General features: G+C 43.7%; 3 protein-coding genes across 5 annotated transcripts; 1 reads left to right on the forward strand and 2 right to left on the reverse strand.

The window, feature by feature from the left end:
* The first annotated feature begins 24,314 nt into the window (after positions 1-24,314).
* On the forward strand, positions 24,315-26,858 carry Dnase1 (deoxyribonuclease 1). Its single transcript, XM_075941793.1, has 8 exons — positions 24,315-24,461; positions 24,753-24,841; positions 24,996-25,079; positions 25,429-25,544; positions 25,858-25,970; positions 26,044-26,198; positions 26,387-26,483; positions 26,645-26,858. The coding sequence occupies exons 1-8, from the start codon at positions 24,315-24,317 to the stop codon at positions 26,690-26,692; spliced, it is 849 nt and encodes a 282-aa protein (XP_075797908.1). The 3' UTR covers positions 26,693-26,858.
* Positions 26,810-60,472, reverse strand: Trap1 (TNF receptor associated protein 1). Its single transcript, XM_075941792.1, has 18 exons — positions 60,335-60,472; positions 53,641-53,805; positions 52,983-53,065; positions 50,060-50,200; positions 46,376-46,447; positions 44,791-44,951; positions 40,992-41,101; positions 40,505-40,578; positions 39,667-39,822; positions 38,524-38,644; positions 37,814-37,883; positions 34,145-34,292; positions 31,201-31,386; positions 30,781-30,919; positions 28,607-28,692; positions 28,310-28,455; positions 27,184-27,256; positions 26,810-27,058 (listed from the first exon to the last, which is right to left on the reverse strand). Exons 1-18 carry the CDS (start codon positions 60,420-60,422, stop codon positions 26,957-26,959), a joined length of 2,121 nt encoding a protein of 706 aa, XP_075797907.1. The 5' UTR covers positions 60,423-60,472; the 3' UTR covers positions 26,810-26,956.
* Positions 60,473-63,206: 2,734 nt separating this feature from the next.
* Crebbp (CREB binding lysine acetyltransferase) lies at positions 63,207-202,234 on the reverse strand. 3 transcript variants are annotated; one of them, XM_075941801.1, is made up of 31 exons: positions 202,020-202,234; positions 170,119-170,828; positions 132,004-132,180; positions 117,216-117,456; positions 115,843-115,956; positions 109,813-110,055; positions 108,037-108,139; positions 107,289-107,435; positions 106,528-106,645; positions 105,725-105,896; positions 105,257-105,301; positions 103,367-103,491; positions 102,458-102,646; positions 100,721-101,134; positions 98,660-98,830; positions 97,351-97,540; positions 90,658-90,776; positions 89,777-90,016; positions 89,283-89,371; positions 83,563-83,643; positions 81,589-81,645; positions 79,346-79,423; positions 78,991-79,058; positions 76,073-76,223; positions 75,652-75,798; positions 75,143-75,256; positions 73,862-74,027; positions 73,426-73,593; positions 69,689-69,850; positions 69,117-69,398; positions 63,207-67,888 (listed from the first exon to the last, which is right to left on the reverse strand). In XM_075941801.1, exons 1-31 carry the CDS (start codon positions 202,102-202,104, stop codon positions 65,738-65,740), a joined length of 7,317 nt encoding a protein of 2,438 aa, XP_075797916.1. In that variant the 5' UTR covers positions 202,105-202,234; the 3' UTR covers positions 63,207-65,737. The 3 variants fall into 3 exon arrangements, with proteins under 3 accessions (XP_075797916.1, XP_075797915.1, XP_075797917.1); XM_075941800.1 differs by having other exon boundaries at positions 98,660-98,839; XM_075941802.1 differs by lacking the exon at positions 115,843-115,956 and having other exon boundaries at positions 98,660-98,839.
* Between the last annotated feature and the right edge of the window lie 79,203 nt (positions 202,235-281,437).

Consider the following 281,437-nt stretch of genomic DNA (forward strand, 5'->3'; position numbering starts at 1 on the left):
CATCCAATAAAGATAACGTTTCATTCTTAGACATAATTTTGATGGTGTGCTTATTACCTTCCTGGAAAGATATGTTATCCATTAATCTATCTTAACTTTTCAACAGATTCCAATTGTTAAATTTAATAGCACAAATTCTTTCAGATAATTCTATCAAATTGATGATATCCCTCTCCATAGTATTGATCTTCTCAACTAGCTCTCCATTATTAGTCTGTAAAGACTGTATCATTTCTAAAAGTGCCTCATCCTTGGCCCTGTTATCAAACCATTTTCTTACATTTAATATGAAAAACAAAACTAATCCCTAGAATCAAATAAAGGGATGTAGAAGGAAAATCACATAAGCCTTGCAGAATACCATGCACAGCATAAGCAGAATAATTATTGACCTCCCTGATAGTTATATTATTGGTAATTTTTGTAGTTTTTCAGATCTTATCTGTTGTAAGGCAATTACAGTAAAATTGGAGTAGTGTAATAATCATATTGGCCAGCAGGTGTCGTAGTTGTAGTCACGTGGCGGAGAGACACTAGGAGTGGCGAACAGCATGTATTGCTTACTTGGGTACTGAAAAATATGCTTTGTTTAACAAATTAAGAGCAGTTATTAAGGTGATCAAAGTGATTCCAAGAGTTGGTGACCAGGATAAAGAGTAAACCCAAAGCTTTCTGTCAGTGCGAGTCATGGACTGTGTGCTCCAGTGTGGGCCAAGCAGCAGCATATGGGTCACGAGCGGGGGAGCACCAAGCAGCAGTGTGCTGCATCTGAGTGCCAGCTGGAGCCATGGGCAGGAGAGTCAGTGCCCAATACACCACATGGCTGCCAAACCGATCCCAAAAAGGGTGGACTGGTCACCACATTTGGGCGCCAGATGATGACAGAAGTTACAAAATAATCTCACACTAGCTCAGTGTGAGATATTATTTTACATGTAATAAGGGTTATTTATTTAGGGGGAGACTCACAGATCACAGTCCCCTGCACAATTGGGGAACAGAAACTGAATCCTGCAGCGAGAAGTGAGAACATGAGCTCACTTTACCTTGGCAATTTTAGTATAAGAGACCACGTCCAAGTGACCTGGTATCTTAAAGGCCATTGGCTGAGGGAGCTTCCACAGCACTTTTATTATATGAGGGACAATCTAATTGGTTCTTTTGATAAACTGAAGTTTCTTGCTTTTGGAACATTTGTTGTTAATCTCTTCTAAAAATTATTACAATCTCTGCCAATGTTTACTTTCTGCCCATAATGAGGCAATTTCAGAATTAGTAAAATTTCCACAATTTCTCCTGGGTCTATTTCTGCTAATTGATAAAGTCAATTTTCCTTTAAGAATCCATTCAGAAACCTTTTCTACATAGGTCTTTCATTTTTTTACTGTTTGTGTGCTAAAAATATTTATTCTAAGACATAATCTTCTCTCTGCATAAAAAAATTACTGTGGGAGAAGCTGGGCCGTGGGGCCATACACCTTTAATCCCAACACTCAGGAGGCAGAGGCAGGAGGATCTCTGTGAGTTCGAGGCCAGCCTGGTCTACAAAGCAAGTTCCAGGACAGCCAGGACTGTTACACAGAGAAGCCCTGTCCCAAACAAACAGAAAGAATTCCTGTGGGAGAGAGTAGAAGGTAGAATGACTAACTTCCCGTCAAGCGTTGGATTCAAGCGATCCACATGTGCATCCTGTCATTTGTTTTCCACCAGAGTCAATTCTCTCTCCGTCTCAGATGATAATTATATTTTTGTACTAGTTTAAGTCCTTATCACCTTGTAAGGTTTAAAATAAATGACTTAGCTCTTGAGTAACTAATCTAAATTTGGGCTGTAGCCAGTTAATACCTCCCAGCAATTTTGAAAATCATTAAGTTTGTAATTGATCTCTCCTGATTTGTACTTTATGTGGTTGAAATTTCTGAAAACCTATCTTATATCCTAGGTAATGAATACAGTCTCCTCTTTGTATTTTTCAGGAGCAATTTGTAACTCCTAACAAGGCAAAATTGTCTTTAATTTATCAAACTTTTTCTAATGTGTCTGCTTCTGAATCAGCCAGTAAGAAATCGTCCCTGTAGTGGTAAATTATAGATTGAGGAAGCTGTTTAGGTGTTATTTATAACAGCTGTTGTACAAAATATTGATACAGGGTGGGGCTGTGCTGTGGGAGCACATTCCACTCCTTCAGCCAATAACCTTTAAGATACCAGCCCATGTGGGTGTGGTCTCTGATACTCTAAAAGTAGTTGTAAATGGTGTGCCCGCTCTCTCTTGCTTCTGGCTCCCGCTTCTGGCTGCTAGACTCTGTTCCTGTTCGTGCAGAGGACTGTTATCTAGGACAGTGATCTGTAAATTTCCCTTAAATAACCTTTTTATTATTCATAATTCTAAACTGGTGTGGGATTATTTTGTGACTTCCATCATCATCTGGCTTTCATCACCATTTGGTTTTAGAAACCCCGGCTCTGCTACACACCACCAGGCTTGGAATGCACCCTGCTCAGCCCACCTGGGCCACGGCCTGTACTCAGAGCCATCTTTTTATATAGAATTCTAGCACCAAATGTTGAGCACCAAAGACACTCCACTCGGAGTTTGTTTTCTTCTTGGCACCATTGGCCTTTGGACAAGAACTGCCCATACCTCAACCACTGACAAAGTACATGGTAGCTGGAAACTAAGCAGGACATAAGGAAAAAGACTGTCAAATCTTGTCAAGACAGGGTAAGACAGTTATAAAAAATTTCCTGCCTCTAAAAATGCTCTATCAGTTACGCTAGGGCCTTAACCAAAGTTGATTGCTTCAATGTTGCAAAATGAGACTTTGGGTGATTGCTCAGGTAGCTAATTGTCGCTGTCATATATTGCTTGCTTTGAAAACTGCTTGATTGCACTTCCTGCCTGCTCAAGTAATATTATCTCCCTTCTCTGGCCTTCAATGGGGTTGAAGATTAGATAGTTATAGTTATCACTTGCTTATGATCTAGCCAAGCCATTTCCTATACAAGACTTAGACTCCTTAGGATAGAATGTTTATTAAAACATTTAGCATACATTCCTTGTTTAATATTGTTTATACTGGTTGTAATTCTAATTATACTTGATATCTGTTCCCAGTGTATATAGTTTTGTATTGGGTTTGAAACTCTCTTATGTAAATAAAAGTGGAAGGTGCTGTGGGAGCACATTCTGCTCCTTCAGCCAATAGCCTTTAAGATACCAGCCCATGTGGGCATGGTCTCTGATACTCTAAAGGCAGGTGTAAAGTGTGTGCCCACTCTCTCTTGCTTCCTGCTCTTGCTTCCGGCTGCTAGACTCTGTTCCTGTGTGCCCAGAGGACTGTTATCTAGGACAGTGATCTGTGAGTCTCTCTTAAATAAATAACCCTTTTATTATTCATAATTCTAAACTGGTGTGAGATTATTTTGTAACTTCCATCATCAGGGCTGTGGGGTTCTTTTGTTTGTTTGTTTGGTTGGTTTTGTTTTTTGAGACAGGGTTTCTTTGTGTAGCTTTGGAATCTGTCCTGGAACTCACTCTGTAGACCAGGCTGGTCTCAAACTCATGGAGATCCACCTGCTTCTGCCTCTCAAGTATTGAGATTAAAGGCATATGACACCACCCCTAACTATGTTTTTTTTTTCGAGACAGGGTTTCTCTGTAGCTTTGGTGCCTGTCCTGGAACTAGCTCTTGTAGACCAGGCTGGCCTCGAACTCCCAGAGATCCGCCTGCCTCTGCCTCCTGAGTGCTGGGATTAAAGGTGTGCGCCACCACCGCCCGGCCCCTGACTATGTTTTTAAGATTTACTTATTATGTTTATAGTGTTCTGCCTGTATGTTTGCCTGCACACCAGAAGAAGGCATCAGATCTCACCACAGATCATTGTAAGCTAACATGTGGTTGCTTGGAATTGAACTCAGGACCTCTAAAAGATCAGCCAGTGCTCTTAACCTCTGAGCCATGTCTCCAGACTGAAGGAAGAATATTAATCTGTGTTTTTTATTGCTGCAACAAATCACATCCCTATATTCATGGCTATGTTAGCCACATAAGCCTTTAGTTTTCCTGTTTTTCTGGCCTTATTGTCAGGGTCCAGTCCTGACGTAAATTATTTTTCAAACCAGAGTAGAGGTATGAGAATAAAGACACAACTCACATGGCTTAATGGGGAGGGAGTTTTCAGGGATCCCTCATGAAATCCTGAATTCCCATCCTGAAATTCACCCATGTTTATTCTCCAAACAGCTTTTATACCAAAACGTAAACTGAGGGGGAAGCTCATTAGCATTCTGTTTCCTAGGTAGCAGGGAGAATGACTGTGGTCACGTCCACACCTTCCTATGCCCATTTTGTCACATCTTCCTATCTATGCCTGCTCTGTCTCATAGACTGAATTAACACCTCTGTCCCAGGCGACCTCCCAAATTACAAAGGAGATAGCGACATTAGCATATCCTGACCCTTTGTTTAGGATGGCGTCAGTTTGTCTCAGAAGGCTAGGTGACCACCTTTTGTGTGGCAGGTGCAAACTGTGCCCTGAAATTCTGCGCCATACAATGTAGAAATATGGGCCTGTATAATATGGTCCTATGCCCTATACACTCGACCCATCTAGTACTTTGTTTTACCTCAGATAGAGTTTGGCTTCAATCCCTAGAAGTTGAATATTTACCTCCTAAAGAGGCCGATTTTGATGCCAAGATTTTGGTGATATTGTTGTTACATCTGTACTTGTGTCTAATAATCCTTCAATTTCAATGCTATTTGTATTTTTCGTTTTTGTCTCTGACATTCATAGCGGTTTGCCAAAATAGTTGATTTTTGATCTCTTCTGAAAAATCTGCTTTATCTACTGAAGCTGTTCTGTCCTGATCACATCCAGAGCAGGGTGGTTTTAAACAACAGGCTTTAAGTCTTTTCATTGTTCTGTGGATGAGTTTCTCTGATGCTGGCAGGGAATGATTGAGCCACATTTGCTACTGGGGCCTGCAGGAAGCCCCCTAAGGTATTTCCCAATGGCAAACGGTTACCTTGCCTGTCCCTTGTTGAGCTGCATTCATTAGTCCAATGCCAGCCTTTGCCTCACCTTCTACATACTCCAAAAAGCCGGTGCACTCTGTTTAAATTATTTCTAAAAAAGAAAAAAAGAAGAAAAAAACATTGTTTCTAGAAACACCTTATCTACAATCCCATTTCAAATGACCTTTTCCCACAATTAAAACACCTGATATTTTGATTTTTCTTAAAATTTCTAGAAGTCACTTCTCCTATGAAAACAGCCTCATAAGCATGTGAGCAGTATTAGTCGTATTTCTGATCCATTCACCTATTGGTGTTGATCTTGTCTTCAAAGGCCTGATCACTCGTTTACATCCTAAATTAGTCTTTTCAAAGGCCAAAGATTCAAATAATATTTGTCTGATTTCTAGATCTGATACTATTTTATTTACAGCTGAAGTCAGTATTGCAAAAAACATCACTGAAAGCTTCTTTTGTGCCTTGTATAATTTTAGTAAATGACTCAAACTTCTTTCCTGAATCTTTAATCTTGTCCCAAGCATTTATAGATGTTAAATGACATAGGACCAAAATGTGGTTGTCAAATTCAAGCTGCCTGTGCAATATTGACCCTCACTTGGTGACTGAATGTTGGGAAATATCAGTACCTCTAACCCTAGTTCATTGTTTATGGCCTTCTCTCTCCACCATGTTCACCGTTGTAACTGAGGATCAGCTTCCAGTATTGCTGTGGCCAATCTTTCCAGTCTTGAGGAATAACTCTTTCTGAGTCACCCATGAATTTAACATCTGCTTCACATAGGGCATGGTATATGAAAGGGCTGCTTCCTTAAATCTCCTCAGATCTAAATATTTCTATAGGATCCCATTTAACTTACTCATAACCTTGGGGATGCTTATCATCTGCTGGTTATTCGTGTGCAGTGTCTGGATCAACTAAGGTTGGTTTCCTAACAACCTGGCCACCCCTTTTCAGTTTCACTATGTGGTAGCGCAGTAGGTTCTTGTCTAAATTCTTCTGTCTGTGTCTGAGTATTTTTCTTATTTTCATTAGTATGTCATTCTAAAGCTTGCATCCTATCAGTCAGCTTTTCATATTTGACACAATGATCAAACCACTTTTTGTATTTGGCATTAAAAAACCACTGTGGCTATGATGGTTAAAATATGAATTACTAGACTGATAGTACTTCTAAAAATCAGCATTGCCAATCTTTGCTCAGTCATTTATCCTTTTATTTATTGTAAGCCTATACAGGGTCCTAACTCTCTACACTGTTATTATTCACATCCTTAACATGGGAAAGATTTTTTAATATTATTTAACTCTCTCCCTCCTTAAGGACTTCCCAGGTGTCTCACCAAATCCACTGACTTCTCAGTTTGTCCACAGCAGTGGCTACATTGGTAGTGAGCTGGAGCCTCTCCCAAGATTTCCTAGCACAAGCCTGCTTGACCTTGCAGTGGCACAGACTGTTGGGACTTCTCCACCAGCATGGTCATGCACAAGTTGGAGCACCAACCCCCTTCAGTTGTTACTAGATTTTACCCCCTCAAGAGGCTGAATCATTTCTATTCTGTTGACAATGATTGATATGCTGTTTTACTCATATTTTGCTTTGACACAGAATGGATTGTGAAACCTTTCACTTTTTGACTATTTGAATAGTAAAAATTGGTCTTTCAGTTTGGTTTTACACTTCTTTCATTGAGAAAATGTCCCAAGGAAGGAGAAGATGAGCAAGGAAGTCAGGACCACGAGGGGTGTACCCACCCACTGAGACAAGGGGGCTGATCTATTGGGATCTCACCAAGGCCAGCTGGACTGTGACTGAAAAAGCATGGGATAAAACCGGACTCTCTGAACATGGCGAACAATGAGGGCTGATGAGAAGCCAAGGACATTGGCACGGGGTTTTGACCCTACTTCATGTTCTGGCTTTGTGGGAGCCTAGCCAGTTTGGTTGTTCACCTTACTAGACATGGACGGAGGGGGGGCGGACCTTGGACTTTCCACAGGGCAGGGAACCCTGACTGCTCTATGGACTGGAGAGGGAGGGGGAGAGGAGTTTGGGGGAGGGGGAGAAGGGTGGGAGGAGGGGGAGGGAAATGGGAGGCTGGGAGGAAGCGGATACTTTTTTTTCCTTTTCTCAATAAAAAGAAAAAAGAAAAAAAGAGTAAGAATCACAATATAAAAAATGTGTTAATGTTAGTACATCATTGTTATATTGTAAGGAAAGGAAGAATATGGCAATTTTATATATTTCTATTCAATTTTATGCACAACCTAATATGGTTCTAAGTTTAAAAATCTCAACAATAATAAAGTACTTTATATTTAAAAAAAAAAAGAAAATGTCCCATATATCTTGTAATGTCCTTCTATTACTGGTGATTTTCTTTGTTAATATAGTCTGCTTTACTTGTTTGCTGTTAATAGTGCTGCCTTAGACACACACACACACACACACACACCTTGAACTATACTGGTGATACTCTGGAGGACAGGGCTCTCTGAAGTCCTTCCCCTCTTTCCGGAATGGAAACTGCTAGTTGTGTTGGGTTTTGAGTTGGGGCACAGACTCCCCAGCAGTCGAGGGTCTCGCTGTTCTGTCTTTCTGGGGTAGAGGTTTCAGGGATTTTACTCCTTGGAGTCCATGTGGACACTGAGGTTCCACTACACTACTGCCATAGTCAGATTTGGTTTCATTACCAGGAAATGAGCTTGACAAAATAGTTGTTGCGGATGACGCCAGCTCCAGCATCGAGTGGCTGTTAGTTCTCTCATGACTGTGTCACTACCTTCTTGATGCCACTGTGGTTTGAATGAGCATAGACCTTAGAGATTCACAGGTCTTGCTGGACCTTGCTGGAGTAGGTGTGGTGTGGTGGGAAGAAGTGCGTCATTATGGGAAGGCTTTGAGTTTTCAAATGCTCAAGCCAGGCCCAGTGCCGCTCTCTCTTCTGTTGCCTGCTGATTCAGCTGGAGGATTCTTGACTTCTTCTCCAGCACCATGTCTGACTGCATGCTGCCATGCTTCCTGCCATGATGATAATGGACTAAACTTCTGAACCTGTAGGGCAGCCTTAATTTAATGTTTTCTTTATAGGGGTTACAGTGCTCATGGTGTCTCCTCACAGCAATAGAAACCCTAATAGGACAGTCATCGTATTTGGCAGCTTTCCCCAGGTGGCAGGTCAGATCTATGATGGAGTCATTACAGGTAGACTGGCTTTGCCAGTGTATGACCTCTCACCTCTGACGTTCCCTTAGCCTCCGCAGTGCTGCTAGGTACAGTGTAATGATATTTCCATTGTGTTTTAATAAATAAAGATTGCTTGAAGATCTGAGAGCAAAACAGCCCCACTGCTCAGCCTTATGGACCAGGTAATGGTAACACACACCTTTAATCACAGTAGCCACACTGGTTTGCCATAGAAACCGGATGGTGCATGCCTTTAATCCCAGCCCTAGAGAGAAATATAAAATGGGAGGAAACAGCTCTCACACACTGTCTCATTCTGAGATTCCTGGAGACAGGATCATCATTTCAGACTGAGGTAGAGGTAAGAGGCAGTGGCTGGCAGTTTTGCTTTTCTGACCTTCAGGTTGAACCCCATTTCTCTCTCTGGGTTTTTATTAATCGTGCATCACTACAGGGGTTGTGTTCTGGGTGCTCGGCCATCTACAGTCTAAGAATCTTCTAGAAGTAAAATCAGTATTTCTCTGTGACTGTATTATTTAACATAATGACCTCGAGATTCCTTCATGTGAGGGCCAACAAGATGGCTTGGTGGGCAAAAGTACCTGCTGCCAAGCCCATTGGCCTGAGTCTGAGCCATGGAACCCATGGTGGAAGGAGAAGCTGACTTCTGCATCTTATCCCCTGACCGCTGCATGCTTGCCAAGGCACACAAATGCCCACTCGCGCTCCACACACCCGCACACATAACATACATACGTGTGCGTCCAAATCATAGCCTGTATCAGAAGACCCTTTGGAAGTCTGAACTGAATTTCATGGTGTATCTATACAACATGTTCATATTTTGGTTATCCATATATCTATGGATTGACCTTGGGTTATGTAACATCTTAACTATCGTGAATAATGTTTTTCTGAACATGGGTATAGAAATACCTCTATGAGACCCAAAGGCAGAATTGCTGAATTATCATTCTGCTTTAAAACTCTCAGAAATCACCATGTTATTCCACATAAAGACCTTACCATTTATATTCCCACCAGCAATATACAAGCTTTGCTATTTTTCTTTTCTTTTGTTCCCTTCTCCCCCCTCCCTTCCTTCTTTACTTCCTTTCTTCCTTCCTTTCTTTAGTTTTAACAAAGTTTACATGGTATCAGTTTGAATTTTTATTTTAAAAATTGTATGTGAGGCCTGGGAAGATGGCTCAGAGGTTAGAAGCACTGGCTGCTCTTTCATAGGTCCTGAGTTCAATTCCCAGCAACCACTGGTGGCTCACAGCCATCTGTAATGAGTATGGCATAAAGTCATACATGCAGACAGAGCACTTTTATGCATAAATAAATCTTAAACATAAAGATCTGGAGGCGGTGACACTCACCTTCAATCCCAGCACTCAGGAGGCAGATGCACTCAGATCTCTGTGAGTTCAAGGCCAGCTTGGTCCACACCAGCCAGTGCTACACTTTCTTAGACACTGTCACAAAAAAAAAAACAAAAATAAATAAATAAACTTATTACTTTAGTTACTACTACTGCATACATGCTCATGGTTGTATTCATAAGCCAGTGTGGCGGTCAGAGGACAGCTTTAGGTTTTGTGTTCTTGTCTTCTACCCTCTCGCTTCTGGGCATCAAACTTTGGTCATCAGGTTTGGTACCAAGCAGGTCTTGTAGAATTCTGTGCTGTAGCCAGGCAGTGGTGGCGCACGCCTTTAATCCCAGCACTTAGGAGGCAGAGGCAGGTGGATCTCTGTGAGTTTGAGACCAGCCTGATCTACAAGAGCTAGTTCCAGGATAGGCTCCAAAACCACAGAGAAACCCTGTCTCAAAAAACAAAAAAAAAAAAAAAGAATTCTGTGCTGTATCCATGTGCTGGGCATTTCTCAATTGGGAACTTTAAAATGACTACCTCCATTTCATTGGTTACTGTGGCTCCATTTAAATGATTTGCTTCATTTTGATTTAATTTTGATCGGGCATATATATCTAGAAGTTATTCAATTTCTTTTAGATTTTCTAGTTCAGTGGCATATAGATGTCTAATTACCTCCTCCTTCTCAGCCCTGCTTTGAGCAGGCCACCAGATGCCTTCTTACCTTACTAACATGAGGCCCCTCCAGTCTTTAGATGTAGCAAGTGCTGTAAACTTTCCTCTTAGGACTGTGTTGTGGAATAACTTTCTGTACACTGTGAAGATTTGTCACTCGGGTTGGTTTAATAAAAAGCTGAATGGCCAGTAGCTAGGCAGGATTTTCAGGTCCACAGGATGCTGGGAAGAAGGGAGGAGTAGCCAGCAAGATGGAGCAGAACATAAAAAGTAAGCCAGCAAGATGGAGCATGGGCAGTACATAAAAAGTAAGGAGGCCACAAGATAAAAGTGTATTAATAAAAATGAGTTAAGTTGTAAGAGCTAGTTAGTAGGAAGCCTAAGCCTCCATGTGGTTTTTTGGGAGCTGACTGGTGGGACAGAAGGTTTGAGTAGAAGAGGTGATTTATTGCATACATAGCTTGTTCTGGTATGGGCAAGATGGGCCAGTCAGGGGTGGTGAGGGAAGATGCAGACCTGCAGAGACGAGAAGCTAGCTGTGTCCACATCCCTGCCTCCTGTGGTCCTTGCTCAGGCACACAGACTTACTTCTTGGTTTACTCCGCCTCCGCCTCATCTTGCTCCTGTGGTTTGGCCTGCACGCTTGGTTCTCAGTTTGGCCCTTGTGTAGAGGTTTCTAAGAATCAGCATAGAGCAGTTCTTAGAGGTTTGTCTGCTTGAGTTTTACTGAGCTCAGATCTGTGCGCTTGTAGTTTTTAACTTAATAAAGTTTTCAGCTGTTCCTTCAGATGCATTCAAACTCATTTGTCTGGGATTGTGTGATATTGAATGACTCTTTCTCTCTGGACGTATTTGAATAGTTTATGCTGCTGTGTCTTCAAACTGCTGGCCTCTTATTTTTCCATGTTTATCTGTTGTTAATCCCACCTGGAGTACCTTTTTAAAAATAAATCTTTATTTTTATCATATGAATGTGATATGTATGCCTTACGTATGTCTGTTCACATGTGTACCTGGTCACCATGGCAGTCTGAAGAGGTCAGACCCCGTGGACAGGAGTTATGGGCTGCTGTGAACCACTGTGTGAGTACCAGGAATCAAACCCAGGTCTTCTGTGAGAGCAGCCAGTGCTCTTGGCGACTGAGCGATCTCTCCGGCCCTCGTGCCTTATTTTTCCACTTCAGATATTAGTCTTCCTCTGAGGGAGTCAGGTTAGGCCTCTCACACTTTCCCACATTCTCCTACCTTCTTGAGTGTATGAAGCATAGTTATATTTGCTTCTAGGTTGTGTTTCCTCTGAAAATTTATGATAAATTAAATTCTTAGTTTGTCACCTGTCAGCTCTGAATGCTCCCTGCGTGGCTTGCTGGGGACATGAGCCTTTCTCTTGTGCTGATGCTGATCTTTAGCTGTGGAGCATGCTTGAGGAGAAAGGCTGTCTTTGGTTCTGTGTGCTCTGTTAATGCTGTTCTCTGATCTGGACTGGCATGTGAAGTCCAGAGGTTGCCAACCCAGCTGGCTGCTGGTAGCCCTGTGTTTTGGAAACCCTGGTCCTAGCGTGTAAGAACTAGCTGACAAAGACGGAAGAGGCGAATTCAGTACCGTACGATGTCTTATTTATTTATTTATTTGTTTTGAGACAGGGCCTAGATTTGGGGCTACGGCCAGCCCGATACTCACTAGGCAGCCTAGGATGGCCTCGGCTTGTGTCGTCCTCACCCTCACAGGTGCTGGGGTCATAGTTTAGTACCACTGGACCCAGCTTCCAAAAGCCAAAAAGCCACTCTGCTGGAGACTTTAGTAAGCAGAAGTGTGCCCTGGACAGTGGAAAGACAAGTGTCCCCGTATCCTAAGGCAGGAAGAGGAGCTTATATGCCAAGTTAGACAAAGGAGCTGCAGCCAACTGAAATACTCTTGGCTTTCTCAAAGACTCTTGACATATTCAAAGGTCAATTAAACAGTCTAGGGCCAGTTAGACGGTTCAGTGGGTAAAGACACTTGCTGTCAGTCTAGCGACCTGATTCAGTTCCTGGGATTCACATAATGAAGGGAGAGAACCAATTCCTGTGAACTGTACTCTGACACCCATACACACATTCTATACACAATAATAATCAATATTTTAGATTTCTAAGGGGGTTAGAGAAACAGCTCAGCAGGTAAGAGAGCTTACTGCTTCCAGAAGGTTTATGTGGTGCCCAGCCCAATGTCCGGTACTCACTGCCATACTTCCAGTTCAGGGGTCTGGTGCCTTCCTGTGGCCTCTGAAGGCACCTGCACACACTGGTGTGCATGTCCTCACGCAAACATGCGTGTGCACTGAATGAGTAAATCAAGGTTAAGAAAAAAGAAAAGAATCAGTTTGGATGTTGGTAAATGACTATCTTAACGGCTGTGTGCATCCTATATGGGGTAGGTTAAGGGGCAGAGTCATGGTAGGCATTAGGGGAGTAACACCCAAAATAGCTACAGTCATCTCACATTGGATTCCTGTAAGTAAACCCCACCCCACACCAGGGTGTCTTTGTCTTCCCACCACGTCTATTAACAGCCTTCTGGCTGATTTTGTCAGCATCTTTGTAGGGGTACTTGGCCACCAGCTATGGCCTATGGCTGTTGAGGATCTTCACCATCCCGTAGGGAGTGATACTGGGTCTGATTCCTTCCCTTGGCACCTGGCTCCATCCTGAGGTGTTCCACGGCATCTTCGTGTCTGTCGGGTGCATTTCCCGTTCATGTTTAATGGTCCTCCCTACGAAGCCTCTGGTGTTCGGTTCAGTGTATGGTCTCCTGTGTTTCCGAGAAGACCCCCACTAATGATCTGCTCTTTTTATTGGGTGTCAGAATTTTAAATTGTCGGTGATGAAGTGTGTTGTATTCCTTGAAACTGTGTTGGATTTTGGCTTGGCAGAGAGAACTCCTTGGACTTCAGTGGCTTGCTTCTAAGCTTAGGTCAAGCAGACCAGAGCTGCCTCGAATCCACAGCTAATTTACCGTATTCCTAGGTGATGCCCTCTGGGTAGTCTACCCAGTATCTGTGAGCTGGCAAGGTGGCTGTGGGTACCCAGTGTCCTTATTCTGCTTCGACTCTGGAGAGTGTTTATCTGTTGCTTTACAAAAACAAACCAACAAACCAACAAACCCTCCCTTTTTTGATGTTTTCTTTATTCCTGTGTGGTTTCACCAGTTAAATCCCAGCTGTGGCTGAGGGAGCCCTCTGCAGACCCTGACCCTGGAGCACTAACCTGTGCTCCAGCCTCCTCCCCAACCCATTACCCTGCTAAGTGAAGCCTGTCTTCTGAACTCAAGGGCCCCCTTTCCACACTAAGTCTGGAGCCTCCCTCCAGCTGGAGCTGCTGAAGTCTTAGGTCCACTTAGCTCATTTGCCTTCACAGAGCTTCCTGTCCTGGTCTGGTAGGAACTGCTGCACCATCTCCGCCTCTGTCCAGTTATCCAGGCTCTCAAATGCAGCTGGAACAAAGGAGCCGGTGTGTCAGGACTGTAATAAACATCAAAAAGCAGGTAGTGCCTAGCGGCTAAGATAACTGACCCACTAATACTCTATTTCGTCCTTCATAACCAGCCACCATGTAAATGAGAATATCAAGATGTCTGTAGAGTAGTGGTGGCCTCCCGGCCAGCCAGCTTCCCAGCTTGCTGCTGCTGGGCCATTGGTGAGGCGCCTCTGTAGATTCATGCCTCCTCCCAGGAGCCGAAGCAAGGAAAAAAGCTGTTCTTGAAGGCAGAGCTACTGCCTTGCCGCAGGAGCCCCACAGGCCTGACAAATCTACATGTCTGGTCAACTCTGGCTTTGGCCTGAGCAGAAGACAAAAAGCTGGACCTAGCCCAGCTCCCAGGTACCATTCCTGCCTAAGCTGGAGAAGGGCTGACGCTTGATGGGAAGCTGTGCTTCCACACAGGTCATGGAGAGAAGTCCAGAATGCCACCCTTGCAAGGTGAGCGGACATGGATGCATGGCGAGAATACGCTGCTCAGAGTAGTGTGACTCCATCTGGAGCTGACACGGGACAGCTGCCTTTCCCATTTTCCTCCAGGGGTGCCTTCCTGTTCCATAGCCAGGACTCCATGCTTTAGCTCCGTTTGACCTGTGGCTGGAGCATGGGGCTATGTCTGTGTCCCTAGGGCCACCTCGGTGATGGGAGGGAGTTGGGACCACTTCCTGTTTGCAAGCCTTGGGAGACGAATGTCCTGAAGGCTATCACTGTGGTCTTGTGAGAAGATGAATCTCCCATAAGCTCACCTGGAAAATATGTCTTGTGTGCATGTCCCCAAGCCAGAGATAAGATCAGTTAAGACATGGGGGTTGGAGAGATGGCTCAGAGGTTAAGAGCACTGACTGCTTTTTCAGAGGTCCTGAGTTCAATTCCCAGCAACTACATGTGGCTCACAACCATCTGTAATGAGATCTGGTGTCCTCTTCTGGTGTGTAGGCATACACACAGTCAGAATATTGTATACAAAATAAATAAATAGCCGGGCATGGTGGCACACGCCTTTAATCCCAGCACTCGGGAGGCAGAGGCAGGCGGATCTTTGTGAGTTTGAGGCCAGCATGGTCTACAAGAGATAGTTCCAGGACAGGCTCCAAAGCTACAGAGAAACCATGTCTTGAAAAAACCAAAAACACAAAACAAAACAAAACAAAAAAAAAACAACAAAAAAATTAATAAATAAATCTGAGGGGAGGCAGGTCATGGGCAAGGAATGTGGGAGAAGCACTCTGGAGACCTGGGGAGCCATGGTCTCTGAGACAGGATCGCCTGTGCAGGGGCTACCTTACCTCTCTGTTGTTGCAAAGAGCAGAGAGTGCCTGAGTGTGGTGGCATATGCTTTTAATCTCAACATTTGGAAGGCAGAGGCAGGTGGATCTTTGTGAGTTCAAAGCCAGCTCGGTCTACATAGCAAATTCCAGGCCATCGAGGGAAACATTGGGAAACCTTGTCTTAAAAAAAAAAAACAAAAAACAAAAACAACAACAACAACAAAAAAAAACAACTGAGAACTCAAGAACAATGGCAATGGGTTTCTGATCCTACTGCACGCACTGGCTTTGTGGGAGCCTAGGCAGTTTGGATGCTCAACTTGCTAGACCTGGATGGACGTGGGGGTTCCTTGGACTTCCCACAGGACAGGGAACCCTGATTGCTTTTCGGGCTGGGGGGGCTTAATTAGGGGAGGGGGAGGGAAATGGGAGGCGGTGGCAGGGAAGAGACAGAAATCTTTAATAAATAAATAAATTAAAAACAAACAAACAAACAGAACAAAAAACAAGAGCGGAGATCAGCAGAGCCAGGGATAGGGCCAGGGTGGGGAAGTCTGAGACCAACTGCCTCTCCCAGGAAGGAGTGAGCAGAGCTAGACAGAACGCAGCACGTGCTAGTCTGAGGGTCCGTGGCTAGAGCGTGGGTGGTGGTTATTAAAGGGGCACTGTCAGCACTGGCATTAGCCTCCGGGTTGCTGGCCAGTACAAGACTCACGTTTGGGTGCAGGAAGCCTCCCTCCCTACAGAAACGGGCATATGGCTCCTTGATGGGGCGTTGCCCTGCAGTCTGTTGTTTGCCCAGCAAGCACACCATGTCAGGTTCTCTGCTTTCTCAAAGTATCTTCATCTGAGCAGTGCCCCAAAGGCCTCCTTTACCTTCTCTCAGTTATAACAGCACTGCTAGTTCCGCAGTTACCCTGGGTCACTTGTCACCCAGCTGGACTGTGCATATGGAAGCCTAAGAACAGAAGACTGAGCCAGCATGCCTCAGGTCAGGTGCTTACGCTGTAGTCTGCGCTGGAGCGCTGTTGTCTCACGCGGAAGTGGGTTCTGGTGTTCTGTGGTGTTCCAGGTGTCCTAACCATGTCCTAGCTCTTACGAGTTTACATTACTCTCTGTCTTAGTCACTGTCCTATTGCTGTGAAGAGACACCAGGACCAAGACAATTAGTATAAAGAAAGCATTTCATTGGAGGCTTGCTTACAGTTTCAGAGGCTGAGTCCCTCACCATCACAGTGAAGAGCACCGTGGCACAGAGACAAGGTACTGAAGAAGTTGAGAGTTACATCCTGATCCACAGACTGGGAGAGTCTGGGCCTGGTACGGGCTTTGGAAACCTCAAAGCCCACCCCCAGTGACATACTTCCTCCAGCAAGGCCACACCTCCCAATCCTTCTAATCCTTTCACACAATCCCTACTCCCTGAGGACTAAGCATTCAAATCTATGAGTTTTGGGGGGGCCTTCCTTTTCAAACCACCGCACCCCTCTGAGGACCAGACTCATCAGTCACAAGTATGTATGTCAGATGCCATTATTTGGTGTAGGAGGTCCTTCTGTCTTTGTGTTGCTTTCATTGGTTAATAAAGAAACTGCTTTGGGCCCTTGATAGGGCAGAATTTAGGTGGGTGGGGAGAATTAAACAGAATGCTGGGAGGAAGAAGGCAGAGTCAGAGAGATGCCATGGATCCACTGGAGACAGATGCTTAGAATTTTACCTGGTAGGCCACTGCCACATGGTGATATACAGATTAATAGAAATGGGTTAAATCAAGATGTGAGAGTTAGCCAATAAGAAGTTAGAGCTAATGGGCCAAGCAGTGTTTTAATTAATACAGTTTCTGTGTGGTTATTTCAGGTGTAAGCTAGCCGGGCGGCCAGAACAAACAAGCAGACCCTCTCTCCTTTTACAATTAGCGGAGAGAGAATAGAAATGGGACCAGATAGGCGATGCACACCAGATGGTGTAAAGGTGACATTAGCAGCCAGACGCAGAGGTCAGAAAGGGCAGTAGTGGTGGCAGCAAGGACACAGCAGGGTCTGCCTGGGAGTGCCATTGGTCTCACATGCCTTACAGTTGAATTTGCTCACTGGTCCACGGGGCTCAGCATGACTGGCCAAGCGCGACTGTGTAGCAGCTGTGGGACTCAGCAAACCAGGTGCTGTTGTTCTGAGGAATTTTCCACTCTGGGTTAATGGCATCTTTCCAGTGGCAGTGTTGGTGAGCCCATACTGGGGAAGGCCAAGAGCAGCTTGCTAAACTGAGGACTACCTGGGGCCCGTTCTGGGGACAAAGCAATGTCATGGCAAAGACATGGCTGCTGACGTTGTCCCCAGGATGCTATGTCTATGGGACCAGCGCACACTGACCCCGAGGAGTACTCAGTGGCTGAGAGGAAGTGGCCCTGTGGCTATAGCAACTTACCAACCCCCTGGGAGCTTCTGGCCAGTGCCACTTCTGGCAAGTGCTATTTGGTGCCCCTATTGCTCTCTGCTGGGCTTTTCTGGAGGATCCCTAGACAAACATCTGGAAGGAACAGGGTGGGTGAGCCTGTTCCCAGCCATCCCGCAGCTTTGCCTGTATGATTGGCTGAAGGCGCTAGAGACTTCCACAGCCAGGAGAGACATGGTATCTGCCTCAGGAAGCTGGTGTTCCCAAGAAGCTGGCTGGAAACAGGAGCAAATACTGCTGAGCACCTTAAAACAAGAAGGTTACCTAGGCTATGAGAAAATGAGAGCAGGGCTGTTAGGGATGGGGCTACAGGGAGAGTAGCTTCTCCAGAAGAGGTCACATTTAACTCAAACCTGGAACAACGAGAAGGGGCCGCTAAGGCTGAATGGAAAGCTTTGAGCTTGAATCCCGCAGGTCATGGTCAGCACTGGATTTCACAGGAGGGACAATGAGAACCTGATGACAGATTTTGAGGAGGAGAATAACGTGACCAAGGATCTGGTTACAAATTTATGAGGTGTCCTGGGAGCCCGCAGATGTGTGGTGAGTCCAGATGAGTGGGGAGACCCTGAAGCCCTGGTAATAGGGTGTACTGACTTTACACTGAGGGGGGAGCAGAGAAGCTGGGCGCATCTGGAGAAGCTGACCCTGAAGCCCTGTAATAGGATGTACTGACTGCACACTGAGGGAGGAGCAGAGAAGCTGGGCGCATCTGGAGAAGCTGACCCTGAAGCCCTGTAATAGGATGTACTGACTGCACACTGAGGGAGGAGCAGGGAAGCTGGGCGCATCTGGAGAAGCTGACCCTGAAGCCCTGTAATAGGATGTACTGACTGCACACTGAGGGAGGAGCAGGGAAGCTGGGCGCATCTGGAGAAGCTGACCCTGAAGCCCTGTAATAGGATGTACTGACTGCACACTGAGGGAGGAGCAGGGAAGCTGGGCGCATCTGGAGAAGCTGACCCTGAAGCCCTGTAATAGGATGTACTGACTGCACACTGAGGGGGGAGCAGAGAAGCTGGGCGCATCTGGAGAAGCTGAGGGGACAGTGTTAGGGGCTGAAAACCTGGGTGGGTAGGGCCACCATGACTGAAGGCAACAGGACCACTTAGGGTCCATAATGGCTGGAAGGTTAGGGTGCCCATCAGAGTTTAGGGGTGGCATTCCCAGCCCAGTAAGGTCTGAGATGAGGTCCCTGCCTCAGGAAACCCCAAGAGTAGTTCCTGCGCAGGCAAAACCCCAACCTGACAGGAGCTAAGAAACTCCCTTCCTCATGGTCCACATGACTTCGCCGCTGGTGCCTGCCACCTCTCACCCTCCCACCATCTGCCCAGAGGCCACCTCTCATTGTGTGCCAGATACCTCTCCCTATCAAGGAGCACTCTGAGATGCAAACCTCAGGCTTAGACAATTTTGAGCTTTCATTTTCAAGTCTATTTTTGGATGCCACACTGTATCTGCTTGTATGACTCAATGTTTTTCCTTTTTATGGAAATAAAAACATTTATTTTGAATAAAATATGGGTGATCACATCCCAGGAACACAGATTTGGGTTCCTTGGGGGTTTTGTTTGTTCGTTTGACGTATAAAATTTAAAAATTAATCATGGAAAATGTCAATATATCCAGACCATAGAAATCAAGGACCTTCAGTATCTCTATCACCCAGGCTCGGGGCACACCCTGTCAACCTCACCCTGACACACTGCGGCTCACGGCTGTTGTGCAGCGCCAGTGCCATTAACCAAATCTGGAGCCCACATGCTTGCTTGTCCCTCACTAGCTCCCCATTCTTTGGAAAGTTATAACTTTGAATACAAGGGGAACTTAAATTTAGAACTACTTGATTACCTCTCCAGTATGTGTTGAGGGTACCTACAACCGTGAACATGCTGGCAAGAACTCTACCACTGGGCTAATTTTTGAGACAGGCTCTAAGTCACAGTCTCAGGCTGGCACGGACCTCACAGTGCAGCCCAAGCTGACCTGGAATCTGATACTCCTGTGTCAGCCTCCTGAGTTTCTGGACTGTATGTCTGTATCTGCAGGTCTGCCACATGTTTATAAGATCAACAGACCCCCTGCTTTACAGGCTCTGAATAAACAGCACCACTGCAGTTTCCAGCTTATTTCCAGTTTCTCTTCCCAGTGTTCTCGTTTCTCTTGGATGAAATTTATTGGCGATACTGTCCTTAGCGGGTGCTATTCCCAGTCTGGTTCAGCTGTGTGTGTTCATGGGGGTGCTAATGGCCACTCCACCCCATCTCCTCTCTTTGTTGTAGGCTGGCATTAGATACAGGCACAGGTGTGACCTACACGCATCCCAGGACAGCTATGGATGCAGCCCAACACATTTATAGACCTGCTGTACCAGTGACACAGGGTAGACCCTCCCGACAGAGGTCCCATCAGACTCAAGGTTGTCTGGACACAAACCCCTCCCGTACGCCACTCTGTTCCTTAATAAGGAAGCTGAGAATTGTGGCTGCCTTCTGTGATATCAGTGGCCCCTGGCTCTTGGCCCTTACTCGGGACTGTAGAACCCAGGTTCAAAGTCTTCTCCCTCCTTGCTCTTATCTGTGGGAGACTTTTTCCTGTAGTGATACTCAGTGGCCCCACTTAGGAGAATGGCAGGGCCAGCTGCTGAGTCTTGGATCTTGTCTTGGAGAAACATTTGTTCCCTAGCACTCTGCAGAGGTTGCTAATATCTTTCCCCCTTATAATGTGTGTGAGCACAACCTTTGAGAGTCAGTTCTTTCCTAAACCTTTCTGTGGGTTCCAAAGACAGCTCTGGTTGTCAGGTTGGTGTGGTCAGTCTCTCTGCCCACTGCTGATCTTATATCAATACAAACGCATGTATTTAAAAGCAAATAAAACACTTAATGTATGGCATTGGGTTCTTAGGCACAGTTTATGGAATAAGCTCTTGTAAATGATACAACTGAGAAATGAAGTATTAAGGAAGGTAGGCTGTATGACCCCTGCTCAGGCCAGACCCCGCTCACTACATCAGAGCTTCCTAGACTTCCTCTAGTGTAGACAACACTTAGTGAAGATTCAGTATTAATTCTTTAAGAGGCCCTTAAGTCAAAGGAAATCACTGTCAGATGTGTTTTTATTAGGCAGGCAAACCCAAACAGTACTTAGGACCTCACAATTTATAGTAAACATTTGGAAAAGTTAGCAAACATGAATTTTTTTTTTATTGATTTTTGTTGTTGTTGTCTTTTAAGACAGGGTTTCTTGTGTAGTCTTGGATGTCCTAGAACTCATTCTGTAGACCAGGCTGGCCTTGAACTCAGATATCCACCTGCCTCTGCCTCCTGAGTGCTGGCATTAAAGGTGTGTGCCACCACTACCCAGAGACAAACTCTATTTTTAACCATTATTCCTGGGATCTGTGAACTTGCCAGAGATAGTATCACCCTTGTCTTGGTCTGCGTCAGTTTTCACAGTAATGCTTTCTCAGTAGCTTCCGCAGCTGAGGCCTGCAGACAGACACAGACCACTAAGAAGGACTAAAAAGCAGCCATCGCGGGTCAGCCCTGCACTGAGCATGGTGCACAGCAATGTTGCTAACACCGCTTCCTTCACACGTCCGGCCTGCGAGCTCACTGCAGTTCCTCTGGGCTCCTCCAGTGAGGGCCTGCACACCAGCTGTGGCACAGAGCCCTACCTGGCCTGCCCCACTGGGGTTATTTGTTTCTGGTCACGGTGCTTAAGAGGATTTGTTCCATATCCTTTGACTTGGCTCCCACTCCAGTAAATCATTGTCATTCGCTGTTTCCCCGTTCAGTATCAGTGACAAGAGTAATTAGAAAAGAGAATATTGTAGATTAAGAGATGACCTTAAAGAAAGCTCACCTGATCTGAGAAAACAGCCAGCTTTCCTCATAGCTACTGGCTGTCAACAAGTACTTCCTTGTTGATAGGACTGAAAATTCCAGAAGCACCGAGCCGCTTCTGCCTGCCATGGTACATCTCCAAAGTGGGTTCTGGCATGTCTTCCTGCTGGTGTGGGCACAGCAGAGACAGATACAGGTGAGAGAGCACCACACACCCTGTTTATCTGGTGGACTTCCCTCCTTTTTGTCCTTCTAGTCCCAGGGACAAAGATATCCCACCTGGCCCACAGACCAGAAAACAACTATTATTGTATATGCTGGGTCTTGAGGCCACTTAAGACTCACTACACAGCTATGGCTGACACAGAAAACAGGAAAGGCAAGTGAGATTGTGCAGAGGCTTCTTTCCTTCTAAGAGGGGCAAATTCATTTGATTAGTGTTGTGCCCACTGACCCTCAAACCATAGAGCAGGCAGAGACGCCCTTATCCCAAGTGAATGGCCCTGACTCAAGCTCAGGTGGCCCCAAGCTGAGCTGCTTAGGGAGCCGTATTGTGGGGGCCATGACATTTAATTGGTGCCCAGGACCCAGCTGCTGCCTAAGGCCTATGCTAACTTTTTTGTTGGCTGGAAGGACGGTAGGGTACCCGGGAGCTCTCAGGAGCAGGGAGCGGGTGACAGGCTAGCCACTACCTTCAGCCACCTACCACCTGCTGAGAAACAGTGGGATGGGGCCCTATACTTAAAGCCACGTGTGCCAGATCTTACTGGTCCAGGCCACCTTTCTCTGCACATTGGCTGCCCCTAGGTGTGCACCCATTCCCGCCATTAGTCTCTCTGATGTGTGAACGAGGTAGAAACATGAGTTGTGTTGCCTTGCTGGGTGTGTGGGAACGGGGTGTTGGTCCACTTGAGTCCAGCTTCAGGTCAAGAAATGAAGCTTGGCCAGGCACACTTTTGAAGACGTGAGTGAGGCTGGATCATAGTTTGCTCCGCGGCACTTCATAACCAGCACATGCATGCCTGCAGCCTCAGTACAGAGCCCAGAAAGTGCAAGCTGGAGGCAGGAGGATCAGAAGATGAAGACCGTCCAGGACTACGAACACATCCTGAGGTATATGAGACCCCGTTTCAACAAAAGGATGGTGGTGGGGTTTCTGGCAGCGGAAGAGGCAGGTGGGTGACCCTACCTGTGAGACTGTCCACGTGAGACATGGAGATGTGCACCAGCGCCACGCCGGCTTCCTGGAGGTCTTTACTTTTGTACTCTTATTAATTCCTTCTAGTCCTGCACGCCAGGTGCCTGGCCAGCTGGCAGATCCGCTGTACGTTGCTGACCTTAGCCTTTCTGGCTCCTGCCTCCTAGGCTGCCCTGCTCTGGAATTCACCCAACCTCCTGTAGCTACCCACTCCTGTATCTTATTTCCACGTCTCCCTGAGTATGCAAGGTCTTCCTTCCTAAGGAGGGTTCTGTCCCTGTAACATGGCAGTGTTGTCCTTGGAGAGCCAACCCCTCCTGCACAGAGCTTCTGATGGAGGGGTAAATGATGGCACCCAGAAAAAGGTTCACATTCTAACACTTGGCAAAGTGTGTACCCACCCAGAAGCACAAGGATCCAAGTCAGATCCACAGCGTTCATGTAACATCAGTATGGCACGGATTTGCTGGCCAGCCGCTCTAGCCAACGTGGTGCTCTTTAGATTCAGTGAGACACCCTGTCTCATAAAATGGGATGGGGAGCAACAGAGGAGGATGTCCTCTATCAGCCTCTGGCCTCCGTATGTGCACATAGACTCACAGTTGGGGGGAGGGCAGAGATGTGATCAGGGTTGTGAGATGGGACAGTATCCTGACTTATCTGAAGGCTGGAGTGACAGCAACCTTCCCCTAGAGTGGGGCGCACATGACCACCAGGTGCTGGACTTCTGGCTAGTTTTCATGTATTGGGGTATTTTGTTCCAGAAGCCCCAGAATAGGAACACAAAGATGCAAGACCCAGCCCTGAGTTATGTTGTCTTGTGATGTAGGCACTTGGGGTTCCTCAGAGCTTGTTCCCCAAGGAAGAATTCCCACCCAGAGCCTGTAGCAGCTTACCAGCTTGGGAGGTAAGGGGTCATCCTAAGCCACAGAGCAGAGCAGCTGTCCTGTCCATGTACAACACATCTGGAAATTAGCCTCTGGCTATAAGGTGACTTTAAGGTGTCCCAGACACAAGTAGATAAGCCAGCATACTTACTGCCCATCCCTGGTGTGAAGACCGGATGGACAAAGGACACTATCAGACATTTTATAACCACGCACAAACATTATCAGACACTGTTTGTACAGCAGCAAGGAGGCTCTATGTCTGTTGAAGTTAGTGCGTGTTGTTGGCCTGCTCCGGGCCCCAGTGGGATGGCCACATAGGCAGCCCCATTGTTCTGTGCTCTTGGGTGAAGGGCACACATGTGCCCTGGGGAGGTCATAACTGCCTGAGCCTTTAAAACTGGCAGGGCAGGGCAGGGCAGGCTGGCATTGCCTGAGCAGCGACCTGGAGAGGTAGCCGCTCTGCAACTGCACGCTGCTTTTTTTTACTTTAAAAGTAAAAGGAGAAATTAGTATCAGAATATTCCAGGTTTTTGGCAGAATTTCTACAGGCATCTCTGTACTAGGCTTGGTCATCAGTGGAGCAAGCTCCCTCGTTCATCAGCCAGTCCTAGAGTGGACTCAGGGACTCACCCCAGCAGCAGAGCAGATCTGTTCTGGCTAGACCAGTCACTTCAGAGTGCACTGTACCCACCCGGGCCAGGCTTCCAGGTGAGTGAACGAGGAAGCCAGGGTCTCTCCTGTGGTACAGGGGTGGGGGTGGGGGCAGGGATGGGGGAGAGGACTGATGGCTCCCAGCTGGAGCCAGCACAGTGTTACAAAAGGGTGACAAGGTCACTGCTTCTTTGTCCTGACCACCTACAATCTCACAGGATGAGGTGCGCAGGGCTGATGGGGGTGTTGTTCACCCTGCTCAGCCTGTTGCAGCTGGCTGTGACTCTAAACATCGCAGCCTTCAACATCCGGTCTTTTGGAAACACTAAAATGTCCAATGCTACCATCTCTGGCTACATTGTGGAAGTAAGTTCAGGGTGGACCATGCCCAAGAGTAGACAGACCCCCAGGGGAGGTGGTAACATTGCTAAGGGCCACAGAAGCCAGTGAACCTCAGGCCTTACCAGTCCCCGGGTTGTCAGCCCAGATCACTGTCTGTGGCCGGCGGATATCTGACAAGAGTTCCAGGACAGGCTCCAAAGCCACAGAGAAACCCTGTCTCGAAAAACCAAAGAGTGTAAGCTACAGCCCTGGGCTGCTGGTGGCAGGACTGTCCACCTAGCCTGCCTTGCTAAGCTGTTGTGACCCTACCCCCAGATCGTGCGGCGCTATGACATCATCCTTATCCAAGAGGTCAGAGACACCCACCTGGTGGCTGTCGGGAAGCTTCTGGATGTGCTCAATCGGTGGGTGACAGTGCGGGGTCCTGGAGTGTGGATAGCACAACCACTTCTCGGGAAACAGCCTCACTCCCCTTGTGCTCCATGGATGGAACCTTGCTATAGGATTCCAGGAGGTTCCCTCTGTGGCCCCAAAGGACCTTTGGTTTCCTTTATCCAGGGACGTGCCTGACACCTATCGCTATGTGGTCAGTGAGCCGCTGGGCCGCAACAGCTACAAGGAACAGTACCTTTTCTTGTACAGGTAAAGACCTATGCTGTCAACTCCCAGGAATACAAGCATGAAATGTAGATAGGACCCCCAAATCTGTACTGCAGAGGCTGAGGGTGGTCTAGAAAGCCCAGGGCACCCCCTTTAACTTGGGGGGCCCTTACAGAGTAGGGTAGCAATGTATATTACAGGACAAGAGCACAGGACCACGGGATAAGGTTAAGGCCGGGTGGGCATCTACTCTGGCGCCTCTTATAGCTTGTAACAGGACAAGAAAGACTTGGGTTAGCCGTGTGTTATGGTGAGTTCCCAGGAAAGGTTTCTAGAAGGCTGCAGAGTGGCTCTCACCCCTGAACTCACCTCCTGTCTCGTCTTTCCTTAGGCCTGACCAGGTGTCTGTTGTAGACAGCTATTACTATGATGATGGCTGTGAGTCTTGTGGAACTGACACTTTCAGCCGAGAGCCAACCATTGTCAAGTTCCATTCCCCGTTCACCAGTGAGTGTTGCTGTGCTCCACTTTCAGCCCTGCCCAGGCCAAGGGAAGTCACAACTGGCAGCTCTCATCCAGACATCTAGAAGCCTATGGCAGGGCAGCCCCATTCCCCGCCACTCCCTCCCACCACTCACTCCCGTGGGAGTGCCCTCAGGTCCCAGTGCTCTTAATTTACATTTAACTACAAGGACATTGCCTACCCTCTGGAGGCTGTCACACAATCTATGCTGCTCCAGAGCTAAGCCAGGCCTTGCTGAGGGCCCCAGCTACAGTCCAGGCTGGTCTCTGGATCCATGTCTATCTACTGTCTCCTCAGCGGTCAGAGAGTTTGCGATTGTGCCCTTGCACGCAGCCCCAGCAGATGCTGTGACTGAAATTGATGCCCTCTATGATGTTTACCTGGATATCCAAAAAAAATGGGACCTAGAGGTGAGCCCATCCTAGGGACAGTGGTTCTACTGGCCCTGACTGTCCCTGGACTAACAGTCATGTTTCCTGGTAGGACGTCATGTTCATGGGCGATTTCAATGCTGGCTGCAGCTACGTAAGCTCCTCCCAATGGTCTTCCATCCGCCTTCGGACAAGCTCTCTCTTCCAGTGGCTGATCCCTGACAGTGCGGACACCACGGTCACAACCACAGAGTGTGCCTACGACAGGTAAGCAAGCAGCCAGCACGTGCTCGTCCAGACTCAGAATCAGTGAATCTGCCAGTTCCTGCCAGTGCAGGGCCTTCTCTTAATACTCCTGGGTGGACCAAGTTTGGACCCCAGGGCCAGGAAACCATTACCTAAGAGTCTATGTGGGACAAGAGGGTGAAGGAACCTTGTCCCCTGATGTCCTACAGGATCGTGGTTGCTGGATCTCAGCTCCAGAGCGCTGTTGTTCCCAACTCAGTTGCTCCCTTTGACTTCCAAGCAGCCTACAAACTTACCCAGAAGCTGGTATGTGTCCCTCCTTCATGTGGTTTGCGTTAGCCCGAGGCCAAACAAGAGCTGGCTTTGGTGATTCCCAACATTGCTACTGTTTCCCACACGAGATGTGGGCGGAGGGGGGTTAGGTCATGCTCTGGCCTCATGCCCTCCCTGCCTCCCCACCTCTGCAGGCTGAAGCCATCAGTGACCATTACCCGGTGGAGGTGACACTCAAGTAAACCTGATGCCATCAGGCAGTGCAGCAGGTGCTTCTGGTGGGGGAGACTGCGCCAGTCCAGCAGACATGAGCAGTACTCCAGCCCTCTCTGTCTTAGAGCAGACAGAAGCCTACCATGTGGACTGCTATACTGTTTAATTGAGGTAAATAAAGCTGAACTTGAGCAATTGGTGGTAGCATCCGTGTATCAAGTCCTCCCTCCCCAGGCAGCTCCATCTGTCACTGAGAAGGCCTGGGTTGCACACTAGACCCAGTCTCTGGGCTGTCAGTGTTTCTCCAGGGCCTTGACCAGAAGGTCGTTCAAGCGGCCTACCATGGGCCGGGGGTCATCGACGAGTCCTGCGGCTATCATGGCGTTCTCATAGATCTGAAATGTAGGGATGGGAGATAAAAATCAGGATGGGGGTTCAAGTCCAGTCTGACCTACATGTGACTTCTGGGAAGAGAGCAGCTTCCTACCCCAGGCAGACAAAGAGAAACGGTCCTCCTCACCTGATCCACCAGCAGCTGGGCCAGCTCCGGCTCACGCTCTCTCAGCTGACTGAGCTTCTTTATTAGTGTGTGCCTGCATCACAGAAACCAAGAGGGAAACCAGCTCAAACTGAACATCTCTAACCAGAGCTGCTGCCCTTATGTTATCATTATTAGAACACTAAAAACTACAATGTATCTGTCTAGCACAAAAAAAATACCAGGATTCTAGAAAACACCCAGATAACAATCACCATAAGAGTGTCAGTATCACCAGACAGAGGTGGTGCAGCCTTTAATCCCAACACTCGGGAGGCAGAGGCAGAGGCGATCAAGGCCAGTCTGGTTTACAGAGTGAGTTCCAGGACAGTTGGGGCTACACAGAGAAACTCTGTCTTCAAAAACAAAAAGAATCAAACAAACTCTCAATTAACCCAAAGTCTAAACTAGAGAGCTTTTTAGAAAGAGGTGATTCTGCAGAAACCCTAAAGCAGCTAAGATTTATAAATTACATTAAAACTAAGATCATACCACCATCAAAAGATATGTTAAGATAATAACTATTAGAAACTAAAGCCAAGCATAGTGGTGTACACCTATAACGCCAGCACTCGGGAGGCAGAAGGGCTCTGTGAATTAGAGGCCAGCCTAGTCTACATAGCAAGTTCCAGTCTGGCAAGGCTCCATGGTGAGACCATCTCAAACAAACTAACTATAAAGGAACACTGAAGAAGAGAAGCAGCAGGAGAGAAGTCTGGGAAGACAGGTTCTATGGCAGGCCAAAAATGTAAGGTGCTCACCCCATCACAGACTGGGAACTCTGGGGACTGCCTGGACCACTGAAGACTGCACAACCTAGAGAAGCATGTGCTCATAGCTACCCTGCTCCCAACAGCTCCAAACTAGAAGTCACACAAATCTGTCCACCTAGTGAATGTCCTCTGTCACACACACCAGGGCCCGCCCCATAAAGTTAAAAATGTCAACTTCCAAAAGTGGTTTTCAGGGTACAAAGATGGGGAAAGACCAGCAATGTTCTGTGTAAACTTCCAGTAAGACCTTTTAACTTCTGCTTAGCTCCAAGGGCTTCTCTCACAAGTACATCCATATCACACGATCTGTGGTGGGAGCTGGAGCCTGGGCATACCTGGGGTTGATCTCCAGAGTAGGCTGTAGCAGTTGAGCGCGTTCCTCCTGGGTCTTGGCCAGCTGTTGCATGCGCAGGAAGTGCCGAGCAGCCCCCATCTCCAGCACCGTCACCATGGCAGGGTGGGTGTCCAGGCGGAAAGTCACCTGCAAGCAAGGCTCAGGATGAGGAAGAACCCAATAGCGAAGGGCCTGGTGGAGTCTCCATCCTGGCTCAGTACCCTCCTGTGGACCCTCGCAGCTACAGCCGGGCTCTGAGGAAGACACTAAGTTCCACAGTACTGCAGGGAGGCTTTACCTTCACGGTGGTGACACGAGACCCCAGTGCGTTCCTCATCCAGGCCATCAGCTCCTCTGTTTCCTTCTCGGACAAGCGCTCAGCAGCTGCATGAGAGAAGAGAGTGAGCCTAGGGATGGCTGACCACGGTCTCGCTCTGTGGGCTCCACTCAGCACACTCCTGAGCCAAGTCTAGCCACACTGCCTTGCCAGGAACTAGGACAGAGGCTCTTGGAAAGGCCTTTCACCAACACAGAGAAACCTGGAAAACACTGGTGCGTCCCTGTCCTTTGCAAATTTTTCAGGGCTTTAAAAAGTCTGAGCCCAACCATGGTGACACACACCTGTAATCCAGTACTCAGAGCAGTGAGGGAGGAGGATCATGGCAAACCTGGGCTACAAAATGAACTCCCATCTTAAAAAAAGGGGGAGGAAGCTGGGTGGTGGTGGTGCATGCCTTTAATCCCAGCCTTAGTGATGTGAGCCCACAAGACCACACAGTAAAAGCTGATGGACCACTAGACAGACTTACGGGACTGTACACTCCATAGAAGGGAGCTAATTTGCAGGGCTTCAGGAATACTTGTCTCTTGGATTGCCACTGTCAATTCTGTAGAAATCTTGTGAAATCATGACGTTTCTCCCTTCCATAATATCCCAGCAGTGTAGAAATCATTCCTTAAACCTGACTTCTCCTGTACTGGCAACTGGATGACTTCCACCACGGGGTACAGGTGTGAAAGCATTCACTCAGCCAAACCCAAACCCTTTGTTCTAACAGTCAAATCTACATAAGCTAGTCCCCCACAATTATTATTATTATTTGTTTTTTCCCCCCCGATACAGGGTTACTCTGTGCAGTTTTGGAGCCTGTCCTGGAACTAGCTCTTGTAGACCAGGCTGGCCTAGAACTCACAGAGATCCGCCTTCCTCTGTCTCCTGAGTGCTGGGATTAAGGGCATGCGCCACCACTGCCTGGCCTCCACAATTATTCTTATTGACAAGAGAGGAGCCCCAAGTAGGAGGCACTGAACAGAGAGAGAGTATGTCTGCTCTCACTGATAAACAGCAGATTCAGGAAGGTGTAATCCACTGGTCTTTTGCTCTAACCTAACAAGCTATTAATATTCTGTATTTACCCTTCATTTCAACTAACATGATCATAGCCCAGGAAATTATCTGTTTATGCCTTTACCCCTAGAGATACAGGAAAAGGCCTTGAGTCACTAAAGCAGCCCCAGAGAAAGAAACTCCTCACCTGGGCGCTTGCAGGCACCCTGCTGGGACTGGACAACTCAGCTAGCAAGACTCTTAATGCAAATCAAGCACTTTTGCCTTCCTCCCAGGCCTGCTGGTTACTATGGTTACCGAGGCTGTGTTCTCAGAGGCAGGGAAGGAAGCAGAGGTGCTCAGAAAGTACAACAGCACTGATGTGTTTACTACGATTATTATTCACAAACTTCTAGATTAACTAGTTACACTTAAGAAATACAGTTAGTGCACAGAAACTTTTTAGAATTTTGTACTGATACTTAAATTAATCCCCCTGATAGATGCTGGGGAGCTTCACAGCCACGCCCTCTCTGAGACATAGGTGCCTCCTTTACTTATTTGGTGATTCTGTGAAGACGTGCTTGTTACCTGGAAGCCAGGTGGGATGGGTAGAGCAGTCACAGAACAGCAAGGGACAGGAAAGGGGAAGATGGAGAGTCTCGGAGAGGGCGCAGGAAGAATAAATGGGACATGATAAAAGATTGGTGTGAGCTAACTTATTTTATTTACCCTCAGATATCTTTAGCCAGTTTTTGCCTGCTATAGTGATCCTTCTGGATCCTAAGAGGTTTAGTGGGATTAACCCCAACATAAACCCCGATAACTTGGGAGGCAGAGGCAGGCGGATCTCTGTGAGTTCAAGGCCAGCCTGGTCTACAGAGCTAGTTCCAGGTCAGGCTCCAAAGCTATACAGAGAAATCCTGTCTCAGGAAAAAAACAAGGGGGTGGTGGGGGTGGTAGCAAAGCAATGCCTGGGCCCTGGATATTTCCCAAGCAGCCTCCTGCACAGGCTGGTGAGCCAGAGCGCGAGTGAAAGGGAAAGCTCTATGTTCACGGGCAGGTCAGGATGGCCCTGTGGGTAAGCGACAGTCTTCTGCCCAACATCCACATGGGACCATACCCCAGAGAGAGATGGAAGTCACCTGGAGATGTGTCCTCAAACTTCTCTTCCTTATAGTGGTCAACGACAATGTCTGTCTCCACAGAGATCAGTTTCTTCTTGTCAAACTCTCGCAGGTGCAGCAGAGTGAGTTCATCAAACTGCTCGTAGCAGAAGAGCACCTGTGGGCAGCCAAGCCTGTCAACCCACAGTACAGAGGGGACACCATGGACACGGGGCTTACCGGAAGCTTCTGAGAGAGGCTCTGGCTGTCTTAGTGACAGATACACACATTATTCATCTACCCAACAACAGCCACATCACAGATGGGCACTGCCTACAGGCCCTCAAACACATTCAGTCATTTTCTCCCACACAGAGTTGGGAGTTCAAGCCCTTTCCTCAGAGCTCAGACCCTCTAAGATACCAATGTTGGCCCAGCAAAGGGCCGGAGCCCACCCACCTCAGTGTGTTTCTGCTTCATGGCCTCATAGTACGGTGAATGCTCAGCCAGGTGCCGGTTAGGGGCACAGAGGTAATAGATGTTACGGGTGCCAGCCTGCATTCGGCTGGCATAGTCTGATAAACTGGTCAGCTGTCCAGCAGGCAGGGCTGAAGACTCGTACCGTAGCAGCTTCGCGATGTCCTCCTGCAAATATGTGGGTAAATCACTGCTTACCCCAGGGCCAAGATCTGAGCATCATCCCCAACTCTTGGTGAAGCCTGAAGACCCCAGACACAATGGTGAACTTGCGGTTTCAGACAGGCCCAGGAATCCCACTGTAGACATAGAGGACCTAGGTGGCTTAGGGCCTCCAGAAGAGCTGGGTGAACTGTTTCAGGGTTGCCAGCCCTATTCATGCAGACACTACTCTGGTGCCTAGTATCTTCTCTCCAGTGACAACTGGACACAGACAAAAATTCCACATTTCCCAGTCTCCTCAGACCCAGGAGTGTTCATGGTACTTGTTCTTGAGTATATAGCAGAGAGAAGGGCCTTTAGGGAACAGGACAACGATATGACCCATGCAGCCCATACGGGCGGTGCAGAAAGGAACAGCAGCAAGGCAGGTCCTGGAGCTACCAGCTTGGAAGCTATCTTATCTAAACCACTGTCACCTCTGACCATCCCAGCACAAAAACCTGGGGAAAGGATATGAAAAACAATTTGGGCAGATCCAAATGAATGTGCTATATGCTGTGCCTTGGACACAAAGGAGACCGAAGCAGACAGAGACAGGTTTTCAGATCTGCCAACGCAAGGTACATCTGGTTCTTACTGTACACAAATACACCTAGTGAAAATGTGTACTAAGCATCAGAAAAAGGCCTTGGCCCAACAAATGCTATTACATGCTGTTAGCTAAAGGTTCTCAGATCAGGAGCTGGAGAAGGCCAGTGGTTACAGGAGCTCGCTGTCTTCAGGAGGGCTGGAATTTAGACCCCAGCACTCACACAATTGGGTGTCTCACACACTTGTAACCCCAGCTCCAAGGTGGGGCTTTCTGGCTTCCAACCAAGCTGAGAAAATCTAAGTTCTGAGTTTAGGGTCATAGAAACATAGAAAGGCAGAGGGCCACCGACACTCTCTGGCCGTCATGGCTGTACTTGCACACACATGTGCACATACAGATGCATACACAAATGAATAAATCTTGAAAACTGAGATGGATGAGAGTGATGGATACACTGGATCATAGACCATAAGTGCTCCCAGGGGCTCATGAGCTGGGTGCCCTAAGCAGCAGTTCACTGTTGAGGCCGAGAGCTGACTGGATCACAAGGGCTCTGGCATGCTGATGAGTTCTAATAGGAAGTGAGGGGGAAGGACTTAGGACCGGGGTCTAGTTGGTAGAATCATTGGGGGGGGGGGGGTTCCTTTAAAGGTGCGTTTGTCCACAGCCCCTTCCTGTCACCACATGCTCCTAATGCCTCATCAAAGCTCCCAAATATCAAAGGTCACTCAGTGAAAATAAACCTTTCCTTCTTCAAGCTGATCGTCTCTTTGCCACAGCGACGGACAAGGAACAAATGGCGAAGGTGAGTGGACTAGTACTGCTCGAACGTGCTGACAGTCTAGGGGGGAGCTCAGAGAAAAGCCACATGCCACACCCAGGAGCTACATGCGGCCTTTAGGGCAGTGACACTGATGGATTCTACAGCATGCAAGTGATACTTCAATAAGAAATGTCCCAAGCCGTTTAGGAACAAATGGACCAAATTAGCTAAATTCCTGGCCCCGGTAGTGGTGGTGTGAAAGACTTTACCAAGAGGACCATAACTACTTGCTAGGTTTTTTGTCAACTTGACAGAAGTTATAGTCATTTGGAAAGGACTTCCAACTGAGAAAAAGCCTCCATAAGAGTGGCCTACAGCCACTAATGATTGATGTGAGAGGGCCCAGACCACTGTGGGGTGCCAACCCTGGGCAAGTGGTCCTGGCAGGTCAAGCCAGGTGTTGATGACACATGCCTTAAATCCAAGCACATGGGAAGCAGAGGCAGGTGGATCTCTGTGAGTTTGAGGTCAGTCTGATCTACAGAGTGAGTTCCAGGACAGCCAGGGCCACACAGAGAAACCCTGTCTTTAAAAAAAGAAAAAAAAAAAAGGAAAGGAAAGAAAAATGTAACTAAGGCAATAATTGTACCCCATTCTCACCCCTGATTTTCTGTAGTCTCATTAAACCCACAACACCCCTCTTCCTTCCAGCTGCTAGGGCCAGGGTGTCAAGAGACAAGAGGCTAGACTTTACAGCTAAGAGCATAATGCCTGTGGCACAAGGGTACTTACTGATCCTGACAGTCACCTTGATTGGACTGAGACACGCATAGGCAAAGTGCACCTCTGGGAGAGTCTGGGAGGGCACGTCCAACCTCTTAACCTAGCGCCAAAGGATTCCAGCAGCTCTGCACAGATCTCAGCTCTCCTTCCTTTAGTTTCCCTTTACTAACAAAAGCCCTAGGAAAATCAATAGCTAGGGCTGTTACACAGAGAAACCCTGTCTTGACCAACCAAAAACAAACAAACAAACAAAGCCCTCACTTGAAAACTTGAAGGAGCCACAATTAACTGAAGGGAATCACTTGTTCTGAGTGTGAATGGCACCATCCCACATATTGGGGGCCCAGGTAAAAATAAGAGGAAAAAAAAGAGATAGTCAGAAAACACAGGAATTCTCTGTCTGGACTCCAGCCACATCCTCCCCTCCACACCCAAGGGAAACAGAGAAATCTGCCCTTGAGTTGCCTTTATCAGGTATCCGGTCAGTCACTTGAGTTTGACTAAACAGTTAAGGACACAGGCTACGTCTATCAGGAGCCCCAGGAGCCCAATGTTTCGACTGCTGGCCCCTGGCAGCAGAGGGCAAGTGCCCACCTGCCTTGTCTGACAAGGACCAGAAGTCCTACCTTGACGTCTTGCTCTGCAGTAGTCACGATGCCCTCCCTCATGAACAAGCCGTAATCTTCAAAGAACTTGGCATATTTTTCAGAATCTTTTTTACTCTGGTCAAGGAAGAACTTGATCAATCTCTGCTGTAGAACATTCCGGAGTTTCCTACAGAACAGAAGTTACTGACTGTGAACAGGGTTTATTACTAGGGCCGTAGGGGCATGAGAAAGGCACAACCCACCAGAGCCCCAGGGAACAGGCACAGCAGCACACCTGGAGCCATGGAAACTACAGAACCTGCACTGTCCCCAAAGGAGAAGCTCATTGTGCCCTGCAGGAAGATGGCAGGACAAACTTCAAGAGGACAACCAGCAGTGGACATCTTGAGGCGTCTACCCTGGGCACCAGCAGATAAGAGGGTGACTTCCACTATAGAATGTCTATTTAACTATGAACAGACTCAGGGTTTGCTGAAGCCACCTATCTCTAACTATGCTAGAGGGAGGAAGAGATGTCTGAGTTAGAACAGAGCTGTGGTGGCGCACGCCTTTTATCCCAGCACTCAGGAGGCAGAGGCAGGAGGATCTGAGTGAGTTCAAAGCCAGCCTGGGCTATAAAATGAATCCCAGGACAGCCAGAACTGTAACACAGAGCTGTAACACCCTGTCTCAAAAAACCAAAACCAAAACCAATCCAACACCTCCATCCCCAAAATAAAAAAAACAAATCTAGGAAAAGGCCAACAGGGATAAGTTACGGCACAAATGCACAGCATGCATGCGTACAGAGGTTACACTTACACTGCAGAGGTCCTCATATTTAGGTAAGCACTGTCTGCATTACACACTGATAACCTGAAATGTACTGTAACTTGGCAAAGTTACAACATGATTCTCTAATGGACATTTTTACTGTATTATCACATAAAGGCCGAAAGCAGTTTTATTAATGGTGTCAGGGTCAAGTGCACAGGAGTGGGCTTTAGTAAAGGACGGTCACTGTCTTAGTTAGGTTCTCTGATGCTGTGATCAAAACAGAGCCATGACCTGCAGTGTCTGGTGTGCCTGGGCCAGCACAAAGGCAGTTCCAAACCAGAATAAGACAGGAATAGATCATTCCCTGACTAAAACGGGTAAATAGTCTATAGTCCAGACAAGTGGCAAATATTTTTAAATACTATTGAATACCATAGAAAGGGTTGCCTAGCATGTAGGAATTTTTCAGTTCAATCCTAACACCAATTTTAAAAGAACATAAGTAAGTGAAATATTGAAAATTTGCTGAAGATTACATCTACATTCTTCTAAATAGGAAAGTGCCCCAAGTTTGAGGAAGTAGCTCAGTGTAGAATCCTTGCCTGGCAATAACCAGTGCAGTAAAAACAAAACAAACCCTAAAACAATACTAATGTGTGCACAAACTCACGCTCACTACTTCACACGACACCCTCCGAGAGACAGCAGGGTCATCAAACGGAGAGAGGCCTGGAGGACATCCCTTTACCCAGTGTCCAACAGAACACCACTAATCAAGGGACAAGTCAAAAATCCTGCCCCATCCACAGGACCAGCCTCTTTCTTTCCTGGGAGTGTCACACATTTCCAAATGCAGGGCCACTCCACAGAATGCATGGCCTGATGCCATAAGATTCCCGGGAAAGCAGTGAACTGAGACTTTCCTCTGGGCTAGACATGACCCTTGCCGCCAGAAACAAAGCAGTGGTCTGCAGTCTCGGCAGTGTAGAAACAGAACCATACGACAAACAGCTCTCCCGGCGTGGTTACTGTCCTTTCCCAGGAGAGAGGGGCTCATAAAACTTTCTCAGGGCAGAAATCAACCCTCTCCTGAGATTTCAGTCATTCTGCTGCCCAGCCACACAGTCTTAGAGATGCTCAAGTGGACTTGGTACAGCTACCTGTGAGTCGCCTGCTTCTATGAGGTAGCCCCAATCTTCCCCATGAAGCAGAACCAACAGTCTTTAATTTCCGCTGCCAGTTCCCTCTCTGTTCTGTTTTTGGAGACACGCAACATCACAAAACCTACATGCTCACAACCTGAGGGGTGAAAACTGCAGCCCCGGTGGGGCTTGAGGAGAGACCATAGCAATGATAGACCAAAGCCAATTGCTGCTACTGAAGTTTTACTGGGTAGAAAGACGTCTCTTTAGGCTGGCGACACCCCGACCAACACCCAGGGGAAAATGGCATCAAGACGATGACTCCATCTCAGAGGGTCCAGAGCAGACATGTTTTTAGCCTACTTCCCGACTCGGGAAGATTCTGAGTCCTTTAACATTCTGGCTAAGGTGGCCACTTCTATACAGGGTGAGCTCAGTCCGACTACCCAGCAGGAAGGAGGCACTGGCTGCATACCACACCTAACACAGCTGCACAGCTGCTCCGTCGGACTGGGGACACTGACGCACAGCCACCCACCTCTCCACACAAGCAGCAGGTCTGACTTCCTAGTTTCAGAAGAGCTTCCCAGACCCAATTCAGCTCTGTGCTTGTTCTATGGTCACCCCTGCCTCATTCAACTCTGAGACACAGTGTCTAGAATCTCTCCAACTGTGGCCATACCTGGGTGGGTTTGGGGCAGGGGACAATAATGGGCCACAGCTGGGACCAGTAACTCTTTAAAAATAGCCCACAGCCCTCTTCATTAGTGGAGAGCAAGGCAGCAGTGCATTCCTCACTCCTTAGGAGCTCCTGAATATCAGGAGCTTGGGCCTACACCTGTACCACCAGCAATGGGAAAGCACCATCATGGGGCCCACAGCTGCCCTGCACAGTTGGCATGCATACTGCACTCTGGGGTTAGCAGCATCAAAGTGAGCAGAGAAAAGGATCAAATTCTTTCTTTATTTCATTGTACATTTCATATTTAATGGGAAAAGTCACTTGTGTTCCACCCTAAGAGCCTGGATAAATAATATATACGTACTATGCAGTTGTTGCAAGTGCTTTGCAAAACATTCCTTGGAGTGCCTGTAACCAAAGGGAACAAAGCTGAGACGCCGGTTAATACAGCCCAGCCTGGCCCTGGTAACCAAAGGGGACAAAGCTGAGATGCTGGTTAATACAGCCCAGCCTGGCCCTGGTAACCAAAGGGAACAAAGCTGAGACGCCGGTTAATACAGCCCAGCCTGGCCCTGGTAACCAAAGGGGACAAAGCTGAGATGCTGGTTAATACAGCCCAGCCTGGCCCTGGTAACCAAAGTGGACAAAGCTGAGATGCTGGTTAATACAGCCCAGCCTGGCCCTGGTAACCAAAGGGAACAAAGCTGAGACGCCGGTTAATACAGCCCAGCCTGGCCCTGGTAACCAAAGGGGACAAAGCTGAGACGCCGGTTAATACAGCCCAGCCTGGCCCTGGTAACCAAAGTGGACAAAGCTGAGATGCCAGTTAATAAAGCCCAGCCTGGCCCTGGCTTAGCTCCACTACTTCTAGGCTCAACCTCAGCAGTTACCCAGCCAATCCTAAATTCTTCCTGACCAGGATGATTTGTTCAACAGTAGACCTCAGAGGTCAGGACACTCAAGAAGGTCATGGGGGGAGCCTGCTCTCAGGCCTCTCTCTGCCCTCCTCCGCTCTTGGCTCCTGGAAGCTACACCCAGGGCAGAGGGCAGAACCAAGTAAAGGACAGTCCTCACGAGAATGCCATACCAGTTGCCGGCTAGGCTTACCGGATGAGCGCGCTCTCCTGCAGGAGCTCTCGGCTGAGGTTCAGGGGAATGTCCTCACTGTCCACCACACCTGAGGAGACAGGGAACATTAGAACCCCTGTACAAATGGGACCTCAACCATTACCTGAGGTCTCACATTCTGAACTGGCCTCCCCTTATGTGTGCCATGGGTGGTAAGAGGGGGAGGAACGGTAGGGGAGCATCGCTCCTCAGTCCTGCCCATGGGTGGTGGGCAGGACAAGTCCCAGGGTAAAACCGTCTCAGGGCAGGAATGGCCTGTGCTGGGGTGGTACCTTTGGGGCACACGGCAAACACATCTGGGCATTCAGTTTCAGAGTACTAACTAAGCTAGTGTGTAATCTCAGAACTTGGGAGACAGGCCTGGGCTACATATAAGACTGTCTCAAAAGACACAAAGTTTCTAACTGTATCACGGACAGGGTTGGCCTTTGTGCTGTAAATGTGAATGCTCAACTCTGTACTGTAGTATAATCTCAGGTCAAGCATAACTCAGGCATAAATCTGAAATTCAAAACAAATGTCTAAACATGAAAGAACTCTGCTGACTTGATCAGCCAGGACAACTCAGCTGTTCCCCAGAGGTGCCGAGAGACAGCAGATGCAGACGCAGCGAGAAGCATGAGGACAGAGGACCACGACTTAGGAACACTCGGTCACTGTCCACAGAGCTTGGGTGGCAGCAATAGTACCTCGAACAAAGCGCAGCCACTTGGGCAGGATATCTGTAGCCTTGGTCTGGATGAGGACCTTGCGGCTATAAAGTGCCACGCTGGAGCCCAGCTCCCTGCTCACGTCAAACATGGATGGTTTCTGGAAGAAAAGAAGGATATGACCAGGTGCTAACAGCAGAATCGTCAGGTAAAGGAAGGTAGGATCAAGGACAGCATGGCTGAGAGCCAAGCCCTCCCTGGGTCACACAGACGAGCCCCTCATGTGTCAGCTCTGCTAGAACCCGTGAGTGCTCTGGAGGGATGGGCACCAAGCAAGGACACCAAACAAGTCTTATATGTCCACAAACAGTCACATCTTACCAGGAGTCAGAACCAGCAAACCACAGTCTCCACGCCAAAGTCAGTATGAGTTTCCCCACCACCATGGCAAGATGGGGCCTGGCCATGGTTTTTACATTTTTGAAATGGTTGTGGGAAAACAGGACTATCTCCTGACACAAGAAGACATGCAGTGGGAATTTGAGCCTTAGAGTTCCCATGGCCTGCAGCCTCACTGGCCACCCTCCTAGAACTCCCCACTCTATCTCAGCACTGGCTGCAGCTGCAGTGCAGGCTGATCTAGGAAGCCCCAGTGAGCTAAGACTCAGCATTTCTGCTAATCCATGGATATCAACGGTCTTGCTTAAAAACCTCACTCAGTCCTGAGTTCAATTCCCAGCAACCATATGGTGGTTCACAACCACCTGTAATGAGGTCTGGTGCCCTCTTCTGGCCTGCAGGCATACACATAGACAGAATATTGTATACATAATAAATAAATAAATATAAACAAACAAACAAAAAAACACCTCACTCACAGTTAGGGAGGGCCCAGTCCTTTTACAGACAGCAAAATAAACAGAATGCTGCCAGGGTCCACTGAGGGAGGAAAGGGGAGTGGAACTCACCTAGGCTTCTGCACTGTGGACTTGGCAGAGCTGCCGTTGCAAAGCAGCGGGGTAGAGGGAAGTGGAGCAGCAATAGCCTGCAGAAGCCTCAACCCCTGCACCACAATGGCAAATACATGCAGTTCTATATATGCAGCGATTCTGAGGGAACCCCCTGGGTGTTTTGAGTTAGTTCTGGACCCAGGGCTATGCTGGGAACAGTCAAACATCTCACCGTCTCTGGCACATAGAAGATGCTGCTGATGTTGAGTGGTGCGTCTGTCTTATAGTGCAAAGTGAAACGGGGTTTGTCATAAGCCTGAGCAATGTAACGGTAGAATTCCTCATGCTGCAACTCACTGATGTCCTTTGGGTCCATCATCCAGATGGCCTGAAGATTGATATCAAAGGGGAGGTGTCATGTCCAAAACATGCTTCTCAATGATTGCAGGGGCCTGGGATGAGACCCATACACAGGCCACAGGAATCAGGAAACCCCCATGCTGGTGCAGGCTTAGGTGACATAAGGAATAAGATACAAGAGGCTCTGGAGCAAGGGTACCTCCCTGTGACAACAGGCTGGGAAGAACTAAGACAGCAGGGGACCAAACATGAGGATGTTCAGCAGAGACAATAGGTAAGTCAATACATGTGATCTATCTGAGATGGAACACTACTCAGTCACAAACTCCACTGATATACAATGCCCAAACTAAGCAAATCCAGATAGAAAAAGTTGATTGTGGCTGTAAGGTCTGGGGATGAGAACTGCTAGTGGGGACAGGCCTGCTTTCCAGGATGCTAGAAGCGTTCTAAAACCAGCTGTGAAGATGGAACTGGCTGTATAACACAACTGCCACTCAATAAACTGGAGGAGCACTTGGTGACATGTGACTTATACCTCAAGGAAAACTGTCTGTACCCCTAGCTCTCATCTCTCCTGTGAATCTAATATAATCAGGAACCCCCTGATTATATTATATAATATAATGTCCCTTATACTCATCTCCCTCAACATCCCTGAGGAGGGTTTCTGCAGCTGCCTGAGCCTCACAGGCAGCCCAGGGTCTCACCTGCAAGGTGTTAATCCGCCTTCCATTAAGGTACAAGGGGAAGCTGACAAAGTTACTGTACTTTGTCACCACATCTGCAGGAGAAAGACACACAGTGAGGACCAAAAGCCTCCAGGGAGGTCACATCCACCATGGGAACAGGAGGCCATCTGGTGGCAAAGGATCTGCTCAGCGTCCTCAAGAGCTCTTGGTGAGTCAAACAGTGGCTGGAAGTACTCATCTCTCCTCAGCTCTCAGAAGGCCTAGAAGGCTTTGCCCAGAAAGTGAGAGTCATAGATCTCAGGGCATGACAGACTTCCAACCCCAGCAGGAAATGACAGAGGGCTACATAGCCCTGCCATCAAGATTCCTGAAACAGGGCTGGTGAGAACTCTTTTTCCACAGATGTGGCAGCTGAGTAGGAAGCTGAGTCCTCTCCTGACCCATCCATGCTGTGCCCAGGCCCCTAACCCAGGCATGTCTGCCTTGCAGGCCTGGCTGTCCTTACCTTGCACCCGCGACTCGCTAGCAAAATCTTTGCAGTCCGACTTGAGGTGGATGATTATTTTGGTCCCAGGTCTGACTCCTGAAGCTTCGGCAATTTCAAACACGCCAGAACTAAAACACAGAGAAGAGCAAGATCAGCTCCACAGCCAGCTGCTGGTCACATCCTATGTGGCAGACCCAATCACTCCCTAATATTCAAAAGTGGAACACATACTAGATTGTGGAAGAAAAGCAAAGACCGCCCCATTCTGCCCTTGTTTTCCTTTAAACAGAATCTTGCTAAGTTGCCCAAGCTAGACTCAAACTCACAACCTTCCTGCCATGCTGGGATTACAGATCTGCACCATCCCATCTAGCTCTCTAGCTTCCGACTCTGGCAAAATCCCTATGTCAGTGAACAGACATTAGGGTCAAGGACAGCTGCGAACTGGTACAGGGTATGAGTACTGGGACTCCTCAGTCACGCGGCCATCCTTTATGACAACCTCCTTGGCACGGGACTGAAAAGTGGGCCTAGCTTAGCTCCACATCAGCACAGCACGCTGGGGAACGGGCTGACTCCATGTGACTTATGACTAGTAATGGCAAGAGGACCGCCAAGGTGAGCAGAAACAACTTCAGAAATGCAAGAGGAGGGAATATCCTCTACTCTGCCCCCGACCGCTCCCTGCCAACGCTGTGTAGTGCCCACTGTGAACCACTCTCAGGGAATTGCTGAAATAGACTAAAGAAGGGTGTATGCAGCCAGCTTCCTGACCGGGAGTGTGCAGATGCATTTAAAAATATCTAACTCAGGCAGCCTGTTTTAGAGACCCTACAGGGAGCTCCTACTCCACTTCTCACTAAAACCTTGCTAGTCTGCCCTTAAAAATACAAACAGGGCTTGAGAGATGGCTTGGAGGTTAAGAGCACTGGCTGCTCTTTCAGAGGCCATGAGTTATATTCCCAGTAACCACATGATGGCTCACAACCATCTGTAATGAGATCTGGTGCCATCTTCTGGTGTGCAGGCAGAACACCACACATAACAAATATTAAAAAAACCCAACCAAACAAATGTGCAAACAACAAAAACCTATGTGACCCAGGAAGAGAAATACAAAATGTCTTCTGCTTTCTCTCCTTTGTGTTAGCTTTGAATCTTCAGTGTGTGCTCACTGTAGAATACACACAGGTCAGGGAATTAGTAAGAGCCACAGGTGGGGTGGATTTCAAGAGGGGAGACAGAACAGTGCCATAAAGGGTTAAATGGGAAGAGGGATGGAAGGATATGGGAGAGGAGGGAATACAGAAAGGAATAACTAACGCTAGGACATTTCAAAAAAGTCCTATGGAAATCTACTACTACTCATGCTTCCTAAAATATATTTGCATTGTATACACATGCAAAAAGAATAAAAATGCATTTACCCTATATTGAGGCACCCATGCCCCTTAATTCACAGGATAACAAAATGCCCAGTACCAGGGACAGATCACCTCTTCTGGAGTTGTTAGCTAGTGAGGATCCACAGACTCCCTATCCCCAACATTACAGGTTACTGTCAATGCTCTTGGTTACCCTTCAACGTTTACATTAAGACCTTACTGCTGAAGACACCATACAATGAGTCATAGACCATGAAAAATAAAGCTGGTACTCAATTGGAGGCTTCATCCCTATTGGCTGGCTTTCACAGAGCTGGAAAGTGCTGTGCACACTACCAAGGAAAAAAGTTCACTCTTAATCAGCTGTGAACCCTGCAAGCTGCAACAATGATTACACTGGAAAGATATACCCACTAGCACAATAGTGCCATGAATGTCATGAGAGTAACCAACTACTGTCTGGTCAGACTTGAGGCCTGTTCCACAAGTGAAGCCCTTACCTGGCACAATGAGCAGGAAGAACCTGTGGCCAGGCAGGTCAGAGGCCCTAGGGGAGAAGCAGGTACTACTGCTCTGCTAAATGGACAGTGTTAAACTGACTTCTAATAACCTATAGCTTTACCCACAGATAGAGCTTCTGACAATCCTTACCACAAAACCTTTTGTTCATAATATGTGGTGGTTTCAATGAGACTGGCTCCCACAGGCTCATGTTTGAATACGTGGTCCCCAGTTGGTGGAACTGTTTGGAAAAGATTAGCAAGTGTGGCTTTGTTAGAGGGGTATCATTGGGGCAGGCTTGAAGGCTTCAAAAGACTTGCACCAACCCAGCATGCCCTTTCTGCCTCCTGTTTGTGGAGCATGATGTGAACTCAGCTATTCCTGCCACCACGCCTCTCCTCCACTATCATGGACTTTAACTCTCTCAAGCCATCAGCCCAAGTACAAGCTTTCTTTAATACACTGCCTTGGTTGTGGTGTTTGTCACAGCGATAGAACACAGGAAAGCCCTTCCTGCTGAGGCTCAGGGGTCACTGTGACGAGGGATGGAAAGACTGGAGAGCCAGTTACACATATGAATTCACAGTAGATGAGACAACATGCACAAGACTGACCAAAGCTCGAGCCAGACAAAATCCCAGCATGGGGCAGGGAGGTGGGCACTGGCTAAGGAGCTCTTTGTAACTGAGAGTTGCTCAAAAGGAAAAACCACTTCTAAGGTCATTTCGCAGGTAGACCACTATGAAGGCATCTAAGAATATATAGGAGCATCACAAGTTGAATTGGATGCATTTAAAAAAAAATGGGAACACAAAGTTGGATTGGGGGGGGGGACGACGACGGCGGGGTAGGTCTGGGAGGTGTGGGTGACTATGACCAAAACACATTGTAAGAAATTCTCAAAGACTCAGAAATCAAGATGGGAAAAATGGAAGCAAGCTTCAGTTTGGTTGAGGTTCCACTCTCTTCAAAAGTAGTCTGAATTTGTTTCAACTTATCACCTTGTCAGACATCACCCCAAAATGTATATGGAAGAAAACTATCTGAGAGCACACTGCCCTTGCCAGACAGAAGAGGGTGACAAAGTCAGTCCTGTCTTGGGAAAGGCCACGTACAGCTACTCCCCCCCCCTGCCCCCAACGAGCTGGGTAGGTGGACTGTGTCAAGATTAGAAAGCAGGGTGGGTGGTGGTGGCACACGCCTTTAATCCCAGCACTTGGGAGGCAGAGGCAGGTGAACCCCTGTGAGTTCAAGGCCAGCCTTGTTTTTATAAGAGCAAGTTCCAGGACAGCTACAGCTACACAGGAAAACCTGCCTCAAAAAACAAGGAAGGAAGGAAGAAGGGAGGGAGGGAGGGAGAGAGGGAGGGAGGGAGGGAGGGAGGGAGGGAGGGAGGGAGGGAGGGAGGGAGGGAAAAAGAAAGATTAGAAAGCATAAAGGTCAGTAGGAAAAGGGGCTCCCACAGCACCAAGGCCAAGGAAAGCTAGCTGCATAGCTGCAGGCAAGGGCACCAGAGGAAGGCCTGTTCCTTCAGCCTAACCCAAACAGGACAGAACCACTGAGCCAGGTAACCCATACCCAAGGCCACTCGGCTTCCCAAAGCAGAAAAGTCAGGCTTCATGGAAACAGCCCACAAACTGTACAATTGCATCTTAAGAACTTCTAACTCTTGCTGGATGCAGTGGTGCACATCTGTGATCCAACACTCAGGAGCTAAGGCAAGAGGACTGTGGTGGGTTCAAGGACAACCTTAGCTACAGAAGGCACTCCAGGATAACTTGTGCTAAATAAATACAAAGATCTTGTCTCAGCACCCGAGTCAGTTCTGCAAACACCCAGGGAATCTCTAGTTTGCATGCCAGATGACATTAGACTGAGTGCCATGAGGGAAAGGGACATTGCCTATGTGAGGTGGGCCCCTTCTTACTTACCCATCTGAAAGCCACTGGTAACCTGGGCTGTCTGGGGCCGCAGAGCGGGAATAGACCTCAACTTTGTCAGCCACCATGAAGGCTGAATAGAAACCCACTCCAAACTGGCCAATGATCTTGCTGCTGGTCTCTGCCTGGTTCTGTAGTGCTTCAAGAAAGGCCTGTGGTGGCAAAGACTGCTCAGAGAGGCTGATCCCGTCTGTGCTGTGCCCAGCACGGTCCTCTAGCATATGCCAAAAGTGTAGTTAGCAAGTACACTGATTCCTTTTCTACCTCCCTGCATTCTCATAAAAGACCAGGTCAACAAAAGCTGGAACAAGCTGCCCAAAGCCACCAGTCGGCCCAGAAGGGACAGTATTGAACCCTATTTACTGCTTGTTGCCAACAACTTCAGGTCATATCAGACGAGGAAAGAGGAAACTTGACCTTGTAGGTCAGCAGGTCGAGGAGCTGCTACAGCTGTCTTGTGTGTCATGTCTCCTGGGCTCTATACCTTGTGAGAAATAGTACAAACCTGGTTCCACTGTCCCTTAGTGCCCTGAGATATAGTTCCAGGACCAGGGTAGGGGACAAGATCCATGGATGCTAAGCATCTTCTCTACAGGGGTTTCTATATAACCTACACTCTCTGTCCCATACTGAAGACTATCACTGCTTACAGCACCCAGTATAAATAGCCAGAGTGTATTGTTTAAAGAATTAGTGTGTTCAGGACAGACACTACATTTTAAAAATACTTTCACTTTGGGGTCCCATAGACATAGAGGATGAACACACACTTCTGCGCTACACTCCAGGACTTGACTGGCTATTCTCACATTGTCATTGTCCACTGCTCTGGCCTAAGCTGGCTGCCTAGAACATCTGCAAAGATCTGTTCTCCGCATACACGCAACACGGCAGCTCCCAGCACATTTGGCTAATGCGATCAATGAGTTGACTCTACATCTCATTTTGTTTTAATTCATCCAAAACCAGCATGTGCAGCTCACGGCTTGTCTCTGAGACAGTGCAAACTACCTTATACAAAAACTCACAAGCACCTTCATGGGTAGAAGTCACAGCACAGAAAAGTATTAAAGCAGAAATTGTCGTGAGATTTAGTTTCTTATTAACGGTGCCATTTATGCAGCAGAGACATACAGAAAACCACGCAGGATGCAGAGGGCCATGCAGCCCTTTGGCCTCTGCTGAGCACCCCAGGACAGAGACATCTTGCCTTTCCAGCACAGCTTCCATCACACTGGGAATAAAATGTCCTTAGAACCACAGTATGTGCAGGCAGGGTGGCCCAAGGTCATTCTTAAAAGCAATGCTGCTTAGGAGAAATGGCTACCTCTGCTGACTGTCTGGGTCAGGCCTTGTAGCTCAGGGGGTGGCTGAGGGCTAACTCGAAGACAAGTCAGGAAATGGAACAGCTCCTCCTGGACTTGGACAGGCAGGCTTCAGAGTGTCCACTCAGTGTGCTGCAGCTCTGAGGAGTGTGACTTCAGCCTCCGCTCTACAAGACACCACTAACTCAACTTCTCTATGGTCCCACAGTGCCTGCCCTGGGTGGAGGGACAATGCTCTAGGCTATACCTACCTTTGACCCTGATCTGGCGATTGTGCCCAGGTTGGACACCAGCTCCTCCTGTGTCATCCCAATACCAGTGTCCTGAAGAGAGAGATACCGTTACACAGAGTCCCTGTGTAGCTAGGCCAAAGCACATGTACAGAACCAGGAATACTGATAGTCTCTGTGACACTGGCTAGGCAGGGCTGACGACGCATACTACAAGCTCATCACAAAGTCCAGTACTAGCTGGGTGTTGGTGGAGCATACCTTTAATCCAAGCATTTGGGAGGCAGAGGCAGGAGGATTTCTGTGAGTTTGAGACCAGTCTGGTCTACAGAGTCAGTGCCAAGATAGGATCTAATGCTACACAAAGAAACCCTGTCTCTAACAACAACAACAAAACAAAACAAAACCAAAGTCCAGTCCTGTCAGTTCAGAGTATCACAGGGTCAGAGGTCTTTGACAGGAAACACCCCAGGCCCAGGGTGCAGCAGTAGTTTAGTCATTTTTGGAGGGCCTGGGTTTCATCCTCAGTTCCACAAAATAGACAAAACCAATGCTGGGAAGAAGGAAGCAGGTCAGCAAGTCATGGAGGAACACCCTGGCCACACCCAGGCCAGGCACGAGTCCATCCTCCAGTGGCTCCTCTGACCCAGCTGATTACAGCTGTGGGGTCCTCTGGGGGCAGTTTAATCCTCTAAGTAGGAAGGAAATCCTGCAGCTCCTCGGCCCATGCATTCCTGGATAGCTGCAACTCTCACGTGGGCCACAGGTCTTTCTCTCCTGCAGCAGGCCTCGGCTAAACTCTGTTCCCCAAGGGATAATGTTAGTATGTGGGCATTTGGAGGTGAATAGGTCATACGAACTCTCTTACACACCAGATCAGTGCCCATAAAAACAATACTAATAAAAGTAAAAGGCCTGTGAGTCAGGTGTGATGATGAACTTGCAAGGATGAGGCAGAAGGATTGATGTGTGTCTGAGGCCAGCCTGGGCTACATGGTGAGCCCCAACCAGCTGGGGCTACAGAAGTTACAGAATGCTTGTCTGGCAAGCTCAAGGTCGGGTTCCATCTCTGGGACCACACAGACATAAACCAAGCTCGCACTCCAAAAAGAGGCCGGAGGGGCCTACTAGCAGTGTCTTGGGTTACTGCTGCTGTGATGAACACCATGACCAAAAGGAACTTGGAGAGAAACAGGTTTACTTCACTCCCAGTTCCATAGCACAGTTCATCATCAAAAGCCGTGAGGGCAGGACGTGATGCAGGGGCCATGGAGGAGCTGCTATTATGGCTGGCTCTGCCTCCTTTTTTTTTTTAAACAGACTCCAGGACAACCTGCCCGGAGTGGCCCTACCCAAAGTGGGCTGGGTCTTGCCCCTCGATTAAGAAAATGTCCCACTGCTGGATCTTATGGAGGTATTCTCTCAATTGAGGTTCCCCTCTTCCAGATGATTCTAGCCTGTGTCAAGTTGACATAAAGCTAGCTAGGACACAGAATGTGCTAGTGCTGGGGTCATGGGCTACGCAATGTCTAGACCATGATGGCGCTCTCTACTGTTCATAAATTATCAGAAGATTGCATTCTGAGCAGAGAGACTCAGGCCACTGCATCTGTGAAAGCCAAGGTCTTGGCCATCACAGGCTCTCTTCCTTCAAAGTCCCGCCACTCCCTGCTTGAGCTCCTCACTTTTCCACCACAAAACAATTTTGTTTTCCTCAAAACATCATCCTCACTGCTGCCCCCAACACGACTGAAGAGTTCTCTAGACACTGGTGCTTCCTCAACTGAGAAAAGCACAGCCAGCTGCAGAAACTGCTTCCCCTGGGATGTCTTTCCAGGGTAGTGTGAAGGGAGCCCCTGAGGGCACAGGCAATGAAGTCAACAAAGACAGGAGCAAGACAAGAACTTCGACATGGGACACAGGTGGCTGGATGGAAGAGAGGGGCTACAAACAGTGTAAATACGGTTCTCACACAAAATTCTCAAAAACCAAGTAAGTAAAAATTAACAAATAAGCCAACAAAACCACATTTGCCAATCAAGCTGTAACAAGAGGCCGTGCCAGCAATGTGCAGCACAATACTGCTGGATAGAGCCTCACTGCTCTCATTCTGCAAATTCATGCCTGTTGCATGGGCCAGAACCCAACAAAACAGGCAAAAAACAACAACAAAACAACAACAACAAGAAAAAAAACCTGCTAGCTAATTCTCTCCAACAAAGAGTCTAAGATATAATTTGAATCTTTTATTGTAGAACATAAAAAATAATAACTAAAGAATTATTTTAAAATAATTTATATATAACTATGCCAACAAAATTATATAAAACTTGATTTCTAGTTGGTCATTAAATACAATTTACATTGCAATATTTACCTTAGTATGCCAGGATTTTAAAAACTGCTTTTGTTTGGCTTTGCTTTATTCTGAGACAGGGTCTCACTATGTAGCCCAGGTTGGCCTTGGTTTGTGGCTCTCCCTAGTCTCCCCAGGGCTATATTATATATATACTATAATAGGGGTATGCAATCTCACCCAGACACACTGGAACTTTCGACAGATTCTTTAAAGAAAAATTTCATGTTAGGCTGATATAAAGGAGAAAATGTATCTAAGACTTCATGCTTTTCACTTGCTGTTGCTTTCTTCCCAGACTGACCCGCCACAGTCCAATGAAAATCTCAAGTCCTGGGGGCTGGAGAGATGGCTCAGTGGTTAAGAGCATTGCCTGCTCTTCCAAAGGTCATGAGTTCAATTCCCGGCAACCACATGGTGGCTCACAACCATCTGTAATGAGGTCTGCTGCCCTCTTCTGGTCTGCAGACATACACACAGACAAAATATTGTATACTGTATACATAATAAATAAATAAATATTAAAAAAGAAAAGAAAATCTCAAGTCCTATACAACATGACAAACCGACTCTGAAATTTATACAAATACACAAAACCTGGGATATCTTTAAAAAGAACTAGTTGGAAAAAATAGATTGCTTCATTTTGAGACTTGTTATAAAGTTGTCCTAGCAAAACCAGAGTGTTCTGGGATGCTGACAGGCCCGGAGTCTGTGAAGGCCACTGCGTTTCTGACCATGGTCCCAGGATAATGCAATGGGGTAGAATTCTTAAGACAGTGCAGAACTGATAACCATGGACACAGGGCAAACTTCAGTCCTCATCACATCATAATGTAAGTTCACTTGCAAGTATCACAGATGTTAATGGAAGAGCTAAGAAAAAAAAACTTCTCGTCTCCTCATCATCTGAATGCATGCTGGTGCACACGTGTGTGCGCGCACACACACGCATAAATAAAAATAAATATACCTTTAAAAAGAGAGAAAAAACGATAAAGTCAGACCTGAGGGTAGGCAGAAATGAATGACAGAGAACCAGGCTCCAGGTTAACTCCCAGCACCACAAACAGTGGAAATAAATCCTCCACCACTCGCACTCTTCAAAAGACCACTGAAGGAATAAAAAGGCAAACCACAGCCTTTTGGGTAACAGTAAATTTCCTTCTCTTCTGCCAGTGCCTCTAAGCTTCCTCCCAGGGGTGAGTGAGCGAGAGCAAGAGTCCTCAGAGCGGGAGAGTGCTCAGCACAGCACTTGAGTTCAGCTGATCTGGGATGTAGGCCTTCCTGAGTCTGGTCAGCCTTGTTGCTTCTTGAGGAGGAGCTAGGTGATGTCAAGACAGAAGTACCTGGATGGTGATGGTGCCCTTCTCGGCATCAGTCTGAAGGTGAATCTCCATTTCTGGTAACACCTGGCCTTCAGACACTAGTTTGTGCCGCAGTTTTTCCAAGGCATCGCTGGCATTGGAGATGAGCTCTCGTATAAACACCTAGGGAATGGAGCAAGAGGAGCAAGATGAGCGGCACTGCCTGAGATCTGCCTGGTGAGTTTGCAATTGCTGCAGTCGAGGCCCGCGCAGTACCCAGTCTCCCACTGTGGACGGTGTGTCCTCAGTCCATGCTCTGGGGCAAACCTTTCCTTTCAGGATGTTCAACGACGCCTGAAGCTACATGAGAACCCAGACTTTAAGAAGCTTGTGATGGGCCCTTTCTTAATTGACTTGCATGGGATAGGAAGCATTCTCCAAATATCTGTCTCTCTTACTCTATGAGGAAAGAGACACTGATAAGCCAGGCTCAGTGGCAGAGGCTTGTAGTCTCAGCTACTTGGGAAGCTGAGGTAGATAGAGGACTATGAATACAATAGATGAGCGCAAGGAAGCCTGGGTAATTTAGTGAGACACTGCACCCCTCCCCCAGTGGAGGGGAGGCTAGGAATACAGATAGAACACTAGCTTAACGCACACAACAGCCTGGCTTCAATCCCTGCCTCCGTGAAAACAAAAACTATTGCTTCACTTCATCTAGTGGGGATCAGATACTAGAGCCTCGACCTTCCATAGAAAAGGAGGTCAGAGGCCTTGATTACACACAGAGCTCAGGAGAGCAGATAGGAGACAAGGAGCTGGTTAAAGTGCGATCAACACGTGCGCCCCCTGAAGATCCTTCAGTTCTGTCCAATGGGTGCTCATCTACTTCAGAACCTTGGCTAACGTCAGTACCACTGAGCAAGCAACAGTGTCTCCTTTTCAGCTTTTCCTTCAATTCCTATGTCCCAGCCTCCCAGGGCTAGAATTACAGTGCACAACCACCCCTGAGGGTAGCATTTTTTTTGACCTTTCCAAGACAGAAGTGACCTTGTCACTCCTATATGGATTTTGGTTTTGAGACAAAATCTCTCTGCATAGCCCAGGCTGACTTCAAACTCACAATCCTTGTCTTACTTCCCCCCAGAACTAAGACATCAGGCATGATTCTTAGCACCCCAAAATAAATGTTAATTCCCTCAAAAAGAATCTTTAAAAAATTAAAGATTTTTAAAGGGATACATGTCTGTAATGCTAGTACTTAAGAGCTGGATGTGGATGACCTGCCATCTTCCAGGAATGTTTCTAAGTGACAAACACAAAGAGAAAGAGGAGAAGCACCAGATACATGTTCTCCACGGACTGTTCTTTTGGCCATACACATGCACGTCTACAAGAAGGGTGCCACTCTAAACATCAGGGGAACGAGCACTTTTCAGACAGGAATGTCGCATAAACACCTACTGCGGCAAAACCAGAGCCTACGGTGTCACCTAGCACGCTGCTAGCATTGTTGTAAACATGTTCAAGGCAAGCTTGCCAAGAGAATGACTGTGCATACCGAACATATTAAGCTCTCTGAGAGCTTACACAGCTTCCTGACAGGGGTAAAGGAAAATGGCCAGGAAAAAAAGGAAGCCAAAGAGAAAGGCACCTAGGCTGAATTGAACTGCTGGCCTACTGCACCCAGAGAAGTAAAGACTATCAGGAAGAGCCTGAGCTGCCAGGGCCTGTTGAGCTCCTACCTAACCTCTCTCGCCCCCTCTGTTGTTTAAAAGTCAGTGGCCCTGAGTATTTGAGGCCCTAATGGACATTCCTAGTCAGGCTTAAAGTACAAAAAAACCAAATGAAAGCCTTAGACTGTGTGTGTGTGTGTGTGTGTGTGTGTGTGTGTGTGGTTCCAGGCTGGGCAGTGGTGGCGCACACCTTTAATCCCAGCACTCAGGAGGCAGAGGTAGTTGGATCTCTGTGAGTCCGAGGCCAGTATGGTCTACATAGTGAATTCCAGGACAGCTAAGGCTACACTGAGAAACCCTGTCTCAAAAACCAACCAAACAGACAAAAATTCCAGGTCAGGCCAGCAAGATAGCTACATAGGTAAAGGCACTTTGTGCCAAGCCTGATGACCTGAGTGTGATCCCAGGACCCACACGACAGCTACTATCAAGCATGCACAAAACAAATAAATAAATGTAAGAAAAACATTAAGTGCAAGGTCACCCTCAGCTATATATGTGAGGCCCTGTCTTGGAAAAAAGAACTAAAGTTCTTTCTGCAGCAGCTCTCTGACCTGTGCCACACAGGTGTGGGCCATGTGTAGTGGAAGAGGACGGTCAAAGCAAAAACAGACCAAAGTGGGCGCCCAAGCCCAGTATCTGGGAGACTTAAAAATTATCAGCAAGCTTTAATTAACTCCCAAAGTTAATCTTGTCCGAAGAATCATGTGAATAAACTTCTAGGAAATAACACTGAAAGAACTCCTCTTCCTAGAGATCCAGAGTGGGCCTGTCACAGCTCACTCCTGGGTTTTCCGACAGCAAGTATGCGTAGTAATATTTCAATTGTATTTTAATAAGCAAAGCGTGCCTGAAGATCAGAGAGTAAAACAGCCACATTGGTCAGCCTTACAGACCGGACAGTGGTGACACACACCTTTAATCCCAGCAACCACACTAGCTGCCATAGAAACCAGATGGTAGTGGTCCACACCTTTAATCCCAGCACTAGAGAGGAATATAAGACAGGAGGAGGCAGCTCTCAGTCTCAGTCTCATTCTGAGATTCCTGGAGGCAGGATCGCCATTTTGGTCTGAGGTAGAGGTAAGAGCCAGTGGCTGGCTGTTTGTTTTTCTGGCCTTCAGGCTAAACTCCAGGTTCTGTCTCTGGGTTTTATCATTCGCGCTACAAGCCTAGGCTTTGGGTTTGACACAGCAGCAGCTCTAGCCTGGAGAGCGCACACATCTTACCTCTTTTTCCGAGTATAAGGAACGGGCCACAATGTCCAAAAGTTTCTTTGTTTCTGCCTGGAACTCATGTTTAGAGACAGAACCTGGTAATGAATCATAGATACAATCAATAAAATTGCATTTTCATTTTTGTGGAAGAACATGCTACTATGTAGCTTTTGAAAGGATGTTTAAGGTTCCAAGCAATGACTAAGAGAAGTGGACATGTAACACTCTCTCAGAATAAAGAACACGGAGCAACTCTGTGGCCACAGAGAGGGTCATGTGGGAACTAAGGAAGGGTCCAGTAAGAGGGGAGGCCGGTTCCCAGAGTGTGTGGTGGGGAATTTCAAGTTAGCCTCAACTACCAGGTTCTACAGTATATTCTCCAAAAGAATGTGCTCTAATAAATTATTCAAAAAGCAAAATTATAAGAAAGCCTCACTTGTCAACATAAACAGTTCTGTCTGTGTTTCCATCAAAAGCCAGAGGTGGAGCCCTCAAGCCTGAAAAGCGCCTTCCTGCCCTACATCAATGATTACTACCAGATGTGTCATTCAGTGCCCGTTGGCAGCTTCTCCGGGTGTCCACCAGAGGGGGCCAACCACATCAGGTGACAGTCAGGAGCTGCAGGAGTTGAGATGAACTGGTCCCAGAAGAGCCAAGTCTCTAGGCTTACCCTGCACAGCCTCGGTGCTGCTGATGATGGAGTGCAGGACCTCCTCCTTCTTGTCCTCGGCTGCATGTGTGCTGTATAACTGTCCTGCAGAGATCCTTGAAGTCAGGCTTTGTGCGGAGCCCGTAAACTGAACTGTGGTCCTCTGAAGGAGCAGAACTGGCTTTCCTGAAAAGACAGTTGTGAAAAATGGATGGGAATTTTATTGTAAGGTGGATGCCCCAGCTCACTCACACTGTGCCTGTAGTGGAGACCAAAGTCTAAGGCCTTACGAGAATGGAGGCACAGTTGTAACTACGGAGCAGGTAGTTACAGTGGCCTTCCCTCACATGCTGTCAAATGGAATTTACCAAAAGGTTGGTCTATGTTTAGCCAGGAAGGGACTCAGAATTGCTTTTGTAACTTCCTGGCAAGCCTGGTGGGTCCTGAAACCTCTAGCATAGAACTAGATGTTAGGTGTCTCCACTTGGTGGGATCAGCCTAAGCTTTCACAGCCACAAAAACCTAGCAGACGCTGTGCTTCAGCCAGAGGCATGGACCAGGTCTCTATCTCTCAGCAGCCAAGGGCCAAGTCAGTAGGCATCCACCAAGTACAGTAAGTCCTCAAGACAGTGTGGACTGAAAAGGACCTGAGACCCTCCTGCCAGCTACTGCTCACCCTTAATTCTAATACAAGTAAGAATAAAGAACATCCAGAAATGAATAGTTTTTAAAAACAAATATATCTGGGCCAGTGAGGTGGCTCAGCAGGTAAAGATGCCTGCAACCAAGGCTGGTGACCTGAATTCAATCCCTAGAGACTACATGATGGAAGGAGAGAACCAACTCCTGGAAGCTGTGCTCTGACCTCAACACATGTGCCACAGCACACAAATGCCCAAACATGCAAATCTAAATGTAACTATCTTTTTTTTTTACTGTTTTAAATAATGACTATGAGTGTCTGTGTGTGGGGTCTCTGAAACACCATAGTGGGCAGAGTAAAGATCCGTGAGGGGCAAGAAGGAAATCCGGTTCAACATAACTCAGTAGCCGGTGTTGGTTCAAACTTCTAGAGTCTGACCGTGGCAGTCTATTGCAGGCACAGTTAAATACAGTAGTTGGGGAGGGTCTCCTGCTGTAACAATTCCCTGTGCACAGCGAGGCATAATCACATCAAAACCCTTCTCAAGCACATGTCACTTTTCCCATGGAGATGTGTTCTCGAGACAGGCTGCATGGGTTACCTTAGGGCCCTGGGGAGGATCTGTTGTGGTCTGTCATACAGTACAGACAGTATAGTGGTCATTCGGGTATATTCACCACAACAGGTCCTGGTTGTGGCAGTATGGGGGACCACCCTTGCCATACAGATAACAGAAAGGTCACCTAAACTATCAGCCACCTCCGGTCCTGCTGGTGGGATCTTGGTATGACCTGGCTGTGCAGAGAGTGCAGACCACAGGGCTACTGACCTCAATCCCAGTCTTCTGTGTGGAAAAGCAGGCTATACATCTTTTCCTTTGAAAAGACAACCCTACATGTTTAACATTCTGAGTTTCCCTAGTGCTCCCAACATCTGTGTATGAGTTATGTACACATGAGTGTATGTTCCCAGAGGCCCTCTGGAGCTGCCACAGGTAGGTGTGCTCAGAAGTGAACTCAAGTCCTTTGCAAGAGCAGTAAACACCCTTAACTGCTTAACCACCTCTAAAGACACTTTTTTTTTGGTATCTTAGATCCATAGTAACGTAAACAAGCTACTAAGCCAATAGACACAGTGAAGCCCAGCAGCCAGGGAGCTCACACATCCCTGGAAGATGTGGCCAGTGAGGCTGTGCATGAGAACTTCACTCAGTGTGGTAGGTTCAATGAAATAATCCCATAGGCTCAAGAGACAGCGCTATGGGAGATGCAGCTTTGTTGGAGAAAGCCCACTGGGGGTGGGCTTTGAGGTCTTAGAAGCTCAAGCCAGGTCTAGTGTGTCTCATTTTCCCCCCATTGCCTGATGATTCAGATGTAGAACTCTGATCTAGCTCTCCAGCACCATGCCTGCCTAGGTGCCACCACGCTTCCCACCATGACGACAATGGACTAAACCTCTGAACTGTAAGCCAGCCCCAATTAAATGTTTTTCTTTATAAGAGTTGCTGTGGTCATGGTGTCTCTTCACAGTGAAGAGAAATCCTAACTAAGACACTCATGAAGAATGGGGTTTGCTGGATCCTTCCTTGAAGAACCTCTACAGAGATGTAGAACCTGTAAGAACCTCACTGCTATAGGCTACAAACAGGAAGACAACAGTATTGAAAAACATTGTCAAAGACATGGAAGGTACATCACCTGTCACTCAGGATACAGACCATGTAAGCACAAGGGATAAGGAAAGAAACAGTGCACCTCTCTCCAACAATGGTTAGAAGCCGCAGTCCCCTGTGAGTAGACTTGGTAAACGTGATATGAGTTTACAAGTAATTAGTTTTCCAGCATGATTTTAAAAATGGTTTTGAAGATGACCATAATGTGTAAAGCCCTCACCAGAAATGCCATTTTTACTGCAGGTCATAAAGCTAACCTCTACAAGGATTGCACACACACGTTCAGCTTGGTAAATCTATTCACCAGTCCAGTGCCAAGTCTGAAACTGTCCTGGGTACAGACTGACATCAAGCACACTAACACACTGTGAATGAGTCTGCGCTGGAGTGCAGACACCATACGACCATGAGATGGATCCCTTGTTTGTAGACCAGTGTGTGCGCCTGTGTGAGTGCATTCCCTAACCCTGTCTACTGGCTGATAGACAGATCCACCCTGGGAGCAACAATCGCTACTAGGCTAGGAGGGCCTTCTTAACTGTCTAGCAGTCACTCCTGAAAGCCCCTTTCTTAGGAACGTATCAGTCTTGGGAAAACTGGAATTACTCTGTCATCCCCAAATAAAAGGAAAAAGTGCTCTGTGTGATGGCACACAGGTGAGCCTGGAACTCTGTGGTGCCAGACTCAGCAACCTGAAGGTTCTTTCAGTGATAGAGCCTTGGGATGATCTGAGCAAAAAAGGTAACACTGACTACTACAGACTTCAGTCTAGCAAATACTAATCCATTCTTTAATGTACAGGGAGAAGGGACAAATATATGAAAACTGCCATGGAACAACAGAAAACAAATATATCTGTGGCAGACAGAGATTACTGACAGATGTCAAAAAACAACAACTACACAATATTCGTGCATCCTGAAAAACCATTTGCTGATTTCAAAGAGAAAGTCAGTAATTTTACTGGGGGCAGGGAAGGCTAGATTCCTTTAGTTAAGTAACTCCCACATAAGAGACTTGCCAACATCAAAGTGTATCACACCATCCTTCCTCTGGTATCTTTTTGCCAAAATTGCATCTCTATCTAATCATAAGAAAACATTAGATAATCCCTAATCTGATAGACAGCCTAGAAGATCACTGGCTGGAATTCTAGACAGACTGACTGACTGAAGGGAGCTCAGAGAGAACGGAAGACAGAGGAGATACAACCAAAATCAGGAATACAGGATTAAGAGTTCAAGGAACAGCCTGAGCTATGTGAGATCCTTTCTTAAAGATTTGAGGGGACTAGCAAGATGGTTTAATGTGCAGTGTTTACCACAGAAGCCAGGAGACCGGAGTTAGATCCCTGCAGCGCACATAAAAGCGGGAGAAAACTGCTCTGTCAAAAGCTGTCCTCTTTAGCCAGTAAGGGCTAGAGCTAAGAGACAAGCAGTGTTTAAATGAAAAAAAAAAAAAAAAAGCTGTCCTCTGCACACACACTTAGGCGGTACATGGCAGCAATACAAGCATTTAGAGAGCTAAGGCAGGAGGACTCTAAGTTTGAGGCCAGCCTGTGCTACATTAGGGAAACAATCAAGCTCTTTCTGTCTACACCTTGTAGATAAGACGTGAACTGATCTCAGCTGTTGCTCCAGCCCCGTGGATGCCTACACCATGATCCCCACCATGACAGTGACAGACAAACCTTTTTAAACGGAGTCAGAAATTTGTCTATCACCCAACGGACAGCTGAACAGACTTCCTACTCCTAGTGTGGGGGACATGGTGATGCCCACAGTTAAGACAAACCGGAACTAAGAAAAAAGGTTCATCCAGCAGCGGTAATTTCACAGCAATAAGTGTATGGTAGAAGAGAGGCCATGTCTTTATTCTGAAGATAAAAGCAGAGGACACAGTACACAGTACAGATGAGATAAAATGTTCTGCCGTCATAGGGCCAGCTGTGAAGGACTATGCAAACCTGTGGCCCAGAATTATACCCAATCCAAACAGCACTGCACGATTTTCCTGTGTACTTTGTAAAATATATCTATTAAGAAGTCTTTTCCAAAAAAACGGGAGGGGGGACAGATCTGATTCCAGGTTAGCTAAACTTTCTGTGACTTGAAAAATAAATATAAAGCCGGGCGGTGGTGGCGCACTCCTGTAATCCCAGCACTTGGGAGGCAGAGACAGGCGGATCTCTGTGAGTTCGAGGCCAGCCTGGTCTACCAAGGGAGTTCCAGGACAGGCTCCAAAGCTACAGAGAAACCCTGTCTCGAAAAACCAAAAAAAAAAAATAAAAAATAAATAAATAAATAAATAAATATAATATCTGAACAAGACACTAAACAACACCATTTGCACAATATTGGCTTCCTCTGCCTACTGTTCACAGTAATCTTTTCCACTATGCATTTCCTATGGTACTCATTTAAAATTAATGTTGTGTGCTGGTTTGGACATTCTTTTTATTAATTTGTTAATATATAATTTCTCACCAAATCACAACAGGGACAAGTTTTCATTTCCTAGTAACAAATTCTTAAAAGCCAAAGCATCTACGATAAAAGTAGATTTTTCTTCAGCCTGAGAATATAAACCCAGTAGTCACTATGTTCCATCAGAAGCAGGTTTTGGTCCAGGGGCATAGGGCGCCCTGTAGAGGTTTTTCAGACTAGCTTTCAAGAGGAAAAAAAAGTCACCCGACCACAGAAGCCACACAAGTAAACTACACATGAGCTGTGGACTTCAACTTCAGAAAGGTTGCCCAGCTTTCCTCCAGATCTCTCACCGTTCTTACTAGAGCTCTGATTCATAACGGCACCTCAGAGGTGAACAGTGTTGTAAGTTGTGAGATATGTTGATGTTTTCTGGAGTTACAAATCTCAATCAGAAAATCGCAATGACACAGGTGAGAGTTAGTTTTCACGGAGTGCCACTTCCTGTCTGGCTGAGTTGCATCCTACCATGACAAGTTTATTATAGATGACAACCGTGAACTTAGAACAACCACCGAAGACAGAATTCAGGGAAGCTATAGAGAAACAATCAATCAGTTAACAGCAGGGGGTCCTGGAGGGCTGATACAACATCAAAGCAGACCGAAATCCGAGCTTTAATGAAGTAGCAAAATCGCCAATAGAAAATGTATACTAAGTAAATGTTTTCTCCCAGGGAAATCCCAGTCGGTGAAAAGCACACCAAATTTTGCAGATTAGCTTCCATGAGACCCTGGAGTCAGCCTTTGTGAATAGACTGGGCCAATTAGCCAAGGCTGAGAAGGTGTTTGCAGAACATTATGCAAGGATACAAAGAAGAAATCTTAGAGAAGATACCAATCCAGCCTTAAACAAGGTGTCTTCTATAGTGGGTTCTTTTCAGTATTCTTGATGGGGACCAATTCAGGGCCTATGCAAACCAAGCACAAACTTTATATGACTGAGTTACACACTGGCCTTTGGGGCACTGTTTTGTTTTGTTGGGGTTTTTTCTAAGACATACTCAAATGTTGGAGAAGATACTATGGAATAGGCAGTTTTGGTATGAGGATACATACAATGACAAAAAGTATTCTGAGCCCTAGGCAACGTTGGCACACGCCTTTAATCCCACCACTCTGGGAGGCAGAGGCAGACAGATCTGAGTTTGTGGCCAACCTGGCCTGTGTAGCAAGTTCCAGGCCAGCTAGAACAACACAGTGAAACCCTGCCTCAAAATTAAACAAACAAACAAATAAATTTAGACACAATTTGACAAAATCATGTAACAAAAAAGGCACTCTGAAACATCAATTCTAAAACCGATACATGTGCCTAAAGATTAAACACTCCTTCAACCTTTACCACATTGTAACAGTTTTTGATGAGTGCTACAGAACTCAGTAGCCGAAGGAAAGCCGGTATATGTTAACGTGAGAAGTTGTGGACGGAATTTTGGAAAGCTTGGAGATTCTTCAGCACAATTCATATTGGGCTTGGGCCCTTTTATTTAAATGGTTGTAAACACATATACCATATATGTGTGTGTGTAACGCTAACAACGTCACCGTTACTCGAGTGGGGGTGGGAAAGCACAGATTAAGGTCTTCCCCTCACCCCATTCCTTGTATCTTCTAATTGCAGGTCCTAGGAATGCAGGGACCAAAAACTGGGAGTTCACTGAACTGAAGTCCGGGGTGACCACTGTTTTTGTTCAGTTTCTACTCCAGGGCTTGAACTCTGAGGGAATTAAGCGTGGGCAACGACCGCGTGAACTTGGGTCCTGATTGCGGAACCCAATCAGGAACGCCAAGGACTAACCAGCCCAGGCTGGGGGAGCCCGCCTAGAAGCGACCGCACTTCCCTGTCCCAGCGCGGCAGCCCCGGCGCTGAGCGGCCTCGAACGCCGCCTCTGGGCTCTCGCGCCGCGCTCACCTCGTTGGACGCCCGCCAGCGCCGGAGCCCGCAGTGTAGTCTGCAGCCCGCGGCCCCACAGCAGCGCAGCCCGCAACTCGCGCGCCATGCCTCCGTCCCAGCGCCGCGAACAGCCACGAGGGAGGCCTTCCGCGGGGGCGGCGCAGTGACGTCAATGCGAGCGACGAGCTCGGGCTGCCCAAGGCTCTGCCTGTGCGGGAACGTGAACGGAGCAAAACCCCAGCGCAGGGGCCTGAGGACCGAACTTTTTGACCTTGGATGACAGTGACTAGGGCGTGGAATATGTGGGGGTTTTGTCCCCGGAGCCACAGCTGCGCTGGGCGGGAGCACCCCATTCTCGAGACTGGAGTGTGGATCCAACGGACCTACCCGGTACCCATGTGCTTCTATGCGTTTGGGCCACTGGAAGAATCTCCTACAGCAATGCAAAAAAGCTAGTGACAAAGAGATTTTAGGTTTCACTGTTCCCAAAACGTGAAATCAGTAACCAACACCTCCAGAACTGGACTTACCCGTTTATTGTGACTTTCTCCCTACTGGTAGTTTGTTTGGGGATCCAGGCCATAAACGTGGTCTGGATCCAAACTCTCCGCCACAGATTGCTTGTCGTAATCTCAAAACAAGGCCCAGACGGCTCCTTTGTAACAGCTTCTCACTTTCTAAATATATCTTGCCATGATCAAATTTTACAAAAAAATCAAAAGTTAAAAAACGTTAACGCGGTTACTTAGCTTGCTACTAGACACTAGTCCCAACTGCTGGAATATACACACCACACAAAACCAGTTACTTAAGATTTGTAAAGTCAGGAGGTGGTGGCACATGCCTTTAATCCCAGCCCTTGGGAGGCAGAGACAGGGGGATCTCTAAATTCGAGGCCAGTTTGGCCTACAAAGCAAGTTCCAGGACAGCTAGGATTGTTACACAGAGAAACTCTTGTCTCTGTGGTGGGGTAGGTAACCGCTCCTGCCAGACTTTAAAGGTCGGCATAGGTTCCAGGTTGAATATGTCAAGGATAGCTCTCCCATGCTTGATTTTATAGGTGGAAAATAGAAAAAGAATGTACAGATCCAGGCGGCTGGAGGATTGACTTGGTCTGTAAGTGCTTGATGCCCTGATATCCCCAAGAAAATGACAGAGCAATGTGTGCCTGTAATCTCAAGTGCTAGGGAACCGAAAATCCTCGCAATTTGCTGGCCAACCAATCTACCTAAATCTGTTAGCCCCAGGGTCACGGGAAAGACTGTTTCAAAATGGAAGGTAGAAAGGAGCAATAAGACATTATTTCACTGTGCACCTCATGATTATTCCCTTCCCCCCAGTTCTGCTGCATGGCCCACATCCTCCATAATCAACCCCACCCTTCGTTGTTAGAGTCCTACCATGCCCTTTCCTGGATCCTTACAGTTTCTAGCTTCTGCCTCTGCTCACAGGCCCTGTATCACCTACCCTACCCTGCTTATGTCCCATTTATGTCATCACATAGAACAGCTTCCCCAGAGTCTTGAGAGGCCCCACGTCTCATTCTGTTTTATCCCTTTAACTCTCCATTCTGGAATCACCTCTCTGTCAGAGCTGACATGGGCATCTATGGAACACCAGATCTGGCTTGGGGAAGAAGTTTAGAAAGGTGAAGTGGCATTTGACAAAGGAAGAGGAACCTGCGCTTTGTAGTTAAGGATGGGGATGTAGGCTCTGCCATTGTAAACCAACCGTAAGCTCTCCCGTGAGAAAAATTTTTGACCTATGTAGTATCTACCAAGGGCCAGGAACAGCGAACGACTTCCCACAAAACTCCCAGGGCCTTCTGTACACTCCAGTCCAAGCTAGAGGGGTTGACAAACAGGGGTCTACTTCAAACACCACCTGACATTTACCCCTTGCTGTCTAGGCACACTTTCCAGCTTGGGACATTTAGAATTTCTTTGAATGCTCACTCCAGGAAGGGACATGGAAAGTTGTCTTGTCTTAGTGGCCCTTATCTGTGCCAACATCTGAGGAGTCCCGGGCAGTATCAGCAGGCGGGAGAATACCCAGAAGACATGACAGCAACTCAATTCTGTGGCTAAGCTCGCCAGACTCCCTCTGAATTTGATTAGCGAAAAGTGAATTGTTTTCTAACAAATCCTCTACAAACTGGTGTGAACACGGCGACAGCAGTGTTTTAGACAATTTACATCAGCGGCAAACCCATTCACCCAAACTCACTGGGGTTTGCTTTTAGTTTGGGTTCTGGACCATTCCCTCAGTATGTTATCACTGCTCCCCACCCTGCACCTAGAATGAATAACCAATGCATGTAAAGCACCCACTACCTATCAGGCTCCTGTGTATTGTCAGTCCTAGATGGCCAGACTTATTCCTACATTCCCCAAGCTTGCTAGTGTCTAGACACAGGACTGCCTCCCAGAACACTATCCTGTATTTTCTGGCATCACAGTGGCTACCAAACAATCACCTTGATGAGAAGTGTTTCCTTCTGTTATTAACACCAGCTTATTTTGTCATGCAGCACTAGGTTAAATGTTGATTCAAATGTGACCTCTCCTTTTTTGAGACAGGTCTCTATGTAGCCAGGGAGCTGTCCTTTAATTCCTATGTGGTCTCTGGGTTGGAGGTCTTCCTGATTCCTCTAGCTCTAGCTTTTCTGGGATTAAGTGCATGAGCTACCATGCCCCGCTAGTCCCATTTAATAGAAATCAAAAGACAATTTACATGTCTTTACCCCAACAGTGCAGAACAGCACGTCATCTGCATTCAGTCCTTAAATGCATGCAGGGCTGACATCTGGCATCTCCAGTAGTTTAGTGACTAGCAGTTGAGCTAATGCTAAGGGGATCATTAGCCAATCGGAACCACCTTTGAATCCAAGCAGTTTTACCAGCTTTTATTATAAACACCAGCACATTTCAAGTTCCCTCTTTTTGATCACAAATATAGGACTTTTTTCTTCTCCTCTTAAGTATACAGCATGAGACACAGTGTCTGGGCACTCCAGCTCTTACAGAAATTTCCTTAGGACAAACTTAGGGATATTATCCACAGCCCACATCCTCAGGCACATCCTCTGACATCCAGCTGGACAACGGCACAGGATGCAGACTCCTTGCCAAGTGCCACCTTCTGAGGTGGGTGGAGAGCAGCTCTTCTGAGGCTCCAGTTCCTCTTCTTGTTGGAACACATGGCTTGGGGCTTCCCAATTGGCAGCAAGGGAATTCTGAAGAGAGCCGAGAATGTGCAAGGACCCATCAAGCTGAGCAAGGATGGAGCATCACCTCTGGAGGACTTGGGACAGGGCTTAGTTGGGGATGTTAGATGATGGTCTATTCCTTACCTGGTCTTATCCACAGCATTAAAATTCAAGATTCAAAATTCTACATTCAAAACTCTAATCTTGAAAGGCTTCCTCAAATTTAGAATTCCAAGTATCATGAATTTTGAAAATACTTCTGTGAACTTAAAAAGCCAAAAGGAAGGATATTTGGGTCATGATTTCTAAATTTAGCTACCCCACCCCCATCTAGACCACTCTTTTGTTGGAAGACAGGTATTTTTTTTTTAAAGGTCCCTGGGAGCAGGAGGCTAGGGGTTTAGTTCCCCTGTCAGTGGTCCTCCTCTTAGATGTGACATTTACAGTATTCAGGAGCTACCAACCCCTGCTCAGAAAGGACACCTGTTACTGGACTTCACAAGCCAGTAAGGCCATGAAGTAGCAGCCCCCAGGGTGGCACCAGACCTGCAAAGCCCTAATGAGCCACATGAGGCAGGCTGATGGAGGTAACCTCCCTGTTTAACGTTTGGGGAGGAGAGGTCAGGAACCACCTCAAGTCCCTGGAGCACCCTTTGCATTGATTGTGGGATCTGGGTAGAGAAAGAGGGGGCTGTCAGAAAAGGGGGGGGGCAGGAGCCCTCACACAAGGGCAGCTGGCCAACAAGGAGGACAGGAAGAGTAGGCTAGAGGCAAAGTGCTGTTTCTGACCCAGTGGTGATTGTCCCTCTTGGCATGGGTGACATTCACCTGTGAGTACTGAATATGCAAGGCAATGCTGAGCTACCTCTGCACTCTCTGCACAGGGAGCCCCCCTCCCACCTGGTGGCTACAAGCCTGGGACACTTCCCAGCTGCCACCCATACCGCAACTATGACTGCAGCCCCGACCTCTCCACTCTGAGCGAACAATCAGAACCATGTCTTACAAAGAACAGACTCCAAAAATATATATAAATAAATAAAAACCTTAAACATTCTTACAGGGATCTTAAAGAACAGAATACATGTTAAAAACTTCAGTAATTTATATCAATTTTAAGCGATACTTTATATACAATGGGGAAAAAAACACATGCATAGTCCAAATACAATGTTGAAAACAGCATTTTCATAACAAAAAAACCCCCGAACACTAAGTGTTAATACCATGTACATGAATTCAAGAAGGACCACCCTTTTTGTCTGTTGCACACAGTTTATTTAACAATATGATATAAGAAATGAGTTGGTACGTTACCATTCTATACAGTGATTGAATCTTCTTGAATTTTCTTATTTATAGTAATTATAGCGCTTGCATGATTTACACTAGAATTGCTTTTCCTCATTTCAAGTTTCACATAGAAGAAAGAAAAGAATGCTTCTTCTCTATTAACATTAGCATGGTCTAAGAGAGTGATCATCCCTATTTTTGTCTAAAACCAGTTTTATCAGAGAAACAAAGCAACAATTTCTACATCTGCAAGACAAGAGGTTGGCTTAAGCCAGCATGTATAGATAAATGTGTGTGGGTGTGTACATGTGTGCACGCCGGAGTCAATTCCTATCGTCCAGGGGTAATACTTGGAGATGCCCACAGAGTTCACTATAGAAAAAAAATCTTCCCGCAACATCAGCTCGTTATCGGGACACATTATAAGATGCATTATTTCTGGAACCAGTTTCTGAGTATTATTTTTCTTTTCACTTTTAAACATAAATGTTTTTAAGTCTTGAAAATACAAATAAAAAATATGAATATAATGAACTTGTTTTTCCCATTAAAAAAAGGCATGAGTCACCAGCAATGACGACAAAAAGAATCCAAACAACCCCCCACCCCCCGAAACAAAACAAAAAAAAAAAAAGAGAGAGAAAAAAAGCCAAGAGAGAAAGAGAGAGACTGACCAGATATTTAAATCAACTGGTTTTTAACAAAAAATATATTCTTTGTATTGTTTCTTTAAACATCAATCCACCCTTCCATGCTTGGGAGTCACAGTCCCATCTAGGCTTAATAAAAAGAGCCCAGATGCCTGGATTTTCAGTACAAAAAGTCCAAGAACATGAAAGGGGAAGGGAAAAAAAAATGAAAATAATAAAATAAAATAAAATCCCCAAAACAAAAAACAAACACCCAATGCTCTCATAATGCTACAAACCCTCCACAAACTTTTCTAGTGTGTCTCCCGTGGTATCACCAACCAGGGACAGTTCACTGGACAGCGCACTCCTGTTGGGGGTATTCAGCTGGGGGAGCATTGCACTCTGTTCAGGGTTCCCCAGGTGTCCCTGATCCATGGAGCTGGCCATGGTGACTGCGAGTCCGGGGTGGGGGGAACCAGTCTGGGGTGAAACATGGTGTGGTGAAGGCTGGGGCTGTATCCGTGGTGATGGGCTGGAATGTGGAGGCTGAGATTGGGGCCGCGGAGACTGGACAGGGGCTGGAGACCGCACCTGGTTACTAAGGGATGTGGCGATCTGTTGGCCGGGGAGATGCGAGGCCTGTGGCTGTCCTGAGAGCATATGCTGCTGGGGGCTCATGGGGTTCGGCTGGCCTGGGGACCCAATCTGCTGCTTCATCTGCTGCTGTTGCAGAATCCGCTGCTGTAGGGCCTGTTGAATGTTGGGGGTGCTATCTGCCCCCAGCCCAGGCTGCCCCATTTGGCCAAGTTGTCCCATTGGAGCAGCCATCTGGCCCATGGAGCTGCCCTGGATGGGGAGGTGCTGTTGCATACGTTGCTGCTGCATAGCTGGGGCGTAACCTCCAGGTCCTTGCGGCTGCTGGAACTGGCCGTGTCCTGCCATGGCTCCGGCCATGCTGGCACTGCTTTGCTGCTGCTGTTGCTGCTGCTGTTGTTGTTGTTGCTGCTGCTGGTGCTGTAGCAGCTGTCTCCTCACCATTTCTCGGTACTGTGGATTCATGTTTGCCATGTTGGGGTTGTGTCCCGGGTTCATGATGTTCAGAGCTTGTCCCTGGGGGTTCAGGCCTCCCATCGCCTGTTGCTGTGGAGGCACACCAGGCCGTGGCACACCAGCCTGCATTGCACTCAGGTTCTGCAGGCTGGGTTGCTGGTGCATGCCGGGCTGGGGCTGCATACCAGGCTGGGACTGAAGTCCAGGCTGGGGCTGCATGCCAGGCTGATTGGCCACATACTTGGCTGTGCGCTGTTTGATGAAAGCTGCCATTAGCTGTGGGTTTGATTTGAGGATGTTCAACACCTGCTGCTGCTGCTGAGGGGAGCTGGGTGACTTCAGGGTCCGGAGCAGGTCTTGCAGGGCACTTGGCGAGATGCTCCTTGGTGGCTGCACACTGGGCATCCGTGGCCCAGCCACAGCTGCCTGGGCCTGCATGGACATTACAGGCCTGGGCATGCCTGGCATTGGCTGCTGCTGGGGGATGGGTGCCTGTTGCCACTGCCCAGGTGGCATGCTAGGCATGACAGGCCCACTGACTTGGTTGGGACGGGGCACATTCAGACCCACAGGGGCCATCTGGTTCCCTGGGGTTCCTATACCTGCACGCCCTGGGGGCATGCCATTGTTGATGTTTGCTCGGTACAGGTGCTGCTGTTGCTGGGCCTCCCGTTCAATTTGCCGTGCTGCTTCCACTGCTGCAGGTGGGGGCTGGGCGGGGGGCGGGGGAGCTGGTACCTGGTTGGTAGGCTTCCCAGCAGACACTATTGTGGGGGGCTGAGTCCGGGCTACATTAGGGAAGCCAGCTGATGACATGTTTACAGGTGAAGGTTGAGGCTGGGCAGGGGGCTGTGGTGTCTGGGGTGTGCTGGGCTGCTGCGTGGGGGTCCCGGGTGGTGCTGAGGTAGGAGAAGGCAAACTCTGCTGAGGCACATTGCGGGTGTTCATGGTGGCCATTCGCCGGCGCATGAGCTGGGCCTGCTGCAGGCGATGCTGGATCTGCTGCTGGCGGAGCTTGTGTTTGATGTTGAGGCAGAAGGGCACAGGGCATTTATTTTCTTGGCAGTGTTTGGCGTGGTAGCAGCAAAGAGCAATGAGCTGCTTGCACACTGGGCATCCTCCGTTAGTCTTGCGCTTACATCCCTTGGTGTGCTGCACAACTCGTTTCATCTTCTGGCAAGATGGCAGAGAGCAGTTGGCATTGCGACACTGGCAGGCATGGACCAGGGACTGGATGCAGCGTTGGATGCTGAGGCGCCGGGACTCCTGGGGGCTCTTGGACTGTGGCTCACCTTGACTGCTGCCCTCATCATCAAGACCCAGCCCCCACTTTACCATCTTATGGGTATGGCTCTTTGTGTTGTAGCAATTGATACAAAGGTCGTAATCCTGTAGAGAAGCAAAAGGGACAGACCAACATCAGCATAGGCCCAGTATGAGCGAGCAGACACTCTTGGGCATGGGTCAGAGTATAGGCCCAAGGCTTGAGCAGTTAAAGTGGTCTCCTTCCCCCACCCACTTCCTTACTTCATGTGCTTTGAGAAAAGCATCAAGACCTTACCTTGAGACTTAATAGTGAGAAATAAGAACACCGTGATCATTTCCTCCTAGTGCTACCAGAGGATGTCAGACACTATCTCGGGGAGAAAGGCATCAAATGATCCTCCCCCAAAACAGAAGCCCAAGTGGCTGAGAGATACTTGAACTTAGGAACTAAAAAGGAAGCATTAAATGTGAAGGATGGGGTTGGGAGAGCGCTCACTGGGTAAAATAAGGTGATGGTCAAATATGAGGACCTGAGTTTGGATCCTCAGCATTCACACAAAAATCCACTGCTTATAACTGCAGCACCGGACAGGGAGGAAGTAAGTGGACTGCTGGGAATTGCTGGTCCCCAGCCTAGCCCAACGTTCAGTGACATATCTTTTCTAGGGAAGTGAGGTAAAGAACTACAGAGCAATTCTCCTCTGGCCTCTGTATGCATACACACAAATAGTTCACATACACACATCCAAACAAATCTACCCACAAACAAATCTGAGGATGAAGTCCTAAGGCTGGGTCTAAAAATTGTGCTCAAAGAAAACACATAAAATCGTAAAATAGTGAAGTAGAAAGAGGACAGAGAAGCCTGGAGAAAGCTCGGGAAAAACAAGAATTGAAAGGTAAGCGAAGAAGGAAGAGTTAGACAGCTTTTGCCCTGACCAGGACAAGCTCTACATGCTGAAGACAAACTACACACAGGGCAGGAGACAGTGAGCCTACCAGTGGTATACATGAAGATCCTGCCATTAGACCTGATCAAAGGTGTCAACAAAAGGCATCCCTAAACCCTTAGAAAGGCTAGGAAGAGATAAATACACAGGAATTCCTGTAGAATCAAAGTGTTCCAAAGTCTGTCCAGAGTCAGGCTGCCTCAGCATATGGCCTGTATCTGTGGTGGACAAGGGCACAAAATAAGAGGACAACAAGAGTGCCACTCATGCCTGGCTCCCTATGATGGGAGAGAAAGCACAAACAGTGTTGTGTAGAGATGACAACATCTACATCCATTCCTGATGCTGGAATTCTACATCTACCTATGGGGAAAGGTCAGAAGGGAGGTGGTGGGGCTTACCTCACACACAGTACAGTGCCAGCGTGTCTCTACGTGGTGTTTACACTCATTGCAAGTATAGACAAAGCGGTCCTGGCCTTGTGTGTGCAGCTCCACCAGCATGCACAGAGTGGACCATTTGGAGCGGCGTAAGGAAGAAAACTCCCAGTGCTTGTCTCTGGCCAGAGTGAGGAAAGCATCACGCCCATCCATGAGATCACAGCTGAGCAGGGGGTCAGGGTCCACGATGGGGGGCTGAGTGCTGATAACAGGTCCAGCATGCAGATGAATCACAAAAAAGACCTGAAAGGAGGAGCTGCATTAAACCCCACAGAGAGACAGCTTGTGCCAAGTGCCGGGCCACATTTTACTTAACCAAACCCAGAGCCTGCTTGAGGCCCTGGTTTCTTGGGATGGAACAACTAATGATAAGACATACAATGTATTAAGAAACCACTGTTCCACCTTATACAGAGGTAGTCCTCCCTTCTATCAAAGACTTGTACAGGGAGCCTCAGCAGAGCAGGCCTGGTGCCTGTTGTTCCTCCAGATTCTGAGTATCCCCGTAAACTCCCACAAGACTATGCCATTACCTCCTTATGCTTCTCCATGGTGGCATATAGCTTCTGGGACAAGTCGTTGGACACATTGGGCATGCTAGGCTTCTTCTTGTTGGCGCGGCTAATGCTACTTTTGTTTTTGTTGGTCTTCTTATTGTTCTTTTTCTTGGCATTCTTGCTGTCACCTTGACTGCCCTGTAACCACATGCAAAACTGTCAGAACAACATCCATTTCCTAATCTGTGGGGCTCCAGAGATCCCATATGCACCTGGGCCATAGGCTGCCATCAAAGGGCTAAAAATTGAATCTTCCAAGCCTGGCTGGCACCTGTATGTCCTCTTACTTCTTCAGGATGTGTGTGTGTTTTGGGTTTTTTTTTTTTTTTTTTTTTTGGTTTTTCGAGACAGGATTTCTCTGTGGCTTTGGTGCCTGTCCTGGAACTAGCTCTGTAGACCAGGCTGGCCTTGAACTCAGAGAGATCCACCTGACTCTGCCTCCCCAGTGCTGGGATTAAAGGTAAGGGTGCCTGGCTCTTCTTAAGGATGTTAATTCAGAATCTAAGCTTAGATTCTAAGAGGAAGTTTCCTATCACTCCCCACTGGACAGGATTGCTAAGCTTTCTATCCTGCATGCTCAGTATCTGGTTCTTTATCTTGGGAAGGCCGGCTGTATGGATTTTCAAAAGACTTGGGGAATGTGCAGATGAAGGTAGCACCAGGAGGAGCAGGCACACCCTGATTTTTCCAGGTCCCACTCAACACTTGGACTAGGGTAAAGTCCAAGTTTGTCTTGCAACCTGTTGTTATTATTTTTAATTATTACTTGGCTGAGGTCTTAAAAGGGACTCAACTCCTCAGTTCAAGAGCTCCAATGATCCTACCATAAAAAGAACTTGGGACATCATCCATTTAGAATACAACCAAGAAAAGCTAATCGGATCTGACCCAGAGAACTTCTTTATCCTGCAGTATTGGGAGTGAAACCAGAGCCTTACAGAAGCTAAGCATGTGCACCACCACCACTAAACTATGCCCTCAGCTCCACACGGTCACTTTTCCATGTGATGCTGCATAACCTAGGTTTCAAACTCATCATGTATCTAAATCAAATAATTTTTAAAATTACTTTACTTACATGCATGTATTATGTGTATTTGTGAGTGTGTCACAGTGCCCATGTGGAGGTCTTTTTTTTTTTTCATTTTTAACAGAAGATTGGAGTCTTCGAGCATGTGGACCCTGGGACTTGAACTCAGACCATCACACATGGCAGTAACAGGCACTTTTACTTGGACCCATCTTAATGGCCCCTCTTATTTGGATTTTTTTTTTTTTGAGACAGCTCTGGCTGTCCTGGAACTCACTGTGTAGACTGGCCTTGAACTCACAGAGATCTCCCTGCCTCTGTTTTCTGAGTGCTGGGATTAAAGGTGTGTCACTATGCTTGATTTCAAATAAACTTCTTAGTTTATTTTTATTATTATTATTATTTTATTTTTTTTAAAAGATAGAGTTCTCTGCATAGCTTTGGAGCCTGTCCTGGAACTCGCTCTGTAGACCAAGCTTAGGCATCTGAGTTTGAGGCCTCTGCCTTCCGACTCCTGAGTTCTGTGATTAAAGGTGCCATCACTGCCCGGCTAAATAAACTTTTTAAAGAAATTGTTTTTGAGCTAGGCATGGTGGTACGTACATTTAATCATAGCACTTAGGAGTCAGACTGATCTTTGAGTTTAGACCAGCCAAAGTTATGCAGAGTCCCCTGTCTCAAAAAATCAACAAAAAGAAGAAGAGAAAAAAGAGAGAGAAATTATTTGGTCACCTGGAAACACGCACTTTGGTTATTTTTCTAGTGAAGTTTTATCTGTGCATGTGCCTAAGGGTAGCTGGGGTTGAATACATGATGTGGTATCCTGTCTCCCTCATTTAACACCACGAGAAACTCTTCTCTACTTCAATTAACTTCAAATTCTAATTTTTCAGTTTTTTAAACTGTTTGAGAATTTCATACATGCATGTAATATGTTTTAACGAAGCACCCTACCCCCATTCCCTCTCTTCTACTTCTAGTTCCTCCCTGGAGAATCTAGTTTTTAGCAGCAAAGCAATGTCCCCTACAAAGTGTGAGCCATACTAAAGTTAATCCCACTGTGAGGTCCTAGGTAACCTTAGGAAGGGGAATCCTTGCTCTCAGCATCTACACTGCATACACAGAAAACAACAAATCTACTTGTCAACACTTTCCCTAGCATACAGTGAAGGAGGGCTCAGGCGCAAGCCACCTAAGTCGTCTGAACAGCTTCACTGTTCATGCCAGAGACCACCTTGGATGAATCAGTTTGTTCTGCATTCCTTTAGAGTCCTTTCCTTGATAGTAGCAGGACTGTCCTTGTGCTTTGCTGTCTTGTGCACCAGTGACTCCCACAGGTGGGCCCACTTCCACTTCTTCAAGTGACGCCACCACTGCTGTCCTTAACAAACTGAGACAAATGGTTCTGTGTCAGGTCACCTATGCTCATGATCACTTGGTCTCCACTGCAAAGTACCGAGTCAGCCACTGAGACATGCCTGTTCTTTTAAGTCCAATCTGAATATGGCCTACTCTCTCTAGCTTCTTGGGAGCTGTTTTGCAGTCAAGTAGGAAACCAAACCATGATGAGGAACAGCCAAGTTCCTGAGAAGGTGAAGGGATGGACCAACTTCTGGAGGTTCCAGAGAAAGACAGAGAGAAAGAAAGACAATGGGGACAATTTGGGAGATCTTGGGAACAACCAGGGACATAAGCTTCTCTTTCATCCTGGTCTGTGCTTTCTATATTACAGCTGTCTTTTTGAAGACATAAAACGCAACATGTTCAGTGTTGAGCACATTGTAACCATTCAACAGATCACGTGTACACTGAGCATGCATGCTTATCTGAGGCTTCAGGTGTTGCCACATGCTGCCAGCACCTCTAGCCCTGCTGGGATCCAGTCTGACTATTTCCTATGGAGCAATGCAACCCAGTATTTGTTTCTCCCTCACCAAAGTAAGTTCAAGCTTTACACAAGACATTCTTCTAACTCATCATTTCTCATATTCTACAAACATTCTCCACAGAAGTCACTGTACATACCTACCGGACCTACAACTACAATCAATATATATGCCATTGTCAGCTCTACCTGACCAAGTAGTACCTTGTGACCTTTGATACAGCATACTTCCTCCCCTCAACTCAAGTGGGATCTCAGCTCCGATGTCACTGTTTCCAAAGGCACCCTCAGACCTCTGTCTTCTTTACCTTAGGTTCCTTTCTTCTCAGAGTTGCCCCACCACATGAAAACACATCATGAAGCTATCCAGGTCCTTGGTGTTTCTCCTAGTATAAGATACCTCTTGGGGCAGGGACAAGGTCTTGCTTAGTACACTTTGCACTCCCTGGTACACAGGGATAGTAAACAGTGAACAGATTGAGAGCAAACAAAAAACAAAACAAAAAAGCAAAAAAACGCCCCTCCCCCAAAAACCCCACAAAATGAGGAATTGCCACAATACGCAGCACAAGGCACTTCAGTCTCTCTAGGAAGTAATTTCTACCCATCTCCATGTACTGCCCTGGTTCCAAAAGGTCACCATCTCTCCAGGTCTAACCAGTAGGCCCCACATCTGCTTATTGCTGATTATGGTGACATCCTATGTGTGTGCACAAGAACACCCACAGGAAGAAGCCAACAGCAAATGTATACTTTTCAGCCTGCCATTCTGGTGGCACTGCTCTAGCTGGGCTGTACCTCAGGGGTCTCACTAGCTGCAGTACTTTCTTCTTTTTTCCTTTCTTCTTCTTCTTGTTCTAGCTCTTTGATGCTTTCTTCCAACACATTAGGCCAGAAATCTCCTTCAAAATAGGGTAACTCCTTGGCACTCGTGAGCCTGTCTTCATTTGCTTGTTTGAAGATGTCCTAAGAGGAAGCAGAAGAGAGGTGAGGTGAGGTCCCCTAGAGAGGCTACTGGGGACCACATACACAAACTAGACATCAACTGACTAAAAGGCCCACTGCTTTGACCAACTGCAGAGTTGCTTCTGCAGTTTCATCAGATGTTTGCAGACTATTGCTTTCTATTTCTTGTAATTTATCATAGTTATAAAGCACATGAGTGCCAGAAGAAAATACATAAACCATGTCAGTCAGATGTGACAAAGTCAACATCTTCCTTCAACAGGAGTACCTTATAGTCATTAATGATCCTCTCTGCGAATGCCTTGTCCAGCATTTTCTTGTACCACTCCTGCAGTCGTTTTGGTTTGGGAATTTTCTGATCAGGAGGGTGGCAATGAAAGATGTAGTCATCTCCTTCACTTGGAGGACAGGCCCAGATGTGTCCTGTCACATACCTATAAGAACATACAAAACAAGCCAGACAGAAGTATAAGTGAACTCTTTTTTTTTTTTTTTGGTTTTTCGAGACAGGATTTCTCTGTGGCTTTGGAGCCTGTCCTGGAACTCGCTCTGTAGACCAGGCTGGTCTCGAACTCACAGAGATCCGCCTGCCTCTGCCTCCCGAGTGCTGGGATTAAAGGCGTGTGCCACCATCGCCCGGCGTAAGTGAACTCTTATCTATTTTTGAGGCAACTGCAGCTTAAGAATAGTAACTAAAGCAAGAACAGAAATTAATGCAGGAAGATGAAAACAAAAGAAATGGCCATAAATGCTTGGGTAGGTCTTATAAAATACTTGGGCTCCAACACAATATGTGAATGGGTGTGTGTGTGTAAAAGCATTATCTTCTTCATTTACAAATCCAACCCTATATTCAGCACTGAATACTTCATTCTCAGAAGTACTTGCATGGAACCGAGCCTGCCAGGGCCTGGAAAAAGGAAGTGAAGCACCAGCTTCCTGCCTATTTCCTCCTGTGACTGGAAAGGCAGCTCAGGCAAGTAACTCTCTTTAGAGGATTAATGTCAAATATCTTATCCGCTCTGTTCAAGGCACTTTAGCAAACCTTTTCAGGTCTAGGAAAAGAATGTGACAGGTGTGGTATATAAACACATAGTACCAGAGAAAAAAAGACAGTGTTTGTGTATTCAATCAGTGATTTCCAATCAAAGAGTAGAAAAGATACATGTATAGAGACAGAAAGTAGATTAGTGGCTGTCTGGAGCCAGGGGCAGGACAGGGAGTAGTAGCAGAGGAGAGTGTGTAGAGACCGGCTTATGGAATGGTTACACCAGTCAATAATTTTAAAAACCACTGACTCCAAAACCTAAAACAGAAAAAACACATGATAAGCAGATTATGCCTCAATAAAGTAAAAAGAAAATGAAAAGAAAGCAGAGGCAAAGATAAGACACTGCTCTTTGGAGTCAGACATATGTGAGAGGCTCAGCAGACTTCCGAACCACTCTCAATACATTAGAATAAAAACACATAAAACTAAACGAGAAAAACACACTATTTCACAAAATAGACAAAACGTTTTAATTGATTCTGAAAAACCAAGACTCACCCCAATTTCTTCACATACTCTAGATATCCAATGAGTATCTCATGGTAAACAGCTGTCCGGAGGCAGCGGGGCCGGAAGAAATGAATACTGTCCAGATAAGATATGTATACACGCCTGCAGGGGTGGGTGGGGTGTCATTTTTATTTCTAATTCAGGGTACCTCTTAACTTTGAAAATACTAACATCCCAAAGCCCCCCAGAAATAGATTTTGATAGCCACCACAGAGGCCACCTGACTAGATGGTGACAGAACATTTAGTTATTGCTACTCTGGCTCCCCAGTGATCATCTTAATAAGACAAAGCAAAGATAGGGCCACACACAAGCATGCCACATTACCACCAAGACCCTTTGTTTTCTGACAGTTTACAGGAAAACAAAGCTAATTGGTTTAGTCAGGTAACTATTTGAATCCAGTAGCAAAGCACACAGTTTTAAGACACCTGAGCCTCTGTCTGTTACACCCAGAATGGGGCTAAAAAGCACACTCAGAAGTAACATGGGACTACCTTGTATTTGGTGGGGGGCAGTCAGAGCCATATTCTTGCACATGCATCCCAAAAAAGCACACATCGACTCCATCAATCTCTTCAAAAGCAAAGAGTGCTTTGGTTCGATACGGGAAAGATTCAGACATTTCTCCAGAATCCACAAACCTGAAACAGAAATCAAAGCCTGTCCTGTGCAGAAGGCTCAAGGCTCGGCAACCTCTTGCAATGACAGCCAGAGTAGTTTTGGGCTGTGCTGCAGCTATTCCTGGTCCTGTTTATTAGGCAAGGGAACCATCTCGGATAATGTATTGAAATTCAGAAAAGAAGGTTACATCCTAGTTACCACAAGCCTTTGCATTAAGTACGTCACACTTGAAGTCCTACAGAGTCAGGAGTGGGGCCTACCCCACAGTTTAGGACAGGAAGAAAAAACACAAACCTTGACTTCATCCCAGGCTTGACCTCCACAGTCTTGTCTGAGCTGGCCACCACTCTGACAAAAACCTCCCCAGCTTCAGGGTGATTCTGGCGCCGCAAAAACTTGTTCACTCGGTCTTCCAAGTGGTTTCCCAAGCGTGTGGTCTGAAGCCCTAAAAGTTCAGAATGAACAGGATCAGGCAGAGCTGTTGAGGCTGCTGATTCACGCTGCTATTTCCAAGGACTAACAGTTGTTCTGTAAGAACAGAAGAGCTCCACCATGTGACACGAGCATTTTCTTTAGGAAAGCAGGTGTGCAGCCTTAGGCACTTTGCTCCTTGTTGGCCATTTATCTGCTCACACTTCTGTCCATTTCTAATAGTAAGGGACAAGAGAGACACAAAGATGGCCTGAATCTGACAGGACTGAGGACACTGTGCTTCTTGCCCTTCACATCAGGTCCTGGGTAGATGAGTGGCTGTGGGACAAGCCCTGCCCTGGGGCTATGTTGAGCAGAAGTCTCCGGCGTGGAGGGTTGTTATCTCAGGAATGCCAACAGGCAGACTGCTTACTCCCCAGAACTACACTAGAGGAACTCCTATAGCAACAAGGAATATGGCACACCCTTGACCCAGTCAGTGATGGTGTTTTCTTCCACCTAGTTCAGTTCAGGGAGCTTAGAACACCTAGGGCCAAGTCATCAAGCATTAGCCAAAGACTTTTTGCTGCCTTCTGAGCACAGTGCTCAGCTGGGAGGCAGAGCAGGCATGACCTTAGCATCAGGCAACTTTATCTTGGTTATGTGGCCTGTCCTGTGCTGGCTCTGGCCATAGCAGAAGAGATAGCCCATATGACCACTGTGACCAAAGCCACCAGGAATAAACATCACTATGGAGAACTGCTTTTCAGGGAAAGAGGATTAGAATGTGAGATCTATCAAAGATTCATCGGTTATAAAAATGAATGTATTTTGGAGGGGTGTTGCTGGGGAACTGAATACAGGATTCAACATATATTAAATAGATACTCCACCCCATCTCCCATGTCAGGTGATGGACTTCCCCCCTCTTCCTTTTGTTAAAAGGCAGGGTCTGTATCACTATATAGCCCAGGTTGGCATGGGATTCAAGGGAATTCTGTCTTAGCCTCTCAAGAGCTGAGATTACAGGCATGAGCCACCACAACCAGTTTAAGATGATAAAATTAAGTAAAATTTCTTCTTTAATGACTTTTAAGTATTTTTTACAATCATGAAAATTGCTTATAGATAGTAAATCTAGAGGTCTGGAAAGATGGTCCAGTGGTTAAGAACATCTACTCTAGCAAGGAACCTGTGCTTAGTTTCAACATCAGTATCAGGTACCCCACAGCCACCTCAAACTACAGCTCTAGGGAACCTAATATCCACTATTCTGGGCCTCTATGGGTACTACATGCATTTGGTGTACATACAAAAAAGAAGGTACACACACATACACAGAGGTCTTTGTGTGTATAATATATATACATATATATATATACACATACTATTAAAATTAATATATTTTTTTCATTTTTTGAAACAGGGTTTCTCTGTAGCTTTTTTTTTAAAATATTTATCTATTATGTATGCAATATTCTGTCTGTGTATATGCCTGCAGGCCAGAAGAGGGCACCAGACCCCTTTACAGATGGTTGTGAGCCACCATGTGGTTGCTGGGAATTGAACTCAGGACCTCTGGAAGAGCAGGCAATGATCTTAACCTCTGAGCCATCTCTCCAGCCCCTCTCTGTAGCTTTGAAGCCTGTCCTGGAACTAGCTCTTGTAGACCAGGTTGGACTCGAACTCACAAAGATCTGCCTGACTCTGACTCCCGAGTGCTGGGATTAAAGGCGTGCGCCACCACCGCCTGGCATTAATAAATTAATGTTTTTAAAAGTAAATCTTAGAAGATTCCTTACTGTTGTCTCAAGTAATATCTGAGAATTTACATCTCTTATAAACTTCATTTTTCTGCAATAAATATAACAAGAGTGGTACCTTGGAGGTATATTAAGATATAACCAATACTCAGTGGTGGTGGCACATTCCTTTAATCTTATCACTCAGGAGACAGAGGCAGGCCAATCTGTGAGTTCGAGTCTACAGAGCAAGTTCCAGGACAGCCAAGGCTACACTGAGAAACCATCTTGAATCCACCCCCCAAAAGGAAACAAAATGCAATAGCAAAGAAAAAAAACTCAGGAAAAAATAAAGATTTGTACAGTTAAAAGTAGTAACAAGTAGATTAGAGATCTGTTTTATACTTTAGTGAGCATCAAACTTCCTAAGTTTTGTCAGGCTGAGCTCTGTGCCCAGCAGTCTTCAGAGCTGAGTGATTGTTCTGACAAGCACAGAAGTAGGCACAAAGACCTTCAGAAGACAACCACCATTCTTGCTGAAATCCCCAAGGGAAATCCTGCACTGAGGGACAGCAAGTCTTAAGCCCAGGAGACAACCCTGAGAGCCTGAACGTTTTTTCTGGACAGGACTCCCAATTCTTTCTAAGCTACTGGAGAAGGAACTGCCAACCAATGTTCTCTCAGTAGGTCCTGAAATTTACTTTTTTTTTTTCTGTTGTTGTTTTTTGAGACAGGGCTTAGTGTAGCCCTGACTGTCCTGGAACTCATAAGGATCCACCTACCTCTATCTCCCGAGTGCTGGGACTAAAGGGATGTGCCACCACCGTGTACCTGAAGCTTTGCTCTTCTGAAATTTACTTTTTCAGCCCTCTAAAATGTTACTGAAAACATGAGCTGGTCATAAAGGGTCAAGCTGAATCACTACAATGAAAACCTTCCACATGAAAGCTGCTGTCACTGAGCTCTCAAAGTTCACAGTGACAGGTAACAAAGAAAGGGGAGCAACTACAGAAGTTCAAAGGACACAATCCAGGACACAGAAATTTTTAGCAAACTTACTCTTAGCACTGAATTTGTTTTCTTTCCGAGGTCTGCCAGTTTTCTTCAAGCAGTTGTCACACACAAAACTGTACAACAAATAATGGGTGTGATAAGATTAGACTCAACAGTAAGATGCAGCACTGAAATACTTTGTTGGCAGTTTAAATCACATCATTGTGAAAAGAGTGAAGAGACAGACGGCTCTGAGTCTACAATTTGTAAAGCAGGCAAACACAAGATTTAAATTTAGAACCAACTGCCACCTTCCTTAATTGCTAAATTTTGCTGACAATGAACAAGACTCAGCACCACAGACACCAATGACTTGTGCACAGCTGCTCCCCTTTCCCAAAGATCACAGCAAATCACTCACCCTGCAGGCCAAATGATGTCATAATGTAGAACGCAAATTTGATGCATCTTCCGGCCACACTCTTTGCAGTCAACAAAGCTGGGAGACAAGAAAGCACAATTATATACCAGGAGCCACACATATGCAGTTTTCAGCAGGAGCTTAAGTATATGGCACACACTGTTGTCTGAGCTACTTTCAGAACCTCTGGCATCCATGTATGTGCTGACTAATGCAGAAATGTTTAACGTGCTTGCCTATGTTAGTTAATTTTCTTAATCAAGAAACAGGATCCCACCTTCACCCCACCCTGCCTACTTTTTCTGTTGAGTAAAAAGAAGTCTAGCCATGTAAGTCCAGCCTGGCCTTGAACACATGATCCATCTCTGGTCTACTCAGTGCTAAAATTGGAAGCCTGTACTACCATTCCTGGATTTTCTCTATTTTTTTCTCTCCCCATTTCCCTTTGTGTGTGGGTTAGGGAAGGCATGTACACAAATGCAGGTATACAAATGGAAGTCAAAAGCCAGCTTTGTAGAATCAGTTCTCTCCTTCTACCTTTATTTGAATTCTTGGGAATGAAATCATGTTGTCCTGCATCCTTAGCAAGTGCTTTTACCCACTGAGCAATCTTACTCAGGCCCTTTGTGCTCAGAATGTTATGTCCCTCTCTCCAACACCTGCTTTTAGGTAAGAAATACCAACACCAAGAAGTTCACTCCAGTGGTGATGTGTTGTACCCATGCTAAAAGCTCTTATCCATGGAACCATGTACACTGTGGCTCCTGCTGCCTGCACTCATCTGTTGCTGCAAAAATAAACTTAAAACCCACACAAAAAGGACTAGAGAGATGGCTCAGTGGTGAAGAACACTAAGAACCTAAGTTCACCTCCAAGCCATTTGTAACTCTAGTTCAGGGAAATCTGACCTATTCTGGCTGCTGCAGGCATTAGGCACACATGTCCTGTATATAGATAAATTTAGGCAAACACTGATACATACAAATGAATCATTAACACTGGGGTTGGGGATGACCATGATAGGCAACAGAACAACATAGCATGGAGAATCAGAAACAAAACTGAATTTTCCTTGGGGGAAGTCTCTATATGCCCCAGCATTCATTATAATGAAATCCTGTCCTTAAGTATCATACAGTAGTAGGCTAGAGGACATAGTAACCTTCCCAAAAGGAAAGCTTGATCTGTGGCAAGTTGAGTATTTTCCATTATAGCAGTTGACCTCTCTGGAACTAGGAGATTTGGGGGCCAAGAGAACAAAGCAAAAGTGACAGACTTGTCCCAACCTTGAAGAGCCAACTTTGTAAAGCAATGGCAGTGTTAAGAATATATACTATAGTTCACAGGGCAGATTTTTTAGAAAGTGGTTCTTAAGATGTCTTATTTTTGGAGTTTCTCTGGGACAATATTACCATTTCAGATAATGGCCTGTATTCTTTATGGAATCACACAAAGCAATCCTTAAAGATGCCTATTACCAAGGTTTAAAGAGGTTTCATCAGAACTAAAACATCCACATCATCTTTATTTTTATTTTATTTTTATTTAATTTTTATTTAATGACTTTTCAAGACAGGGTCCTGGAGCTCACCCTGTAGACCAGGCTGGCCTTGAGATCCTCCTGCCTCTGCCTCCCAAGGGCTAGGATTAAAGGCATGTGCCACCATTACCTGGTTCACCCACATAATCTTATTTATTCATTTATTTAATGTATGTGAGTGCTCTCTCTGCATGTATGCCTTTAAATGCCAGAAGAGGGCATCAGATTTCACTATGGATGGTTGTGAGCCACCATGAGGTTGCTGAGAATTGAACCTGGGACTTCTGGAAGAGAAGCCAGTGCCTTAAACCATTGACTCATCTTTCCTGCCCATTAATCCACATAATCTTATCACTATTAAAATCCAGAAACCGGAGAACATGTTACAGAGACATCAATTTTGACTTTTTGATAATTTGAAAAGAAACCCTATTTTTATTTTATTCTCCCATAATCTAATCACAAGTAATAACTTTCCTCATCTAAGACTCTAAGTAAAAAAGAACCAGGCATTGTGACACACACCTTTAATCCTAGCACTCGGGAGGCAGAGGCAGGCAGGTATCTGTGAGTTTAGGGCAGCCAGGGCCATACAGAGAGAACCTATCTCAAAAGACAAACAGAAGAAAGAGACAGACAGAGACAGAGAGAAAACTACATATATATGTGTGTGTGTGTTTGTGTGTATGTAATATATACTCACGGTTCAGGATCTAAGGTATCGTTTTTCTTCTTTTCAAATTGATCCTTGGAAATTGTCCTTTTTAAAAGAAAAAGAAACATTTTAGTTGACCTACATATATTCCTCTACCATTTTTTTCTTAAAATATCTGTTCTAAACTACTATTTGCTTTACTGTGAGATAATTATTATAATTTAGATTATGATAGCAAAATTGTGTTAAGATTTAGATGTTTATTTTCAGTCAAGTTCATATGTCAAACAGCTACTGACATTGGTAAGATCACAGCTAAATGCCAATACACCCTCAATGCAAGGTAAGACTCCATCGAGGACTCCCACTTTGGAAGGGTGGAGTATTTGGGTTTCAATCCATGCATATGTGAATTACTTCTGACACATGGAAAGATATAACTTTCTTTGTTGATGTTTCTTTTAAATAAAAGAGTTTACATACTGTGTGTGTGTGCACGCACACACACACATGAGTAAACATAATGTGTATGTGTAGACACATGTCACAGTACTCCTGTAGAGATCAGAGGACAACTCTGTGAAGTTGGTTCTCTCCTTCCACCTTCATGTGGGTTTGGGGAGAGAACTCAGGTTGCCACATTTGCAATGAAAGTGCCTGTAACTACTGATTCATTCCACTGGCCCCCTTTCTGCATCTTTAGTTTTTATTCTAAGTGACATACAAAACTTAATGTTTTACATATTAATGGTATACCCTTGTGCACACTGCATAATGCTTTTTTTAGGCTAAATATACTAACCACCTCCAACACTTACCTTTTTGGAGGGGGCATAAAAAAACATTCAAAGTATGTTCTTCTAGCTTTTTGAAAAGCACAGTACATAACTGTTATTGACAGTCAAGAGTAATCCATAGCTTTTGTTTATATATAACTGAACCTTAACATTTATTGAAAAGCTTTTCCCCATCCCTACTGTCTACAATTCAATGATGAACTACAATCAGATCAAAGAATTAAGATGACAAGGGTAATGAAATCAATTCTGAAGCAGTTTTCCTGTCTGTGAGACCTGTTAATTTTGAGGCCAGATTCCCAACATGACTAGAAGCATGAAAGATTTGGAACTGGGTGTGCAGAAAAGGGAACTATAAAATACTTGGCAGGCTAGGGCAGATGGGCAGGCCAGCATGACTTTGGGCAGTTTACAAATGCAAGTGAGTCAAGTAGCCACTGTAGTTTTCATTTCTCTTGCTGGTTATGCTGCTGCCACTCAGAAGGAGTAACTAACGGACATGCTGGATCCATCTAGGGAGCAAGAGTCAGACCACCAGCAAGGAATGATAGGCATTTTTATATTATACTAGAAGAAGTGGAGAGAGGATTGGAATCTAACTTGCAGTAGCTTAGTCACTTAAAAGATGAAGGTTTAAAAGGTAAAGTCAATTCCAAATTTTTTATTTAAAAACATAATTTATTTTTATGTGTACTGGGTTTTGCCTGCATGTATGTCTGTGTGAGGGTGTCAATCCCTGGAACTGGAGTTACAGAGAGTGTGAGCTGTCATGTAGGTGCTGGGAATTGAACCTGGGTCCTCTTGAAGAGCAGTCGGTACTCTTAACTTCTGAGCTACCTCTCCAGGACTGTTTTGTTTTTCTTAAAGGGCTGATATGTACACAACATGCACTTTCTGTGGATAAGGCTAGCTGGCTTCTCAGGTCTAACTGAAGCAGGGAACCCACCACCATGGAAAAGCTATTTGTTGGTGAAATGTACAAAGGTCAAGAACTGAACTAATCTTGCCTTGAACGGAGCAAGATGGAGAACTGGTGTTGCTGTTTGGCTGACACCTGTATCTTTAAGTATAAATATCTATGCCCATGAAATCATGTTTCCATTAAACGTGGGTATAGTTAATATATGAAGAAAAACAAAACACAAAAATGCACACAACTCAAAATGATATATCTGGCTTCTTCTTCAGGCATGAACACAAGGAAGTATAGCAAGATCATACTTACGTCTGAGGTTGGGAAGGGTCGTCACCCAGGGTCACATTCTCGCCCTGGATCTCTGTGAAACACTTCTCACAGAAATGATACCTGTCAGCAAGAAGGCCATACTTGGGTGAACTGGTCCATCACAACATACAGCCACCCAAGCAACGAAGCCACCAATCAGAGCAGGGCAGAGCACCACGACGAAGGGGGGGCGTTGTTGGTTGATTGATGGGTCAGTGAGGACAATGAAAGGAACAGGGGGGCAGGTGGGGAAGGGCAGAATTAGAGAACAGGGAAGGGAACAAATAGCACAGACACAGAGGTAAGACGCAAACACCAGACAACACAAAGCAGAAAGCCAAGGCAAAGCATTGATTAGCATTCGGTCTCATTGCACGCATCATAGGCCATCATCACTAATAACGACAGGTTTGGTCCGGCTCCAAGATGCAAATGTTTTCAAGGAGTTAATACTAGAATTGCATGGAGCCTCAATTTAGAAAGCTGAATTTTGTCATAAAATCAAATATTGAGCCAGGGTTTAAAATAGAAAATTTTACTTTGAACAACAGTATGAGAAAAAAGTCTTTTAAAAGCAAGTTAAACTGGAATAGCTTCATTTTTTTAAAATGGAAATTTTGTGCTTGACAGCATCATGAGGTTTTACTTCCAATATTAAGCCAGATCTTCCAACGTGTGACAATGTTGAGCACCTGGAACCATTTTTTGTTGTTACTGTTTATTTGCTATTTTCTCAAGTTAATCAACTCAGTTAATAGTAATTGTGTTACAATACAAATGAAACCAAATCCATATTCTAGACAAACACTTAACAGAAATGCAGTCAGGGTCAAAGACTTTCCAGCCATTTATTAATAAGAATATACAGAGAAAAAATGTGATATATTGTATATACAATACAATATATGCAAACCCACAAACAATTTTGGAAAAGTTTTGGTTCACTTCTAAGCTGTGATTTGAATTTTGGTACTGGGACCAATCATTGATGAGATACATGGCGAATGAGTGTTCTGACTTGGTATCAACCCAAGTTAAGCAAATTTAGAGAGGTAATCTTTAAATAGCACAATCTGCATTTGAAAATTTATTATCCATCATCCCAATTTCTTATGTGATATAATATGAGCCAGGGCTCATGTTGTTAAGTGACAACGATTAAAATAAAGACTTAAATGTTTGGAAAGGACATGAATGAGAAGTTAACAAAAAGGCAGATTCTGCATAAAACAAGATGAGCACACAAAAATACTATAAAATAAACAAGCTGAACAGAGGTAAATTACACAGGCAAAAAGATGAGCATAAGCTAGCAGCAGCAGTACAATAAAATGTGGGTTTAGCGCTCAAAACTACATCTACAGGATGCCAAGAAGGATTAGTATTAAGGACACTGATGAGACTTGGAGCACAGGCTGACCCCCAGTGCAGAGCAGGAGGCACTAACTATGCTCTCACACACTCACTCGTTCATCACTCAGCCACATGTTCACTCACTCATCACTCACTCAGCTACAGAACAAGACATGAGCCACCAGGAGAGGCCCCCACAAGTCCCAGTTTTCACCTTCATTAAAACATTGAGCATTTTGTCCACAGACTTCACTAACTGACACATGTAGCCAATTTAAAGCATAAAACTTCATTCAGAACATTCATAATATCTTCAGGTTATCCAATTTTTCACATTCTGTTGATGAACAGGGCAGATTCTTGCCAGGATAAGATTAAAAACTGACTAGGAACAGACAGTTTTGTCTATTTTTGAGTAAACCATAGTAATGTCCTTGTCATTCACAATTTTGTAAATATTCTTATAGAGCCTTTAAAATTCTTCCACATACAGCAGGGCACAGTATAAGCAAACATTCTCTCAAGCCAAGAACTCTGTTAAAAATAAAGCATAGAACTAAGTGATCCATTCATCATATAAGCAAATGTACTACTGGGGACCAGCAAGAACTGCTGGGCAGTTTGAAGTGAAACTACCATAATCGCAGTTGAGTCTTGATGATTTTAAGAACTTGGAAAAACTCTTAGCGTTTTCAGTCAGTCATTAAAGCTTCACAACACATAAGACACGAGAACACACACCCATTGTTTCCAGTGTGGAAACTAACGCACAGAGAAGCACCGATGAGAGCCAGTCTGGGAATGGCCAAGAAAACCTAAGCTCTCTGTGTGTGGCGACCAATTCCCACTCCTGAGAAGCTCAAGGTCACAAAATTTGAGGGATAGTATTAAGATTCTAGAGTCTGTCCCAAAGCACTGGCAGTAAATTTACACATAATCAAGCCTGTTCATTGAGAGGACAGGGCCGATAGCCTCACTCCATCAACCTCCACTGAGATGAAGAGAGTGCAGAACAAGGCAGCTTTCTAATGAAGATGAAAATTTATGTAGACGGTCGTTATTATGACAAAGTCTACACTTCATTCTCCCTAAAAATAAAGGTTCAGAAGTTTACTTCTTAACCATTACCAATCTGGATAACACTCTGTCTGTGTGAAGGAAGTAGTGTGATAAACATGGGACCGTGAAGGAGAAACAGTTCACGTAATCCAATGATAATACAAATCTGGGTTGCTAAGTTAGCAATGTAACTATAGAGTTTAGCTGTGAATGAAAGTAGTTTATTGTATATTTTCAAATGCAGATTGTTTTAAATACTCTATCAGTATTTATAAATTGGAGTATCTATAGATAATTTCCACATTATCTTCAAATAATTACTGGAAAAGCTGTAACAGTTTCCTCAAAGTAAGTTACTTTCCAATTTTAAAAATGTAAGCACCCACTAGCATAAACATTAAGAATTTCACTTGTTTTAATGGTCTGTAGCATGTTTTACTGATTTAAGTGCCTAAAACTTTAGCACAAGTGACAACAGAATTTATTTGGAACACAATAGTGTTCAGTCAATTTGAAAATAATGATGAGCAATCAGAATGCTAATTGTTGAATTTGGTCGCTGCTTTCTTAAAATTACAGGGTAATGATCAATTCATGTACTTTTCTAAGAGCACAGAGGGTACAAATGGCTAAAACTTTTGAGATGTATCATACATAGGATACAACTCCTGTATTTATACTTTTGTTTAGTAAAAGTGAAGTTCTACAAAAAATAAAACTAGGCATTTCAGCACTTCCAGAATAATCCTAGTGTTTGTCCTCTATCATTGAACTTTCCTGATCCTACGAGCTCAATTGACCTTTAATTGCTCTCAGAGGATGGGCCCTGATCTGTGTAAGTCATTACAAGAAGTCCCTAAGCAACCAAGAACAGTGAAACAATGCAAAGGCCCAAATACTTAGGGGAAGCCAGGTGTTGTGGTCTCTGCCTATCATTCTAGCACTCAGGAGGCTGAGGCAAGAAAATCAAATGTGAGGTCAAGTTGAGCTACAGCGAGACCCTAGCTCAGCAAAACAAAACCAACCAACCAAAAATAAATAAATGAATAAACAAAAAGCAAAACCAGCCAACCATATAAACAAATTTACAACTTTCTATAAATCACAATGGTCTTCAAAGTACATTCCTATGCACTATCCCATTGAAGACAGGACAAGAGCCAGTTAGGAGAGATGCTATTGCGCTTGTACCTTGAATAAGGTTAAGTTTGATACATCATGAAATGTATCACAGGGCTAAGACAATAAATGGAGGGGACAAGGCATAATACATGGTCATTGTGGGAGGATCCCCTGAGGGGTTATGGCATCCTTTTCAATTTTGTCTCTCAATGTTTCTACTGCAAGGCCAAGGGTGACAGACACTGCATAAGCAATGTTCTGGATGTTCTGGAGTCTATCCACAGTACTAGTAACTACAAACAACACCACAGACCACAAAACAAGACACCTGCACAACTACCCCCACCAAACACTTCTACTTAAGAAGGGGAATGTTTAGTTAAGTTGTTTTCACCAGGACAAGTAGTTCAGGCTGCACTTCTATTAGAGATGACTCTGGGAAGGGTCATCAAAGCTGAAGAATTATAGACTGATCACACAAGATTTGGGAGTCTTTCTTTTTTGATTATTTTAAAAATTTGTTTATTTATTTGTATGCACATGTGTGCATGTGAAGATCAGAGAGCAACTTAGGAGAGTCCATAATCTCCTTCTACCATGTAGGCCCAGGGATCAAACTCTGGTCATCAAGTTTGACAACAAATGCCCTACACCAATAAGCCGCCTTGTCAGCCATTAAATTCTTTTTTTTTTTTAAACAGCAATTCTATAGGAGCTATCATGAAGATAGTTACATTTTATTTTATAATTACAAGTACAACTCCAAAAAATATACTTAAGAAAAAAATTCCAAATTCCAAATTTGTCAAACCTATGTATAAGTATCTTTGTATAAATCAACAGTCCTTTTTTGTTATGGCCCAAATAAGCGAGAGTCTAAATATCCAAAGGGCCAAACCATGATGTAAATGCTCAAGCTCCAAGATGGAGAACAAATGCAAAAACGTCACATAGAGGCTTCCATTGCTGGTTTACAAAGTGCAGTCAACAGTACTGACTTCAGTGTAAGTCACAGCTTGTTCTTTAAGGCACGAAGTCTTAACAAGGCAACAAGAGGTCTCATAATACAACTGACAGAAAGGAATTTCACTTCATCTTAGCAAAAAAGCACATTAGCATTAAGGAATTTAATTTTCAAAATAAGCTTCAAACTACAGAGGTTATTTGTATATCATCATCATTCATTGTCCCTCTACATAGGAGTCTAACCACCTTAACATTCCAAAAGGATGCCAACTATTTTCCAGGCAGGCTTACCACTCTCAAAGACAGTAGCATCTAAAACAAAGTAGTTTTTAAAACAAATAAAAACAAAACAAACACCAGGGTCTCGCTGTGCTCCCACTAGTCTCAGGAGAGCTAGTCTTGAATTCATTAAGGGACACTAGTCCTCACATTGCAGTGTTAGCAAAGAGTACCCTTGTGTTCTTTTTCAAAAAACAAAGCAAAAGCAAAAACAAAAACAAACAAATACCCCTACAAGTCTACCAGACCCAGCAAGGCCAAATGATGTAGGTATGTATTTTCTGTAGAATAAATCCAACTTCCTATATTCTGAATATCATAAAAGTCATTTCAGGCTTTTCCAAGGTTAGTCTTAACTTTGGCCTCTTGGCTACAGTTTTGTATTTCAAGTAATTACTAGTGAGCCTTAGCCCACAATAACATTAAATTTTTTACTATAAATGTATGGTTCCCCCCCTCCCCCCCTTGAGACAGGATCTCTCTACATAACCCTGGCTGCCTGGAACCCACTCTGTAGGCTAGGCTGGCCTCGAAATCACAGAGATCTGTCTGCCTCTGCCTTCAAGTGCTGGGATTAAAGGTCTGAGCCCCCATGTTTAGCAAATGTATGTTTTAAAATAAGGGGACCAAAGGGCACAGAAACTGTGGCTTTTTTTTGTTTTGTTTTTGTTTTTCGAGACAGGGTTTCTCTGTGGCTTTGGAGCCTGTCCTGGAACTAGCTCTGTAGACCAGGCTGGTCTCGAACTCACAGAGATCTGCCTGCCTCTGCCTCCCGAGTGCTGGGATAAAAGGCGTGTGCCACCATCGCCCGGCGAAATTGTAGCATTTTTTTTATAGGAATTTCAGGAAATATGTAACACATTCAGGCTATGACAAAATGCACAATCCTCGTCTTAACACCTTCCTTTATTTTGGAATACAGGGACCTACATGATGCTTACCTATTCTGATAGCTGTAGTAGGCTGCATCACGAGGAATTGTACACAGCTGCTTCCCATAACAGCACAAAGTCTGTGGGGAAAACTCATACTGCAAAAACAAAGAGAAAATACTAAACGTATATCCCACTTACCATCCCCAAGTATCTAGCATGCTATGGAGTCACACCCAACTAGTAAGTTACTAACTAGAACATGAGGTAATATTCTGCCAATGTTCATAGCTGTTTCAGGAAATTTTTTACTTTTAATATGACAGAATTGGCATATCTCTGGTTTCAGATATTACAGACAGATACAATGGCCAAAGGACACTGAGAGAGATCTGCCAGTGAGTACCTCTCACTTTGACCATGATATCACATCAACAAGGCAACTGTTACTAAGACTGCAATATACCCTAGAGCTCCCAAGCACATGTTTATGGTCAGAATCTTAGTGTAACACCATCTTGGTTGGATTAACCAGAAAAATTTCTTTTCCAGAAATACTATACCTTTCGTCCACAGCAATATCCAAGAGACTGCATAACAGGGTCGATTTCTTGCTCAAAGACCTCTGCGAGTTTACTGCAAAATTTATACACCCGGGATGTCTTACGATTATATAGCCACGCATTGTTGAACATAAGCCAGACATCGTCCACATACTGCCAGGGTTCTTGGTACTGCCCTGTATCCAGCTTCCGTTTGATGGTAGAAAGGTCCATAGGATTCTTCACAATATCAAAATAATCCTAAAAGAATAAAGTCAACCTCATGAGTGAATCCCCCAAAGTTTAACAATAAAAAAATCAGACATTCTATTCCCAAGAGTAAAAAATGAAGTGAAAAGAGGATAACTGCAAATATTCCTTTGATTTGACTTGCTAATATGGCGACTGATAATGTGCGTGTGTGACTAAATTACTGCAAAGGCAAAGCTAAAGCAAACAATAAAGGGATTATTAGAACACAATTTTAATGAAAATGAGGGGTTTAATTTGCTGAATAAAAATGGTAAACAAATGCATCAGAAAATGCATACTTCTACAGAAACAAAATGCAATTTAATGATTAACACAAACACTAATTTTGAAAGAGCACATGGCCTTTCCAAGTCTCCCAAGGATATCAAATAGGGATTGATTTGTATATCATAGTTGGCATTTTTATTCTTTAGGCCAATTCTTGTAGACAAACTGTACACAAAGCCTCTAAAGGGGCTCTGTGCTAAAGCAAGTGGGCTTCAGAACAGTAAATGCTTCTGACCCATCAATAACAGCTGACAGAGATTTTTATATGAGGGGGAAAATCCTCAAAGCAATTATTTTACTTAATTTTAAGAGATGAAGCAATAGATACTCAATGTTCTAACCCATCCTTCATATTAACTTACTGGGATTCCTAAGAGCTGGGGATCTACAGGCTGCCGAAAAGGTAAAGACTCTGGGTCCTGTCTGTAGAGTGCTTCTAGAGTTGGCATAAGTGCCTGGCGTAGCTCCTCAGGTTTAAAGACTAGAAGGAGAAAAACATCGGGAAGATAAATCACATAAAGGGCACTCAGATACATCCATCATCACATTCAAACTACAAGCCTAGTGGCTTCTACTTCCCACCCACAATTCTTTCTGAGCACTCTGACATTTTATTCATCACTGGAGGAATTCTTGAACTAGAGGCCTAAGTTGGGGTTTCTGAATATAGTAAAGTGTGGCCTTTAAATCTGACACTCAGACCATGAGACAAAATAGAGCATGGAGGAGTTTGTTTCAACAAAAATTCCCAATCTTCAAATATTGCTGCAACAGAAAACGAAGTTAATTTCTAATTCTGCTTCCCTGACCAAGCTAGGCAGTAAATAAAGCCATTTCATTGCTGGGACCTTTTGTGAATTCTCTGGTGATGCTCTTTTATGTTTGGCTCAGTTAAATTCAACTCACTTGAAATATACCTTTCTCTACTGCACCCCCATACACAAATGTAAACGATAACTACAAAAATAGAAAGTCTCTGAAAGTTCATGGTGTTTCTTTAACATCTGCCAGTGCCTACTGCTCTCCCCTCTTAGCCATCACATTTCCCACCCATTCTGTGGTTACTATTGTCCTATAATTCCAATGCTCAGGAGGGCAAGGCAAAAAAGGACTGCTTTCAGTTCCAGGCCAGCGTGGGCTATGGGAGCGAGACTCTATCTCAAAGTAAGCCAGTCAGACAGCCAAAAATAAACAATTAAAAATACATAAATATGCCGGGCGGTGGTGGCGCACGCCTTTAATCCCAGCACTGGGGAGGCAGAGGCAGGTGGATCTCTGTGAGTTCGAGGCCAGCCTGGTCTACAAGAGCTAGTTCCAGGACAGGAACCAAAAAGCTACGGAGAAACCCTGTCTCGAAAAAAATCCAAAAAAAAAAAAATAAAATAAAATAAAAAAAAATACGTAAATAAACCTGGGCGGTGATGGCACACACCTTTAATCCCAGCATTCAGGAGGCAGAGGCAGGCAGATCTCTGTGAGTTCGAGATCAGCCTGAGCTAGTTCCTGGGCAGGCTTCAAAGCTACAGAGAAACCTTGCCTTGAAAACCAAATAAGTAAACAAATAAGCAAACAAACAGGCTCCCAAATACCTTCAAGATAGGACAGTCATTAGATGATAGAACACACCCTACTCTAGTCCTCAGGGAGTAGGTTAGTATTTCCTCCACAAAGAAAATGAACAGAAAAATGTATGTTGAAGCAGTTCTGGTGGTTGACGTTGTGAGTGATCCAAACTTTATGGGTTTTTTTGTTTGTTTGTTTTGTATTTTTCTGGCTGTGATGTCGAATGTCTTTAATCCCAGCACTTGGGAGGTAGAAGCAAACTGATCTCTGTGAGTTCAGGACAGCTTGGTCTACACAGTGAGTTTCAAGCCAGGCCATACCAGCCAAGAATACACAGTGAGATAAAAGTTTCAGTTGGGTCATGGGGTGTGTGTGTGTGTGTGTGTGTGTGTGTGTGTGTGTGTGTGTGTGTGTGTTGTCATTTCTGATTGGGGATTCTAACTTGTCAAATTCTGGGAATTTATCTGATCATTTTTTTCACAGGAAAGGTTAAAGGTTAACAGAGAAATTCAACTTAACATCCTCAGTTTAGGCATGTAAACACATGCCCCAAGGTTCTCCATAATTTATCCTTATCAGAGCAGGGACTGTCCAGGTATCCTGCATTGTCTTGTTGACAGACACTGCCTCTTTTGCAGGACACCAGGCTGCTCTTGTCCTTGTACTACTGGCTCAAGGTCTAGATGAACAGAGAAGACTCATTATAACATCTCCAGCACCTAGTAACATAAAGGTCCACTCAAGACATGCTCCAGTAACCTTGTAAATAATGAACATTCTTGCTTTCTTTCTGCTAACTTCATTCTTCTTTTATAAAACAGTTACAAAGGAGCACCTGGTTTTTGTTTTTTTTTTTTTGTTTTTTGTTTTTGTGGATGTGAGGTGGGGGTGGGGTAATGTGCTTTTGTGTTTTTATCTTCTGAGACAGGGACTTAGTATGTATAGGCTAGAAATTTACTACATAGCCCAGGTTGGTTTTGAACTCATTATTCTACCGCCCCAGTCTCCCAAGTGCTAGGATTGCAGGCTTATGCCACCATGCCCAACCCTATCCAGTATCCAGAGTAATGTGGTTATCCTAGTTTCATGTGTATACAGTGGTGGTAGTGTGTGCACACGTGCAGAATGTGGGAGGCCCAAAGCTGACACTCTTTTTTCATTGTTCTTCACCTTATTCAAGTCAAGGTCCTGATGCAAACTCAGAACTTGTAAGAATAGCTAATCTAACTAGCTGGCTAGCTTGTTCCAAGGACCCCTTGTCTCTTCTACTTCCTGAGTACTAGAATAACAAGCAAGTCAATACACCTACCTGTCCCTTAAGAGGGATCTGCGAGTGTTGAACTCTAGTCCCCATGCTTGCTGCTTGTACATCAAATACTGCTAAGCAACTTTCTCAGCCCCTTAAATAATTCTTTATTAGAAAACATCTAACCAAAAGCTTTTTCGTTCCAACAGATAAGAGGTTGACAAATTACTATGAAAATTACTACTTTCCATAAGTCAGGGTCTCAAAATGGCCTTTAACCTTTTATAATGACCAGGAAAAGTATATTTTATGACAAATTAAAATGAAAAGAAATTAAAGTTTGAGTGTCAAAAAATAAAGCTTTTATGGGCACATAGTCATTTTCACTTATTTGCATATCATCTGCTGCTGTCTTTGAGGCAGTCAATTTTAACAGAGACCTTATAAAGCCTGAAATACTACCTAGCCTGTCAAAGAAAATGCCTGCTAATAGGTGGGTCTTGACTGGACAAGCTCTATTTCCTGCATTTGGGAGACAGGGGTGGCAGGGCATACTGAGTTACACAGGGAGACCTTATCTAAAAAGTTTGCTCATGCTGGGTGTGGCAGTGCTGTGGGTCAATGGTTTGTACCCTGTCAATTGTATTTTAATAAAATGCTGATTGTACAGTAGCCAGTCAGGAAGTATAGGCAGGACAACCAGACAGGAAGTAGAGGCGGGTCAATGAGAACAGGAGAATTCTGGAAAGAAGGAAGTCCTAGTCTGCAGTCTTGACCTAGCCTCAGAGGAAGCAAGATGTGACTGCCTCGCCAAATAAGGTACTAAGCCTTGTGGCTAACATAGACAAGAATGGACTACTATTAAGTTATAATAGTTAATAAGGAGTCTGAGCCACTAGGCCAACCAGTTTAAAACTAATGTAGACTTCTGTGTGATTTCTTTGGGACTTAACGACTGTGGGAACCAGGCAGGACAGAAAACCTCAGTCAATATGGCAGCACATGCCTTTAACCCCAGTACTCAGAAGGCAGAGATAAGTGAATCTCTGTAAGTCTGCTAGTATTACATAGGGAGACCCCATCTCAAAAAAAAAAAAATAACAAACAAAAAAACCCCCCAAAAAACCTGCTTACAGGCTAATGAGATAGCTTACTAGGTAAAGCCACTTGCTGCCAAGCCTGACAACCTGAGCTTAATCTGTGGGATGGACCTGTATGATGCAAAGAATCAACTCCTACAAGTTTTGCACTGACTTCCACTTACCCGTATGTGTCGTGTGTGGGCACCCTCATGCCCTCCAAAAAAAAAAAAAAGGCAATTTTAGGGGCTAAAGAGGAAGCTTAGTGGTTAAGAGCACTTGCTGCTCTCTTCCTGGGGACTGGAGTTTAGTTCCCATCACCCATGTTGAGTAGCTCACAACCACCTGTAACTTCAGCTCCAGGGGATCCTTCCATCTACTAGACACTGTAGACATACACAGATACACAGTCTTAAAGAAAAGGTCTGCTCACTCTCACTCTTCTCCCCAGTGGTAAGTAAAGTGTCTGAATGTGTGTCACTCTGTTTAATTTGTCAATTAAAGCCTATGCTAAATAAAGTATTTTCAAATTCCTATCTTTACCATGCTTGTGTAATATGACTCCATAAGGAAAGAGAAGTCGGTAACTATATCAGAATCAATTTCCCTGTGACTAATTAGCTGGTGTGGTACAGAATGTTATTACACTTTGCAAGCATCATAAGCTTCATTCAGTAAGAATGGTAAACTATACACAATTCTCAAGTGTGTGGCTTATAACACCCATGCAGCCCAATATGTAGTACTGAAGATTCAACAAAGTAGTTTTACATAAACTGAACAACTCAGTTTACTAATCAGTGAAGAATGTCCTAGCACTGTCCTAGGTCTCTCTGGGGTCTCTGAGATCCAAATGACCCCTAACACAGAAACACACTATGTTAGTAGTGGCACTGAGGAGGCAATGAATGGGAGGTTCTTCCAGTCTTTGTGGCCACACTACTCTGAGGAAAAAGAATGCCAGCCAACACAGTACATCCTTGATGAGGTAGTAGCATCAATGCTCTCGATAAATCTCATCTTCCCACATGTGCTGCCACTCTGTAATACAACAGGAGGTCACGCTGTGGAGCAGCAGCCTTGGGAACCAGCAGCAGGGTCAGCACAGAGGATGACAGCAGGAACTGATTCTCTCCCCCGAAGACAGAGAACTTACAAGGGTCACTTGTTACTCAGCTGGGCGGTGGTGGCGCAGGCCTTTAATTCCAGCACAGGAGGGGGGGCAGAGGCAGGGGGATCTCTGTGAGTTCCGGGCCAGCCTGGTCTACAAGAGCTAGTTCCAGGACAGGCACCAAAGCTACAGAGAAGCCTTGTCTTGAAAAACAAACCAAACCAAACAAACAAAAACCAAAGCTGTTACTCAGTTCTTGTCTGTGGCAAAGTTTTGTCTCAAAAAAAATCAACTAAGTGAGTCAGTTACTTCAAGGACAAATGACAATATTTGTGGCCAATGGTAAAATCTGGCCTTCATCAAAAATGTTTTGGAAAACTTTTGCCACATGAGCTTGCTATTTTTCAAAGTTTTTAAGATTTGTTTTATGAAACTGACAGTGATACTGGAAACTGTGAGTCTTTGTAGAAGGGGGTTGATACAGCATCAAGTATGTCAGCACTTAGAAAATGCTCATAACTCAATGACCTAGTACCTTGCAGTTGACCAAAGGATGACATTAACTCACCCTCAAGAGTTTCTGCTTGTTGAATTTTGAAGTATCTGTCAGAGCAGAGTACTCCTAGTTACCTGAAAGGGCCATGAAGAATTCCTCACCCAGTTCAAACAATACCATCTCAACAGAGTGTAGGAGAGACCTCAATAGTCCAAGTCACCGTAACACTCTTCAAAACATTGCAGGATCACAAAATAATGTCACTTTCTTACAATTTTTGTTTGGAAAGATAATTTTCGTAAAAATGTGTTCATTGAGGTTAGCGATATCACAGGTAGTGATATCCCATTCTTGGGATGGGAGCGGGGTAAATGTTACCATTAACAGACATTAATTTAAATGAATTAAATATTTTTATTTTCCTCAGTTTTACTTCTTCAAAGGATAAGCAATGACAACATAGTCCAACATAATCAAAAACCCACTATACAAGGAATTCCCTTCCCATGTGGAGCTTTACTGCCTCAGTCACCTATATTCTCTGCACTTTCTCAACTTCCAAGGTCAAGCAAGGGTCACTTAACAATCTTCCAGCATCCTGTTTCTACCGTGGACACATCTTCAGTGGAGTACACTCAATTTCTACTTGCCCTGAGCTAACCTCATACATCTGGAACTTTATATTCCCATGCCAGGCCAAGTCACAGCAGCTAGACAGCCCCTTACTCCTCTCCATCAGCACAAATCTCTAATTCGCACACATATGTGCTGAAAGCACAACACACGGACAGTAATCATTTGCCTCAAATGAGAGCATTTTTGTCCAACAGCTCTTTTATCTGCCTCTGCAGAGCCTACAACCCTTAGCTTGTTCAACAATCCAGAACAACATCTCACCTCAGAAGACAGCCATAGCCTGTTATTGTTATTTTTCTCTTACATATGTGTGGGGGTGGGGGTGGGGGCGTATGCAGTACTTCAGTGTGTACAGGCGTGTATACCTCTGCATGCATTCATGGAGGCCAGGGGGACAACTGGAGTCCTGCCTTATTCCTTTAAGAAGTCTCTTACTAAACCTGGAGTTGCGGGGCTCTGGTGACACACGCCTTTGATCCCAGCACTCGGGAGGCAGAGGCAGGCGGATCTCTGTGGAGTTTGAGGCCAGCCTGGTCTACAGAGTAAGTTCCACAACAGGCTCCAAAGCTACAGAGAAACCCTGTCTTGAAAAACCAAAACCAACCAACCAAACAAACAAAAACAAAAACAACAACAAAAAACCTGGAGTTATCCTGGTGGTTGGCAAGTCCCAGCTTCTCAAGTCTCTGCCTCCCACAGTGCACACCCAGCATTTTATAGGATTGCTAGGATCCCAACTCTGGTCCTCATGTTTGCCCAGCATACTGAATTTTTCCATCCCTGTTGTCTCCATTCTCAGAAGTAAAACTTAGAGAATGACAGGCAAAGAGCATAAAAAGAAATTTGTAATCATTTTCCCACCACAGCTTTCAATCTTTGGTGTGGAAGCACAGCTAGTCTTAAGTTATAGAAAATGTGACCTACTTTTTTTGCGTGGCTGCGAAGGGGATGTTGACTGTGAGGCTGTGCCATTAGCACTGTTCTCTTCTTCCTCTTTAGCTTCTACTTTTACTTCGGGTTTCTTTTCTTCTACTTCCATTGGTTCTGATTTCTGCTCTGTTGTGTCTGTTTCTTCTTTTACTTGAGAAGATCCTTGTAAGTCCTCTTCTAACATCTTGAGAAAAATAGAGCCACAGAAGATAGATAACTGTCAGACCCCATAACCTAGTCTATTTCTACTCTTTTTTTTTTTTTGGTTTTTCGAGACAGGGTTTCTCTGTGGTTTTGGAGCCTGTCCTGGAACTAGCTCTGTAGACCAGGCTGGTCTCGAACTCACAGAGATCCGCCTGCCTCTGCCTCCCGAGTGCTGGGATTAAAGGCGTGCGCCACCACTGCCCGGCGTCTATTTCTACTCTTAAGTCTCTTTGCATACATGGGTTTGCTAAGAGTTCTTCTGGTTAAAGGTACACGTCCATTTTTTTTTTTTCTTGTTAAGGAAAGGAACAAAATACCCCATGTCCACTGAATCACTTCATACAGCACTGAATCATAGTTCTAATTAAAATTTTTTCAAAATAAAAGTAAGCTTATAGCCGGGCAATGGTGGTGTACGCCTTTAATCCCAGCATTCAGGAGGCAGAGGCAGGTAGACCTCTAAGGGTTCAAGGCCAGCCTGGTCTACAAGAGTTTCAGGACAATCAGTACCACACAGAGAAACCTTATCTCCAAATGACAAAAAGGGGGGGGGAGTATGTTTATATGCTCAGTGAAATACTGATACATCTAGTTGGGAAGCAAAAGTATCTTGGAAAACTGGAACAAGGATCAAAACCCCATGCTCTGAGATAAAGAGTGTGATATGAGGCTTGGACTAATTGGGAAACCTTTGTCCCACCTGAGGGACACATCCCACATCAGGTGGGACACTGCCTGCCATAAAGAAATATTAGTGTATTGATGGAAGAATTGTTCATCTTTTGAGGAAAATCAAGTATCAAAAGTTTTATTTGCAATTTCCTGATTTTCAAAATACTGAGCAGTTCAAACAAAACCACAAATTCACAGGCTAGATTCAGCTCTTGGCTCCCAGATTTCAAGTTCTTCCATAAGTTAGTAAACGAATATATCGCCCCCTTCTACAAAACTAGAAATGAATGAAGAACATCACCAAAAAGACTTCTAGAAAATGCCAACATTTAAAATGAATATCCAAACATCATGGTAGGTCCTGAGGATATATAGGTAAAGCTACCACACACAAGCCATGTATTGCCACCTGGGGAACAACATGTACCTCAGACCTAGGTTCCCCCTTGGATTCACCAGGATCAGGCTCAGCATCATCGGTCTGAACTTCTGTCTTTATTTCCTGCATGGGAACTTCAGGTCCTGGCTGCTGGGAACTGGTTTCAGCACTGGTCACAGAGGAGGGAGTGGGGACCCTATTATCAATGCTGGCTGCTGCCTGAGAAAGCTGCAAAGATAATAATCATTCATCACTGTAAAGCAGACCACATCAATGCCTTCAGCTCCTGCCCTTTCAACCCCGGCTTTCTTTTTAGTATTTCTCTATACAACCTAAGCACCTAGTAGGAACACTAAAGAACAGAAGCTCTTGGAAAGCACTCTAGAGGAAGTCACTGCCAGAAACATGATTTACTTCTTACCAAAAATGAAGAGCCAGGAGAATAGTTTTCTAAATTCTAACATAAAATTATTTTCTCTTCGTTTTCTACTAGATTATTTGACCATTATTTCCCTTCATTAGCATTCAGGCTCATGATAAACACTTAAGTAGTTATGAGGAGATTGAGAACTAACGGCCTATGTGAAGCAGAATATCCAATAAGCCTGTGTTAACACAGGACAATGATGGTGTTGGAGTAAACAAACATTCCATGGCCATGTGACGGACTTTACCCAATAAAGTACCACATAAACTAATAAAGGAGATAGAAAGAAATCTCTTTAGAGGGCACAGGATGCAGTCAGTGGCAGAGTGCTTGCCTTACGCCCTGGTCTGAAGGTAGGAAACAACTTAAGAGACAAAATGCAGTGTCAGAGAAAGTATATGTCCTTATGGAGAAAGAAAAATAATAATGTCATCTTTGGAACTGTCATTTGATTAATTCTGTCATTCTACAAATATTCTGAATATCCCAGAATGGAATTAACATAAATCTGAGAGGAGGGGAATCTATAGACTAGACTCAAAAGGAAACGATACTAAGATTTCTGTATTTCTAGAAAGGCACTTGGCTAGGCACTGGCCAGTAGTCCTGGGATGATGCAGGGAACACCTCCCATCCTTCCAAAGCCACCTACAGAAAAGAATGGGCTGGTTAGAGCCATAGAAGGTACAAGCCTTCACACTGTTGTTTCAATATGAGTAAGAAAATGATGGAGGAAGGTCATTTGTCTATGTGTTACTTTCATTGGCTAATAAAGAAACTGCCTTGGCTTTTGATAGGACAGCAGCTTAGATAGGCGGAGTAGACAGAACAGAATGCTGGGAGAAAGAAGGCAGTGAAGCAGCTGCCATGGAGCCAGCCGCCAGGTCAGACATGCTGAATCTTTCCTGGTAAGCCACCACCTCGTGGTGCTACACAGATTACTAAATATGGGTTAAAGCAAGATGTGAGAATTAGCCAATAAGAGGCTGAAACTAATGGGCCAGGCAGTGTTTAAATGAATACAATTTGTGTGTTGATATTTCCAGGGTAAAGCTAGCCATGCGGAATCCGAGCAGAATAAAAAACAGGCCTGCTCGGCTCATCACTACAAGAAAAGTCTTCCATTCTGAAAGAAGGCTGATGAGCCGGGTTAGAGAACCTGTAGTTTGGAGCTTGGCATGTTTACCAAACCAATGAATCTAAGCACAAAAACTATTAAAACCTAGATGATATTAATCTAGAACAGAAAACAGGGAAAATAATTGTTGTACATACAGTTCAATTTGTCTTTACTGTGATATACCAATGACTATTAATTTCTGCAAAGTACTTCAACCAAGGGTAATTCTAAGCCAGGCCTTCCTTTAGGGCCAATAGTAAGAACAAAGCACAATTTATTACAGTTCCATCAGGAACACACACACTTTTTAGCATCAGAGCAAAATGCCACAGCATCCTGACAGGGTATTCTTTCTTTCTTTTCCTTCCTTCCATTATTATTATTATTATTATTATTATTATTATTATTATTATTATTAATAGGTCTTACTTTGTGGCTCTAGCTAGTTTCATGCTTAGAATTGCCTGCCTGCCTCTGCCTCTCGAGTGCCTGAGAGAACATTGTTATGGGAAAGTATTCTCTAAGAGTTTAGCTTGATAATGACAGACTGAAAGAGGCTCACCGGTGTGCCAGGAGGCTGAGTGTGCACAGGTGTTGGCTGCTGCTGTGATGACTGAGGGGTAGCAACAGATGGTGGCTGCACTGGGGTTTGAGGCTGTGGAGTCACCTGGGCCTGTGCTGCTGCCTGGACTGTAGGGGTACTCTGTGTTTGGGCAGCACTGGGTACTGAGCCAGGAGTTGGAGTAGGAGTCTGCCCAGATGACACAGGAGTGGATGGCTGAGTGGGAGCTGCTGGCTGGGGAGGTGTCATCCCAGGTGGCGTAGGATGTTGGAGAGAGGGCATGCCAGCAGCTGTGGAAGCAGGAGGTGGAGTTGGGTGCAAAGGTGACTGTGTCACTGGTGGGCAGGGCAGCTGACTGGCCTGGGGAGCCAACATGTTCAGAGGATTAGGAAGAGCACCACCAGGCACCTGGCTCTAAAAGAAACAGAGAGAGTGTATGTTAAAAGTACGTTACCCAATTGAAAACATCAGAGACTTGAAAAAGAAAATTTAATCACAGTTTCTTAATTAGTTCTGCTAGTTTCATGGGGCTGTTTCACTTGTACAAATTCACAGACTAAACATTTATAGCATACACCGTACCATGTAATAAAGTTCACACTCAACTGCTTCTCATACTCTGAGTTGTACAACTACAATATCTAGCTACAATATTCATGGCTTAGACAGGTGATTACTTAGCTTACTGACTTCATGTTTTGTCACATCTACTTGTAACTTGGACCACAGAAAAAAGTGGGTTTTTTTCTTTTGGGGGGAGCTGAAACACTGGATCATGTGAGTACAGTGGTTTTCAACTGTGGAGACACTAGAGAATTGTTGACCTTTCAAAAAAAAAAAAAAAAGAATCAACATCACACAGAAGTTTGGCCTGGGCACCCAGAACAGTTTCACAGGATGACAACCACAACCAGCCAAATACTGAAGTGCTGCCTATAACTACTTGTACACCATAAAAGCAGACCTAAAGAGTTAAGAACATACTTATATTTACTATCTGGCTTTTTATAGAAAGGTCTACTGTTGGTCATTGTGGCATATGGCTGAGAAAGGAAGACTGCAGTCTGGGCTGCATGGGGAGACTGTAGGAAGAAGGGGAATTGGTTTCCCGACCTCTGTTCTAAAGAAATGATAGAGAAATTAATCATTATGGAGTAAATCTAACTCATTCAATATTAGCTCATTGTCTAAAAAGACATGAATCTTATATTTTGGGAAAGATTTGACCTATTTTAAATACTTTGTATGTAGCTGACATTTGATACACAACAATTAACCAAAGCAGTAAAATGAATGGAAAAGGAGTATCTTCAGCTTTAAATGAATAACTGAAACATACTCAATGAGGAGAGTGCTATTCTCAATGATCCTGCTAGCCTGACACCCCAACATAGGCAGCACACAAACTGAGTCACTAAGAGGAAATTCACCCTTCTTCAAGTACCAGCATTTCTCAGGGTGACATGTTAATCTTAGATCTCTAAAATATACAAAGAGGAACCAAAATCCAAAGATCAAAACATAAAGCATAAGCAAAAAAAACAAAACAAAAAACCCAATCATTTTACTTTTTGTGTGAAGTTCACATAGAGAGAGCCGAAAAATTAAAAATTACAGGACAAAATGGAGAACAATGAAGAAATATATATATTCTAGAACTCTAACATCCATAAAATAAAGTAAGACAGGATCTTGTCACAGAGGCTGGGGCTGTCCAGGTTCCCACACTGAATGTACCTGTGAAACGCCTGTCTGGGCTGCTGGCTGCCCCATACTGACACTGTTCACACTCATTGCCCCACTGGATGATGGGAACTGGTTCTGTGGCAGAAATTGGTTCTGAGTGGGTGCCTGGGCCATCATGTTGTTGGCGTGGGTGCTCATCATGTTTGGAGGCTGAGGCATCCGGGAAGGAGAAATGGCCATCTATAAAATAAGAATCAGGAGTGCTACAGTACAGATGAGGTAGGATAGAGTCTTCAAGATATGCAGTGCAATGGAGAACCAAAAGCCTTACAAATCTAGTACATTTTGGTCTTAAGGGCCAGTACTTGCTAAGGACTCCCTCATTCCTAGGCACTTTTCTACACCTTCTTAAGCTATCTCTTAAGTAAGCCAATGTTCAACTGTCTCCTGAATAGCAATCAGTGACATACTATAATTTAGAATTCTATCATGCCTTTAATTAGTTAAAGTTGTTTCAGGTCAAGCTCAAATCAACTGACACTGACAACAGGAGCTGTTGGATGCCTGTTCCACCCTTTACATTAATTCCTGCAGATTTTTTATTCCATTAAAATAAATAAGTAAAGCCGGGCGATGGTGGCGCATGCCTTTAATCCAGCACTCGGGAGGCAGAGGCAGGCGGATCTCTGTGAGTTCGAGACCAGCCTGGTCTACAGAGCTAGTTCCAGGACAGGCTCCAAAGCCACAGAGAAACCCTGTCTCGAAAAACCAAAAAAAAAAAAAAAAAAAGTAACAGTCAAATAATTCTCATTGCAGCAACAGTTTTGTTTGCTTGTTTAAGAGAAATAAAACACAGCTCAAAATCAAAGGAATAAACACCCTAGAATCCTCAGTTAATAATGGGAGATCCCTGATCAGAGAACATTACACCAAGCAAAGACTAGGAAGAGAAGCACTTACACCTGGAACTGAGGCCATGCTGTTCATCGGAACAGAGTGGTTCATGGGGGAGGCTGCACGAGGTCCCATTGGTGCTTGTGGCAACTGGACGTTTCCCAGGGACATTGGGTTAAATGAATTCATCCCTGGAAACAGTTATGATAGTTCATTAATAAAAGCATCCACAAGAAAAGAAATATATTCATCAAATACATTCTAAGACAGAACACATGGATAACAGACAACAGAGAGGAACTCACAAGCAAATCAGAACAGACAGTAGACATGAGGGAAGGTTGGAACAAACCAGATCTAATGTGCACGAAGCATGGAAGAACAAAGCAGACAAGGAGGTCTTGTGAAGGAATGAGGTTGCTCCATCTACACAGGAGATATTTCCTAGGACTACCTAAGTGTACCTTCACTTAACAACCCTAGCAGCAATTTAGTCCAGGCTTCAAAGCTTCTTGGCTAGGTTGATATTGTTAGAATCTGTGCTAAGACTCAAAATACCACCTCAATACTCCCAGGACCTTCAGTAGGAAGTGCCAAGGGCTACCCTAAGTCTCCATCTGTTTGCAGAAACACACCAATGACAAAGACTTCATTGGGATGTATCTTCAGATAACAGAGACTAATCTTATTAATTTTTTACAAAACTATGCAAATTGTGGGCTCAAAATAAATCCCAGTGTAAGTGGTTATTCTGCCATACACTAATCTAACAGAATCCCTCAGCAAGTTTTTTGAGAGGTCTTGCCTTGCCATTGCCACAAGAGAATCTCCTTATCCCTGCAGTGACTGTCCAAAACTGCCAACCTCAAATGGCCAAATTCCAACAAGGCCCAAGAGGCCTTATCAGGCACCTTTCCATGACAATTTTGTGCAGATACTGAAAAACAGCTCTGAAAGAAATCTGCATTTGCACAGAGCGGTGGTGGTGCATCCTTTAATCCCAGCACTTGGGAGGCAGAGGCAGGCAGATCTTATGAGTTCAAGGCCAGCCTGGTCTACAAGAGCTAGTTCCAGGACAGACTCCAAAGCCACAGAGAAACCAGCAGGAAAGGCTGGTAAGTACTGACCCAGAGAATGTCTTACCATGTTGTCTGTGGCTCCCTATCTAAATCAATGCCCATATACCCATAAGCATTCAGCTACACTGCTATGGCTCAATTTCTCAACCACTTGACTTCCTCCACCCCTCAAATCCAACCCAAACAAGCTCTTGGCAAGTTTATTCAGTGTCTGTTTCAGTATGCAGTAACACTGTCACAAATTCAAATCACTTACCCATCCCTCTCAAACTGCTCTGTATACTGCAATGCCTTTCTTTACCACTTGGATGATGTCCCCAGTTCATTTAACAATCTGGCTGTTCAGGTCTCAGTATATCAAGAGCTGAAAAGCTTACAAATGTCCCGCAGCCCTGATGCCTACTCCAACTTCCCATAGTAATGCTGAACTGAGCCATGAGTAGTGTTAGACAGCTATCACTACTCTAGTGAGGCACGAGCTCTGCATTTAGCCTCCTGGGGCTGATAACTTGCCAGCTTCAATGCTGATGGCCTAGAGTAGTACTGTACCTTCTCAGTCCCCCATAGGTGCTTGTCACAGATAGGCTCACAGACTCTCCTGATGAATATTCAGAAAGGCCTTTTCCTTCCTATTGTTTCTTTTATTTAATTTCCTAATAAAATCTCTCCGGGGGGGGGGGGGGGGGTTGTTGGTCAAAACCCTATTCTTGACCTCTTTGGAAAACTCTAATTTCCAAATTTTTAAAAACAAGAGACTCACATTCTTATCAGAAAGAAGAAATAAAAAGAGTAAAAAAGAATACAAAAGGGAAAACGGGGGGATTTGTCGCCATTGAAAATTAAACTAAAACATGGTTGACAATAAATAGTTAAATACCTTGAGAAACCTGCATGCGATTCACTTGCAGAGGCAAGGGCCCATCTATAAGGAGAAAAATTTTGAATTAATTAAAAAAAAGAGGAAATATATACTCAAGTTTAAAAAGAACTTGCCAGCACACCCTTTAAAAAGCCTCCCCATGCCAGGCAGTGGTAGCACATGCACTCAGGAGGCAGAGGGAGGAGGATCTCCAAGTTTGAGGCCAGTCTGGTCTACAAAGTTAGTTCCAGGACAGCCAGGGCTACACAGAGCAACCTTGTTTCAAAAAACCAAAAATGAATAAAACAAAGCAAAGCCTTCCCATGATGGAAGCTCAATGTCCTCATAGGACACAGCCATACAAAAAGCTTCCCAAGTGCAAACTTTTGGAGATCATAACTGCGCATTCTTAGAAATATATCCCAAAGATTAGAGGAAAACTAAGCAAGCAGGATAAGAGCTGGTAAAAAGAAAAATAGTCCTTACTTGGAGGTCTCACAGACTGGGCTGGTGGGATCACAGGGGGCTGAGCCCCCGGAGCTGGCAATGCTGGCTGGTTTCCCAAGATGCCTTGCTTATGTAAACGTGACCTCCGTTTTTCTTCTAGTTCTTTTTGTATTTTATAGATTTTCTCTGCTAATAAATGATAGTACTCATCCTAAAAGGAATAATGTTCAATGTTAAGGAATCAAAAGATCTAAGAACCATTCATTTGTTTTGTATATCCCAACAGAAAATGAACTCTTCATTCACTCATTCATTTATTCACACATTCACATGTTGCTGCTGGGGATCAAACTCAGGGCCTCGGTGTACTAAGCAGTTACTACACCAGTAAGTACATTTTAAGTGCATTAACAGAGGCCTGGCACATCTGATAAACCAAAGAATCACTTTTGCCTCTAAATTCCTAGTGATGCCAGCATAACCCTTAATTTCCTCTTTATTGAACTAGTGACTTTACTGGACACATCAAATTGAAGGTGCTAAATACTGTTATTTATTTTTTCTGCACAACTAAAGCTTTCTCTTGGGTATCCACTGACATTAGCAGTAACTTACTACAAGAATTCTAAAGAATACCCACTGTGAAAAAAGATGACCCAGGGGGACACACTTTATTTTATGCATCCTTTGTCCTCCTAAGAGACTGCAGGGATCTCATCCTTACTGGGACATGTGTCAAGGTCCTCAGGATAAGGAGTCTCCTAGAGCACACAGATTCTGGATAACTAACTAGACAAATACCATTTCCTACCTACAGGTTCAACAACTGTTTCACAACTTACCCTACTGTTAGCAGACTCATACATGTCTCCCTCCACTTTCTTAGCATAGGCGACCAGGTTCTCCATGCGGCGATCCTTCAGAGCTGCAGGGTCGGGAGTTGGGAAGATGGCTTGGACACTGAAAGGACAATATACTCTATCAACTTGCTTTCAAGGTGGTCACAGGAAAACTCTTTGCCTTGTGCATGAATATGGGAAACAATATTAACCTTTAATCTATACACCAAACACAAATATGTGCTATATTAAGAAAAATATGATTCTAAACCCCTATTTAGCAACTATTCATTATAAGCAGAACAAAATTAGGAAGAATCCAGTTCATTCACTTCACTTCAACTTAGGTAGCTTGAAACATTAACTTTCTGTATGTTAGCTAACTATATGGTGATAACATATACACTCACCCTCATCAGTAAACCTCCAAACCCAAATTCCCCCAAGTTGTAGGGAACTCTATAACTAGTCTCAGTCATTGAACACACCTGAGCTCAAAACCAAAGAAGATAGGCTTCAGGTCACATCTCTATGCTCTCTGATGCCACTATTCAATGGGGCCAGAGTAGGGGAAATTCAGCCTTCCTAGGTCTTTTAACAGTGGGGATGGCTTTCTGAAACAAGCATGGACCCTCAGCAGCTATGAGCTATAAACTGGGATTGAACATGCAAATGAAAAACAAAATCAAACATCTATGCACCCACAAAGACTCAACAATATCCTCAGTCACAAAATGTGAATCTGACTGATGAGGGTTACGTACAGTTTATGCACTAGGTGGCTCCGCAGGTCCTGAGTCACATGTTCATGCCAGCCTTTTCGAACACCAGTGCTGGAAGGAGGTGCTGCTGTCGGTATCGTGCTGAGGCTTCCAATGTTACCAGAGTTTGAGCCATCACTCATCAGTGGACTAGAGAGGGAAATAACAACACTTCATGCAGCTGCTCAGGTGAACCAATGAAATGCAGCCCATCTTCTTCAACAATATATGACTTAAAAGTTTAAGAGAAACATAAAATATATCTACCAGAATTCAAATTGTTTCTGTTTTACATTTATCATTTTAAAAGAAAAATAGGCTAGAGAGATGGTTCTGCTGTCAAGAGGGCTTGTTTTGCCTTCAGAGGACCAGACTTCAGTTTCCAACACCCACACTAAAACAGCTCACAACTGCTAGTCACTCTAGTTCAAGAGAATCCAACACCCTCTTTTGGCCCTTGACAATTTACATTTAATCACCAGGACATGGTGTAAGAAGAGAACCAATTCCTAGAAGTTGTCCCGACCCTCACACTATGCACTACAACATGAGTGTTCACACATACATGCACATAAATGTAATTCTCTCACTTACTCACACACAATTTTAAAAAAATGGTTAAAGAAGCCAAAATCCATTCCCACCTTCTCAGTAAGCGATTTCTCTGCCACATACCGAGTTTTATGTAACCCCCACCCATTCTGTGCCCACTTGTTCTGCAGATACAAGCTATCTGAATCTTCAGTCTTACTTGGTGGCCCCCAAGGAAGTTGGAAGCGCTGATTCTGAGATCAAGTTTGGTGGTTGCTGATCTGTTGTTATTCCTCCCGCTGGAATACTCATTGGGTTGTTTCCTTTAAAGACAAAGAAAAATGAAATCAATGCTGACATTATATACACAATTCCAAGTTCCTATAATGAATAAGCAAGTGACCACATAAAGAACTCATATGAAGGATACCAAGGTAAGGCAAGACAGAAACTCAGAAAGCTGTATTTTTCGTTAGTGGTGACTAACTTCAACAAATTCCACTGTCACTGTCAATTCCTTCCTATTTTTACTCTACGGTCTAAATAAAATGTGACTGGTATTGTTCTCTTTTTTAATGGTTGCTACTTTTTATGCTATGGCTATTCTAGTCAGCAACTGCAACTCTGCTGCTACCAGCAGCAGCTAGGCTGCAAAAGCTGCAAACAGGAAATTATGTTCTCTCAGGCACCGACCCTTTCAAAGTTACTAAGAGAACTTATCTGAATCTCTGTCCTGCTAAAGACCTCAAGATTCAAAGAATCCTGCTTTCCAGAGAGACTGAATGGCAAGCAGTTCACCTAGCTCATCCCTTATGTCTCCCAAGAAGTCCTTGTGCTTTTTCTCGCCCCTCCTTATACACCCTTCTCCACCTGGCTCCTGATGGCAGGCGAATTTTATTTAATCAAACACATACTTTATATCATTAAACAAATGTTCCAGAGCATAAACAAACATAACACACCTTAAAATAATATTCTACAACAGTATAGAGGCTGACTAGGATCCTAAATGTACTCTATGGCTGCAGAGAAAATGATCATTACTCATTTGCAGTCTTCCAATTTTTCTTTTTCATTACTGGCAAATTCTCAACAACTATACTGACTTGCCTGGCACATACCTGTGTGTTGGGGTTGTCAGAAAGTAAACTTACAAAATCTAAGTTTAGGGGGAAAATAGAGAAAGGCCAGTTTGTCTATAATCTTCATATTAAAGAAAAAGATGCAACTCAGTGATTAATAGAATTCCCAAAGTACACTATCAATAAGGAGGAGAGTAGATATAATTTGGATATCAGGGTTTCAACCCATTCTCCCAGACATTATTAATTGATAATCATTTCTGTGTTTTTCAAAAAAAAATAACACGGGTGGTTTTAATTGGTCCATCTCTTAATCTCTCTCAGCATTACAGGATATCAAATTTGGGGCCTCATGTACACTAAACAAGTGATTTACTACTGAGCTACATCCCTAGCCTTTCACTCGTCATTTTTTATTGACTCACTAGTGCCACCAATCACAACTTCACTGATAGCACTGCCCACACTGTGAACAGTGGCAGTTAAAAGAACAGAGAGAAAAGGTTAACTGATGGAAGCTGCTGAGTGTCCACTGCTAACTAGCTTTATTCTACATGGTCACTTCCAATGATGGGAAGACCACAAACAAAAAGACGTAGCAAAACCGTATGTAGCCCTTAAACAAGTGGTATACTTAAAGAGTCCACACAGGTTAGATTCTCCAATATAAGCCACAAGGATGACCTTTATAAACTGTCAAGACAAAGTGGTACACACAAAGCAAATCATTGTTTCATTTAAAAATGTAGTTCTTGCCCTGGAAAAATACACCTCAGTCTTCTCTGGAAGATCATTAATCCAAAGCAATGAATCTGAAGTCAAAACACAAACTGAAGAGAGCCTTAGGTTCTAGCAAATATTATCATCTTTACCCTAATCTGGAGAAAGTTGTTCTTGAATGCTCCTTGACTTACCTAGGGCATTGAGAGTTCTCATCTGCTGGTGGGCTGGAGGTTGTGTTGGCTGCTGGCCAGGAACTTGAGGCTGCAGCTGCGTCTGGGGCTGGTTCATGTAGGGGAGTCCTAGAGCAGCATAGGCCCGCTGCATTGAACTGGGGTCTATGGGATTTGGGTTACTTAAAGAAGTGGCATTCTGTTGCCCTGCACCAACAGAACCAATTGTGTTTTGAATTCCACTAGCTGGAGATCCCAGGATGGCTAGAAGAACAAACAGACAGACAAGCAAAGAAGTTAAGTAAAAGGGAGATGCCCACAAATGAACTGTAAATAATGTGAGGCGAATATGTCTTTCAAAGACTAGGAATGTATGGGAAGCTTTAAAGTCAGCAAGGAAAGAGGTAGTGCTGGATTGTTCTATGTTGTCTAGCAGGAGTTAAGGAACAAAAATCTAAAGTAAATCCACTTTTTGAGTTTAAAAGCAACAGAACAAAAAAAAATGAAGAGATCACTTAGTAAAAAAATAGTATGTATTAAAATCTAGACACACCTAGAGAATCAGACACAAGGAGAGTGTCTAAATACATCATTCTGTATGGTCCAACAACTACCTCTCAAGTGAAGGAAGGAACCTTCCTAAGCTGTTGCCCCCACCTATCTTTTGGTACTCACCTCTGTAAACTGAGAGGAATAGTAAAGGTGAAACATGGTTGGACAATTTTTATTCAACAAATCTATGAGGTGATCCTCTACATTACAAAATGACATTTCTCTAAACTCACTCGTATAATGACAGCATTAGCAACAAGCTTTTCTTAACAAGAGCACCATGCTAGGCTGTACTACACTTGATTTACTGACAGATCTGGATAGAATTAAGAGATGGAATGAAGCTTCAAGATTCCAAATGAGCTTTAATTTATCTAGATGCCACCTCAGTATCCTTGCAATCCAGGACCTAGACGTGCCTCATGTAGCTTTCAGCCACCATGACCCAAGCTCACAAGCAGTATGCAGAGCAGCTGTCTAACCCCAGGAAATTAAAAGGAAAACCCATTGTCCACATGAGAAACTCATACTAAAGGACTTCAGATGAAATGACATAACCTGTAATGCTCACTCACTTTTCTGGTCATTTCAAGTCTAACCCATATACCCACCAATACAATTCACCCATTTGGTAAAGATTCTATAGGGCAGAGGTTTTCTGACACACTATTTATTCTTATCATTAAGAGGTCCTTTATTTTAAACCTGTACAAAGTTTAGAGCCATGTCAGATGTAAAATCAAAGACGTTTTATACATTAAGCTTATAAAGTTGACATTATATGATCTTCTGACATATGAAACATTCACAAAGCCTTTCTTTCAATTAGTAGTATTCTTACAACTGATATCTATGCAAGAATAATATACAACTGAAATGCTTATCAGTGCAACTTAATTAAACTGAAATGTGTAGAAAGAAAAACAAATTTGGTAATTAGCCATTCCATACTATTAACTTTTCTAACAAGGATAGTCAGTCTCAAACTCATTAGTATTCATTAGAAACAATTAAATACAGCAAACATCTCATCATTATAAATAAAATACAATTCCCAAGGTACACCTTGACAACAAGTGTAGGCGGAAAAGTCTAGTATCTTTAAAGGTATATTAAATATTTAAGTCCTTGAAACTATAAACATGTACCCATCATATTTTCTTAACTTGCATAGTACTTTTTCAAAGAGTTATGACACTGAAAAAGAAAATAATCACCCAGTGTTCCCTTGTATGACAAAATTCATAGGCCTCTTCTTTAAGATATTTATTCTCCTTCTCTTTTTCCTTTCCCTACTCTGCCCACCTCTCTCTCTCTCTCCACTTATGTCTTCTCACACATATTACTAAGGTGCTCAACCCCAGCCTGGAACAGTTTATTTTCCTCTCACATTAGACATAAAGAATAGACAGTGAGTCAATTATTCCAGGATCTGAAGAAACAGTGTCTACATGGTCTCCTTTCCTAGGTGAAGGCTGTGGTTTTTGTTTTTTTGTTTTTGTTGAGACAGGGTTTCTCTGTGGTTTTGGAGCCTGTCCTGGAACTAGCTCTGTAGACCAGGCTGGTCTCGAACTCACAGAGATCCGCCTGCCTCTGCCTCCCAAGTGCTGGGATTAAAGGCGTGCGCCACCACCGCCCAGCCGTGAAGGCTGTGTTTTAATGACTTTGCCTTACTATATTCTTTCATCTGCACAACCCAAAATGTCAGTATTTGGACAAAATGCCCACCCTAAGATAAATCAGGGCTACATATTGGGAAAACAGACTCATTCACTAGAGCCTCTCATAGGTGCTATTAACATATAAACTATTTTCTGTTTACATTAAAAACATGTTTCCTAAACAAAAATACTATTTTCATTTTGAAACAAAATATGTCTAGCAGAAAACAGGCAGACATTTGAAACTTGACATTTTCAACAATCCAGAACCAAGAAAAAGGAAACTATGAACAACAGACTTGACACTGACATACAGCTCAACAAGAGCTTCAAATAATGCTACTGTATGAAAAGTACTAACTCCTACGGGGTGATGGACTAAGAGCAGAGTCATATAAAAGTGGCCACCAGTGTTCCACATCCTTCTCTAAATTCCCACAGGGCCCACTGGGTCTGCTTATCATTAGGCATTCATACTTGCAGCATTCACACTACACCCTACTAGGGGGTTCCTGGAACAGTGGTTAGTACATAGTCTATGTACTCTATAAGCTTAGACCTGCTGGGAAAAACAAGAGTCCTTTAAGAGAGATTACCACTTTAAAAAATATGATAGAGCAGTAAACATGCAAATTCCTAGAAAAGTTACTTTTCTAAATTAAAAGATAAGAATGAAACTGAAGCTCACTATTCACTGAATTAATATCAAATAAGCACAAATTAACTCAACAATGGTGGGTTTTTTGTTATTATTTTTCTGAGGGGACAATATATATTCTCTTAAGATGGCCCAGAATCCATAATCCTCCTACCTCAGCTTATAGATTACTAGAATGCCCAACCACACCAATGTTAATGTATACATTTCAGTCTCTAGAACTCAAAATGGTAATACTGAAGGGTTAATATTTTTTCTCTAGTTCCTAAACTAGGATCCATATACCATAAAAACAATTTTCTTGAGAAGAAAGGAGATTGCTAAAACATTCTCACTGATGATATGAAACAATTCTATACTCAGACATCTACACTCAAAATTGGAAAGTAATTTAAAGCAAGAAATGTTTCAGTAGGAAAAGTGTCTCTAGCTCAATCAAATTTGAGGAGCTGAGTTCAGATCTCCAACAGTCACATAAAAAAACCCAGTTATGGTAGTACTATGTGCCCATAACTGTGATGCTGAAGAGGCAAAACCAGACAGATTCTAGGGGCTCACTGGCCAATCAATCAAGCCCAAACCATGAGATCCAGGCTCAGTGAGAGACTACGTCAAAACAAACAAGCAAGTCAAGGTAGACAGTGATTACAGGGAGACACCAGATGACCTCTAGTCTCCACAGGCTCATATAAAAGCAAAAGTACCAGCTGGGCGGTGGTGGCGCAGAGGCAGGTGGATCTCTGTGAGTTCAAGGCCAGCCTGGTCTAGAAGAGCTAGTTCCAGGATAGGAACCAAAAAAAGCTGCGGAGAAACCCTGTCACAAAAAAAAAAAAAAAAAAAGCAGCAAAAGTACCTGTAGACACACGGGAACACAAACACAAATTTAAAAAGCATTTAAGTTTTTACAAAGTGCCCCCCCCCCAAAAACCCACCAAAACCTTGTGCAGAAACCATGTCAAGACTCCCTGTGACTTTTTATCATCAATTCCCACCCCCCCCCCCCCGGGTAACATCTCATATTATGACTAGCAGAAACACTGTGGTTTACCACTTAAGAAAGCATGCACTGAATCAATTTTCACACTTAGACAGTTATAAGGATGTTAAGAAAAGCAAACCACACATTTCTTTCCTTTTCTTCTCCTCTTGCAAAAAACCACATAAGTATTTCTTAAAAAATCACAAAGGTTTACAATTTTCACACCAGTATGTACATATTAAGCTCAAAGGAGCCCATGTAAGGCACACCTCTAAACTAAAAGTTAAGAATGAAATCCTAGCTCATTATTCATGGAATTAATGTCATAGAAGTACAAACTCAACAATGAATCTTTTGGCACATCAAGAGCCTATTTCTAAAAAGTATCCTAAAGCACAAGAAATTTCATCACTACTATTGGGGGTGGGGCTTACAGTAAGCTGAAGGAAAAACAGACTTTATTTCACTACATCTGTTATCTCAAATATATAGGTTAAGACCCACTACCCCAGAAATTCATTTTATGTAAGAGATGCCCAAGAAAATTATATACTAAAAATTCAGGGGTTAAGAAGATGGCTCAGGCCGGGCGGTGGTGGCGCACGCCTTTAATCCCAGCACTCGGGAGGCAGAGGCAGGCGGATCTCTGTGAGTTCGAGGCCAGCCTGGTCTACAAGAGCTAGTTCCAGGACAGGCTCCAAAACCACAGAGAAACCCTGTCTCGAAAATCAAAAAAACAAAAAGAAGATGGCTCAGTTGTTAAAGCACTTGCCATGCAAGTAAAAAGACCTGCATTCAAATTCCCAAACCCATGTAAAGCCAGGCATGGTAACATGCATGGAATTTCAGTGCTCCTATAGGAAATGGGAAGTGGAGGCAAGAAGAATACCTAGAGCTTACAGCACACACAAGCAACAGAGACCTTGTCTCTAACAAATTGGAAGGACCAACATCCAAGGTTGTTCTCTGACAAGCTGTGGCAAGTGAGTGCCCACACTCACTCACACCCACCCACCCACACCCACATACGCACCCCTACACCTGCACTCAAAGAACAATTTAACTGATTCAAAGAAACTTAATTGTGGTGCCTCTGTATGGGAAGAAGGCCCCAAACCCCAACTCCTACCCCTTTTCTCAATGAAGCATGCTGTGAAGTGTGAGGCAGTTTATAGGAAGGAAAGCTAGATTCCTAAGAGGAGATCAAACAGCCAGCAATGGCACTCCACTCCATGGCACTCTTAGATAGGGTGACTGTCATGTGTAGCCAGTCGGGAAGAAAGCAGCACATGTGCACCAGGCAGAAGGGGAACCTCTGAAGATGTTCAAGAAGATGCTCTAAGTGAGGAACACTTAGAACATCAGGAAGTAGAGATGGTGAAAGATGAGAAAGACTGTGCCATCCTGAAAGATCACTAGAGGACTGCATGCCTCCAACTAGAGGATGACATAGACCCAAGGGCACTTCCTAGACATCCAAATGGGGAACCAAAGACCACAATTTAGCCTCTGAAATGACAGCAAAAAGTCTTAAATCTGGGGAAAGGTGTTCATGTCCTTCTCAATGCTCTGATGCCTAAAAAGAGCAGAAAGCCAGGGGTCTAAAAACAACAGGGATCCAGGGGCCAGATGCAGTAAAGAGCAGCCAGTAGAGAACTGGTCACATCAAAGACTACACAGATGATTCAGAAGACAACAAAATGATGGGGATGAGCAGAATGTGTCAACCCTGAGTCTAAGATTCCCAGACTAAACCTCAATAAGTTGTTATGCCAGCTGGTATGGGAACTGCATAAACAAACCTTTACCAGGCTCTTAACACTGATACAACCTAAAAGGCTCTTCACAAAAAATTCCCCTCTATTGCCCCCATGATGTCACTGTCATTGTAGGTGACCTGACATATCAAATCTTCCTGACAGCTATTTGATGGAAGTGACCTTGCTGTTTTGGCATGCCTTCAAGTCCATGTGTGCAGTTTGGTGGAGGTAAATGAAAGCCCACTATGGCCATGGCTATTCACAAAGTTCACTGGAAGCCCATCTACCCTCTGAGCTTGGCTGTACCTCAGTCACTGCTAGCCCTACCTCACCCAGCATGTTGTGCTGGTGACCCTTGCCCACTACCTACCTACTCTCAGCATTCTCTTAAGAACAGTTTCTATTCTCATCTCCAAGCTTCTCTGCCCCGTGCTCACTTACTTTGTTGGTTTCGCTTGTCACTGGCATTTTTCAAAGGGAGGCAAACAGGACAGTCATGTCGTGTGCAGTTCTTCCAATGAGAGATGATTTGTCGTGAAGATGCACAATGGGCAACTATGACCAGAAAAACAACGAGATGTTATTTTTCTATCCAAATCGTCACACTTCAATTACACCTAAATTATAATGCCAGATTCCATTAAAAAACAATGGTAACAAGTGTAACCATAATACAGTACAGGCAGTCCTTAACTTACAAACAGACTATCCAAAAAGTTTGTAAGCTGACTGTCAGTAATACCAGCCAAAAACTTCCCATAGAAGCAATGTTATGAATGATGGGTGATTAAGGTTCTGCCCACAAAACAGAACAAAAGCTATCAACCTCTGAAATACTGAGCACCTACAATGGAAGATAGAATGGAGATCTACAATGCCACTATTAAAAATTAAAACATTAAATTATATTTAAGGATGAAACCAGCTAAGAACTACCACTGAAGAAACAGAGATAGAGAAGTCAATGAGAAGTCTGTAGGAATTCTGAAAGGACACCGGGGTACTTAGTAAAGTACTCGGAGAGAGTGACTGATACTGAATATATCCAGTTCTCATGCTCTAAAGTCTAACCTCCCCTGTTCCATGTTTCCATCATGATCAGAGTTATTCTAGGGATTCACAATGGTAACATGGTATAGAGGGAGACCAGGAAGCTATTTCCCCCAAGGTTTATGAACACAAGAAGTAAGAGAAGAAAGAGTACAAGAAAGCAGGGCTGTTAACAGGAAACACTTCCTTCAATGAAACTGAAGTGTACAGTAACAAAATAAATGAATAAAAAATTTTAAAAAAAAAGAATAGCACAAGATGCATGTGCCTGATTTCCCCCCTCCCTAGGAATGATAACTTGGGTACCATTAGAACAGTCTCAAGACAGAGAGGGCAGAGGAGCTACTGATAGCCTGAATCCATGAAACAACCACAAGAAAGATGCTGGGGGTACCAGGAAAGTTGTGCCTGCCTGTGTGAATTACTGCCCTAGACAACAACATAGACATTAACAAGGAGTACTCAAGAAGTTACAGAGAAGTCCTTCATGAAAGGAAGAAGAAAAAGAACAAACTGAGGACACCGCCTCATTCAGGGGCAGCTCAGAGCATCAGAACACCAAATCACCTGCCTCCTCAGCAGGTGAGCTTTTCAGGGACAGCTGACTGTCAGATATGGGGACTGTGGGAAGAACATATTCTAGGTCATGCCAAAAGGAGGCCAGCACCTATGCCATGTAGGCTTCCAACCACGAAAGCTGCTAAAAATAATAAAGGCAAATTCCACCCTAACAACAGCCACTAGGTTCAGAAAAGGGCACTTACCTTGGCAGGCTTTCCCAGCCTGACAATGTGTCATATGATTCAAAACATTTTTCATGGTTCGACAGTGTGGAAGAGAGCAGGCCCGAACCTCTCCATTTGCTTGCTCTCGTCTCTGACATTTGTGGGCATGAAGCAGTAGAACCAGCTGCTGCTGTATCAATTTGCGCTTTTCAGGGTCTGCTGTGGGGCCTGTTGCAATTGCTTGTGTGGGTACAATTCCCACTGATGTTTGCAACTGGGACTAAAATAAAACAAAGTAACAAAATATCTTATTAAGTGTTTAGAGTTTTGATTCACTCTAATTATTAGGAAAGCTCATGAATAACATGGTCAAAAGAACTGGAATACTTTCTTTAATCCACCAAAAACTTTGAGAAGATCCCAAACACAAGATGAGTTTAACTCAGATATAAAGCTGATTCAAGTTCACTTGAATACAATTATCATCCAATGACAACAACAACAAAATTGACACCAGCTCTGGGCTGCAGCAACACAAATTCAATCCACCCCACCATAAGCACCATTAGTGTCAGCTGACCCACAAGATGCCACTGCGAAATGTTGGCAATTTCATATGGTTCAACCTAATGAAAGACTGCCTTGGTGCACTGTAGCACATAGCTAAGGATCAGAGGTAACTTCTGCTCGGTGGTGTGTCTCTGTACCACCTTGCACTGATATTTCATTGGAGCACACTCAGAGGGTAACACATGCACTTTGGTTTCACTGTGGTCAGCCTTTAGAAAGGCATGATACACTTACTAGAAACACAACATCAAGTATGTCTAAAATGCTTTCTTATTTTAAGAAAGAAATTGTCTTTCATTAAAATTTCCAATTATAAGATTTTCTTTTTTTGATTTTTCAAGTCAGAGTTTCTCTGTGTAGCCTTGGCTGACCTGGAACTCGTTCTGTAGACCAAGATGGCCTCAAACTCAGAAATCTACCTGCCTTTTCCTCCCAAGAGCTGGGATTAAAGACCAGTGCAACACATCCAGCCACTTGTAATAATTTTTTTCCAAAAAATAGTTGGCAATCTGCTACAAACTCCAGAAACTGAGTTGGTTTGTTTTTCTCTGTCTGAAGCAAATTTGCCTGGTGTAACTCTCAACTACAGGAAAAATAAAAAGAGGCCTGTGGGGTTACGAATTACGAACATTCTTGACACACATATACAGATTTACCAAAAAAGATAAACATAATGCTTATAATACGCACTATCAAGCAAAGATCAAGGATCTTTCAAAATATTCTGATATTCCCAATTAGAGTCATTTATCTTCTCCATTGTATTCTAATGTAAGAATCATTGGAACTGGTGAGATAGCTCAATGGTAAAGAACTTGTTGCCAAGCCTGATGACCTGCTTTAGAACCGCAGTACCCACATGGTGGGAGGAGAGAACCAACATACAAGTAGTCCTGACCTCCATACATACAAATATAACAATTAAAAGTAAAAAATTTTAATTAGGCTTATTCATTTTACATGTGAGTGTTTTGCCTGCATGTATATCTGCACCATATACACACACACTTGTTGTCTACAAAGGTCAGAAGAATACTCTGGAGTTGTGAACTGCTGTGGGGTGCTACATCAAATCTGCATCCTCTCTTAAGAACAACAAATGCTCTCAACCACCAAATCATCTCTCCAGCCCCAATTAAAAATATTTATTAAAAGAACCACAAGTAAGTATGTATTCACAATTGGGAGGAAAAGTTATAAAAATATTAAGTGTGTATGTGTTCACATGTGTATATGGAAGCCAGGTTGACCCTGGGTGTTTTCTACTTTATCTAATGAGACACATTATTCACTGAACCTGAAGCTATCAGGTAGATTGCCTGGCTAGTGAGTTCCAGGGAGCCCCCTGTTCGCCCCATCAGCACTGGGGTTACACATGGCTTGTTAAAATGTGGGTCCTTGGTATCTAAACTCAAGTTTACTAACTGAGCCACCACCCCAGCACTGTCTGGTCCAATTTTTACAAAGTTCCTAGGAACCGAGAGGCAGATTCAATTGCTTCTCCCAGGCTGGCGTTTAAGGAGCAACAGGGGCTGCAGGTGGGCCTAGGATCTGTCAAAAGCACTCTTCAGAAGCTCTTTCAGCGTACACATCTAGTCCCTACTGCCCAGGCAGGCACCAAGAATAAAGCTTAGACAGGACTGTCCCATTAAAGCACAGAAGTACCTAAGCTCAAATGCTAGATTCCAGGGTGGAGGAGAGAACCATCTTCCAAGTTGCCGTCTGACCTCCATATATGCATCATGAGATAGTATATAAACATACTTGCGTGCAACTGCACCCACACACACAACAAAATTTTAAAAAGAACATGACACAAAACTAAGTATTGTTTCTCAAAAGTAATCCATACATTTTACACGATTTTCATAATAGTTTAGAAAAATGTTTGAAAAACAGTTAAAAATGGGAGGGGCAGCCGGGCGGTGGTGGCGCATGCCTTTAATCCCAGCACTCGGGAGGCAGAGGAGGCAGCTCTTTGTGAGTTCAAGGCCAGCCTGGTCTACAAGAGCTAGTTCCAGGACAGAAACCAAAAGCTACAGAGAAATCCTGTCTCGAAAATAAAAAAAAGGGGGGGGGGGCATTAGAGAAATGGCTTTGCATCTAATAGCACTGACTGTTCTTCTAGAGGACAGGGGGTTAAGTTCTAGCATGCATGTGGCTGCTCATAAAAGCCTTACTCTAATCCCAGAGGATCCAGGCGTGTACACACACTACACATTTGTGTGTACTATACATATATACACATATGCATATATGTATATATACATACTAATAAAGTTAAAGCACACATATTTTTAATTTTTTATTTTAAAAAACTAAAGGGTGTGGTGATAAACATCTTTAATTCCGGCACTCAGGATGCAGAGGATGGCAGATCTCTGTTGAGTTCAAGGCCAGCCTGGTCTACATAGCAAGTTCCAGGCCAGTCATCAATATACTGAGAGCCTCTCTCAGAAAGGGGGGAGGGAAAACTACATGGTCATATACTAAGAAATAGTCTAGCAGTATATTTTTAATTTTTTCTTTTTACTTATGTGGTGAAAGAGCATGTACACATGAATGTAGTGCCTGTGCAGTCCAGAAGAGGGTTAAGATCCTTGGAGCTGTTGTTACAGGAAGTTGTGAGCTGCCATGTTGATGCTGAGAACTGAACTCAGGTCCTCCTGCAAGAGCAGTATGTGTGTGCTCTTCACTGCTGAGCCATCTCTCTAGCCCCAATCTATAGACTTTTTAAAGTTCAGAAGTAGACTTATGTGCACTTGGTAGTTTAAGATAAAGGAGAGGGTCCAAGTTGAGGGTGGGAGAACAACTTTTGATTGCTATGTTCCCCACAATTCTAAATTACACACGGGATAAAGTAGGGTTTTTAAAAGGGTAGAGTAAACTAGAAAAAAACGATTTTTTTTTTCTAATACTGAAATAAGAAAGCTTTCTTCATCTAAGAATAATGGTTTACGTCTGTAATCCCAGTGCTCAAGAGGCCGAGGCAAGAGGATTACAGTAAGATCAAGGCCTGCCTAGGTTACAAATTGAGTTCCAGGGTAGCCTGAGCAACAGAGTAAGACACTACTATCTCAAAAACAAAGGAGGGCTGGAAACATGGCATTGTTTTTAAAGCACTTGCCAAACAACCAGAAGACTGAAGCTTAGATACTTAACACACAATACTGGGTGGCTGTGGCAGCTCACTGTAATTCCTGCCTCAGAAGGTGGAGACAAGGGACTCCAGTGCAAACTGACTAAAAATACTAGCCATATCAACAGGTTATGGGTTTGATTCAAAGACCCTGCCTCAAAAAGAATAAGGTAGAGAACTCAAAGAAGATTCCCTTACTGATATCAGCTGCAGTCTTCCAAGGGTAGGATCACAGACATGTATGTACATGTGCACACACACATGACAAGAAAAACAAAGCAAAACAAAAATAAAATAAAACTCAGCCTAAAGAATAGAAGAAATTAAGACAAACAGTGGTGACACAAGCCTTTAATCCCAGCACTAGGGAGAAAGAGGCAGGTAGGTAGATCTCTGTGAGTTCGAGGCTAGTCAAGACTACACAAGAGAAACCCTGTCTCAAAAAAAAAAAAAAAACAGCCAAAAACAAAACACTAAACAATCAAACGAACAACAACAAAATCCCAAAAGAATGGGGGAATTAGTTGTAAGTCATAGGTCTAATACCCAGCTGGAATCCAAAACATTAAGAAAAAAACCCCCACAAACTCTTACACTTAAGGATCTGACTAGACATTTCTCAAACAACAACAACAACAAAAACCCCACCAATTCAGACATTAAACACCACTAGCTATTACAATAATTTCAATTAAACCAGGCATGGTAGTGCACATCTTTAATTTCAGCACTACGAGGGCAGAGGTAGGTGGGATCTCCTTGAGTTTCAGTCCAGCCTGGTCTACAGAGAGTTTGAGACCCTATCTCGGGAGAGAGGGAGGGGGGAGAAAGGGAAAAATATAAATCAAAGCCACAGAGTACAGCATACAACCCACCAAGGTGATTATTAATGAGAATACAGATTCTAAACAACAGCACTGATCCAGAGGAGGAGGATGTGGAGAACTGGACACACATCACTGGCAAGAACCTAAATGCTGGGAAACCATCTGGCAGTTCCTCAACACAACAACAGTATATCACTCTGTAACTGCACTCCTGGGCACATATCCAAGATAATTAAAAGGACATGTTCATATACAAACATGTAGAAAATAAAAGTTCACAGGAGTATTATTTATAACAGCCAGAAACACAAACAATTCAAGTGTTCAAGGAAAGACTAAAATGTGGTCTATTCAAATTGGAATATTTTTCTCACCATTAAAAAGATGGCACACGCTACAATGTAAACTTCGAAAACTTTAACTCAGTCAGTGAAAGAAGCCAGGCAGAAAAAAAAACATACATACAATGTATGATTCCATTTTGTTTTATGATCATGAATGAATAGGAGCAGAACACAGACCTGGGATTGGCTAGAAACGAAAATTCCTAAAAATTGCAGAGTAGCTGCTAATGGTATAGGGCTTCCTTTTAGGATAATGAAAATGTCCCAAATTGATCAAGGCCATGGTCACACAATGCCACTTATCTGAGCAGCGTATAAGAAAATAATTATATATGAATTATATCTTAATAAAAGCTTGATTTTTGTTTGATTAGTTTTGTTATTCTAAGACAGGGTCTCATGTAGTCTATGTTGGGCTAATCCTCCACATTCCAAGTGCCAGATTATAGCCGTATGTCACCATGTTCAGCTCAATAAATCTGTTTCTAAAGCTTTAGTTCATTGATCAAAGTCATCAAAATAAAACAGATGCTTTTCACCTGTCAGTATAGACAATACAGAAAAATAATCACCACGGTTGTTGGTGGTATCTAAGAAAAGTACTCTCAAGTGTCTGGTAAAAGTACAGCTTAGAGTAATGTTTGAAAGACAAACTTCCAGACTTGGGAAAGAACCTCTATCAAAGGAAATGTGCACTCTTGGTTGTGGGATAGGGGTTGAGACAATGCTCAGCAACCCAGGCTGTCCTCAAGTCTGCCTCTAGAATGATGAGATTATACGAAGGTGCCACCATCACCAACTGCATTTCATCCCCCCCCCCCTTTCATTTCTTCTTCAAGGCACTGGGTATTAAACCCATGGCCTCAAGAATTTTAAGTATGTGCTTTATGGCTGAGTTAATGAACAGACCAAATACACATTTCTTTGGCTCTGTAGACCCACTTCTTTTAACCCACTGTTAAGGAAGTAACCGGACAAAGATGCGCTAAAATGTATACACAAGGTTAAGTATCACATCAATTAATGAAAAAATGTAAATGCCTATAAAAGATGGCCTAATTAAACACTGTCACAGGGCTATATTGAAATAGTATAGAGCTATCAAAAGTATGACAGACCTCAAATAACTCTAGTCAAAGATGAATAACCCTTTTTTAAAATATCTGATAGACAAAAAAATTAGAATGCAACACAAAGTGACTATTACGCTTAAGGCACCAAATAATAACATCAGAGTAGATTTGTCAGCTTTAACAAAAAGCTACTTTAAGTATATTTAGAACTTAGTTTTTAGAAATCTATAAAGTCACTCAGTTTTTTCTTATTAACTCTGTATCTTTTCTGAGAAAAACCTTCACAAAAAGCATAGTTCTATAACAACAAGTGAATCTTTCAGGGTCTAGCTTTACCTACTTTTTGAAAACTAATGTATTGGTCAATGTTTTACAGAAAGTATTCATTACTTTTGTTTGTTTGTTTGTTTGTTTTCGAGACAGGGTTTCTCTGTAGCTTTGGAGCCTGTCCTGGAACTAGCTCTTGTAGACCAGGCTGGCCTGAAACTCACAGAGATCCACCTGCCTCTGCCTCCTGAGTGCTGGGATTAATGGCATGTGCCACCACAACCTGGCTCATTATTTTTATAACCAAAACATTCCTCTTTGGAGAGAAATTACTGGAAAAATGAAATTAGAAGAATCATAGAAAATGATAAAGAATTAGAGCTGGGGAGATAGCTCAGTAGTAAAGAGCTTGCTGAAGGCAAGTGTTAGGCATGGAGTTTGGATTCCCTAGAACCCATATAAAAAGCCAGGTAGGCACTGGAAGGCAGAGATGGAGGATTACCAAAGCTAGCCAGCTAGTTAACCTACCTAAAACAGTGAGCTCTGAGATCAATACATAAACAAGGTAGTGATTAAAGACAAAAAAGACACTAACTACTAAACTCTGGCCTCCACATGCACACGCACACATATACCCTACATCCCCGAAAGAGGAAAAAAAGAAAATGATGAAAAATTAAGTATAAAAAATAGACAGGCTCAGAGAAATGGCTCAGTGGTTAAGAACACAGGACCCATATAAAAAGCCAAACACTTGGTGCATACCTGTAACCCCACTTCTGTGAGGGATGAAAACAGGAAGATTGCTGGGACTTGCTGGCTTCCTGCCAAGTCAACAAAATGCAAGTGGCAGCTAAAGAGAAATATCGTGTCAACAGTGAGCGAAAAAGACAAATGAGAGCCTCTTCTGGACACATGTACACACTCAGGGACCGTCATGAAAGACAGGAGAAAAGACTGTAAGAGCCAGAGGCTGAGGAGGAACTAGAGTGAAACTGTGTCCTCTGGACACGACAGGACTGCTACACCCATAAACTCAGAGACCATGGTTTGCCTGCACAGGCTCAAGCCAGTCATCATTCTAGCACGGTGTGAAAGGGCTCATGAGTCCATACTGAAGAGCTATGGACAGTTGGTACAGGCTTTCTTAAAGAATGTGGTAGGTCAATCACACTCCAGTGGAAGCATATGGGAGCACAAATTGGAGCTGACTGATCATTAAAAAATAAAAGACACTAAGCTGAGTTAGGGATGGGTGAGTGAGAGCAGTTATGGGGAAAAGAGGTGTATATGTGTCTGTATGAGTGTATGCAAGAAATATGTACTGTTAATCAAATTCTCAAAGAATAAAAATGTTTTAAAAGTATATAAAGTACTAGAAGATGAAATTAGTAGCTTGTAATGCACATGTGTAAAAGCCATATTAGTTAAGAAACCTAAGGCAATAATCCTCATCCCTCCCGGTTTTCCTCAGAGACACTTGCTAAAGGGCACAGGTACTACTGGTTAAAGTTCCAAAGGACTACTAGAACCGGTTTAGATCAATGTTTCAATAGATTAATATTCTAAAATTAATCTTCACAATAGGAATAAAACATTCAAGATGACTAACCTCCTGGCTGTCATGCTGGAAAGAAGAACGCCAATGACAAAGTGTGAGACCATACTTCACAGAAATAACACTTATAGTGAGGGGATCTCTGAGTGCCAGGCCAGCCTGGGCTACAGAGTGAGTGCCAGGACAGCCATGGCTACATGAGAGAGAAAAAGCAAAAAGAAAACTGATGCTCATTCTCACTAAAGCAACTGGAAACAAGTGGAATAGTAAAGATGATCCATAAACTAGGAAAAAGATTTGAAGTGTACATCATAATTTGCAAATAACAATAACAGAGTAATGTTTCTCTTCCTCTTGGCCATCTTCATTTTACAGGTACCCAGTGACAGGATTAGTTCAAGGTCCAATAACCATTGGCTCTTGTAGTATTTATCCATCCTCAAGGCAGGGACTCACTCAGGGGTCCCAGATGATAAGAAAAGCCAACGTCCAGGGGCAAGCACCTTGGCTAGGCTGTGAGGAGGCTATGTCACAGCTGGACCCTACCCTGAACCTCTCTGCTCTCCTCTTTCACAAAGTCAGACCTTGCTAATAGGCTCCTAACAGGACAGACAGCAAAGCATAAAAATCAAACAACTCAATAAAAAAAATGACCTCTGCTCTGAACACAATGTGTGTACTTTGCACTGCACATGCATCATGCCAAATCAACACTAACACTACCTAGAACACCTGAGGCTCAAGACTGCATGTTTTTCTGCACATACAAATTTTTCTGTTCTTCAAGAAACATGACGATTTAATTACAGAAAACAAAGACTGAATATTTCCAGAAGTCATTCCTGAACAGTAATGTTTTTTTTTCTTTTTTTGGTTTTTCGAGACAGGGTTTCTCTGTGACTTTGGAGCCTGTCCTGGCACTAGCTCTTGTAGACCAGGTTGGTCTCGAACTCACAGAGATCCGCCTGCCTCTGCCTCCCGAGTGCTGGGATTAAAGGCGTGCGCCACCACCGTCCGGCTCTGAGCAGTAATGTTTATGAATTTGTTTTATTTTGTGTGTATGGGTGTTGTGCCTGGATGACTGACTGTGCACCATTTGCGTGTCTGGTGCCTGAAGAGGCTGTCCCATTTCTGGACCTAAGTTACTGGTGGTTGTGAGCTACCATTAGGGCACTGGGAACTGAACCCAGGGTACTCTGAAGAGTAGCAACCAGTATTCTTAACCTCTGAGATATCTCCAGTTTCAATGTATCAGAAAGTTTGATTTTAAAATTGAGTTTCTGACTTGAGCTCCAATTAAAAAAAAATCATCAAATTAAATTGTGGCTTGGGACTAGTACTGAATTTCCAACAATTTCCAAAATGTCCCCACATACACTTTGCAATACATTTATACAAAGCAGCATTCTTAGCACCGACAATTATAAAATCAAACTATCAACTACAAAAATCATCAAAAACGCTCTATAAACTGCAGAGTCAAACATTAAGATGTTTAAATTTTATATAAACAAGTAAATCTCTCATATGCAAGTTAACTTTCATTTTCATAAATGGTAAGGCTATATATATATACACACACACACATATATATACACATATATATTCCAATGGTCTAAAGTAAATTTATGAGCTTATGTTATCAGAAATGCTTTGTAGACCTATTTTATACACCTACATTACCACAGTCACATGAACATTTCTTGAACAAAAATGTGGTCTTGAATGGATGAAGTTTTAAAAACCTAATTCTATCCCAAGAATATACTCAGAGATATGAAAAAAGAATATATATTTGTTTATATATAAACAAGCTTACCCTGACACTCCTCTTAGAAAAGTAAGTTATTTCTAGTAAATGTTCAAGAATAAGCAAGGTTTCAAAGAATTTTGTCTTAAACATTAAGGAGAAAGGATCAAGAAAGAAGTAGTTTTCTCCCTCCATATACTCACAGACCCAAGCAGATGCATGCAGTGAACTTTCGTTCTGAGGTGGCTTTTGAGATCTAGACACACCCAAACTCTACATGTCTTTGCTTCTTGAACACTACTCCAACACCTTGAAACACAATCCTCTGTAACTTCTGAAAATTACTTCAAAGCAAAAACCAGAGGAGCCAGAACACAACACTCTGCAATACTATTTGCTCTTATTCCCTCCAGGACCCGGCAACCACTGAGAATACAAAGCTGAGGCTTAAAACAGAAAGTGTGCATCAAATAGACACAGCTATCAAAGCCTAGCATTGTGCCATGTGCCTGTAACCTCAGTACTCAGAAGTTTGAGGCATGAGTTGAACCATCCTGGGCTACATATTAAGAACCTGTCGAAACAAAACCACCTATTTCCTATTTCCTAGAAGAAGGGAAAAATCACTCAGAGACAATGGAACAGCATGTGGTAAGAAGGGAACACACTTATACACATCTCCTATATTCTCTAAGGAAAAGTGCCATAAGCTGGAAAACTAAGCAAGAAACATTCTGAAACCTCTCGGTGACCACAAAAACAGATTTCTTGCCTTTTTCCTGGAGGACTCTGAATCTGGTAAACCAGGTAAGGTTCAAGATGCCCCATCACTGACATGCATACTGAGATGCACAACTTCTTACTGAAGTTCAGGACACAGTCCAAGAAAGTCTAGCATTCATGTCTTAGCACTCAGATGATACCAGCCTCACTGTATCCACCAGGCTATCCTGGCAGGATGCAGCACTGTAACTCTCCTCTGCCTGAAAAATCCTCTGACCAGCCATATTTCCCTCCCATTTAGAGAGAGGTGTCTATCAGCAGCTGTCCTGGCCTTGTCCAAACGTATACCTCAAAATTTTAACACACAACAAAAACAAATTATAACCTCATACTCATGAGCAATTTAAAATAAGCTAAGCAGCATACCTAATGAATCTCCATTACATCCTTAAGAATACTGAAATCCCCTCTATAGTGTTGTTTCCAACGTTTCTTATTTTAAAAACCCACATATAGGAACTTCCTATCAGAAAATAACCCTGCAGGGACCTGCTAGGCCATGGAGATGCAGTTCTTTTATTTCTTAAACATTTTCTGCCTAAGAAAAGTAAGTTCTACCTCAAACACTTGTTCTATGAAAATGGCTGCAAGTCCAATCCAAAGCTTGGAGAAAATGTCACCAGGAATCAGGTGCTTTTCTTGGAAATGGGCAGGGGCTAACAGAAAAAAAACCTGGGTGTGGAACAACTCTTCCACAGGGATGGCCTGTGACCATTGGAAAACATAGATATTTACACTATGATCCGTAACAGTAGCAAATTATAGTTATAAAACCAACAAGAATAATTTTCTGGCTGGGGGTCAGCATACCATGAGGAACTGTATTAAGGGTCACGGCATTAGAAAGGTTGAGAACCACTATAAGGTCTCGGTGGCATCACCTTCACATCTCCTTGCCTTGGTGAGGCCTTGTCTGATGGTTCTACCTTAACTACTGCAAGGCACACACGCCATTGGGGTTTTCTGTTTTCCACTAAAGGGCAAGCTCACCTTCTCTCACAAATCCCCTCTAGGGCTCCTACCATACCTGGGCCCATAGCAGGGCACAGCAAACCTAATGAAAGAATCAAACAAATGACTGCATATCATTCCATTCTCAACACCAGACGGAATGCTGAGATCATGAGGGAAGGGAGAAGAGTCCCTTGGCCCACAGCTATGAAGCTTCAGTTGCCCATGAAGAACATAACCTGTGTAATTTGGCATCAGTGTCCCTAACGTGAACTGTTTGGAACCAAAGTCTACTGGCTCCTAAAAATTACCTCTTGTGCTGGTTAGTTTTTGTCAGCTTGACACAAGCTCAAGTGGTTCTGAAAAAAAAGCGAACCTCAGTTCCAAAAAATGCCTCCATAAGAGTGGTGTCTAGGCAAGTTTGTGAGGCATTTTCTTAATTAATGATTGACGTGAAAGGGTCCAGCCCAATGTGGGTGATGCCACCCTTAAGAAGGTGGACTTGAGTTTTAAAAGGCACACCGAGCAAGTCATGAGAAACAAGCAGTAGCATTCTTCCATGGTCTTTGCTTCCGTGACTACAGGTTTCTGCCTTGAGTTCATGTCTTGACTTCTCTCAATAATGGACAGTGATATGGAAGTGTAGGCCAATTAAAACTTTTTCTCCCCAAGATGCTTTTGGTAGTTTAACACAGAAACAACTCTCAAAGTATAATTCCCTCCAACCCTGGTTCCTCCAAAAAGGGAGAAGGTCATTAGTTCAGGGCATTTTATTTTTCTTTTTTAATGTAGCAGATCTAGTTTTTCATATCAATGTTTCCTTGCCATGTAAAATCTATGCATTTTAAGACACCAGATATAATGAAGAAAAATTCAAGAAAGATCACAATACACAGTTAAGGAACTGCAAACAAACTGTGTAAGCCTAGGTTAAGGAAACCTTTCCCAGGTGAACTCAGGGCAGCTAAAACATTGGGATACAATTAAAACCCCACAAAAAAGAAACTGCATGGCCATGAACAAGCCAAATTCCCTTAGAACCTCAATTTCCACGCCAACATATGGGATCTGTGAATGATGCCTCTCAAGAAGTCATTGCAGGAATAAGGTAAATTCACACTGAAAAAGATGCCATGCAGTCTGTGCCTTGACCTCTTTACTTCAATGCTCCACTGAAGGTTGTTCCAGAATGTTCATGGGCACATGGCTTGACATTGCCTGGCCCATCCTGTGCCACCAGAATAAACAGTACAGGTAAAGGACCTAGTTTACTCCCCAAAGGTATCTAAGAATCTTTCTCAAAAGTTCACATGTGCCTTTATAAGAAAACTGCCTGGAGTGAGCACTACAGCTTTTGTAGACAAAAATGTTTCCTTAGCTTACTGTGATTGAGGGAGCCAAGGGAAAGTGTTGACTGAATTCGTCCAATATTCCAGAAAATAAAAGAACAAGGCATACTGCTACTGATCCTCCTGACCATCCTTCAAAGCAGAGGTTCCCAACAGGGACAGTTGTACCCCAGGGAACATATTTTGTTAATGCCTGGCGATACTAGATTGTAATGACCAGTACAGAGGAAGGGTCATAGGTTACTGTCGAACATTACCAAGGTTCCAGGTGGCCCTGTAGGAAAACACTTGTTATTGCAGAGGCTGAAAGGAGCCCTGCTGTCGTACTGAAAGGAGAAGGCTCTGCTGAGTCCCTCTGTGAAACCCTTGGCCACTATACCTGGAGAGTTTAGATCTCCTAAGTAGCAGCCAAGGCTGGCAGAGGGTCCTGGAGTAGAGGGATTCTGTCACTCTGGAGTAGAGTGGAAAGGAGAGGACAAGAAGACAGAGAAAAATTGAAAGAGGAAAGGAAGGAGGACATTAGGTAAGGGATTCCCCTGTTTAAAACATAGAATACAACAAAAGAAGAAAATAACTCAATGAAGCCTAAATGTGTGCCTGGGTAGCAGGCAATGACAGCTGGACCCAGAGTTCATGCCATTGTCTTCTGAGGGAGAACTAATAACAAAACATGAGAGAGGCCAGGCAGTATGTGTGGCTTCCAGATCCCAGAGGCTAACACTGTTCCCATAACCCTGAACAACTCTGGCAACCAAAAGCTACTGTAAGGAAGGTAGGAGAGCTAAAGGGACTGTCATAAGAACAAAAATCAGAAAATCATTGAGTGGTTTTGAAAATAGGCGGGTTTTACTGCTTTAAAAAAAAAAAAAGAGGACTGGAGAGATGGCTCAGAGGTTAAGAGCACTGACTGCTCTTCCAGAGGTCCTGAGTTCAATTCCCAGCAACCACATGGTGGCTTGCAGCCATCTGTAATGAGATTTGGTGCCCTCTTCTGGCCAGCAAGGATACAGACAGACAGAACACTGTATACATAATAAATAAATCTTTAAAAAAAAAAAAAAAGAAAAGAAAGACAAGTATTAACAGTGATAGCCTCTTCCCACTGTTTCTACTTTCTGACTGTGCACTTAGTGGAGAAAGGCCTCAACACTTACGTCCCAAGAGCTTCAGAATAGTGCTCTGACACTGTAAATGCTGTTATTCTCTTAATTCTGGGATATACTAAAGTTAGAGAAGCTCTTACAGGGGGGAAGAAAAATAAACAACACTCAGGAACTCTTTGTGCTAGTATTTCAAAATTAGCTTTTCAAGGCCAAAAGACAACTTTCTAAAAAGCATGGTCAACTTTTTGCTAAGACTTGTCAAATCATTACTGTAGAAGTATATGGACATATAGAAGGCTCACTGTCACCAAAAAACACAAGGAAGAAGGGAAGTGACCACCTGCACATTATGCCTTCAGCCGTTGAGATGTTACCACTGAGGACCAGAGGCCAGCCCTCAGTGTTCTAAACTAAGAGATTCTATTCTGGGCAAAAGGAGATACTTCCATTAATACCTTGGTTTGTTGGGTTAGAGATTCCACAGACAAATTCCTGTTATAACTGGGAACTCTTAGGAAGAATGAAGATGCCAGGCAGTGGTGGTGCCTTTAATCCTTTAATCCCAGCACTCGGGAGGCAAGGGCAGGCGGATCTTTGTGAGTTCAAAGCCAGCCTGGTCCACAAGGGCTAGTTCCAGGACAGGCTCCAAAGACACAGAGAAACCCTGCCGGGGGCGGGGGATGAAGATGTGAAATCATCTATAAAGTCATACCTAACATCTGCCTCATCAGTACTACATAATTCTTATAATACAAATATGTCTTTTGACTGTAACAAAAATCAGTCTTCTACTGACAGCTTCAACCTACTAACAAACAGCAAGGTAAGTCAGTCTTGATGATACTCAGAATTTTGCACAAGTAAAATAATTCACACACAATTCCATCAACAAAAGGAATCTGGGAAAAGCAGCTAAATCAACCTTCCCTATCCATCTTGTTGCTAGTTCAACCAGAAAATACAAAGCTCACTGTGCTCTTCGGCTTTGTGGGTTGCATTCCTATCACCAATAGCACACTCTCAGTTACAGCTTTTCAATATAAGCACCATAAAATCCATATGCCAAAGCACCCACAAAGACCCAAAGTACAGAAAAAACCAAGGGCAACTTACCATATTTGGCACATTGGTGACTGAAGTATTCTTGATATCTGTAGGAAAAGCAGGCAAACTATTGACCATGCTCTGCTTGCTGGATAACTGGGGGTTCACTCCAGTGGCTCCCATCTGCTGCCCTCCAGTTTGACTAAAGGGTTGTCCAAATGGACTTGTGTTACCAGTCATTCCCATCTGAAACAAAACCAAGAATAATCATCTGTCATGACATAATCAATCACATGAAAAAAAATAGATGTTAGAAATGCTAGCCTGACCCACTGAGGACAAGGTATGATCTCCTCTAACCCCTCCATCCAGTTATAAATAAAAGCCTCATTATCAGAGTTTGTTGTTAGAATCGTGGAAAGACAAGTTTCATTTACAAAGTTAATTCTACAATTAGAAAGCTAACAAAGTGGCTTAAACGACCCCCATCCTAACCTCCATCCCAGAAGAGGCAGCACTTTCCTCCCCTCCCTACCGGCCAAAGCCCTGTCCAGTACCAGCAAGTCCTACACAGCAGAGGGCCCCAGTTGATGATCATGGGGGCTTCTCCAGCGAATCTTTAAGAGCTTTGCTTCTCTAGGGTTACTCTTCGGATTTTTAACTAAGTTTCAACTAGTTCAAAATGCAGAGTAGGAACATTAGCAACGAAAGGATAAAATATGTGGGCTCTGGATTAAAAATGATCCAGCCAGGCAGGTGATGGTGAGTGAGGAGGGTGAAAACTGAAGGCACAGTAACTGCCAACTTCACAACAGTAGAGACTGTAACACCCATTATTACACATGCTGAATATTTTCTCTAATAGAGTTTTTTTTCTTTTAGACTAAGCTGAAATAAAACCAACTATCCAGTAAATTAAGGCTAGGTCAGGAAGGAGGGACTCCCACCTCTGCCTCCAGGCCAGCCACACACAGATCCAATTAGCTCCAACATCCTTGAGTATATGTGGGAAACCCCAAAATAGTGTCCAAATAAGTACCTGGTCCCCTTGAGGAGGAATAAAGAAACAGGGTGCTCTCGTTGACCACTTTTTTTTTTAATAGAGCTTTACATTTTTTACATTTATATTCTTTACATTCTTCTCTGATGTCTATTACTTGCTCTGCATGTCTGGCATCATATTTTGTTAGATGTTTGGAGTGGGAAGAACAATCTTGAGCAGGAAGACCTCCAAGGGCCAAAGTTCTATTCAAGAAATTACAAGTAAGCTGGGGTGCTGTAGAATAATCCTGTACATTGTGAAAATGTGTTGCTCTCATTAATAAAAAAATATTAACTGAGTTAATAAAAAAGGCACTCAGGAAGTATAGGTAAGACAACCAGACTAAGGATGCTGGGAGGAAGAAGGACAGAGTCATAGGAATCTGGAAGGTTGCAAACATGTAGGAAGAAGCAAGATGAATGTGCCGTACTGAGAAAAGGTACCAAGCCATGTGGCAAAGCATAGATAAGAAATATAGATTAATTTAAAATGAGTTAGCTAGTAATAAGTCCGAGCTATTAGCTGAGCATTTACAATTAATATTAAGCCTCTGTGTTGGTTATTTGGGAAGCAGCTGCCAAAAAGACAGGAAAAACTCCACCTATACTGGGGATGCTCAGAAGATAATTTCACTATATGTTCTAGGTCATAGGTTTCATACCCAACAACATACACTGGTTAACTTCTACCTAAGAAATCACTACCACACTCAGCTGGTAAGCTCACTCTGTATAATGTATATTCCTTTCATGGCAGTCAATCTTTTTGCTTCCAAGGTCTCTAAATCACTTAATTTCTTTTAGCTCTAAAAGTCTAGATTGCAAACAAATCCACACACAACACAACTAACTCCAACTGATGTTAATAATGCCTACATGCCAAAGGGGAAGGGAAGAGGAGTTTGCTATGTGCACCTGAGCTTTCTCACCTATCTGAAAGTGAACCCATTCTAGCTGCAACTTTTGTACTAGGTATTTAATGTAAGTAATCAGAAACACAAATCCTTCACCAAACCCAGCAATGAGGCTCAACCCCGAGTTCAGGAGACTTAGGTCAAGGCAGTAGCTAAGTGAGTACAAAGGGCATTCCTGATTGGAACAAAACTCTGTCATCTCAAACTCAGAAAAACAAACAGAATTTTTTGTTCTCAGAAAGCAACACACTAGGTTAACTCAAGTAGCAACCACTACTCTATGTTTTATTACATAACTCAGGCAGGACATTATACACTTGATGGAAAAGTGCTTTACCAACTGAACCATCTCACTGGCCCTCACGTACTGTTCTTAAGGGCCTGGGATTTAAAAAACAGTAACAAAAACTCACAGAAGTAAAACTTCCCATTTCTAAATTTCTCAATTTTGAACCAAACCTTTCTGAGCGCATGCTTTCATTCAGCCACAATCAATCCACCCTCACTGTTCACGAGTATTTGCCAATGTCTGCTATGAGCCATGCCCAGTTGAGAATGTATAGAGCTTTCCGACTCTCCAAGGACTTGGCTTCTTATATACTTGAACTTGACAAACATTAAAAAAAAAAAAAACCAACCAATGTTGGCTAGAGGCTTCCAGATTAATTAGAATACAACAGCAAGAATAATTAGCACCAAGAACCAAAGTAGGTAGCATGCAGGGTATGGGAAAGGTCCAGTGCCATCATATGACCCTGCACTCAAGAAAGAGACCACAAGTACCAGAACAATAAACTTCCCCCAAGGGCTCTCTATGATTCTGAAAGCATACCTAACCCATTCTTTATTTATGTATTTTATGTATATGAGTGATGTATTTGCATGTATTCCTGCGTGACAGAAGAGGGCACCAGATCCAGTATAGATGGTTGTGAGCCACTATGCAGGTGCTGGAAATTGAACTCAGGATCTCTGGAGGAGCAGTCAGTGCTCTTAACCTCTGAGCTATTTCTCCAGCCCCTGAACTATTCTTTTAAAAAGTCTTTTTCTGAAACTGCAAACATTCTTGAATCATTCCAAAGACCACCTTGCCAAGGTGAACATCAGGAGTGTGTATCTGGTCAGGTAGGTTAGTGTTTGCCTGATTAGACTCTAGCACTTTCTAGCTGGTTGATTTTAAGGAAAAATACTGTATTTCAAAATATTCTCATAGGTTTCTTTAGAAAATGTCTTCCTCCCTCTCTATTCCAATTACCTCAACTCCTTTCTTTAATTTTAAATTACTAAGATATCGTCTTGCTGCATTTGTTGCCTAGGTTGGCTTTGAACTCATGATCCTCCCATCTCAGCCTTGTGTACATTAGCACACTCAACTTTCTTCAGGAAATTTCTTCACATCTTTTCTCCTTGACAAGCTGACCATTTCAGCATGGCTTCAAGTCCCAAAAGGTTAAGAATCATAGGCAAAGTCTTAGGTCATAGACAGCACACTGCAGGCATCCAGTTCAAAGAAACTCACTACACATCTTCAAAGTTAGGGCAAAAGTCCCATCCTGAACCTATAACCTACAGACTAACTCAGGAGGTCCAAACTTTAGCATCTGGCACCACACCCTTTCCTGCACCAGTCCATTCTCAGTCAGATCAGAGCTAGTAGCTAAATTTTGAGTCAAAAACGTAGACCTAAGTCTCTAAGAAGCCACCACAGTTCGTATCAAGTGGCTTGTCCCATCTTAAAAAAAAAAAAAAGAGAGAGAGAGACAGACAGATTAAGTAGAAATCAATGACCTTAGCTGCATATTTAAGGAAATGCCATTCACTTTAGAATATCTAGATTTCTGGATTACCAATTCTGTATCCATTCTTCATTGATCAAATCAAATTATCTATAGCCGCCAAGTCTAGGCTAATACTTAGCACCAGTGCTCACAATCAAACAATAAAATTGAGATGTCTAAACCAATCAGTAATCAAAATACTTAGTCCTTTTAATTTCCTAATAGTTACTTGTTAATAACCTAATAAATTTAAAGCTAAATTTATCAGATTTAGTTTAAACTTGCTACTGAAACTCTTGAGTATAACCCAAAGCAAAAAAGGAACTGTCAGTGATAATTCAAGTTCATCTCAAAAGACAGAAAAGTAAAGTAGGAGTCAAAAACAAAACCAACAAAAAAATAAAATAAAAAAACAAAAAAAATTTAAAAAACCAACAAGAACTCTCCTAAAATGGAATCTATTAAATAATGCTTCACAGCTCTATCTACTTGCCATGAAAAAGCACGGTGATGATGTATGCCAATCAGTCACCTAAGAATCTGCTTATCTGGCAATGTCCTTCTTCACTAGGAGAATAAAATTATGCAAATTGCAGTCCTAATGAGTGAAATGTACACAACAGGTAGGTAAGAGAGTCTGTGCAGCCAAGGTAGGAGATCCACTGAGCTCGGGAAGGGCCTGTGGGCTAGGGAGAATCCCATGCAAGCTTTGCTCACTGACACAAGGGCACTCATGGCAAACTGGCAATTATCCAGCAACCAGACAGAAGCTGCTCAGGTCCTGGGCTGCACAACCACAATCAACTGACAGCCTTCAACACAATGGAAGAAAGGATGGGCTATCCTTCTGACAGACACCATCATAAAAAGATGATGGAAAGCACAGAGCATTGTTCAACTCTACAGAGTTGCCACAACAGTACTTATGCCAATCCATGCCGAGTCTGTCTTGGGCATAAAACCAGGAGCTCTTGCTTCCCTCAAACATTTATCTCACATTGAAGGTGCTTAGTTTTTGGGGAGAGAACTCAAAAAATGACCACTCAAAGGCATCACCACTTTAAGACCTCCCCTCCCCCAACAAGAGCATATGTCAGTCCTGGAGAAAGCAAGTCACTGAAGCCAGGGCACAACAGCACAGCATGATGGGGGGAGAGGGGTTAGGGGGAGACGCTGCTGTCTTCTATTTTCTAAATTTTGGAAGTGAAGGCTGGTCAAGTGTTGATTTCACAAGCTTTGAAGATCTCCGAGTTCAGATCCTCAGCACTAATGTAAAAACTGGGCACGGAGTCAGGCTGTGGTGGTGCACGCCTTTAATCCCAGCACTCAGGAGGCAAAGGCAGGCAATCTGCGAGTTCAAGGGGTGAGTTCCAGGACAGCCAGAACTACAAAGAGAAACCCTGTCTCAACACTCCCCCCAATAAACAAACAAATAAATAAATAGCCGGGCACAATAACATACACCTGTAAGTCATAATCACACCAACACATACTTATACCATGCACACAAACAAATAATAATAAACAGTATAAAAATAACTATATAGTAGTCAACTGGCAGTTTACCTGGTCATGCTAAAAATGCTGAAGACACTTTAGAGTTGATTTCTACAGGATGGCAGTTTTATATTTGATCACAACACAAATAGGAGAACAATCTGTCAATAAAGCAAATTCTCTTGCCTTACTTCCTATGCCAACAAACCTTGGCTCTGGTATAAGACCCCATTATGTTCTAACCTAGAGACACACTTCTCTCTCCCCCCAAAACCAAACAAATCTGGGCACCAGAACACTAACCCATTAGCCTCAATGAGCACCTCTGGTTTCAGAAAGCCTCCTCAGTTTGTTTCAATGGGAAACAAATACTATTTCCTACTTATAATGATATAATAAAACAAGCTCTGGGCTCCAAAAGAACACAAAGATTCTCTGCACTACACTAACCAAGAGAGCATCCTAACTGTTCACCTTCCTCTCCAAACTCATCAAGCAAGATCTCTATCAAATCAAAAAGACAAGTCACAGAAATACAAAAGCTAGAGGGCTTAAGGCAAATGGCACTGACATTGAAGAAGGCCCCTTCCCAGGGCAGGCTTTACAGGAGTGCTATGCCACACATCTACCTTCTTGCTTCTCTGCAGGACAGGAGCAGAGAGAGGCATTTTCTCCATATTGAGACCACACCAGTGATAGCTCCTCTCCCAAAAGAGCAGTCCACACTCCACTGGGCTGAAACAATGGGCAGACAACTGGAATTGTCGGTAGGGACAGAACAGAGGATTTTTGTTTAAAGTATTAACACTTGATATGAACGTGTGTGTGTTAAAAGATATATTATTAGATATTCAAAGGAGGCCAATTCCTAAGAGCTCCAAGAATGAATATTGCTTGCCCATGAGAAAATGAACTTAAGCTAATGCAATACTCAGAGAACAAGCAGCTCAGCCCTGACCTCAAAGAACCCCATTCCTCATGTCAGAGTTTTACTGCACACATAACCACTCATGAAGTCAATCATCCTACAACAAATGCACAAAACAGGAACATTCAGGTGACCACAGTACATTTGCATTTCCAGATGACCATTCTAATATTGAAAGGAAGGTCCAACGAAATGCCAGACAGATATGACCAAATCTAATGGGACAGGTTATGTGAGCACCAAGAAGGAGAATACAAGCAGACACATGCGGCCATGCAGGAGCTCACAAGGACTCAGCAGGACCATGGGGAATGCTTCCAGTGACAAGTGCTAAGTTTGATATGATTTCCGTAAGACCAGGAGTTATTTTTCCAAAAGTAGACTTCAGTTTTCCTCATAATTTTATATACACTTAAACCACATACCATAACAAATGGAGGGAGGGAGACCTGAAAACATACCAAAAGAAAAAGAAAAGAAAAGTATGACTTTTAGTCAAAGCTGCTACCTGTCACTTCACAGACAAGCAAAGGGTTGCCTAGAAAGCTCAGGAACATCAGAGATCAGCTCAAGACCTCACTCTAAGTGTCATATACGCAAACCAGAGGCACTGTCCTACACCAGGAACATTCAGGTGACCACAGTGCATTTGTCCTACACCAGGAGGACTGTCAATCCCCATTGCATAGAACTATGTCTTCTAAGTACACCACACTGAAATGAGAACCACTGGACAGAGACACTGGCTCTATCCACAAAGACCTGGAAAACTACAGCCAGCAGGACAATGGCAATACAATGTCTGATGTAAGGGGCGTACAAATATTAGCACACTACCCCAAGTAAGATGCCATTTACAGAAGCAGGAATTTCTTGTAGTCGAGCCTGTGAGCTTTGGGGTCTGAATGGTGGCTCTGCCACTTGTTATCTGTGTGACCTTTCCTGGGGCAGTTTACTTAAGACTCTCCATGTTTTGGTGTACAATGGTGATGAAAATACCTCCTTCTAATGGCTGTGTAAGGATTTGAAAAAAAAAAATATTCATGAAGAATTCCAAATTGGAGCTACCATAGAGAAAGTACACAAATGCTGACTACTTGTACTCTGATGATTATTCTGAGGCTTTGGGGGTCAAATTACACTAAATATGGCTTCTTTCCAAAGTTTGCCTACAATAATAATGAAATAAAGGAGCAGAATTTTGAGAATGTCAAGTGACTGGGAGCAGCTTACACACAAATTGGCAGCAAAAGGGCAGCTGGGATCATTGTATCAGATTGAGAGAAATGTTCTGAGGACTATGAAAAACACAAGGATGAGAGAGAGCACTCTTAGGGCTCACTACCTGTAGAAATACCATGAAGAGACAATTATTTTCAAACTATCCAGGTAAATCATAAATATTTTCAACTTGAAGACTTTGTTCATCCCAATTTAAAAGATATTAAGAAGCAATTGAGTATGGTAGTACCCACCAATGGTCCCAGTACCTAGGAAGCTGAGGCAGGAGAATCAGACTAAGCTACATAGGAAGACTATCTCAAGAAAAATAAAGAAACAGAAAATATACTGGCATAATGCACATTAGCTAAAATTTGAACAAAAACTTGAAAAATGCTCATGAATAAAGAAACCAAGGTGCTTCCTGCTAGCATGTGGGCCACACAGCAACTGCTCCACTTGGTGCATCTTCATTATGATATGACAGGTTAGTTAAGCAGAGAGAAGATCAGAAAAGTATAACAGCCAGACTGACCTGCCTTACAGATCAGGCAGCAATGACACACACCTTTAATCCCAGCACTAGAGAGGACTCTAAAACAGGAGGAGACAGCTCTCAGACTCAGTCTCACTCTGAGGATTCATGGAGGCAGGATTGCCATTTCAGTCTGAAGTAGAGGTAAAGAGCCAGTAGCTGGCTGTTTTACTTTTCTGATCTTCAGGCAAGCTTTATTCATTAAAATACAAATGAAATGCCATTACACTTTCAACCTTTCTCTACACCAACCTTTCATACACCAGTAATGGCAATGCCATAGGCAGCACATTCTTTCTCTATGCAATGGAATACACATAAAACCACAGATTTAAATGAGTTTTATAAAAAACAGTATGATTCAGCTGGATGCTGGTGGCGCACACCTTTAATCCCAGCATTATGGAGGCAGAGGCAGAGGCAGGTGGATCGCTGTGAGTTTGAAGACAGCCTGGACTACACAGCGAGTTCCCAAGACAGTTATAACTATAAAGAGAAACCCTGACTGGAAAAAAACAAACCAAAAGAAAATAAAACAAAAAACAACAACGAAAATATGATTCAGTACATTCGAAACAAAAAACTAAATAATTTAAGGGTCAGTAATATTCATTCTTTCTAATGGAAAGAGGAACCATTATTATTCTAGACTATGGCTACATCATTTGTAAAGCCAAAGTATTTCTCTCTTGGCAACCCACCACTGCTAGAAAAGAGCCAAGAAGAGTAGTTTTCATGGAAAGACATGGCTGTATTCAGTCGGCAGCTATCATCCACTTGCTCTTGGAATCCTTCCAGCACCTCAACTTGATGAATGGAAAGTTAAGGAACATACACCAGTAATAGCAATGCCATAGGCAGCATATTCACCAACCAGAGCACACCTGGGAAGCAGAAATGCGGGAGCTTATACGGGTCGGTAACAGTGCCATCCTGGGAGCACTGAGGAAGACACAGCCCCAGATCTTAACACTTGCTACCAATGGTAAACCCTACTTGCAAAAGTACTTAAAACATTTCTCGTGTTTCCTTTGGATATGACTTCCATTAAGGCACCTTGGCAGGGCAGTAAGAACTCCAGGCCTGGGACACTAGAATTTTTTGGTAATTAAGCCATACTCAGTACCAGTGTTATGCCTCAGCAGGCCATGACCTTTGAAGACACTATCTCTTTAGGATGCAATCTATGTTCATTGATAAGCAAAACACTGGACTGGGAGCAGTTGGAAATTTGTTTCTAATCCTGCTCATAACTAGCCACATGGTAGGGACGAACCTCTTGCCTCCCTTAAGTTGTTTTTCATACGTAAAACAGGAACATTCAGGTGACCACAGTGAAACTTTCACAATTCTTTCATATTTTAAGTTTTATGCCTTTTTAAAGTTTCAATCAGTGCTTAAATTACAGGACAGTCTTACACTCTGGGAAATGCAGGTATTCACAGTGAGGAACAATTTGGGATCCCAAATCTGACTGGCCCTCGGTAGCAATGAAGAAGGGGAAGAGAAGATAATGGGAGACATGAGGGAAAATATCATTTTCCTTTATCAACACGTTTTTAATTCAAACTGTAACTCAGCTATATGACAAGCAGAATTGATCATCACTGGATAAACTACACGTGTCCCAAACCCTCTACACACAAAGGACAGATATGCCATCCTTCACAATTCACAGTCCACTCACTGATGAAAATGACAAATGATACTAGAGGAAGGCTCAAAGGAGCAACATAATGTAAGCATCAATAATGCAAGACCCAGAACAATGGGAAGGAGGACAGAGTAGGACCCAAAAGAAAGCAAGCACAAGAAATGCACCTCTGCTACACCAGGGCATGAAACAAAAACAAGCTCTCTTTGAGAAAGGTATGTATTTTCATGCGTGCGTGCATGTGCACACACGCGTGCTTTGTACATGTGTATGCCACATGCATATGGGTACCCACAGAGTCTAGAAGACCACTGAAGCTGGAGTTGCAGGCAGTTATAAGCTGCCCAAAGTGGGTGCTAGGAACCAAAACTCAGGTCCCAAAGGAAGAGCAGCCAAGTGTTCTTTAGCCACTAATCCATCTCTCAAGCTGCAAGAACAAGTTCTTGAAAGAGGCTGTTAGCTTTATCATGACAATGAGAGAACAGTATGTGGGGTGAGCTCTAGGTGGGAACTACAGGGATACAAACAGGTTCTGTGCTGTTCACTCCTGTCGAGCTTTATACATCAGTGACAACAGGAGGCCTGGAATGGGTAAAGGTAAACCAAGAACTCTCAAAGGTGACTGTCATTTGCATTTTAAGACATGTGCAAAACTCTATAACATATCAAATACTTAACTGTAAAAAGCACTATCAAAAAGATCATGGACAAACGACACTCTTACATTGAGGGCTTCTGACTAGTGATGCCTGCTTCTCAGAGGACTTGGAGGTAGCTAAAAGCTGTAGCACCTGACACACAGAGACCCAGAGAAGCTCAAAAGAAGGGAGAAGCAGAGTCAAGTGACTGGTGGGCTACTGAGACAACTTTCACAGTATAAACAGCATCTGATTAGTGACAGAAACACCTTGTAAGAGTAAAATGAAAAGGGCAAACCACAAAGTATATAATCCTCAAGAAACATGTACAGAGCAAGTGTTGGGGGGCGGAGTACAACCTCAAAACATTTAGTGATTAATCTGGAGGGTTTTCTTTCTTTAAACTCTATTTTATGTATTAGTGTGTGTGTGCGTGTGTGTGTTAACAGAGTGAACATGGAGGTCAAAAGACAACTTTGTGAAGTCAGTTCTCTTACCTTCATGGGAGTTCCAGGGACTAAACTCAGGTTTATCAGGTTTGCATGGCTAGTCCTACTTAACTGTTTCAGCAGCCCCAGGTTTTTCTCTTTTAAAACTTCTGAATTATTTATAACATCTACACCAAATATTTTTTTATCACAAGACTGTCACACACTGCTCTAATAATGTATGATAGTGTAACTAGGAAAATAACTGAATGAATGAGATTTGGCCACCACTATCAGATCTTTACCACCAGTCTCTGCTGAAAAGGTAGGAAGGAGGGAAAACAGAAACAAGTGTCAAGCTCAAACAGCTTATGTTTACTGCTTCAGCAATCATGTGCTGGCTCCTGGTAAAACAAAGGTTCAATTATCACTGCAATTTGAACTGTGGTTCAATTGTGGCAGCCAGAGATGCTGCTTCATTAGGATTTATTTGATACCTGAAAATTGGAAAGCTTACAAAACAGACTGGAGTCAAATTTTTCTTCCAAGTTCAAACAGTAAGATGTCATTACATTCACTAAACAACAACAAATAAAACACACAGAAAGGAGCCACCTTATATAAGGAACAGACTGTGCCAGCAATGAGACTTATATGGGACCTATTATATAGTCCCACCTGCTGCTGCTGTTTCCTTTTTTTCCTTTTTTTCTCCCGAAACAAGGTTTCTCTGTGTAGCCCTGACTGTCCTCGAACTCAGAGATCCACCTGCCTCCCGGGTGCTGAGATTAAAAAGTGTACACCACCACCCAGTTGGCCTACCTGTTTCACTCAGCTCTGTTGCTGGGATTTTAAAAGGCAGCAGTCCTACACATGTTTATCAACCAAGAATAAAGTAGCCGCTAGTTATCTTTCAGAATGTACTGTGGAGTGGTAAAAGTACTACACAGGAAGGGCAAGTATTCTCATGACCAGGGTAATAGACATAAGACCCAAAGAAATCAGATGAGTGCTTTCACCTCATCAACTGGATGGATCTCTAGGTAGAGAGAGGATTCCCAGACCAAGAAGCCAGTCTCAACAGACCAAACCAGAACTGGGCCTGGAATACCCACTATAAAACACCAGTAATGTTCAACATCATCAGCAAGAAAGAAATCGTGACAAGACACTGGAAGAAACTTCAAAGTTTATCTCTACTCTAGTAACCTAAACATCTATAATATCACAAGTACGTAACCATCTGTCCAGAGAAAGGCGGGACTTTTTTGTGTTTTTGCAACAGGATCTTATTAGGTAGTTCTGGCTCTGGCTGGTCTGGAACTCACTAGGATAGCATCAAATGATAGCCTCAAACTATGCGATCCTGGGATTAAATACATATGCCACACCTAACTTATAAAAGATCTTTTATTATTGCTTTGGGTAGAATGTGTGTGAGTGTGGGTGCATGCTTACCACACCACATGTCAGAGGACAATTTTGAAAATTGGTTCTCTCTTGCTGGACAGTAGTGGTGTATGCCTTTAACCCAGAACTTGGGAGGCAGAGGCAAGCAGATCTCTGTGAGTTTGAGGTCAGCCTGGTCTACAAGAGCTAGTTCCAGAACAGGCTCTAAAAACTACAGCGAAACCCTGTCTCGAAAAACAACAAGAAGAAAAAAGGAAATTGGTTCTTTCCTTCTGCCATGGGTTCTAGCAATCAAACTCAAGTACCAGGATTTCACAGCAAGCACTTTCATCTGCTAGGCTATCTGAGGCAAGCCTGGTCAATAGAACAAGTTCAAAACTAGACAAGGTTATATCGTCAGTAGTCAGTGTGTGTGTGTGTCTCCCTCTCTCTCTCACACACACACACACACACACACACACACACACACACACACACACACACAGAGAGAGAGAGAGAGAGAGAGAGAGAGAGAGAGAGAGAGAGAGAGAGATATCAAACAAAATAGAGAGAATGGAAAAAAACAAGAATGAGCTGGCTATCAATGTTTATGAGCTAAACACCATCTTGGAAAAACAGCATTCACAACAATGACAACAAGATGAAAGCTGCTCAAATCTGACAATCAAATCATAAGGACTTAGTCAAAGAGTTAGAGTTGCCCATCTCCTTTTGCTTCCCTCCCGTTGGCTTACAGAACCCTCTGTGACAGTAGCAACAGCAGTAGATAAAACAAAGGCTAAGTCATACAACCCAGAGAGCACTGTTGCCAAAAAGGTAATGACCCCCCCAAAATCACTCAAAATATACACACATACACAAACACACACATATGCACATGTATACATGCACACTATAACCTCCTTATCCATCCTTATCTCTGTACCCCATGCCTTTCTAAGAAGGACACCTGCTCATGGTTGAGAATATGTACTTGCAAATGCACATGATATGCTGATTTGAATGGGACAGCACTTAAGAAAACAATCTGAAAAACCACAAGGCACTGTACAATCTTGAAGTGGCTTTAAGATCTCTTTCCAAAAATAGAACGAGGATATCTCTCTGAGCAACCAGGACTATCTGAAATGAACACTTTCTAAGTTTAAAAAGACAGGCAAAAACTAAAATCAGTAACTGCAAGATAATGTTTGAAGTCTGCATCTCCCAGCACTACCTTTCTCTTTGTGTCAAACATTTAAGATGGCCTATGTTACAGCTCATTCTTTATTACTTGGGAGAGAAATACAAAATGAGTACACCTCAGTTTTGAGCACATGAAGTTTCCACTTAGAAAATAAAGCAATTACTGCAATCCTGACTGTATACAGAGATTACTACAGATTGTGCTATTTTTCAAAAGTCAAAGGTAAGAGCCACATTCTTATCCTTAATCGGTGATGTGCATGTAAGTTTGACATCATTATCTGCTGATTAAATATTGGCTTTTCCTAATAAGAAAATGTCACATTAAATTTTTGGCTTTTGTTTTTTGTCGAGACAGGGTTTCTCTGTATAACCCTGAATGTCCTGGAACTCTCTCTGTACACCATGCTAGCCTTGACTTCACAGAGATCCACCTGCCTCTGCCCCCCACCCCCAGCCCCTAGGCCTGGGATTAAAGGCATACACCACGCCATTCAGCAAATTACTGGTTCCTAACAGGGAACAGACTTTTAGATACTTGTCTCAAAATATACAAGAGCTCAAAACTCTGTCTACAGTCAAAAATAAGACAAAATTTCTACATAGAATACACATTATACAAAGTAAATTTGCTTATCTAAGATAAGCAAATCTGCTTCAGGGTAATGCTAATTTTTAAGTATGTTTTTGTGTGAGAGACAGAGCATTTTAATAGGGAGCCCAGGTTGGCCTTGAACTTGCAGTCCTGTTAGATCTGTGCTGGTATAGTATACCTAATTTTTGAAAGAATGACTAAGGCAAAAATCTCTTGTTGAAATTCACCCATACTGAAAGAAATCAGAGAAACAACACCCTTCACAACAGCCACAAATAGTATAAAATATATCAGAGTAACTCTAACCAAACAAGTGGAAGACTTGTATGACAAGAACTTTAAATCTTTGAAGAAGAAAATTGAAAAAGACACCAGAAAGTGGAAAGATCTCCCATGCTCTTGGGTAGGCAGAATTAACATAGTAAAAATGGCAATCTTACCAAAAACAATCTACAGATTCAATGCAATGCCCATCAAAATCCAAGCAAAATTCTTCACTGATCTTGAAAGAACGATACTCAACTTCATATGGAAAAGCAAAAAACCCAGGATAGCCAAAACAATCCTGTACAATAAAAGAACTTCTGGAGGCATCACAATCCCTGACTTCAAACTCTACTACAGAGCTGCAGTACTGAAAACAGCCTGGTATTGGCATAAAAACAGACAGGAGGACAAATGGAACCAAATAGAAGACCCGGATATTAATCCACACACCTTCGAACACCTGATTTTTGACAAAGAAGCAAAAAATATCAAATGGAAAAAAGAAAGCATATTTAACAAATGGTGCTAGCATAACTGGATATCAACATGTAGAAGAATGAAAATAGACCCATAATTATCACCATGCACAAAACTCAAGTCCAAATGGATCAAAGACCTCAACATAAAGCTAAACACACTGAACCTTACTTATAGAAGAGAAAGTGGGAAATACAATTGAACACATTGGCACAGGAGACCACTTCCTAAAATAACCCCTGTAGCACAGACACTGAGAGAAACAATTAATAAATGGGACCTCCTGAAACTGAAAAGCTTCTGTAAAGCAAAGGACACAGTCAGCAAGACAAAAAACAGCCTATGAAATGGGAAAAGATCTTCACTAACCCCACATCAGACAGAGGTCTGATCTCCAAAATATACAAAGAACTCAAGAAACTGGTCATCAAAAGATCACATAATCAAAAAAAAAAAAAAAAGAGTACAGACCTAAACAGAGAACTCTCAACAGAGGACTCTAAAATGGCTAAAAGACACTTAAGGAAATGCTCAGTATCCTTAGTCATCAGAGAAATGAAAATCAAAACAACTCTGAGATTCCATATTACACCCGTAAGAATGGTCAAGATCAAAAACACGATGACAACTTTTGCTGGAGAGGTTGTGGGGGAAAGGGGAACACTTCTGCATTGCTGGTGGGAATACAAGCTGGTGCAACCCCTTTGCATGTCAATGTGATGGTTTCTTAGAAAATTAGGAAACAAATTCCTCAAGACCCAGTAATACCACTTTTGGGTATATATCCAAAGGATGCTCAATCGTGCCACAAGGACATGTGCTCAACTATGTTCATAGCACCATTGTTTGTCATAGCCAGAACCTGGAAACAACCTAATGCCCCTCTACCGAAGAATGGATAAGGAAAATGTGGTATGTTTACAAAATGGAGTACTACACAGCAGAAAAAAATAACGACAGCTTGAATTTTGCAGGAGAATGGATGGAGCTAGAAAACATTATTTTGAGTGAGGTAACCCAGACACAGAAAGACAATTATCACATGTACTCACTCACAAGTGGCTTTTAAACATAAAGCAAAGAAAACCAGCCTACAAACCACAATCCCAGAGAACTTAGACAATAATGAGAACACTAAGAAAGACTTACACTGATCTAATCTATATGGGAAGTAGAAAAAGACAAGATCTCCTGAGTAAATTGGGAGCATGGGGACCTTGGGGGAAAGCTGAAGGGGGAGGTCTGAAGGGGGAGGAGAGAGGCAGGGAGGGGAGCAGAGAAAAATATAGAGCGCAATAAAAATCGATAAAATAAATTTACCCATACCCCTATCTGAACCTCTTGTAAATATCAAAATTTTCATATGAAAATGTGGTTGTAAACCCTCAGAAACAGAAAGAATCAACATAGAAAACTGCAATAGACAAAAAACTAGTAATTCAAAAAGTCATGAACAAAGTTATAATAAATCAAGTCAATATGCGTAATTTTTAATGGTTACAAAGCTTTTTGTTTTTGTTGTTAATTTTATTGTTGTTAGTTTTTTTTCTATTGTGTTGAGACAAGATCTCACTATGTAACTGTCTGCTCTGAAACTTGCTATGTAGACTAGGCTAATATTGATCTCAGACATCCATCCACCTGTCTCTGCCTCCTGAGTAGAGATTATTTATCAGTGCCCCCAACCAGTATGAAGTAGCCTGGAAAACTAAGCCCACATTCCCAAAAAATGGACTTGGATATTTTTCTTTGTTTAGAATGTTGGTTACAAGCTGTTACGCATAATGGTCAGGAGAAAAGCTAAACAAAGGATATCAGATTCAGAGTTCTTGTTTGTTTTTTTTTTAAGGGAGGGGAGTGCTGTGGGACAATGGTCTGTACCCTGTCACTTATATTTTAAATAAATGCTGATTGACCGGTAGCCAGGCAGGAAGTAGAGGCAGGGCAATGAGAATGCTGGGTAGAGGGAAGCTCAGCTGACCCAGCCACAGAGCAAGCAAGATGTGACTGCCTCGCCAAATAAGGTACCCAGCCACGTGGCTAGCACAGATAAGAATAATGGGCTAATATAAGTTATAAGAGTTAATAAGAAGTCTGAGCTAGTAGGCCATCAGTTTATAACTAAAAATAAAAAAATAAAGATATGTACCACCAAACCCAGCCAACACTAAGTTTTTAAACAAGATGAAGCATGTATATTTTAAGCTAAATTTAATGAAAAACTATGAAGAGACAAAGATGAGCAAATAAACTGTATAGACATTCTACCTTAAAGGAAGGGGAACATCATCCCTACCCTTAGGTGTGTGACAGTACAAAGGGAGGTAAGGAATAATGTTACAGCAGAGAAACCTAAGGATCAAACCTCTGCCAAGCATTAAGAGCAACATCACAGGTGATAATGAGTCATGTTGGTGGTGTGCACATCCTTGATGCGGTGAGAGTAAAATAGCAATTGACCAAATTTATTTTCCTACAGATTCTTATAACTCTATTCTTTAAAAAAGAAAAAGATTTATTTTATGTTTATCAGCGTATTTCTTGCCATGTATGTATATGCACTACATGTATGTTTGGTGCCTGTATCGTCAGATCCCATGGAACTGAAGCTACAAATAGTTGGGACCACATGGGAGCTGGAAACCAAAACTTTTCATGTTAGACAAAAAGGAGAAATGTAGTGATATTTCATTTGTATTTTAATAAATAAAGCTTGCCTGAAGATCAGAGAGTAAAACAGTCCCTCTGGCCTTACAAGACCAGGCAATGGTGACACACACCTTTAATCCCACCATAGGAACCGGGTGGTAGTAGTGCATGCTTTTAATCCCAGCCTTTTGCAAAAGCAACAAATGCTTTCCACTGATCCATCTTTCCGGCCCTTATGATCTTATCCTTATGAGAAAAACATCAGCGAAATACCAAAAGAAGGACATTCAGCAATATCTCTAATCAGTTTTCAAACTGTCAAGGTCATCAAAACACAAGAAACAATAAGGAAAACTATTGCCTTTGAGAAAAACCTAAAGAACTCTGATTATTACATGTAGTAATATGTTAGATGGGCACCAAGAACAGGAGGATATAAAGAAAAAAAAATCAAAGAAGTCGGACTCAAGTATTGCTGTCAGTCAATCATTGTGTGTCAGTTCTAGTTCAATAACTGTGACAAATGTACCACAAGAATATGAGACATTAACAGGGAAGGTTCAGTGGACTAACAGTGAAGAACAAACACAGGACTTCTGTACTATCTTGAAAATCCTTTATGAGGCAGCCGTAACCCAGATGCAGAGGACTCGAGATGTGACTGCCTCGCAGAAAAAAGTACCAAGCCGTGTGGCTAACACAGACAAGAATTATAGGCTAATCTTGGTGGTGCACGGATCTTGAAACGCCATACAATTGTGGCAATAAACATGGCTCCAGCCAGTACCTCCACCATGAAGCTAGCTTCTCAGAAAACAAAGAAATGGGGTGGATCTAGACATCAAAGCCACAGCTTTAATCCTAGTCATATCGTTTAGCAAATTAAAGACTTATGTGGTCAGAAAAAGAGAGATACAGTAAAGATAGTTTCAGATGAAAATGCCTCTAAACAGTTTGCAGTGTGTTTAAAAATATATGTAGAGTTGGGAGAGAAAAGAAAAAGGATTAAGTCCTTAAAAGAAAAAAAAAAAAAAGAGTAGTTGGATGTGGTGGCACACATCTTTAATCCCAACACTTGGGAGGCAGCGGCAGGCAGATCTCTGTGAGTTTAAGGACAGCCTGGTTTACAGAGTGTGTGGCAGGACAGTCAGAGAAACCCTGTCTCGGAAACCCTCTCTCAAAAAGCCAAAAATTAAAAATAGAAATAAAATAGAGGTTAAAATAAAGCCATGTAAAGATGAAAAATACACAGAGAGTCTGGATACTATAGGTTATTATGTTCTCTTTGAATTGTTTAAATGCTGAGAAAAGAGCAACAGCTGCTAAAATACACTTGTTTATAAGTGCTGAATTAATCCAAGAAAGTACCTTGACTTCAAAATTGAAGTCAAAAGGTATGTTACTTTGGAGAAGAGGTCTTGCTTTTGTTTCTACAGGAAATGAGAGGCCATAGATTTATTCTGGGTTAAGAAAAATCAGGTTTCATCAAGGAAGACCCCCTGAGAAATCTCCAGCAGGAATAGATGGCCCAGATGTCTGAGTTCTACATCCAGAACAGTTCAAAGACTGTTGCCTGAGATGATCAAGCCTCACAGGATACTCCAATCACTACTTGACCAAAATTATAAATTTTCTTTAGGTCCCTATAAGATTATCAGTGCCCCCAATCAGCAGGAAGCAGCCCGGAAAACTATCCCCACATTCCTAAAAAATGGATTATGAATATCTATCTTTGTTTAGAGTGTTCATAACAATATGTTATGAATAATGGTTTGGACAAAAAGCTAAACAAAAGATATTAGATTCAGAGTTTTTGTTTTTGAAAAAATAAGGGGGAGCAAGTGCTGTGGGACAATGGTTTACCCTGTAAAGATTTGTTTCTTCTACTTGTTTAATAAACACTGATTGGCCAGTAGCCAGGCAGGAACTAGAGGTGTGGCAATGAGAATTATGGGAAGAGGAAAGTTTCGGTCTGCAGTCGTGATCCAGATGTAGAGGACACAGGATGTGACTGCCTCACCAAAAAAGGTACCAAGCTTCATGGCTAACACAGACAAGAATTATGGGTTAATATAAGTTATAAGAGTTAATAAAAAGCCTGAGATACTAGGCCAGTCAGTTTATAATTTAAAAAGACCCTCTATGAACCTAAAACAGCTCAAAAATAAAGATGACTTTAAAATGAAAAGCAAATCAACAAAAAATGTCAACAGGTAATAATTTTGAGATATAAAAATACAGACATTGGTTATATTATTCTATGTTTTATTTTTAAAAATGTTAAAAACCGTGGAACAGGTGAGGCTGGAGAGATGGTGTGGTGGTGGTTTAGTGTGGTACTGTTCTTGCAGAGGATCTGGGTTTGGTTCCTACCACCTGCATGGTGGCTCATAACACCATGTAACTCCAGTTCCAGGCATCAATACCCATTTCTGGCCTCTGAGGGCACCAGGCTCGAATGTAGCACACATCCATAAATGCAAGCAAAACACTCATGCACATAAAATAAAGTAAATATTAAAAAAGAAAACAAAACAACCAACAAAACAAATAGAAAACCCACCCAGAAATTAATTTGTAACACCCAGAAAGTTACAAATTAAACCTCTCTTTGCTATCACAATGTAAGAAAGACAGATGACTCGGCAGCTAAGAGGACTTGCTACTGCAGAGGACCTGGGTCAGGTTCTTCTGTAACTGCAGTCATAGCAGGTATCTGACGCACTCTCCTGGCCTTCATAAAAACTGCATGCATGAGATACATAAAAGCAAACAGTACCCATTTAAATATATATAAAAAAACAGATACTTAGCCAGGCATGGTGGTGTACATCTTTAACCTCAGCACTCAGGAGGCTGAGTTGGGCAGATTACTGTGAGTTTGAGGTGAGCCTGGCCTACACAGTGAGTTCCAGGACAAACAAAAACATGAAAGAATAAAAAGATATTTCAGAGGCAGATTGTTCTATAGACTCAAAATGTATAGAGACATAAGTATGGTGGCTACCTGCATTAAACACAAACATACACTTCTGAGAAAAGTCTACTTTCTTATGGGCCTTGTAAAGCCTGATTGGCTGAACAGATACTTTAACTACAGAGCTATGGCTTGCTCAGATGTCAGGCAAATCGCAGTGCACAGGAATGCATTTTTTTAGACTGTAAGAAGTAGATCCTTTAATAAAAAGTAGTCCTGGGAAATGACTCTCAGCTATTAATTTCTATAAATTTTGTATAAGGGGAAACCTATACAGAAAAAAAACCAAGACATAATATACTTGTCTATCATTTTATAGACAAGTGGTAAACAAATATAATTTTGAGTCAACTACAGGTGGGGTATAAGTAAAAGCTGCTACTTTCTAATGTGTCATTTTGAACAACGTCCTGTACAAGCAAGACTATGGCTCAGGACAGGTTACTTTTTGTGGAAAGTAGATATACAGCCCACTTCAGAAGGTTATTAAACATGGAACAACAAGAAACCCTGTTTGCAGAACTCTTGGCACAGCACCAACACCAGCACAGAGGCATCTTGGTCCTGCTCGCATGCACCATAACTCACTAAGAGTTAAAAACAGTAATTTAGGACTATGCTAAAAAATTTATGCTATAAGCATATATATACATATTGAAAAAGACCAAAATATTACATCACAATCAGCATAAAAACCCTTAAGTGTTTTAACTTAGTGGCAGATGGACAACAAATTACTGTCTATGGTAAATATAACTCTTTCCAAAATACAGAAGAAACATTTTGGAAAAGCTGGTCACCATATTTTGGCTCAAATACATTGAGAAAAGCACAGCACTTTACAGGTTGGTACACTAAAATTATTCTGTGGACAACTTAGAAAAAAGAAATCATTTGTAAAGTGTGAAGCACATAATCACTACAGGCTACTAACTGCAGTCCATATTATATGATCACACATCAAACTGAGTGTCCCTGGAGATACTACAGCACAAGCTCCACCTGGAGCCTGTTCAAGCTGACTGCAGGAATAGAGTGTTCAGGATGTGTGAAATGAAGAGAAAAGATACATCACCAGAGACAGTCTAATTAGCCCAACTTTCAAAAGAACATGTTTAAGGCTTCTTTCAAGCCTTGCCATAAGAAAGGACAACACTAGCCATGAAAAGACCAAAAGTAACTAAGAGAACAAAAAGTCACATTCCCCAACAGTTAACAACAAACCACATTCAGTAACATGTCATCCATTGTGCTTACCACACTCAAAACTTACTGGGCATGCACAAAGGCAGGGAAATGTGACTGATACTCAGGAATAATCTATTTCAACAAGCAAAAGACTGCAAAAGAAACCAGATTCAGAAATGATAGAGACGTTGGAATCAGACTTCAACAAAATAATGAGAAAGTAAAGAGAGAAAAGGAGCAAAACACCAAAGAGACAAAAGGGTGTGTGTATCAATTCTGTTATCAACATTAAATACTAAACAGTACAGCGAAAAGACTAACAGTAGATAGATACCATTAGGAGGGTACTGGATGAAAGATCTAAAAGACTGATTGTCAGAATAAATAAAAGGTAAGATCTACCTAAATGCTACTTATAAAAGACACATTTTAAATACAAAGACACAAGAAAACTAAAATGGTGACATGTAATTTGGAGATGCTGATAAGAAAATGGGAATGGCTATATTAGTAAAAAAAAAAAAGTAGCCTTTAAGATAGAATATTAAACTGGCAATATGGGTATTTTATTATGGTTTCAATGTATCAGAAAAATACAACCCAAAATACATATCTGTCTAATGAATGGTGGTATATGCCTTTAATCTCAGTCCTTGAAGGCAGGGGCAGGTGGATCTCTGTGAGTTCTAGGCCAGCCAAGGCTGTAAGAGAGAGACCCTGTCTCAAAACAAAACAAAACAAAAACCTAATAAAAGTTCTAAAGCTCTTCTTCAATGTATGAAACAAACAGACTTCACTCTGGGGGGGGGGGGGGAGGACAAGTCTGTAATTAAATTGCATATTTTAAATATTCCTCTCCTAATAACTGATATAATACACCCTTCCATCCAAAAACCAGCAAAGATTCTAAAAGAGTAGCCAACTTATTCTAGTAGATATTTTATAAAGCATTACACCTTACAACTGTAGGATGCACTATCTTTCAAGGATGTATATAGACCATCTACCAAAAAACTACACAAAGAAAGGTCAAATGGGAGGGCAGGAATGAGAGAGGACAACAGCTTGTTTTGTTTCCTCATGTTTTCTCACATGTAGAATATAGATATAATTTTTTTTTCTAAATACACAAAAGCACTGCTGAAGAATGCAGCTTGGTCAGTGGTAGAGTACTGACCAGCATGCATGGGGTACTTGGTCCAAAACAGTGTTGAGGGGCAGGGTCCTGCAACCATCAAACTGAAAGCATATTGGTAGTACTTTATAAAGTTGGAAAGATGGCTCAATAGGCAAAGACACTTGATGCCAAATCAGCACGACCCACATGGTGCAAAAAGAGAACCAATTCCTAGAAGCTGTCCCCCGACCCTCACACTGTGCACTACAGCATAAGTGACCACACACACATGCACATAAATGTTACTCACACACACACACTTCCTTTGGGAGAAAAGGGAAAGGAAGAAAAGAAGAGGGTAATGGAGAGTATGAATGTGTGAAAAACAATGGCATGCATGTATTAAAATACTCAATGAAAAACTATTTCATATGCTAATTAAAAATTTTAATTATAAAAAAGCCATTTGCTGGGTTATAAAGTCTTTAAGGTTCAATGATTTTTCAAAGGACAAATCTGTAACAGAGTTGACTGGGGATGTGGCTCAGCTGGCAGAGAGCTCACATAGCATGCTGAAGCCCTCAGTGCAATCCTCAGCACCACATAAGCACACCTGTAATTTATACAATTAAGAGGTGGAGGCAGGAGGACCAGAAGCTCAAGGCTATCTTCATAGCAAATGTGAGGCCAGCTTGAGTTTAAGACCCTGACTCAAAATATTCCATTAAATTTAAAAATTCTAAGGGAAAAGTAAGAGAAAAAACACTGAAAACCTGACAGTAAACATATTCTACAAAAAACAAGCTAAAAAAAAATATATTGGGCTGGCAACCTGACTCAGTGGGTAAAGTGCTTACAGCCAAGTCTGAAGACCTAAGTTTCACCCCCAGGATTTAGAAAACGAAAGGATAGAAAACCTCCACACATGTGCCTTGCCAATACACGTACACACATAATTGCAATAACTGTTTTTAAAAGAATATTAAGAGCACCTCTGCGACTGTGAATAACTAATATGAATAATTTAAACCTTCCCAATGAGAAAAACAGCAGACTAAGATGGCTTTACCAGTGAACTTTTAAAATTTAATTACTTTTTTGAATATGTTTATTTTGTCTGTATGTATGCCTGTGTATCATGTGTGTGCCTGGTGCCCAGAGACCAAAAAGGTCACTGGATCCCTAAAACTGGAGTTGTAGACAGTTGTACACAACTGTGAACTATCATGTGGGTGCTGGGAATCAAACCTGGTTCCTTAGAAAGAACAGCTTTAAAAAAAAAATTGCTTTTGTGAGCCATCTCTCTAACCCCCAATAACATTAATATTAGATAAATTTTAGGAAAAGATTGGAAAAGGCCAGAGAGATGGCTCAGAGGTTACGAGCACTGGCTGCTCTTCCAGAGGTCCGGAGTTCAATTCATAATCATCTATCTATAATGAGATCTGGTGACCTCTTCTGGCCTGCAGGCATACATACAGACAGAATACTGTATACATAATAAATAATTTTTTTAAGAAAATAAAACAATGGAAGAGGAGCAATCCCCAAGTTATCTCACAAAGCCAGTATTTTCTTAATACTGAAATCAAATGAGAACAAAAAAAGCCTTAATGCAGTGGTGGATTCCAGAGTACAGAAGGCTTAGGCATGAAAACTGCCTAAGTTTGAGGCCAGCTCAAGCCATATTGTGAGTTCCATGATACTGTGGTGAAATCCTACATGCTACAGGGTGAAATCCTAGTTCAAAAAACCAAGCAAAGACTGGAGTGATGCAAAGTATTTGCTGTGCAAGCATGAGGACCTGAATTCAGGTCCCTAACACCCATGAAAGAAGTTGGGCACTGTACTAATTAGAAGCACGAGGATTCTGAGGCCTTCTGGCCAGCAAATCTAACCAATCACACTACAGATTTGATGACCGAAGCCAGCAAATCTAACCAATCACACTACAGATTTGATGACTGAAGCCCTGTCTCAAAAAAAAGGGGGGGGGGCTGGAGAGATAGCTCAGAGGTTAAGAGCATTGCCTGCTCTTCCAAAGGTCCTGAGTTCAATTCCCAGCAACCACATGGTGGCTCACAACCATCTGTAATGGGGTCTGGGGCCCTCTTCTGGCCTGCAGACAAACACACAGACATAATATTGTACACATAATAAATAAATATTAAAAAAAACCAAGATGGAGGAGTGAGAAGATACCCAAGTTGGCCTATATCCTATCACTTCCCCACCTTGTCATACACATACAAACACACACACACACACGAGATCAGATTCACAATCCTCATGAACAGATGCACAAAACTCATTTTAGTTAATAGATCCAATAATAAATTTAAAAGAAAGCATAAAAAGCCAAACGGATGCCTACTATCTCATAATCTAACTTTTTTTTAAGTGAGGGATAGTAGGACACACATGAAAAGAAAGAGGGGATACTGAGGGCTAAAGGGTTAAGCCTTAAAAGATGGGCAAGTAGGTAGTCAACAGGAATATCTGAAAAGCCTTGATTAATAAACTTAACTTCAAAATACAACCTTAAAAGATAGTTGAAACAGAATTGGCTTGCTTGAGTACACAATGTTGCATACAGAAAACAGGAGTTATTAAATGAAAAAACAAAAATACAAGGCATGGGATGCCTCCTGTGATGGCTAATCCTGGTTGTCAACTTGACTACACCAGAAACCAACAAAACCCCCAGCAGCTGGGCACACCTGCGAAGGTCTTTCTTGATTGGATCATCTGAGGCGAAAAGATCCACCCTAAATCTGGACAACTTCTGGTGGCAGCTTACATAAAGGACATGGAGGAAAAAAAGCTTCTGCTTGCCCTTACTATCTCTGGCAAATTCATCCACCCTGCTGCTGAAGAATTACTTCGCTGATATTAGAACTAACTTCTTTAGGATTCCAGTGTAGACTAAAGACCAGCTAAGATATCCAACCTCATGGACTGAACCATTACTGGATTCTTGAGGTTCTGTCAGTCAAGAGACATATTATTGGACTAGCTGGATCACTGAAGCTACTTTAATAAATTTCAAATAGACAGACAAGCAGGCAGACAGACAGACAGACAGACAGACAGACAGACACACACACACACACACACACACACCTGTGTTCCTCTAAAGAACCCTAATACACCTCCCTAGTAGTTACTGGTCAAGGAAGGTCCAGATTACACAAGTTATTGTCACTGGCCTTGGCTATCCATCATAGATATATATTGTTGAAGACTTCAAATACTTTGACTGCTGGACATACAGAAATTAACTTCAAACCAACCAGGAAACTTCCTCCTTGCTGGCTAGCCTTCATGATGCCAGAAAGTGCTCTGCAGGCTGGGGGTAAAAAAGACAGTTCTAATATCAGCGAAGTAATTCTTCAGCAGCAGGGTGGATGAATTTGCCAGAGATAGTAAGGGCAAGCAGAAGCTTTTTTCCTTTCCCAGCACTGGACACTGCATACTGTAGAGCCTACAGATGCAGCAGTGGCAGGACTGTTAGGGGTGACTAATCACTTTCTGACTGGACTGAAGCCTGCTCCAAAGGAGGGAATTTCATGCTTGGTACTGTGATCCTGGTCAAAAGCCCACAGTTGGGAAGGTCACAGGTCCAAAAAAGGTAGAATCTGCTAATGTTATCAAACTAAATGGTCATGTTATCAGATTATCTTCTAAATAAATATTTATGCCAATACATATAAACTCAGGCTGTTCTCAACCTTGGAAAGGGAAGCTTTTCAATAGTCAGTGGCTAATGCAAACTCAAACTAACTGAAGTGCCAAGAACAGTAAGAGACTGTTGAGTGTTCAGCCCTAATCAATCCACCCAAGGCTCAAGAACACTGCGGAAAGAGGGGTGAAAAAACTAAAAGCGCGGGAGGCTAGGGACGAGCATGGTGAAATTCTGTCTTCTTGACATGGCATGGCTGTTGCCCTTACATATCACAGCAGCTGTGATAACCTCCACACACAAGATCAAGCCAATTAAAATATCAGCATGGATGGGGTGACTATCTGGGAGTGGGCTACTGCTGTTAAAGGTCTAATGGTGCTGCTTTTCAGAAGCAAGTGGGAGACTTTAAACTCTGGACTAGAACTTAATGGGATGCTTAGCAGGAGCTTGGAAGACAGTAGTAATGAGAGTTATGTGGACTGGAGGCTCCCGTTCAAGAGGTCTCAGAGAGAAACAATATTAACAACTAGGCTAGAGAATATTTCTGTAATATTTGGGGGGGGGGGCGAGGGGAGATGGCTGCTTTCTACTTCTAAAAACTTACCTGAAGCTAAATACAGGACTAATTTCTTTGACAGAGATTTCAAGACAACCACTAACTGATCCTTACAAATGGTTATTAGGAACAACTCTTATGCAGGTCTGCAATGAAAAAGTACAAACGGGCCAGAAAGAGATGTAAATTGCAGTTTGAAGAGAAAAAGAGCATCAGGAAATTTAATGTTACAGCTAAGGCTCGTGCTGAAAGAAATGGAGACATTAAGGAGAAGCCTGATTTTCAATGTAATAAAGGGAAAGGTGACCTAAAGGCAAGATCTAACACAGCTAAGCTTCTAACTTGTGAAAGAAAAAGGCCTAAAGAATTGTCTGCTCCTAGAAAGAAATAACAAACAAAAGTGCATGTGATTCAATGGGACCAGGTTCCATTTCAAGCAGGCAGGCAAACTTTACAATCATGAAAGTCAAGGGATCATAGAATCTTCCTCCATGAAATTTTCAGAGAGCTGCTAAAGCTAGCTATATGACAAGGGAGTCTCTGCATGGAGGACCCGAGAGGCCAATGTGTGAAGCTGAGAACTGAAGCTTGAGTTGCACTTAAGACCCCAAGACGTTGGCAATGCCAGACCATGGGATATTTGCCAAGGAGAGCTGTGGACCCGGGTGGATGGTAGACTGCAGACATCAAAGCTGGAAAGGCAGAACCATTTAAGTACTTTGACATCAGACATGGAACTAGAAGATTTGATATTTGCCCTTCTGGGTTTCAATATTACTTCCATCCAGTATTCCCTCACTTTGATGTCTTTACTCCTGCCTTTAGAGAATGGAAATGTATAGTCTATAATGTTCTATTTCGCAAGTGTGTAATACGCTTTTTGATTTTACAAGGAGTTAGAGTAAACTATTGTCCTGAGTCTCTGGGAAGAAGGAAGTCCTATTCTGCAGTCCTGTCCCAGCCACAGAAGCAAGATGTGTCTGTCCCACCGATTAAGGTACCAAGCCACGTGGCCAACAGATAAGAATAATGAGCTAATATAAATTATAAGAGTTAATAAGAAGCCCAAGCTAACGAACCAATCAGTTTATAACTAATGTAGACCTCTGTATGATTTCTTTGGGACTTAAAAACTGAGGGGACCAGGCAGGACAGAAAGCCCCGACAACAGAACTAGCAGTTATCACTCTCCTCTTTCTGACTTCAGATGCAAAATGACCAGCTGCCTCAAGTTCCTGCCAGTATGACCCTGGAACTGTGAGCCAAAATAAAGTCTTACTAATTTGAGTTGCTTTTGTTAGGTGTTTTTATTGCAGCAATTGGGACTTCCACACTCAAGCTCACACACACTATAAATAAATGTCAACAAAAGACTGATATGGATGGAATTATGTTTTCTTCTCTAGAAAATCCCATGCTTTCAAATTTTATACAATAAAAAACTATTTTTGCCAGGCAGTGGTGGCACATGTCTTTAGTTCCAGCACTGGGGAGGCAGAGGCAGGAGGACTCTGAGTTCGAGGCCAGTCTAGTCTACACAGTGAGCTCCAGGACAGCCAGAACTGCACAGAGGAAACCCTGTCTCAAAAAAGACAAACAATTGTCATGATTTAAACAACATTCACCAAAACATTACAAAAGAGTCTCAATGTTTATGTCACACATTTATGGCTATTTCATGTCCTGCAGCAAAGTAACACTCCTCAATCTCTACAAAACAAACAAAAACAACTAGACAGTGTGTAAGAGCTGCTCATATACATTTCATTTATGAATATTCTCCCCTCATAATTGACATAATAATTCTTGGGGTACGTACTATTATTAACCTCATATAAAAAATGGGGGGGAGAGGGAGAAACAGGAAAAGTGATTTTCACACAGGTAATAACTAAGAGCCTGCAAATGAACCCAGGAAGCTCACTTCAGAGTCCAAACTCCACTTGTAGAAGAATTACTTTCTTCTGCAGTTATGGTAAGGTACCTAAAACTGCTCTGCACTTCTGCCCAAAAGCTTTTCCTCCATTGGCTATACACATCCCACACTGCACTATACTTCACTATGCTAAGGCACGTCATTTTACAAACTATTTCTGTTGTGATCCTCTAAAAGAGATGAAGTAATAATTTTTTTCTGAATAGAAAATTTTTTCTGAATAGAAAATTTCATTTTATTTGCATTATTTTTAAATTTAATTACATTTTTAATTGGGGATGATTGTGTGTGAGTGAGTATCTGAATATACACATGTGCCATGATGTTCATGTGGAGGCAGACGACAACCAGCAGGAGTCAGTTCCACCATATGGGTCCCAGGGGATGGACTCAGGCCATCAGGCTTAGCAGGAAGCACCTTTACCCACCGAGAAATCTTGCTACCTTCCTTTCTTTATATTAAGGGGGAAAAAATGAGATAGTACACAAAGTGAAAAACATCAGTGTAGAACGAATAATATAAACCCAGAGACAGAAATTTGGATTCAAGCTAAAAATCAGAAAAGCAAAGCAGCCAAATCACTAGCCAAGTCTTATTTCTACCAAGGCTGGGCGACCGCAGACTAAGAAGACTCAGCAGACTAAGCAGCTTGAGCCTCTCTCTCCTCTCATTTTATATTCCCTCTAGTGCTGGGGTTAAAGGCATGACTCCCTAGTGGTGGGATTAAAGGTGTGAGGCACCACCACCTGCATTTATTTCTGCATTGATCTTGTGTAGCCCTGGGTGGCCTTGAACCCGCAGAGATCCAGTCTCTCTGTCTCTCAAATCCTGGGATTAAAGGTGTGTGGCACCACTGCCTGGCCTCTAGTGGCTTTGCCCTTTTGATCTTTAGACAAGCTTTATTTATTAAAACATAAATAAAATATCACTATACATCAGATAAACATATAGTATTGTTTCGCTTACTACTAAATCAGATTCCCGACTGGACTATCCAAATGAAGATGGACTAACATCTTCAACATTCCTTTAACAACCAACTTGATTCTGCTAATTCTTTAATCACTACATTCTGTTAATCTATTCTTTTAGAACTCATATTTTGAGTGCAACTTCTAATTGGTATAATTAGGTTCACCTTCAAAGAACTTGTTAAAAATGCAAATTCTCATGCTACACCCCAAGATTGCTGAACAAAACTCTGCCTGGCTCTTGGGCAGTTTGTAAAAGCCCAGCTTTGATTTTAAATCACCAGTTCCAGCTGATTTGTGGCTGGAACCTGCATCTATGTCCTTTACTCTAGGACTAGGAAGAAGACTTCCAAGCAGTATCAACCTCCATCAAGATGCAGCATCTCAAAAGTCTCCTCACACATCAAAAAGGGCCTACTCTTAACCCTCTATGAAAATTGTTTGCAGTATCTACTTATTTTTAGTATCTTTTCAGGTGTGTGAGAAAAAACAAAAATGATTTCTAGGGTGACACACAATAGTGAATTTTTATTAACTTTAAAATCAGAAAGACTCTGGATCACTTGACCAGGTTTGCTGGTTAGCTTTTATTGTCAACCTGACATAACCTTGAAGAGGACTCCTCAATTGAGGTGTTGCCCAGGTCAGATTGGTCCATGAACTATGTCTATGAGAGAGTGTTGACTGGCGACTGATATGGGAGAGCACAGCTCATGGAAGCAGCGCCATCTCTAGACAGGAAGGTGGGTTGTAGAAAGCTAAATGAACATAGCCATTGAGGAAGCCAGGAAAGTGTTTTTTCATGGATTCTACTTGAGTTCCTGATCTGACTTCCCCAGCAAAGGACTGTGACCTGAAAATATGAGCTGAAATTCTCCTCTCCATTAAACTGCTTTTAGTCAGCAAAAGCAAAGCCAATAGAAAGCAAATTAGAACATCAAGTAACACAAAACACTTCCCACTCTCTTCTGCAACCTTCTGCACAAAGCTACATCTCATCTCTCAGCACGTATCACACAAGAAAATTAATCTCAGTGTCTGTGTGGTTTCTAATCCCATTGAAATTTCTATTTTTTGGTTTCCTTCTATACGCAGGCCAACTATTTGGGTTATTTTCAGTAGCAAAAGCGACACAAGAAAGCTGGGCAGTAGTGGTACACACCTTTATTCCCAGCACTCAGAGGCAGAGGCAGGTGATTTCTGTGAGTTTGAGCCCAGTCTGGTCAACAGAGCAAATTCCAGGACAATCAAGACCTACATAGAAAAACCCTGTCTTGAAAAACAAAACAAAACAAACAAACAACACACAAAGGGGGAAGGGAGACCTGGAGAAAAGGCTGTTCTTCCAGAGGACCCAGGTTCAATTCCCAGCACCCACATGGTGGCTCACAACTGTCTGTTTAACTCTAGTTCTAAGAGAGCCAATACCCTTAAACAGACACACGTGCAGGTAAAGCACTAATGCACATACAATAAACAGTGACACAACTCCCTAAAACACAGCAACACATCAGGCTTTGCCACAGTCAAATGGAAACATGGTTTCCATTTGCTCCAGATTTGTGCCGTGCAGTGTTATCACTGCCAGTTTGTTTTAAAACTACTCTCTTTTCCCTATCCTTATAACTAACTGTTTCTTGCTGGTAGTGCACACCTATAATGCCTGCCCACAGCAGACTGAAGCAGGAAGACCTGGGGTCTCAGGTTAGCCAGCTTAGGTTACAGACTGATATCATCTCAAAAACAAAAACAACAAAATCCTACAGCATAGTCTTTAGTCACACACAATTATAGAGGGGAAATAACTTAATGGTTAATAATTATAAGAAAAATTTTACAACTATTTTTATTTAAGCCTGTGTGTATCTTTGTGTTTATAGGTGCCAGCAGAGGCCAGAAAAGAATGCCAGGTCACCTGGAGCTGAAGCTACAGGTGATTATGAGTTGCCTAAAATGAGTGTTGAGATCCGAACTTGGGTTCTTTGTTAGAGCATCAAGTGCTCTTAATTGCTGAGTCATCTCTCCAGCAAAGAATTATATTAATTTTAATAAATGAAAGAGAATTTCTGTTAAAATATAAATCGTTCAACTGACCCATGGTTCAGACTGCACAGTTCATGATTAAGAGGGCTTAAAGTCAGGCTGAGTAGAATATAAAAGGGTTCTGTAACTTACTGAGATTATGTGAAGTTAGTCACTGTCTTAACCTGTTCTGTGGAATTTAAATGCCTTTACTGTATACACACATTAGATTTATTTACTATATACCCTTACTATACCTATTACACACACACTTTAGATTTATTTTATTTTATGTATATAAATGCTGGCCTGCTGTATGTGCACACTCAGTGCCCACAGAGGTCAGGTCAGAAGAAGGGGTTGGATCCCCGGCACTGGAATCATGGATGGTTGTAAACCACCCACAGGTACTGGGAATTAAGTCTCTGCAAAAACAGCAGGTGCTCTTAAACACTGAGCCATTGCCCATTATTTTAATAAGAAGTAAATAGTTAGATCTTTCTTAAAATCAGAGTAAATTCATACTTTTCTGAAAAACACAGTGACAGCTCCATTAATTCAAAAGACCAAAATTCAAAAACAGAAAGCAGCCAGAAAAAGTTGACACATTTCAACTCAGTCTGGAGGGGAGAAGCCCTAAGTTTCCACAGAGAGGAAGACAAAGACAGAAGAGGAGAGTTTTGGGTCCCCATGCTTGCACAGATGATACTGTTCAAGGAACTAAATCATGTCAACATAAACTGTCCAAGGAGGAGACAGGAGAAACTTCTCATCTCTCTGATAGGTTTAACATAGCACTAATAAAGAAAACCTGAAAAGCACACAAAGAATCACAAGTCAATCTTACTGATGAATAATATGAAACAAAAATCCTCAAAGAAGGGGCTAGAGACATGGCTCAGTGGAAAGAGCATTAGTTGTTCTTCTAAAGGACCTGAGTTCAATTCCCAGAATCCTCATCAGGTAGCACACAGGAAATCTGATATTTTCTTCTAGTCTCCCCAGATACCTGCACTAACATGCACATATCCACACAAATATATACATGAAGTTAGAACTAGTAAAATCACTCAGGAGGCAGAAGCAGGGGGGTTTCTGTGAGTTCAAGGCCAGCCAAAGCTACAGAGAAACTCTGTCTTGAAAAACCAAGTAAATGAACAAAAGAAATCTTTAAAAAAAAAAAACCTAGAGAAACACTAATAAAATTCAGCAATTACATTAAGTTTTAATTTTTACAATTACAAATGTGATTCAGTTTAGTATGGAGAAACCTGATAACCAAAGCACAAAGATCTTACAATAGTTACTACAGATATAAGATATGAGTATAATAAAACCTAACATTTAACATGAGAGACTGTGTCCCAATTTTAAAACACATAGGTGCCTCTGGCTGCAAATTAAAGTTCACATTCTCCTTAAAACACTAGACAAACTTCCAAAACACAGAAGCCTAAGAGGCATAAACATCAATAAAAATATCAGCAAGGATAAGACAAAAATACCAATAATGGAGAAGAATGTCTACTTGGAAACCAAGACAATCAGCTGGAGAAATACTAAGAAGTTCACAAAGTGGCCAGACTCTAAATGACATCTGTACATTAATCCCTGTACTAAAAGAGCCAACTAAATAATGAAATGGAACTTGCCCCCCAATAACAAGAAAACCCATAATAAATCAAAAAACAGAAGTGCACTATACAAAAAACAGTCACTTGTCGTTAAGAATCTGTTTTTCTTCGGGGGGGGTGTGCTTTATAGAGTGCACTTATGTGTGCAGGAGCATATGGAAGCCAGAAGGCAACCTTGAGTGTCACTCCTCAAAAGCTGTCTACTTCACTTTCCTGAGACGGTATTTTGTTGGTCTCATGCTCATTAATCAGACTAGGCTGGCTGGCACCAAGCCCTAGGGATCTGGTTATCTCTACCTCCCCAGCCCAGCCTGGGTGCTGGGGACTAAATTCACATTCTCATGCTTGTGCAGAAAGCAAATTACTGACCAACCTATTTCTCGATGGAAAAAGTTCTTACATTTACCTATAAGAGTGGTCCTTATCCCCATCTGCCATGAAAATCATCTGAGGAATATAAATTCTAACCATGTCCAGCCATGCCCTAGAGAGTCTAACCTAGTTGGTCAGCAATGAGGTTCAGACATTAAGTGTCTTTAAAATTCCCCAGGTAATTCTAATGTGTGGTCAGGGCTGAGAACCACATATGCGTTGACCATTGCCCTCATGAACAAAAAGTGACTGAACAGCTAGGATGTCTTTCTGCCAAAGATACAGCCAAAGATTAATAACTAACGCAAGACACTAACTGAGGGAAGATGGACTACTAATATCTAAACAGTCTGCACTGTAACTATCAGTTGAAAAAAGATATTGGATTGCTCTTTGGTTAAAATTAACTTTTTTGGTAAATCTTGGTTTATTAGGCCTCATGCTTACTAAACAAGTGCTATGCCATAACCAAAAGTGAGGTCAAGATTCAAGAAACAAGGAGACATAAGAAAATACTTTTCTTTTACTTTTTTAAGGGGACACAATGATAATCTTGATTAAATTGTCCATGTTGGTCTCCAACTCTGGAACACAAACCACCCTCTTACCTCTGTGTACCAAGCTGTTAAGACTACAAGTGTCACCATATCCAACACAAAAGAATATCTATAGTTTGGAATAGGGAAAGTACTTTTGAATGTGATATACAATATAAGGCAATAAAAGGGGAAAAATGGATGTTTCCATACAAACTGAAAATATACACCTGATAAAATGTAACAAGCATACTGTAAACATATTTGACTAATTTGATAAAATAAAAAGAGGGAAAGATGTCTACTGAAAGTCTTAAACTTTCAATACTTAAAGAATAATAAGCTAAGGCCAGGAGGTGTGGTGCACACCTTTAATCACTGCACTAGAGACACAGAGACAGGCAGATATCTGAGTTCAAAGCTGGCCTTCACAATGAGTTCAAGGCCTGCTAGCACTGTACGGTAAAACTGTCTCAAAACAAAGAATAATAAGCTATAGTTCAAAGGTAGGACACATGTAGATACCAGAGTTGGATCCCTAGTACTAGCTAGGCAGGCAAGCAGACACATACCCATGTGCACACGCACAGCACACATGTACATACAAAAATAATCTGAGACAATAATTTGTAAATTTATGGAACATCCTAATAAAAATAATTTGAGTAGAATTACAAGTCTAAGAATACTAATATCTAACATCTAATGTTAGCAAGGATTTAGATAGATTCATTCAACATGGATAACGCTGAAATTTGCACAATATTTTTCAAAATATTGGTAATATCTATCTTTTTTTTAAAGTTTTATTTTTGTTCTAAAGAAGGCCTCACTTTGTAGTCCTGGCTAGCTGAGAAGGTGCTGTTTATCTCAGGGTGGTCTCAAACTTGGCAATAGTCCTCCTTGCCTTGTAAATGCTAGAATTACGGTAGTAGAACGTAACACTCAAGTTGTTTATTTTAAATGTATTATTTCATTAAAAATTCCCTCACTAGGGCTGGAGAGATGGCTGAACAATGTAAGAGCAATTGCTGCTCTTTCAGAGAACTAAAGATATATGATATATGATACCCACAACAGGTATCATATATCAGCCTATATTTCAAATTCCAGGGGATCTGATGCCCTCTTCTTGCCTCTGGAAAGACTCACACGTGTAGCATATACACGAGACAAACACATATATAAACTTAAAAAAAATTAACCACACTTCCAAAATTTTCTATCCCACCTGGTCCCACAGCAGTTCTGTTCCAAAAACAAAGAGGCTTATATTAATTATCAACTGTTCGGCCTATTAGCTCAGGCTTATTATTAACTAGCTCTTACAACTTAAATTAACCCATAATTCTTGTCTAGCCATGTGGCTTGGTACCTTTTCCTAGTAAGACATGCTCATCTTGCTTCTTCTGTGTCAGGCTGGTGACTGCATCTCTGCCTTTCCTCTTCCCCGAATTCTCTTAGTCTGGTTGCCCCGCCTATACTTCCTGCCTGGCTACTGGCCAATAGTAGTTTATTAAAACAAATTAGTTATTAGTAACAAATCTTTACAGTATACAAGAGCATTATCCCACAGCACTTATTCACTTGAACAAAGATATAAATGTACAAAATTATATAAAACAATGGCAACAGTGAAACACTGAAACAATCTAAGTATCTAGTCCATAGAGCACATATCCTATACCAAGCCAGATACTACTACGGTCCTATGAAGAATAAAAGAATCGTATCTAACTTAGGTTAAGTTTAGAGTAAAGTTGTCTATTTCTTTTTTTTTTTTTTTTTTAATTTTTATTTTCGAGACAGGGTTTCTCTGTAGCTTTTTTGGTTCCTGTCCTGGAACTAGCTCTTGTAGACCAGGCTGGTCTCGAACTCCCAGAGATCCACCTGCCTCTGCCTCCCGAGTGCTGGGATTAAAGGCATGCGCCACCACTGCCGGCTTTGTCTAGATCTTTTGCAGTATGTAATACCATGGAAGCTCAAGTTTAATGAAATGTAGGCTTGCATTGTTCTATAAATAGGAGTTAGAGGGATGCCTATAATTAAGAGCACTTGTTCCTGCAAAGGACCCAGGATCAATTCCCAGACCACATGGCAGCTAACTCCAGTTTCAGGAGATCTACCACTCTCTTCTGGCCTCCATGGGCACTGTACACATGTGACACACAGACATACATACAGGCAAACATCCATATATAAACAAAATTTTTAAAACACTATTTTGTAAATACTAGTTTTAAAGAAACTCTTAGGCATGCATGATGGCAATCTCTGTAATCACAGTACTTAGGCAACCCATGCGGAGGACAGTTACAAGTTTGAGGTCAGCCTGTTCTACACAACCAGTTTAGACCAGCTATGGTTACAAAATGAGACCCTCTCTCAAAAAACCAAGTGGGGTCCTTCCTAATTTTTAAGACTTCTCAATAATCCTGGAACCAAAATGTTTGACAACTGTTGTTATGACAATTTTACATTTTAAGCATAATCCCAGTTCTCCAAAAAAATTAAAAAATAAAAATTATTTTAAACTGGGTAGTTTAGAATATGAATCAGAAGAGTCCAATAACTGATCTACCTAGAGGCAAGAAGCTCATTAAAAATCTCCTTGCAATACAACTGTGAAAAGGGTGTAGATGCACAACACACACTTCTGCTAAGTACAACTACAGTAAGTTTATGTTCGCCCTCTACTAACCTAAAAAAAAAGTTAGTGTAATTTTAATGTTAGGAATTACTTCACTTTTATTTCTTAAGTTAAAAAACAAAACAAAAACATTTTCTTATCAATGAGAGCCTCAGGAATTTACACGTCTGCCCATATTCTCAACTATCTAGGAAATTGTATTCTAATCATTTCTCCTTTGCCCTTCTTTAGGACTAATCAAATTCACAGAACAGTCCTCCTGGAATTTGCTGAACTGCACAAAATAGGTGCACCCAGTGGCTGCCATTCACAAGTCTTGGGTCACATAGTCTCTAAAAGGTTTGGTATTTCAATGGCAATTAGCCTGTATTTTTCTGTGTATCCTTCTCTCATCAGTCTCCATCTTTGTTAGCTGTGTCACATCTTGTTACTATCCTTCCCTCTTCTCCAAGTTCAGATCCTGTTATACACAGGAGTTGCAGGGCTGCTGGCTGCAAACTCCAGCCCAGGCCTTTTTCTAGAACAGAGATAGAGACCATGCAGAACAACCTTGGAACTATCCAGAGAGTTATTAAAGCCCAGAGTGTTGGGCTTCAGTGAGTCAACCTCTTCAACAAGTTCCCAGATGATGCTAGTACTGCTGATTTGAGGACCCCCCACTTTGAGAACCACTGCTCTGATGTTTTCACTGGGTCACAAGGGTCTACAATCCCCTGGCTCTACTCAGTCCCTCTTCACTATCAACAGTGGCAAGAGCTAACCACCTTAAAACATAGATTCTTTATGAGTAAAATGGAGACTGTGACAATAAACATATTGCCAAGTGTTGTAAAGAAAAAGGCAGACATGAGGATGTACTTCATCAGCTGAGTAAATAAGCATCCTTTATCAGATCATCTGATGCATTAATATGTTGATTTTCAGCAGAAACTGCCCTTCAACTGTGTGGTCCCATTTCTGCATGTTTTCCTCAAAGATTAAAAACTGGCAATCGGTGACATACATCTGTAATCTCAGCACTTACAAGGCTGCAGCAGGAGGTTCATGAGTTGAGGACAGCCTAGGCTGCATAGGAGTTCAAAGCTAGCCTCAGTTTACTCAACAAAATACAATCTCAAAAAATTTTTTTCTTCATTTTAAATACAAGAGGTAGAGATATTTTTTTAGCGGAAAGGAACTCCAGAAAAAAAAAATCTGTCTCTTTCATGTGACATGTGCAACTCTCAACAGAAGGGATAAAAAGGAGTCATATATAGCCCCATGCTGCCATGTTACATGCCCACCATCAGTCAAGAAGCATTCAAGCACTTCAGCTCACTTACCTTGGTCATGCCTCCTGCCTGTGCCGTATTCAGTCCAGCATGGCTGGCCATTTGTGGGGAAACCTGTGTCAAGGTCTCAGCCAGCACACTGCTTGTGGCCCCCTGCATGGTTGGAGCAGGGTATGGCATTCCAGCTCCCCTTCCTCTTCCAGCAGCCCCAAGAGATCCATTCATGACTTGAGCCTGCCCTTGTTGAGCCTGATTCATTAAGCTATGGCCAGAGTTACTATTGAGAAGTCCTGGGTGGGTCTGGTTGAAGTTAGCATTCATGCAGATCCCAGGTCCAGTCTGTGATGTGGCAGGGCTACTGGTCACCAGCCCCACTTGCTTTTGTGCTTGCGGATTCAGTGCTTGGGAGGCAGGGGGGGTGGGCCCAGAGGTGCTGGCGGCCTGTTTGGGCAGGCTAGGGGTTGATGAGTCTCCCTGGTTCAGAGGGCTCTTGCCCATGGCACCCAGGCTGGCCATGTTTGTACTGTTCGGCTGCCCCTGAGCCTGGCCACCAAGGCCCTGTTGTACAGGGCTGCTGGCACTCACATTTCCTATCCCTGGGTTGATGCTAGAGCCACTGCCTCCTCTAAGAAGCTCCGACAGTTGTTTATGTTTGGATGCAGCATCTGGAACAAGGCTCCCACTGTTTAAAAGGCTTAATTCTCCATTAGGGATCAGCTCATCAGGAAGATCATTTTCCAAGTCAAACAATGATCCAAAATCTAGAAATTAAACAGAAATGGAAATGAGAATCTAACAAAACATAACAGCTCTCCAACTGACATGTTACTATGATCTTAATCTAATGGAGCGTTTCACACAGACCACTAGCGCATCAAGAGTATTTATCAAACCGATCTGAAACATCATTTGGGGAGATTAAAAAAGAAAAAATTTTTTTTTCAAATTTAGAAAAAGGGATCATCAAACAATTATGAGGAAGGGCCAGTTCTTTTCTAAAAATCAAATCCCAAAACAGTAATTAAACAGTACAGTACAAAGGAAAACTCAGATATAGAAATTAAAGAAGAATAACAAACCTTTAAAAATTTTCTAAATTAAAATGTTAAAATGCTTTTAAGAATGCATGAAGCCAGATGAGGTGATACATACAGGTAATCCCAGCACTTGGCAAGTGGGAATGGGAGAATGAGAGGTTCAAAGTCAATCTTGGTAATTATAAATATATAGAGTTCAAAGCCATTTTAAGCTACATGAAGTCATGTATTAAAAACTAAAAAGTAAATTGAAGCTGGGCGGTGGTGGCACATTCCTTTAATCCCAGCACTCAGGAGGTAAACGCAGGATCTCTGTGAGTTTGAAGCCAGCCTAGTCTACAAAGTGAGTTCCAGGACAGCCAGAGCTATACAGAGAAACCCTCCCTCATAAATAAATAAGGGATGGGCAAAAAAAGTAACTAGATATGAATTCTATAAAGATCAATTTAGGGTAAATTAAACTCAACCTAAGCAACTGCATATCTGAAAGTTAAACTATTTTTTAAAAAAAAAACATTAAAAATGTCATTTGTGGTTTCTCAAAGGGTTGAAAATACATGTATAAAAATACAGAAATAGAGCCGGGCGGTGGTGGCACACACCTTTAATCCCAGCACTCGGGGAGGCAGAGGCAAGCAGATCTTAGTGAGTTCAAGGCCAGCCTGGTCTACAAGAGCTAGTTCCAGGACAGGCTCCAAAGCTACAGAGAAACCCTGTCTCAGAAAAACAAAACAAAACAAATAAACAAAATACAGAAATTAAAAAGTGGCTAAAACAGTCAAACTTAGCTATCCTTGCACTACATGAGAAGGATGATCACACAGAAAATGAGGAGCATAATGACTCCTGTTGTAACAAGACATATAAACAAGGCAACCATCCAAAAAAGGTAAGACAGCAAACAGGTCAGTAAACAAACTAAAATACAAGAAATTTCCTTTTCCTGGCTCCTTTCAAAGTAACCCTCCTTTGCAGCGTAATCCTATATGCATCACCTCTGTTCCTTCACTTCCCAACCTCCAGTGTGCTCTTCAATTAGCAGTCTGTCTATGCATGTGCAAAGAAAGAGTGTGCAAACTATGTCCACCACAATGTTATTTGTAACAGGAAGGGAAAAAGAAACCCAAAAAATAGCACCCAAAGGCAATTCAACCTAATGAGATTCAACAGATGAGATTCCCTGCACCAGAATCCCAACTCTTCTACACTAGCGCTCCATGCCAACTGTACAACTTTGGGCATCTTACTCTGTACTTCATACTCTCCTTATCTAGAAGACAGAGCAATAATGACTCCTACACTTGTAGGGGTGTTCTGGGTACTAGATGAATTAATGAATGGAAATCACTGAGGTCTGTGGGTAATAAAAACTTAACAAGAATTTGCTATTATAATCGGGTAGGTGGTGGCAGACACCTTTAATCCCAGCACTTTGGGAGGTGGATCTCAAGTTCCAGGACAGGTAGAGTTACAGAGAAATCCTGTCTCAAAAACTAACAATTACTATTACAAAGCTTAATAAACAGCTGTACATTACAAAATGTTTTAAGTAATTACGATACAGTAATCATTAGTAATTACATTATATATAATTACTATATATAGTAATTACATTTCTATAGTAAGGAATGTAAGAATATATATATACATTATGGAAAAGCATGGAAATGGAAAACATATACAAATGGCACACATGTAAATTAGAACAATGGCTGGAATGTAACTAGTCAAAAATAAAATTATTGAGGTAGTGAATGTAATGTTGAGTATGGGAGGTTTTCTTTTTTTAAAAACTGCTACCTGCTATCCTTTAGAAATTTAAGAACTTTAAGCCAGGATAGCAGACCATACATTCTAGTTGCCCAATCCTCTCCTACCACCATCACCTTTCACTGTAGACAAACCCATGTAGCTCTGAGGTGGCTGGCTGGGAGTATCCTGAGTAAAGGTAGCATCTTCCCTGGCCATAGGAAGAAAACTGGCCAGATAAAAGAAAAGCACCAGGGCCACATTCTAGTGCAGGAGACAATCCCACCAAAGCTTGTTAGCCAAAAGAATCTGTTAGCAAGGGTTATTCAAAAAAGTCTCTCTTTTCATCACTAAATTTCTTCATGAGCCTATTGAAAGCATCTTGCAACCAGGAAAAAAGTCACCACCACCCATCCACACTGGATGGGCACCCGGAGGAAAAAAAAAGAAAGGCAGCATCTAAATTGGTAGAAATTTAATTGACGGAGCTGGAGCACAGAAATTTATTGATGGAGCACAGTAGTTAAGACCATATACTGGTCTTCCAGAGGACCCTTAATTTAGGTACCAGAATCCATGTCAGACAGTTCACAAGAGTCTGTAATTCTAGCTCCAAGGAGATCTAGATCCTTTGGCCTCCACGGAGCACGCACACACACACACACACACACACACACACACACACACACACACACACACACATGCACACCTACATATAATTAAGAAACAAAATAAGTATTTTTAACAACTGAATTGATAAAGTCTAAACTGCTAAATTATCCAGCCTGGAACCTTCCTACCTTCAAGTGTCTTGTTTTATGAGAAAATATACTTTTAACCATTAACCTTAACTTCTAATTCAGATGTTTCAGCTGGAACCACTGGGTACACACTTTTTTAGCCATTAACACAAGTTAAAGCTGTGGTGTGTATAATCCTTCTGTATTCTCTCTTGGCTGGAAACCACGCTCCAGCTCCAGCTCCACTCAGATATTCAACAGTACTACACAGACTTCCTTAGGTTATCCCTGAAGAACTGCCAAGTCCTTCTTTGACCTCCCCAACATTCTCTGAATCTACTAGTCTAGCAAGTCAATTCTAACACAATGCTATAGCTTCCCACATGACTATACTAAATGAGGTACAACATGCAGAATAAACACACATGGGTTTTGCAGTACTCATGTGAATAAAAAAATTCATTTTCCCTCAGGACTTCGGTGTGTATCACATAAAATCATCACACCCTTTTATATATAACCACAGTACACTTGTCAATTCAGAAAGTATAATAGAGTTACATTAACATACTAATCCTATTCAAACTTCATGGCTATTCCAATGCCTTTTATCACATTCCTTTCCCTTATGAAAAGCCAGTTTAGAATTTAGAATCCCTGATATCCCTGTCATCTTAATCTACGTTAGCCACTGGTTTCAGAAAGCAACACCATCATTTATTTATTTATTTATTGGCAGGTCCTTCATATAGGGTGCCTAAGGGATCACTAGCTTGTCAATTTGAAGAAAGGGATCTTATCCTTAAAGAGCAGACCACCCAGAGGATTCTCTTATTTCCTACTGGGTCCACCCATAGTTCTCAGCTACAAAATTATCTGAAACTTGGAAATTCACTAAGGTTGCCAGGTATGAATCATACCTGCTGGAAAGCAGTTCGGGATAGCTCCACTACAGGAAAGGGGGTTTTAAGTTCACAATAAGCACTCTCTCTTCCATAGACAATATTTTATGTGCTGCCTTCCAGACTGCTTCCCGACCCCCTATCCTGGCTGACACACATGCACTCAATCCCTCCCTCCCGGCTTTTCTCTCTCTCTCTCTCTCTCTCTCTCTCTCTCTCTCTCTCTCTCTCTCTCTCTCTCTCTCTCTCTCTCTCTCTCTCTCTCATACACATACACACACACATATTTTAGTGCTTTACGAGGGGGTGATTTTTACTTATGTGTGTGTGGCAGGGAGTGAAGGGTGCACATTGGTGCAGTGCCCAGAGGACTAGACGAGAACTGGAGTAACAGACAGTGGTAAGCTACTTGAAATGGGTGTTTGGAACCAAACTCCTCTGTAAAAGCAGTACCCATTCTTAACTGAGCTAATCTATCTCTCCAGTCAATTGTTTTGCATAAGGTCCTTAACATGGCTACCTCTTCAGGGTCACTGGATTGTAAATTTCAAGAAAGGAAATCTGATTCTGGAAGGGCAAACAACCCAGAAGCTTCTCCTGACTAGTCAGAACTTTGTTTTTTCTTTTTGGTTTTTCGATACAGGGTTTCTATGTGTAGCTTTGAAGTCTGTCCTGGAACTAGCTCTGTAGTCCATGTTAGCTTACTCAGGAGAGATCCACCTGCCTTCTCCCCCAAACACCCCTCCTCAACCGCCCCAGTGCTGGGATTAAAGGCGTGTGAAGTCTCTTGTTTTCAGTGTAGTTTTCCTCAATCCTTGAGCAAGAACAGGAAACTTCATCCAAACCAGTTAAGTCAAGTATGCCAAAATCTAGTTTCCTTCCTATCTGCCTGGGATAGAACGAGGAGACCATGTCAGACACTGAAACAGCAAATACAACCTAAGAATCTTCCTGTGGACTTTTTTAAGCATCTCAAGCACGCTTCCCTGAAGAGGAAGGCAGAGTCAAAGAATGGGGCTAAGGAAATGTTTAGGTAAATTCACTGGGCCATATCAGGACCCCTCCTTGATGAGGACAATGGAAAGGGGGAACCCAGGAATTCAGATTCCCCACTTAACACCTGGCCACATGTCCTTTAGGCAAACTACTCTTCCTCATCCTAAAACTCATACCCACAAAGTAGAGATAACCACGTGGAAGAATTATATATGATGATAAAAGTTGGACTACAACATTCTGTGCCACAGATAGGGGTTAATCTATAATAACCTGAAGACAACGAGGTATGGTGACACACACTTTAATACACCACACTCAGGAGGCAGAGGCAGATGGATCTCTGGGAGTTCCAGGGCAGCCAGGGTACACAGCAAAGCCCTGTCTAAAAAGTAAACAAATAAATACTTGACCATTTACCTTTGATATTTGCCCGTCACTCTACCACTCAACAATCAGACCAGTTTTCATTTACATAGTATTCTACTTCTTATCAAATGCACAAGCACTTTTGTAATTGTCAAGAGGGTGTTTTCCATAATTACTTTGGTTTCAGCTTTTACTAGCTTGTTATCTTTTGTCTTTCTTGATCACTTTTCTCATCCATTCAAGCACACTTAACAGCTGTTGGGTGCAGCTAGAGTTGATCAACTGTTCAACTGTTATATCCTCATCTACCAGTTCAAATACATGAAACCAGTGCAACCAAATGTCTTAGGTGCTTCTTTTTCTGTCTGTTTGTTTTATTTGTGTTTTGTTTTTGTTGTTTTGTTTTTTAAGACAGCTTCTCACTGTGTAGTCCTGGCTCACCTGGAACTCACAACGTAGATGTGTAGACCAGGATAATCTTAACTCACAGAGATGTGCCTGTCTTAGCCTCCCATATACTGGGTCTACAGGCAAGAGACACCACACCAGGCTCAGGGCGTGGCTCTTTTAAAAGACAGATGGTCTGCAAACAACCCATCACTCCTGTTTCCACCACGTTTTCCTATTCTCTAATTTAAAAATTCAAAAGCAAGTGAAGACAACAAGCCAGAACACCATGACATAGCACACCTGGGCTTTCTGTGCACCATAAAACCCCAACAGTGTGTTGAGTAACAATAATCTAACCCATCTTAAGTTCTACAGGGTCAGCTCAGAGCTACCACTTCAAAGCCCATGCAGCCTCTTTTTCTCTGCCAAACACCAGAGCCCTGGGAGAATACAAAGCTGAAGCTGCAGACAGGCCCATCAAGGGCCTTTGCCTTTAGCAATAGAAGTCAAGGTCACACATCTACCAACACCTCCAATCCTGGCTTGAGACAAGAATGTTTCTTCCCAATACTGAGGTTTCCGGTCTACCAACCTGAAATCCATATCTTTAAATAAGCTGATATGCTAGAAAATGAGTTTCCCCATTTTCACTGAACCACTGTGAAGTCAAGGAGGTAAAATGTGGAAATAGAAAAATGTAAGGACTTAAGACAGAAGACCAAGTAAAATAACAAAGGATGCTTCACTGTTAGCTGAGAAACCCAAATCCACAGTTTGCAAAACTTGCTCAGGTACCAACCAATCACTTCTGAGTGCTCAAAGATAAACGGTACCCCACACGAGCTGTGAGCCAGAAGAGATGGGTAGACATCTGTAATTACAGCACTCGAGAGGCTGATACAAGGTTGCAAGCTCCAGAATAGCCTGGGCTATAGAGCAAGATTCTACACAGAAGAGCCAAAACAAAAGAGCCAGAACAAAAATCTAGATCTGGCTAGAGAGAAAAGGAGAAATATTAAGGGGGTGGGGAGAAAAGGAGAGGGGAAAGAGGAGGAGAAAGTAGGAGGGAAGGAGAGGAGAAAAGGAGTGAAGGAAGGAAAGGAAGACACCAAGATAGAAACATCAGTATCTCAAATTTAACAATGAACTACTAATACTAATACACACACTAAGGGGGGAGGGGGGAGCAGATCATTTTACACAGTCAATCACCAGGATTAAACAAGCACAAAGACCTGTGACTGTAGTCTTAGCCACTTGGAAGGCACAGTCCAGAGAGTTATCAACGCATCAAGACTGTTCTTAAAAAGTCCCAGGTGTAGAAATATACAACTGTAATCCAAGTTTTTCAGGAGGCTGAGACAGAATCAAAGACTCAAGACCAGCCTGGGCAATTTACCAAAATTTAAAATTAATATAATGGGGGAATCTTAAGGCTCAACTGTAGAACACTTGCCTAGCATATTCAAGGTCCTGGGTTAAATTCTTAGAACCCCAAACAAACAACAAAAAGCAAGTAAATGGCTAAATCAATGTGTGCAGCCAATAATATCTGACATAGGTTTCATACGCACCAGTCAACAAATCACACACAAAACACACCTTCTTTGCATTTTCTAAAATACCCTCTTTTCTTGACAAGCAGGGCACACATAATTCCTGCACCTAGGAGGTGAAGACAGGATGATTTAGAGTTCAAAGCCAGCCAACTCTGTTGAAACACTATTGCAAAACTCAAAAAAACAAAATTAAATAATAAATAAAAATTAAGGAGATGGCTCAGTCAGCAAAGTACTTGCCAGATAATTATAGAAGTTCAAATCCTAGCACTCAAGTTTTGTTTGTTTGTTTGTTTGTTTTTAAAGGAAGGTATGTATAGTGTTAGATACTAGTAATCCTAGCACTGGGGAGCACAGGCAGACATCTGGGGCTCACTGGCCAGCCAGCCTAAATAAAGTCAGTGAGCCTAAAGAAAATCCCTGTCTTCGAAAACAGGGAGAACAGAGCTCCTGATACCTGGCCTTCACACACATACACAAACACAATACAAACTTTAAAAATCAAAAATAAAGTATCTTTTACATTTAGAGGCTCCAATTCTCTGTACTGACAGAACTGGCATCTGTATAAAGCATGTTGAGAAACCATTTTCTACTGGCCACAATGAATTCTAGAACAAAATGAATTCTTGTGCTCTACAGACATATCAAACAAGTTGTAAAAGTTATACTACCAACTTCACTTTGTTACTCCGGCGGGTACAAGCTCTGTGAAAGCACTGAGAAGCTATATGTCCGGCTCATCACTGTCAAATTAGTGCCTTAGCGTAAAATGCCAGGATCAGTTATTCAATAAACAGCACAAGTGCATCAATTATACAAAGCCAATTTTAGCAACTTCTTATCTAGTCAAATATATAAAACAATAACTTTAACATTTATTACTACAATTTAAAAACAGAACAAAAACTAATAAATTCTCTTGAAATGTTACATTTTTTTGACTAATCTTTCTCGTTCCACTTTTATTTATTTATTTATTAAAAATTTCCAACTCCTCCCATTTCCCTCCCACTCCTCCCCGTCTCCAGTTCTAAGAGAAGTCAGGGTGCTCTGCCCCTGTGGGAAGTCCAAGGTCCTCCTCCCTCCATCCAGGTCTAGGAAGGTGTGCATCCAAACAGACTAGGCTCCCAAAAAAAGCCAGTAGATGCAGTAGAATCAAAACCCAGTGCCATTATCATTGGCTTCTCAGTCAGCCCTCATTGTCAGCCACATTTAGAGAGTCTGGTCTGATCACAAGCTCGTTCAGTCCCAGTCCAGCTGGCCTTGTTGAGCTCCCATTAGATCAGTCACACTGTCTCAGTGGGTGGACGCACCCCTCGCAGTCCTGACTTCCTTGCTCATGTTCTCCCTCCTTCTGCTCTTCATCTGGATCTTGGGAGCTCAGTCCGGTGCTCCAATGTGGGTCTCTGCCTCTATCTCCATCCATCACCGGATGAAGGTTCTATGGTGATATGCAAGATATTCATCAGTATGGCTATGGGAGAAGGCCAGTTCAGGTACCCTCTCCTCTGCTGCCTAAGGACCTAGCTGGGGACATCCCCTCTAGGTTCCAGGGGAGATTCTGGCGTCCTAGAATCCTTCACTCTCTGGCTATACCTCAGCATTCCTAAGCCCAGATCCCAAGGCTGACACAAAGACTAGCCGTAGAGGAAGAAACGGTACTGGGAGAAACAAATGCTGGGTTAAATTTTTAATTATGTGTACGTGAGGTATGTACACACAAGTGTGTGTGCTTTTGGATGCCATAAAAGGATACTGGATCTAAGAGCTAAGTTACATGTGGTTGTAATCCAACCAATATGAGTTCTGGGAATCAAACTGTGGTCCTCTACAAAAGCAGCATAAGTTCCTAACTGTTGAGCCACCTCTCCGGCCCAAGATATTATTTTGTTATATTCATATTTCCCCCATTTCCAAGAGTGAAGCACCCTTCCCTGGAGTATTTTGTCTCCCCACCACTTTCTAGCACCTTTACTCTCTGTGAAAAACATCTTCCTTTAGGTTTCCCTTTGATATTCATTTGTACTATAACTGACTACCCAAATGTTCCTCTCAAATCTTTTAAAAGCTGAACCCTTCTTTTCAACTACCTTGAAAAACTAAGAAAAAGAAAATTTTAATTCCCAAGTCATTCCTGGATACAATGTGAGGTAATACAATCCACTACACACACACACACACACACACACACACACACACACACACGTACACATAAATATACCTATATCAAGATATCATGTTATATATGATAAAATATGTGATTTTGTCAATTTTTCAAAGTAGCGCTTGTTTGTTGGATTTCTGTTTGTCTGAGACATGGTTTTACTGTGTGACACTGGTTTGGAACTCACTATGGAGACCAAGTTAGCCTCAAAATCATAGAGATATTCCTGCCTCTGCCTTCCAGGTGCTATAATTAAAGGTATATGCCACTACACTTAGCCCAATTTAAAATTTTTTTGTCAAAAAACCAGAGGCAAGACATGCTGAAAAGAACACATTTAAAGACATCTGGGTAGACACTTTCATTGGGCTACTATTTTTAAATGAACTGGGACCCATCCTATACTTTCTCAATCTATTTATCCAAATATTAGTAATGATACACGAAGATGAAGGGCTGTCTGAGATAATGAAAGAGCACCAGTGACTCCAAGTTCAAATCACAACTGTCATTACCATTGCTCTTTCTGACCTGAGAGTATACAGGCAGGCTATCCACAGGATCATAGCTGAGGGAACTCAACAATAAACCGTATACATCAAGTCTCGCATGTAATAAGAGCTCAATAAACATTATTATTGTCACAGTCACTCAAAAGCTGACAGCTCAACTTAAGACAATGTCACACCCACATTGTAGGACCTAGGCACTACTATGTTCTCTATAGCTCAGCCTCGATAACATCAGCGTGAATGACTTAAGCCCATTTTGGAAGAAATAAGGCTTACTTAGCCTTGGAAATCTGTAGCAATTATAAAAATATATAATGGACTAGTTCTCCAATGACAGAGTGAGGAGAAAGAGCAGTTTTATTAGCAACTACGCCAGTGTACGTTTATCCACGCAATTACACGAGTTCCCAAAAGATACTGAACTTTTCCCCCAGTGACTGTTAGGACATAATTAAAGCAAATCTCTCTAAAATCTTGTGTATTTCTGGCTTCTTTTATGCAGACATGCTACCATATAATTACTACAGAATACTAATATTTTAATTCATTCTGGCTTATTTGGTTTGTTGTTTTGGGGGGGTTATTTGCTTTTTAGTTTATTTGGGTTTTTTGTTTGTTTGTTTGTTTGTTTTAAGACAGGGTCTCACAATAGAATTCTGAATCTGTCCTGGAATTCACTATGTAGATCAGGCTAGCCTAGAAGTCACAGATATTCATGTTCTCTGTCTCCCAAGTACTGGCATTAAATAAAGACATGCACCACCGTGCCCAGCTTTTTATTCTGAATAGTGGTGATCTGTGTAAAAAAAAAAAAATTCATCTCTTCCCCCAGCCCTCCTCTAAAGTGGAGAAGTCATCTGTCCCTCTTTGCAGAATGAACTGGCCAGGTTTATCTCAGTCTTGAATAAGTCATGTTACAGGAGCATTCATCCAAAGGCATTCTGAGGCAAAAACCTACCTAGTAAGCACTTAAAATATTTACATTAGACACACTGCACTATTTGAAGTAAACAAAAGGAAACCAAGCAAGGTATTTACTGAAACCCACTGAATAAAACTGCAGAACCTTAGAAAGTATCATGTAGATCAAAGAGAAATATCTAACTTTAAAAATGTACTTTTAGCTGAGTGGTGGTGGCACACGCCTTTAATTTCCAGCACTTAGAAGACAGAGGCAGATGGATCTCTGTGAGTTCGGGGCCAGCCTGGCCTACAAGAGCTAGTTCCAGGATAGGTACCAAAGCTACAGAAAAACCCGGTTAAAATAAATAAACAAACAAACAAACAAACAAACAAATAAATAAAAGAAGTGCTTTAAGGGGGTTGGCAAATGGCTCCTTGTCGGGGCCCATACACCCCAACATAGAAACTATTTCTTCCTAACTGGACCGGTATTGGTAAAAGTGTTTGCTGCCAAGCCTTACAAACTGAATTTGCTCCCCAGAACCCACATGGTACAAACACATACACAATAAACAGATAAATAATGTAAAAAATTATTTTTAATGCACTTTAAGGTCAGGTACAGTGATTAATAGCTAAAATCCCAGCTGGGAGGCTGAGGCTTACCAAAAAGGCTAAGGCCAGTCTGGGTTACACAGAAAGTCCCAGGATAGCCTGGGTTAGAAAGTAATACCCTGTTTCAAAATAAATAAAAATAAAAGGAGAAAAGAAAATCATACTATTTTCAAGAATTATCTGATCTGAAAAAGATAAACTATTTCATACGATTCTACTAAAATGTGAGCATTTTATTGTTTCCACAGACACACTTCATGACCACTACGCACTAGATAGCAGAAAGCTTATTTCACTGAACACTTTTTAACTTCTACTTGAGGAATTCAAGACAAGCAAGGTATGACAGTAACACAAGCCCACAATGCAGCACTCTAAGGAGATGGAGGCAAGAGAATCTTCAGTTCTAGACCAGACTGGGCTATTTAACAAGAACTTGCACAAAACAAATCAAAACTTAACCCAAGACCAACTTACCTGAGTGTTCTTTATCATGTCCTAAACCACTGAGTCCTAGTAACACAGTCATTAGCTATGTTAATTCTGTACACTTAATAGTCAAAGGGAAATGCCATCCCCAGATTACTAAAGTGGCTTAAGTTTGTTTCATCACTACCTCCCTCAGCCCTGCAGAATAGAGAAAAACCTTCATAAATATAAGGATGGGACAGGAGGCAGCTGTCACAAGAGCAGGGCCCCAGATCTATCATGTATAACCTAAAAATTCCTACTGGTTACCATGATTGTCTGGGGCAAGGGTAGGAAGAAGGGGTTCATTGTTTTCTTTTTTTTTAATTTATTTATTTATTAAAGATTTCTGTCTCTTCCCCGCCACCGCCTCCCATTTCCCTCCCCCTCCCCCAATTAAGTCCCCCCCCAGCCCGAAAAGCAATCAGGGTTCCCTGTCCTATGGGAAGTCCAAGGAACCCCCACCTCCATCCAGGTCTAGTAAGTTGAGCATCCAAACTGCCTAGGCTCCCACAAAGCCAGTGCGTGCAGTAGGATCAGAAACCCATTGCCATTGTTCTTGAGTTGCCAGTAGTCCTCATTGTCCGCTATGTTCAGAGAGTCCGGTTTTATCCCAGGCTTTTCCAGGCCCAGGCCAGCTGGTCTTGGTGAGTTCCCAGTAGAACATCCCCATTGTCTCAGTGTGTGGGTGCACCCCTTGCGGTCCTGAGTTCCTTGCTCGTGCTCTCTCTCCTTCTGCTCCTGATTTGGACCTTGAGATTTCAGTCCTGTGCTCCAATGTGGGTCTCTGTCTCTGTCTCCTTTCATCGCTTGCTGAAGGTTAATATTCAGGAGGATGCCTATATGTTTTTCTTTGGGTTCTCCTTATTAAGTATATGCTCTACGATGTTCATAGCAGCATTGTTTGTGATAGCCAGAACCTGGAAACAACCTAGATGCCCTTCAATGGAAGAATGGATGAAGAAAGTATGGAATTTATACATATTAGAGTACTACTCAGCAACAAAAAACAAGGACTTCTTGAATTTTGCATGCAAATGGATGGAAATAGAAAACACTATCCTGAGTGAGGTAAGCCAGACCCAAAAAGAGGAACACGGGATGTACTCACTCATATTTGGTTTCTAGCCATAAACCAAGGACATTGAGCTTATAATTAGTGATCCTAGAGAAGCTAAATAGGGTTCATTGTTTTCTGCCAGCATGGCTGAAAGAGATTCAGATCCCAGGAGGATGCGACCAGCTGCCTGCCCATGCTACAACTCAACCAATTGCTGGGGGAGAGGATTATCCTATCAAGAACAATCCTGGAAGAAAAGGAATGTGGGTACTCAGCCAGAACTGGACCAAGAAGCAAGTAATGAGACCCAGGCCATGTCAGACTCTGCAGTTACATATCAACATAACAAGCAGGTAGCAGCATCAAGTCAGGAGAAAAGGACAAAGCGCATATTCTGGAAATCAAACAAATTTAGAAATATATATGGGCTATTAAGTGTCCAAAACAGGAAATCAATACATTAGGTTTACAAATAAACCATTAAACACAGGGAATGTCTCTGTGGTATAGAGACTGCCTAGTATATGAAAGGCCTTGGGATCAATTCCCAATACTAAATATTAACAGCAATAACAAATGGGTACATAAGAAACTATTATTGGGTATGGTGTCTTAAGACTGTAATTCCAGCACCTGGGAGGTTGAGGCAGGAGGACTGTTACAAGTTCCAGATCAGCTTGTGTCTCAAAAAAGTTCCCCCCCCCCAAAAAAAAATTAAGAGGCACAAAAAAATGGAGAATCGTCAGCTGAAGCACCCAAGTATTGAGCCATGTGTGTTAGCTAATGCCCATAATATCTCGGAATTAGAGGCTGAAGCGCCAAAAGTTCAAAGACAGCCTGAGCAACATAATAAAGCCGTATCTAAAAAACTAAAAAGAAAAAATATTATTAATTACTAGACTATGTTAACAAATAAATATAGACCACTTTACCACTTTGAGACATTTACACTGAGCACATATGCGCTATATTTTTAAGACTTTAAGACTTCACTAGCATATATACTTTAGGAGGAGAGAACCAACTGCTGCAAGTTGACCTCAGATCCCACACATGCACCTACATGCATATATACACACACATACATGTATTCACAAAATACATAACTAGTAAAAATAAAAATCCACATATGCATATTTTGGTATTTGTAGTTAGGAGAATCTATTAGATGTGGGGCAGAGATAAGATGTGATTGTGCTCTGCCAATAGGTTTGGTTGTCACTTGCTTTGCTACAATCTCAATCTTGTATAGCCTTTGCATTAGTATTTTCTGATTGATGCATTATCGGAAAGAATCAATGTCTGACTTTTTTAATAATGTCAGATTTCTGGACACGAGCAATTTTTATAGTTCTGTACTTTAAATACAAAATGTTACATGTAGATTGTCACGTTTCTTTAGAAAAAAGGAAAAAGAACAGTCATCTTTAATTTTTCCCCCTTTTCCATCATTTTAAACCCATGTGAAAACAAAATATTTTAAGCTAATACTGATTCAATTTCAGTTTCTCTCCTTCTTACATGTAGATCTTAAGGCTCAAACCCAGGTTGGCAGGCTTAGCAGCAGGAAACTCTACTTACTGAGCCATCTCACTGACCTGTGTGGAGATTTTTGTTTTGTTTTAAGGAAGTGAATGTTTTGAAATACAGATGTAGTTCAGTGGTACAGTACCTGGTATACACAAGGCCTGGGCTCAGTCTACTGGAATGAAACCAATGAATCAATCAAGTAACAAAATAAGATGTTTTGATCTGGACTTATGTTTTTAACTAGCTTTTCATTTTTTGTTTAATTTTTTTTTAAAAGCAAAGCTTCCATTTCTGTTCACAGTGCTGAGGGCCAATCCCAGGACCTTGCACATGCTTGACCAGTGCTCTACCACTAAGGTACATAGCAAATTCTGGTTTTGATTTATTTTAAAAAGCATTTATAAGAATATAAAATGAAAGAAAAAAGACCTCAGAAATCCCTATTTCAATTTTCTGAAAACAATTTCAGAGACTGCTTAAACCACACACGTTCATATATCTTTTATCCCTAAAAAGAGTCTTAATTTTCATCTTTGTCTAAAATGACTTTCAAACATTGCTGCCTTCTGCATTATCCACCCCTCTCTGCGGTAACCAGTCCTCTCCAGCACACCTGGAAGGACAAGGAGCTCAACTATACTCCAGAGAATTTCAATGATTTAACCCTTTCCTACCAGACTTCTGAGTCATTTTCAGTCTTTCATCATCTCAAAATTAATTAAAATACCCAATATACGTATTCTCAGGATAACCAAGTAAGAAATTTTTTTACTCTGTTTAGCGCAGGTGGCTAATAAGCTGCAGTTAATCCATCACCTAATAAAGCAGGCAACAAAAGCCAAAGGTTTTAAAAACTTTTCTAGGAACAAAAAACCATAAACAGAACGTGATCATGCTGGCTAAATGGCATGCATTTTAATATCAGTAACATGCCTAATATCTGAGATGGTAAAAAATTTCTTAAAACTTCAGTTCTTCTTATTTAAGAATGCAAAGACTAAAATTATTGGTATTTATCTAAGCATGGCACCAAAACTTCATTATTAAACTAAGACGACAGAACTGAGGGGGCTGAAAAGATGGTTCAGCAGTACTTACTTATAGCTCTTGCAGAGGACCCAAGTTCACCAATGTCAAGTAGCTCACAGCCCAACTCCAAGAAATCTACCACCCTTTTCTAGTTTCCTCAGGCACCCATACACACATATAAATAAAAATAAAATAAGCCTTAAAAAGGGAAAGAGAGCTGAGAGATGGCTCAAACAGTTAAGAGCATGCACTGTTCTTGCAGAGGACCCAAGTGAAAGTTTCCAGCACCCAAGTTAGGCAGCTAACAGCAACCTCTAACTACAGCTCCAATGGGATCCATAGCCTTTGGCCTCTGGGCAGTGGCACTCACATGCACATCCCCCTACACACATAATATTTTTTTTAAAATATCTTTAAAAAAAAAAAAGACAGAATGAGCCCTACTCGTGTAATATTAATACTTCCTATTATTCTAAGATATCCATCAGTCCAAAATGCACTTACAATAGATCAGCATGTACAAAGGAGCCACTTGGGGTAGTGTGTAAAGAACCCACATATGCTTATGGGTACACAGTAGAGCTCTAAAATGAGAAAGAACCAGTCAAAACTGACTGGCTGTGGGAAAGAAAAGTGATTTCAGAAACAGAAGAAGGGCTTTCATCAAGTATTCTTTTCAAACATAGAACGAATTAATTACCCATTCAATTTTTTAAATTACTGTAGTATTAGTGCACGAGTATGGGCCATGTTGTATATGATGTGAGTGTGTATATGTATGTGTGTGTGTGTGTGTGTGTGTGTGTGTGTGTAGATGCATACTCAAGACCTAGCATGTGAATTTTTTAGAGATCCCTAGTCCCAATTCTTACACTGCTTTCAAGGGGGTAGGTACTTTCCCTCACCAAAGTGGACCTAAGATAAAAGAAGCCTACTCCACAGATACAAGTTTTGATCTAAAATATGTAAACCTGCAAAAAAAAAAAACAAATTGCAATACGTCTTCCCTTAATTACTCTGGAAGTGGTCAATTTTTCAAAAACTGTATTATTCTTTAATCCTTGAAAGGAAAAGCAGAAGTCTTACCAAGTAATAACTCTGGAAAAGCAACCTAAGCCATGAGTATTTCTCAAAGTATCTTGCATCTTTAAAAGGACTTTGTCATAAATATCTTAAGGAAAACTCTAGACAAATGTGAGAAGCAAATGAACTTAGAGCTGCACTGTTCAAAACAATGACTACTAGTTAAAAGAGATCATCTACTTAATTTTTTGCAAAAATTTAAAATTTAGCCAGGCATGGTGGCCTATGCCTGTAATCCCAAGGACTTGATAGATGGAGACAGAAGAATCAGAAGTTCAAGATAAAGCTCACCTACACAGTGAGTTTGAGAAAAGGCTAGGCTACTAAGAACCCTGTCTCAAACAAACAAAAATAAATAATTTAATTAAATTGAATAGTTCTTACATTAGATTTGTCATATTTCAAGTACTTGATGGAATGTGTGGACTATTAACTCCTACTGAACAGTACTGACTTCCAGATCACCAATATTGTCCAAACTCTCTGTTGAGAAAGAACCCTTTTCCTCACACTTCAGACAGAGAAGGCCATCCTAAGAACAAGACTGGTTTCTCTTCCTCTTATCTGAATGGTCCCTGAGGAAGCTTCATGAAAAGGTCAACTGTGGGTAAGTCATGCTCTACAAACAACATCCGATCCCCAGAGTACAAGACCCTATCCATAGTTTATACCTCTGGTTTTATTTTCAGTATTAGCTGTTTACCAGGTCACAGGACTCATTTGTAATGACAGTCACAAATTAAGAGGAAAATGCTTTGTCCACCATGTGACAATTTTTACTAGAAAAAAAAACATAAATAACCATAGTTAAAATATCAAAGAGAATGGAAAAAATCATGACCTCCAATGAAAGACCTTCCCATTACAGAGTGTGCAGGAAGAAGAAACTGAACTCTATTACCGAACTGGCTCCCTTCAGAGCCATAAGTGAGGTAAAGGGGAATGAGGGCTCACTGGCACTCTTCTCAAAAAGCCCACAGCCACTCTCTCTCCAGACACAGCTTGCTTGCTTGCTTTTTTCTTTTCTTCTTTTTTTTTGTTTGTTGGTTTGTTTTTGTTTTTCGAGACAGGGTTTCTCTGTAGCTTTGGAGCTTGTCCTAGAACTAGCTCTTATAGACCAGGCTGGCCTCAAACTCACAGAGATCTGCCTGCTTCTGTCTCCTGAGTGCTGGGATTAAAAAGAGGCATGCGCCACCACCACCCGGTACAGCTAATGCTTTCTATAAAAGACAACTTTTACACCTTCTCTGTACTCATCTTTCCTTTAACTCTATAAACCCTAACCCATTACAAGCCTTTGCTCTAAAACTGCAACTAGAGACCAGCTACACTTAATTAGAGTTCCATTTCCCAACTGTTCCTAAAGAACAAACACAGATCAAGTAAAGTGAGTCACAGGATTGTCTGTTTAGTAATAAGATTTCTGTATCTTAGCAGGGCGGTGGTGGCGCATGCCTTTAATCCCAGCACTCGGGAGGCAGAGGCAGGCGGATCTCTGTGAGTTCGAGACCAGCCTGGTCTACAAGAGCTAGTTCCAGGACAGGCTCCAAAACCACAGAGAAACCCTGTCTCGAAAAACCAAAAAAATAAAAATAAAAAAAAGACTTCTGTACTTAGCTCTCAATTCATTCTTTCTGTGACTGGAGCTGAAACTGTCCTAGGCCATGGTACTGGAAGTAAAACAGGAAAAGACAGCAACTTCCCACACTGTCCTAATGAGAAGTTTCTATGGGTTTAGGTCTAGGTCAGAGCCTCATCCGTGCATCAATCACCCAATCCTCACTGGCCCTAGGGATAAGTAATGTTTGCTAGTTTCTCAATTATTTAAACAATAGCTGCCTCAACTGGCTATATGCCAAGCTCCATAATAGCCTAATATATGAAAAGCTAATCAAACTGAGCAAAAGTAGACTATTGTAAGGGGAAACTCCCTTTTAGAGATTTCTGACCGCTCCCCTCTGTCCCCAAGACTCCAACGTGTGAAGCCTATGGCCCCAGTCACAGAGCTGCTGAGCTGGAAACTGGACTTCATGTCCACTGAGACAAAACCAGGGTTCTCTCCTGTGCACACATGGCTGGTTCCCAATATAAAAAATTCTGACATTTCCTTCAACTCTGAGTCATGCTTAGAAGGTTCTACTTTTAATCAGGTGGCAAATACTCAAAAGTATTTTAATCCAAAAGAATTGGGCCAATCAAGCTTTCATAGTCCATAACTATCAAAGCAAACCCTACTTATAGACAGATTTTTATAGTTCCTGAGTGTCATCATTCAATTCAAAATCAAATACCAAAATCTATCGTATTTAAATGTTACCCCTGCCTTCTCCATTGGTTATCATGAAGAACAATTAAATTTTCTGCTATTTCATTAGCTGTGCTAACTATAAAGCTAAAACACACAAGGGGAGGCTGGCAAATGATATGATAACCCAGGTTCAATCCATGGGACCATGGGAAGAAAAAACTTCCAGTGTCCTCTGACCTCCACACAAGTGCCATAGCACACATGCATCCCCTGACACACACAAACACACACAAGGTAATCAAATAAGTAAACATGTAATGTTCTCATAAGAAAAACGTAAAACTACTGGGAAGAGGGGAAGCTTTCTAATTAAAAAATTAAAAAAGCTTTCTAATTAAATAATTTATATTACAAGAGAACTGTATAACCCTATTAAGCAAATCATTCTCTGTTCTACAGACTGAATTCAAGTGCAGCTCCAAGAAATATCTGTCATACACAACAACACACAGGTAAAGATTGGCATATTAAGAGATTCCCAAACAGTAGCAGATGGGACACTTAAGATTTGGAAGAAGATTTTCATTGCTAGGTTTTACTATTCTTAGCAAAGCTTCAACTAAATATTCTTTTTGATTAATAGAAACAAAACACGGGGGGAAATGTCACTAGAGATAATATTCAAGTATTTCTTAATATTAAGTTTTAATAAGAATTCAACTTTTAGACACAGAATTCAAAAATAGTCTTGATACCTAAGGGAACCAGAAAACATCTCAACAGTTTTTCAAAGACAAGAGTCCATCTTATATTACCTAGAAACTTTTAAAAGGGCCCCTTCTGCACATGTGCATCTGTGTGCACGTGTGAAGTGCCCTGGGTCAGAACCTTTCGAGAAAGTTCAAGCTCAAGTCTAAGAGCTCCCATGCAAGAAGGACTCTAAGCGGACTACCCAGGAGAAAAAGAATATGCAAAAGCTCCACAGATATCAGTACAGTGGTTTACATTTCAGCAAAGTGAACTTGAGATTACTAGGAAAGCAAGATCCCTTTCCCAGCTAACGCAAGAGCTGTGAACAGGACACAGCAGATCTGATGGCCATGTTCCAAGAAGCAAGCTTAAGATGGGTAAGGACTATCCCCGACCTCAAATTGTATTACAGAAGCCACAGAGAAACCCTGTCTCCAAAAACCAAAAAAAAACAAAAACAAAAAACAGCATGGCTGGGTGATGGTGGCGGCAAACACCTTTAAACCCAGCGCTTGGGAGGCAGAGATAGGCAATCTCTGTGAGTTTAGGGTCAGTTTGGTCTACAAAGAGTTTTCCAGGACAGTCAGGGCTGTTACACAGAAAAACCATGTCTCTCAAACACACACACACACCCCAAACTAACTCAGCATGGTACTTACTGATAGAAAAACAGACACGTTGATCACTGGAACTGAATTGAGGGCTCAAACATAAATCCACATACCAATGGACACCTGCCTTTTATTCAAAACAAAACAAAAACAAAAACAAAAAAAAGAAGCCAGAAATATACACTGGAAAAAAAAAGGCACTATCTTTATCAAATGGTGCTGGTCAAACTGGATGGCTGAATGTTGAAGAAATCCAAATAGATCCATACTTATCACCCTGCATAAAACAACTCCAAATAGCTCAAAGGTCTCAACATAAAACCAGATACACTGAAATTGATAGACTACAAAGTGGGGAATTAGCCTTGAAGTCATTGGCAAAGGAAAAGACTTTTTGAACAGAACATCATTAGCTCCAAGATCAACAATTAATAAATGGAACCTTTGACACTGAAAAGCTTCTGCATGACAAAGGACACTGCCAGCCAGCCAAAGTAGCAGCCTACAGAATGGGAAAAGATTTATACCAACTATGGATCCAATTGATGTATATCCAAACATATAAAAAAGTAATACTCAAAATATATAAAGAACTCAAAAAACTATGTATTACAAAACAAATAACCCAATTAAAAATGGGGTACAGATCTAAGCAGAAAATTCTCCTAAGAGGAGACTCAAATGGCTGAGAAACTCTTAAAGAAATGTTCAACATCTTTAGTCATCAGGGAAATGTAAATCAAAACTATTCTGAGATTTCATCTTATACCCGTCAGAATAGCTAAGATCAATAAAATAAATGACAGCTCATACTGTCAAGGATGTGGATGTAAGGGGCTGGTAGGACAACAAACTTGTACAAGCCACTATGGAAATCAGTGTGGTGGTTCCTCAGGAAGATGGGAAATTATATACTTCAAGATCCAGCTATACCACTCTTGGGCACATATGCAAAGTACGCTCCATCCTACCACGCAGACATTTACTCAACCATGTTAACTACTGCTCTATTCCTAGTAGCCAGAAACTAGAAACAACCCAGATGGCCAGTAACAGATGAATGGGTAAAGAAAATGTGGCACATTTACACAATGGACTATTACACAGCATTTAAAAATGAAATCATGAAATTTGCAGGTAAATGAATGCAACTAGGAAAAATGCATCCTAAGTGAGGTAAGTCAAGCCCAGAAAGACAAATATGATAGGTAGTCACATATATGTGGATATTAACCATTAAGTTAATGATAGCTAAGCTCCAATCCAACTACAGAGGTTAGGTAGAGTAAGAGACTAGAGGGGACAAATATATCTTCCTAGGGAAATTAAATACAATAGATGGTTATGAATGAATGGGGGAAGGAGAGCTGGAAAGGGAGAATCAAGTGAAAAAGAGGAGGGAAGGAGATGAGGGAGAAAACTAAAATTAAAAACCATCTGAGGGGTAGTATGAAAACCTAACACAATAGAGGCTTCCATATACATATATACATATATATACACACGTATACATATATACATATATATACATATACACACACACACATATATATATGATCTGAATGAAATAAGGGAGGAGAGAGAACCCCAACTGGACATCTGTTACCAAATGAAGCTTCCAGTACCAGGAATGGGTTATATATCTAAATGAGTTATTGGCCAAAAGAGTTCCACGGGAACCCCCAAACAACCCCAGGCCAAGACTATAGGATGTTCTCTACAGACTGACAGCAAGGTTCTATTGCTAAAAACAACACTTAGATGACTCACTAAACATGGAGAAGTTGAGCTGGTGCCTACACAGAGCCTTCACTCCTATATGCTAGTGTCTTTGGCACAGGAAGGTACTCTACATGCTACCAAAGGAGAAATGTAAACACCAACCCAGCTATAACCCTCTGCTCTACAATGGTGTACTGACTGGAGGGTACACTAGTGCAATGGTGGCATTAAACTTGTGGGAGCCACCAACCAATACCTGATTTGACTTAAGGTTCACTCCACAAGATAAAACCCATATCTGACACTACTTGGGTGACCAAGAACCTGAGACTAGACAGCCCAGAGACCTAGGGTAAAAAAAAAAATACTACTGTTCTACTAAAAGAATATAGCAATGAAAAGATTCCTAAGGCCATTGTGCTATACTCAGATCAGTGCCTAGCTCAGTCATCAGTGAAGCTTCAGCCCACAGCAACTGGGAACAACAGAGACCCGAAGGCAGGCAACATGCCCTAAAAAGGATTATCTCCATCAAATACCTCCCCTCAGGGCTCAGAGAACTCTGTCAAAGAGGTGACATAAAGAGTGTAAGATTGGGGGGTTGGGGGGAGAAGAGTGTAAGATCCAGAAGGGATGGAGGACACCACAGAAACAAGGACCTCTAAATAAACAGTATCAATGCACATATGAACTCATAAAGACTGCGACAACATGCACAGGTCTGCACCAGTCTTTGGAAGTATATTATGCCTTCCAGTTTAGTGCATTCATGGCAATCCTGAGTGCACAAACCAGAGAGTCTGTGTCTGTTTCTTCTGCCTTTTCATGAGCTCTTTTCCTTTTGTTTTGTCCTACTCTGACATGTTAGTGTTTGTTTTATGTTACCTTATTTTATTTTATATTTTACCCCTTAGAAGCCTATTTGTTTTCTAATGAGACGGAAAAGGGGTGGGTACAGATGACAGGGAGGTAGAAGGGACTGAGAGGAGTAGAGGTAAGGGAAGCCGTAATTAGGATATGTTATGTGAGGAAAAAAATAACTATTTTCAGCCGGGCGGTGGTGGCGCACGCCTTTAATCCCAGCACTCGGGAGGCAGAGGCAGGTGGATCTTTGTGAGTTCAAGACCAGCCTGGTCTACAAGAGCTAGTGCCAAGACAGGCTCCAAAGCTACAGAGAAACCCTGTCTCGAAAAACTAAAAAAAAGAAAAAAGAAAAAAACTATTTTCAATAAGGGGGGGAGGGAGTGGGTAAAGATGGGGCCAGATGTTGTAGTACACACCTTTAATCCCAGCACTTGGGAGGCAGACTCTGCCCTGGCTATATAGTAAATTCTAGACAACCAGGGCTATGTAGAAACCCTGTCTCCAAACAAAAACAGCAACAGAAATGAGTGAACAGTGAAAATATAAGTACTAAAATCAGATCACATAAGAGGGCAGAGGGCATGCCCAGGAGTATGAAGGTTTCTGAGAGACATCTGGAAACAACCAAAAGAGGAGTTAACAAGAGCTGTTATGTACTGTGACACCCAGGAAGAAAAGATTTTCAGGGCCAGGGTCCTATTTCTAGCCCTAAAGACTGGGAAACAGGTGGGCTTTCCCACCTGACTGGTAAGCACTATGGTATAGCAGGAAAGTCCAGGGAGGCAACAGAGTTGGGAAGACCACCTAACCACGGGCCCACCTCAACTCCCTAGGATTCTACATACTGAAATGTTCAGAACAGGAGGGAATAAATACAATCTCTTTGGGTTGCTTCTTAGGTCATTTTCACACTTAACTGTATTTTATATTCTTTTCTTAGTTTTATTTCAGAGTTGTGTGAACATTTCTAAGCCTCTGAAAGGGACCAACCAAAATCTCTGTACAGTGTTAATGCCTAAAAGACATTTCAGATTGAATTTTAAGATACACAGTAGTAAGAAACAGAATCACATATTTGAGACTTAAGAAGTCCATGAACTACATTTCAAAATTATCAAGAGTTTACAGAGCACGTAAATTTTTGTAATTTAAAGAAGAGGCTGGAGAGAAGGCTTATGAGTTAAGAGAACTGGCTGTTCTCCCAAAGGACCTGGGTTCGATTCCCAGCATCCAAAGGGCAGCTCACAACCATTACAGGGGCTTTGATGCCCTCTTCTGGCATCTGAGGGCACTGCATAAACATGGTGCACAGACACACATGCAGGAAAAAACATAAAATAAATGAATAGATCCTATTTGTAAAAAAAAAAATCAATAGTGCTGATTACAGAATTCCTTGTTTTATATCCATGAGGGTACATCATAGCCCTACTACACATGGGTTTCTGTGGTAACATGTGTACAGCTACTGCTGTTTTCAGCAATTAACAGAGTCTGATCAGATTAGCATTCCCAGGAAGTCCTCAGAGAACAAACCACAACCACTTGCCCTGGTAGCTATACTGCCAGCTCTTATTCATTGAGCATTTTCTACAAGCCAGGTACTTCCCGGACATCACCTCAGATAATACTGTAATAATATAATAATCATCCCATTTTACAGATTAAAAAACTGATGTAGACAGTTAAAACCTAGCCAAAGCTCACCAACTAGGTTATCAATGGTGAAAACATCAGAATTAAGAAAGGGGGATGCCAGGTGGTGGTGGTGCATGCCTTTAATCCCAGCACTCAGGAGGCAGAGTCAGGCAAATCTCTATGAGTTTGAGGCCAGACTGGTAAACAGAGTGAGTTCCAGGACAGGCTCCAAAGCCACAGAGAAACCCTGTCTTGAAAAACCAAAAAAGAAGGAAAGAAGGAAGGAAGGAGGGAGGGTAAGGAGGGAGGGAGGGGAGGGAGGAAAGAAGGAGGGAGGGAGGGAGGGAGGGAGGGAAGGAAGGAAGGAAGGAAGAAAGGAAGGAAGGAAGGAAGGAAGGAAAAAAAGGGGGGGCAAGCCAGGCAGTGGTGATGCACCCCTTTGATCCCAGCACACAGGAAGCAGAGGCAGGTGGATCTGTTAGTTCAAGGCTAGCCTGGTCTACAGAGTTTCCAGGACAGAGTTCCATGTCTACAGAATTTAGAACAACCAGGACTACAAAGAGAAACACTGTCTTAAAGAAACAAACAAAAACAGGACACACACACACACACAAAGAGTAGTGGCAAAGTGTTAAAAGTAAAGTCTTAGGAGAAAACTAAGCATTTTCAAGGACAAAATCTGTATATTTATTTGCTCACTTTTTGTCTCCAACATCTCCTAAGTACCTACTGGGCAAGTAAGCCTCCTGCAGTGCTCAATGCCAGTGCAGCAATTGTACCAAGTCTATACTAGCTAAAAGCACCGCTCAGCATCTAGTTTCACAAAAAATACCTAAGGTGATAAAGTAGCAGAGAAAAGAATGCTGCGGGCTACTAGGGTCAGCAAGAAGTAAAATAGCCAGCAGAAGATCAAAGCCACCTTACCTGGCTTTGTTAAATTTATTTGATTTTAAATACAGTATATAAAACTATTACAGAAAAAAAACCAACAAAAACGTAAGCGAGCATCTCCTACTGTGAAGTGCTGACCCCACCCTAGCTACTGGTCACTGGGCAGGCCAGGTACACCAGTCCCAGAAAACTTGGGCTACTGTTGTACCCCACTGGAAACAGACACAGTAGGCCAATATTCCCAAATGGGTGCTTAGACCATGAGTCCCATACCACTCAAATCAAGCTGTGGCTTTGGATGCCAATTTTTACATTGAAGTTTAAGAGGAGACAGCCATGTCCATATACTGTCTATGGCTGAGTTTTTACCAAAATGACCAAGGCAAATGGTTAGAACAAGAGACCAGATGTCCCACAGAGCCAGAAGTATGTCCTTTCTGGCCTTTTATGAAGTTGTTTACTGATCTAAGCATTGCATGGGGGCGGGGGGGTCCTGGTGCTAATGAGCTGTGGGAATGGTGCAAAGTTCAGTCCTAATCGTTAAAGATCCATAGTGCCCACCAACACATGCTCTGAGGCTGACACCAAAATTCCTTGACTAAAACTAACCCTACTGGAGCACAAAACTTTGTTTAAATAATAATAATAACAACAACAATAATATTGGTTTTTCAAGACAGGGTTTCTCTGTGTAGCTTTGAAGCCTGTTCTGGAGCTCACTCTGTAGACCAGGCTGGTCTCAAACTCAGAGAAATCCACCTGCCTCTGTCTCCTAAGAGCTGGGATTAAAGGTGTGCGCCACCACCACCTGGCCTTAAAAAAATTATACTTTATGTATTATGAGCATTTGCCTGCATGCTCATATGTATACCATGTGTGTACCTAGTGCCCACAAAGGCCAGAAGAGTGACAGATCTCCTGGAACTAGTCACAGACGACTGAGACCCCATGCAATCTCTTGAAATACACACCAAGGGCTGATTTATGTAAGATAAAGAGGTGACACCCACGCTAATGTAACCCCAAGAACTAAACTAGCAAGCTTTCCTAATCTTCACAAGCCCACACTAAGAAAGCTAAGGAAGGCAGGTAGTTACCCCACTATTTTGTTTTCAAACACTAAAGAAAAAGATCATCATTTCTTTGCACAGCCCTAAGTAATGAGGTACTCTGAGAGCCAACCACAGCGGCAGAAGTAAAACTACTAGCTTATAACCTAGGACCAATTCTCAACAGCAGAAATCAGCCTTGTTCCTTTATAAGCCATTTTCAATTATTTTTAAGGGTTACCAAATCAAGTGGGGTACAACAGAGCATATCTGTAATCCCAGCAACTAAGGAGGTGGCATAAGCATCAGGAATTCACGGCCAGTATGAACCACATGAAATCCTGTCTCAAGAAAATAAAAAATAAGAGCAATTATAGAACCCCGACCTTTCACCACTATGGCAGCACTGGTGTGCTTCACATTTACACCATCTCTTCTGAAGAGCTACCAGTGCAGCCCTTCACACCCCGAAAAGGTCCCTACTTTCATGGCAAGATAAAAATCAAAAGTCTTACCTTTATGGTGAGGACAATAAGGTAAAATAAGAACCATTTCTCAATCATGCCCTAAAGTAAACAAGAATGTGCGCCCATCGTTAGATGGGGTAAATAACACCGGAAGCAGAGGAAAACAAGGCCCGGCACACTCCATGCTATAAACCCTACACCCCATTTCCAAACATTATAAATTTTCTGAAAAGAATGGCTTGAGTGTGTTTGGGGGGAGGGGGGAGGGAGGAGGGAGGGAAGGAGGGGAGAGAAAAAGAAGAGAAACAGAGTGACAGAGAGGCTGAAATCTGCTCTGTAGCACAAGCTTGCCCAAAACTCATAATGTTGTCTAGGCTAGCCCCCTCCTGCTGTAGCCTCCGGAATGCTGGAATTACAGGTGTGTGCCATAGGCCTCCACAGGTCTTTAACTCACAAGCTCAAGTGAATGCTGCTGAAACCTGGCAAATATCACTGTCCCATGAGTTAAGCAAATTCTCTCTTTTTAAATTTTATGTGGGTAGTTGTTTTCCCTGCATTTATGTCCGTGCAGCATGAGTGTGCGGTGTCTGTAGAGTTCAGATCCCCCAGAACTGGAATTACAGGGAGTTATGAGCTACCATGTGGGTGCCTGGAATTGAATCAGGGACCTCTGGAGAAGCAACCAGTGCTATTTTAACCACTGAGCCATCTTTCTAGTCCCCAAGTCAAGTAACTTCTTTAGAGGAACAAATTTATAAAAATGCCTAGAATGATCATTTTTTCAAAAAAATACTATTTTATATTTAGTGTGTGTGTGTACATGGGCATGTATATGTCATGATCCATGGATGAAGGTCAGAACTTGCAGGAGTCAGTTTCTCTCCTTCCACTGTGAAGGACTGGGATCAAACTTAAGTTCAGGGGCTTGGTGGCAAGGGCCTTTACATGCTTGAGCCATCTGACCCAATCTAGATCCCACTTAAGTTATGGGTTCTCATTTAGAAAACAGCAGTAAAATGTTTCTTCTCTTCATATGCTGCCAAGATGGCTTGGAGGAAAGCACTGTCTGATACAGAAAGGGCTGCACACAATGAAGAGTGCCATTTAGCAGTACAAGATGTTGGTGGCAGATCATAGTCGCCACAAGCTCTCTTTAAATACACTTCTCTACTGCACTGACAGATTCACAGCCACTTAAGAAGGTGGAGACAGAAGAAGGTTCACTGGAGTCTAAGAGTTGAGGGATGCCTAAACAACATAGTGAGACTATGCCTCTTGGAAAATTAACTTTTTGTTAGTGATCACAGAGCATTCCTGTAATCCCAGTAACATTCAGGAGACTGAGGCAGGAGAATCACAGGTTTGAGGCAATTTGATGCTATTCTTAAACACATCACTTGTCTCAAAGTAAAAAGAAAGAGAAAAAGTTATTTTTAAGACACAGGTATAAAATACAAACATGATGGTTTATGGTCATAACATCTGTGATTTTTCAAAAGACAAATTTAAAACGTTTTACAAAGTGTGTGTGTGTTGAGAGAGAGGGAGATGGGGATGAGTGGTACGTGCCATGGCACACTTGAAGATCAGAGGACAACTCTGTGGACTGTTCTCTCCTTCCACTTTTATATGGATTCTGGGGATTGAACCCAGATCACCAGGCTTACATGGCAAGTACCTCTCTACCCACTGAGCCATCTTGCTGGCCCTAATACCTCTTAAATGGCTTGTTACACACAAATTTTGCCGTAAAGTTGCCCAAATCACTAAGTGTGGTGATGTATGCCTATAATACTAGTACTGGGAAGGCTGAGGCAAGAGGATCCAGAGTTCTTAGTCAGCTTTGGGTACAAAGCAAATTCTAAGCCACACTAAACTAACCAGCAATACTGTCTTAAAACAAACACTTTCATAAATGTTTTTTTTAAAGTCTACTACCTGACTGAATATTTCTTTCTCCTACCACTAACTAACTATATATTGGTAGCTTCTTACAAAGTGCTGAACGATTCAACATAGAACAAGAAAACAGTACTGTGCCAACATCTGATATCATTTGATTCTATGCCACTTCAGAACTGCCTAGATGGTAGGGTGGAAGTAGTTTCTCCTTCCTCTTGCTATCCTCTTCCAGGCACCTTCCCTCTTCCTCTACATGCTTTCCCCATCTTAAGTGACAAAGGTGGACATCACTTAGATGCTGCCTGGTCCCTAGTGAAGTGGTTTATTATGCATACATGGACACTCCCTTTGGTGAACTCCAAGTACTCTATAGGCTTGGTAGGCTCAAGGGTACTCTCTTCTCCTCCCACTACCATCCCTAGAAACACACCTATGCACTTGATGACTTCACAAGACAGTTCCCAAAGACGTAGCCTGTGTCACAACAGTTCAAGTAGCTGCTGTTTCTCAGGGCCTAAGGTTCTCTGTTCCTTCTTCCATCCCCTCCCTCAAATCTGATCTTATGCTCAGAACACTTATCTTGACCACCCTAGCCCGATTTTCTCTTGGAGCCTTGAGAATGAACCCATCACTAAAACAATATTGAATTTCTCAGTAATGTTATCTTTCCATTTCTATCCCAGCCATCACTCCATTAAATATATTTAATGTAAATATTTCAGCCATTTGTTTAATTTACATCTTTAAGATCTGTCTATCTTAGACTAATAGTTATTCTTGACAAGATTTCACTTTGTTTAAAGTGTTGACTAATGGCCCCTTCCTTAGGAGCCACCCCAATACACCTTTCAAGACAATGTAATGGTGCATTTCATGTCACCACACACTCAACTCAAACACAACTGTCATCTTTATCCTTTTCATCATTTAAGTCAGAATCTTAGAAACTACCTCTGTTTCATACATTTGGAAATAAATGTTACGGTGCTCTCCTGCTTTTCCTGGATAGAAACTGGAAAGGGAAGGGGACAAAGTGGTTAATTTCAGAAAATCATTTCTGATAAGCTCTGCTCTGATTAGCAGAACATTAAGTAAATATCTGACCATTGAGTAACAGAAGTTACGACAAGAAAAGCCATCTTTTGGACTCCAACTTGTAAATAGCTGGATGTGTACAACACTCTAATTCTTTTTGTGGGCCTACTGTTAATTTGCCCCCACTTTTAAGGAAAAAAAATCTACAATAACCTCACTCAATAACAGCAAAGCTGAAAAGTCTTCAAGTTACCAGTGTCAGAGGACAAGTTTCAGGACTAAACTTGCCTAGTCTGATCTATATTTCACATGATTACAGTCTTCTGGCTAAAACATGGCAAGATTACCAAAATAGGGGAGCTCTATTCTGCAGAAGAGCATTTAAACCACTGTTTCCACATTTCTCACGCCAATAAGTAGATTTTTATGAAAATAAACGGCAAACTCAATATGTCATTTAAAATGAAAAGTACCATTAGTGATTTCTCTCCCCGACAATCAATTATTCCTTCCCACTATTGAACAAATTTTAAGTAAACAAAAATCTCCTGAAAAATGATGGGGGAGGAAAACACTCACCTCTGGTTTCTACATTAACTAATATTACACGTCTCCTTTCGTGATTGGATTCCAGGAACCGTATTCAAACTGAAGCCACAAATCTAGGTTTTGTTTCAACAGTAGAAATATTTTTTAATACACTTGGTAAAGTCACAGAAAGACTTCCAGAACTTGAACAGCTGTGTCTAGCGCCAATCTGCAGGCAGCAATGTAATTTGATTTGGACCCATTCATCAGAAACTCATTTTCACATGCCGCTACTACAAACCGTACTGGAGGAACGCTAGCTGCGGCGAGCCGGCATTGTTCGCAGCAGCGCCTAAGTTTTTATTGCAGAGGACAGCTTAAAAGAGGAAATACAAATAACTGGAAATGCTACCAGAGAGCTGTCCAGAAGTGTGAATTACCAACCAACACAAAACTGCGCATATGATCACCTAAGAAGTTTGCAGGGAAAACTATTTAGTGGGGGAGGAGGGGATTCAGCAGTATCTTGCTTTTTATTTCTGAAAACATGAAAGCCCTACAGTCCTTCATTTTTTTTTTAAATTTTACATCTCCACGGTAAAACCAGCTCAAACTCATAGGGAGAATGGAGTCCAAACGGACTTTAAAAGCCTGCTAGCTTCTTTTTAAGGTTACGTATGTAAATGAAAAACACCACAGCAACTTTGATGACATCTTGCAAATCAAGTTTGGGGTTTTGAAAAAAATGACTAGGTGATCAAAAAAGGAATGAAAGAATCAAGAGTTTCAAAATAACCACTAAGCGTTTTCCAAAGCAACACATTCCAAGAAACTTCTTAGTCGCAACTCCTAAGCCGGTGGCAGCTGTGTCCGCGACTGCAGCGCCTTGAGTGGGGGGTCCGATCCCGAAAGCCCTCATTACTTCTCGGAAGCATTCTCTCCCTCCAAACCTCCAAGGTCCCCTCCGCTGTCATCCAGACCGGCCACGCGTGCGAAAACCCGGCCGCGCCCCCGCTTTACTTTTCCTCCCCGGCCGGGAAGCACAGCCCAGGGCCTGGGACAGAACCTCCCGCCACTGCGACCCCCCAGCTCCCTCCCCGCCACCGACGCTTGACAGCGCGCCTGGCCCTAGCCTCACCTGTGCTGTCATTCGCGGAGAAGCCCGGGGAGCTGAGTTTGGCTCTTTTGGGGTTGGGCGGTCCGTCCAGCAAGTTCTCGGCCATCTTCACCTGCTCGCGGAAACAGCCCTAAGCGCGGGCGGAGCGACGCGGCCCGGACGGGGGGTCGGGCCGGCGGCTGCGAGCAGGCGAGCCAGCGAGGAGCGAGCGCAGGAGCGCGGGCCGGGCCGCGGAGGGCGCAGGCCGGGTGGGGGAGGCGGCGGCCAAATCTCAGCCTCAGCAACAGCGCCCCGCAGCGCTCACCGCCCGCCCCCGGCCGCCGCCGCCGCCGGCCGCGGCCCCCTCATCCCCTGCCCGCCTCCCGAGCGCGACACTCCGCGGCCCGGGCACCCCAGCGGCCCGGCCGCCTCCGCGGGCCCGGCTGGCAGCGACGGCGCCCGGCCCCGCGGCTCAGGCGGCGCCGGGGAACATGGTGGTGCCGCCGCCGCCGCCTCGCCGACCCCCCCCCCGCGCGCCCCACTTAATGAATTCGCCCGCGGCCGGACGACCGGGAGACTTCGGGCTCCGCCGCCCGCCCGCGGCCCGCCGCCGCCGTGAGGAAAAACAATGCGCCGAGCGGAGCCGCCGCCGCGCCGCGGCCCCCCCACCCCGTGCCGCCGCCGCCGCGGCCGCCGCCGCCGCCGGGCTCCGGGAGGCCGAGCCGAGAGGCGAGCGGGGCCGCCGGGGCGGGAGCCGAGGGCCGGGCGGAGCGGGCCGGCCAGGCGGAGCGGGGTGCGCGGGCGGTTGTGGGGCCCGGGACCGGCGGGGCCGAGTAGATCGCGCTCGAAGCCCCGGTCGGGTCCGCGACAAGATGGCGGCTGTTGATTCCTCAATTAAAAAAAAAAGAAAGTTTTTTTTCTTCTCTTTCCAGAGCCTGAACGGGGAGGGGGAGGGGGCGGGGCACGCCTGTACGTCACCCCCCGCGGCGTCACCACGCACGGCCCCCGCCCCGCCCCCTCCACCTGCGCCGACCGCGGCGGAAAGAGCCGAGCGCGCTCGGGTGGAAGGGTCGAAGGCGCGGCGGCCGTGCGTGAGGCGGAGGGCTGCGGCGCTGGGCCGGGCCTGCGGGACGTGGGGGGCGCAGAGCAGGCGGCCACTTTTGTTCTGACGGCGTCAGAGGCCCGGCACGCGACGGGAGGGCTCCCTGGGCTCGAGCTGGGGCCCCCAGGCTCGGAGTCGGCGCTGGTCCGGGCCCAGCCCGTCCGGTCCCGCCCCAACAGCCCTGCCTCTTCGCTGCTGGCTCCTCGCCTCCTTGCTCGCGAGCCTGCGGGGTGACATCGGACTAGGAAGACGCCAGCGCAGTTCGTGCCTCTTCCCCTCGCTCCACGCTAGTGATGGCCAAGTGGCGTCTGCAGGTTACAGACTGTCCTCGGGTCTGTTCCAGAGTGTGTGCAGATGGGGAAACTGAGGCAGGAAGGGGCAAAGCAACTTTTTTTAAGATCACCGAGGGAAAAAATGACAGGTCGAGATTCGAGCCCTTGCTCTCCCCAAGTTTAGCAAGGGCGTCGCGAGGTTCCTAAGCGCCCATTCTCAAGCCCAACGTGATGGGACCAGGTCCAACGCTGTCACCTGAAGGAAGAGGCTGGGAGCGCTTTCTCCTGGCGCTGAACAGGGCCCTGGTACCAAGACCAAGGGCTTCGGTGTCCTGGGGGTGCGTGCCCTGGGGGGATGCTTGCCCCACCTCGGACGAGGACCCTGGCTCTGGCAGGTGCCCAGAAGGATGGGATCGCAGGGAGTCCCTGTCTCACACCTCAAAAGCTAAAGTTTTCCCTTCTCTGTTAACTAGCTCTCCCACCAGCCAGCTTGACTCGGAAGTCCTCCTTATCTTCAAGGAATCACCAGCACCTGTTTCCTAAGCCAGAAACCTGTGAGTCAGATGGGCCCCTCCCTCCCACCCACCCATGTCGCAGCCAGTCTCCTTCGTCTTTACCTGAAGAATGGGCTCCTCCTTCCCACACCGCTGCCACCCGGTGTGTTGTCCATGGGGGCCCAGCCTGTGACGGAAGCAACTTTTCACCTAAGCTTTTCTTGGGTTTCACGTTTTTCCCCACATAGCACCAAAATTACCTTTCTTCAAAAAACCAGAGGAAGACCTATTTGAAATAAATTAGCTCCTCTTTTACAAAGAAAAGGACAAACACTAAGAACATTTCTAAAATAAACATGATACATGTGTAACACACACATCTAACAGTGACTGGGCCAGGGTAGAGTGATGTACATTTTTCTTACACTATTCAAAACAACTCCTGCTTCATCTGTCCCTTCTTCCCTCACTGTCCCCATCAGCATCCCACACCCACTCATTCACACTTTATAGTTTTGTCAATGCTATTCACAGTGCTGTGAACACCTGTCACTAACACAAAATTCACCGCCAAACCTAGCCCAAACCTCATTTGCTCCAGGAAACCCTTCTACCCCACTTTAGGTCCTCGGAGATCACTTTTGGGCAAAATCAGAAGCCGTGATATTATTACACCATTCGGTGTTTCTTGTCCAGTTCGTTTATGGTGTTTTTTATTCACCAGATGTTTGTTGAGACTCTTCAGAGTATTGCCGCTGTACTGATTCCCTGGGCAAAAACATAAAGAAGTTCCTGTGAGTTCTATTTGAGGAGTTAAAGCAACAAGCATGAGAAATCATAACCAGAATGTTGAAAAGTCCACCTTCATAGGAGAGGAGGAAGTGTGTGGAGCCACAGAGGGACAGGGCCAGAATCACTGCATCTGAAGTGCCCTGGCTGTTGGTCTCATCATGAGGCATTGCATTCAGGGAGGGCAGCGGCTGTGTCTCAATCACAATTATGGTTTCAACTAAGAAGTAGGATTGTAGCTAGGCAGCTGGTGGTCGTGCCTTTAATCGCAGCATTTGGGAGGCAGAGGCAGGCAGCTTTCCATGAGTTCAAGAAGCGAGTTCCAGGACAACCAGAAACACACAGAAACCCTGTCTCAAAAACAAACAAAAAGTAAGTTTGTGGATTTTATGACTGGATGAGCGTGCTGCTACTCCATAACATGAACACGGTGTCTAGCCGCCTAGAAAATCCAAGGCCTTCCCCCAAAGGAAGCTCTTGGTAAATACTTTGTCTACTAGTGTGTCCTTAACCTTGAGTCATTCCCCTGCTTGTGGGCAACTTTGGTATTGGGTCATACTCCAATTTACAAAGAATCCTGAGAAACTCAGTCCCCACAATTCAGAGTAAGCACAGCAGGGCAGCACCTGGGTCACAGCTCTTAGCCACAAGCCCCTCACTCCTCTTTCTCCTTTGTGCCCAACCCTGCAACACCTGCCCTACTCATTCTCACCTGTGTCATTTATCAGTTCCCCTGTTGATGTCTTGTTAATATCTGGTTTTCCTTTCTATTTCTCCCTTAGTCTGAGTCTCCTTGGAGGACACTCGATGGGGAACATGGGTAAAAGAACAAGTAACAGGTCTCGCCTGCCTACCTTTAGCTGGGCACCACTGTCAATTTCAGAATGCCTTGAGTGTAGCAGGCCATTGCCACACCTCTACCTGCCACAGTCCTAACGATAAGGAAAAGCCCAGAAGGGATACGCCACCAAATGGCTGCCTCTTCTCACAAACCTTAACCTCTGTGTGCCAGAGACCACATTCAGTGATGGAGGAGTCCCTGTTTACAGAAAGCTCAGGTTAGAGGCACAGAAGTGTAACAAGTGCAGAATAAATCAAGGGCAGTTTTCTGAGAAAAGTTCATCTGCTTTACCCTCTAGTGGATATGTAAACCTGTTTGTCCAAACGGTGTGACAGTATTTGGTCACAGAGAGGAATCCCGGCACTGATACAATGTGAAAATTATGCTGAGAAAGGATGCAGTCAACAAGACAAAACAGCAGCCTGGGATTGGGCTTCACCAACCCCACGTCGGACAGAGGACTGATCTCCAAAACATACAAAGAACTCAAGAAATTTGACATCAAAAGAACAGATAATCCAATTTTAAAAAATGGGGTACAGACATAAACAGAGAACTCTCAACAGACAAACCTCAAATGACTGAAAGACACTTAAGGAAATTATCAGCATCCTTAGCCATCAGAGAAATGCAAATCAAAACAACTCTGATACTCCGTCTTACACCTGTAAGAATGGCCAAGATCAAAAACACTGACGACAACTTATGCTGGAGAGGATGTGGGGTAAGGGGAACACTCCTCCATTGCTGTTGAGAGTGAAAATTGGTACAGCTGCTTTGGATATCAGTGTGGTGATTTCTTAGAAAATTAGGAAACAACCTACCTCAAGACCCAGAAACACCACTATTTGCCTATATACCCAAAGTATGCTCAATCATTCTATAAGGACATGTGTTCAACTATGTTTATAGCAGCATTATTTGTAATAGCCAGAACCTGGAAACAACCTAGATGCCCCTCAACTGAAGAAACAATAAAAAATGTGGTACATTTACACAATGGAGTACTACATAGCAGTAAAAAATAACATTTTGAAATTTGCAGGCAAATGGATGGAACTAGGAAAAACCATATTGAGTGAAGTAACCCAGACCCAGAAAGACAAAAATAATATGTACTCAGTCATAAGTGGCATTTAAACATAAAGCAAAGAAAAACTAGCCTACAGTCCACAACCCCAGAGAACCTAGACAACAAAGAGGACCCTAAGAGGTACATACATAGATCTACATAGGAAGGTGAAAAAGACAGGATCACCTATGTAAATTGGGGGTGTGGGGGTCATGAGAGGGGAGAAAAATGTATAGCTCAACACTTTTTTTTTTAAAGAAAATCATGCTCAGAGAAAGAAGCCAGACACAAAAAGCCACATGTTGTATGAGTCCATTTATGTATATGTCCAGGATGGCAAATCAGTAGAGTAAATAGGTTTATGGTATCCAAGGGCTCTATGAGGTGGCAGATAGGACATGGGATTCCTCTTGGTGATTAAAATGGTAGTCGTGGTTCTCTATAAATATACTCAAAACCGTTGACATCTACACATTTTGTTTTGTTTTGAGACAAGTTCTCTTGTATGTGCGTAGCCCAGGTTGGCACTGACCTCAATGTGTAGCTCAGGTTGAGCCCAAGATCACTGTAATCCTCCTGCTGCAGCCTCTAGAGTTCTAGGATTACAGGCCTGCACCATCACACGTGGCTGACAGCTACACTTTTGTTGTTGTTGTGTTTTGTTTTGCTTTTGAGACAGGATCTCACTAAAATAACATTTGTTGGCCTGGAACTCACTATGTAGACCAAGCTAGGCTTGAATTCATGGAGATCTGCCTGTCTCAGCCTCCCAAGTGTTGGGTTCAAAACCATACACCACCATGTTCTGCTGATAATTATACTTAAAAAGTAAAATAAAATCACATTTTATTATGTGTGGGGTGGACATACATGTGCAATGGTGTTGTATTGATGTCAAAGGATAGCATTCTGGAGTTGGATCTCTTCTTCCTACCATGTGGGGCCCAGAGATCAAGCTGAGATCCTCAGGCTTGGCAGCATACACCTTTAACCATAGAGCTATTTCAAATCTAGACTTTTAATGGATATGTATTTTAATAAAGCTTCTTATTAAAAAAATCTACTTGGAAAGAATGAAATGACGGATGAGGCAAAGCATCAAGATTGGCCAGCCAGATCCACTTGGGAAAGTAGCAAGATATAATTGGTAAAACTAGGAGTGGAGGTGGGAGGGAGTTAGTGGGGATAGCATTGGAACTTCCCCACTCTAGACCTGGCTGGGAGTCTACTCCTTTAAGCACCAACAGGAAAGATGGGGTTAAGGTTGAGGTGCAGATCTTTCAAGGGACATAAGAGCGTTAGAAAATGTTTAAGACATGAGATTTTGTATAGTTTATTCTTTATTATATCTTTTTAGGCCTAGGTTAAAAGAAAACATCAGATTTGGGCTTTGTCTTTAAGTAATGCCAAGTGAGCAGTAGGAAGATAAACACCAACAGTGACGCAGAAAGAAATAACACACGATCCCATTAGTGGGTGTCCCCCAAGAGCCATAACACAAGATCCCATTAGTGGGTGTCCCCCAAGAGCCATGGGTAACGGAGAGGGGGAGACAGACGGACGAGGACAAAATTACACCAAGTCAATCAGGTGTGATGATACATGTCTATAATTCCAAAACTTCAGAAGTTCCAGGATATATACAGCAAAACAGAGCTTACTTTTGGGCTACTCAGTGAGTCCCAAGCTGGATTGAGCTACAAAGTGAGACCCTGTCTCAAAAACAGCTAAACAATGCTAGCAATAACTGAATCTTAGAAATCTATCAATCTATAAATATTACAATCTGATAATGTATAATATGTATAATGTAGTATAATAATGTGGTGGAGTACAGATGAAATAACATTGGTAGGAATTGAGCTCAGTGGTGAAGACTTGAGTTTAGGTCCCCAGAACCCATGTAAAAGCCAGTCATGTGGCACTGCCTCAGGAAGCTGAGATGGGGGGGATCTCTGAATCAAACTGACTAGCTAGACTGGCCAAATGAGTGAGCTCCAGGCTTAGTGGGAGACTCGACGTCATTAAACAAAGTGAAGAAAGCTTGAGAAAAGGACCTGATGTCAGCCTCTGACCTACACACACATCCCCACCCATGTGCATGCACACCAGCACACATGCTTGAACATGCATACACATTACAGGTGCACCCCCCCACACACACAATTGGAACTAGTTAGTCACTGAACCCAATGGCATGCATAGGCAGATTTGCCACTCAATTTCGTGTACATTTGTATATTATGAAATTCCCCATAACTAAAGGTTTTTATTTTTATTACGTGTGTGTCTGTAGGTCAATGTTGGTTCTCTCCTTCCACTGTGTGTGTGTGTGTGTGTGTGTGTGTGTGTGTGTGTGTGTGTGTAGGTCAGTGTTGGTTCTCTCCTTAACACTGTGTGTGAAATAGATATAAATAATTTGCATTGGTATGGATCTTGGTTTATGGATACAAATTTAAGATCAATTTTGTTACATATATATAATTTCTGATCTTGATTAAGGTATGTGTTTGTGCAGCTCATTTAAAAGTGTAATGTATAATTAAGAAATATAGGTTAATAGGTAGTCATCTATAATAGTCAAGCCTGTGTCATGTTAGTTAGGTTTTCTAGAGGTACAAAGATATATTTCAGATGGATATTCTTCAGACCTTTCAAAGACTAACAGAATATGGCATTTAAAATGTTTTAAGAATTTAGAACTTTTTGTGACAGTGAGACACATCTGCTCCTGGCAGCACCAATCTACTACCAATCAAGAGGATGATGAGCACCGAAGAGGCTCCTTATGGCATTGGTTAGCCATTTGGGCAAGAAACTTCTCTTGCCTGGACTGCTTGATATTATGCTGTATAAACTGGACATGCAGGACCCACAGAGAAATGACTGCTGAAGTTACCTTAAGAAGGTAAGACAGTCATGAAAGAGTCTGCCAGACATTCTGCAGGACACAGAAGAAAGCAACTGATAGACTTTGCCATAACAAGGCAGAACAGATCTTCAAATTTCCTGCTTCATGGAAATGTCTGCTGGATACTATGGGCCTGTGGACTGAAGATTGGATGCCCCAATGATACAGCAGAACTTTGGGTGACTGTCCAGGCAGCGAGATGTCTCTATCATTTCTAGAGTTTTAGAAGTTGCTTACAATGCACTTCCTGTTTACTTAAGTAATATTATATCCTTCTGGAGTCTTTGATGGAGTTGAAGAATAGATAGTTATAATTATAGTGTTCCTTAGTTATGATAAAAGATAAAGTATATATAAATGTTGTAACTGTAATTCTTGCTTGATACCTGTTTTGTTATATGTAATTTTACTATGTTAAAGTTAAAGCCTTCCTTTTTACTTAAACAGAAAAGGGGAAATGGTGTGGGAAGTCCCTCTGTATATGTTGCTTTTATTTGTTAATGAATAAAGAAATTACTTTGAGCCTATAGCAAAGCAGACAGAGCTCTGGGCAGGGGACTAAACTGAATGTTGGGAGAAAGGAGGCGGAGTCAGGGAGATGCCATGGAGCCAAAAGAGGGGGAAAGATGCAGGCTGCCAGAGGAACCTTGCTGGTAGGCCACAAGCCTCATGGTAAAATATAAAATAATAAAAATGGGTTAACGAAAGATATAAGAGCTAGCTAGCAATACACTTGAGTGATTGGCAAAGCAGTGATTTAAATAATATAGTTTCTGTGTAAATATTTTGGTTCTGGGAAGCCAGGAACAAACAACATGAGTGGTGTGTGTGTGTGTGTGTGTGTGTGTGTGTGTGTGTGTAAGTCCGCGTTGGTTCTCTCCTTCCACTATGCTGGTTCCAGGAATTGATCTCAGGCTTGATGATAATTGTTTCAACCAGCTAAGCCATCTCACTGGTTGAATAAAAGATTTTTAAATATTAAAATCTAAGTATTTTTACTCACAAACATATCACTAATCAAATTTTTAAATTTTCTTTTGTCTTGATTTTTCCCCCACTGGAATCTGTACATCTTTGTCCGATCTAACGAATATACTTATTAATTAATTCTAATCTTACTAATCATTTTCTATAGAATTTCTTGAACTTCTACTGAAGTATTCTCTCTCTCTCTCTCTAACACACACACACACACTCGCACACGCACACACACGGTCCCACTATGTAAACTAGTCTGGCTTCTATTTCACAATCCCATTGTTTCTGCCTTCTTATTGCTGGGATTACAAGTGTGTACCATCACATCTGGCTCTCGTTTTTAAATATTCTTTATAATTCAGGGTCATAGACTGAGCGATAAAGATATATAAAGATGTAGATATGTTATATATAACATGTATATTACATACTATAATACAGCAAGAATATAAGCTCCCGGGAAGCCTAGAATGGAGGTATAGAGTCTATCCTTGACTTCCTCCTTTTGTTGTTAATTCCCCATAGCATCCCGGCCTAAACAGTATTTCGACTGTCTAAGAATCTTCAGCTCTCTCATATTAACCTCTTTGTCTAACCTTTTTGTTTAAATTTCATTGTATGCTATAACAGATACTGGTCTGCTTATACACTAACTCCCTTTTCCTCATTCACGTGATGTGATTATACTTGCCTGGCAGAACCACACTGAAGTGAAATCTGGCTGCTTTTCACCCATGCATGGAGAAAAATAATATAAGCAATTGTCACATATGGTGGTACACACCTGTAATCCCAATACTTGGCACGGTGAGGCAGGAGGATTCCTGTGGGCCTTGGCTACATAGTGATTTCCAGATTGTCTTCAGCTACATAGCAAGACCCTGTCTGAATGGAGGTGGGAGATCTGATTGGCGTCAGTGTCACCAAGGGTCACACATTTGACCGCTGGACAATCCTACTGCTGCATGGTCATTTACTCTCCTCTGCCGGAGCCTCCAGTGTCTCCTTCCTCATGTGCACTCTCAGCACATGGTTTGGTTAGATTACCTTAATGGGTAAACTGAGAACACCAAAACAATTTTCACCGGTTTCCCACAATGCATCTGCTTATGAATTCACATCTGTGCCCATATTTCTACCCATCTTGCTTGTGCCTTCTGAAAACCCAAAGCCTCAGGCTGAGGACATAGCTCAGTTCATAGAGTAGTTGAGGATAACCCTGATCCTCCTGCCTCTACTCCAACCCCCGAATCCTGCAAGAGCTGGGATTGCATGTGTGGATGACCCCAAGAACTGGTAGAAAAAATTTCAAGACAGCATAAAATCTAGGCTGTGGCCTGGTTACTGCTCACTGCTCTTGGATAGTTTTACAGTGAGAAGGAGCAGAAAGACTTCAAGTGAGCAATCTGGAGAGAAAAGGCTTCTGAGCAAGCTTAAATGCAAACAAATGGATGCAGAGAAAATGGATGCAATTATTAAAGAGGTCAGGGCAACTTGGGAGAAAGCTCGCACTTTGCTCTGGGACAATCAGAAAGGTTCCTTGAGGTCCAGAGTTCACCCATCAAAGGAGAGAGACTAAATTGAGAATGTCACTGAGCAGGTTTCCAGCTTGTAAACAAGCATGGGGAAGTAGTTAACAGGGTCAGTTGCTAAGGAGTACCAGTCACTTAGAGCTGTGGCAAAATGGGGCCAGGCTACATCTCAAGTTGGCAGCAGAACTCGTCAGCATTATCCATGTGGTATTGCAAGCAAGGTAAATGCAAGAGTTACAGGAAGAAGAAAGCTACCAACAACTGTCCAGAAAGCTAGGCAAGACATAGCAGTGTTGGATTCTCTGGAAGGAGGCCCTGAAAAACTACTGTGAAAGAGAAGCTTAATTCGCAATGAAGATCCCAGGATGCTGGAGATACCAGAACCAGAGTGTGTCCACTGACAAAAGTTGCAGACACAGAGTGGAACCAGAGACAGGCTGCATGTGCTGTAAGAGTAGTAAAACAGAGGGGGCAGGCTGTCTAATCCAATGGAACCAGATGATACTAGTCAGAGCTCCAGATGCCAGACATGGTGCACGGGATTTGAAGTTTGTCCTGATGAGTTTTGATTTTGCTTTGCCCTTGTTTTTCCTTGCTATAGCCCTGTTCCTCTCTTCTGGAATAAGAATGTGTATTTCACGCCATTGGATAGTGAAGTGGGTAAAGTTTTAATTTTATAGAGGCTCACAGTTAAGAGTCTGTTTTGACTCCCAGAAGTGATTTTGGACTTTTGAATGGTGTTGAAACCATTAAAACTTCCAGGCACAGTGGTATACACCTGCGTTGTGAGTAACCATCCTCTGGTCCAAGCAACAGGCATCTGGGGTCCAGTTACACTTTTGCAGAAGAATCATCCCCAGTGGACTTGTTCACTGTTTGCATGCCCTTGTGGAAGGTGGGGAGGGATAGGAGACCCTCTCTGAGTGCCCAGTCTCTCTCTACCACACCTGCTGGATGCTGTTCTGCCTGAAATTTATGTGGCCATGGAGAGGGACTAAAGTCATAGACTGAGGAACTGGCAAAAGGAGGTTCCATTTAACTGGCTATTGTGGGAAGAGCACCCACAGCCCCGCACGGAACCCCTCACTTATGCTCTGTAAGGAAGCCCAATAAATACGCTGGTTCCCCAAAATGAACTTTGGTGAAATTGTGCCTCAGTTTGTCACTGGTACCTTATGAGAAAGGACAGGTGTTATGGCTCCTCCTGGGAAGGATTATTATTTATTATTGCAACAGCATTCAGAGGTAAAAGCCCAAAGATTGGAAGTTCAAGGTCATCTTTTGCTGACTTAGCAAGTTCGAGACCAGCCTGGGCTGTACGAAACCCTGTCTCAATAAAAAGAACAGGGGTTAAGAGGGATGCAGCTCAGCTGCTAGAGCACATGCCTAGCGAGCACCAAGCCCTGGGTTCAGTCTCTAGCACCACACAAAGTCAGGTACAGTGGCGTGTTCCTATAATCCCAGCACTTAGGAGACAGAGGCAGTAAGATCAGGAGTTCAAAGTCATCCTCAACTACATAGCAACTTCAAAGTGAGCCTGCTCTATCTGAGATTCTGTCTAAAAAAAAAAAAAAAAAAAAAAAAAAAGGATGAGTAGAGTTGAAGAGATGGGTCAGTGCCTAAGAAGATTTGCTGCTTGCTGGACAGTGATGGTGCAACCTTTAATCCCAACACTCGGGAGGCGGGTTTCTGTGTTCGAGGCAGCCTGGTCCACTAAGTAAGTTCCAGGACAGTCAGGGCTACACATAGAGAAACCCTGTCTCGAAAAACAAAACAAACAAAGTTTGATGCTCTTCTAGAGGACTTGAGTTCCATTCCTAGGACCCACCCACATCAGATGATTCATAACAGCCTATAACTCAAGCTCCAGTTGATCCAACACCCTCTTTTAGCCTTCAAGAGCACCCCACATCCACAGATATATTTGTAATTAAAAATAAAATAAATCTCCTCAATATAGTAATGTTAAAATAAGAGAAGGAGAAATAGGAGTTGGAAAAAAGAAACTAGTCTATTGGGAGGGGTTTTTTTTAAAGATTTTTAATTTTTAAAATTTTATCTGTATGAGCATTTTGCTTCATGTATGTGTTTGTACCACATGCATGGAGGTCCACAAGAGGGTATCAGATATCCTGAAACAGGGGTTACAGTCAGTATTCGCCTACATGTGGTGCTGGGTCCTCTTTCAAGAGCAACAAATGCTCTTAACTACTGAGCCAGCTCTCCTGCCTGCTGTTGGGAGTTTTGGAGTGGGAATTAGTGCATTTTGAATTCTAAGATGTCCACGAGCCTATGGGGACCAGGTTTAAAGTGATGTGTTTGAGTTAAGTGAGACAGCTCATTGGTAAAGGCGCCTACTACCAAGCCTGATGGTCTGAGTTGATCCCTGGAACCCACGTGGTGAAAGAAGAGAACCAGTTCCTGAAAATAGTCCTCTGACTATATGGAGATATGCACACAGCGGAGCACACATCACACAAAATAAATACAGTTTTTAAAAACGTGAAACCCTCATTGTCAACCTGATTTCATTTGGAAGAGACACACCTCTGGGTGCATTTGTGAAGAAATTGCCAGAGAGGTTTACTGGAGGAGGGAAGACCTACCTTGAAGATGGGTGGCACCATCTCATGGCCTGGACCCTAGGCTGAAAAACTGGAAGAGTGAGGTAGCCAAGCATCAACATCCTGCGCTCTGCTTCCTGTGACTGCAGACGCAGTGTGACCACCTGCTGCTCTACCGCCATGCCTTCCGGGTGTGATGAACTCTATTTTCATACTGTGAAATATTTCCAACTACAAAACAAAAGATAACTTATTCTAGGACAAATATTGGAAAACCACAAATCTGCCCATGGCTGGGTTTGTTTTCTTGTGGGTTTTTTGGGGGAGGTGTTTTAATATATAAAGTAAATTGTACTAGGGCACAGACACACAATTTTATTTTGGATGTCTATGACTGTTTTCATATTACAACCTCAGAGCTGAGAAACTGCAGCAGAGGCAAATTACCCACAAAACTTAAAGTGTTTAATACCGGCCTTTTTAGGAAAGGCTTTCTGGCACCTGCTTTGGGCATAGTCCCCACTGAAAAAGGTACCGAGCCATGTGGCTAACATATAGTAGAATAATGGGCTAATATAAGTTATAAGAGTTAATAAGAAGACTGAGCTAGTGGACCAATTTCTTTGGGGCCAAATGGCTGTGGGACCTGGTGGGAGGACAGAAACCAAGCAGAACAGAATGGCGTGGCAGCACAAGGACCAGATGGCACATAGAAACCTCAGTCAACAGGCACTCTTTAGGAAGACTGAGGACATCCCATTCCACCCATGAAGAGCCCATCTTTCAGTCATTGATTTGTAGAATCTCTCACCCTTCAAGATTCATGGGTCCTCTCTCTCCAGAACCTCTTTCTCCCCAGTGCAACCCCCACGTGTTCCACCTAATACAAGGTTGGAAACACTACTCCTGCCTCATCTCAGGGAGGCCACTACTCTTTCAGGATCCATCATGGCAGGATGTAGAAAGTCCACGTTTTTTTTCTTAATCCAGTTCTAGATAGAATTCCACTCTCAGTGTGCTACTGAAAACTGTACTTGGTAAGGACATCAGTGTCCACAAAGTTGCAAATTGCAGTAGTTAATCATCTAGTCTCTTGTTTCTAATTTTATGCATGGGTACACTTGTATGTGCAGGTGCATTTGCACCTGCATGCACATGCCTCGGAGTCAGGGGTCAATGTCAAGCATCTCCTGAATCATTCTTCATCTTATTTTTGCAGCGGGGTCTCTCACTGAGCCTGGAGCTCACTGATTCAGCTAGACCGGCTATCCAGCAGACCATCACATATCTTCCTGGATCTGCCTCTCCAGAGCTTAGATTACAAGCACCCCCAAGACACACATGCACACCTTCATTCTGAGCTCAGGATGCTGGGATACCACAGTGCTCAGTCCTTCCCTTCCTATACAGGTTTCCTTGGTAGCTGCCCCCTCACCGATGGCCTCATGTTTTAGTCAGGGTGTCTGTCTTAGTCACTGTTCTATTGCTGTGAAGAGACACCATGACCATGGTCACTCTTATAAAGGAAGACATTTAATTGGGGCTGGCTTACAGTTTCCAGAGGTTTAGTCCATTATTGTCTAAGCTCTGGAGGTGGCACCCAGGCAAAAGTAGCTGAGAGTTTTTCATCTGAATCCACAGGCAGCAGGAAGAGTCACTGAGCCTGGGTTGGGCCTTTGAAACTTCAAAGCCTGCCCCCAGTGACACACTTCCTTCAACAAGGTCACACCTATTCTAACAAGGCCACATCACCTAATCTTTTCAAATAATACTGTTCTCTGGTAACTGAATATTCAAATATATGACTCTGGGGGGAGGGGCATTATTATCCAGCCTACCGTGATCTTATATATCTAAGGCTGGCTTTTAACTTTCTATGTCACTAAGGATGATCCTGAACCTCTGCTTGTTCTGCATATACCTCTCAAATGCTGGGGTTATAGATATATGACAGCAAGCCTGACTCTTTGGCAATATTATCTGGCTTCAAAGCTTTAATTAATTTTGGCTCTTTTGAGACAGAATCTTGCTATATAGCCCTGACAGGCCTGGAACTTGCTATATAGACCAGACTGGCTTTGAATATATTGCCATCCTTGACTCTATCTTTCAAGTGCTGGGATTATAGGCTTATACCATGACACTGGCTTTCATATCTTTAAACAGCATCTAAAGGCTCACAACTAAAGGCTCAATGTGGAATGTCAGTTTCCAATGTCACTTCTGTGTCATGTGTGTACATGTGTATGTATGTATGTGCATTGTGTGTACTTATGTGTTGTGTATGTTTGTATGGTATAGGTATGCATGTGTATATGTGTCTGGGTTATGTGTGATGTGTGTTGTGGATGTGTGTGTTGTGTGTATGCTTGTGTGTGTTGGGTATATGTGTGTATGCGTATTGTATATATGCATGTGTATGTATGTGTTGAGTGTATATGATTGTTGTATGTATGTATATGGGTGTATTCTGTGAATGCATTTGTATGTAGGTGTGTTTGGTATGCTTGTATATGTTGTGTGTGTATGTGTGTATATGTATGTGTTGTGTGTGTATGTGTGTATATGTGTATGTATATTGTATGTATGTATATGTGTGTTGTATATTTGTGTGTGTGTGTGTGTTGTGTGTGTATGTGTGTTGGCCCTCACCTTACACATTGTTTGAGATGGGGTCTCTTGTCACTCACTGCTGCAAAGTTCCTAAGAAGTCTCCTGCCTCTGTCTCCTATCCTGTCATAGGAGGGCAGGAATTACAGACATGTTTGATATTGTGTCTGGCTCTCTGTGAGTTCTGGGAACCTAAGCTCAGATCTGAAATCAGGCTCTCTGAACAAGTACATCTTTCCAGGCCAACATTCTTGGTTCTTTTGTTTCTGTCACCCTGGCAACTCATTGAAAAATAAAATAAAGACAAAAATTTAAAATCCCAAGGCCCTATTTCAAAAATACATGTAAGTCTAGCCCATCTTCATAACTCTCTCTGGTTTGAGTGACTGCCATATCTTATCTAGATTATAGGGATTCTCCCCATTTGTCTCCTGTCCCCACCTTGTCCTGGTACAGTCTGTCATCCCAGTGCTCACAGTGAGTATTCAGAAATATAAGTCAGGCCAAAGGCCCCAATTTTTACAACAATTCACTCACTAAAATACTCACATAAATATTACATTTAAAAATATTTATGACGAGCCTTCCCTGAGCCCAGAACTGTTCTTGGAACTTACAATACATCAGTGAACAGAACAGTAAAAAGTATTTATTCTTTGTGGGGAGATCCTAGGGTGACAGTTAATCAATATCCTTATAGCAAATACATTCTACAGTAAGGGAGAGAAAGGTAAGTGGTGGCTGCGAAGACATAGAGAATGGTTAAAAAGAAAAAAAGAAGGCAGAGCCAGGCTTGGTTGTGCAGCCTGTATACTGGCTGCTCAGGAAGCTAAGGCAGGAGGATCATGAGTTGCAGAGTGAGTTCAAGACCACCAGCCTGGGTAGCTTGATGAGATGCTGTCTCAAAATAAAAAGTTCAAAGAGGGCTGGGAGTAGAGCTTAGAGTTCCTGGCTACTAGGGTAAAATCTTTTGTCCAATCCCTGGTACCACATAAGAGCAAAGAAGGAAGAGAGGGAGGGAAGAAGGGAGGGAGGAAATCAGAGAGGGAAAGAGAGCAAAGAAACCATACCAGGCAGTGTCTCTGAACTGTAAGCTGGGCTCTTGGGAGGTGTGGGCAGGAGACTCAGAAGTTCATAGTCAACTTTTGCAAAGAAGGATTTAGAGAGCAGCCTAGAAGGCTCATGCCTATCACTCTGGCATCCAGGATGCTGATGCAGAGGACAGCTTGGGGTTTGAGACCAGCATGGTTACATAGCAGATCAGTCTCAAAAAGAAAGAAAATGGTGGACCTTGAAAATGTGAAGTCAGCCAGGCAGGGTGGCACATGTCTTTAATCTTAACATTTGGGAGGCAGAGGCAGGAGAATCTCTGTGAGTTCAACCAACCTAATCTACCTAGGGAGTTCTGGGACTACTTAGAGAGACCTTGTCTCAAAAACAAGCAAGCAAACAAACAAAAAAGCAAAAAGTGAAGTCTCAGCAGGCTAGAAGGAAAGATGTGATGTGTAAGGCACCCCGAGGGTGGAACTCAGGCAGAGCAAAATGACAAGGTCAAGGAGGTCACAAAGTCCTGCTCCAGAAACAACAGAAAGATGGAGGGTGAAAAGCAGAGGGAGCTGAAGGGAGAGAGAAAGGTAGATTAGTGGGGATGGATCAATGGGTCTAGAACCAGGTAAGACATTATGGAGTTTACCTTTTACTCTTTTGAGATGGTAGCCATTAGGACATTTCAGAGCAGCCAGGCAGTGGTGGCGGCACATGCCTTTAATCCCAGCACTTGGGAGGCAAGGCAGGCAGATCTCTGAGTTCGAGACCAGCCTGGTCTACAGAGCGAGTTCCTGCCTAGGAACACACAATCTTCCTGCCTCTTCTGGGATTACAAGCATATACTGGCACATCTAGGTTTTTTGCTTTGTTTTTTTTGTTTGTTTTGGTTTGGTTTGAAATGGAGCCACCTCACCAGGTTGCTCTTAGACTCAAGTGACCTCTACCTTAGTCTCCTGAGTAGCTGGGACTACCTGAGCACATCACCACACAGCTCAAATTATACATTTAACTTCTTTACCTGTAAGCCATCTATCTGAGAAATTGTATCAACAGACAATTAAAGAGCCAGGCATGATAGTATGCAATGCAATTATAATTCCAACACTGGGGAGATTAACCCCAACACCAGAGAGGTAGACAGGCAGATCCCCAGGGCTTGATGACCATGCAGCCTAACCTACTTAGTGAGCACTGGGCCAGTGAGAGCCCCTGTTTCAAAAAAGAACGTGAAGAACCAAACCTGTGACTGACTTGTGGTCATTACAAGCAACACACACTCATGTATGCACTCACCCACATGTGTTCAAGCCTACACTTGAAGAACGTATGCACACTAAGAGTTCCTTTGGGTCTGGGGATGGAGCTCAGTGGGAGAGCCATTGCTTAGCATATTTAAGTCTCTGGATTCAATCCCCGCTGCAGCTTCAGGAAGGAGACATCCACAGTGAGAAGGTGGCAGTGTCTTGGACCAGGGTGGCCATGCAGGTGTGAAAATGTGGTTGGATGCCGGGTATCATACAGCTTGAAGGAAGGGCCATTCAGATTTCCTGATGGATCAGAAATAGGATGGACGAAAGCAAAAGCCAGGAGTCAAGGGAAGCAGCAGAGTTTAACCTAAGCAGGTAGAAGACCGTAGCTGTTGTCCCCTGAGGTAAAAAGGACAAAATGAAGCATTTAGGAAGCAAGGTTAGAGGTCAGATGGTGACATAGGAATCGAGGGTCCAATCTAGATCCAGTTTCTCAGGGTAGGGGAGGTCTCCTTTCTGGCCTTGGTTTACCGCAAGTCATTTAAGAGAGTGTTGAAGGGCAAGGGTGTTGAGAGGCTTACTGATCCCCGGGACCCACACAGTGGAAGGAGAAAGCAACTCCTGGAAGTTCTCTCTGCCAGGCATGTCCTGCCACATGCACACCATCACACATGTGTAAACGCACGCACACACACACACACACACACACACACACACACACCACTCCATGTAATAAAAAGGTGAAACAAAAAAGAATCGGTACAAACTGTAATCCCAATCCTTGGGCTGGGGGCAGCAAGCTCAGGAGTCTGAGTTTACCTTTGGCTGTACAGGGAATTCAGAGCCAGCCTGGACCAAAGGAGGCTCTGTCTCAAGAAACTAAAACAGTAACAACAGTCAAAAAGGACACTGAATTTTCTCTAGTTCTTTCTCCTCAAATCTGCCAACGCAGTGAGGTTCCCTGAGAGACTTCGTTCTCAGCCTTCATTTTATTCTTGGGTTAAAGCCTTCAGTGATTTTAATTGGATTGTGAGTTTGTTTTCTGTTGTTATCATTTTAATATATTGCTGGGTCTGGTTGGTTAATATTTAGTTAGGATTTCTGCCTCTGTTCTTATAGATGAGACTGCCTTGTAATTTCCTCTGTTCAAATTGCCCCTGTCTCCTGAATTGACAGGAAGGAGTTGCTTTGCACTGTTTTGTTTTGTTTTGTTTTGTTTTTCGAGACAGAATTTGTCTCTACAGTTTTGAAGCCTATCCTGGAACTAGCTCATGTAGACCAGGCTGGCCTCGAACTCACAGAGATCCATCTGCCTCTGCCTCCCGAGTGCTAAGATTAAAGGCGTGCGCCACCACCATCCAGCAGCACTGTTTTTTTTTCTGCAATAGTTTGCATATGATAAGCTGTAGTGGTCTCCTGAACTCTGTAGTGCTCGGTCCTATGACACATCTTCTATGTTTGGTTTTGTGTTGTTACCATACATATTTTGTCTCACAGGATGGAATGGTTATAAGTGAATATGCATATTGCTTCATTTTTCAAAATGACTTTTTTGTTTTGTTTTCAGTAATGCTGAGGATGGAACCCAGAGCCTTGCACAAGTTTAGCAAGCCCACTATCACTGAGCTACATCCCCAGTTCCAATCTATCTCCTTTAAAAACACCATTATGTTATAGGGCCTACAAAAACACTCAGCATTAAAAGTGCTTGTCACACAAGCCTGGTTAAATGAGCCCCAGCCACAGAAGCCACATAAAGGTGGCAGGACTGAACGATTCCACCAAGTTGTCCTCTGACCTCTACACATGTGGGCCAAGTGTGCTCGAACATATACAATACACATCTGCACAAACAGTCAATACAATTAGAGCACTGGGAGAGTTATTCCCACGGCATCGTTAACATGTCTGTTTCATCTGCTGCTGTATTGTTTAATTATTTTTTCTACTTTAGACTGTTTCTTACTAGAGGGTCTTTCTCTATCTTGTTTTTCTTTTTTTTATAAAACAAACCTTTGTTTTTTATTGATCTTTATTGGCTCTTTGCCTTCTATTTTATTAATTCTTGCTCCATTTTAACAACTCTATCAATGTACAGGCTGAGCACTCTAACTAAAAGAAAAAAAAGTGGACAAGAGCACTTGATGCGAACCCGTGAGGAACTGAGTTCAAATCCCCATCATTACTGCAAAAAGCTGGGTTGGCCAGGTGTGTCTGTCACCCAGCACTGTGCGGGACAGCGATAGGAGGAAGGCCACTGACCTGGCTCTGAAATCAGAAAAAGATGGTTCTAAGTAGAGATTTCCTTAGAGAAGATGTGAAAACAAACAAGTAACCTATGAAAATACAAGAAATATTGGTCATCATAGAAATACAAATCAAAACCACAGAGAGCTAAGACTTCCCAGCCCTCAGGATGGCTATATTCAAACAGAGAGTAGAAAATGTTGACAAGAACAATGAGAAACTGGAACTCTCCCACTTCACTGGGAGGAAGGGAGCTGGTACAGTCTCTGGGGAAAATAGTCAGAAATGTCTTAAAATGGTTAGTCCTGAGCATGGTGGTACAGGCCTAAAACCCCAGCCTTGGGAGGTGTAGAGGACTAGGAGTTCAGGTCATTTCTGATACTTAGCAAGTTCAAGGCCATCCTGGAGAACAGGAGACCCTGTCTTAACACAAAACAACAACAAAAAAAACGCTAAGTTTTGAATTCCACAAATTCCACTCCTGGCTCTCTAACCAAGAAAAATGAAAACCCTTGTACAAAAATATGTTTAGCGATATTATTCATAATGTCTAAAAAGCCCAAATATCTCATGTTCATTAGCTAATTAATAAAATAATAAAAACATATATCATTCATACAATTCATAAATATTACTCAGTCACAAAAAAGGAATGAAGCACTGTCTACAGTGAATGAATTAGCTGCTACAACGTGAATAAACCTTGAAAACATGATTCTAGCCAGCATACACCTGTGAATCACGTGATTTGAAGACATAATTCTAGTGTAACACACATCTGTGAATCCAGCACTTAGAAGGCAAAGGAGCAGCAGGGGTTCAAAGCCAACCTTGAATACAGAGGAAATGTGAGGCTAGCCTAGTCTATATGAGACTCTGGCTCGAATAAATAAATAAATGAATGAATGAATAAATAAATAAACAAACAAACAAACAAACCAATTGATTGTGGTGATGGCTATGAAACTCTGAGGATATGTCAAAATCATTGGCTTGTAACAAAGAGTTGAACAGGCCAGGCATGGTGAGGCAAGCCTGTAATCATCCCAATACTTGGGAGACAGAGGCAGGAAGACTGAAGAAAGCTGGAGGCCAATCTGGACTTCAAAATAAGTCCCAGAACTTTCTAGGCTACAGAGAAACCAGAATAACTAAAGAAAGAAATGATATGAACACTTCAGATGGAGGACACTTCTCAGCCTCAAGCCTGCTCTCGCCATTTGGGGATCCTAGGACAGACTATATACAACAATGGCGATACCATTGTTACAACGAAACTTTAAACTTCACAAATGAATCTAACCAATGACCGAATAAATACATGTCATCTTCTTACCTTAGCAAGTAACCTTCCTGACTCCCTGCAGGTCCAGACTCCAGAGAGAATGCTCAGGCTTGGGGCTGGGGAGACAGATGTCAGTAAAGTGCTTGATGTACAAATGTGAGTTCAAATTACCAGAACTCATGAAGAAAAACAGGTTCAATAACAACTACCTGTAATTCTAGCACTGCAGAAATAGCGACAGGTGGACCCCTGGAGCTTGCTGGCTAGCTAGTCTTGGTAAATCCATTAGCTCCAGGGTCAGCTGGAAATCCTGTGTCAAAACGTAAGGTGTGGAAAAATAAAGTGGTGGCATATATTTATAGTCCCAGCACCCAGGAGGCAGAGGCAGGTGAATTCAAGGCCAGCCTGTCTACATATCAAGTTCCAGGCTAGCTAGAACTACCTAGGGAGATGGTGTCTCAAACACAAATCAATGAGGGACTGGAAAGATGGCTCAGTGGTTAGGGATACTCACTATTCTTCCAGAGGATCCAGGTCTGTATTCCCAGCACCCACATGGAGGCTCACAACTGTAACTCCAGTTCCAGAGGACCTGGTCCTCTCTTCCAGCTCCCCAGAGCACAAGAGGGCACAGGCATGCACTTGGTGCACAGACATACATGCAAAAAAAAAAAAGACTCACACATAAAATAAATAAAGTGGAATTTTTTAAATAAATAAAAAATTAAGGTGAAGAGTAAATCAAGAAACCAAGCACATTTTGTGTCTACATATACACATGCATGCACATACATACAGAGAGACAGAGACACACGAAGACACACAGGCGGATGTTCCTTGCGGTCCTGCTCCACCGTGAGGGATAGGTTGACAGCTCTGTACCTCTTCTTCTCTCCTCCAGGTCCTGGTCTGCTGACATTATGAAGAGCCCATGTGCATGGATCTGGATCCCACTTCACACAGCTAGCTCTGGTCACATCTTCTATAAACAGCCAGTTATTAAAGCCCTATATGATAAAGGAATAAACAGTATGGGTTATCTGTTGTCCTCCAGAGGACAGACCTATGAAAGATACCAACACAGGTCCTGGAAACCAGGGTTTAGCTGTGGCATGGATTCTAGGCTCCAGGTATATACTTTGGTTATTATCATGGCCTGTTTGGAGCTGTCCTGGAGACCTTGTCCTGTGGGAAGGGTCTTTGGCTGGAGGATGAGCAGGGCTCTCCCTAAAGAGGGGTGCCCAACACAGTAGACATTGTTGCCCATGTGTCGGGGAACCTTCCATGTTGATGAATGAAAGAGACCCACACCAAGAGGTCTGTTTCATCATTGTGAATTTTTAGAACACTGGGACAAAGAGAAGGTTCTAAAAACTTCCTGGAAAGGGAAAGCAAGGGAGAGAGAGAGGGACAGGAGATAGTGTCATCCAGGGAATCAGTGTCAGAGTGACAACCGGATGACAACAGACAAGACTCTTCCAACACAGAGCTGGAGGCCGAAGGTAGAAAGCCATGCTTCCAAATCCAGAAGGAGATGCTTTACAACCTAGAACCCTGTCTGCAGAGGCCACGCTCGGAGCTGAGCGGGTCTGTTGGTAAATGTTGATTTCCAACTTGAAGGATCTGGAATAAAGCTAAGAGACAAGCATGGAGCAAGTCTGGAAAGATTAAGGAGAGAAAGCTCCCCAAGAGTGAGCAGAATCCAGTGATGGCCCCTATCCGAGAGATCCAGGATGCGGAGTGCTGTTGGCCTGCCCAACTTTGCTTCTTGCTCATGTGTCTGTGCTACCCCCTCTCCCTTCACCGACATCAGAGACCAGTGTCTCCAGGCCTGACACGGGTTGAAGACCAGTGGCTTTCACGGAATCTTTCAGGCCTTCACTACCTGATTGAGGCATCCAGCTTCCACGACAGAGGAGCTACTCCACCGCACCCCCTCCAGAGTAGACAGCCACCGTTGGACCAACCCCTATAGGTTGTGCGCCACTCTAGTGAAACCCCCTTATAACATACACTCTATCAGTTCTGACCCTTTAGAGAGCCCAGCCTAACACAGAGTGGGTGGAGAAGGAAGGTCACGGCAGACTTGTAATCTTGGGCTACCCATGTGGCTCAAGAGGCTACTAGAAGACGTGCTACATTGAGTGGAGGAGACCAAGACAGCAGAGGACCCAGCGTACTGGGTGAGGCTGGGAAGGAATGGAAGCCCACCCCATCCCCAAAAGAACGTCGTTGGCTTTTTGAGAAAGAGCAGTGGTTGGTTAACTTTGACTCACAATTCAGAAGGAACAGTCTGTCACATCGGGGACCACACAGCAGTAAGACAGGCTCCGGTCCATGATGGTGAGAACATGAGGTGACTGGCCACAGGGCTGGCAGTCAGGAAGCAGAGAATTTTGATTAGAAGCAAAAAGACAAATACAGAATCTTGCTGTGGTGGTGCACACCTTTAATTCTAGCCCTTGGGAGGCAGAGTTGGGTGGATCTCTGAGTTTGAGGCCAGTCTGGTCTACAAAACTAGTTCCAAGACAGCCAGGGAGACAGAGGGAAACCCTATCTTGAAAAAACAAAAAGCAAAAACAAACAAGCAAAAAAAAACCCCAAAAAACAAAACAAAACAACAACAACAAAAAAAAAAAAAGCCAGGATCTTGCTGCGTTTGTAGCCAGACTGTTTAAACTGCGGTTCTTCCTGCTTCAGTCTCCTGAGTGCTGGGATTTCAAGAATGTGTCAGCACACACAGCTGTGTTTGTCTGGTTGCTGCTGCATAACAAAAACCCCAAATTCAGGATGTTCTATCGGGAACTCACCAAGGCCATCTGGCCTGGGTCTGAAAAAGCATGGGATAAAACCGGACTAGCTGAACATAGCGGACAATGAGGACTACTGAGAACTCAAGAACAATGGCAGTGGGGTTTTGATCCTACTGCACGTACTGGCTTTGGGGGAGCCTAGGCAGTTTGGATGCTCACCTTACTAGACCTGGATAGAGGTGGGCGGTCCTTGGGCTTCCCACAGGTCAGGGAACCCTGATTGCTCTTCGAGCTGATGAGGGAGGAGGACTTGATCGGGGGAGGGGGAGGGAAATGGGAGGCGGTGGCGGGGAGGAGGCAGAAATCCTTAAATAAATAAATAACTTTAAAAAAACAACAAAAAAAACCCCAAATTCAGTTTAAAGCATTGTCCACAGTCAAGCTTGGTAGCCTGTGCCTGAGGTCCCAGCACTTGGGGAAAAAGATCAGAAGTTCAAGGTGGTCATCTCCACTGTGGTCAAGAGTTTCAGAACAGCCTCCAGTACATGATACCTTGTCCCAAAAAAAGGAGGAAGGAAGGAAGGAAGGAAACCAAAAAACAAGTTGGGCGTGGTGGCACATGCCTTAAATCCCAGAGCTATGGAAGTAGAGGAGAGAAGATCTCTTGGTCTATGTAGCAAGTTCAGGACAGTAATCTCCTACTTCCATAAATTAGAAATCAGTAGCGTGCAGTGGCTGGGTCCCTGTTGTGGGATATTTGTACACTGTGTATTGCTGTGGTTGGTGTAATAAAAAGCTGAAAGGCCAATAGCTAGGCAGGAGGTATAGGCAGGACTTTGGAGACAGAGAGGACTCTGAGAAGAAGAAAGGCAGAGTCGCCAGCCAGACATGGAGCAGAAACAGGAGGTGCAAGATGAAAGAGAGGTAGTGCCATGCGGTAGAACACAGATTAAAAATATTGGTTAATCTAAGTTTTAAGAACTAGTTAGATTCAAGCCTAAATTCTAGACTGAGCTTTCATAATTACTAAGAAGTCTCTGTGTCATTGTTTGGGAGTTGGCAGGACAGAGAAAGACTTGTTACAGGTCCCCTACTTGGGATCTCTTTTAAAATATGGTGGAGGGAGCTAGAAAGATGGCCCTGTGATTGAGGACGTGTACTGCTCTTGTAGAGGACACAAGCTCAGTTCTCGGCACTCACGTCAGGTGGCTCAAACTGCTTACAACTCTAGTTCCAGAGGATCCGACATCCTCTTCTGGCCTCCTTGGTCCCCTGCATACGCATCTTACACATAAACTCACAAAGGTATACACATATGTACATAATTAAAAATAAATAAATTATATTTTGCTGGGCATGGCTATGGACCCTTTTAATCCCAACAGAGACAGGTGGATCTCTGTGAGTTCAAGGCCAACTTGGGCTACATAGCAAGGCCAGCCTAGTCTACATATCAAGTTCCAGGATAGCCAGGGCTGCATAATAGAGATCTGTCTTAGAAAACAAAACAAAGAATTGACATTATATTTATTGTGAATCTTGGCGGGACACGTGGAAGAGCAAAGATCAACTCTTCTCCTACCATGTGGGACCTAGGAATGGAACACAGATGTCAGTCTAGGTGACAAGTGCCATCACTTGCTGAGCCACCTCACTGTCCCCTACTTGGAATCTTTGAAGGCTCCTTTCTCACACCCAGCACCCTCAAGCTATTCCCTGCACTTGCAGAAGAGCAATGGTCGGCACATCTCCCAGGCCCTGACCGGAGGCTACCCCCATCCTTCTTATGCAGAACACCCTTACAGCTACCACCTGTGACTTCAGACTCCCAACTTTCACCATGGGCCAGGGGAGAGCCCCATGTGCAATGAGTTCCTGTGATTAGATCAGCCTGGCTGGAGAAATCTCAGCTAAACCTCAACTGATCAGTAACATCAGGCACATCTATAGTTCTTCCTTCCGACATGGATCCGAGAGTGGGGTGGGGGTGGGGGATCTGTTTCCTGGAGCTAGGGGCTCTGCCCATGCTCCAGAGAAGCTTGGTGGAGGGCGAGAGCCACGAGATTATCAGAGAATTATGCAGCCACAAAAAGAGTGAAGGACATCGAAGATGATGAAGCCATAGCAGTCCCCAAGTACAACTGGAGACTAGGGGACCCTAGAGGATGTCCCTTCAAGATGAAATCTGCTAGAGAAATGAGCTTAAATATATGCAGAAGGAAAGAAAATCTCCTCCACCCCCGATTTTTAACAACACTCTATAAAGAAAGAGGCCGTTGCAGCTTGGTACCCCAGAGGCTGGGCTAGTGTCTGTAGAGTCACAGCAATAGAAACCCACAGACTGATATGAAAATAGATCTGAATTAGCACAGTGACAGATGCCTACCATCCCAGCCCTCAGCAGGAGGGGCTGAAGCATTGCCGTGAGTTTGAGGCCAGCCTGGGCCACAAAGTGAGTTCACGTCCAGTTTGAATTACATTCTAAAACTCGCCTGCCATGTAGCTCAGTGGTAGAATGCTTGTATATAATGCACATGGTCCCAGGTTCAGCTTTAGTCCACAAAACAAACAAGTGAACTAGTAAAGAAGAACCAGTTTGCGTGAGTTTAGTGCGGTGTTTCTGTTGTTCCAGCCAGACACGCATGCCGTTCCGCATGCAATGCATGAGCAGTAACATTTATAGCAATAATATACAGTTAAACTTTGTTTCTGAGACAGGGCTTCCTGTATCCCATGCTGACTTCAAACTCACTATGCAGTCAAAGACCATCTGGAAGTGATCCTCTTGCCTCTGCCTCCTGAATGCTGGGATTACAGGCCTAGCCACCCTTCTCTGCTCACAATTTCCCCCTGTGACGCTAGGAACAGAACCCAGGGCCTTGTCCCTCCTAGGCGAGTGCTTTACGGGGACAAGAGAGCCACGTACCTAGTCAATGACTCTTTTCAAACACATTTTTAATGATTTATTTATTTTTATTTCATATGTAATGGTGTTTTGCAGGAAGTATTTCTGTATAAAGGTGTCAAATCCTCTGGAACTGGAGTTACAGACAGGTGTGAGCTGCCATGTGGGTGCTGGGAATTGAACCCAGGACCTCTGGAAGAGCAGCTGGTACTCTTAACCTCTGAGCCACCTCTCCACAGATCACAGAAGAAAGGATGAAGCGCCGTGGCTGAGTGCCTAGAGGGGCGCCTTCCCCAAGGTGAGCTAACAAAGCTCTCTCCTCGCTACCATCTTTGTTGCTCTAACAAAACCCCCAAGAAAAGCAACTTCAGAAAGGAAAGGTTTATTTTGGCTCATGGCTTGAGGGTCCAGTCAGCCGCACCAGGGAAGGCATGGTGGCAGGCTCTGGCGCCAGCAGCCTGAATACAGGCTTTCAAATAACGCAGTGCAAACTTGGCTTCTCTCTCCCCCTCTGCCTGGTTTAGATCTCAGCCTCCTGCATTGGTAGGAATGAGGCTGCCACTGTGGTGCTCTGAGGACTGAATGTCCGCTGTGAAATCATCTGCTTTGGGCTTGAGGATACATCTCCCGAAAGGTTTGTAATGTCCTATATGGTTCCCCTTTTCTGGTTTTCTCTCTGGTGCTGTGATAAGTACTGACCAGAACCAAGAAAGGAAGGAAAAAAGGCTTGATTAGGGCTCGCTCTCTCAGGCCACAGTCAGCCCCTGAGAGAAGTTAGGACAGGAACTGAAACAAAACCACGGAGGGATGCTGCTTACTGCCTCGCTCTGTGGCTCATGCTATTCAGGACCCCACGCCAGAGAGAAAACTGTCCACAAGGAGCTGGGCCATCACACCAGTTAAGGCAGTCTCTCACAGACATGGCCACAGGTCACGCTGATCTAGATAACCCCTCAACTGATGCTCCCTCCTCAGGCGGCTCTAGGTTGTGTCAGGTTGACCACTGAAGCTAACTAGAACACCTTTACTGCGGGCACAGAAGACAATTTAGAAAATGCATGTCTGTCTCTTTCTGATCCTGTTTTGAGGGATTTCTAGCCACATGGTACAGAGGGGTCAGTTTAGCAGCAGCAGCAGCAGCACGTCTCTGTGAGTTTGAAACCAGCTTGGTCTATAGAGTGAATTCCAGGACAGCCAAGACTGCTTTGACAGCCAAGACAGAGAAACCCTGCTTTGAAAAACAAAACAAGACCATGACAACAGCAGCAACAACAATAGTAATAATAATTAAAGTTGAGACAGGGTCTCAAGTAGCCAGGATGGTTTTAGATTTGATGTGTAGCAGAGGATCACCTTGAACTTCTGCTTCCCCTCCCTCCTTCTCTCAACGGCTGGGATTATAAGCATGCAATAGCAAGCACGGGTTTAAGCCTCTTATTCTTCCTTTTCGTAAAAAATAATAATGATCAAAGGTAAGAAAACATACACGCACAATGGACTAGTAGTGAATGCTTGTAATCTCTGGGAGGTGGAGGCAGGAGAATCAAGAATAAGTTTGATTCTGGGCTACATACATTTGCAGCCAGCCTGGAATACATGAGACCTTGCCTCAAGAAAACAAAAACAAAAACTTCAAAAGAAGTTTGGGGGCTGAGGAGAGGCTCCAGTGGGTAAGGCACTCATCATACATCGAGAACCTGGGTTAGAATCTTCAGAGCCCAGCTAGAGCCCCCCGAGTTAGCAACTCTCTGTAATCCCAGTGCTCCTCTGGTGAGAGGGGAGCGCGGAGAGGAGAGCCCTGAAGGCTTGCAGGCCAGTTAACCTGGTGTTTGCAGCGGTGAAGGTCTCAGACAAGGTGGAAGGTTAGGACTGACTTCTACATGCATATTGTGCTACAAGCATGCCCTCAACATGCATATCACACACAGACACACACTAAGATGAAAACACATGGAGAGAGAAAGGGGGGGTGGCAGGAGGAGGGGAGAATGGGGAGTTATTGTCCACTGGGACGGAGACTGAGTTTAGAAAAAAGAAACGAGATCTGATGACAGGTGCTGGCTGGTGGAGCTTGCACGACAATATGAAGGCACGCGCAAACGGAACTCTTAAAATGGTGGGGGTCAGGAATTTTATTCTCTCTCTCTGTGTGTCTCTCTGTATGTGTCTCTCTCTCTGTGTGTGTCTCTCTCTCTGTCTCTGTCTCTCTCTCTCTCTCTCTTTCTCTCTGTGTATTGCTACAAATAAAAAGGTAGTTTTTAAAAATCACAAGGAAAACTCCAGTAAGTCAGGCAGCCATTGTAGGTGAGGATCCAATCCTACCACAGAGCCCTGTTGGCTCTAAGGACAGACTGGAGGAGTCCCCTGGACATCGCTTAGGCACTTTGGAATGACTCATTGTGGGCTGGGCCAGCAATGGATTGAGTAAAGATGCCAGGGTGGGGTTGAACTCTGTTCAGCTACTGAAGGGACTCCCCAAGTCCTGGGGAGCCATGGAAGGGGTGAAGGGAACACGTTTCATTCTCTTGCTTGATGCTCAGAGCAGATTCCCATACACCGAAGGAGGGAGACCGTCTGCAAGAAGGTCCTCCTGGCCTCTATGGGGTGACCGAAGGGTGTTCACTGGGTGACTGGGCAGTCAGGCGTCTGTCTCTAGCGCATGTAATTAACCATCTTGGTGTCTTGTTGAGCAAGGATATGCAGTCAGCTGCCGGGGAGGGGAGGCTGGGAGAGGCGGGAAATTGCGCCCCTCTGCACACACACACCTTAGTTCTCTGTGACTGTCTGATGTGAGCTGAGCCTGGAAGAGGCTGCCTCTGAGCTGGGGGTGGCTAGCTGGAATGTGGCAAACAGTGGACACTGAGTTCCAGGTCACATTTGTATCAGGGCCTTGCAGTAGGGGAACATCTACCATCTGCATCTATTGTCCTAAGAGTCCTAGGAGAGATGGGGAAACTTCAATGACTCTTCCTGCCGGACACTGCTTCCCTCCTTCAGGACTCTGCCGCCATCCCTCCCACGCCTCAATAGCCGGAAACGCTGTGAGGAATTGCCCTCAACAGAGGAGGAAAAATTCTCTGACCCCATATCTCCTTCCTGGGGTCCGTCCCCAAGGCAGATGATATGGGATGGGAGGTCAGCCATCAAGGGCCATCCTAGCAAGTGGCAGTGAGGTTTGGAGAGATGGCATTGCAATCCCTGTCTCTGGAGCCTGTCCTGTAAATGCTTCTGTGCTAGTAAACGTCACACCCACATCTCCCCCTGGAGCATCTTCCGCTACAGCACTCCTGTGGGTTCTCTGTGGCTGCCACAGCCAAGCACCATCCAGAACCTACTAGTGAAGGCAGTTCTCGCCGCTCTAGAGGCCAGAGTCCCGAGCTAGCGATAAGCTCCGTACACAGGCTCCAACTAGGGTCTCTTCTGTCACCCACAGCTTGTGGGGTCCCCAGACCTTTGCTCCCCGGCTCGTGGCTGCACCAATCTACCCATCTCCGTCATTGCATGGCCCCTCTGTGTTTCTTTTGTCTTCTCTCCTGCGATGAGGACAGGTCCTGGGGCCCAGAGCCCACCTCCCTCCAAGATAATTCACCGGAGCTCTATTTCATCTGCCAAGGCTCTTACTCTGCCTAAGGTCACAGTATGAGGTCCAGAGTGGGCAATTTTGGGGAGACCACAACTCCATCTGCAGCAGCCCAAATGCTCACTCCCCCTCCTCCTTCTTCCCTTTCTCTCCCTTTATCTCTTTCTTCTTTCTTTCCTCTTGTGTGTATATGTGACAAGTGTGTGTGTGTGTGTGTGTGTGTGTGTGTGTGTGTGTGTGTTTACATGGATGAATGAGGCTGCACAAATGCCATGCCTAAATGTGGGGGTCAGAGGGCAGCTCTGGTGTTGGTCCTCATCTTCCATCTTGTTGGAGAGAGGATCCTTTAGTGTTTGGTAAGTCAAGCTAGCTGGCTGGAAGCTTCTGAGGGCTCTTCAGTCTCTCTCTCTCCCACCTCCCTGTAGGAACACTAGGAATGCACTTTACATGAGTTCTGGAAATTCGAACTTGGGCCCCCTTATGCTTGTTCTGAGCCATCTCCCCAGCGCTGCTCCCCTTCTGTTTCCACAGCGGTAGGAATAGCTAAGAATGAGCTTCCAGGGAGGTGGGGGCAGCATCTGGGTTACAGTTGTTTCTGGGCTTGCGGGGTCCCTCAGATGGGGTGAAAACGTGAAGAACCCCATCTGTCACCACCAGGAAAGGCTGTCTAGTAATGATGGCCCTGAAAACACCATGGAATATCCAGAGGGGGCTCAGCCCATAGCCCTGCCAACACCCCCAAATATGTAGCCATCAGGAGATTCTACCTGTAAAAGGACATTAACAAGGCCACGGAGGGGAAAGACCAGCATCTTACAAAACTTCCCACAGAGGAGAGAATCACTCTTTTCTATCCACAAAGCTGTTAAGGTTACAGCTGGAAACACCAAACAGGCGTGGTAGGGCATGGCTACAATCCCAGGAACAGGAGGCTGAGGCAGAAGACGGCCTGTCTTTGAGGCCAGCCTGGGCTACGCAGTTAGTCAGCTTGACTCAAACAGAAGCAAACAGCAACCATAGTAATAGTATCGTTGGCCACATGTTTTTGGGTTTTTGGTTGGGTGTTTGTTTGTTGGTGCTAAGGGTCAAACCTAGGACCTCCTGTATGCCAGACAAGTGCTGTTTCTGGCTGAGCTGTGCCCTCAGCCCCCTGCTGTTGGAGACCCTTTTGCTTCTGTGGTACAGGGGATCAAACCCAGAGCCTTTGGCCTGCTGAGAACAAACCCATCATCTGCATCCCAAGTGCTCAAATATTCTTTCTTTCTTTTTTTTTTTTTTGTTTGTTTTTCGAGACAGGTTTCTCTGTAGCTTTGGTTCCTGTCCTGGAACTAGCCCTTGTAGACCAGGCTGGCCTCGAACTCCCAGAGATCCGCCTGCCTCTGCCTCCCGAGTGCTGGGATTAAAGGTGTGCGCCACCACCGCCTGGCAATATTCTTTCTTATTAATCTAGTTTGGTTTTGAGACAGTGTCTCAAAATTAGCTGAGGATGACTTTGAACTCCTGATCCTCCTGCCTTCATCTCCCAAGGGCTAGGTTTTCAGGCATGTGCCACTATACCAGGCTTTCTATCTATACTTTGAAATCTTAAAATGGGACCTCATTTGAACCACTATTTGGATTCTGTATATTCATCTCTGCTTTAGGGATCCCAAAATATTGACAGAAAAAGAAAAAACCACCCAAAACATCAACAAGCAACAAATAAAGCCTCGGGCAAGATGGGAGAAGCCAGCAGTAGCTTCTTGACCCTGGACACTACAGGGAAACTAGAGATGTTTCTGGGGGCCCACAGAGTTGATATGTTGGGGATCACCAAAGACAATGACTGACAGACATGCCCTGCCTGGAGAGACATGTTTCGGCATACAGGTATACAGGTCTACCTGTTGGTGGGTCCTAGAAAAGTTTTGCCCTTGGAAGGGAGGATATGATTTGCATAGCTCTCTCTGTCTGCCTCTGCCTGTCTGTCCGTGCCTGAATCTCTCAGCTTCAGGAAGTTCCTCTGGGCCTTTCCTTGCCAGAGTAGGTAATAAAAGCTGCAACCAGATCAGCAGCTGGAAGACCACCTGAGTCACTCAAAGAGGACACTCTCTCACCTGCTGAGCTGCTTGGAGGCTGCGCACTGTGCTTCAGGTTCCCAACTTTGTGAGCTACCACCCATGCTGGATGGGCTTTGGTGATGCAGCTTTCTTTGAGTCATTTTGGCTTCTGTAAGTGACCCATACTCCTCTAAGTAACCCCAGGAAAACTCATTGGCTCACCACGTTGAACTTTGGTGGTATCCCCACTGATCTGTCGTGGGATCCCTATCTGGGGGAGAGTAATATATATGTTGTGTGTTCCCAGGAAAAGTGTCTTTACACAACAGACAGTGTAGTAAGCTGAGGCACCACAAACGGGGTGACTCTGGGCAAGCTGGATCTCAGAACCCAGAATCTTCCCCCCACACACACACCAGATACAGTGGCCATTCAAGGAACACTGCTATGCTGACAAAATGGTGATCACCAGAGCACACGAAGCAGCTAGCTCAGTGCCTGGAATGTTGTGGGAGGTCCATGTGTGACTGTTTCTCCTTCTGTGGGGTCACTGACTATCCATTGGCACAGAAAGATGCCATGGGACTGGGACAGGACTTTGAATATCCTGAAGTGGGGACCAGTCGTAACGGTGGTGGCAGGGGCACAGTGAAGACGGCATCTATGAAGTGATTCTGACCACCCGTCTGCTCACTGAACGTTTATGCTTTTTATTTACTTTGAGGACCAAGAACATTTAATGGTTTGTCTGTGACCAGCCCCAGCTAAAACTGCGAGTCCTGTTTAATAAGGGGTGAAGTCATGCTTGATCCACAGACTCATGAAACACTTAATCTGCAGTCACAGGCCTTGAGCCTTTGCACATGCAAAGATGCAGGGACTGTTTGAATATTTATCTCAAGCCTTGTATATTCTTGTTTTGTTTGAGACAGGGTCACTCTATATAGACCAAGCTGTCCTGGAATTCACAGAGATCCTCCTGTTCTGCTTCTTGGGTGCTTAGATTAAAGGTGCGCTCTAGCATGCCCGGCCTCTTGTTTTCCCCTTACATTTTTATTTAATTGTGTGTGCGTGTGGGAGAAGGATTAGATGTTCCACAGCATGTATGTGAAGGTCAGGGGCCAACTTGAGGGATCTGGTTCTCTCCTCCTGCCATGTGGGTTCTGGGGATCAAACTCAGGTTGTCAGGCTTGGTGGTAGGCGCCTTTACCTGCGGAACCGCCTCAATCTTTGCGATAAAAAGTTAAATGCCAGTGCCTAACAGCAGAGGCCAGGAATGCTAGTGGGTACAAGACTTGATTTCCTCAGACAAGTTGACAAGTTGTTCATTGTGGTCGAGGGAGAAAGGATAGCAATGATGTGCTGCCTGCTTGGAGTGGTACACAAATACTACCAGAGTTAAACGCTCTGGATGTTGGATTCCCCACTGAATGCAGAGACAGGGTCCAGGACTGGCATCCCCTTGGCTCACAGTTGCCTGCTCCTTAATGGCCTCTCAGTTTCTCCCCCCTTCCTCTGCTTGCTCATGCCTGTATCTGACCACCAGCCTTGATGAGAGCTTTTACTTATTTTAATAAATAAAACCTTTATTACTCTCAGTGCTCTAAACAGTCCAGGTGTACCCAGGACAGACACACACTCCTAGGGACATGAGCTGCCTTGCCTCCATAAGTTACAAGACCCTCCTTGGAGCATAGAAATAGTTCCTGGGACATATGAATGACTTTGGTACAATCTGATGTCAGTGGCTGCCCTTCGGATCCATGGATGTTCTGGTCAAGTCTTGTTAATAGCTTGGATTGTCACTGTTTTTCACAGGCCCATGTGTGGGAGGCTTGGCCCAGTTTGGTATGAAAGGGTGGTGGAACCTTTAAGAGGTGGGGCCCGTTGGGGAGTCCTTGGTCATTGGGGGTGTTTCCTTGAAGAGACCAGTGGGACTGCTGGATGCTTCTACCCTTTCTGTCCTCTGGCTGTGCTGTGACCCGCTTGCTGCCTCACCGGAGGTAGGACACCAGCTGACCAGAGGTTGAACTCTCCAAAACCATGAGCACAAAGGAACCTGTTCTCTTCCTATCCATTACCATGGGAAGCAGGTGGAAACATGCTGCCCCCGAGAATTCCGGCCGCATCCTTCCCATTGTGTCTGACTGTAGAACACACGCTAGGACCAGTGGAGGTCAGAGCTTGTGAGGATGTGCCCTCCCACTGAAACAGAATAGCCACACCCCATGGAGACGGTCCTATGGCCAGCACCCTGGTAATGGATGAGTGAAACAGGGCCACCCCATTGAGCCTCTGTGTGGAGGATCCAGTCACGTGCTACTCCTCCCTCACCACCACCTCCCACGCCATCCCTGCTCTGCTCAAGCCTCACAGTAATCCTATGAAGTGATGCTCTTACTGAGTCCTGTCTCACCACACGTCACACAGAAGCTTCCCAGAGACAGCACAGCTGAGATGGCGGCCCAGCACTGTCTCAGCTGGGAAGGTGGATCCCCGCAGCGTGGGGAATCTGCCCTTAATTGCATGGCTGGGAGTGATCAGACAAGTTCTATCACATACCAACAACCAGTCTCCCCTGGCTCTTTGAAGATGCCACGAGTACTTCCTGGCAATGGGCTGAAGGCAGGGAGAGAAGGACAGGAGAGGCCTGTGGACTCCATTTCCTGGCCATTTGGTCAAGTGCTCTGGGATCTCCATAGTCAACTGGCCCCCTCTAGGTCTCTTGCCCCGACAGCATAGTTAGTGGTCTCTAAACTCTGTTTTTGCCTTAGACCCCCTCAATGTCCTAAGCACAAACTGCCCAGCTACACTTTCTATTTTCCAATGGGAAAACCATAGTGTGTAAGCCCAGGCCAGGCCAGGAGCGGATGCAGACATTCAGGAGACATATGTTGAGCTGGTGGCTTTGGCTACCCTCGGTCTTAATTGTAGAGGCCAAGGGAATTCTAAAGAATAACAGCTAAGCAAGAAAGAAGTCAGACCAGGGAGTCAAACTGGCATCGTTGGCTTTGTCGAATGACTTGACACCCAGCAGACTCGCTGGGTATTTCCAGAGAGCTGAAGGAAAGAGGGGGTGGCAGACATGCTATAAATAAAAGCTAATGGTGCTGACTTACCCCATAAAACAGGGCGCAAACACTGTGCTGGCCACGATAGCAGCGCTGTCAGAGAGGAAGGGCAAGACCTGCAGGGGCAGCGGCAGCCACTTTGAGCCCAGGTGGAGACAGTGTTTGGGAACATCTCAGAGGCCCTGCCGAAGCCTTCACTGACCAGGCTGTGACTGCCCCCCTGCCACAGAGGTACAATGGTCTCAGACTCCAACTTTGGAAGTTTGGGTTCTAATCCTGCTCCTGTCATTTCCTGGTAGTGTGATGAGCATCAAGTTAATTAAAGACTCGGCCTAGATGTAAATGATGCTGCCTGCTGGACTTCAAAACACGTTCCCGAGTTCTTTGATATTCCTCCTGCTAAGACGTGGAGCCTAATTCCCTGTCTCTTCAGTGTGGGCCAGAATCAGCCGCGGTCCTCAACAGATAGAATAAAATCAGAGTGACACTGTGTGAGCTCTGAGCGTTGCAACAGGGGTGTTGTGGCTTCCTGCTGTTTCCCTCACCTGCTCAAGGAGCCATCATGAGGAGGAACCTGCAAGGGAAGAACCACAGACTCCAGCCAACAGCTGAGTGGCTGCCAGCTTGGTTCCTCTAGCCCATTCCAGCCTGAGAACAACCACCCCTCACTGCAGCCTCTCGAGAAACCCTGAGCCAGGACCTCCCAGCTAAGCTGATTTGGAATTCCTGCTCCGGCAAAACCATAAAATAATAAAAGTTCATTATCTTATACTGAAGAAGAGATTTAGTAGGGGTCCAGCATTGATGGTTGTACCACAAGCCAGAGGCCTTGAACCGACAACACACTGCACAATGAACATTTGCAAGTAAAGCTGTTTGGACAAAAGTCTACTGCATGACACACAGCCACTCCCAGTGCCACCAAGATGAATGAAGAGGGGACAGAGAGATGGGAAAGATGGAGGAGCAAAGTGTTTACTTGCTTTTTTGTTTTGTTTTTTTATTAATATTCTTATTTGTATTTTTTATTTTTATTATTTCTTTTTAAGCTTTCCTTTTGGGGGCACTACAGGGATAAAGGGTGGATATGGAGGAACTAGGAAATGAGTGGGATTTGTGTGCATGATGTGAAGTTCCTAGAGAATCAATAAAAAATTATAATTTTTTAAAAGTTCATTATCCTACATTAACATATCTTGGGGGAGAATTTGTTACACAGCAGCAGACAACTGACTTATGCATCTCAGGGTGTTTATCAGTACCTCAGGGCTAACCTGCACAAGGGACTCAACTTATCAATGCCTTACCACTCTGAGGTCTCAGAAACCCCTTGCTCCTGAGGGTGCAGGTTTGGGTGTGGGTTGTGTGTATGGAAAGGCTCCTTGTTCTCAGCATGGCTCTTGACTTTGCCCACCAAACATCCTGGTACATGGTGGGGAGGCCTGCTCTCTCTTTTAAACACAAGATCAAAAAACTTAACCTGATCCAGTGGCAACTCTGTGTACAACCTCCCAACTCATGTTTATCTTCCACACAGAACATGAGTGAGATGTCCAAGATGAAAACCAGTTTATACCACTTCTTCCTCAAATGTTCAATGGAATCCCCTTTTATAGAGTAAAAATATCCGAGTTAACATGGCTATAAGACCATGCACTACACCCCCTTCATATCCTCTCCATGTCCCTTAAACATGTCAGATCACATGTTCTCCCACGTGAAACAGTTTCCCATCAGGCCTGTCTATTGTTCAAATCTCTTACCACCTAAGAACCTCACACTGGGTCCTGTCTATCATATGATTGAATCGTTTTTATTACTAGCTAAAGTATCTTGTTGTTGTACTTTGCTTGAAGCCAGTACCAGCATTAAAGACACATGGGAGCAGAGCTCTTTATGCTTGCCACGGGAGCTGGGCACACAAACACTCAGTGAATGTTTTGGGACCAAGAAGCTCTATGGCTATCATTTGAGTTCCCTTCTGAAAGAACTGGAGGCCTGGAACCCCTGAAAAGTTATTTTAAAAAAAGTAAAAAAAGAAAGAAAGAAAGTAAGGAAATTAATGACCTTCCACCTTTCTTACAAGGGATACATCTCATCCCTACTTCTCTCTCTCCCTCCCTCCTTCTCTCCCTTCCCCCTTCCTCCCTCTCTTCACTCTTCCTTCTGTTTTCCCTCCCCTTCCTTCCTCCTTCCTTCTTTTCTTTCCTTTTGGAAAAGATCTTACTCTGGGGCCTAGACTGACCCCAAACTCACAGTGATCCTCCTGTTTCAGCTTTCCAGGCAATGGAACTACAATAGTGAGCCACCATACCCAACCTAATTCACCCTGACACAGAGAGTTCTTGTTAGTGGTGTGTGAACAAGGGAGTCTGAGGAAATGACTCTTTCTCTGATGGGGGCTGGAGAGATAGCTCAGTGGTTAAGAGTGCTGGCTCCTCTTCCAGAGGACCTCGGTTCAATTCCAGTGGCCCACAACTGTCGACAACTCTAGTTCTGGGGCATCTGCTGCCCTTTTCTGGCCCCCACAGGCACCAGGCCCTCACGCACTGCACTTGCACACGGTGTGGGGAGGCTGAAGGAGCTGGAGCCACAGGCGATTGCGAGCTGCTTGACTGTGCTGCACCAAACCCGGCTCCTCTAGCAGCATGTGTCCTGAGCATCTCTCCAGCCCGCCCTCGAGGTACAGAACTGTGAGTTGTGATGATGCTGGGAGTCAGGGCTCCCCGTCACGGTGAAGACTACTGACTGTCTTGATGTAGTTGCAAAGTGTTCAGGCCTCCTTGGTGGCTGAGACCTATTTGGCACAGACACCCCTTTCTTTGCCATTTTTTGGTTTGTTTTGTAAATTTTTTAAAGATTTATTTCTTTTTATTGTATGTGTATAGGTGTTTTAGCTGCATGCATGTCTACGTACCTGCATGCCTGGAGCCCAGGGATGCCAGAAGAGAACATCATAGTCCCTGGAACCAGAATTAGAGTTGGTTGTAAGCTGCCGTGTGGATGTTGGGAATTGAACCCTAGAAAGTATGGGAGAGCAGTCAGTGCTCTTAACCACGGAGCCAGCTATCCAGTCCTTCCCTTGCTTTTGAGCCCATGCCTGAGATCTGTATTTGTGAACTGGTGAGAGCACCGCCATTAAAAAACTAACAAATCGCTAAGTGGTTTTTTTCCCCCCTCTATTTTGTTATACTCTTCTTTCTGCCATGGAAATATTCAACTTTTGACAACTAGGTGGAAAGGTGATTAAATAAAGTAGCCAGAGGATTTCATTAGAAGCCTGGGAAAATAAAGGCGAGGCGCTCTCAGCCCTTCCTGGGCATGCATTGAGGGCTCAGTTAAAGGGAAGGATGGGAGTGCTTCCCTTTTCTGCTCTTCAGTTGTTGAAACCCGGAAGGCTTTGGCCAGCTTGTCCTGGATGGTTGCTCTCCTGCTTTGGAGAGCAGTTCGAGTGGCCCTTGCTGTTCAGACTGGACGCACACCCTTGCCTCTGATTCAAGACACCCTGAGATGCTCACTCTCCTGGCTTAGCTGGGACCCCTGCTGGCACACAGGAAAGCAGCTCAATCAGCCCTGGCAGGTTTGCCCCCTGTGTGGATGCCCCAAGAGCAGCCACTAGGGAAATCCAGAAGCAGGTGGGCGTACAGAACTAGGCAAGAGCCTCTGCTGAGGTGGGAGCTCAAGAGGCAGGTGCCAGGGTGGCATTTTGTGTGCATGTGTGTGTGCATGTGTGTGTGTGTGTGTGTGTGTGTGTGTGTGTGTTGTCATTGTTTTTGTTGATAATTTTGAGTAGTCTTTTACCACTTTGGAATGAAAATTTTTGCTTTGTTTAAAATTTTTAAAAATTAGTTATTATATTTTATGGGTGTTTTACCTGTGTGTATGTCTGCACTACATGTGTGTAGTTCTCATGGAGACCAGAAGAGGGCATTGGGTCTCCCTGGAACTGGAGTTATAGATGGTTGTGAGCCACCATGCAAGTGCTGGGAACTGAACCTGGATCAAAAGAGTGCATAGAATCCTTTGGAGCTGGAGCGACAGGCATCTGTGAGCCACCTGATATGGGTGCTGGGATTCTGTACTATCTCTCCAGGAAAAAAAAAAGTGTGTATACAGCTAGACATGGTGGTCCACCCTGTAATCTCAACATTTAAGACTACTTTAGGAGGACTGTCAAACATTTGAGGAAGTCTATGCTACATAGTTACAGGACAGCCCAGGTGATGTGTCTCAAAGGAAAAAGAACCCTCAAATTAAATGATACACTTTGGGTAGGGTGTATCTGTTTGATGAGGAAAGATGAGACCGGGGACTTCAGGTGTTGAACAATCTGTAAAATTTGTACCCCATATGGAAAACCTAAAATGGGAAAATTCTAGCAAAGAGTAAGTAAGTCACAGGCATGTTCAGTCTGTTGATACTGAAGCATGATGTTGCCATCTACAGAGTTCACATCCAGAAATGGTGCAATCTAATGATCAGCAACATCAATAAAAAAAAATCTCATAATGGGGTCATCAGGGTAAAGGCATTTGTCATCATGTCTGATGACCTGAGTTTGATCCTTGTGATCCCCACAGTGGAAGGAGAGAGCTGACTCAAGCTGGTTGTCCTCTGACTACATGTCAGTTATGACATGAGCCCCCCCCCCCACTAAATAAATGTCATCTTAAAAGTTAAATCTATGTTAAGTAAGTTTTCAACATTGTGTTAGGTTACTTGATTAGGTACCCTGGGGTACATGTATCCCATGGCAACAGGTTGGACATGCCTGGAAACTTTGCCAGGTTTGGTGATAAAGGCTGGGAGCATCATTCTACAGCATGAGTTCCATGGATTCACTTCCATCCTGGTGAATGGATGGGGTGATAAAAGGAGCAAAAAACAGACCAAAGAAAAATAAAAAGGCATTGTTATGCCAGCATGGCAGCATATGGCTGTGCCACTCAACAGGGGGATGCAAGCAAGGCACCCAGGGAGCCATGCTCAGGGTGCAGGTGAGTGATCTCAGCTCCTTGGGAAAATGAGGCAGGAGGATTGCAAATTGGAGGCAAGAGTAAATTTTTGTCCAATGGGGCAACTTGCTGAAATCTTGCCTCAAAATAAAAACTAAAAAGAGGGATGAATACATAGTTCAGTAGTAGAATGTGTGCCTAACTTGCAGGAGGTGCTGGGTTCAATAAATCCCAGTACTATAAAGGCAAACAAGACCTGCAGGAAGACACCAGTTCACACTTACTGGGATTATCATGATCAAAGGAGCACAGAATAAGAAATGTCGATGGGGATGTGAAGACCCTCATACAGATCTGTGAGAGTGCGCAATATGTGTGGATAAATAGTCTCAGAAGTGTAAAAATGGTTATGACATGGCCCAACAAGTCCTTGCCTGTTTGAAAAGAAGAATGAAAAACCTGATTGTGCACATGAACATGTATGTAAGTATCCACAGCAGCATTGTTATAGCCCAGAGTAAAACAACCCATGTCTCTACTCTGCTCAATTAACAAAATATTGTGTATTTGTGTCTTAGTGTTTCTAGTGCTGTAAAGAGACACCATGACCATGGCAACTCTGATAAAGGAAAACATTAATTGGGTGACTTACAGTTTCAGAGGTTTACTCTATTATTACTATGGCTGGACATGGAGCGTTCAGGCAGACATGGTGCTGAGAAGGAGCTCAGAGTTCTACATCTTGATATGCAGACAACAGGAAGTGAACTGAGTCTATAGTGAGTGTAGCTTGAGCATAAGAGACCTCAAAGCCCTCCCCACATGTTTCCTTCAACAAAGCCACACTTCCTAGTAGTACCATTTCCTATGAGCTTATGGGGCCAACTACATTCAAACTACCACACTAAACAATTGAATAGTAATCATCTATAAAAAACAGAGGAAGTTTTGATTGGCAATACAATGTGGATAAATGTTGAACATGTGCTCAATGAAAGATGAGAGTCACAGAGAAGTCACGGAGTGGCTGTTGAGAGGTGGGACTGGTGAGTAAGAGGATTCAGAAAGTGAGGATTTTTCTAACATAATAAACACATCCTAAAATTGATTATGGTGGTGGTTACAAATTTAAGTTAATTTTGTTACACTGTATATATTTTTGTATTTGTGCTTAAAGGATTTTTGTATATTGATACAAATTTAAGGTTGATTTTTGTTATATGAATATTTATACTATTGTTTAAGGTATTATGTTTATACATCTCATTTAAAAATTAATGTATAGTTAAGAAATACAAATTAATAGTCATCTGTAATAGACAAACTTATAGTCATGTTAGTTAGGTTTTTTTAGATATGCAGAGACATATTTCAGATGGATAGATAATCTTCAAACACTTCAAAGACCTACAGAATAAGGTATTTAAAATGTTTTAAGAACTTAAATTTTCTCGACTGTGAGACACATCTGGTAGCACCAATTACTTCAAGAGGAATTGAAGCTCAAAGCATCAGAGAAGCTCCTTATGGAGTTTGCTTTCAATGTGACAAGGCTAGCCATTTGGGCAAGAAACTGCTTCCCTGGACTGCTTGACCATAATCTGTATAAACTGAACACACAGGACCCACTGGAAAATTACCACTAAACTTTGCCAAAACAAGGTGGGATGGTCCTTCAGGTTCCAGCTCCACAGAAGAAACTACCAGACATTCTGCAGGATACAGAAGAAAGCAACTAACAAACTGCTAATATAAGCAGGACAGTCTTTCAAATTTTCTGCTTCATTGAAAAGTCTGACACATACTATGGGCCTGTGGGCTGAAGATGGAGTCCCAACATTATAGAACAGGTGACTATCCGGGCAGTCAGATGTCTCTTTCATTTCTAGAGTTGTAGAAGTTGCTGGCAATGCACTTCCTGTTTACTCAGGTAATATTATATCCTTCTGGGGTTTTTGATGGAGTTGAAGGCTAGCTAGTTATAATTATAGTTTTCCTTAGTTATGATAAAAGGTAAATTAGATATGAAACTTTAGATTCACAAAGACAGAATAGATGATAGAGTATTTTCTTTAATTTTGTCAAATGCAAATAGACTAGATATTGTAACTGTAATTCCTGCCTGATAACCGTTTTGTTATATGTAATTTTACTATGTTAAAGTTAAAGCCTTTCTTTTTGATTAGACAGAAAGAGGAAATGACGTGGGATGTCTCTCTGTATGCCGTGAATGTATTTTATTACCATTGGTTAATAAAGAAGCTGATAAGGCCAATAGCCAGGCAGAAAATCCAAACAGATACAAGGAGAAAAAGGGCAGAGTTGGGGGAGATGCCAGTAGTCACTAGGGAAGCAAACTGTGAGGTAACAAGCCACAAGTCTCACAACAAAATATAGAATAATAAAACTGGGTTAATTTAAGTTGTATGATCTAGCTAATAATAAGCTGAGCTAATAGGCCAAACAATTTGTAATTAATATTAAGCCTCTGAGTGGTTATTTGGGAGCTGGTGGGTGGGAGAGAAACCTCTAGTTACATATGGGTGTTTTGCCTGTATGTATGTCAATGTAATCTGTGTGACTGGTGCCAGCAGAGTCTAGAAGAGAGTACTGGATCCCTGGAACTGGAGTTATAGCCAGTTGTGAGCTGCCCATGGGTTCTGCTGTGAGTGGACACATGGATTCTGGGGATCAAACCTGGGTCCTCTGGAAGACCAACGTGTGCTCTTAACCATGGAGTCACCTCTTCAGCCCAGAAATTTCTTTCTTGTTACTCTACCTGGCCCACACCAATCATTTCAGAGTAGCTGGAGAATTACAAGACATGCACCACACAAACTGAGATAAAGATACTCATTGACAAATCCATAGCCTCTTGTTTCCTTTGGAAACAAAAGCAAAAATGCTTCTTTGTAACATGAAGGGCCAGGCCTGCTTGTTTCTGTCCCACCCGGTACCCCACAACTGTTTAGCCCTAAAGAAATCACACATAGGTCTCCATAAATTATAAGCTGATTGGCTCATTAGCTCTATCCTCTCACTGGATAACACTCACATCTTGATTAACCCATTTTTATGATCTATGTTAGCCATGTGGCTCAGTACCTTTTTTCAGTGGGGCAGATCACATCCTGCTGCTTTGGTGATCTGGGCAGGAGTGGGAGGAATCAACTTCCTCCTTCCCAGAATTCTCCTGTTCTCATTACATCATTTCTACTTCCTGTCTGGTTTTCCTGCCTATATTTCCTGCCTGGCCAATCAGCATTTATTTAAAACATGATTGGCAGATTACAGACAATTCTCCCACACCACTTCTTCTAAGCAATACACCTTTTAAGTTCCATTTTACAAATATATTTTTTTGAGTTCTGTTTTCAAACTAAAGCATTTTAAAAATATTTAGGTTGGTATATTTTATCAGTCTCTCTTTTAATCCCATGTCTCTCAGCATCTGTTTTTTGTCCATCAGCCATCAAAAAAATTCATATTCAACACAATATTATACAGGATCCAGACTCCCTGTGTATTTCCCATCTTTATGTGTTTTTTCTTTTATATTATTTTTTACTGTCTCTTTAAAGAATTTGCTTTATGTTTTAAAACTATTTATTTCTTTATATAACTGTCTTTATTATTTTTCTTTCTCTCCCAAGTCTTCGTACATTTTATATATACACTGTGACCTGTTTAGAGGTTTTTGTTTTATTTTGTCTGAATCTGTTTTCATTGTGTATCTGTAATTATTTTTTGACCAGGAGAATTTTTTTTTTCAGGAGAACTTTTAAAATGCTAAGCAGGCATGGCTAGGACCAACATGGTAGATTCGGCTGTTGACTCCACCCCATTTGGCTTTCCAACATGGCAGATGTATGTTCACTGCCAGCTCTGGGAGCCATGCTCACCCCTCCAACTCTGGGATGCAGCAGGTCCATACTGCCACCGATCAGCTTGTAGCATGCTGCCCATAAACCCTTTTTGTTTGTATAAGTAAAAGCTAAATCTACCACACAGTGTGAGGCTGATTAGACTCTCTGAACCAAGGCCTGTGTGAGACTGCAGAAACCCGCATGCAGTTTAGCTCATGGTGGCTGGCAGTTGGCTCACAGTTGCTGAGCCACACATCACTGCACTGTTGCCAGCATGAGACTGTGAGACTAGGAAGCCCAGTGCGACTCCACTTCTTTGCATTCAGAACCTATTTTAAGCTTCCTCAGGTCTCAGTTGATCCATGCCAGACATTGGGCACCATTTATAACTGGAGGTTTCTCTTCCACCCACCAGTTCTCAAATAACAACTCTGAGACTTAATATTAATTACAAACTGTTTGATTTATTAGCTCAGGCTTATTATTAACTAGCTCTTACAACCTAAATTAACCCATATTTATTATCCTATATTTACCATGAGGCTCGTGGTTTCTTACATCACATCTTGCTTCCCTGGTAAATGCTGGCATCTCCTTGACTCCACCTTTTTTCTCCCTGTGTCTTTGTTTGGGTTTCCCATCTGGTTCGATTCTGCCTGACTACTGGCCAAATTAGATTCTTTTTAACCAGTGGTAATAAGACATATTCACAGCATACAGAGAGTCATCCGACATCACCCATACATGAAATAAAAAATAGTATTTTTTTAAAAAAGTAATGAATTTCTTTTTTAAGTCGGGGTCTTATGAAGCCAAGGCTGTCAAACTAGTAGGCCTCCAGATTTTACCTCCCAAGTGCTGGGGTTACAGGTATGTGCTATCTTGCCCAGCTAGGAATTTCTTATTAAAATAACTGTTAAGATAAGGGGTACACCAACTTATACATATATATTTTTTTTTTTTTTTTGGTTTTCGAGACAGAGTTTCTCTGTAGCTTTGGTGCCTGTCCCAGAACTAGCTCTTGTAGACCAGGCTGGCCTCGAACTCCCAGAGATCCGCCTGCCTCTGCCTCCCGAGTGCTGGGATTAAAGGCATGCGCCACCTCCGCCCGGCCAACTTATATATTTTTCAAATGTCTTAACTTCAAGATGAATGTTCAAACATATATTACATTGGGGAAGAGGTTATGTTTTGTTTCCACAGAAAATGAAAGGCTGTGGAGTCTTTCAAAGTTAGTAGAGATCAGAGCTGACTGGGGAAGACCCTCTGAAAATTCCAGTTGCAGACAGAAAGAAGTAAACTTGAAACAACTACAAGACAGAACAAGGGTTTAATTTAGTGGTTTTCACAATTCAGTGTCTCTCGGCAGCTACTGTGCGCTCATCAGCAATCAAAAACGTAAAGCCAGAAGCACAACACCTTACAGGATCCAGACTGTCTGTGCATTTTCCAGCTTTACATGGCTTATCCTTTTTATGTTATTTTATTTTTTCTTTAAAGACTTAAATTATTTATAAACTATGTTTTTTTCTGAAAAGAAAATAAAAAAATAAAGTTTACAGAGTTGAGGCGATTGCTCAGTTGGTAAAGTGCCCAAAGAACCTGAGTTCAATCCCAGAACTCACGTGAAAATAAAAAAAAAAAAAACTGAGTGTGGTGGTATATGCTTGCAATCATATAAAAAAATTAATAAGTAGCCCAATGAGTAAAGGCTGGGAGGCATTGGCAGGTGTATCTCTGTGAGTTACAGCCCAGTCTCAGAACTACACAGTGAGAGACTCTGTCACAGAATAAACAAACAAACAAACAGCGAAATGGCTGGTGGGATGGCTCAGTGGGTAAAAATGTTTGTTACCCAGCCTGATGAGATGATTTCAACGACAAGAATTTCTGGCAAAGATAAACGCTGTAGCAATCTGGAGATGTTACAGTGCTCAGGCTGACCAGAGCCAGAGGAAGGGAGAGAATCGGTGAAGCAGAGAGGGCTTGGTCAGTGAACTTCTCAATATGCTACCACAGGGACAAAAGCCACACAACACCAAGAGGTAACCTGACGGCAGCCACAGACAACGATGCATCAACATGGATTCCCCCTTTGGAACAAATGCACTGCTCTGGGACCGTCTGGGAGGCTTGTCTAGTAGAGCCGAGTATATGAAAAATTAGGTTTTGTGATCTTTATTTTGCTTGGCTTGTTTGGAGTTTGCCATGCTGAGGACTGAACCTATGGCCTTCCTTGCACACGCTAGGTGAGAGGGCTCTCACTGAGGTACAACCTAGTGCTCCCTCAACTTCTTTTCCTTTTCTTTTGAGAAAGGGTCTCACTAAACTGCCCTGATTTGCCTTGAACACACGCTCGACTATGCTTGTCTGGAATTTGCAATTTTTGACTCAACCTTCCGAGTATCTGAGATCACCAGCTTGTGTCTCAAGCTCAACTCCATCCTCGAGTCTTTCTATTTTTCTGCTGTTAATGCAGTTTTTGCTCTAATTTTTCTTCTTTTTATTTGTTTGTTTATTGTCTTTTTGAGATAGGGTCTCACCCTGTCACCTGGAGCACACTGGGATTACCCACACATCTGTCTTCTTTCTGCTGAATTTCACTATGAACTTAAAATAAGTAAACAAGAAACTGTCAAGTTCTGGTTGTCATGGGGCCCATCCAGCAGGAGTCTGTGTGTGTGTGTTGTGTGCATTTGTGCACGCGTGTGTATGCATGTGTGCGTGCACACTCATGTGCAGGTGCGTGAGTGTGCATGAAAGCAGATATGTGGAAACCAGAGATCGAGGTCAAGTTTCTTCTGGTATCACCCTCTACCTTACGTTTTCGGACAGCATCTTTAACTAAAGCTGAGGTTCACCATTGGCCAGACTGGTTGGCCAGTGAGCTCTGGGGACCTGACTGCTTCTTCTCCTCAGGGTTATGGATATTTACATGCGCACTAGCTTTTACCTGGGTGCAGGAGAGCCGGACTCACATTCGTGTGCTTGCACAGCAAGGCTTTACTCACTGAGCCACCTTTGCCACGTGGTCTTCTCCACAACCACGTAGTCTTCCCCACGGCCACGTAGTCTTCCCCATGACCACGTAGTCTTCCCCACGGCTATGTAGTCTTCCCCACTGCCACATAGTCTTACCACTGGAAACTCTGTCCTAGGCTCTAGCTGGGCAAGATGAATATAAGGGTATCTTGTCCAGAAGCTTCAAGCTGCTTCTACACAGATAGCTCTTGCTTGTTTATCTTCAATATTTTATGTTTCTAAACTAGTAATTTACACACAGTGAGCATATAATATGTGCATCAAAGCAAACAAAACCAAACCCAGATTAAATCAAACCAACACATACACATTCACCCCCCCCTCCCCCATACACACAAACAGAAGGTGGTGATTTCACTACATTTGTGGGTGTTTGCTTTGTCTCACTAAGTAACGTGGGCTGGATTTGAACTCTTTATCTTTCTACCCCAGCCTCCTGAGTGTTGGAGTAATAGACATTTGGGTATAGTGGCTATTTCTGCTTCTAGAAGTAGAATCATAAAGGTAGTCTGTGTAATTGGCAGCAACTTGACCAACAAAAACAGTTAAAAAGCCTGGACACAATATAACCCCCCAGAAAGGGTCAGCAAGACAGAGCAAAGTAGCCTGCCATTCCCACCCTCCCCATCCCTCGCCCCTGCCAGCACTGCAGCTGCTTCTGTCTAGGGATTGTTTGCTGATCTGAAGAGATGGCTGACTCTCACCACCTATAACTTCACAGAGCTGTAGGGGAGAACTAGAATCCCAGGCCTGCCAACAATTGCAGGCTGCTGAACACAGCTCTCCCTGCTGGCTCTGATTTCAAAGGGCAGCACCTCAGGAGGAGCGGTACCCTGGAGTAACACAGCTGTGGAAGACTACAGCCTGGCCGCAAGCCCATGGGTAGCCCAGATGTTGACAAAGGAGGTGCCAGATGGCTGATGTCACCAGGCACCCGAAAAAAAGCAAGAGAAATCCTCCCTGGAAAAGAGCGTCCGTCACCCCAGGATCCTAACCTCCTACAACTAATTCTTTACTGTATGTCGAGCGCAGAAGAGAAGCCAGGTGTAGCTATAAAGATAAACTCCAATTACTCTGTCCAAGAGAGAGGTCACACTCAAACATGTTGTCCACAAAGTACAGGTACATTGTATTTTTCCTCCATTTCTTCCTGTGTCCTTCCCTTCCCCCATGTGAGTGCAGAAGCCCCGGGAGGCCAGAAGAGGACATTGGATCATCTGGAATTGGAGTTACAGGAGGCTGTGTGTGACCATGTGTGTGCTGGGAACCAAACCTGGGTCTTCTGAAGGATCAGCAAGGGCTTTTAACTCCTAAGCCAGTCCGTCCATCTGTCTGTTGTATCCATTCTGTCCCTTCCCAGCACCCCCATTGCCCCCGCTGTCCTGACGTTTTGAGATAGGGTCCTCACACTAAATCTGAAGTCTTCTGTCTCAGCTAGACTGGCAGACTAGCCAGCCCCAGGGTCTGTCCATTTCCAGCCCCTAGTACTGAGTTAAGAGTTTGCTCCACCATACCTGGCTTCCCACTTGGGTGCCGGAGATCTGAACTCAGGTCTTTACGCTTGTGCGGTGAACACTTTACCCATAGAACCATCTTCCCAAGCCAGCTTTTGCTTTTTGAGTCCAGGTTTCATATAGTCCACGCTGACCTCAAACTCACTATGTAGCCAAGGCTGGCCTTGAACTCCTGGCCCTTTTATCTTCACTCCCCAAGCTGGGTACCACAGTCTGTTTGTAAAGAAAGGACATATTTTCCTGCAAAAGGATGCTCTTGACAGCGTGGCTTTTACCTTACCCCCATTATACTCCAGATATTTTGTTTTTCATAAAATTTTGAATTTGCTTTGAACTGTAACACTCAAAGTTTTCCTTTTATCTATCCTATTTATTTATTTAAATGTTTATTTTTAGTGACATGTATGTGGGGGAGTCTACGTCCTCAGAGGTGAGAAGCATTGGATTCCCCTGGAGCCAGAGTTACGGGCAGGTATGAGCCACTGGCATGGGTGCTGGGAATCAAACTCCAGTCCTTGGTAAGAGCTGTGCACACCCTTGACCACCGCACCCCCTCCAGCTGTGATCTCTTGTTCGGAGTCTCTCTATGTAGCCTGGGCTGGCTTGGAACTCACTGTGTAGATGAAGCTGGTCTCAAATTCACAGAGAGCCTCTTCTGCTCCTGAAGTGTGGCTCTCTTAAAAGAAACTTTTTGTTGTTGTAGTCTTTTGCAACAGTTGCATTATACTGTAGCCCAGGCTGGCCTATAGCTCAGGCTGGCCTCCAATTTTTGGGGGGGAGGGGGAGCAGGAGAGAGCAACAGATTCCTGGGAGCTGGAATCACAGGTGTTTTTGAGCTACCTGTCATGGGTTCCTGCTAGAGAACTGTGTTCTGAGCCATTTCTCCAGCCTGGTTTCTGACTTTTGGCAGTCTACCTGCCTCAGCCTCCCAGGTGCAGGGATTGTAGGCAGGAGCCACTACATCCAGTTAAAACAAAACCAAACAGAAAAACCCACATTTAAAATAAGAATTCTGCCAGACATGGTGGCATATCCCTTTCATCCCAGCACTGAGGTGGCAGACAAAGGTGGCTCTCTGAGTTTAAGGCCAGTCTGGTCTACATGGTGAGTTCCAGGACAGCCAGGGCTACATAGAGAGACCCTGCTTTAAAAAAAAATAAAACCAAAAATTAATTAATTAATTAAGAAAAGATAGAGCTACTTTTTGAGATTATAATGTAATTACATCATGCTTCCTCTACCTTCCTCCTGCCAAACCCTCTTGTCTACCCCTCTTTGCTCTCTTTCAAATTCATGGCCTCTTTTTTGTTAGTCATTGTCACATGCATGTATATATGTACTCCTAAATACATAAATATAGTCTGCTCTGTCTATGTAATGTCACCATGTGTTTTCAGGACTGACCATTTGGTATTGGGTAGCGATTGCTGTGCTCATCCCTAAGGAAGATTCCACTCTTAGCATTGCCTAGAGTTTTTCGTTAGGACTGAGGCCTTCTGGGCTTTTCCTTGTTCATTTTGGCATGTTTATTGCTCTCCTGTTCAGCTCATGTTTAGGCAGTCATGTTGGTGAGATTTTATGTAGCATCTGACATTCCTAGGAAACACAGAATCACAGCAAGCTCCCTGACCCTAGGCTCTCACGAGCTTTCCACAATGATCCCTGAGCCTTGGGTATGAGCTGTATTATGGGAGCATTCTGTCAGGACTGCGAACTCATGTTTTTAATAGAGCATATTTATACATGAAGAACAATTAGTAGGGGATTGAATTTGAGGGAAGAACTTAGAGGAAATGAAAAACCGCAATGGTTGATATGCACTGTTGACATAGCCTCTGGCTTCCTAGTGGAAATTTTAGCATCAAATCTCTGCTACCTCTACCGCTGAGACCATGAATCTGCACTTCTGGGGGACCCAGGGCACTGTCAGTAGAAGTCCCAATGTACCAGGCAGGTGTCAACAGGGGTCAGAGCAGAGAACTAACAGACAGTGACATATCTGTGTGTTTCTTGTACCCCACTGCTCCCTGTATCCCATTGATGCCCAGCACCCCACTGCTGCCTGGTACCCCACTGCTCCCCAGGACTCATTGCCACCCCAGTCCCTACTGCTCCCTGGTACCCCACTGTTTCCCATTGCTAACTGACTTGCCTCTTGCTTAGGTGAAAAAGATTTAGATGGCTTATGCCCATAAGCTCAGTACTTGGGAGGCTGAAGCAAGAGGATCCTCTAAGTTTGAGTCCAGCCTGGACTACATAGTGATTTATTTATTTATTTATTATTTATTTATTTATTTTTTGATTTTTCGAGACAGGGTTTCTCCGTAGCTTTTTGGTTCCTGTCCTGGAACTAGCTCTTGTAGACCAGGCTGGCCTCGAACTCACAGAGATCCACCTGCCTCTGCCTCCCGAGTTCTGGGCTACATAGTGATTTAGAGACTGTCCTTGACTATAGCATTTGACCCCGTCCCATACAAATAAACAAACAAATACAAAACAAACAGATATAAAAGACACAAAGGGTTGAAAGGAAGAAAAGACTAAAAAGCCATTTTTCCCTTGGGTAATAGAGGAAGGAAATTTGTAGTTACATTTCATTTGTGTTTTAACAAATAAAGCTTGCCCAAAGATCAGAGTGCAGAGCTAAGCCACTAGAGGCCAGACGGTGGTGGCTCACACCTATCATCCCAGCATTTAGGAGATAGAGGCAGAATGATCAGGAAGTGTTCAAAACCTGTCTTGGCCCCAAAAGACCTTGTCAGAAGAAAAATTAAAAATAAATAAGGAAGGAAATATAATAATACACTCATGATATGTACATGTTAATAAAAAATAAAATTATTTGGGCCTGGTAACACATTCTTACAATGTCAGCACCAAGGCAGGAGAATAGCTATGAGTTTGAAGCTAGTCTGATCTGCATAGTGATTGCCAGGCCAGACAGGGTTACATAGTAAAACTCTGACCAAAAACAAAAATTAGTTAAATAAATAACTCATTCATAGACAAAGAGACTCAACTATGTAAGTACATCCACACTGAAACTAGTCTACACTCTGAATGGACCCTCTGTGAAAATCCCCATAACTTAAAATATATAACTAAATAAATGTGACAAAATAATTACAACAAAATAAAACAATGCAAAAACCCATCACCAGGAGACGGGATAAACAAACCGCGGTCTGTCCAGAGGCTGAACGAGGCAGACAGACAGACAGCCTGCAATGACAAGAGTGTTCAGACAAGCCAGCAGTGTTTCCACCCACGCTGGCCTGAGGGCTCAGAAATATGTACATAAAATTGTACATCTAAGCGAGGAAGGGATTAGATGCAAATTAGGATGTGAGTCGAGAAGGCCTGTGATGAGACAGGGCACGCGGTGGGTTCTGGTGAGCTGGTACTGACCCACATTGGGGCCTGAAGTGATTAGACAAGTATTTGCTTTATGGTAAACTATCTTGTATATCTTCTAGAGATGGAATATCTTTTACAACGGTGATCTAGGATGTTTCTCGCCCATCAGAATGAGAGTGTCATAGGTGCTGCAAGACCATATATAAAATAAGCGAGTGTTCTGCTTGCTCGTATGTATGTGACTGCGGTGTCAGAGGAGGCTGGAAGAGGGTGTTGGGTCTCCCAGAACTGGAGTCACAAGCAGCTGTGAGCCACCATAAGGGTGGCGGGAACCAAACCATGGTCCTCAGTAAGAGTAGCAAGTTCTTCATCACTGAGCCATCTCTTTAGTCTCTGTTATTTTTTGCTCTTACTAATTTGTCTCAATTTGTAGCCTAGGCTGGCCTAGAACTCCAGATCCTTCGGCCTCAGCCTTCTTTGTGCTGGATCACGGCAGGTGCCACCACACCTCGCCGAGATAAGCAGATGCTTAACTAAACCTTAACAGAGGCCATAGGAAAGGGAGTGGCATGGACTGAGCCCAAGAAGATTGCTAAAGGCCGCAAATTTGCCATTGTTGATTCAGAAGGGCAAGGAACAGGGCCACCAGAGATACCTCCAAGTCCCACTTCCACAGGACAAAACCAAACGAAACAAATCCACAGCATTGTCCTCCCTCCTGGCCTCACTAGGACTATTTTTCAGGACTGTTTTGTTACCTTGAGTGTTCCGAGACCAGGACTATGACTGGAGCCCAGAAGGAAACAGGCCTCAGAGAAGGAGCCTTCTTACTAATGTTCTAGTTTCTGGGCCTGTACACAACAGTCCACCTGCCTAGTTAAGGGCTGCTCCCTGTGTAGCAGGGAATCCTTGCAGCTCAGTGACCCTGGTACCAACTTTACCCATCTAACTTACATGCTAAGAGAGACCCGGGCTGCTGGGGATGTGGGTTGGAGGTGAGTGGTCAGCTAGAATGGACAGGATCTAGGTTCAGTCCCCAGTATGAGAAGAGAGGAAGGAGAGAGGGAGAGGGGGAGAGAGAGATCTGGGGGGAATTTAGCTCTGAGTTTTATCCTCACTGGCGACTTCTTACAACACATCTGGAAATGGAATCATGCCTGGGGAAGTCTTGGCTTGGTAGAGGATCCCAGACCAACCCTCCCATTTAAAACAGTTAATGTTTGTTTGTTTTTTAAAATGGTTTATCTTTATTTTTAATTATGTGTATCTGTGCCTCTGTAGAAGTACAGGTATCTGCTGAGGCCAAAGGAAGGCATTGGCTCTCCTGGGGCTGGAGTTATAGGTGGTTGTGAGATGCCCAGTGTAAGGGCTGGCATCAAGCTCAGGTCCCCAGGGCAGGAAGCGCTCTTCACCCGTAAGCCATCTCTCTACCACCTCTTAGGAAAATTTTGAATCATCTTGAGTCGTCTACTCTGCAAAGGATAGCATTTAGAAAACGTAAAGAGGGTCTGGAGAAACTGCTGGATAGGGAAGTGTGCTGGCTGCACAAGCTTGAGAACCCGAGTTCAGATCCCGGCTCATACATCAGGAAGAGCTGAGTTCGTATGGCCTCAAATCTGCATGTAAGTCCAGCATGGTGGGGGCAGACAGGAGGTTTTCTGAGATGGGCTGGCCGCCAGCCTAGCTATAGTCCCAGGTTCAGGGCAAGACCCCAGGTCACATGAATACAGCTGAGAATGCAGACCAGGACACCCACAGTCCTTCTCTGTCCTCTGTGCACATGTACACAGATATGAGTACCCATATATGCATACGTGCATAAACACATATGCACACACACGCGTGTATGCACCCACACGCACACACATACACACACGCGCGCGCATACATACACACGCACACATACACACGCCCACACACATGCACGCACAGTAAAACGTAAAGGAAACCAGGTGTGGTGCCACATGCTTGTAATCTAACACTTGGAGGCTGAGGGAGGAGGCTTTCCAAGAGCCCCAGGCTAGCCTGGTTATATAGTGGAATCCTGGTTCCCCTAAACCAAATCCAGCAAAGCCAGAAGAGTAGCAGAAGTTAAATACAGAGCACCCCTCCAAAATAATAGTACTGAGTGTGGGTGATGTTTTGGAGCTGGCAAGATGATTCAGTTTGCTTGCGAGAGTGTGATTTACTAACACCCTGGAAAACATCTCAGAACCTAAAACATATGCCTCTCTCTGACTGGAAACTCCTCTAGGAATTTACCTATGGGAAGCGAGAATCTATTGCACAGAGAGACTGGGACGTCAATGATCACAGCAACAGCATGCCTGCTCCAAACTGAAAACAAGAGATGCCTGCTGCGGGGCGAAGAGCTCCTCAGAAGCCTTTGCCACAATCAGAAGGACAAGACGAGCTGATCCATGAAACACATGTCTGGAGTGACATTGAGCAAAACCAGGCCACCTGTGATCTTAGCTCCCCGGAGATCTAGGGGAAAGACCTTGAGGATCACGCCAGCCTGCGCTACACTTGAAGATCCTATCTTCAAAACTAAAACCAAATGGGACAAAATAAGAAGCCAGACCTTTAAAGGGCTTCGCAGAACGACTCCAGTCGTCCCGGACTCTGGAACAGACACTAGGAAGGGGATCAGAGGTTGCCCGGAGCTGGCAGAGTGGGAGGGATCAGAGGTTGTCCAGAGCAGGTGGGGTAGCAGGGATCAGAGGTTGTCCAGAGCAGGTGGGGTAGCAGGGATCAGAGGTTGCCCAGAGCAGAGCAGGCAGAGTGGGAGGGATCTTCTGAAGGGACTGAACTGGCAGCTTCGCGCGAACTAGACTGAGATCAGCTTGGTTATCAATTCATTATCTTCTAGCTGCCCGGCCTTGGGTAAAGTACTCAGTGGCTCAGCAAGGCCTTGAACTCACTCTCTGGCCTAGACTAATCTCGAACAGGAAATCTTCCTGTCCCACACTTGCCTGAGTGCTGGGATCACAGGTATTGCCATCAAGCCCAGCTTAAAGTCTCTTACCGAGGCTAGCACTTCCCTGGGCATAGCAGGTGACAGTGTGTTTTCCTTTGAGCTTTCCTATGGGCTTATGTTGCCATAAGAACGTAATGCTGGCTCTGAACTCAACACATAGCTGATAACAGGCATTTGCCACCATGCTAGCATTTTATTTATTTATTTATTTAGAGACAGGGTTTCTCTGTGGCTTTGGAGCCTGTCCTGGAACTAGCTCTTGTAGATCAGGCTGGTCTTGAACTCACAGAGATCCACCTGCCTCTGCCTCCCAAGTGTTGGGATTAAAGGCGTGCGCCACCACCACCTGACTTAGCTTTTTATTTTTAATATTTTACAAATATCTTAGTTATTTTTAAAAGTTCGTGTGTGTGGGGATGTGCACAAGTTCATGTGTGTGTGTGTGTGTGTGTGTGTGTGTGTGTGTGTGTGTGTGAGCTTGCATGCACAAATGAGCACAAGGGGGCTGCAGAGGCCAGGAGAGGAAGGACCTCTGCTACCCTAGGTGCTAGGACTCCAATCCTCTGCAAGAGCAGAACCCCAAGCCCCCATCCCGTTCCCCTGCTTTTCTCTGCTTTAGAGAAGGCCTCACAGCCTCAGCCTCCTGAGTGAGTATGTGCTGCCATGTTGGGCTTAATTCTTTCTTTTTGTTATGGTTTTTCTGAAGCTGGCCCTATTTGTATTTAAAAACAAATTGAAAACAAAGCAGGCAATAGTCATTCTTGCACACGGCCCAGAACCTCGGCTTTTAGTAAGGACCAACCACTGCTTCACACATGAGGTGCATCGGACACCATCTAAGCATGCTGCGTAAAGTAACTCACCTGGGTCCACGAGGGAGAGAGTCCATTCTCCCATTTTGCATATAAGCAAAGCAAGGCACACAGGGGATGCTCACTAAATCCCTGTAGAATGTTCCTAAAGAACAAAACAAAACAAACAAAAGCCAAAATGGAATTCCCTGGGGTTGGGGAGAGAAGTGGGAATTTGGGGTTAGAGCCAGAATCTAAAGATTAGTCAGGTTTGGAGGCTTCAGCACTGTCTCCGGAATGTGTGGTGTCAACCTGGGAATTCTTTAAATGCAGAGATTCTGGACTGTGCTGGGCCTGGGCAGACTTAAACAATCCGCAAGTTGAGTAAGGCCAGCTGCCTGTTCAAAGCCGCTATCCCCAGCTCAAACTCTTAATGTTTCTGTCTTAACCTTGTGCATGTGTGTGTGTGTGTGTGTGTGTGTGTGTGTTAATGTACGTGTGTGTTCCTGAGTACACACTTGTGCAGATGCTCACACATGTGGGTTCCCGTGGAGGGTGGCATCCTTAGTCTCATTTCATCTTTTGAGACAGGGTTTCTGCCTTCCCTTCTCCTGCTGCCCCAGTTCTGGGGTTTCTGCCTTCCCTTCTCCTGCTGCCCCAGTTCTGGGGTTTCTGCCTTCCCTTCTCCTGCTGCCCCAGTTCTGGGGTTATAGGTTAACGGCACTGCTGTGAGATGCCGCTACATGGCTGTGCCGTGGATCAAGCCCAGGTTCTCACACCTGCACGACAAGTCACTTGCCACCTGAGCCACCTGCCCGGCTACTAACTTGCATTTTGTAGGAAAGAGATGATGTGGCATTCTCTGGGGGCTTGCGGTCTCAGCACACCTGAGATTTCTCTGCCCACAACTCTTGATCTCGAGGGGTCTCCATTCTCTGGTTCTCTAGGTTTGGCCAGGTACCCCTTCCTGTTATCACCCTGGGACACCACCACCAGCTTCCTTTTCTTGTTATCCCTAATAGAGACTGGGCATGAAAATGGGGAGGGGGAGTCAGGTGTTATCCTGTATGGCCTTGGGATGGCGGCTCTTTCTGTCTAGGCTGGCAGTGCCTGTCATAGTGACAACTTCTCAGTGTGGTCGGTGTGCCCATCTTAGGTACTTTTTTTTTGTCAAGCTCTAACAACAGAACACAAATTGGGACACACAAATGTGCAATTTCAGCAAGCAATTATGTACCTGATTTAGAGGCTCTTTTTTTCCTTTAAAACCAGCATGTGCCAGGTGTGGTGGTGCACGCCTTTAATCCCAGCACCAGGAGGCAGAGGCGGACGGATCTCTGTGAGTTCAAGCCTAGCCTGGTCTACCAAGCAAGTTCTAGGACAGTCGAGGCTGTTATACAGAGAAAGCCGGTCTCGAAAAACCAAAAACCCTCTGCAAGAGCAGCCCGTGCGCTTAAGCCTAGTCATCTTTCCAGTCCTCCCTCGCTTTTTTAACACAAGGTGTTGTTTTATATCTCCAACCGGCTTCAGATTCTTAGCAATCCTCCTGCCTCAGTCACCCGTGCATTACAGGCAAACCTATCAGGCCATGCTGGCAATTCTGGGTTTTGTTTTGTTTTGACCAGGGTCTGTTTCCTAGCACTCACCGGCAGCTCATAGCCACTTGTAGCTCCAGTTCCAGGGCATCTGACATCGTACTCTGGCCTTTGTGAACACCAGGCACTCATGCAGTACACAAACATATATTCGGGCAAAACATTCATACACATGAAATAAAAATAAGCAAATTTTGGAAAGAAGGGAAGGGAGTGGAGAAAAAATGTATAGCTCAAGAAAAACAATAAAGAAATAAGTAAATTTATGAAATTAAATAATAAGCTAAAAGAACGGCACAATATAGATATCCATAAGGTTTCCCAATATCCGCAAAAGGGTAGAGGAGGAAGGAAGCGGCTCACCCTCGTGACACCTGTCATTGCATTGGGTTCCAGACTTCCAGTGTTCGGTTGGATCCTCCAGGAACTGGCCGTGCTTGCAAGCCATTTTTAGATCTGCGGGACCTAAAAATGCATATAACGTGTTCCCGCCTAAGCTCGCGAAGGTGCGTGAGTTCTCACGGGAGCCAGACATTGATGTTGGGCGTCTTTGTCAGTCATGTCTCACCTTTGACATTGCATTCTATGCGTGTGGTGCTCTGCCTGCATCTATGTCTTGCACTGTGTGCATGCAGTGACCGTGGTGGTCAGAAACAGGACGTCAGACCCCCAGCACTGGAGTGAGACACCGCATGGGTGCCGGAAGTCCGAGTCGGGTCCCCCAGAAGAGCAGTCAGTACTCTAACCACAGAGCCATCTTTTCAGCCCACCACTTTGTAGCTTTTTCTTTGTCTTGTTGTTGCCGTTGTTGAGACTAGATCCCTCCCTGGACCTGGAGCTCACCTGCTACATTGGTTTGGTAGTCCAGAGGACCAGGCTGAGGGAAAGCTCTACACCTGGGTTTTGGTGTTGCCAAAGCCCATTCTATTTTTCAGATATTTGGCACTGCGTTAGACACACCAACCTTGCCTGGCTCTGCATCCACCAGGAAGTTTCCCCGATGACCCTGTAGCTTAAAAGTGGAGCAGGAAGCAAGGATGAGCAGGAAGCTGGGTGAGGAAGTCTCTAGCAAGCAACCTGTGGCAGGCTAGCTGGGCTCTCAGTCTTTGGCGGAAGACAAATGTGCCTTGTGTAGGCCCAGCTAGGATTTCCTGGGGGTATCCCCTGGGCATAGTGTGTCTGACAAAATGCAGGACACCCTATTACATCTTAATTCCAGATCTATAACAAGTATTTAGCATATTTGAGCTTCCTTTTTCTTTTTTGAGATGTAGGGTCTCCTGTAGCCCAAGCTGGCCTCACACTCACTAGGTCACCAAAGCTGGTCTGAACTCCTAATTTTCTTCCCCCACTTCACAAATATTGCATTCGCAGGCCTCCCTGCACAATATTTGAGATAAATGAAAAAAATTATTTATAGCCGGGCAGTGGTGGCGCACTCCTTTAATCCCAGTACTCGGGAGGCAGAGGCAGGCAGATCTCTGTGAGTTCGAGACCAGCCTGGTCTACAAGAGCTAGTTCCAGGACAGACTCCAAAACCACAGAGAAACCCTGTCTCGAAAAACCAAAAAAAAAAATTATTTATGATTTGATCTGAGAGACACATTTAACTGAACATTCTGCACTTTTATTTGCTAGACCAGGCAACTCCAGCTGGACAGGAAGTTCAAGGAAGGATCCAGATTCTAGTCTTGAGACTGATTTAACCAGGCAAGCACAATGGTAATCACCTCGCAGGCCTCTGGTGCCGAACACAGAGCCCCCACTCCTCCTCCTGGGTGAGGGTGATCACCCGGGCTAGACCTAGGACCTATGCTGTCTAGGTCAGGTTAGTGCAGAGACAAGCCTTTAGAAGGACGCGAGGGTGTGCACAAGCAGTTAAGAAGGCTTGGTGCAAAAGAGACCCGCAGCTCACACATAGTTAAGTAGGTGTTCTTAACACTGAGGGCCTTAGGACTCACTGGGTGAGCGTGAAAAATACACCCGTTTCTGCACTACTACCACCAAGTCAGTCTGCCTGGGGTGGGGTCCAGATACTTGTATTCTTAAAAGTTCCCAGAGGTTCCAGCGACCTGCCATGGTTAACAAACTGCAGGAGTCTGGGCAGCTTCCAGGGATGGTTTCAAAGCTGGCCCAGCGCGGCCTCAGGGCGCCTCCCTCCCATGGCAGGGACAAGCGGATGCGGAAGGACTGAAGCGGGACCTGGGCCATACCCCTGTCCCATCAGTGCCCTCCTCTGCACACCCCGCGCCTCTGGGACCCCAAAGAAAGACGCCTGGATTCCAAGGCAGGAGCAGTCTCTAGCTGCCAGCGCTGGCTGCGGGTCCCAAAGCTGTCCCAGCACAGCGGGCTCCGGCCGCAGCTCCTGGGCGTGGGGGCAGCGAATCCGAGAGCGCAGGCGGCCGACATGGCCAGCGCTAGGCGGCGCCCGAGAGCACCGAGTCCCCTCCAGCGTGGGTCTTGGGCCAGAGGTCTCCAGCTGAGATCCTGGGGGGGGGGGGGGGGGGAAGGAACAGCACGCGGGGTCGGGGTTTCGGAGTTGGTGCCGGAGAAGGGGCGTGGATTTAGAGAGGGGGTCCAGAGCTGGGGTTTCGAAGCTTGGGGTCGGGAGAGTGCGCTCTGGTGAGAGCGAGCATCGGCTTTCTGATGGTGGGGCTAGGTCTCATCTTTCTCACAGTGACGGGTGGATTCCCTTCAGGTGGCACCTGAAGGCACCTGCTCCAGGTGACCCCTCCTCTCATGCCAGCTGAGAATCGCTGTTAAACCAATCTGGAAGAGTCTTCACGCTGTGCTTCAGCAGACTGTTGATTGGCAAGAAAATTACATTGCTGACAAGCGATCCTGTCTCTGGAAAACAAAAGCGAAAGAAAGAAAAGAAAAAAAGAAAATCACATTGTTTCTAAATACAAGAAATCCATCAAAACAGATCAAAAGGAATGCGTTTCCTATGATGGTGTGACAGGAGCGAGATCTCACATCAAGGATCTTGATATACGGCAGCATCCGGAATCCAGAAGAAGCACATTCTGCTGAGAATTGTGTTCATTTATTGTGCTTTAACTCTCTCTCTCTCTCTCTCTCTCTCTCTCTCTCTCTCTCTCTCTCTCTCTCTCTCTCTCTTCGTGGTGTTCATGTGTATTCCTGTTTGCACACATATGTGTGGGTACAAGTGCGACTCTGTATGCATTGGAAACCGGAGGCTGGTGTCAGGTGCCTTCCTCTGAGCTGCCCCTTATATTTTGAGGCAGGGTCTCTCATTTGAACCAGCGCTGCCCAGTGGAGCTAGTCCAGCCAGCTAGCAAGCCCCAGGGACCCTCCTGCTGCCATCTCTTGGGTGCTGGAATTACAGGCAAGTTGTGTCTTCCAATGGGGACGGGTGACCTGAATTACAAATGTTCATGCCTTTTGAGCAAGCACCTACCCCTGGAGCCATCTCCACAAACCTGAGAGACTTTTTAAAAATTACAAATTTAAGGCCAGGTGGTGGTGGTGCACGCCTTTAATCCCAGCACTCGGGAGGCAGAGGCAGGTGGATCTCTGGGAGTTCGAGGCCAGCCTGGTGTACAAGAGCTAGTTCTAGGACAGGCTCTAAAGCTACAGAGAAACCCTGTCTCGAACCCTCTCCCCTCCCAAAATTACAAATTTAAAACAAAGAATACATCACAGACCACTACAGATCCCCCCCCCCCAAAAAAAACAGGCAAATATACTCTGAAGGAAGATGTTCTCTCAAGAGCTGAAGAGTGTTTGAATGATTTCCTTTCAAGAAATTGGAGTTTGGTGTATGATAATGCTCTTCCCCGTGTTACCAATTATTTCTTTTTCTCATTTCCCATTTAACTTAAAAGCTATTCTGGTAACATTTATTTGTCAACTTCTGAGTTTCAGTCTGGAAATAAGAAAACCCAACAAATACTAGGACCTGATCCCTTGCCTAGGAGACTCACTGTCTAACTGGGGAAAGGGAGGCTTATGAATAAGACCAGCAGATTTTAAAATATCATAGAGGGGACAGCAAGGATATTTTGTGTCATTCTGAGACAGTGTCTTCAGTATCCCAGCCCTAAGTGGCCTGGAATGGGTTAGGTAGTCAGTGTGACCTCCAAGATTCCATCTCCCAAGTGCTGGGATACAGATGTGGACACCAGGTCCAGGTTAATCCTCAGCACTCTCTTCCCCTACACACCTTTTGTGTATAGGGATGGAAGGTAGAGCCTTGTGCATGGGAGGTAAGCGTTCTACCACTGAACAGAATCCTGAGCTGGCCTAAGTTACTGGTTATTCAAAGGAAGATCGGAGGGGTAAAGTCCCGGGCTGCCAGAGTAAATGCCTCAGACCCCGTGGCTTCAACAATACAAACAGCTTCTGTTACAGTCCTAGAGGATAGGAGTCCAAGGTCAAGATGTGGCAGAGTTGGTCCTGTCTGTGTTTCTTCTCCTTGACTAGTAAGCCCCTTCTCCCTATCTTCACAAAGTTGCCCCCTGTTGCCCCCCTTTCTAAGAAGGACACCATTTGTATTGGATTCGGGCCTGATCTACCCCAGTGATTGCATTTAACCTTGATTACATCTTCAAAGGTGTTGTGGGATATTTGTACACTGTGTGAAGGTGGATTGTGGTGATTGGTGTAACAAAAATCTGAATGACCAATAACTAGGCAAGAGGTATAGGTGGGATTTCTGGGGAGAAGAATGAAGAGGAGGAGAATCTAGATGCCATGGAGACACAGAATGAGTTGGACACATAGAATAAGAGAGGAGTAAAAGTCACGTGGTAGAACACAGATTAATAAAAATATTGGTTAATTTAAGTTATAAGAGACTGTGGGACAAGCCTAAGCTAAGGCCTTCCTAGCTAATAATAAGTCTTTGTGTCTTTATTTGTGGGCTGGTGGTCTCGAGGAAAAAGCGTATTACATATGGCCTAATGTGGAGCCTCAAATATTCAAACACAGGGTCTGAGAAAGCCAAGGAAAGTTCAGGACAGGAAGCCAAATGTGGCTCGTCCTGCAGTCTCTCAGGTGGGCCAGTGCTCAGTGTACAGAGCTGGAGCCAGCTGCCAACCGATGTGCCCACACCATGCGCTAAGCTGATGTGGCAGTTTAAGATTTGTCTCATGTCATCAGAGAACACTGCAGGTGCTTAGCAGAGGTAGGTCCAGACACAGAAAACCTCTACGAAGATGCAGTATGTTTAAAGAATGTGCTTAGAAACAAAAGAAATAGAGGTTAAAATAAAGACACATAAAGACGAAAAATTCACAGAGAGTCTAGATACTGTATGTTATTATGTTCTCTTTGAATTGTTTGAATGCTGAGGAAGGAGTAATATCTGCTAAAATATATTTGTTGTTTATAAATGCTGCTGAATTAATCCAAGATAGGTATTTTGAAAATACCTTGATTCAAAATTGAAGTCAAAAGGTATGTTACTTTGGAGAAGAGGCTTTGCTTTTGTTTCCACAGGAAATGAAAGGCTGTGGATTCATTGTGAGTTAAGAAAAATCAGGTTTGCCGGGCGGTGGTGGCGCACGCCTTTAATCCCAGCACTTGGGAGGCAGAGGCAGGCGGATCTCTGTGAGTTCGAGACCAGCCTGGTCTACAAGAGCTAGTTCCAGGACAGGCTCCAAAACCACAGAGAAACCCTGTCTCGAAAAACCAAAAAAAAAAAAAAAAAAAAAAAGAAGGAAGACCCCCTGAGAAATCTCTGATAGGAGTGGATGGCCCAGATGTCTGAGTTCTATATCCAGAACAGTTCAAAGACTACTGCCTGAGATGATCAAACCTCAGAGAATACTCCAATCATGAATTGATCATAATTCTAAATTTTCTTTAGGTCCCCATAAGATTATCAGTGACCCCCAATCAGCAGGAAGTATCCTGAAAAACTATGCCCACATTCCCCCCTCCAAATGAAGTATGGATATTTTCCTTTGTTTAGAATGTTGGTTATAAGTTGTTATGGATAATGGTCAGGAGAAAAGCTAAACAAAGAATATTAGATTCATAGTTCTTGTTTTAACTAAAAAGGGGGGGAGAAGTGCTGTGGGACAATGGTTTGTACCCTATCAATCATATTTTAATAAAATGCTGATTGGCCAGTAGCCATGCAGGAAGTAGAGGCGGGGCAATGAGAATTCTGGGAGAGGAAAGCTCAGTCTGCAGTCATGACCCGGCTGCAGAGGAAGCAAAATGTGACTGCCTCTTCAAAAAAGGTACCAAGCCACGTGGCTAACATAGACAAGAATTATGGACTAATATAAGTTATAAGAGTTAATAAGAAGCCTGAGCTACTAGGCCAATCAGTTTATATTTTAAAAAAATTTAAATGTGCTTAGATGCCAAAGAAAGAAAAGAAAAAGAAAATGGGTATAGACGGTCCTAGAAAAAAATAGTTTAAAAATGTTAAAGTCTTTAAAGAGAGAGTAAATAATATAAAACAATAAGCCATGCAAAGATGGGAAATACACAGGGGTCTGGATGCTGCATGGTGCTTCATTGACTTTGAATTTTTAAATGCTAATGTACAAAAAAAGAGCTGCTGAGAGACATTGAATTATAGAAACTGCCAAATTAAACCAACCTACATAATTTGATAATGCCTTTACTTCAAAATAGAAGTCAGAAAATATCTTGTGTTGGGGGAGAGGTTATGCCTTTGTTTCCACAGGAAGCAAAAAGTTATAGTTCTCTTCAAAATTAATGAAGATCAGATTTGACTGTGGGAGACATCCAGAAAGTCTTGACTACAAACACAAAAGAAGAAACCATGAAAGACTGCAGGTAGGACAGGTGACATAGATGCTGATCCCTCTATGTGGGGACAGCTCTGAGACTCTTGTTGGCTACAGAGTCCTCATGACTTATTACATGCCATCCTTTCATATGGTGTGGAAGAGGTTTGGTTATAGAGTCCAAACAGACTAAAGTTAATAGACACCTTTTATCTGCTCAAACATAGAACACAGAAATCATCTTTAGCTGACTTGTGCACACCACACAGTCACACAGCACCTGTGTTGCTGCAGATATATATATATATATATATCCTTTAAAAGTTTATATGTTTTCAGAAAAAAAGAACCAGACACTAATAAAGACAAGTAACCCAGGTGATTCAGACTCTCAGAATGCCTCTATTACAGTTTCCTCAAAATTCTGCATCCAGAACAGCTTCAAAGCTGCTACCTGAGATGGTCCAGCTTCACAGACTATCCAGTCAGAATTTCAGATAAGCCCTGCACTTTCCCATCACACTGACACTGGACAACAGCCAGCTCTCCCAGGACTTGACCATTATCCCAGATTTTCCCAGGGTCCCCTAAGATGCCATCACCGCAGACAACAGGAAGCAGTCTAGAGAACATGATGTCCACATTCCCAAGAGGTGGGGTGGATGGATTTTGGTCGTTTGATGGGTTATAGATGTTTGTCATCATTTAGGGAGGTTGGCTGCAAGTTGTTGATTATGGTCAGGAAAAAAAAGCTGAACAAAGGAGATTAGATTCAGGGATCTCTTTCTGAAGGGAAAAGGGGGGGGGGGAATAGTATAGAAATGATAAAATAAAAGGGTGGATTGTTGAGTCTGTTTTTGAACAACTACTAGTCTCAAATTTTTTACTTTGGTATAGATTTTTGTATATTGAAATGAATTGAATGTTATTTTTGTTATACTGTATATATGTTTCTACTCTTGTTTAAAGTATTGTACCTATGTGAATCATTTTAAAGTGTAATGTAGGGGTTGGAGAGCTGGCTCAGAGGTTAAGAACACTGATTGCTCTTCCAGAGGACCTGAGTTCAATTCCCAGCACCCACATGGTGGCTCACAGCCATCTATGGTGGGGATCTGATGCCCTCTTCTGGAATAGAGGAGTACATGCAGATAGAGCACTAATATAGATAAAGAAATAAAAATCTTTAAAAATGCAATGCGAAGTTTTAGTCCTTGAAAGCTATTTAAGATAATAAAGGAAGACAAGTTAGTAGTTAGTCATCTATAATAATCAAACTTGTAGTCATGTTAGGTATGTTTTCAAGGTGAAACAGAGATATATTTCAGACCCCAGAAGGAATTAATATTCCCTAACAACAGAGACATCTGTCTGGATGGTCCCCCAAAGTTCCTCTGCAACATTGGGACATCCATCTTCAACCCACAGGCCTAGAGTGTCTGGCAGACTTTTCAGTGAAACAGGAAATACAAAGAACTGTCCTGCCTTGCATTGACAAAGTTTATCAATTACTTTTCTCTGTGTCCTGAAGAATGTCTGGCAGACTCTTCTGTGAATCAGGAACTCTGAAGGACTGTCCCACCTTGTTTTGGCAAAGTTCAGAAGCCAATTTCCTGTGGGTCCTGCATGTCCAGTTCGTACAGCATACTGTCAAGCAGTCAAGGCAAAAGCAGTTTCTTGCCCAAATGTCTAAATTTGTCACAATGAAAGCAAACTCCTCTGGAGTTTCTTCAATTTGTCCATCATTTTCTCTGAAGTAAATTGGTCCTGCCAGGAGAAGATATGATTCATTGTCATGAAAAGCCCTAAGTTAACAAAATATTTTAAATGCCATATTCTATAGGTCTTTGAAGTGTTTGAAAATCATATATCTAAATATACCTGTTTACCCTTGAAAACATATCTAATGTGATTACAAGTTTAATTATTACAGATTAACTACTAACCTCATTTCTTATTTATAACTTATTATAAATAAGAATAACTTAAATAAATAATTTATTTTTATAAGTTATTTTCAATGAACTGTGTAAGTACAATACCCCAAACAGGAATAGAAACATATGTATACTGTAACAAAATTTACATTTGTATCAATATATCAAAATCCATGCCAATGCAATATCTGAGATTAATAGTTGCCTTTTTATCCTATATTCCTATATTCCCCTAAATTATAGCAAACATCCATAACCAAAAATCTTCCACAACCCAACTTTTGGGAATGTGGAAATTATATTTTCTAGACTGCTTCCTGTTGAATGTGGGAAAAGGCATTTTTGGAGCCCCTGAGAAAATTTGAGATAATGACCAAGTCCTGGGAAGACCAGAAATAACCTTTGTTGATAGATATCGCCTGTCAAGTTTTGGGAGGTCTCTCTTGATCAAATCTGATCCATAGTAACCTGGAACAAATCCACGGTCCCTTGTTTCCTGTGGAAACAAAAGTAAAACTGCTTCTCCAAAGCATCTTGATTTCCCTTTGACAAAGGCATTTTTTTTTTACTTCTTTTTTAAAGTTAAGGTAGCCCTAAAGTATCCGGGTTGGTTCAATTTTGCAGTACAGTTCACAATCCCACATCTCCCAGCAGCTGTCTCTTGCTCATCAACAATCCAATAATTCAAAACCAACAGAGTTCTCTGCAGGATCCAGACTCCCTGTGTATTTCTCACCCTTGTGGCCTTTTTCTTTTATATTACTTTTACTGCCTCTAAAGACTTAAATTTTTAAAACTATTTCTATGACTGCTATACCCATATTCTTTCTTTCTTAAACCTACGCACATTGTAAAACACACTAAAACCTGTTTAGGGTTTTTTTCCCATCTGGATCTCTTTTACTTTATATCTCTAGTCTTTTTTTGACATGAGCAAACTTTTAACTGCTAAGCTACACCTGGATCCTCTGCACAGCTTTGGTGGCTGGTTGGGCCAGTTTCTTGGGTTGAGAAAGCCAAGCCTACAGCTCACAGCCCAGTCGGAGGTTCATGACTGAGAACTACACTGAACCTTACTAGCTGTGGAAGCTGTACCTGTGCTGCCACAAGCAGTTCTTTACTTAGCTTGCTGTTTCTAGTTTCTATTTAGTGCTGCTGGCGGAACAGTAGGGCCTCTTTAAGGAGCCATATCCCCTCCCTCCCTCCCTCCCTCCCTCCCTCCCTCCCTCCCTCCCTTCTTTCGTTCTTTCGTTCTTTCTTTCTTCTTCCAGCTTTCTTGGGCCCTACCTGGAAATTTGGACCCATGTTGGTATTCCAAATGTTGTAGGATTTTCTTTTACTCTTATGCTCTTTTGGTGGTCCTACCACCCAGCTTCCAAATAAATCATGCAAGGAGAGGCATATTATTTCTTATGAATGCCCAGCCTTAGCTTGGGTTGTTTCTAACCAGCTTTTCTTAAATTAGTCCATCTGTCTCTCTTTTACATCTGGAGTTTTCTCTTCTTCTATTTCTGTATTCTTTTCTTTACTTCTTTCTCCATGGCTTGCTGTATAGCCATGTGGCTGGTCCCTGATGTCCCCCTCTCCTGTTCTCTTGCTCTTTTTTTTCTCCCAGATTTCTTCTTCTATTTATTCTTTCTGCCTGCCAGCCCCACCTATCCTTTCTCCTGCCTCACTATTGACTGTTCAGCTCTTTATGAGACCATCAGTGTTTTAGACAGGCAAAGTAACACAGAGTTAAACAAATGCAACATAAAAGAATACAATGTGTCTGCATCATTAAACAAATGTTCCATAGCACAAACAAATTTAACACATCTTAAAATAATATTCTACAACAGTCGAAGACTAGATAGTAATAAAGTTTTCCTTAGTTATGATAAAAGGTAAATTAGATATAAAACTTTAGAGTCATACAAAAAGATAAAATAGATAATAGAATATTTTCTCTAATTTTGCCAAATGCAAATGAACTGAATATTGTAACTTTACTTCTTACTTAATAACTGTTTTGTTATACACAGTTCTACTATGTTAAGGTCAAAACCTTTCTTTTTAATTAGACAAAAAGGGGAAATGTGAAATGATCCTTCTGTACACTGTGAATATGTACTACTCTCACTGGTTAATAAAGAAGCTTACTGGCCAATAGTTGAGCAAGATAAAGTTAAGTGAGAGAGCCAAACTGAGAATAATGGGAAAAATAAGGGCAGAGTCTGGAGTTCAGTCAGATGCAGAGGGAACAGGAGATGAATGTGCCATACTAATAAAGGTACTATCACATGGCAGAGTGTAAGTAAGGAATATGGATTAACTTAAAATGTAAGAGCTAGTTAGTAATAAGCCTGAGCTATTGGCTGAGAATTTCTAATTAATATTAGCCTCAGTCTGTTTATTTGAGAGCAGCTGCAGGACAGGAAAACTTGGCCTCTGTGTGTGTGTGTGTGTGTGTGTGTGTGTGTGAGCATGTGGATGGAGGCCAGAGGATGACCTTGCGTGTTGGTCTTCACCTTCTACCTCATTTTGAGATGGGGTCTTCAGTTCTCTTTGCGCTACCCTCACAGGCCTCCCACCTCACCATACAAGCACTAATTTTCAGACTTAGGCCACCAAGTCTGGCCTTTGTGAGTTTTGGAGATTTGCGTTCACGTCTTCGTACTTGTATGGCAAGCACTTTACCCACTGTGCCATCTCTCTAGCTCCAGCCCCTTCAAGCGGATGCTGGAGACTGAACACAGGCCTTAGTGCACGACAGGCAAACAAGCTGAGCTCTCTCCCCAGCCCGCATTGCTTTCTGAGACAGGATCTTACATATCCTAGGCAGCCCCACAGCTCACCATGGAGCTGAGGCTGGGTTTGACCTCTTCACCCTCCTGCTTTCACTCCCAAAGCTGGGATTGCGGGTATCAACCACCACATCTGACCCAAACTGATAATTTTAAAAAGAGCCACTTGGGGTTTGGGAGATGGCTCAGAGGGTAAAGGCACTTGCTGCCAAGCCTCCTGCCCTGAGTTCAATCCCTGGGATCTACACGGTGGAAGGAGAAAACAGATTCCTATAAGTCGATCTTTGACCACTACTCTGTGTGTGGCAGCACTCAAACGCACAAGCACACACACATGCTCATGGTCACACACGTACATACCAGACACACACGCACATACACATGAACATAAATAAAGACGGAGCAGTATGTTTAAGACCCGTTTTACGTTACGTGGTTTTTGGCTTTCTTGATGCTGAGGACAGAGGGACAAGAACATGGAGCTCTGGCAGGCGTCACTAGAAAAGCCACAGAATATTTTTGCTCAGCATTAAGCTTTAGTACGTGAGCCAGCCACGTACACTGAATAGTAAGGAATTTAAGCCACAGGCTTACTCCTGGCTTCCTTCCAAGAAACCAGAGCAGTTGGGAATATCTGCTTCCAGAGGCAAGTCTGCTGGAGCCCTTCCTGAGACTGGGATGTGGGATTGTCATTGTGTGAAGGAAGCAGTCTGGGGCACGGGTAGGGAAGAAATCTTGTTCTGACTGGAGACCAGCCCTGCCTCCCCACGTCTATTCCCAGGACCATTTCTGGCCTTTCTGTGTGGGATCCCTTGCAGACTAGTGAAGCTGAGAGCTTTTTGTTCTTCTTGGTTTTCTGGCCTGGGCTTTGCTCTGCGGCTCAGATTGATCTTGAAATCACCACGCAGCCCAGGCTGCTCTCTAACTTGATTCCCTCCTGTCGTCGCTGCCGAGGTGCTGGTGTTACGGTCTTTCATCACGATGCTGGGCTCAGCCTTTCTTTTGTCGCCTTGAGCTCAATGTGGGCCCTGGTCAGAAGGTGACACAAACTCTCTTTGCCGTCTCTGGCCCTGCCCCGCCCCATCAGAGGTAAAATCACAGACAAGGACCATGAGGCCTCTTGCTCCCCATGTTTCCTGCCCTGGAAATAGCTTTCTGCACAGATGACTGTCCATACTCCCCAGAGGACTATGTTCCTTGGCCCACCGTGGCTTCTTGAGGGCATGGCTCCATCCATCCACCCATCCATCCATAACTACATCCATCCATCCATCACTCCATCCATTCATCCATCACTCCATCCATCCATCCATCCATCACTCCATCCATCCATCACTCCATCCATCCATCCATCCATCCATCCATCCATCCATCCATCCATCACTCCATCCATCCATCACTCCATCCATCCATCACTCCATCCATCCATCCATCCATCCATCACTCCATCCATCACTCCATCCATCACTCCATCCATCCATCCATCCATCCATAACTACATCCATCCATCCATCCATAACTACATCCATCCATCTATCCACCCATCCATCCATCCATCCATCCATCCATCCATCCATCCATCGAGTGTAGCTGCGCAGGACCGCTATCTCAGAACACAATTTATAACAGACTCTGGGACATTTCGGAATTGTCACTGCGTGAAGAGCGTGCCCCTGAAGAGCTAACTTCAGGGATGAAGTCTAGGATTCTCCTGATGAGACCTAAGTCTCTAAGAGCCTTTTGCACCAGGTGGGCTATCTTAGTTAGGGTTTCTATTGCTGTGACAAAACACCATGGCCAAAGAGCAAGCTGGGGAGGAAAGGGTTTATTTGGCTTACACTTCCACATCGCTGTTCATCACTGAAGGAAGTCAGGACAGGAATCCAAGCATGGCAGGAACCTGGAGGCAGGAGCTGATGCAGAGGCCATAGAGGATGCTGCTTATTGGCTTATTCCTCATGCCTTGCTCAGCCTGCTTTCTTATAGATCCCAGGACCACCATCCCAGGGATGGCTCCTCCCACAGTTGACTGGGCCCTCCTCCATCAATCACTAGTTAAGGAAATGCTCCACAGGCTTGCCCACAGCCTGATCTTATGGAGGCATTTTCTTAACTGAGTGTCCCTCCTCTCAGACGATTTAGCTGTGTCAAACCGACAGAAAACTAGCCAGCACATGGGCCAAACATTTATCTCCAGACACATTCCAGGCCCAGGGTCCCCGGGCATTCTGCTCTGTGGATGTCACTTCCCAGCAGTTGACAAGGCTTTGAGTCTTGCTGGGATGCTTGTTCTGGTCTCTCTGCAGGTTGCCTGGGGCTTCTGACTAGAGAGACCTGTAGTCTTCCTCTGGGGACAGACACAGGCTCTAAGACCAGGCTCACAGCCCTGTGCTGGCTCCTCTGCAGGAGTGTCTGTCTCTGGAATCACAGCTGCTCTTCAATCCCCCCTCCCCCCAATTCTTTCCCAGGCCCATGGATACACCTCTGGGAGAAGAGTCCTCCAATCTGGTTTCTAAACCAAGTTGGCAGAGTTGGTTGGCACAGAGGTTAGGAGATCCCAACAGTTCCAGCTGTACCAGTCCCCTCACCCGTCAAGGTATTGCCGTCTTTCTTCCCTCCCTCCATTCTTCCCTCTTTTATTTTCTTCTTCCTTTTTTTGGACAGGGTCTCACTCTGTGGCCCAGGCTATAGAAGATTCCTCTGCCTCAGCCTCCTGAGTGCTGAGATTTCAAGGCTTGTACCCGAGGCCCAGGGCCTCCCCTTCATTCCTTCTCCGCTGAAGCTGACTTCTTTCTGTTGGTCCCACCCTCCGTGGCCGAGCATTCTGAGCGGCTTTGCCACCCTCGGTATGTCTTCATTGCCCTATCCATCTGAGCGGCTTTGCCACCCTCGGTATGTCTTCATTGCCCTATCCATCTGAGCGGCTTTACCACCCTCGGTATGTCTTCATTGCCCTATCTGAGCGGCTTTACCACCCTCGGTATGTCTTCATTGCCCTATCCGAGCGGCTTTGCCACCCTCGGTATGTCTTCATTGCCTTATCATTAGGGCTGCCATGAGTCTGTCTGTGAGGAGAAACAGCTCAGTCCACCCAGAGTAGAGGAAGTTCAAGTCGCTGTGATTCATCGGCAGGCTCACGCGCCAAGAGTTTTCGGCACGATCAGAATCGTCTTTGGGGCCGGCCTGTGCGGAGTGTGCAGAGGCCAAGGAGTTACTGGCAGAAAAACAAGAGCAAAATTAGCCAGCGTACTTTCAGTCTGTGGCTGCCCGCCAACATTTCCTTCAAAATGTGAACGTTCTTATTTTCATTCGGGAAGTTTTTGTCAGGTTTATTGCAGATGAAAGGGTGGTGAGTGGGCAGGAACAAAGCAAGAGGTGCTGGGCTGGAAGGAACCGATTTTTCACATCAACTCTCCAGAGCACACCAGTGTGTGTGTGTGCCGTTCTGTGGAGACACCAGGCCCCCTTCGTGCAAACTTTAATCCACGCTAGAGACAGTCATACTTTATGACTCAGCTGGGTCTCGATGCCTGAGTGTTTATATGCGTGGTTAATAAGTTGGAATATGTCTGATATGTGTCGAGGGCCATTGAAAGCCACCGTGGAGACATATGCAAGGCAGATGAACGCTGAAGTCTCCAGATAATGAACATTCTAGCGAATTTCACTGACATCAAATTTTGTGTAACTGTAAACTTTTGAAAACCATGAAATTAAAACGAATGGCTCACAATAGTATAAAAGTAACTGATTTGGTTGGAAAAAAAGAGTTTCCTAGCAAAAACAATTTAGTAAATTTAAACCAAAACTAAAACACTTTAAAATATGCCTGGATTTCAATGTTTGACCACAGATCCTTCCCAGCTTATGAGAATTTGTTGAATGAGCCGTTTTATTCTTGAAAAGGACGTTAGGGCATCAATATGCTGGCCATCTCAGATGAAGTGTCCCTCCAGATGAGAAGAGACAGGGTGCTATATTCTCCGGCAACACAGAGAGGGGGTCACCAGGTTGAAAATGACCCCTCCTATGGCAGCATACCATTTAGAGAGAGGGTGTGGGGTCTGGGGTTGTGACTCAGTTGGTGAGTGTCCGCCATGCAGGAACCCTAGGGTTTCATCCCCAGCACCACAGAAAGCAGGCACTGTGGCGCGGCTGGAGTCCCAGCAGCAGGGGCAGAAGTTGAAGGACAGCCTTGGCTATATAGTAAGTCTGAGGGATGAGGTGGGGGAGGGAAGGGAGAGAGCACAAGCAATTTTCCTTTATGGATAAACTCATAGCCTCCCACCTTCCTGATCTAGTTAAGCACTCTACCACGAAGCTGGATTCTTAGCCTGAATTCACTCTTTTCTTTTTTTTTAGTTTTTTGAGACAGGGTTTCTCTGTGTAGCCCTGGCTGTCCTGGAACTTACTCTATAGACCAGGCTGGCCTCGAACTCTGAGATCCACCTGACTTTTAATTATGTGTACTTATGTGTGGTCATGTGCCTTTAAGTGCAGATGGAGTCCAGAAGTGTTGAATCCCTGACGCTGGAATTAGAGGCATTTGTGAGCTGGCCAGTGTGGGTGCTAGAAACTGAACTTGGGTCTTCTGAAAGAGCCTTACTACCTTTTAACTGCTGGGATATCTCTCCAGCCCATTCTTTCTGTTTTCTTCTCTTCTGTTATTGAGGTCATTTTTCACTATGTAGCCTTTGGGTGGTTTAGAACCTGGGTGGCCTTGAACTTGCAGCCATCCTCTGCCTCAGCTTCCTGAGTGCTATGGTTACAGGAATGTCTCAACATGCCCAACTGGATTTTGTTTCTTTCTAACTAGTGTGTTAAATTAAAACAAAATGAGTAGACAGACAAATACAATCACGAGTATTCTCCCAGAGGGCCTCTCTTTGCACCGTTTGCCTCTCAGCGGTGCTCAGCTGTGCTCCGTATTCAAGGCTACTCACCGAACAGTCCTACCTGGGGACCTAAACCTCTGTCACCATGGAAAACAATCTGATTCTTGGGCATCAAAGGTCGGCAGTTCATTTTCAGCATCTTAAGACCCACGGAACACCAGTCACAATTTTGGGTGAAGAGATTGGAAGCCGGGCCGACGAGTGAACCCTTACTTTGGATCTGCGCGGTTATTGGAACATTTAAAAATACTGGGGGAAAAAAACGAGCACTTAGTCTATTTCTGCTTAAAAGACGCCAGAGAAAATAAGCCTAGGTTGGCTCCTGTCTGTGAGCTTGGTGTGAACAGCTCCAGGGAAGCTGGGCACAGCCGAGCAGTGCGGAGGGGCGCGTGGCTGAACCCACACAGGCTGTGTCTTCCTTCCTGCTCCCCCCTCCACTATGTTTCTAGTCAGCTTCCTGCTGGAGGGGAGGAACCTCCGAAACTCATGCCCAGAGTGAGAATGGAGGCTCTGAAAACTGGGAGCTCTCTAAACTGGGAGTGAAGGGAGGCGAGGGCGGCCCAGCAGAAGCAGGCTGGATCAAATGCACCATGAGACCCTACCAGAAATGGCTATACCAGGACCAACCACCAGTCCCCTGAGCCAGTGGCTTCCTCAAGTCCCCAAGGCCCTTCAGCTTGGTAGATTCACAGGCAGCTACCAGCCTGTGCCCTCTGCAGTTGTACTGGGCATCTGTGGCTGAGTCATGCTTGTGAGTTAGTGTTGTGTTAAAATGACATCTCAAGGGTCTTACAGGTTGTCTCGCCAATGTCTTCCATTACATTCATTTTCTATCTGAAACAGCACTAGTCCAAAATAAACCAGCAATGAAACTTGAATTTAATTATAATGTATTTTGAATTATTTTTGAAAAAATAATTATAATTTTTGAAAAATATATTTAGAAAGATTTTCTATATCCAGGAGTACATGATTTTTCTCTGGTACAGAAGAATCATTTGAATATATGCTAGATTTCAGCGCTTCAGTGATGAGCTAAGATAATGTGCGTTCTTCTAGATTTCAGTGCTTCAGTGATGAGCTAACCAGAATGTGCGTTCTTCTAGGTACACAGCTCAGTATTTCCCAGATTCATTCTTCAGAGCACAGCCATGTGTGCATGCATGTGTATGTGTGTATACACGTACATGCAAGCGCACAGAGGTCAGAAGTCCACACGGAAGGTCTTCCTCAGCCCTTCTCCACCCCATTTTATTTTTCAGATGTGGTCTCTCACTGAACCTAGAGCCACCACTCTGGCTACGCTGGCCAGGACGCCACCAGGATCCTCTGTTCTCCCTAGCACTGGGGAACACAAGTGCACGCTGCTGCCCCCAGCTTTTTATGTGGGTTCTGGGGTCTGAACTCAGCTGCTCATGTTTGCATAGCAAGCACTTAGCTGCTCCCGGCCATCCAGCAGCCTGGCTTTTGTTTCTTTTTGAATTTGCTTGTTTTCTAGACAAGAGATAGGCAGGCGCAGGTGAGAAGCGTAGCAGGGAGAGAGGAAAGCTCGTTTCCAGAAAACAGCGATTAAAAAAAAAAGCTACTCGGGTTGTTTATAACCTTCTGTCATTTATTTAATGACAAGAGTGTGCAACGGCCATGGATGGGAAGTCCCAAAGTGTGCAACAAATGCACTTTACAGCACATGCTCACCTTGTCCCTCTGGAAGCATAAAGACATTCTCAACTCTGACAATGTCATGCCTGACAAGGCACACACCACAACGACCTGTGCCCTGAGTTATGGTGGTGTGAGGTACAGGTGCAAACAGTGGCTGGATATCAGGCTAAAACCCAACAGTACCTTCAAGAGAGACACAGGTTGTTACTATTAAAAATCATGATTTATCTGCATGTGTTGGCCATGTGAGTGAAGGTGCTCTCAGAGGAAGAAGAGGGTGTCAGGTCCCCTGAAGTTGGGGTTACACACAGTTGTAATCGGCTTGATGTGGGTGCTGGGAACTGAACACAGGTCCTTGGCAGGAGTAGAACATGCTCTTAACCATTGAGCCATCTGTCCACACCAAAAACAATCTGTTTGGGTTCATCCACAGCATCATGAGTTCTTTGGTTTAACGCTGTGACTAGAAAAGGTTCATGGGAGCCATGACTGCTGTGCTTGTCTGGTGGTGTCTGGCTCACTCCAAGATGCAGTTTTCAGGACTCCAAGCTGCAGAAGGGTAGAGCTTGGTTGTATTTGCCCTGGATCGAGTGACCTGTTCTTCATCCACATCCAGTTTCCCCTCTTCTGTTAAAAGGCTCCCTCGCAGCTGCAAGGACAACTGTGGCGGATCTCATTACAGGTGGTTGTGCGCCACCGTGGAGTTGCTGGGGATTGAACTCAAGTTAAGAAGCACTCTTAGCCTCTGGTCAGCTCTCCGGCCCATGAAATCAATACTGCATAACATCACAACAGTGCCTGCCCACCCTGTTGCTAAGGTCTAGCCCCTGTTGCTAAGGTCTAGCCGATGCTCCCCATCCAAACAGGAGAGCAGCAGAGGAGACCAGCAATGAGTGCAGAGGTGGGTGGGTAAGTGGAGAACCACGCATGTCCTGAGGCTTCATGAGGCTTTGTGTTCCTGAGACAAAGATCCCAAGAGAGAGCAGGAGCCAAGAGTGATTGAAAGCTGGGCTAGCTTGAAACCGCAAGTGTCCTGTAGGACAATCAGAAGAGACAGGAAGAACTAGACAGCAGTGGTCCCGAGGGGGTGGAGTGCAGGCAGCTTCTCAGGTGTGTCTTGAAGGGGACAATGTTTGTGAACAAAATAATGAAAATGAGGACATGGTGCCCCGAGATATGGTGCGGAGAAGGTGTATTGTAAGTATGAGGGAGAGCACAGGCAGAGGCACCTGGAAGAGCTCAGAGTGAACATGGCCAGCGGACTGAACCGGCTACGTGGGGGAAGTGGGAATGGAGAACCAAATTCCAAAAGGCCAGGAGATCAGGAATCAAGAAGAGCCAGCTGCCAAGAGGCAAAATGACTGGGGATATATTGGAATTAGAGAAGATGGGGGAAGGGCAGCCAACCTCTGGGCTGGGGATGCTAGCCAGGGGGTGGGATTCTAGCCATGAGAACCCTGTAACAGGTAGGGACCGAGGGAGACTGGAGGCCAGAGTCCACTTTGTTTGAGACCTAACAGCCTGTGCCTAGGGAGCTGTAAGCTATTGACCACTTCTGGGCCCTTCTCTAAGCATATCACACCCCTCCCTGGTGATGGGAACTTCAAAGTAGCGACCAAACCCATACCCTCCTTCCTTCCTGACCCTACCCAACCTGGAAAGATAAGACTTCTTTGTGGTGAGGAAAATGAGGCTGAAGCAGGAGGATCACCGCAAGTTCACAGTTAACCTGATCTACATAGCAAGGTCCAGGCTGGCCTGGGATTCATAGAAAGACCCTATCTCATTTTTTTTTAACCTGAAGAAGACACTTGATTGCAGTTTTTCAGGAAATGTCTCTTCCCTTCAGAGACATTCAGGTGAGCCTAGCAGACACCTGGTCAACCAGCAACTGTTTTCAAGGTGGGACGGAGGCTCTTATGGGTGCTAGGTCATTCCTGACTCACCCAACAAAATCAACATGGAGCCGCGTGACTGCTTGTCAGCAGTGAGAGAATTGTGTTCAGTGGCAGACCCACTAAGAATTATGGGTAGCACTCAGGAGCCCTGCCTGAATATGCCAGTCAGGAAACGGACATTACTGTGTACTCCAGGGAGCTGAGTGTCTGGGGTAGCCATCGGGAAAGGTTGTTTCTACCCAGAGCTGCCTCTCAAAGGCTCTCAAGCACATAACAAATCAAAGGGCCCACACCAAGGAAACTCTGGGGCCTCTGGCACACAGTAGGAGCTCAATAAATTCTGGATGAAATTTACTTATCTCTTACAAGTAATTTAACTAAATTGATATTTATATGATGAGAATTTGAGGGTCCTCAAATATATTTAAATCACACACATAAAACTGTAAATTATAATTTTGAAAAAAAATTTATTTAACTCCATTATTTCCAAGTGGGGATCCTTAAACAGATGGTGAAGGCCTTGCCTACAAGTCAGAATTAGAACTCATCGACCCTCTGGTTATTACAGGTAAGGGGTAGTTTTCTGACCCATGAATTGAAATCTTATGCATTATTAAGAGGGAGGATTTTGTTCATACTCATGTGCAATGCTTTGTGTGTGTGTGTGTGCAGGTTGGTGCTGGGTGCCTTTGCCTTTGGGGTCTCTCACTGACCTCAGAGCTCACGGATTTTGGTAGCTTGCTTTGGGGAATCCCTGTTTTTGCCTCGGCTCTGCCAGGATTACAGGAGGGGTGCCACACCCACCCGGCATTTCCAGGGAGCAGAACTCCGGTGCTCACACTTTAAGGCATATGCTTTCTGGCTGAGCCACCTGCTCAGCCCCCAAAGTGGAGTTTTATGTGCACTTCTTTTTTCAAAGGAAAGAGGCCACAACTTTAATCAAATTACTAAAGGCTCCTGAGGGGGGAAAAAACATAAAATATAAAGAATCTCCTGCTTTTAATAAGTGAGGTTTCAACAACAGACATTTGGATTGCTTAATTTCAGTTCCCATTGACTTGCAGGCTCAGTGGAAGAGAGTTCCACAGGCTTAGTTACTCAGATACTAACAACTCTTTAGAGTCAGGCTTTTACATTTTTTGTAAAGCAAAGACACACACCTGGGATGATTTTAAATGTACATGTAGACAATATGCAAATAAGAACTTTTAAAACACCCCCTTTCACTTGCTGGTTCCTCCAGTCAGCTTTTTTTCCCAGGTCCTTGGGATCTGGTCCATAACAACAGTGTGCGACGGCAAAGAGAAGCAACCATGTGCAAAAGAGATCGGAGATGAAAGAAAAACCACAAATGATAAGTTGTACTGCAGAGATTAGAGGCTGCCTTTCTGGTCTGCAAAGATGTCTCAGTCCCCACGTGCCCTCTGTAGCCTAAGCGCATGTTCCTGTGATCTTCCGCACTTGGGGAGGCTCCTGCGGAAGCACGCAGCACTGCAGAGCAGGGAAGCACCCTGGTCAGTGAGGTGTATGCTGGCTCTCAGCGGACCTTTATGTTGCTCACCAACCAACACTTGACCAACCAGGAAAAGCCTTCGGGGGAAGAGGTTCTACACCCTGAAAGAGCCATGCTCTGGCTGCAGATTTAGAAGCACTGCAAACCTTTAAAGATGTGTACAAAATGGCACGTGAGCTTTTCTGGGAAGAGATTCCATAACTTACAAACAAAACCAGGGTCTCACATAGCCCAGGCTGGTCTTGAACTCTGTAGCAAGCCTGATGCTGAACTCCTGATCTTCCCTTCACTATCTCCTAAGTAGCGGATAACAGGTGTGGTCACCAAGTGCAGTGAGTTCTGCACCCAGCAGATTTGGAAATGGGGCCTAGAAGAGCAGGAGGCAGCAGCATCCTGGCCCACAGTCACCAATCGCCGTGAGATGCGTGCGTCTGGGGCGTCTTTTCAGAAACCCTGTTGTGTTCTCTTAGTCAGTCCCTCCACTAAGATGCTGCACAATCAACTCCTAATGAAGCATGGGAATTGTCAACTGTACAATGTGTCCTATAGCCTGATCTGTAATGTTCTGTGTGAAAATAAGTATTTCTCAATTAAAG

The sequence above is a fragment of the Microtus pennsylvanicus genome, chromosome 11 (assembly GCF_037038515.1).
Source record: "Microtus pennsylvanicus isolate mMicPen1 chromosome 11, mMicPen1.hap1, whole genome shotgun sequence".
NCBI lineage: Eukaryota > Metazoa > Chordata > Mammalia > Rodentia > Cricetidae > Microtus > Microtus pennsylvanicus.

Excerpts from the sequence above, each read along its gene's own strand:
- Trap1 (XM_075941792.1), bottom strand. The coding sequence starts at position 60,422 with ATGGCGCGCGAGTTGCGGGCTGCGCTGCTGTGGGGCCGCGGGCTGCAG. Across the intron at positions 53,066-53,640 it reads CAGCACCGAGGCTGTGCAGG|GTTCTGTCTCTAAACATGAG; the intron begins GTAAGCCTAGAG and ends ATTCATTACCAG. Across the intron at positions 28,693-30,780 it reads GTTTGAGGACACATCTCCAG|CTGCTGAGCGCTTGTCCGAG; the intron begins GTGACTTCCATC and ends TCTCTCATGCAG.
- Crebbp (XM_075941800.1), bottom strand. The coding sequence starts at position 202,104 with ATGGCCGAGAACTTGCTGGACGGACCGCCCAACCCCAAAAGAGCCAAA. Across the intron at positions 106,646-107,288 it reads AGCCACCTAGTGCATAAACT|TGTCCAAGCCATCTTCCCAA; the intron begins GTACGTAACCCT and ends TTGTCCTTTCAG. Across the intron at positions 97,541-98,659 it reads AGGGGGAACCTAGGTCTGAG|ATGTTAGAAGAGGACTTACA; the intron begins GTACATGTTGTT and ends ATTTTTCTCAAG.
- Dnase1 (XM_075941793.1), top strand. The coding sequence starts at position 24,315 with ATGAGGTGCGCAGGGCTGATGGGGGTGTTGTTCACCCTGCTCAGCCTG. Across the intron at positions 24,842-24,995 it reads CTTCTGGATGTGCTCAATCG|GGACGTGCCTGACACCTATC; the intron begins GTGGGTGACAGT and ends TCCTTTATCCAG. Across the intron at positions 25,545-25,857 it reads GTTCCATTCCCCGTTCACCA|CGGTCAGAGAGTTTGCGATT; the intron begins GTGAGTGTTGCT and ends CTGTCTCCTCAG.